General features: G+C 38.7%; 3 protein-coding genes and 2 pseudogenes across 5 annotated transcripts; 4 read left to right on the top strand and 1 right to left on the bottom strand.

The window, feature by feature from the left end:
- Window positions 1-6,536: 6,536 nt before the first annotated feature.
- Window positions 6,537-71,225, top strand: LOC118837377 (protein mono-ADP-ribosyltransferase PARP14-like). The gene is made up of 17 exons (XM_036744225.1): window positions 6,537-6,854; window positions 10,389-10,519; window positions 13,090-13,123; window positions 13,729-13,977; window positions 15,986-16,222; window positions 25,589-27,867; window positions 31,727-31,960; window positions 32,316-32,537; window positions 34,833-34,911; window positions 36,741-36,887; window positions 43,876-43,938; window positions 46,341-46,508; window positions 57,588-57,794; window positions 57,891-58,490; window positions 61,621-61,754; window positions 67,360-67,534; window positions 70,912-71,225. The coding sequence occupies exons 1-17, from the start codon at window positions 6,665-6,667 to the stop codon at window positions 71,199-71,201; spliced, it is 5,439 nt and encodes a 1,812-aa protein (XP_036600120.1). The 5' UTR covers window positions 6,537-6,664; the 3' UTR covers window positions 71,202-71,225.
- Window positions 71,226-81,388: 10,163 nt separating this feature from the next.
- Window positions 81,389-168,352, top strand: LOC118837662 (protein mono-ADP-ribosyltransferase PARP14-like). The gene is made up of 17 exons (XM_036744671.1): window positions 81,389-81,649; window positions 92,275-92,405; window positions 95,814-95,847; window positions 96,448-96,696; window positions 98,646-98,882; window positions 113,094-115,360; window positions 119,377-119,610; window positions 122,448-122,669; window positions 124,790-124,868; window positions 125,491-125,640; window positions 147,767-147,829; window positions 150,112-150,279; window positions 154,503-154,709; window positions 154,806-155,405; window positions 161,321-161,454; window positions 164,124-164,298; window positions 167,617-168,352. The coding sequence occupies exons 1-17, from the start codon at window positions 81,460-81,462 to the stop codon at window positions 167,928-167,930; spliced, it is 5,454 nt and encodes a 1,817-aa protein (XP_036600566.1). The 5' UTR covers window positions 81,389-81,459; the 3' UTR covers window positions 167,931-168,352.
- Window positions 168,353-180,240: 11,888 nt separating this feature from the next.
- On the bottom strand, window positions 180,241-193,469 carry LOC118837119 (annotated as a pseudogene).
- LOC118838041 (protein mono-ADP-ribosyltransferase PARP14-like) lies at window positions 193,384-262,410 on the top strand. 3 transcript variants are annotated; one of them, XM_036745244.1, is made up of 18 exons: window positions 193,384-193,702; window positions 204,680-204,810; window positions 207,629-207,662; window positions 207,755-207,787; window positions 208,255-208,500; window positions 210,931-211,167; window positions 219,488-221,766; window positions 225,649-225,882; window positions 228,007-228,228; window positions 230,360-230,438; window positions 231,053-231,202; window positions 242,902-242,964; window positions 245,117-245,284; window positions 249,455-249,661; window positions 249,758-250,357; window positions 256,588-256,721; window positions 259,436-259,610; window positions 261,899-262,410. In XM_036745244.1, exons 1-18 carry the CDS (start codon window positions 193,513-193,515, stop codon window positions 262,186-262,188), a joined length of 5,472 nt encoding a protein of 1,823 aa, XP_036601139.1. In that variant the 5' UTR covers window positions 193,384-193,512; the 3' UTR covers window positions 262,189-262,410. The 3 variants fall into 3 exon arrangements, with proteins under 3 accessions (XP_036601139.1, XP_036601138.1, XP_036601137.1); XM_036745243.1 differs by having other exon boundaries at window positions 193,421-193,702; window positions 249,455-249,619; XM_036745242.1 differs by lacking the exon at window positions 207,755-207,787 and having other exon boundaries at window positions 193,421-193,702.
- LOC118840134 lies at window positions 231,616-233,928 on the top strand (annotated as a pseudogene).
- Window positions 262,411-288,358: the final 25,948 nt, after the last annotated feature.

Below are 288,358 nucleotides of genomic sequence, written 5' to 3'. Positions count from 1 at the left end.
AGATTTTGATCATGGCTTTCAGGTAGTACTATAATTTTTAAATTATCTTTCCTGGATCTATTTTCCAGGTCAGTGGTTTTTCCAATGACATATTTCATATTGTCTTCCATTTTTTCATTCCTTTGGTTCTGTTTTATAATATCTTGATTTCTCATAAAGTCACTAGCTTCCACTTGCTCCAATCTGATTTTTAAGGTGGTATTTTCTTCAGTGGTCTTTTGGACCTCCTTTCTCATTTAGCTAATTCTGCCTTTCAAGGCATTGTTCTCCTCATTGGCTTTTTGGAGCTCTTTCGCCATTTGGGTTAGTCTATTCTTTGAGGAGTTATTTTCTTCAGTATTTTATTGGGTCTCCTTTAGCAAGTCGTTGACTTGTTTTTCATGGTTTTCTTGCATCACTCTCATTTCTCTTCCCAATTTTTCCTCTACTTCTCTCACTTGCTTTTCCAAATAGTTTTTGAGCTCTTTCATGGCCTGAGACAATTCCTATTTTTCTTGGAGGCTTTTGATGTAGGCTCTTTGACTTTGTTGACTTCTTCTGGCTGTATGTTTTGATCTTCTTTGTCACCCAAAAAGGAATATAGATTTGAGTCTGAGTCCGAGTTTGAGTCTGAGTTCTTTTTCACTGCCTGTTCATGTTCCCAGCCAACTACTTGATCCCTGAGATTTTTGTCAGGGTATGACTGCTTGTAGAGTAGAGAGTACTTTGTCCCAAGCTTTAGGGTCCAAGCACTGCTGTTTTCAGAGCTGCTTCTACTGCACCATCACCCCAGGCTCAATCACAGCAGCATTCCTCCTCCCCCAAGAACTGCCAATCAGGACCACAATCCAGATCCAAGCAAGGCACAGCAAGAGAGCCTGCCTTTGTGCCCACAAAGCACTCCTTGCACTCCCGCTCTGATCCGCTGCTAGATTCCTCCTACCATGTGAGCCAGGGACTCAGGGAGCAGCTGATGCTGGAGCCCTGGAAGCAGCCTCAGGAGCTTCCTTCTGCTGCCACCACCCACGGCTGCACCACCCCTGCCACCCCTGAGGCTGGTGGCCAGACAGCTCTGAACTGGATTCCTCATTTTCCCACTAACCTGCTCTTTAGCGTTTGTGGGTTGAGAAGTCTGATAACTGCCACAGCTCAATGATTCATGGCCCTAAGGCCTGTTTCAGCTGACTGACTCCAGGTCCGGTCTGTCCTGGCATGGCCCAGGCTGGGCTGAGCTCCGCTTCCAGCATTGTGTGGTAGACCCTTCTCAGCGACCATCCAGGCTCTCCTGGGCTGGAGACCTGTTTCCCTCTGCTATTTTGTGGGTTCCACAGCTCTAGAATTTGTTAAAAGCCATTTTTTACAGGTGTTTGGAGGGATTTGGGGGAGAGCTTAAGCAAGTCCCTGCTTTCTAACCACCATCTTGGCTCTGCCCACTTCCACTCCCCAAAGATTTTGACCCCCAAAGAAAACTATAGGTTGGGAGTATGTTATGTTATACACTTTTGTTTTTGTTTAATGCCATATGGCCACCCTGGTAAGGAGCTGTTGTGTTGCTATGTATTTTGCAAATGTGAAGTTCATGAAATGTTTATTTTGTGGGAATTATGTTGTACTTATTTCTTAAGAGATGTTAATGCCTATCTAGATACAAGTTGCCCCTAAAGTCCCATTGGACTATGTAATGGACATGTAAGATCTTGGGGCTGAATGCAATGTTAATGGAATAGGAAGATCTTCCCCATGCATTAATAGGTCTATGTGACCACATGTGTTCAATCACAGCTATGATACATCCTGGGTCACATAGAGCCCACTGGGGGAGGAACTTGCCTAAGGAAGGGCTTGCTTACTGGGAGACTTGTTTGTAGGAAGGCTTGCACACCTTTTGGTACTAAGCTAATTAGCCACTGACTCACAAGAGATGTGATGCCTTCTGGCTCTGAGCCTATTACCTAAAAGTGTATATATATTCTGAGGTGAGATTTAACTTTGGGGGCTTTCTCATGAGAAGGATCTTTTGATTCCCTGAACAGGACTCTGAGTAGCTGTTTGTTAAGAGCCTCCAAACTACTCAGATGTAAATGCTTCCCAGATCTAGTGGTATATGTAGGTGGTTGTATTACTTTGTTCACTTAGTTGGAGCCCTGTCTGTTGATCTTCTGTGCTAATTTCTCTGCTTGTATTTTCTCCATGATCTGGGTGCTGACCTTTCCCCTGAACAAGTGAATATAATTAAAGTAAGATTGTTGACACCTTTAAAGTTACTTTCCTTTAGAAAAACAGATCAAAGAACCTGTGCTAGCAGGCCATCAGGAGTATTATTTCAGAATGCTGGACACTCAAAGATGCTCAGAATAATCCAATTCAACCAACATGTATTAGGAGTTACTATGGCCAGGCACTGTGCCAGCCACCAGGGATACAAAACCAAAAATGAGACAGTCTTTGTTCTGGAGAAGGGCAAGGTGGGCATTAGAGAGGATGAGAGATAAGGGGGAATGTTGGTGACAGGGGAAGAAATATGATGTTCCAAACCTTCCTTGCTTCCCTCACACTTCCCACATCACCCCTCTCCTGTTCTCTCAGCTGAAGACTTCTCTCTTTTCCCACATATGACACCCCTTTGATGTTATTCTTCCTTACTAGCTTCTCCTTCACCTAAGTCTCTGATGAAATAGCCCTTCTCCTGGTTAAGGCCAAACCATCTTCATGCACCCTTGATCCCATCCATTCCCTTTTTTTCCAGATGCACCACCATGGTCTCTACTCTCTCTAATCTTCTATTTCCTCCATTTATTAATTCTTTCCCTGCTGCCCCCAAACATGCTCATATTCCCTCCACCTCATCCTCAAAAAACCCTCATTAGATTGTACCATCCTCACTAGCTGTCTCTCCTTCCCTTCTCTGCTCAATTCCTTCAGAAGGCTGTAGTTACCAGACAGATTCCCCTTCTTCTCTTGCTACTCTCTGGTAATGAAAATACGGCTCCTTGTTTCATTGTTTAACTGAAATTGCTTTCTGGAAAGTTACTAATGAGCAATTCCTTAACAAATCTAATGACATTTTAAAAGTCCTCAACCTTCTTGACTTCTGCAATATTTGACCCTGTTGATCAATTTTTTTCTACTAGGTATTTTCCCCTCTCTGGACTTTTTATCACACTGCCATCTCTTAATTCTTCTCCTAACTTCCAGGCCCCTCCTCAGTCTCCCTGACTGGATCTTCATTCTTGTCATGCCCGGTAGATATGTGTCCCTCAAAGATCTATCTTGAATTCTCTACTCTCTTGTCTATATTATTTCAACGGGTAGTAGTGTTCTTAGCTCCCTTGGATCCAATTATCATCCACATGCAGATGATACCCAAATTTTATATATACAGCCTTGTTCTCTCTCTGGGGCTACCATTCCACAGCACCAACTTCCTTTTGTACTTCTTGGCCTAAATGTCCCAAAAACATCTCAAATTCAATATGCCCAAAACAGAGCTCATTATCCATGTGATAAATGTATATTTGCATATACATAAAACAGGACACACCTTATAAAGATATGCATGTGTGTATCCTATTGCCTGTAATACAGTTGTTTTTTTCTTTTTTGTTAGGGGATGTATATACGTGTTTGTGAGGAATATATATTAGTCAATGAGTAATGCTTTTGATATGACTTCATAGTGTGAAGGCTCAAATTTAAAACTGGAATTTTTCAGAAAACCTTTCCCCAAGACCTTATTTATTTATTTAAGATGCCCTTCTCTCTCACCAACTGAATTTGAAGAAAATATCAGAAATACTGAATCATTATTAAAAAAAGGATTGTGAATAAAATATTTAAGATAAATTATTCATTATATTTCTGTTATTACTTGGGTCACAGGGAACAAATTACTTCATCATTGGTCTGCTCTGAGTTTTCTTCCTAATCCACACAATCAGGATCATAATACTTATGCTAACTACCTCAAATGGGGTGGTTAAGTAACAAATGAAATAATAAATTTTAAAATTACACTTTGTAAGCATAATACTGAAAGGTAGACTGACATACGGGACATAGGGGCCAGTTTAGAGTGAAAAAGACCTGCATTAAAGTCTTCCCTCAATCTCTTGCTAGGTGTATGACAAAGCCAGGGAGCCTCAGTGCCTCAGCCACCTATCTAAATTACATCCACTTATTTATATAAGGAGAATAATTTTCCCACACTAATGAAATCATAGGACCAGATGAAATGAAAATAAAAACCTTTGAAGCATTTTTTAAGTTATTACCATATATTGACTGGTGTATGGCTTTTATTCTCCTCCTCCCCTGCCTCTCAAGGATATCTGTACAACAGAATACATAGTTTAATGTGAAATTTCTTATAGTATGCAATATTCATTCCTATAAACAGAAGGCAAGTGGTACAACACAACTTAATTCAAAAGAAAATTTAAGAGAAAGTCTGTCCCCCTCCTTGAAACCGTATTAGGCTTTTCTTGCAAAGGTCCTTCAGTGGTTTGTCATTTCCTTTTTCAGCTCATTTACAGATGAGAAAACTGAGGAACACAGGAAACTGAGGCAAACAGACTTAAGTGATTTGCCCAGGGTCACATACATAGCTAGGAAGTATGTGAAACCAGATTTGACAGATTTGAACTCAGGAAGATGAAATCTTACTGACTCTGCACCACTCTGCTGCCCCTCAAGAGCAAGACATAATTCAGTTTCCTGGAGGAACTGACATTTTTGCAAGAGAAGGAAGAATTTGCTCTGAGCTTCGTTTTGCTTTTTTGTTTTAAATAACTGAGACTCCATGAATATATAACTCTCTTCAAATAGATCCCCAAGGAACAGGAGTAAACCCTATCAGAAGTAGACCCTCATTTATTCCTTGACCTTATTGCTATTAAACCTAAAAATTTGCTCAAAGGTTCAGGATGGGGAGTGAGTGGCAAGGACAAGTGGGGATCAGGGGGACCGTGCTGACTGTGAAATCCAATGACCTGCCTTTGAAAGTCACATCCCAGGTCCTCAGTCCCAGTGGCAGCTAGGTGGCGCAGTGGAGAGAGCACTGGCTCTGGCGTTAGAAGACCCGAATGAGCCTCCAACCTCACAAGAGTTGTGTGTGTGTGACTTCAAGCATGTCACTTGCCCTGTTTCCTTCAGTTTCCTCAGCTGCAAATTGGGATGATAACAGTACCCACCTATAGGATTAAGGCAGAATTCATGACTTCAAAGATAACCATGAATATGCCTGAATGGTCCAGAATCACAGGATATAAGGAATTCTCTAAGTAGAAGGCAGAGGAGTTAAAGAATTTGTTGAAACTCAACACTAGCAGACCCATGTCCAGTGTCCCCAATTCGACATCCTGGCAAGAACCTTCAAAAACCATACGCCCATCTCACAATAGTGACCAGGGGGCCACAGAAAAACATTGTGGCAGCAAGCCAAGCCATACTGGTGCTTCCCCCCAGAACCAGGGCCCTCCAGCAAGAAGACCACCCACTGGCCTCAGGCCCCTGCTCATCACTCTCCGGTCTCCACAAGGGTCAGTCCTGCTCTTTTTTTGTAGCACCTGCCACCATCCCCGCCACTTCCGCCACAATCTCCAAGCTGTGCTCCAGCTAGCTGACTACTTTCTCTCCTTCAGCTCTTAACTGCTCTGGCCAAACGCCTGATCAATTTCCGCTGTGCTCCAACCCTTCAGCAAGCTCCTCCCACCACAGGCTTCATGTCATCACGTGGATCAGAACTCAGGTGCCTACCGTTGGCTCCAGTCCTAGCCACTCCCCCCAGGACCCTGAGAGCCCCACACCCAAAGCCCACTCAAATGGGTGGGGAAGATCTTCCCCTTCGCTGATTGCCTTTACACTACCTCAAAAGGCTTTTTAGGGTCAAATGAGACATTTGTTAAGCACATGGCACAGCGTCTGGCACATGGTAAGCTCTCTAGAAATGTTTATTCCCTTCCAGGTGGGACCTTCTGCGAGTCACAACTTTTCAGCGTCTCATTTCCTCCTTTTTAAAATTACTCCCGTTGAACTAGCTAACCTCTCAGGTCTCTTCTACGTCTAAATCTACGATCCTACGAGCCTAAAGCTTTGGGACTGAAAGGTGCTCCTGGCTGGCCTGGTAAAGCTCTGTCTGAATTCAGAACGAGAGTCCACCAACAAACAGGCGCTCTTTTCAAAAAGCAGAAACGAATTGGTGCTTTTCATGGTTTTGAGTTTTCTGGAATTTTGACAGCTTTATATGTGAATTCCTTTCCTCCACACAAGACCCTGAAAGCAGAGCTGGCCACATTTTCCAAACGCTCTCTCATCAGCTTAAAGGAAATGAGCAGGGGTCCTGGTTCGAGAGATGCGTCGATCTGGGAGGGGCTGGGGCGGGGAGGAGGTGCTTCTGAGGTCCAGGATGGTCTGTCTTTCCTCCCGCCAGAGGACCCTAGCACAGATTTTGCTTACCTGAAGTAGCGTTGTCTGCAAAAACGAGAGAGGGGTATTGTGAATCTGAGAATAAGAAAGGAGCTTTGGGGAAATGAAACTGAAAGTTTGAAAACCAACTGGGACGGGGGTGGCGGACTGGGGGAGAGAAGTTGGGCTAAGGAGCCAGGAAGGAGTGCTGATTAAACCTCTGCCTCCAGAGCCCGGCTCACATACGTCGCAGCCCGGACTCCAGAGTCCCGACCCTGCCCTGATGGCCACTGACGGCGCTGCCTCGGTCCCGCCGTACCGGGTCCTGGTCCTGGTGCCCAAGCGCTATTCTGGACTGGAGAGGAAACTGCAAAAATATTTCCAGAGCCCGAGGAAGTCCGGAGGAGGCGAGTGCACGGTCAAAGCTGGTACCACCGAAGGAACGTTCTGGGTAGAGTTTTTAGAAAGACAAGGTGAGCAGAAAGGGGCTGGGGGAGCCGATGGTCAGAGACCAGAGTGGGAGGAAAGGCTGCGGCGGGGAGACGGAGTGGGGAGGAGGGGATGCGGGGGGCGGAGCTGGGAGAGAGCACCGAAGTGGATGCCAACTTAAGCCAGGAGAAGGGGCACTGGGAAACAGGGCTTGGGTTAAGAATAATAATAGCTTGCATTTATATAAAGTCTACTATTTGCGGGGCACTGTGCTAATCTCTTTTCAAATAATATCTCATTTAGTCGTCGAAACAGCTCTGGGAGGTAGGTGCTACTATAATGCCCATATTGCCTTTGAGGAAATTGAGGCAGAAGCTATGTGCCTTGCCCTGATCACATAACTAGAAAATGTCTGAGGCCACATTGGAACTCAGTTCTGAGGACCCTGACCCCTATTGGTGGGATACATTTCTGCCCCTTTAGAGGCTGGGGTTGGATGAAAACTTGCTCTCACCCTCATCCACCAAGAGGAAGGTAAGGGATCCATCCTCTTTGTATCAGGTCAATATACATTTATCATAGGTATGTGGTTTCACCTCCTCTGTATTGTTAGAGAGCCAAAATCTCCCCACAATGCCACCCTTCCACCCACAAACTCTTTCTGGGAAGAAGTTGACTGAAGCACCCCAGTGGAAATGAGAACTGCCAGTTGAGAGGGACCTGAACTGTTTCTTGGGTGGGGGAAGAGAAGGGCGACGGAGATTATGGTCACCTCTTAGGGTTTTGTCTTATGACTTTTGATTCTCACAACAACAATCAGAAAAAATAAAGAGAATAACCAGAACCTATTATCCATGTTAATATGTTAACAAAAGTGAGAATGAAAAAGAAATAATGGAATAACTTCAAAAATATAAAATGCTCAAACTAACACAAGCTTTCTGCCTGTGACTGGCTAGTGCAGTTAGTCACAGGGAGTTGTTTACAGTCACAGGGCACAGTCATAAGAGCTAGGGAGGGACTGTTCCAGGAAAATGAAAGAGCAAGTTTTCAAAGCCTGGTGATTGGAGTCAAGGCTGGAGAGGAGGATGGAGGCATCAGATTCTTTCCCTCTGGTGCTGGATGGTCCCTGGAGTACCAAACCCACCCACAAGAAGTTGTTAAAGAAGTTGCAGTGCTACTTCCAGAGCCTCCAGAGATTAGGGCAGGGCAAGTGTGTGCTCACAGTGCAGATGGGACTCTCTGAGATGCTTTTCCTTTTTTACCATGAGAAAGTTAGTTGAGGAAGGGTATTACTGGGAAAGGGCTAGAGTCCATGCTGAAGTGAGGTGAGGGGTGGATAAAGAGATGAATGAGCTTATCAGATGTCACAATTGAAGAGGACCCCTTAGAGATCATCTAGTCTAACTTCTCCCATTTTACAAATAAAGAAATTGAGGCCAGAAGAGAGAGTCAGGCAGTCATCAAGTTTTATGATATCATATCTCTTCCACTTTCTCCATTCCATCTGTCTTTTAATGTTTAGTTCAAAGGGAGGCACAGACAGGCAAGACTGAGATAAGAGGATCAGAGATTGGGTTCCCCTTTCCTTATGGGATAAAAGTTTAGTACTCGCTTTGTTCTAGGCACCGTAGTAAGTTCAGAGTAAACAAAGAAAGGCATAAACACGGTCCCTGCCCTCCAGTATTCATCTTCTGATAGGAGAGAAAACATGTAAACAACTGTGTTCTTACAAGATATAGAGTAGATAGGAGGTAATCTCAGATGAAAGGGACAAAAGAAAGGGAAGATCAGGGTGGAAGAAGGGCAGGAAAGGCCTCCTGCAGAAGGTGGTGTCTGGGCTGAGTCTAGAAGGGAGCTGGGAGGTGGAGGTGAGGAGGAAGAACATTCTATACATGGGCTACAGCCAGTAGAAAGTCACAGTAGCCACAGAATAGAGAGATGGCATGTCGTACATGATAAACAGAAAGCATAATCTTGGAGTGTTGTAGAGGGGAGTGATTTGTCTATGTAAATTAATTGGCAGAGCCAAGATTTGAACCCAGTTGGAGTCAGGGGCCTTGGGTTAGATTCACCTTCTTACTGCCAGTGTGACATTCGGCACATTACTTAAACTCTCTGCAGCTCAGTCTCATCTGTAAAATAGAGGGGATGGACCAGGTGGCTGCTTAAGCCCTTTTCTTTCTCCAGATGAATTTTATTATTTTTTTTTCTATCCCTATAAGGAAATAAATTAAAGCTTGCTGTGCTTCCTGAATAAGTATGGCACTGAAAAGTAACATACATAATATTTTTTCATGTAAATGTTTGTTGTTTTTTTTTTTTTACATTGCTTCTATTTCCCATTTTATCTCTCTCCCTTTCAGAAAGCTGACTTTATAACAAAGAACTTTTTAAAGGGAAGAAATAACAAGAGGAATAAAAGAAAAACTTAACAAAACTGATCAACATGTCCAAAAAATTGACAATATATGCCATGGTCCACATTCATGGAACCTGCACACTTTCTTCCCCACCCTACACCTTTGCAAAGAAATGTCTTCTCCTATCTCTTCTTTGGGGCCAACAAGAAACTTTGAAACTCAGTTATGTAGGGCTACTCATTCTTCTTAAGAATATAATAAATTCAACACATAACTTTCATATCTGTTCTGCTCATCTGATTCCCTCTATTTGCTACATTCATTTCAGTTTTTGTGGTGGTTGTTCTTTCCACTCTATATTGTTGTAGATTCTATGTCTGTTTTTTTCTTGTCTCTACTTTCTTCACTTTACCTCAGTTCATATGTCTTCTCATGCTTCTCTGTATTCTTCACGTTTGTCATTTCTTATAGCATAGTTATACTGCATTAATTCATATACCATAATTTGTTTACTCATTCCCCAGTGGGCATCTACTTCATTTTCAGTTCTTTACTGCCACATAAAGCGCCACTCTAAATATTTTGGTATATATGGAGACTTTCTTTTTTATCAGGGACATGCTTGACATGCTGTTCTGGAGTCAGGAAGACATGAGTTTAAACTCAGACTCAGATGCTGGTTAACTGTGTGACATTGGCCAGTCACTCCATCTCTGTTTGCCTGTTTCCTCATGTGTAAAATGGGGGTGATAATAGCACCCAAGTCCTAGGGTTGTTAGGAGGATCAAATGAGACAATAATTGTAAAGTGCTTAGCATAGTGTCTGGCCTATGGTAAGTGTCATATAAGCATTATTACGATTGGAATGTTTGCCTCTCTGTGGAATCTCTGAGTTAAAAAGTAGGTTGTTTGCTTTGTAATAATGACCGAGAAAGTGCACCTCCTTCCTTTCTTTTGGGAGGACAATGGGTATAGAGTATTGTAGATATCATGAGACACTTTGTTGATTTGGTCAAACTGCTTCCCCCCCCCCTTTATTTTTTATTCATTGTTAGAAGGCGTGCTTCAGTGGATAAAGGAGGGGGAATGACATTTGGAAGTACAGCTGATTGCAAAGCCAAAGTTATCAATAAAAATAGGCTCTAAAACCAGTATGAGCTTTTTCCTTCTTAAAGATTGCCACATCATAATCTTGGTTTCACCCATATTTTTCAGCGAGGCAACGAGTCCTGGAGAGGGAGAATCATGAGTTAGAATTGCCAGGAGAAGAAAAGTTGAAGGTCACTGTCAGATTGCCTACAGCAAAGGATGCGGATGAAGGCAATGAAGAAGAAATCCCAACAAAAGTAAATATATCTTACACATGATAAAAAGGAAGTGGGGTATTTTTTCAGGCATTTGGGCTGGGATTCAGGAGAAACTTAGTACCTGGAGAGAAAAGAGAGAAGTGTGAATGAGAAGTGGCCATGTTGAAAACAGCAAGTGCTCATTGGGTTTAAGAAGCTAGAATGATGTTGTAGGGAAAATAGAAAACTAAGACCAGCACATTCCTTGGACCTTCTCAGCCTCCTAGAATCCCTGTCTTCTTTCAACGCATAGCTCAGGTGCCACCTGATAGACAAGACTTTTCCTGATTTCCACCCTCCCCCCAGTTGTTAGATGTCCTTACCTCTTAAAATCACCTTGTGTTATTCAGTAGCCATTTTGTGTTTACTCATTCCTCTTTTATCCTCCCAGTGGAATATAAGTTTGATGGTAGGAACATTTCTTCTTCATATGCCGAGTACCTAGATACCTTACACAAAATAGGTGCCTAATAAATATTTGTTGAACTGAAGGAGCTCCAAGTGGGATAAATATATTTAGATGAAGGAAAAAAGCAATGAATATTATGATTTTTGAACTTAGAACATGTATGGACAACTGCCTGTGGGGAATTCAGTTGAATTCAGCTCAATTCAATTTTTAAAATGATATTTCTATTTTTCAGTTAACAAGCATTTATTTTTCTCTCCCTTCTCTTCCCATTAAAAAAAGGAAAACAAGACCCTTGTAAAAATATTCACAAACAAGCAAAACAAACTCCCATGACAGTCAATATGGCTGAGTAAAGAAAGAAGTACAGCATAGTCAGTAAGAACTGAGTTCAAATCCAGCCTAACACTTGCTAGCTAGAGGCAAGTCACTTATCCTCTTTGAATTTTGGGCTTCAATTCTCCTGAGACTTTTCCTTTTAAGTTTTCTTCAAGGAAATTATGGGTGAATTTTTTCTATCTTTATTTAGATGTCTGGTTCTATAGATTTGGGCAGTTTTCATAGAAATGAATTTTCTTGAAAAATAATGTCCAGACATTTTATTTTTATTATCATTTGGAGAGTTCAAAGATTCTTAAGTTACTTCCCCTTGACCTGTTTTCTAGTTCAATTTTTCATATTGGGTATCATAGTTTCTATTTTTTCATTATTTTAGTTTTGTCCAATGTCAATATGGCCTTCTCTTTCATCTATTCTAGGCTTCATAATAATAATTGCTAACATTTATTTAGCTCTTACTATATGCCAGGCACTGTGCTAAAACACTTTACAATAATTATTTCATTTAATCCTCACAACAAGTCTGGCAGGTAGGAATTATTATTATCCCAATTTTACACAGGAGAACACTGAGGTAAACAGAAGTATAGTGACTTCCCCAGCTAGAGAGTGTCTGAGATCAGATCTGAACTCAGGTCTTCCTAATTCCAGGTCCAGCCCTCTATTTATTGTGCTACCAACTGTTCTTTAGAGAAGACGTACTACTTTCTCTTCCAGTTCTTTCTTACAGAGCTTTAAAAACATTTTTTTATTATTTCTTGCTTCTTTTCTGTTAGGTGTCTGTGTAGTTAGTTAGCCCTTGTGGAAAATTTATTTTTTCATTTCACTCTCTGCTGGTGGTTGTTTTAAAGTTATTGCCTCCTTTTGGGAGGAAATCTTTAGATTTGCAATAATTTTTATTCTTGTCATATTTTATATTTGATTTACTCATCTCACCAGGTCTAATTCCTGAATTAGAGCTTAATGCCATCTCCACCACATTTTTGGGCTTTTGGGTGATGGGACCTATTCTGCTTGGTATTCCTCTAGGTCACCTGGATTTTTATACTGACCTCCATTTCCTGGGGGCTGACCCTCTCCCCAGCCCCTCCCTGGATCTTTGAGATTCAGAACATTGGATATTTAGGGCCATTTCTGGCACCTCAGATCAGGTGATTCCAGGGCTTTCTTGGAGACCCCCTCACTGTTGCTGCCTCTGGTCTCAAAAATTTGTAAGCTATGCATGCCTTGGGCCCATCACTGGTCGCAGGGGCTTTGCTAGAGGTCACTTTTCTTATTGACTTTGGATGTTGGGTGACCTAATATACAGCTCTGGTGAGGAAGAAGTCATTTAATATAGCTTTTATTGGATCTTTTAAAAAATCATTGTTGAGTCTCTTGAGAACTTCGGAGTTTTGTTGAAGTACAGTAATGTGGGAATGAGGTAGTCATCTTGGCAGGAAGCCTCACCCAGAGTATGAGGGACCATGTCCTACCTACACCTCTCCTGTATTCCTCCAGCTAGTCTCTACTCCTGTTTCCTTCACTCAGGCTAGTAGACTCTGTTTCCTTCCCTTCCCTTCTGATAATTTTCCAAAGAATTCTCATCAGTCTGTCCAACTCTTCAAATATGGCCCTCAGAAGTGAACACAGTTTTTTAAGGTACAAGCTGACCAGTGAATAGGTACAGTATGATTGATGTCTTACTTGCATTGTAAATTTGTTGATCTTAGGTAACTATGGACTTGAGTATATTTATTTCGTGCAGGCACTCTAGGCTGATCCCAACCATGTCTCTGTGTAAAGGAATTCTCCTTAATGCTTGTTTTTCATTTGGCCTTAGGAATCCAAGATCAAAGATGGAGCCCAGGAACAAGGTAACGGCTAATCCTGAATTAGTCTGATGTGCATACAGCAAGTAAAATTTTTTCCTCATTAAATGTCAGCATTCCTTTACCTCATTTTCAGTAGTCTTGTACATGAATGACTTAGGATTGCCAGGCAAGAATTGTAAGAAGCAGCAAACAAATCTGAACGTGTTCATTTCAGTCCAGTTTCCTAGTTCATTATTTCACATTAAGCCATCCTTCCTCCCCACTATCTTTCTCTTTGTTTCCTTGAGAAGATCTGGTTGAGTTGGGTTTTTTTGTTTTGTTTTGTTTTCTTTGCAATTAGCCATGGCCCATGGATAAAGTCCCGCTGTTACTCTGGTTTTTATTGATTTTTCTCCCCTTGGTGAGCACAATGGAGAACTCTGCTGATTGGAAATTGAAAATTTAACCTAAAGTAAACATTTGTGTGAGGGATTGTTGGATTTTCTGAGAAAGCACATTGCTCTTTTTAGTTACAGAGAACATTATTTTCAGCTGAGTTACTCAAAATATTAGAAAGTGATATAAACAGAAGCATGCATTATGACCTCTCACTCTGGCAAGACTGGTTGTGAACCCTGTTACAGATGTATTTGTGTCCTTAAAACTAGATGTTTCAGAAGACCAGGACACAAAGCTCCCACTGGACAGAAGATTGGATGAGACAGAGAACATGTCCAAAGGCTCTGAAAATGTTCCCTCTTTGGTTGCATTTAAAAATCTTCAAGATCCAAAGGATAAGTATCTCCTTGTTTTGCTGGTGGAGAATATCAGTGGTCTGTCAAAAATCAAAGGAGATTTTGAAGTAGAAGTCATACCAGAAGTGGAAACTGCTGTGTTTACCTTTCTGAAACACATTGGTAAGACTGAGTAAAAGTTAGAAAATCTTCATCTGCAAATAGTCTTTGTGTCATGCCCTGGAATGCTGATTAACACGGAAGCTGGCCATCCTTGAAATGCCCTTTCTGGCCGTTTCCAACACTCTTTCTGTCTCTCAATAAGAGAAAATTTTGAAGACTTCGCTAACTAGGTGGGAATAGTGGATCAAATGTTGGATTTGGACTCAAGAAGGCCTGAGTTCAAATCCTATCCCAGATACTAGCTTTGTGATCCTGGGCACATCACTTAATGTCCTTGAGGCTTACTTATTTCATCTGTAAAATGTGGGGGTTGGACTTGATGGCCTCTAAAGCCTGTTCCAACTCTAAATATACTACCCTAGGAAATACTATTGCGTTTATCAGCATGGTAGAAAGGTACATTGTTTTGACTCCAAAGTTCTGGTGTGTTTTCATAGGAAATGGGACTTTATCATTCTGAGCTCTATGTGTATGTGTGGAATGATTGTAGCTCATATTTATCTAACATCTGAAGATCTGAAAAGCACTTTATTTACATTAGCTCATTTGAACCTCACACTGTGAGGGAAATTCTGCAGTTACTTTTCTTCCCATTTTACAGATGAGGAAAGTGAGGTGTTCAAAGAGACTTAAATAAGTTGACCTTGGTCAAAGAGCTGGTGACTAAGGATGTACATGAAGATAGATCTTGAATCCAGGTCTAGCATTCTACTTCCTTTACCACAATATAAATGTAAAGGAGAGTTCTGTGCAAAGTGCAAAGAAGGTAAAAACCCTACTTTTAGAAGCATGAAAAGCTTTATGGAGGAAGTGACCCCTGTGCCCAGAGTCTGAGGATCCCAGGTGTTGAGAAAGTTGGTGAAGGCAGAAAGATCTAAGGTAAATTAGTGATCTCTCCAAACTGGAAGGCTCTAGTATAGATAGCTAAGGGTAGCTAAGAGGGTGCAGCTGGTACAGCATCAGGCCTAGAAGGGAGAAGACTCATCTTCCTGAGTTCAACTCTGACCTCAGACATTTACTAGCTGTGTGACCCTGGGCAAGTCACTTAACTTTCTTTGCCTCAGTTTTCTCATGTGTTTTTAAAAAATGAGCTAGAGAAGGAAATGTCAAACCACTTCAGTATCTTCAGCCCCCCACCCACCAAAGAAAACCAAAGGGGATTACAAAGAGGCCAACATAGCTGGAGTAATTGAAGAAGAACAACAAAACAGATCGTCTTTTGAACTCTATTTTTTACAGTTTATTTTACAGATTTAGCTCATCACTTCATGTTGGATACTACATTTTCTAGCCAAAGCAGACTATTGTCTATCCCTGTCCTCATCCCACCCACTCCTAACTCTCTCTGCTCTGGCCATTCTCATCTTGGCATGGATACTTTCCTTCTAGGTCTGTTTTTTGAACTCCCTCCCTTTCCTTAAGACCCAGCTCAGAGGCTTCTTTTGCCATGAAGCTTTGTCTGACTCACTCAGCTGAAAAGCTTCTCTTCCTCTTACTACTTCTCCTATCACTTACCCCACTTTTCCTTTGTATAGTTAATTATATAGTATACAGTTGTTTATTTATATTTAGTAGTAGTATATTTCCCTCCTGTTAGATTGTAAGTGCCTTGAAATCAGTTCCTATGTCATATCTATCATCAAATGCCACCAGCCCGCAGCACAGTACTACAACATAAAGAGTTTTTTAATTTTGTTGAATGGCATAGTAACTGTTAGTTAATATTCAATAAATCGTAATGGTTGACCTGGATAGTAACTGGCAGAGGGTCAGTGGATGGTCTCTGTCAGAAGAATTCCACTCTGCTTAACCAGTAGGAGCTTCCAAGTACAACACCAGCATAGAAGTGTACACCTTCCAAACCTGTGCTCATAGCCTACCTGTTGTTTTAGGAGTGTGAATTCTCACCTAGGGATCTTCACTTCGGCTGCTCTGCAGGAAGCACATTTTGAGTTAGTTTTCTTCCTCAATGAAAGGTTCTTAATGACCACTTTGTTTTTCTTCACAGATACAAAGATGCTTGCTGATCGTTGTTCTCAAACTCAAATAGTCCGAGAGAAAAAGATTTGTGTAGCACCTCTGGAAGAGACAAGAACCATCCTGGTGGAAAACCTGCCTCCTGATGTTAATGAAAGTTACGTCACTCTTTTCATTGAGAACCTCAATAATGGAGGGGCACCAATAACCAAAGTGCAGTGTTTCCCAAAGGATGATTCAGCTCTGATTGAGTTTTCTGATTCCCAAGGTAATAAAATCTACTAACTTAATTCTGCTTTTCCCCTCAATGGATTGGTATCCACTAGATTGTAACAACACTGAAATTTGTATAATACTTTAAAGTTTACAAAGTCCTTTATGTACGTTATCTGAGCCTCACAGCAAACTGTTGAGGTAGGTAATTTTATGGATTAAGAAACAGGTTCATAGAGTTTAATTAGCCCATAGTCATATAGTTAGTATGTGTTCAAAGGCAGCATTTGAATCCAGCTCTGACTCTAAGACTAGCCCTCTAGCCACTAAGATGTACTTAGAGGTAATACTATGCTCATTTTGCACATGAGACAACTGAGACCAAGAAAGACTGAATGACTTTCCCATAGTCACACTAGCAGAAATTATCAGAGGATCAAGTCTTGTGTTTGACCCTCTACATATGAAGTCAGTTGAGAGGCTGTGCTAGGGTTAGGCTATCTAAAGTGAGGAGGAAGTGGCTTGATGAAAGGGGACTTTATGGGGAGCCATCAGGAAAGCTAAGATTTCCATTTAGAATATGGCAAGACTCCTCTGGCTGCCTTGAAGTGTTGTCTCCATGGAACCACAGCATTTCAGATAATTGATTTCTGGAGTTACTAAGAGTTACTACAATAGGAATCTTCCCATAGAACTCCATACTCCTATGAATTAAACATGTGGAGTCAAGTTCTGATTGGTCATCAACATAATCCCCATCATAATATGGGGATTGTTCTTTTTCTGAAAGAAAGATGGCATTTTTCACTCTCTGATTCTTTTCTCCTAGGCCTCTGCTGTTATATTTTGGGTCAGGGGAGGGTCTGGAACTGTGATATCATTGGCATAGGGAACTTCTGCAGAAGAAACTTCCTCCCAATGCATATTGACAAGTGTTCTACAACTTAGAAGTCTTAGGGGGTTTCCTTAGCAATCACTGGTTTAGTGACTTGCCTAAGATCACATCTCCAGTAGTGGGACCTGGACCCAGTCTTCCTGACTGTGAAGTTGTCTCTCTCTCTATCCTACTCCATATGTAATCTCTTTGCTAAGTTAGGGAGTGAATAAACCACTTATTATGATGGCCTAATGACAGCCAACAGCTGAAAGACTGCCATAAGTTTTGAGAGAAGGATGTTGGATATGGGCTCTAGAGAAGGTGTGGTAATGCATAGTTCAGTTCTTCTCTAATAATTCCCTTTGTTCTCTTTACTTTGAGATAACACATGAGCTAAGTGTCCCCTAATAGGAAGTCAGATTTGGAAAGAACATTACAATTCCTCAAGTGCTTTTCTCATAATAACTCTGTAGGTAGTTCAAAGTATTGTCTTCATTTTTACAGATAAAGAAAGTGAGGTTCTGCTATGTAAAGTGACTTGCTAAGGTTATAGAACTAGTTAAAACCCAGTGGAATTTGAACCCAAGTCTCCTGACTGCAAGACCAATGTCATACCCACTAAACCTCCTTCTGTCAAGATCGCCACTCATGTAGGGCAAGAACTTACAGGGCATGGAAGAAAGATCTCTATACTCTGTGTTTTAAGATTTTAAAGACTCTGTCATATGATTATTAATATTCAAGTATTTCTATTTGCTAAGAGGTATAGATGGGCAGAGTTCCCCCTGTCAATTGAAATTTTCTTGGACCCAAACAATTTATGGCTACGTTTTACAGGAATCATGAAACTAAAGGCAAAATCCCACGGTAAAGTAAAAAATAGATACGTAGTTGAAATTTGGATCTTTTTGTTCAGTTAAAAAGAACAATAATATTATTAATGCAAAAGAGATCATGATCACTCCCTCTTAATTCTACTTTCAATCAGGTCAAAGGGGAACAAATTGATACCTCTCTTATTACTTTAATCAAACGATCAACCCTCAAGTGTCCCTGTGGAGTGAAGTTAGTTGAGCATTCATTCTTCAACTTCCTCTCCCAGCAGGAAAGAGGGTAGTTCCTTTCTCCCCCAGCTGGGCCAGCTTAGGTGAATAACTTTCCCTTTGGTTACCACCTCTACTCCCTTGGGCACTGAGTACCCCCTCTCAAGCTATACCAGTTGAGCTCATTTTCACTCGAGGGCAAGATGGCCCTGAGGTTCATGTAGAATTCTCTGTTAGGTTAAAGAGTTACACAATAAAATGTATTAATAAAATCATGACAGCTCAGAGCCCCCAGAAAGGAAAATTCTTAACATTGGAAAGTGGTTCAGATAATAATAATAATAATAATAATAATAGCAGCTAGCATTTATATAACACCTACTATGTGCCAGACACTAAGCTACAAATAGTATCTCACTCCTCATAACAACCCTAGGATATAGGCACAATTATTATGATCTCTATTTTACAGTGGAGAAAACTGAGGCAAATAGAGGTTAAGTAATGTACATTAGGATTCATAGACAATATCCTTTATGGTTTTTCTTTTACATGGTAATGTTTGTGTTTGGTGATGCTTGAGCATACAATACAAAAGAAATTTTTTGGAGAAAGTAGGTTAGAGTGATTTGCCCAGGATCACACAGTTATGGTCAGAGTCTGAATTTGAACTCAGATTTTCCATATTCCAGGTCCAGCACCCATCCACTGTGCCTCCTAACTGCCTCCTCTTACCTGTTTAGATCCTTCATATTTTTAGATAATCCTTGACTTTCAATTCAGTCAAAGATGAACATGTAGATAACCTCTTTCAATTGGATTAATCAAATGACATACCTCCTCTTAGTCACTGTAAGAAAGACAAACTCTCTCCTAATAAGCTTAGCTTAAAGGAATCAAAATTCCTTCCTGAACTAGATTTTTTTTATTCAGGAACATTTTATTATGTCTTTGATACAAATGAAATGCAGGACTTCAGGCTAGAATAGGGTCTTTGATTCAAGTTAGAGGGAGGACTTCAGATTGGCACACTGACAGTATTATTTTTCTGAATTTTATGATACTGACTTTAATGCAATATGCTTCCACAGGGGGAGGGGACTTGGATCCCCTTTACATAAACTCATGGTGGTCATACTGCTGGGGTCAGCTTTTTATTTCTACCATCTCACCCAACCAATTCTGGACAGAGGGGAAATGGTTAAGAAAATTAGCTTCAGTGATAACTTGTATCCCCTTATTTCCTTACTTTTAAGTACTTCCAAATACTTAGTCTAGTTTGTGATACATACTGACTGTTTGATCCTGGGCAAATCATTTAACCTCTCAATGTACCAGATGACCCTCTAAGTTTAACAACTGCAGAGCAGGTGCCAACCTACATTGAGAGAAGGAATTTCTTCATCTAAGGATTACCTATATCAAAGAAATCACAGGTACAGGCCCTGTCCCTTTCATTACAAATGATTCAGTACAGTTTTTTATTAGCTACTCCTCAGGGTCAGCTAAGTGGCACCATTGTGTATACAGCACCAGACCTACAGTCTGGAAGACCTGCCTGGGTTCAAATCTGACCTCAGATATTTACTAGCTGTGTGACCCTGGCCAAGTCACTTAACCCTGTTTGCCTCATTTTCCTCATCTGCAAAATGAGCTGGAGAAGAAAATGGCAAATCACTCCATTATCTTTGCCAAGAAAACCCAGGAAGTGGTCATGAGGAGTCAGACATGACTGAAAACAACTAAGCAACAAAAAGATATAATCCTGGAATTTTAGCACTCTGAGAAACCTTATTAAAAGACAATGCCCTCCTTTGACAGATCAAATAAAGAATACCAACATACTCACCTATTCGGTTTCGCACTTGTCCATTGGTGGCCCAGGACTACAACCCAGATGTCCTGGCCCATAATCCAATGTTTTTTTTCCCCAATATCACACTGTATATGCATTAAATGATCATAGGATCCTTGAGTTGGATGGCACCTTAGAAAGTACTTGGTATCACTTTCTCCCACCTACATTTACTTGCTACTTGTAAAGTGGGACTCCTTATATATAGTCTGATCAAGGTTTCCTAGTGAAGCTTTAGGAAATGTTCTCTTTTCTAGTTCCAGGATATGGTACATAAGGTATACCCATTAAGTTACATTTGTGGCCCTGTGAAGTTTTTCAAGATCTAGTTCCTCTTCAGAAAAGTAAAGGATCTTACCTGATCACATGGGGATTTTTTGAGCATAGGATAAAGCTCTAAATTCATGAAAACCCTAAGAGGTTATGCAAAGACAGGCAATCAGCCAATAAAATTTATTTATTAACTGCCTACTATGTGCCTGTCACTGTGTTAAGCACTGGGACTACAAAAAGAGGCAAAAGATACTCCCTACACTCAGTGAACTTATAACCAAAAGGAGAAGACAACATGCAAATAAATATATACAAAGCAAGCTATATATAGGATAAGAATCAAATTATTAAGAGAAGGAAGGGACTGGAATTAAGAGTGGATGGGAAAGGCTTCCAGTAAAAGAAGAGACTTTAGATGGGACATAAAGGAAGCCAGGGAGGTTGGTAGGTGGGAATGATGAGAGGGAGCATTTCAGGCATGGGGGACAGCCAGAGAAAAGGCCAGGAGCTGAGAAATGGCATGTCTTATTTATGGAACATCCAGTACCTGGTGGAGAATAAGGTGTAAGAAGACTGGAAAGGTGGGAGGGGGCTGAGCCATGGAAGGCTTTGAATGACAAATAGAGGATTTTGTGTTTGTTCCTGAGGGCAATAGGGAGCTACTGAAGGTTACTGAGTGTGGTGGGAGGAATGACATGATCAGACCCACAATTTAGGAAAATCACTTTAGTGCCTGAAGGGAGGATGGATTGGAGTGGGGAGAGACTTGAGTCAGGCAGGCCCACCAGCAGGCTATTGCCTAGTTCACATATGAGGCGATGAGGGCCTTCCCCAGAGAGATGGAAGTGTCAGAGGAGAAAAGGGGTGGTATTTAAGAGTTACTACAAAGGTAAAAACAACAGATCTTGGCAACAGCTTGAATTTAGTTGGGTGAGATAGTGAGGACTCCAAGAAGACTCCTAGGTTTTGAGCCTGAGGGACAGGGAAGATGGTGCTGCCCTCTAAAGTGTGGGAAGCTAGCAGAGGGGCATGCTTTAGAGGGGAGAATAGTGCGGTCAGTTTTGGATATATTTTTGAGTTTAAGATAAATACTGGACACTCAATTTGAGAAATGTGAAAGGCAGTCGGAGATGTGAGATAGGAGGACAAAAGAGAATTTAGAGTAAAATGGGTAGATTTGAGAATCATCAGCATAGAGATGGTGATTAAATCCATGGGAAATTGTGAGATGAAGTAGTATGGAGGGAGATAAGAAAAGAAGCCAGGACAGAGCCCTTTTAGAGAGAGTGATCTGGAAAAGGATCCAGCAAAGGAGACAGAGGAGTGGTCAGAGAGGATGAAAACCAGGGTGAAAATGTGTCCCAAAAACTGAGAGAGAAGAAAGTCTCAAGAAGAACCGAGTGGTTAGTAGTGATAAAGACTGCAGAGAGGTCAAGAAAAATGAGGATAGAGAAAAATTTGGCAACTAAAAGATCATTAGTGACTTTGGAAAGCCATTTTGGTGGAACGATAAGGTCAGAAGCTTAATTGTAAGAGGTTGAGAAGAGAGAGAGAGAGGACAGAATGTGGAGGCATCTATTATAGACAGCCTTTTGAGGAGTTTAACTACAAAGGACAGAAGAGATATGGGACAATAGCAGGGAAGGAAGGATTGAGTGAAGGAGGACTTTTTCAGCATGGAGGAGAAAAAACCACATTTGTAGGCAGTAGAAAAAGAGCCAGTAGACAGGGTGAGAATGAGAATAAGTAGAAGAAACAGGCTGAGACAGAAGCCAGTATGGCAGAGGAGATGGAATGAAATGAGATCACTTGAACAAGTTAGAGAGGTTAGCCTTGGAGAGGAATAAGTCTGCTTCATCATATGAGACACGGATGAAGGAGGCAGGTTTCTGAATGATAGAAAAAGAAGAAGAGGGGAGAAGAGGCCTAAATGATTAGCAGCTAGGGGCTTCTATTTGTGCTTCTAAGGATAGACAGTGACTGGCCAGGAAGTAAAGTGTGTGGCAGCAGAAAATCTTCAATATTTTCCATTAAGAGAGGTTTTCTGCTCCTATATCAATATTCACTCAGTCCATCAGTATTTATTAAGCACCCACTATGTGCAAGGAACTAAGTGCTAAGGATACAAAGAAAAGCAAAAGACAGTCCCTGCCCTTAAGGAACTGAAGGCCTAACAGAGTAGACGACAAGCACACAAAAATGTACAAACAATCAATATGCAGGATAAATAAGAAATAACCAATGGAGGAAAGCACTAGAATTAAGGAGGATTGGGCAACAGTTCCTGTAGAAGATAGAATTTTAGTTAGGATCTGAAGAAAGCCATGGATGCCAGTAGGCAAAGAAGAGTAAGGAGAGCATTCTAAGCATGGTAGAAAGCCAAATAGAATGCCCAGAGCTGAGAGATGGAGTGTCTTGTTGGTAGAACAGCAAGGAGGCCAGCATCATAAATATACTTTGATGTTGCTTCCAAATCCCTCAGCAAAAATCACTCGAATCAACTGAGAAATATACTATGGTACTATTCCAAGCATATAACATATACAGCTACACAAAGGTCTGCCACACTCAATTTAATTGTTGGCTGTGGTGCCTAATGCATTCGTGTCTTAGTAACTTCAGAATCACGTTAATCAGACATTGTGAGATTCAGCTGAAGCTACACTTGGAGCACAGCTGTATCTCAGAAGAATTCTAAACTTTCAAGAACCTTCTGAAATCATAAATTCACCTTTGGTAATATCACTACCTTCCAAAACTCATGGAGAGATCTATGCCTCTGGTGTCTGTGCTAGCTAAAGTGCTTTTATTTCTGTTCTTATTAATAAGCTTCATTGCTGGCTAATGTGCAACAGTGAATGCTTCTGGATTCAGCTGCTGGATTAACAAAGGTGTTTTTAAATAATTGACTTTTGTTGGTGTTTTAATATGTCTGGCCTTGCGAATATTGGTATTTATTATTTAAATGAGTCATGACCCTGGGAGCAGTCTGATGAATATCTTCTATTCAGGCCATTAATTTCTTTATTATTATCACCACACATAATAATGCTAACTCATATTTACGTAGCACTTTCAAGTTTACAGAGTACTCTCCTCATTGTTCTTACCTATGAAGTAGGTACATAAGTATTGAGACCCACCAGCTTGCAGATGAGGGAAAACTAGTAGTTGGAATCAGCGAGAGTTCAAACCCAGGCCTCCTGATTCCAAGTCCCTGACTTGAAACTAGTTTTGCATAATGTAACTATATGTCAGAGAAGACATTAGGATCTCTTGCCTTTGATAAAAGCATGGTGTAGTATCTTGTGCCTCTAGACACTCAATAGGGTTTGGTGAATGGGCCACTTCAGCCTTTAAGTACTATTATCTCTTATGGTCTATGGGTACAGCAACAAAATGTAGGTTACTCAGTAAACACATCTGGAAAAGGCAACCAAGTTCAGGTGAGGAAGGCAGCATAGGTTGGAGAAAGGGTACTACATTCAGAAACAGAGGACCTGGTTTCAAGGTGCACCTCTATTATTGCCTCTCTGTATGACCTTGGGGAATTACAAAATAAAGAAAACAACTTATTTATAAAATGAGAAGTGTCAAGGTGAAAAAGTCCAACTTTGCCTTGACAGCAAAGCACTGCATTAGGTAATATAGATTGGGTGGTTATACAACCAGAATTTCTGATATTCTATCAGATACTGTGGTGTTTTTAATTTATATTTTATTTGGAGGACAAACACACTGCTTTTGTTTTTAATTTCACTGACTTTGTCTTCTGGGAGCATGTTTGATTTCCCTTTAAACAACATTTCTAATGTTTATTGCAATCCTCAGAATGATTTTTGGAATTGGAAATTGAGAGCATGCCCATTAATTAGTGAATGGTTGAACAAGTTGTGGTATATGAATGCAATTGTACTATAATAAATGGTAAGGAGACAGATTTCAGAAAAACCTGGGAAGACTTACTTGAACTGATGCAAAGTGAAGTGAGCAGAACTTGGAGAACATTGTACACGGTAACAGCAATATTGTATGATGATCAACTATATTGGCTTAGCTCTTCTCAGCAATGCAATGATCCAAGGCGATTCCAAAAGACTTATGATGGAAAATGCTATCCACATCCAAAGAAAGAACTGAATGCAGAATGAAACATATTATTTTCACTTTATGTTTTCGTAGGTTTTCTTTTTGCAAACTGTAATTTTTTGCAAACTGTTTCTTCTTTTACAGCATGACTTATGGAAATATGTTTTGCATGATTGTACATATATAACCTCTGTCAAACTGCGTTCTGTCTTGGGGGGTGTAATGGCAAACAAAGAGGGACTTTTTATTTTGCTCTTTTTTCTTTTGGAGTTCTAGATCTTCTCAGGACTAAGGCAATCAAGTGCCTTTGATTGAGTCTTGCCTTTGTTTGAATCAACAGTGTTTGATTGAATCAAGTCTTTGATGACCTGCTTAAGTGACAAGAAAGCCTAAGTCACATGAGTTTGAGTCACAGGGTTGTGATGCCCTCTGTGGGCTGACCCTGAAGAAGTGTATATATACTCAGAGGTTAGCATTTTGCTTTGGGGGATCACTTGTTGGAAGAGCATTCCTGTGATTTTGCCAGAGAAGACTCTGGGTTGCTGTTAAGCAGCCCTTTGGCTTTGAAAACCCAGATGTTGGTACTTTTCTCTTTAGTATCTATGTATGTATTGCTTTGGTCAGAGAGAAGCCTGTCTGTTGATTTGTGTTATTTTCTCTATTTATAATTTCTATTTGTATTTGCTCTGAAGTTCAGGGTGCGGACTTTTTCCCCAGAACAAAGTGAATGATACATGTATGTTTAATTAAGGTAAGATTGTTAACCCCTTAAAGTTTCTTTCCTTAGAAAAGCAGATCAAGGAACCTGTTCTAGCAGCCCTCCTGCATACTGATGTTTTTGGCCTTACACCTCCACAGCTGCTGAGAGTAACATTCTTTTTACAGGGGGCAGGCTAAGGAAGGAGGGAGAATATTTAGAACTCAAGATTTTATTGAAAATGAATGTTAGAAAAGAATGGTTTTTTTTATTTCAAAGTAGCCTTTTTTTGCTGATTAAAACTTAACTCTCCAGTATTTTAATGGAAATCAACTTTAACATACTCCCTTGACAGAATTACACTTTAAAAAAATGTTGGGAGATTATAGCTCATTCTTCAAGTGGAATACCTGTATCTCATTAGTATCACTTTAATGAGAGAACTATTTTAGAATAATAGCTGTTATTTCACAGTTTCGATGAATGTTCATTGTCTTTCTGCAAAGACAAATTCTGCCTAAATTTAGATGTAACACAGTTCAATTAAGTTTTTATGAAATATTTACATTTGTTTCTTTTTCTTTTAGCGGTCAAAGCAATATTGACAAAGAGTCTTCTCTTCAACAACAATTCCATTTTAATGTTCCCATACTACCATAGTTTGGGTACTGCTTTATGTGGAAAGACACAACAACCAGTGAAGCTGCCAGAGCCTTTAACAATACCCATGGAGCCTTATCTATTGAAGTTCTTACGGAAAGATGATCAAATAATTGGAGAGATAACTAGCACTATGGAGAACTGTTATTGTGAACTAAAGTGGCCTAGACCCAATGGTAAAGAGTCAGAAATTATACTCAGTCCTTCGGCCACCTTAGTCAGCCAAAGGAGAACAAAGATCAACATAATGAAGACATGGAGTGAAGATGTTTCCCTGAGATTCTCTTGCCTCATGTCTGAATACCAGGTTAGGAAGTATAATGTAGACCCAGGGAAGTGGGAAGCCATTAGAGACAGCATAGAAAATAAGAGCATTTTGACTGAGTTTGATAAGCTTCAAGAGACAGTGATCATAGCAGGGAGACAGGAAGATGTGCAAAGAACTGAACTGCAAATGAGGACTCTGATAGAAAGGCTCATCCAAAAAATAGAAAGGGAAAAACAAAGTATAAGTGTGTACTTGACCATGTGTCCTGGAAGGTTTTCCATTTTATGCAGGAATGGGTTAGAAGAGACTCTCCACAAGGACTACCCAGAGCTGGAAGTCACTTACAATGCCCTCACAAAGAGCATTTGCCTGACTGGATTGGCTGCAGATGTGTACAAAGCAAAGAGTGAAATTCTGGAAAAACTGCAGAGCTTGGCTCAGAAACCCCTCCATGTGCCTCCTCAGATAATTCACTTTCTGCAACAAGTAAACTGTGTGACATTCTCAGAATCTCTTTTTAGAGAGGAGAAAATTCCTGCTGTTTACGAGTTGGAGGGTGAAGCAGTTGTGCTGATTGGTGCCTCTCCCCAAATTCTTTCAGAAGCTGAAGAACATATGAAGAAAGTCTTGGACTTTAAGTGCATCAGTGTAGTAGAGAGTGGGATTCTTAGTGATGGTCAGTGGAAAAAACTCACTGATGATTTAAATAAGAAATACAACTGGTCCTCAAAGACCATAATAATAGAACAGCAGAATTCAGACACTGGCATTAAGATAATCATTGCTGGTTGTGTTAGTCCAGTACATGAAAGCTACCAGGAAATTTATGAATTTATAGAAAAAAACACAAAAATACAGGAGTTGGTCTCTGTAAAATCTCTAGCAGTTATTGAGTATATGAAGGAGGAAAATAGGCAAATCTGGAAAAAACTAAAGAAAAAGAATGTGAAGGTTGATTTCAAAGCTCTGGCAAACCAAAGAGGCATTTCACTGAGTGGTCCAAAAGGAGAAGTGGTAAGAGGAGTCGCCATGATTAAACAAGCATTAGGTTCAGTACATGTTAGAAATTTTAGCATTGATAAACCAGGGGCTGAAACTTTATTCAAAGACAGGGAAGAGTTTTATAAAATGGAAGGAAAAAGAAAGTATAATTGCACAATTTGTCTGCAAGAGGATATAATTGATAGCAGTGGGGGCAGCACTGATGGGCAGAAAGTCCACTGCAGGATAACCTTAGAATCTGGCATCTTATTAACTGTTCAGAAAGGCGACTTAACCCAGTTCTCAGCAGATGTAGTGGTGAATGCAGCAAATGAGGACCTAAAGCACTATGGAGGCCTGGCAGCTGCACTCTCTGAAGCAGCAGGCCCAGACCTACAGAGGGACTGTGACCAGATAATCCAGGAACTGGGTAAGATTCCTCCTGGCCATGCTGTTGTCTCCGCTGCTGGACAGCTCCCATATAAGCAAGTGATTCATGCTGTTGGCCCCAGATGGACACAAGAACATGCTGACAGATGTGTGCAGCTACTAAAAAATGCTATCACTGAGTGTCTTTATCTGGCTGCCCTCGATGGGCACACTTCAATAGCTATCCCACCTCTCAGCTCTGGGGAGTTTGGATTCCCCCTAAAAGAGTGTGCAGAGACCATCATCCAGTCCATCAAGGAAAATTTCCAGAACTGGCAAAATAATCACAGCTTGAAAAAGGTTCATCTCATGGATTCATCTGAGGAGACAGCTCAGGCTCTTTCCGAAGCTGTGAGGACCATCTTTAGAGATGCATTACCTAGTGACAATTCACCGCCCCGTACACCATTAGAAAACCAGGAAACCACTTTGAGAAAAAATACTGAACATAGAAATGTGTTGGACTCCATTCTAACTAGCGAACACCTGAGCATCATCTTGATGAGAGGGGATGTTCAGAATGTGCAGGTGGGTATTACCATTTATCAAACACCTCTGAAGGTTATTTTGAAATTTAAGTAACCTGATTCACATGTAAATGGGATCATATATACTTTCAGCATATGATCTTTATAAGGTTAATGCAGATTTAGTCTAAGGTTAAAATTCTACTCCCTTGTGTGTGTGGAAGTTGAATGTAAGTCAAATGACTTGCCCAGAGTCATATACCTCATAATTGTCTAAGGCAGAATTGAACCTAGCTCTTCCTATCTACAAATTCTGTACCCTTTTCATGATACCATGCTGCCTTCATAATGAAATTGTAGATGATCCATCATCTGTTCCCTTCCATTGTTACAACTAGCCAAGATCTCACTTTATCTAGTTCTGTCATTTTTCAGTTGTGTCCAACTCCTCATGACCCCGTTTGGGGTTTTCTTGGCAAAGACAGTGGAGTGATTTGCCATTTTTTTCTCTAACTCATTTTGCAGATCATGAAACTGAAGTAAACAGGGTTAAGTGACTTGCCCAGGGTCACACAGCTAAAATGTGTCTGAGGCCAGATTTGAACTCCTAAAAATGAATCTTCTTGATTCCAACCCCAGCAGTGTATTCACTTCAACACTTAGCTACCCAACTTTATCTAGAAAGCTATCTATTCTAGAGAAGGAAACACTGCTTTTAAAAGTCTGGTCATTCTTTTTTGTTGTTGTTCCATTGTTTCAGCTATACCCAACTCTTCTTGACTCCATTTGGGGTTTTCTTGGCAAAGATACTGGAGTGATTTGCCATATCCTTCCCCATTTCATTTTATAGATTAGGAAACTTGGGGCAAATGTGGTTAAATGTTTTGTCATGCTCACATAGCTAGTTTCTGAGACTGGATTTGAACTCTGGCCTTCCTGACTCCAGGGCAAGTACTCTATCCACTGAGCAACCTAGATACCCTAGGCATATTTTTAATTTAGCTTAAAAACATTTTTCTTCTTTATTAAGAAATTCATAAATAGCAACAAACATAAATATATTGACATTCAAAGAGGCACAAAAATTATATATGAAAATGTGAACTTCTATTATGTATAGTTTAGCTGGGTTTTTAAAAGGTATGTTATATTTAACACTATTATAACAGAACTGCCCTACCTGTCTCTCTCCCCATCTGAACTTAACTTCTGTGTGTTTTTTTAAAAGTTTCATTGATGCTTTCTTCTTTCTCTTCTCCATTTTTTCATTTTTGCATTACTATGCCTCCCCACTACCTTTCTGCAGCACCTCTGGCTTCTGCTTTCTTCATTCTACATTACCATGTTTTTTTGAGGCACCTAAGTGCACAGTGGATAGAGCACTGCATCTGGAGTAAAAACGACCTGAGTTCAAATCTAGACTCTAGCTCTTACCAGATGTGTGACCTTGAGCAAGCCACCTAACTGCTATCTGCATCAGTTTCCTCATCTATAGAGCAGAGGTAATAATAGCACCTGCTTCATAGGGTTGTTATGAGAATCGAATGAAATATTTGTAAATGCTTACATAAGTGCTAAGTATTTTTAAAAATAATTCCTCATTTTCTTTGCTCCTCATAAGTTAATAATACCCTATTATATTCATGGTGTCTGAATTATTCATTTTGATTTCCAGTTTTTTGAGGCCATGATTACTTTGTTCAGTTTGGGATTTCTTTCTGTCATTGACTTCCATAAGGTGTGAACCCAACATTACTGTTGCTGCATCAAAGGGTCTGAACAGCTTATTGACTGTTCTCACTTATTTAAAATTGTTTTCCCATGTGATTGGAAATTCTTAACTTCGCCATTTTTCTTATCAGAATGCAGAGTCCTACAGCTCCTCCAACATTGACTCTTTCTTTTTAAAATCAACTTTGCTATAATGGGTATGAAGTGTATTTCTTGTTATTAATATAATGGTGCTTTTCTCATATGATTGTTCAGCATTTGAATTTTTCTTTGGAACACCTCTGTGTTGAGGACTAGCTTTTGCTCTTGTAAATTTTTTATCAGTTTTCAAAATTTCCTCCCCAATGCCCATCATTTAATTAGAGGTCCAGACTGTACATTCCATGGATATATAATTTTTCTTTTAGATGTATGTACATCTTCCTATAGATGAAAATAGTTTTGTCAGTTGACATTCTTTCTAATTTAAAAAACTCAAGACTGGAGGAAAAGAATCCCTTTGAGAATTTGGAATAAACTAAAGGGAAGAGAATACTTGGGAAGATTACTTTGCCCTATCCTCACATTTACAGTTTCCCACTGGATCACAAACTTATTTGTAGAAAGGGATCAATAAGTATTTTTCAAGTAGATGTATGAATGGCACAACTTTTGAAAAATAAAAATAGGGGCTCTTAACAATCAGCAGAATGAACAATTTGCTCTTGAGTAATCCATAGTTGGTTATATAATAAAAAATGTGTAGTATAAGGTTCTCCCTATCCCAACTTTCCCTACTTACTCTTTACTTTAATTAACTCCTTTCCAATTTACCCAATTTTGGAAGTTTGGGAATTATCTTTACTTTTTCTTCTGCCTAGCTTCTGAAAACCAATTAATCAATATGTCTAATTGATTGTTCTTTCAATATTCTTTTCAACATTCCTCATTTCCTTTCCATTTCCATGTCTCAACTATTGAAATACTTTCTGTGCGAGGGGGGAGGACAAGGCATTGGGATTAAGTGACTTTCCCAGGTCACACAGTTAGCAAATGTCAACTGTCTGAGGCTGGATTTGAACTGAGGTCCTCCTGACTCCAGCCGCTACACCACCTAGCTGCCCTTATTGTAATAGTTTCTTAACACCATTTTATAAAGAAGAAAATTGAGGTCTAGAAAAGTTAAGTGATTTGTCCAAGGTTATGTAAATAGTAAATAAGAAAGACAGATTTAAAACCCAAGCCCTTCACCTACATAAATATTACTCTTAACCTTTCCCTTTGTATTCATCTCTTCAAAAAGTGCTTCTATTTCAAGACCCAGCTCAAATCCTACATCCTTTATAAAGCAGGTCCTGATTATCCAGTCTGAAATAGTGGAATGGAATGGAAAAGCATTTACTAAAGCACTATGTGCAAAGCACTATGTCAAGTTTGTAATACAAATAGAAAATCAAGATAGTTTCTACTCTCATTGAGTTGATGTTCTAATGGGGAAGACAAATAAAAGAGGGTTCATATTAGGTTACCATTGTGCTATTTGGTTCATAGCATATTAAAGGGCCAGCTAGTACCTAGGCAGGAAAACTAGTGGGTTGGATGGCAAGACCCAAAGGACCTCAGGGAGTAATGGTAGAATAGATGGTCTCCTGCCCAGAAGACAGCAGATTCAAAGATCAGAGTAGTGCTTGTCCTGTGCCAGGTTGGGAAAGGTTTCCTGTAGAGGATGACGTGCCTCAGTTTCCTCAAGTGTAAGATGGGGATAACAATAGCATCTAGCTCCCAGGATTCTTGTGATGATCAAAAGAGATAATATTTGTAAATCACTTAGCACAGAGCCTACTGCACACTAGGTGCTTAATAAAGGCTTCTTCCTGTCCTTCTTCACCTCCCCTTGCCCCTCTGGTGTCTGGTGGAAGCAGCTATTGGTTATCCCTATACTAGAGCAATTACTACTTGAATAATTATTAAACAATTAGGTTTATACTCTTCTATGTCTTTACTTATATGCTACATGTTGTCTCCAGCTTTCATGCAAATATTTTATTGTTATTTAATTTTTTGCATGTAGGGCCTAACTCCCCAAATAGATTAAAAGCTTTTGGAATGTGGGAACTATGGCTTATACCTGTTCGCATCTTTCACATTGCTTTGCACACAAAGATTTATTGATGTGATTTTGTTTTTAACAAAGTTTATTTTTATTTCAGACTGATATTATTGTAAATTCCATCCCTTCGGATCTTCGTCTTGACAGTGGGCCACTTTCTCAGGCCTTATTGAGGAAAGCTGGTCCAGAACTCCAGGAAGAATTAAATATATTTGGAAAAACATCAGTGAAAACAGGTCATGTTCTCCTGACAAGAGGCTATAATCTGGGCTGCAGATTTGTGCTCCATGTAGTGGCTCCTGCCTGGGATGATGGAGCAGGGAATTCACAAAAGGTAGAGAAATGTTAAAGTTCTCAATCAACAAGCATGTATTATGCACCTACTGTATGCCAAGCATAGTGCTTGAATGATGGGGATACAAAGTCAATATTAGATAATCCTTGCACTCACGTGCTTATGTTCTACCAGGGGAGAAGCACATACATATGTAAGTAAACACAAAATATATAGAAAGTAAATGCAAAGGAGTTTGGAGAGGAAGTGGCACCAGTAGCTAAGGTCCAAGAATTCCTCACATAGAAGGTAGCACTTGAGCTGAGCTTAGAAGGGAACCTATTTCTCCTGTGGCAGCATCCTCCATTTCTGGTGCTAGCCTCTGATTTACATGAAAATATTTGCTATTTTTCAGATCATGGAAGACATTATCACAGAATGCCTGGAAACCACTGCCTCCCTGTCTTTAACATCAATCACTTTTCCAGCAATCGGAACAGGAAATTTGAGGTTTCCAAAAACCATTTTTGCGAAACTAATCCTGGCCCAGGTGTTCAAATTCAGTAGTTCAAGACCTTTGAAGATGCTAAAAGAAGTGTGCTTTCTGTTGCATCCCAGTGATATTGACAACATTCAGGTACTTGTGGAATTTACTTGAAATTAAAGTGCCAAAATGGTTTTAAATCCATGCCTCTAGCAAAATTAAAAATGTATTTTCAACCTATCGATGTTTATGCTCTTTTTATCTGGAAGTTTATATTTGAGAGATGGTATTTATAAGGTGTGTGGATAAAAATGTTTAATTTATGTATGTGAATCTGTATATGTAAATATGGAGAGAGAGAAATTTGTGAGAAGACTATCAGAATATCTATTATAATCATATAATTATAATTGTAATATCTGTCTATTTCAGGATTGAAAGGTATTTTGGAAGTGTATGTTTGTGTATGTGTATATACACTTTGATATATGTCATGCCTATGCATGTGTATATTAATATATGTGTGCGCGCACACACACACCACACACACACACACACACACATATATATATATATATATATATATATATGTACATACATTCATACATATATATTGTGTTTTTCCTTCATTTTCGAAGATGACCATGACATCAGGCAAATGATGACCTGACTTGCAGTTGACTTTGATTTGACTGAGGGAGGGCTGTGCAAGGTTACTGCTCTCACTTTTTCCTCCAGAGCCATCTGGATCCAGTGACCTGATATTTATCAGGATGACTAGAGATGACCCAGGATGCAAGAGGAGACCCTGTCCCTTTTAGGCTTAGGCCACACATGCATACACACATCCACTTTGAAAATCCAGCCTTTGAAATAACCTTCCTTCTGAATAGAAAGAGAAATTTCATTCAGAATAACTATAGGATATGTAAAATATTTGATACTCTACCTACCATGATGTGCAAATATAATGAAAATGAAATTACTCCTTAAATTAATTTACTTGATCATTGCCACACCAAGCAGACCATTTAAAGATTAGTTTATAGAACTTGAAAAAATAATAACAAAATTCATTTCATAATGACCATAATGAAACATAATGAAAAAATTGGAAGGATAGAGGCCTAGGAGCACCAGAATTCTAACTAGGCTACAAAGCAGTAATCATCAAGATTGTTTGCTCCTGGTTAAAAAATGAGACTAGCTAAGTCATTCAGGGGATAGGATAGAGCACTGGGCTTGGAATCAGGAAGATTTGTCTCTCAAATTCAGCCTCAAACACTTCACAGCTGACCCTGGGAAAGTCATTTAGCCCCTTTAAGTGTTAGTTCCTCATCTATGAAATGAGCTGCAGAAGGAAATGGCAAATCACCCTAGTATCTTTGCCAAGAAAACCCAAAATGTTTTCAAAAAGAATTGGATATGACTGAAACAACCACAAAAAATAGAGAGAATGAGCAGTAGAGCAAAATGAGGTATGCAATATACAGAAACAGACAAAATACAGTAGTCCTGTGTTCAATAAACCAACAAACCAAAAGGCCCTAGCTACTGGGAATAGGTTTCACCACTTGACAAAAACTGCTAAGACAAATGGAAAACAATCCAGTAGAAATCAGGTTAAGACCTACACCTCACACTACACACCAAGAAAAGTTATAAATTGATACATGAGTGATATAAAAGGTACATCAAAAATAAACAACGAATAAAAAGCTTTTCACAACTATAGTAAAAGGAAAACTTAAGACCAAAGAAGAATGAATGGATATATTTAATTACATAAAATTAAAATTTTTTTTGTGATCAAAGCCAATATGAGTTAAAATTTAAAAATGAAAATGTAAGTGGTGGGGGTGGGAATCTTTGCAACAAGTTTCTCTGATGAAGTTATCATATACAAATATATAAGTAAAGTATCCAAGTATATAAGAACATAATAGTTAATTTGAACAGGGAATTCTAAAAAATTTTCTGAAAGAAAGAAATCCAGACTATCAACGACCACATAAAAATGCTCCAAGTCTTCCTTAGAGATTTATTTATCTTTCAATTTTATGATCATAGATTTAGAAATAGAAGGGACATTGGATGTCATCTGATCCAACTCCCCAGTTTATAAGTTAGGAATTTGAGGCCCAGAGATGTTAAACCACAGAGAAAGTAAGCCAAAAAGCCACAAATCTAGGTCAGATCCTCTGACTTCAAATGCAGCACACCTTGGAATAAGATCCTGGCTCTGCTCCTTAACTGCTAGCATCCTTTAGGGTTTTTTTTTAAATATGATCTTCTTTTAGGAATGGAATTTCTGCTGGGAATATGTCATTGTAGTCACCAGCCATAAAAATACATTCTTATTTTCTTGCTGCCTATGGTTCTGTGAAAATTTGGATTGATATTTATACTGAGAATTGTTATACTCAGTAGCTGCCATTCTTTTTCCAGGCATTCCAAAGAGAATTTACTAAATATACTGATGGAAATACTACCAGTTGCAGAGTTTCCAACACCAGTGATACACAAGGTATAGTAAAGTTATTTTCTTAAAAATTGTTTGCCATTGTTTACTAATAATTTGGTGGTAGTCAAAAAGCAGACAAAAATTTATATTAAAAATAGAGAAGTAATAAGATATACAACAATTTATAATATTTCTAATCATATAAGATAGTAGATATGTAGAAAATGTAGGTAGATAAAGCATTTTTAAATCAAGTGCTTATTGTGTGCCCAGCTCTATGCTAAGTGCCAGTCATTTTTATTGGCCATGAGTTTGGTCAACTTATCTGGTCTGTGACCATTTTGTTGAATGACATGGAATGAGACCAATCTTTTTCTCAGACTTGTCCAAATCACTTCCGTATAGATTTTTTTTATTTTATTATTTATTTAATATTTTAAGTTTTCAGCATTGATTTCCAGAAGATGTTGAATTACAAATTTTCTCCCCATTTCTACCCTCCCCCCACTCCAAGATGGCATATATTCTGATTGCCCTGCTCCCCGGTCAGCCCTCCCTTCTGTCACCCCACTCCCCCCCCATCCTCTTTTCCCTTATTTTCTTGTAGGGCAAGATAGATTTCTGTGCCCCATTGCCTGTATATCTTATTTCCCAGGTGCATGCAAAAACAACTTTTTTTTTTAACATCTGCTTTTAAAACTTTGGGTTCCAAATTCTCTCCCCTCTTCCCTCCCCACCCACCCTCCCTAAGAAGGCAAGCAATTCAACATAGGCCACATGCGTATCATTATGCAAGACCCTTCCACAATACTCATGTTGTGAAAGACTAATTATATTTTGCTCCCTCCTATCCTGTGCCCTTTATTCAAGTTTCTCCCTTGACCCTGTCCCTTTTTAAAAGTGGTTGCTCTTGATTACCTCTTCCCCCATCTGCCCTCCCTTCTATAACCTCTCCTTTTTTATCCCCTTCCCCCTACTTTCCTGTGGGGTAAGATACCCAACTGAGTGGGTATGTTATTCCCTCCTCAAGTCAAATATTATAAGAGCAAGATTCACTAATTCCCCCTCCCCTGCCCCATCTTCCCTTCCAGTGAACTGCTTTTTCTTGCCACTTTTATGTGAGATAATTTACCCCATTCTATCTCTCCCTTTCTCCATCTCTCAATATATTCCTCTCTCATCCCTTAATTTGATTTTATTTTTTTAGATATCATCCCTTCATATTCAGCTCACCCTATGCCCTCTGTCTATATATGTATGTGTGTGTGTGTGTGTGTGTGTGTGTGTGTGTGTGTGTATGTATATATATATATATGTGTATATATATATATATATGTATATATGTATATTCCCTTCAGCTACCCCAATACTGAGGTCTCATGAATTACACATATCATCTTTCCATGTAGGAATGTAAACAAAACAGTTCAACTTTAGTAGGTCCCTTATGAGTTCTCTTTCTTGTTTACCTTTTGATGCTTCTCTTGATTCTTGTGTTTGAGAGTAAAATTTTCTATTCAGCTCTGGTCTTTTCACTGAGAAAGCTTGAAAATCATCTATTTTATTGAAAGTCCATATTTTGCGTTGGAGTATTATACTCAGTATTGCTGGATAGGTGCACTTCCATATAGATTAACTTAGACTCAAGCAGCTAGATGTTTCTGGAACATCAAATTTGATTATGCAATTAATGCTACATATATGACCCATATACTAGTTAAAATATCTTTCACCCAATAGAGCAGTTTTAGATAAGTAGAGGAAATGGAAAAGTAAAGCAGAGAGACTATCTAAAAGGGAAGAGGGAAGAGTAAGAGAGAGGCATACAACGGAACCTGATAATAATAGTGATAAGATTTTATTCTGTCCTTGATTTCTTTTTTTTCTCTTAGATGTCTTTGACATTTCTAGCCCTGAATTGGGAGTATATGAAATGAAGATTGGATCCATTACCTTCCAGGTTGCTTCTGGGGACATCACTAAGGAAGAGTCTGATGTTATTGTAAACTCAACAGATAATACATTTGTCCTCAAAAAAGGTATTTGTTTGAATAATTTACACATTATGATGGTTAACACAATTATAATGTTGTGACATATTATGAGTCTTTCATAGTCATGCAGTGTAATGAGAGACTGGCACATACTAGTAATATATATGACTGGGAACAAGGACCCAGACTCCTGGACATAGTCCCTCTTAGATCAGGGCACATTACATAGCTAGGTCTCCACAGTTCTGCGTTTGTCTTAGCAGTCACTATCTCAATTATATTGCTTCTCTTGGTGGAATATTAATTCCTCAAGGGCAGGAACTTTTTATTCTGTATTTTTTATGCCTTCTCTGAGCGAAATCTCTCTATAACAAAGAATTTTTTAAAGTGGAAAAAAGTTAGCACAACTAACTAATAATATTGAAAAAGTGTGGCATTATATGCAGTGTTCCAAACCCATAGCCACACACCCCCCTCCTCTGCAAAGACAGGAGGAGAGATACCATTTCATATCTATTCCTTCGGACCAAGGTTGGTCATTATCATTTTGCAGCATGCAATTTTGATTGTTTCTTGTTATTGTCATCTTTTCCATTTACTTTGTTACAGTCATTATATATAACGTTTCTCTGATTCTGCTTTGGTTTATGTCTTTCCATGCTTCTCTGTATTTTTCATGTTAGTAGTTTCCTATAGCACAGCAATATTCTATTACATTCAGGTACCGAAGCTTGTTTAGCCATCCCACAATCAATCAGCATCTACTTTACTTCTGACTCTCTGCTACAACAAAATGTTCTGCAAGAAATATTTTCATGTGTATGTGACTTTTGTTTTTGGCATATATGTCTGGAAGTTGAATCTTTAGGTCAAAGATATAGAAATTCGAGTCAGTCAGGTTTGTTTGTTTTTTTAAATAAAATTCCAAACTACTTTCCAGAATGACTACACCAAAAGATAACTATCAAAAAGGCATCAATGTGTCAATCTTTTCTAGCCCTTCCAACATCAGTTGTTCCCATCTTCTAACAATGATTATTACCATCTTTTGTCATATTTGCCAGTTTAGAAGAGTGAGAAGAAACCTTTGACCTGACTTTTTGATTATTGTAAGTGCATTCTTTCACATTTGAGAATTCTTTACTATGGTTGTTGAAAACTGGCATTTTATTGTTTTGAAAACTGCCTATTCCCATCCTTTGGCTCTATAGGAAGCTATCTCTTCAAGTGCAATAAAAGATTATTGTTATAATAGTAATAACTAGCATTTATGTAACACTTTCAAGTTTCAGTTGATCCTCACAACCACCCTATGAGGTTATTGCTGTTATTATCCCATTTTATAGACAAGGAAACTGAGACCCAGAGATGTTAAGTGACTTCTCCAGGGTTATACATCAAGGCAGTGTCTGATGTAGGATTCTATCTCAGGTCTTCCTGCCTCCTAATCTTCCATTTTATCCACTGTGCCACCTAGCAGCCTAAAATGTTTTCTGCCAAATTTTGGTCAGTGCTTAAAGCCATTCCCATGTGGATGCTTTTTCTTCTATAGCTAGTCTGTTCTGGAGGCCAGTAAGGCCTCCTGTAGAATATACAAGGCCTAGGAGAGCTCCACCTAGTTCACAGGATACAATCTCTCCATGTACTTCTACAATGGCTAAACCCCAGGCAGTTGTAGCACCTAGGTTAATGTTAAAGTACTACAATCAGGATCACACAAGACATGGAAGTGCCTACTAAAAACCAAAGTAGAGTACGGAATACAATATTCCAAAAGGCAAAAGATAAGTACTTACAATAAGAATAACTTATTCTGAAAATCCTATGGGAAAGGAGTAAAAGTACCTTTCATGGAAACAAAGACTTATAGGCATTTCTGATCAAAGTCTGAAAGCTGAGTAGAAATACCAGCACCAGATTCAAGGAAAACTTAAAAGTATAAATTCATTTGGGCAATTGGGAGGAGCTATATAATGGCATAGTGCTAACATTCTAATGGTGGAGAAGAAAGAAGTGTCTCTTCAGGAACTTAATAGATTCATAGACTACAAAGGGGACAGAGTTTGGGGTGAGCTGTTGGTTCTATTCTGAAGGCTTTGAGAGGAGAAAAAGAAGGGAGGGCAAGAGGAATATACTACTGCAGCTAATAGGAAGAATGGAGTGGAACTTGCCATTCCATATAAGTAAAGTACATGAGATGAGAAAAAAATGGACAAATATGGAGGAAGGAATGGGAGTGTGTGAGCATCAAGTGAACCTCACTTTTATGTGAAAGGAACAAAAGAGGGTTGAACACACAGAGACACAGAGTTTGGGATAGAAAAACATCAAATCTAATTGGGAAAGTGGGGGCTGGATAGTCAAGAAAGATTAACAGGGTATCTGTAATTACATGTAAAACTAACATCCTAATCAAGGAGAGGAGAAGAGAAGGTAAGGGGGAGGGAGAAGAGAGGAGGAGAGGAAAATAGAAAAGAAAAGGAGATGGCCATTGAATCTTCTTTTAAGCATGCAAACAGTACAGAAGGAATTTCAGAAAGGAGAATTGACAAAGATCTAAAGGTGATATATGAAATTTACATGATTTTTTTTTTTAAAAAAGCAAGCAATATAAAATGAAGACTCATGACTTTTATTTTGTATTTTTCTGTGTATATGGAATGCTTGGGGTTTTTTTTGATGATTAAACATGTAAAAACATATGAACTTTTTATAAGTCAACCAAGATTTGGAAAAATTATTCAATTTGAAGAGTAGAGATGAATGGTAGAGTGAGAGGTCACAACTGCAAAGCTCCCTCCAAATCTCTTCTACAATGACCATAGAAAATATGCCAAATTGGGAAATCCATGAAAAAGTCATGAGCCATTTTTTCCAAACCACAGTAGCTTAAAAAGATAGAAAGAGAGGTCCACAAATATTGAGGTTGGGGCTGACCAGGAGTGCAGAACAATGGAAGCAACACCAGACAGTGGTGGTAGCATCTGCTGTGGCTATGGCAGAAGTGGTGGGGAACAACCCAGCATCCAGGGACCGTAAGGGCAACTGAACATCTGGACAGAAAGGGACATGAGGGGGCTTCTGTACTAGCACTAGGCTAGGCACAGGATCCAGTGTCATCTAGCAGTTTTGTCGCCCTTTACCCAAGGGTATAAAGCAGCTGAAAGGGAGCAGGGGCCCTGTCTAAGTAAGGACGAGAGCACAACAATGGCAGTAAACAGACTTCTCCCTGGATCACACCATGTTAGAAACATCAAAATCTTCTGAGGCCCCAGAATGAGGTGTGAAAGCAGTAACTGTACATAAAAGACTGAAGTTTAAGCCAGTTGTTCTTCTCTCCCCAAGGTAAGCAGATACTAAGTCTAATATATTAAAGTCCAGAATTAAGAAGTAGGCTGAAGAAATGAGCACAAAAATACCTAGGCTATAAAAAACTACTATTGACAGGGAAGCTCAAGACACAAACTTAGAAGAATACAATGACTTGAAAACGTCTGAAAACATAGCCACAATTTTTTTTTTAAAATATGCAGATTGGACACAAGATCAACAAGAATTTATAGAAAACCTTAACAAAGGATGGTTTTTTAATAGCAAAAACAATTATTTTAAAAATTAAATGAGAGGAAAAATTGAGAAAAGAAATGAGAACTATGCAAGAAAATTATGAAAAGAGAATTAAGAACCTGGCAAAAGAGGCACTGAAGAAAGCAGTTCCTTCAAAATCAGAATTAGCCAAATGGTAAAAGTGGTGTAAACCTCACTGAAGAAAATAACTCCTAAAAATTGAATTGACCAAGTGGAAGCTAGTGATTCCATAAGATATTAAGAAACAATGAAACAAAGTCAAAAGACTATAAAAAGAATAAAATATCAAATATCTCATAAGAAAAAACCCCCTTCCTGAAAAAATAGATCAAAGAGAGATAATTTAAGAATTTCAGACTGCCTGAAAGCCATGAACAGAGAAAAAGAGTCTTGACATAATATTTCAAGAAATTATAAAGGAAAACTGCCCAGGTATCTTGGAGCAGAGAGTAAAGTAGAAATTGAAAAAAAATCAACTTATCTTAAAAGAAGTCCCAAAGTGAAAACTCCCAAATATGTTATAGCCAAGATCCAAATTTCCTAGGTCAAGGAGAAAATACTGCAAGCATGCATAAAGAAAAAGTAGAAAAATAAATAAAATACAGTGGAGCCAAATTCAAGGTCACTGAAGATTTAAGCAGCTTCCACTATAAAGGATAAGAGGGCTTAGAATATGATATTCTGGGAGCTAAAGGAACTAGGATTACAACCAAGAATAACATATATAAATATACACACACACACACACACACACACACACACACACACACACACAATCCTACAGGGGAAAAATGAACACTTACTGACTAGAGAAATTATTCAATAAACATTTGTTAATTAAAGTCATGCAAGTCTTTAAAAAAAAAAGAACGTAAGATTCTTAAGGGCAGAGACCATCTCAGTTTCCTTTTCGCCTTCTCCCAACCCTACTATCATACTTGACATAAAACAGGTGATTAATAAATACTTATTTCATTCATTCATAGGCACAATGAACTAGTCTACCAAAATTTTTTTGGATCTTCATTCTCATTTAGTGTGATAACTATGCTTTCTCTCTTTATGTTACCTGAACTTTATTTATGTTTTCTGTAGAACCTATTTATTTTCTCATCCTCTGCAATAGATGTTGGAGCATAAACTTCAGTTATTTCATTAGTGATTCTCTTTGAAAAGGGTTACTATGTGCACCTTAATATGAAATGACCAAGAGTCTCATGAAATGGTTTTTCTTCTTGCTTTTGGCTATATGACACAACCGACTCTTGTTTGTATCTCCCAAGTCAATCCTGTGAGCTATCTCTGTTTAGCTGCAATTTCCCTTTATCTTCTGGTTTCATTTGTTTAAAAAAATGTGAAGATTGTTCAGATTTGATTCTTTGAGAACTGGGGCCTCTCCATGGTCACTGAGCAAGGATCTCACCATTAGAGGACTCAATACCAAGTTAACAATCATAGGAGGTCCAAAAACTGTACAATTCTCAGCACCTTTTATCCTTTTTCTGTCATATCATTTCAGAAGCCAAAGATAGTCATATGGAAGTGAGGACCATTCTTTATTTTTCTTGGTTTTATAGGTTTCCATGGCTTAAAGATTCATCAACAAATGGCCACTTTCCTGATTATGTGTCTTTTCATACTTAACTAGTTATTGGTTGTGGTCAGGTTGTATTCAAAGCCTTTCTAATATGGTAAACTCTGAAGCTCCCAGTACTTCTTCTTCATTGGAATTCCCATTCAAGAACTCTGGATTACCTCCACATCATGATGAGGCATTGGAGCATGAGCTTGTGAAGGCTCTTAGGAGCTTTACATGTAGCTATGATTAAATGAATATATTGAATTTTGAATCAGAAAGATCCCTGGACATGGTCATTCCCTAATTGTGTGATTTGGAGTGATTTACTTCTCTTTTCTAGGCCTCAGTTTCTTCATCCATAATATTAAAGGAATTTGAACAATAGAGATCAAAGAAAGAAGAAAAGGAATCAGTGGGTGTATGCATATGTATGGGTGTGGGTGGAGAGAGAGGGAGAGAGAGGGAGGGAGGGATGGATCAGCTCTCTTAGTTGTAATAAGGAAATTAAAGATATGTGGGTATGTCTATTGAGACAGACTAAACAAATGTGGTATAAGAATGTAGTGGAATACTATTGGGTCATAAGAAATAATGGAAGTGGTGGTTTCAGAAAACCGTGGTGAGATTTGAATGAACTGATGCAGAATCAAATGAGTAGAACCAAAACAATAATTTATTCAAAAACATCAATGGAATGACAAACAAATTTAAAAGGCTTACAGATTCTGGTCAAACTAATGCACTGTTGTTAGGGTTGTGAACTGATCCAACCATTTTAGAGACCAATTTGGAACTACACTCAAAAGGTTGGAAAATTTTCCATACCTTTTGGCCCAGCAATAGCACTACAATGTTTGTGTCCCAAAGAGATTAAAAAAGACAGAAAAGTACTTATGTGTACAAAAATATTTATAGCAGTGCTTTTTGTGCTGACAAAGAATTGGAAATTGAAGGGATTTCCATAAGTTGGAGAATGGCCGAAGAAATTGTGGTATATTATTATGATAGAATACTGTTGTCCTATAAGAAATGATGAGAAGAATGCTTTCAGAAAAACCTGGAAAGACTTAGATGAACTGATGCAAAGTGAAGTGAGTAGAACCAGGAGAACATTGCACACAATAACAGCAATATTGTATGATGAACAACTGTGAATGACTTAGGTATTCTTAGCAATATAAAAATATTGGAAAATTCCAAAGGACTTATGATAAAAAATGGTATCTACCTCCAGAGAAAGAACTAATAGGGTCTGGATGTAGATAAAAGTATACTTTCAAATTTTTCTTTTTTTTTTTCTTTTGATCTGTTTCTTGTTTCACAACATGACTACTGTTTTGCATGACCACATATGTATAACCTGTATCAAATTGCTAGTATTCTCAATGAGGGGGTAGGGGAAGAAGGGAGGAAATGAGTTTGGAACTCAAAATTTTAAAAAAACTGATGTTTGAAATTGTTTTTAAATGTAATTTCCAAAAAAATATTTAAAGAATTCTAGTCAAAGCTATGATCAACCATGATTCTAGAGAGCTGATAATGAAGGATGCTACCCACTTACTGACAGAGAGATCTCAAGATGCAGAATGACACATAAATTTTTAGACAGATATTTTTACACATATACAAGGTGTGAATTTGTTTTGTTTGACTTTGCATGTTTGTTATAAATGTTTTTCTTTTCTCTTGGATGGAACTGACTGAAGGGAGAGAAAATAAATGCTTACTAATTGAAAAAAGAATTATGGTAAAAATATATAAATAACATTAAGGTAGCGTAATGGATGATCTCTGCAGTACTTTCCAGCTCTGAAATAATGGGATTCTTCAGTTAATGTTCATCTCCGTTATTATTCTCTTATCTAGGGGTTTCCAAAACCATTTTAGAAGCTGCTGGACGAGCTGTGGAATCAGAGTGTGCTACATTAGGTATGATATTAATGCTTCTGTTTTAGCCATAATCCAGTGCAAATGAAATAATTGGTAGTGAGAAGAAGGGCATATGGGATAGGATGGAAACAAGTCAGAAACTCTTTATGAGCCAGTGTTCCATGGGAGAGATGCCCTGAAAGTGAGATTATAAAAAAATTTTTCCTTCAAAACTTGAGCTAAGACTATGCAAGACTATAGTAGGCAACAACCACACATGGTATGATTTGAAGCACCCACAAGGCTCCCTGTGTCTCCTGTCTTCCCTGCCAACCAATCACAGTATCTAAAACTTTCACCATTAGGGGTTCTTCTTGGGGGCTAAGACATTCTCTCTATAGACTACTATCTGGAAAGGCATCAGACACAACAATATTCTCAGAGACTATAACAATATAAATATTTAAAGTCAATATGAAGAGGCAAGAAAAATCTTGTCAATTCCAATTGTCCATGTTGGTACTATAATATCAAAATTAGATAACATAGCCTTCTTTTCTGTTAACGGATCAACAAACTTAACTGGTTTGGATATGGTGTACTTTTAAGGGGATATGTTTGGGTGTTTGTTGGGAAGTATAGCATAAAAAGTACAAACTAATTTCTTTTTTAGGGTAAGTATGAAATCCCACTAGAAATGATCCTAGGAGATATGTATAGCAACCAGATTACTTAGAGCTCTGCCACAGCCCTCCCCAGGTAGTTTACCATGCTTTAGGCTTTGTCTCTTCAACCTTGAGAAGAGAAGATTTAGGAGTGGGATGTGGCATGGTCATTGTCTTTGGATATTTGAAATCTTCTCACATGGAAGAGGGATATGACATTCCATATGTTTCCAGAGGGAAAACTTGGACCAATGGGAAGAAATTCACACCCTTACATTGTGAGCTCCTTGAGAGCAAGAGCTGTCTTCTAGATATGTTTCATTGTATCCAGTTTATTCACTATGACCAAGAGTATAGGATCATAGATTTAGAGGTAGAGTAAATGTTAGTAGTCACCTAGTCCAACTGCTTTAACAGATAAACAAACTGAGACCCAGAAAGGTTAAATGACTTGCCCAAGGTTGCACAGGTAATGGCATAATCACTAATTGAGGTAAAGTCTTGTGACTTGAAAGTCAATATTCTTTCCACTGTGCCACAGTACCATTGCTAGAGGTTTACAGGAGACACATTGATTATAAAATTGTGGATTTAGAGCTGAAAGCAACCTCATCTAGTCCATCCCCTCTTATATCCAGATGACTAACTTGAAGCCCAAGAGGTTGAGTGATTGCCGAAGTCCCACAGGGGATAAGTATGAGAAGTAGGATTTGAACCTAGATCCCCTGACTCCAGAGGCAGCACACCTTCTAGTGTGTCATATTGCAGCTGGTCAAAAAAGGCCCACAAGAAATGGGATACTTTATAAGCTAATTGGATTTCCATCACTAGCGATGTTTAAGTAGCGAGTGGATAATTATGTCAGTAATGCTTTGGAAGGTGTTTATGCAAAGGACAGTGTAACAATAGTTTGGCTAGCAGCAGCTGTTGAGGTGTAAGACCCAACAAGACCAGCAGCAACAGCTGCCAGCACAGGTTCTTTGATCTGCCTCACTAAGGAAAGTTATTTTAAGGGTTAACAATCTCAGTTTAATCTAACATACAATATCATTCACATAGTTCAGGAGGAAAAGCCAGCAACCTGAACTTCAGAGCAAATACAAACAAATTACAAACATACATTATAAACAGACCAAATACAAACCAACATCTGGGTTAGCAAAGCCTGGGGGCAGTTACAATAGCTTGCCCAGAGTCACATGCCACTCTTCCAGTGAGTCAGAGCCCCCAAACAAAACATCTGGGTTTCTTCAAAGCCGAAGGGCTCTTAACAGCGGCTGCCCAAACAGCGGCTGCCCAGAGTCTCTACATCAACATTCCTCCAGTGAGTGAGATCCCAAAGGAAAATCACAAACCTCTGGGTTTATATATCTTGTTCAGGGTCAAAGGGTATCAAAATGTGTGACTCAAACCCACTTGGCCTAAAAGCTTCTGGTGTCACAAACAGGTAAACTAGGTTTTCTCTTGAGGCAAGCAAGTCATCAAAGACTCCTGATCCAATCAAAGAAACAAAGGCCAGACTCTTCAAGGGCACTTAATTAAATAAGCCCTAAAAGAGAAAACAGTAAAAGAAAGTCCCACCTGAATTACTGATTCAGACAGGATTGTACTACATGAGCCCTAAGGTGCCATTCATCTCTGAGATTCAGTAAGAATTTTAGGTAATCAAAGGAGCTGTGCAAACCAGGAATGTTGTTTTCATGTTCTCTTTTACCTAAATAAAGTATTCTACATTCTCAGTTATCCAAAAGTTTCATTTTGATAATTTTTCATGTCTTTGTGTCTTCTGTTCTCTAGCTATGAATCGTGTCAAAAATTTTATAGTAACGCAGGGTGGAAATCTAAGGTGCAAGAAAATAATACATGTTATGGGGGGAAATGATGTCAAACAAACCATCTCTGAAGTCCTACAGGAATGTGAACAGATGAAATATGCGTCTATTTCCCTCCCAGCCATTGGAACAGGTTTGTAGCCTCCTATCAGAAGTAGTTTTGTTAAAATACTGAGTATCCCCTAGACTACATGTCCACTAGTAAAGATAATCACTAAGGCTGAATCTGATAGGAATGGTGTTAATCTATTTTAGGTCTTGGCAATGTTTTTTCCCTCTGGTTCTTGTGGGCACTGTTGGGTGTTGCCTCTAATCTTAAGATATGGATAAGCAAAAAGAAGATGAGAAAGAGAAATTGGTAAAGAGTAAGACTAAAGGACAGAAGATGAAGGTGGGGAAGAGAAACAGAAAAAGTGGAAAGAAAACAAATTGAACCATTTCTCAGTCCCTTTCACTGGCTCTTCTTTAGCCTCTTTTCATTTTCTGTCTTTTCTCCAGTTTAACTTCTTGGCTTCCTTCTCTTCCTTCTTTCTCTCTCACATGTTTACCATTTAGAAGAATTCACTCATTCATTCTCATGTTTTCAATTTCTACCTCCTTGCAGGTGACTTCTCAATCAGCAGCTCCAACCTGTGAACACCTTCAGCCCCTAGTCTAATCTCTCCTTTATCTATCAGACAATTCCATTTGGTGCCACCTAAAACTTTTCAGGTCAAATACTGCACTTATAATCGAATCGTAGAATTTTTATAGCTAGAAGAGATTTTGTAATTCTAGGCTAATCTGTTTTTCAGTTGAGACCTAAAGAAGATAAGCAATTTGCCTGAGATCAATTAATAATAATAAAAATATCTAAGATTTATATAGTGCGGTAAGGTTTTCAAAAAACTACCCAAATATTTCATTTTGACCTCACAACAACCCTGGGAGACAAGTAATATTATTGTCCCCATTTTGCAGATGAGGGAATTGAGGCAAACATGCAAAATGATTTGCCTAGGATCACACATCTAGTAAGTTAGTCAGTGTCTGAGATGGAATTGGAACTCAAGTCTTCCTGAGGTTAAGCTTCAGGTCCAGCCCTTGATGCGTTGCCCCACACAGCTAGTTAGTTTCATGCTGAGCCACCAGTATCATCAATTGGACTGAGTCATTTTTCAGAGATCTTTGCATTATCCCTCTACAAATAAGCAGCATTTTTCTTTTTTCCTGTCAATAGTATCATTTACCTTCTTTTTTTTTTCATGGATTACAGCATAAATGCTAGACTTTAATCCTCCTTTCTCTGTGTTCTATCCTTCTGCAATAGGGTTCTGCTGATCATTCCTTCACAATGTCCTCAGATTCAACTCTTCTTTTCCATTATTACCATGACTATCACCCCAGTCCCTCATCTCTTCATACATAGATTACTACAGTAGTCTTTTAGCTGGTTTTCTTTCCTTCTTTCACTTTTGCCTATACATAGTCGTGGGATAATCTTTATTCTTTTGAATGAAATGTTGATAACAAATATCAAAATGATTTTGCATTTAATCTTCTTTTTAAATCAAAAGTTTTTCTTTTCTACACAGTGAAAACTTTCCAATATAGACATAATTCCCCTTACACAGCACCCTCCTAGAAAAAGTTTGTCAATTGTCACCAGAAAATAAGAGTATGACAGTAGGGTAGTAACATTGACTTTATAATTGAGCAGAGTTTTGTGGGCTCTTGCTTTCCTTGTTGACTTTATTTACTTTTTAATTGGCGTGCTGTATCTTATTCCTTGAGCTCAGTTTGCTTTCCTCTGTCCCATTTCACACAAATTTTCCTCTCTGGTAATAATAAATCAACTGCTTGTGGTAAGGCCAAGTATTCTGGAGTCGATTCGTTTGGGAGGTTGTTCTTTTACCTCTGCTTTCTTCACCTCTGCATGATTTTTGTACAAGTCTTATATGATAAACTTGGTGGGTTAAACAGTTAAAGTTTACACCATCTTCTACTTTCAAAACTCTTGCTCCCATGTCCTGGTAATACCCCTGCCATCATCTGCCTCCTCTTTTCCTCCATACTTGCTTTTGAAACAGAAGGAGGCTATCGCACAACTGTGCTCATCAGGTCTGCTACAGATTTGTGGTATTGTCTCAATAGGAACTTCTCTGAAAGAAGGTGGCCTTTAATTCCTCCTTGAAAGATGTGCTTTCCCACTCATCACGGCAGCTATTCACATCTTCTCTCTGCTATTTAAGCCTCTCATTGTACCCTATTCCTCTTTCTCTGAGCTGAGGATCTGCCCTCCTACTTTATAGAGAGAACTGAGGCCAATTGCAAAGAGCTGCTTCTTCTACTTTGCTCTTCAGCTGAGAACTTCTTTTTTTTGGGAGTTTTTATTTTTAGTTTACAACACTCAGTTCTACATAATTTTGAGTTCCAGGTTTTCTTCCCCCTGCCCCCGCACCTCCCTCGCCAAGAGGGCATGGATTCTGATATATCTTCTATGTATAACACACTAGTCAAGTTGTGAAGAAGAATTATGACCAATGGAATGAATGAATCATGAGAAAGAGGAAACTGAACCAAAAAAAATCCGACAAACAAAAGAGAAAGAAAAGGGGGAAAAAAAGGCGAGCACAAAGTGTGCCTCAATCTGCATTCAGACTCCATAGTTCTTTCTCTGGATGTAGATAGCATTCTCCATCATGAGTCCTTTTGAGTTGTCTTTGCACCTTGTGTTGCTGAGAAGAGCAAAGTCTATCAGGGTTAGTCATCACAGAATCCATATATCTGTGGTTGTGTATAATGTTCTCCTGTCTCTGCTCTGCTCGCGCAGTATTATATCGTGTAGGTTTTTCCAGGTTGTTATGAAGTCCATATCATCCCCATTTCTTATAGCACAATAGTATCCCATTACCACAACTTGTTCAGCCATTCCCCAATTGATGGGCATCCCCTTGATTTTCAATTCTTTGCTACTACAAAAAGAGCCGCTATGAATATTTTTATGCACATGGATCCTTTTCCCACTTGTGTGATCTCTTTGGGATACAGCCCTAGAAGTGGTATTGCTGGGTCAAAGGGTATGAACATTTTTATAGCCCTTTGGGCATAGTTCCAAATTGCTCTCCAGAATGGCTGGATCAGTTCACAACTCCACCAGCGATGTAACAATGTTCCAATTTTCCCACATCCTCTCCAGCATTTATCATTTTCCTGTTTTGTCATTTTAGCCAATCTGACAGGAGAGATGTGGTACCTAAGAGTTGTTTTGATTTGCATTTCCCTAATCAATAGTGATTTAGAGCATTTTTTCATATGCCTATAGATATCTTTAATTTCTTCCTCTGAAAACTGCCTGTTCATATCCTTTGACCATTTCTCAATTGGGGAATGACTTGTATTCCTATAAGTTTGGCTCAATTCCCTGTATATTTTAGAGATGAGGTCTTTATGAGAGATACTGATTGTAAAGATTTTCTCCCAATTTTCTGCTTCCCTCCTATTCTTTGTTGCATTTGCTTTTTTTTATACAAAAACATTTCAATTTAACATAATCAAAATTATCCATTTTGCATTTTGTAATGCTCTCAATCTCTTGTTGTATCATGAATTGTTTTCTTTTCCATAAATCTGATAGGTAAACTATTCCTTGCTCTTCCAAATTGCTTATAGTATCAGCCTTTATTCCTAAATCATGAACCCGTTTTGACTTTATTTTGGTGTATGGTGTAAGATATTGGACTATGCCCAGTTTCTGCCCTATCATTTTCCGATTTTCCCAGCAGTTTTTGTGAAATAGCGAATTCTTAGCCCAGAAGCTGGATTCTTTGGGTTTATCAAAGAGTAGATTGCTATAGTCATTGACTTCTCCATCTTGTGTACCTATCCTATTCCACTGATCCACAGCTCTGTTTCTTAGCCAGTACCAGGTAGTTTTGATGACTGCTGCTTTATAATACACTTTAATATCTGGTGTGGCTAGGCCACCTTCCTTAGCACTTCTTTTCATTAATACCCTAGATATCCTAGACCTCTTGTTCTTCCAGATGAATTTTGTTATTATTTTATCCAGCTCTCTAAAATAATTTTTGGTAGTTCAGTTAGTATGGTGCTGAATAAATAAATTAATTTAGGTAAAGTTGTCATTTTTATTATATTAGCTCAGCCTAACCATGAGGAACTGATATTTTTCCATTTATTTAGGTCTGACTTTTTTCATGTGAAAAGTGTTTCATAGTTATGTTCATATAGGCCCTGAGTTTGTCTTGGCAGATAGACTCCCAAATATTTTATAGTGTCTACAGTGACTTTGAATGGAATTTCTCTTTCTATCTCTTGATGGGCTTTGTTAGTAATGTATAGGAATGCTGAGGATTTATGTGGGTTTATTTTATATCCTGCAACTTTGCTAAAGTTCTTTATTATTTCAAGTAGTTTTTTACTTGATTCCCTAGGATTCTCTATGTAAATCATCATATCTGCAAAAAGTGATAATTTAGTTTCTTCTTTTCCTATTCTAATTCCTTCAATTTCTTTTTCTTCTCTTACTGCTATAGCTAATGTTTCTAGTACCAAATTGAATAGTAGAAGTGATAATGGACATCCTTGTTTCCCCCCTGATCTTATTTGGAATGCATCCAGCTTATCCCCATTACAAACAATGCTTGTTGATGGTTTTAGGTAGATGCTATTTATAATTTTAAGGAAGGCTCCATTTATTCCTATGTTTTCTAGTGTTTCTAATAGGAATGGGTGTTGTATTTTGTCAAAGGTTTTTCTGCATCTATTGAGATGATCATATGGTTTCTGCTAGTTTAGTTGTTGATATGGTCAATTATGCTAATAGTTTTCCTCATATTGAACCAGCCTTGCATTCCTGGAATAAATCCTACCTGGTCATAGTCTATTATTCTCATGATAAGTTGCTGCAATCTTTTTGCTACTATTTTCTTTAAAATTTTTGCATCAATATTCATTAGAGAAATTTGTCTATAATTTTCTTTCTGTGCTTTGACTCTTCCTGGTTTGGGTATTAGTACCATATTTGTGTCATAAAAAGAATTTGGTAGGACTCCTTCACCTATTTTCCCAAGTAGTCTATAAAACATAGGAATTAATTGTTCTTTAAATGTTTGATAAAATTCACATGTTAAACCATCTGGCCCTGGAGATTTTTTCCTAGGGAGTTCATTGCTGGCTTGCTCAATTTCTTTTTCTGAGATGGGGTTATTTAGGAATTTTGCTTCCTCTTCTGTTAACCTGGGCAATTTATATTTTTGTAGCTATTCATCCATATCCCTAAGGTTGTCACATTTGTGGGCATACTTGTTTTAATTTCCTTTTCATTGGAGGTGAATTCACCCTTTTAATTTTTGATACTGGTAATTTGATTTTCTTCTTTCTTTTTTTTTAATCAAATTGACCAAAGTTTTATCAGTTTTATTGGTTTTTTCGTAAAACCATCTCTTTGTTTTATTTATTAATTCAGTAGTTTTCTTGGTTTTAGTTTTATTACTCCTTTGAGTTTCAGTATTTCTAATTTGGTATTTAATTGGGGATTTTCAATTTGTTCTTTTTCTAACTTTTTCAGTTGTATGCACAATTCATTGGTCTCCCTTTTCTCTGTTTTATACATGTAAGCATTTAGAGATATAAAATTTCCCCTAAGAACTGCTTTTGCTGCATCCCATAAGTTTTGGTATGTTGTCTCATTATTGTCATTATCTTGAATGAAGTTATTAATTGTTTCTATGATTTGTTCTTTGGCCCACTCATTCGTTAGAATTAGATTGTTTAGTTTCCAATTAATTTTTAGCTTATTTTTCCATGGTTCTTTATTACAAATAATTTTTATTGCATCATGATCTGAAAAGGATGCTTTGAATACTTCTGCCTTTCTGCACTGGACCGTGAGGTTTTTATGCCCTAGTACATGGTCAGTTTTTGAGTGTGTGCCATGTACCACTGAGAAAAAGTATATTCCTTTTTATCCACATTCAGTTTTCTCCAGAGGTCTATCATATCTGCCTTTTCTAAAATTCTGTTCACCTCCTTAACTTCTTTTGTTGTTTATTTTGAGGTTAGATTTATCAAGTCCAGAGAGGGGGAGGTTGAGGTCTCCCATGATTATGGTTTTGCTCTCTATTTCTTCCTGTAACTCCCTTAACCTCTCCTCTAAGAATGTGCATGCCATACCACTTGGTGCATATATGTTAAGCAATGATATTCCTTCATTGTTTATTGTGCCTTTTAGCAGGATGTAGTGTCCTTCCTTATCTCTTTTAATTAAATCTATCTTTACTTTTGCTTTGTCTGAGATTAGGATTGCTACACCTGCTTTTTTTTACTTTAGCTGAAGCACAATATATTCTACTCCAGCCTTTTACCTTTACCCTGTGTGTATCCCCTTGTTTCAAATGTGTTTCTTGTAAACAGCATATGGTTGGATTATGCTTTTTAATCCATTCTGGTATCTGCTTCCGTTTTATGGGAGAGTTCATCCCATTCACATTCACAGTTATGATTACTATCTGTGTCTTTTTCTCCATCCCATTTCCCCCCTGTTTATGCTTTTATTTCTCCTTTTCCCCTTCGACTCCTCAACGGAGTTTTGCTTTTGATCACTGCCTTCCTCAGTTTACCCTCCCGCTTGATTCCCCTCCTTTATCTTTACTGTCTTCTACTTGCTACTTCTTCCATCCCTTCTGACCACCCCCCTCCCTTTTTCCCCCTTTTCCCTCCTACTTCCTGTAGGACAAGTTAGATTTCTATATTTACCAGGGTATGTTATTCCCTTCCTGAACCAGATCTGATGACAGTAGAGCTCAACTACTGCTCTTCTCCCTCCCTTCTTTCCCTCTATTATAATGTGTTTTTGTGCCTCTTCATTTGATATAATTTACCCTTTTCTACTACCTCCTTGCCTCTTCTCCCATAACCCTCCCTTTACATCTCTTAATTATGTTTTTTATCCTTATATCAGTTATTTTATACAGACCCAGAGTCTATGTGTATTCCTTTCAATTGTCATGATAGCTGCACTATTCTCAATACACACACACACACACACACACACACATATATATATATCATACATAAGATGATATAATCCTCTATAAAGATGTAAATAATTTGCCCTTATTGATTAATAAGGTTTGTGGGGGGTTTTACCCTCTGTTTACCTTTTTATGTCCCTCGAGTTTGGTATTTGAAGATCAAATTTTCCATTGAGTTCTGGCCTTTTTATCAGGAAGATCTGGAATCCCCTTATTTTGTTGAATGTCCCTCTCCTTGCCTGAAGAAATATGCTTAATTTTGCTGGGTAGTTGATCCTTGGTTGTAGTCCCAGCTCCTTTGCCCTTCAGAATATCATATTCCAATTTCTCCTGTCATTTAATGTAGAAGCTGAAAGATCCTGTGTGATCCTTACTGTGGTTCCACAATATTTGAATTGTTTCTTTTAGGCTGCTTGCATTATTTTCTCCTTGACTTTGTAATTCTGAAATTTGGCTATAATATTTCTTGGGGTTTTCAATTTGGGATCTCTTTCAGGGGGTGATTGGTGGATTCTTTCAATTACTGTTTTACCCTCTGGTTCTAGGACCTCTGGGCAGATATCTTTGATCATTTTTTCAAAGATACTGTCAAGGCTCTTTGTTTCATTGTGGATTTCCAGTAGACCAATAATTCTTAAATTGTCTCTCCTGGATCTATTTTCCAGGTCAGTTGTTTTTCCAATCAGATATTTCACATTTTTTTTTCTTTTTTTTCATTCTTTACATTTTGTTTGACTACTTCTTGATGCCTTATAGAGTCATTAGTTTCCACTTGCTCAATTCTAATTTTTAATGAGTTGCTGTCTTCATTTTGCTTTTGAGTCTCGTTTTCCAATTGGTTGATTTTACCTCTCAGGGTCTCATTTTCTCTATTTAGATTCTGAATCTCTGTAGCCATTTCACCAATCTTATTTTTAAGGGCTTGATTTCGTCAGTGGATTTTTTTTTCCCATTTTTTCCATTTTTTCTTTTACTTCCCTAATTTGGTTTTTTAAATTCTTCTTTAGGTCTTCCAGTAACACTTTTTGGGTTTGAGACCAGTTCTCATTCCCTTTTGAGGTATCAGATGTGGGTATAGTGTCATTGCTCTCCTCTTCCAAAGTGGTATTTTGATCATGCCTGTTTCCATAAAAAGAATCAATGGTCCTCGTTTTTTTTGTGTTTTTCTTCATGTTAGCTTTTTCCTGGCTTTACGGTCAATTTCTGCTTTTGGGGCTCAGGGCTCTCCGTCCCAGGTTTCTTCTTCTGGGGATTGTGAGTCTAGTGACTGGCTTTCTGTATTATAGCCTTCAGTGTCCTGAGGTGTGGGGGAGGGGTCTGGCTTCTTGAACTCTCCTCTTCCCCTGCTCTCCAGCACTGTTGCTCTTCAGCAATATTCTCAGCTGTTTGTTGTTTGTGCTGTTGTCTGCCACTTCTCCTGGGGTTGCAAGGGTATGTCTGGGCTCCTGGTGTTAACCCCTGCTGGCTCTGCCCCTCTGGGACTCAGGAACTCCCACTGCTTGGCCACTGAAGCCCCACTTCTGTCTCCTTTATTTCATCACTTTTTCCCAAGAAATTCTCTGGGTCGGGGGGTGGGGGGAGGGAGTAGAGCTGTTTACCTGGCCATCATGTCTCCTGGAAGTTCAAGAAGACGTTTCATACCTTCGGGCTGCAAGCCTCAGGAGTTGATGTCTCAGGGCCAGTGGCGCTGCGCTGCTGCCTCTCGTCACTTCCACAGACTCCTGTGGGGAGGCCTGGGGATCTCCACCAGTTTCAGGCACCCAGCTTTCTCCCAGCCTGTGTCGCTGGTTGGTTTCAGCAGCTGCACATGCCCAGCACTCTCCCAGCCTACAGATTCATTCTGTCGGCCTTTTTGACTCTCCTGGCTTGGAAATTTGCCCCACTGAGACTGCTCATGTTTTCTAATGCTCTCAAATCTGCTCAGATTTCACTTTTTTATATGTATCTGACAGAGCTTGTGAGAGAGGTCTGGTAAGACATTGATTTCACGTGCCCATCTTGGTTCTACCCCCATGTGACAACTTCTTGTCTTCACTGTTCCCTACTTTACTCCAGTCTCTGATAAAGAGGTGGCCTTCATTCCCTAAATAATAAATGGTCAGAGGAAATGAGACATCCCACAATTCTCTTCCAACTCAAGTGTCAAAGTGATATCTCTAAAGCATAGGTCTGACCTCATTACATCCCCATCAATTTACTTTGACTCAACAAACTCCTCTGACTCCTTAACACCCCCAGGATCAAGTATAAATCTTCCTTTTGGCCTTCCTAAAGCCCTTCATAATCTGCACCACTCCCCCCCATTATCTTTCTACAATTCTTACACTTCACACCCTACCATGAACTCTATGATCAAATGACTTCATCCCCTAGCTGTTAATTGAACAAGACAAGCCATCTCCAGACTCCAAGAATTTTCACTGACTCTCCTATGGCTGGAATGGTATCGGTCTTCATCTCTACTGCTTGGCTTCCCTGACTTCCTTCAAGTGCCAGCTAAAATTCCATCTTCTAAAAAAATGCTTTTCTGAATCTCTTACCCCTGTTATTATTTCCAGTTTATTCAGTATGTTGTTTTTTTGTATACACCTGTTTGCAAGTAATCTCCCTTATTAGATCGTGTTCTCTTTGAGAATGGAGGACTGTTTTGCCTCTTTTCATTTCTTCTCTTTTTCTCTCTATTTTTCTCTTTTTGGCGGGGGGGGGGGAGGCAATTAGGATTAAATGACTTGCCCAGGGTCACACTCACTGCACCACCAACCTACCCCTTTGCCTCTTTTCATATACCCAGTGCTTAGCACAATTCCTGGCACATAGTAAGTGCTTAATAAATGCTTATTGACTGACTGACTGACTTACTCCTCTCTATCAATGCCTAAGATGCTATTGCCTTTTTGGTTTTGTTTTGAGTTCATATCACCCTGTTCCTTTGTATTGAGCTTGTAGTCTGTTAAAACCAGATACATATGAAACGTTGTATAGCTCTACCTCCCCCATCCTGTACTATGGATTTTGTAAAACTCAAATGCAGAACTCTCCATTTACCTTATTGATCTTATCTCTATAGCATCTCTGACATTTGTTCCCTTCTCTCTCCTCACAGTCATCACCCAAAGTCAGGTCCTCATCACTTCTCACTTGAATAATCCACTAGTTTTCACACTGATTTTCAAACTAATTGTCCCATGTCCAGCCTCTCCTCTCTTCAGTCCATCTTCCACAAAGCTGACCAGTTGATATTTCTAATTATCATGATTTATGGTAATAATGATACCACCATTTTGCTTCCCCATTCAAAAAACCGTGGTAGTTCCCTATTAACTCTAGAATAAAATACAAATCCCTCTGCTTGGCATTTAAAGGCCTTTACATTCTAGCTTCACTCTATCTTTCTACAATGATTTGCTCTTTATACGTTCTACGTTAATGTAACCTACTTGCTGGTTCCCACACATAATAATCTCTCTTTCATGACTTTTTACAGGCTCTTGTCATGTCTGGAATTCTCTCCCCTGCCCCCTCTACTTTGCCTTTTAGTATCCCTAGCTTTCATTAAGTCTCAGGTCAAGTGATAAAACCTACCCAAGACCTTGCATGGTCCCTCCTGGCATTAGTACTCTCCCTTCAGATCCATTACAGCTAGGTGGCACAAGGGATAGAGCTCTGGGCTTGGAGTCATGATTAAAGCCCACCTCAGTCTTTGTGTGCCTCAGTTTCCTCATCTATAAAATGAAGGTAATAATAGCACCTACTTCCCAGGGCTATTGAGAGGCTAAAATTAGATAATATTTATAAAGCACATTATAAATCACAAAGTGTTATATAAATTCTACTTTTTTATTTTTATTTGCTTCTTTTATATTTATCTATGTACAACCAAATTCAGCCTTTGGATTATTCAGATTCCTGTAGCTGTTGCTAATTGAACTGTAGGCTTCCTGAGGGCAGGAATTATAGTTTTCTATAGAGCCTAAAAGAGAGGGAGCTTAGTCCACAATGTTTGAGATACTGACAGTGAAAACAAGTGATGCACTATTTGGAGGAAGGAGCAATTAACCATTAAGAATCCAACCTACCAACTTTTCAATAGTAGTTTGGGGCAGGGGGAGACAAGAAAAAGGAGGAGGTTTTAGTTTTTATTGCTTTGTTCTTATCTTTTTAAAATTTTGTTCTTTCAGGACAGGCCAAAAAAGACCCTACTAACGTTGCTGAATCTATAATTGATTCCATTGAAGATTTTGCACAGGGAGGGTCTGGCCAATCAGTGAAAAAAGTAAAAGTGGTCATCTTCCTGCCACAGCTACTGGAAATATTTCATGATGCTATGAGAAAAAGAGTAAGATCTAAGACACCAATCTCAACCACTGTGTTCTCTACAATAAAATGTAAGTTGTTCATTTCCTTTAAAATGCATGTGCCTATGATTTATCTTGAAAATATTCATGAATAAATTCTCATGGTATTATCATTTATTTTTAAAGCATTTTTTGGTGTTGCAAGCCAGCCTCCCCAAAAACAAGGTAAGTTGGTTTTGGAAAAAATTAAAAAATCAGCAATTTTCCAGGTGTGTGGTGAAAGTGAGGACAATATTCAAAGAGCTGCCACTTGGATACAAGATTTGATTTTAAAGGAACATGAAAGTTGTACTTTCTCTGATAAATCCATCCAAAACTTTGGTGAAAAAGAATACAATGAACTGAATGAGCTGCAAAAAAGGCTAAACATCACCATCGATGTGACACATGGAGGGTCTCAAATAGAGGTCACAGGAACTACCCGAGATCTGTTCAAGGCTTCCCAGGCAATTGAAGGCATGATCAAGAGAACACAATTACGTGTAGATGAGGAGTCTAAGGCTGAGGAGCTCAGCAGAACCATCACATGGCAGTATAATGCCAGAGGTCTTTTCAAGCCTTTTGACAAAATGACCAATCTGCATTTAGAGGATGCGAAGAAAAGAAAGAAAAATAACATCATTGTTAAAATTGAGAATGAAAACTATGCAGTAGACTTTAACACCAACCTTGCTACAAATGGAAGGGGACGCAGTTTACCTGTTCGTTGTATCAATAAATCTCAAGGTAGGTTCTGCTTTGCTTTATTTTTAACGTTCATTCTCTGTCTCTGTCTTTCTGTCTCTCTGTCTGTCTTGCTTTCTGTCTGTCTCTGTCTCCCTGTGTATCTCTCTCTGTTTCTCTGTCTCAGTCTCTGTTTCTCTCTCTCAATCTCTCTCTTTCTGTCTTGTCTTGTCTTGTCTGTCTGTCTGTCTCTCTTTCTCTCAACTCTCCTTCTCTCTCTCTCTATAGTTCAGCCAATAGACACTTATCAGGCACTTACTGTGTGTCCAGGTACTGTGCTAAGTCTCTGAGGGTACAAAGAAAGGCAAAAGACAGTTCCTATTCTTAAAGAGCTAAAAATCTAATTGGGTGACAACAAGAAAATAAATATATATACAAACAAGCTAAAACGTTAAAATGGATAAACTGGAGTTAATCAGCAGAGAGACGGCATTAGAACTAAGGGGAATTAATAAATACTTCCTAAGGAGGGTGGAATTTTAGCTGGGACTTGCTGGAAGCCAGGGAAGTTGGTAGGCAGAGATGAGAAGGAGGAGAATTCCTGGTATGGGGGACACCCAGTGAAAATGCCCTGAGTTTGTAGTTTATGTCTCTCTGTCCTTTTTTCCATACTCTCCCTCTCCCTTAGAACCAACTGAGCATTTATTCTGGTTCTACTCCTGCTTTGGGCACTTAAGTAGAGGTGTCTAACAGGTAATGCCCACAGCATATCCTTCATAACCTGCCTATACTTATCTTTCCAGTCTTCTTACACTTCACACTCCACCTTGAACTCTGTGATCCAATGACTTGGTCTCCTAGCTGTTAATTGAACAAGACAAGCCATCTCCAGACTCCAGGCATTTTCACTGACTCTGCCATGGCTGGAATGCTGTCCCTCCTCATCTCTACTGCCTGGCTTCCCAGGCTAAAATCCCATCTTCTAAAAAAAGCCTTTCCTACTCCCATAATTCATAGTTCCTTGTGCCTGTGATTATTTCCAATTTATTCTGTATATTGTTTATTTTTATATAGTTGTTTGCATGTGGCATCCCCTGTTAGAGTGTGTGCTCTTGGAGAACAGGGACTTTCTTTGCCTCTTTTCATTTCTTTCTCTCCCTTGTTTTTGTAGGGGAGGCAGCTGGGGTTAAGTGACCTGCCTAGGGTCACACTTACTCACTGCACCACCTAGCTACCCTTTGCCTCTTTTCATAAACTCAGTGCTTAGCACAATGCCTGGCACATAGTAGGTGCTTAATAAGTGCTTATTGACTGGCTGAATAACTGGTATAGTACCTCTGGAGCCTAGATAGGGAATAGTACTTTCTTGCTGGAGATTTAAAGAACAGGAAGCACTATTTCATGCTATGGCCTGTGGATCAGGTTACTTTGCTTTTCACCGTTGAAGTCTTAAAGACTGAGTTGTAGAAAAGGTCCAACTTTGCACTGGTAGAGACAGTGTTGTTACCTGGTAGTTCCTTGTACCAATGAAACCACAAATGCAGTCCTTAGGTCTATACAGAGTTTGTAGTGTTCTATAGTTTACCAACCAACAGGCCCCAACAATGAGTAGATGACTCGCCTGAGGTTCCACAGGGGCTCAGGGACAGAGCTAGGAACAGAAGCAATGTCTCCTCCTCCTTTGATTCATCTCTCCAGTGCCCAAAACAACACTGGACCCACCGTAAGTGTTGCTCACCCAGTGCTTGTTGAAAGAGAAAGATGAGGTGGTCTATAAGATAATGAAGCTAGGGTGCTTATAGGTGGAAAAAACTGACCTGTCCTAAGGCTTCTGCACCCTATTTTGAGAACAGAAGAGTTAGATGCTGTGGGGCCAAGAGAAATAGAGACTGAGACAGTATCAGAGTCAAGCCTGAGAATTAGGAATTTAGATGTTAGGGAGCAGAAATGGTGTAGGCCGAGTATTCTCTCATTAGTACTTAAAAACAGGAATAAAAACTAAGAATTTGGGCAGCTTGTATGGTTGCTAACCTCTTCCTCATTCGTATAAATATACACATCCCTCTGCTGTCCCTTGTCCAGCGCCCTGGACAGAGATGGAAAGCAGACAGAGCACTTCTTAGTGATCTCCATTTGAAACAAATGAATATTGTGGGTTGTTGGGTATCATTTGATCAGTCAACAAGCATTTATTAAGACCCTACTATGTGGCAGGCCTTATGCTAAGGGTTAGCTAGAGAGATAAAGAAAAGCAAGAAGACTCCCTGCCCCCATTCTAATAGGAGAGACAACATGTAAAATAACTAGGGACATACAAGATATCTACAGAATACTTGTAAGGTCATTTCAGAAGGGAGAGAAAGCACTAGAAGCTGAGGGAACAGTGAAAGACCTCCAGAAAAAAGGTGGGTTTTGAGCTGAATGTAGAAGAAATCCAGAGAAACTAGGCAATAAAGCTAAGGAGGGAAACATCCCAGGTGTGAGAGACAGTGAGAAACAATGTCTGAGGCTGGATTTGAACTCAGATCTTCCTGATTGCAGGTCCAGGGCATTAACGACTGTACCATCTGGTTGCCTGTAAAATATTGTGGGAAGATGGACTCTAGATAAATTTTGTCTGCTAGTGTTTTAAAATAAAGTAGAAAGTCCCTCAATTTGATTTAAAATATTTGAAAGAAATAATTGAATGATGAGAGGCAGCATAGTATAGTAGATAGAGCTTGGAGACAGGAAGACATGAGTACATATCCTGCTTCTGACACTTACCAGCTGTGTGACTCTGGAGAAGCCACTTAATGCCCCAAGACAACTCTCTTAGACTAAGTTATAGATGGGATGCAATCTGTATGATGCTACTGGTAAAATAATAAACTTGTGCTGTATTTGATGTAATGATTTGTTCATCAGTTACATGTTATATGGATGGCAGGCTGAGCAGAAAAAGTCAATACATACGCAAAATGACACTGTTAGTATATAGTTGTTTTTTCCTTAATAGTACAATATCTTTCATGTAATAGGTGCTTAATTAATGTTTATTAAATTGATTTGAATTCTCAAAACCAAACGTAGAAAGAATGCAAAAGAATTCAGGTGCTATTCTGCTTTTTAGAGTGTCCTAGGAATTTAGATTGCATAACCCTATCCTTCCATATGGGAGGAAATTATTAATCCCCAAGTTTTTGTCTTTCAGTTGAGATCCCTAATCACTGGGATGACATGAAAGACCAGAACCTGCTTTTGGTGGATTTACCTTCAGGACATGAAGAATACAAGCAAATAAAAGACAGGTTTTGTCAGACTTGTGCTAACTACACAATAGTGAAGGTAAACCTATTTTTTTCCATGACCTCTAATCCTCCATTCCTCATACTAGCTCTAGTCCAAACCCCTGCTCTTTTCTCTCAAATATATATATACATATATATATTTATATGTATATATATATACACACACATATATATGTGTGTATGTGTGTATATATATATATGTGTGTGTATATATATATATATATATATATACACACACACACACAGTATACATATAATATATAGACAGTCCGAGTTAGTTTCCTGCCAGGTGGACTCAACACAACAAATTCAATGTATCCACTGCAGAATTCATTATCTTTCTTCCCAAACCTTCCCTTCTTCCCAACATTCCTATTATTGTTGATGGCACTACCATCCACCTAATTTTAAGGTTCACCACCATTGGCATCCTCTTTGACTCCTAACTCAATCAGAGTGAAATGGTCATACCCTTAGTCTTACCATCATTTACAAGCATTTCACTTCCATGTTCATGATCTCTGAAATCCCTTTATCTGGTCATAATCTTTTATCAATCCATAGTGCATGTGCCTAATGATCTCTAAGCCAATTCTTCATCTTCACCAGTTATATTAGCTTAAGAAAAATATTGTTGTAGATATTTTAGTGGAATAGATCTTAGTACTATTCCATGTTGATTCTATGAATCTGCCAATAGTAACAGACAGATTTGATTAAAGGTTAAATTGGATATGGAAACCTAAATGTAAATAGATCTCTTTTCCTAACTCAAAGTTTCCTGAATCTTTTTAGAGTGTACAGGGTGATTTCTTTTTCTCAGTTTCCATGACAAAAGAAATGACAATGTGTCCCAAACTGTGAAGATCTTGAGATGGGGGAAGGAGGAGTGGGAAAAGAGAACAACTGAGGCAACCTGGATCTGGAGCAAGCTACTCTGGGGAGACAAAAAAATAAATGGGGTTCCTGTTGGTTTCTCTGTTTGTTTTCACTGGTCTGGTGCCTATGGAGTCTATGTCTGTGATCTCTGGTAAAATCACTTCCTCACTCTAAAAGCCTAAGTTTCTTCATCTGTAAGGTGAGGGAATTGGAATAGGTGATTTCTGAGACCGCTTCTAACATTCTGTGATTCAGCAATGAAAAAAATAGCCATTTTTCAGTGTTTTCTAACTCAGAAGAGACAAAAAACACCCACCTAATTGTGATTTGATTTGGAGTTTTTTCCTATATATTTCCCCTGTTCCTTCCATTTTCTCTTGTTTTGGACTCTTCTTGTAGTAATGGAACAGGTTAGGGGCAAAGTTGGGATTAGGAAAAGAGGCAAAAGAAATTTCCAAAGGCCAAGTCATTGAAATGGCTTATCTTGTAAATGAGAAAGAGTGTTAGCAAGACAGCTTGTTCTTGAAAACTTCCCCTAAGAACTGCTTTTGCTGCAACCCATAAGTTTTAGAATTATCGTCTCATTATTGTCACTATCTTGAATGAAGTTATTAATTGTTTCTATGATTTGTTCTTTGGCCCACTCATTCGTTAGAATTAGATTATTTAGTTTATTTTGAGGTTAGATTTATCAAGTTCAGAGAGGGGGAGGTTGAGGTCTCCCATGATTATGGTTTTGCTGTCTATTTCTTCCTGTAACTCCCTTAACCTCTCCTCTAAGAATTTGCATGCTATGCCAATTGGTGCATATATGTTAAACAATGATATTGCTCCATTGTTTATGGTGCCTTTTAGCAGGATGTAGTATCCTTCCTTATCTCTTTTAATTAAATCTATCTTTACTTTTGCTTTGTCTGAGATTAGGATTGCTACCCATACTTTTTTTACTTTAGCTGAAGCACAATATATTCTACTCCAGCCTTTTACCTTTACCCTGTGTGTATCCCCCCGTTTCAAATGTGTTTCTTGTAAGCAGCATATTGTGGGATTATGGTTTTTAATCCATTCTGCTATCCACCTCTATTTTATGGGAGAGTTCATCCCATTCACATTCACAGTTATGATTACTATCTGGGTCTTTTTCTCCATCCCATTTCCCCGTTTATGCTTTTATTTCTCCCTTTCCCCTTCGACTCCTCAAGAGTTTTGCTTTTGATTGCTGCCTTCCTCAGTTTACCCTCCCGCTTGATTCCCCTCCCTTATCTTACCATTTTTCCCATGCTACTTCTTCCATCCCTTCTGACTACCCCTCTCCCTTTTTTCCCCTTTCCCCTCCTACTGCCTGTAGGACAAGTTAGATTTCTGTACTTATCAGGGTATGTTATTCACTTCTTGAACCAAATCCGATGAGAGTAAAGCTCACATATTGATCTTCTCCCTCCCTTCTTTCCCTCTATTACAATATGATTTTGTGCCTCTTTATGTGATGTACTTTACCCTTTTCTACTACCTCCTTACCTCTTCTCCCAGAACCATCCCTTTATATCTCTTAATTATATTTTTATCATTATATCAGTTATTTTATACTGATATCCACAGTCTATGAATATCCCTTTCGTTGTCATAATCAGTATGCTATTCTCAAGATTGACATATATATAAACATATTAAGCAAAATAATCCTATATAAGAATGTAACTAATTAGCCTTAGTGATTAACTAGGGTTTTTTTTCCCCATTTACCTTTTTATGTCTCTCTTGAGTTTTGTATTTGGAGATCAAATTTTCAATTGAGCTCTGGCCTTTTCATCAGGAAGGTCTGGTATTCCCGTATTTCATTGAATGTCCATCTCGTTGCCTGGAAAATTATGCTCAGTTTTGCTGGGTAGTTGAACCTTGGTTGTAGTCCAAGATCCTTTGCCTTTCAGTATATCATATTCCAATTTCTCCTGTCATTTAATGTAGAAGCTGAAGGATCCTGTGTGATCCTGGCTGTAGTTCTGTGATACTTGAATTGTTTCTTTCTAGCTGCTTGCAGGATTTTCTCCCTGACCTGGTAGTTCTGGAACTTGGCTATAATATTTCTTGGAGTTTTTAATTTGGGATCTTTCTCAGGGGGTGATCAATGGATTCTTTCAATGGTAATTTTAGCCTCTGGTTCTAGGACCTCCAGGCAATTTTCCTTAAGGATTTCATGGAAGACACTGTCCAGGCTCTTTTTTTCATCATAGCTTTCAAGTAGACCAATAATTTTTAGATTGTCTCTCCTGAATCTGTTTTCCAGGTCAGTTGTTTTTCCAATCAGATAGTTCACATTTTCTTCTATTTTTTCATTATTTAGATTTTGTTTGACTGATTTTTGATGTCTTATAGATTCATTTGGTTCTACTTGCCCAATTCTAATTTTTAATGTTTTGTTTTCTTCCTTTATCTTCTCTATCTCCTTTTCCATTTGGTTGATTTTACTTTTCAATGAGATATTTTCTCCATTTATATTCTGATTTTCCTTAACCAATTCCCCTATTTTACCTTTTAAAGATTTGTTTTCCTCCTTGAATTTTTTTTCCATTTTTTCTTTTACCTCCCCAATTTGGTTTTTAAAGTCTTCCTTGAGTTCTTCCAGGAATGCTTTTCAGTCTGGAGACCACTTCACTTTCCTTTTTGAGGTTTCAGATGTGGGTGTACTGTCCATACTGTCCTCTTCTTAATTGGTATTTTGATCTTCCCTGTCCCCATAATACGAATCAATTGTCTTTGGCTTTTTAGCGTGTTTTTTCATGGTGTTTTTTTTTCCTCCTGGCTTCTAAAGTGGATCTCTGTTTCTTGTATTGAAATCCATCAGTCTGCTCACTGGCTTTATGTTCTATGGTCTCTGGTTCTATGGTCTCATGAGGTGTGGGAGACAGGTGGTCTGGCTGCTGAGGGTCTCCTCTTCCCCAGGACTGTTCTACAGAATGGGTTGTCTCAGTTCTTGTCTGTGCTGCTGTCTGCCACTTCCCCAAGCTGTGCAAAGCCACGTCTGGGGTCTTGGCATTGACATTAGTTAGCTCCACCCCCTGGGGCTCAGTTACTCTTGTTGTTCTGCTGAGGTGAGGGCTGATGGGACACCTCTCTTCCTGCACTTCCTCCACTTTTCTCTCTACTGAAGCCCCACTGCTGGCTCCTGTGTTTCTCCTGAGGTATTATTCTCTGGGTTTATTCAAGGGAGGGATGAGAGCTGTTTTTACCTGCACACCATGGCTCCCGGAAGTTCAAGAAGGTGAGTTTCAAATCTTTAGACTGTGGGTTGGAGGCCTCCAGGCTAGCTGCTCCCTCAGCCACAGACTCTGTGCTCCGACAGACTCCCATCCTGGGCTGAGAGGCCTGGGGCTTGATTGCAGCCATAGCCAGTACTTCCACCCTGGGTCTGTTCCTGCTCCAGCTTTTCACTCACCCAGCGCTCTCTCAGACCCGCAGGCTGGCTGGATTCCTCTGCTGTTCCCAGTTGGTTTGGTCTGGTGCTGTATGCCTGGCACTCCTACGCCTCTCAATCTACTAGTGGCTTCTAACTCTCTGAAATCTGACAGTTCCTTCCTTTCACAGCACCATCTTGGCTCTGCCCCCAACCTTATTTTTCTTATAGGTCATCTAGCTCACTGTACAGCAATGTCTAGCTTATTATCAGACTCAGAATTGTAACACCTCAACTTTTTTTTTAACTCAGAGGAAGAGAAAAAAACATTGCAAAATATTAGAACTGGTGGCTATGATGGGTGAGCCATTATCACAAACCCTAGCTCTCTTGAGATCTATTAACAAACTTAAGAGCAAGAAGTCATGATCATGATCCTAGATCATACTGTGTTTTAAAAAAGGATTTTCAGTGGAAGTATGTTATACATGATTGCACATGTGTAACTTTTATCACATTGCTTTCTGTCTTAGGGAGGAGGGAGGGAAGAGAGGATTTAGGGAAGGAGAAAAATTTGGAACTCAAAAGTCTTATAAAAAAAAGAATGTTGAAAATTGTCTGTACATGTAATTGGAAAAAATAAAGTACTATTTACACTAAAAATAAAATAAAGGGGCACTTGCAGATTAGTACAGTGTTCAACACTTGTCCTAGAAATTTTGGAGCACAGTGATTATATGTATGTGTGTGTGTGTTTTAAGAGTAGGAAAAGACGGATAACTTTTCCCAACATTTAGCAAATGTCAGCTATCAGAAATGAGCTAAAAAAAAACCTCTTCAAATTGAAAATGACAGTGAGAGCAACAGTGTGGTATAATGGCTGGATAACTTGCTTTGGAGGGGGGAAGATTTTGTTTCAAGCTGAGCCTATCACACCTATTGACTGTATAACCCCAGGCAAGTCATTTAATGTGTCAGGGCTCCAAGCAACTCCCTACAGCTTTGTGTTCCCAAGCAGGTGCCCATCCATGTTGGTTAGGATTCTCACCAGAAGTGCCCTATAATAAAGACATCAGATATGCAATTCAAAACAAAATTTCCAAAAAGCAACCAAATTAGAGAATATTTCTTTTTGAAGCTTAATCTACAAAACCCTAGGTTTAGAAAGTTCTCTGGATATAAGAATAAAACTGGAAAACAAAAGAGATAGCGTAAACTTGATGTTTATTATTTTATACTCAAAGAAAAACTGCCCTACATGAAATCTAAAATGTTTTCCTACGGATTGGTCATTTTTAAATTCACTTCCATGTGTATTTCATGCCTAACACTATGCTCATTTCCCAAGTGATTTTCCTTTTGTAATTTGTAGATTCAGAGGATACAGAACAAAAGCCTTTGGAATTTGTATAAGACAAGGAAAATATTCATGGATGACCAGAACAAACACAAAAATAATGAAAGATGCCTCTTCCACGGGACAGATACTGACTCAGTGTCCCATGTCAATAGCCAAGGCTTTAATCGAAGTTATGCTGGGAAAAATGGTAAGTAAAGCAGCAGGTACCTTGTTTGCTTCAAAAAGTTCAGAGGTGAGGTGTGGCTTTCACATCACACCATGAGCACCAGAATACTTTAAAGTATGTCACCATGGAGTCTGCTTTCTTTCTCAATCAGTCAACATTTCTTAAGCAGGTAGTATATGTCAGTCACTATGCTAAGCACTAGAGATAAAAATAGACATACAAAAGAAATAGTGCCTTCAAGAAGCTTAGAATCTAATGGGAGAAGATAATATAAAAAAGAAAATGAACAAGGCATGGGGGGATGATGGAAAAGTAAGAGAAGACCCAACATAGTATAGGTAGGTGAGAAATGATGATCTAGCTGAGCTGAGCTTCCTCCTAAAATGGAGATTCAGAGATCATGACACCCCAACCCATCCACCTACCCCCTCCAATCAGAGTCAGAGGGGAATAATGAGGTGGAGTGCCAAGGCTGATGAGATCTAACAGGAGGATGAGGTTATCCCAATAGTGAGCTTCCTGAGGCATGATGGAGAAGTTAGTCAGAGAAGTCCCAAAGTAGTGCAGTCAGGTTAAAATGGTTGATTATAGTGTCTCCATCCATTGAGTTAGTACATCAAATCACGAATCTGGGATAGGCACTATAACTGAAGAAGAAGGAGTTTAGTCCCAAAATGAACAGGATTCCATTATACAGCACTTTCAGCTTTCCTAAGGAAGTATACATGCGTATACACACACAAACACACACACACCATCTTTTTTTGTGGCCTTCGATAGCCTTTCTGTGACGATATATGGCCGTGGACAATGGAACACAGTAAACTTCAAATAATCAAAATTATGGGTGACTCAAAAGGCAGTGGGTGGGACACATGCTGCGTATAAAGAGGGACATATGATGGGTATAAAGAGAATGTGTCACATGGTCAACAATGAGGAGGGTATGAACAAGAATTGAAAAGAATGAGGATGTCTGGATGGGTTGCGATCTGCACTATGGAGAGGAGTTATCAAAGACTTAGAGATTTAGAGCTAGAAGGGACTTTCAAGTTGATTCAGCCCTGTCATTTTACTTTTGAGTGCAGAGGAGATCTTTCTGAGGATCATAGCTGGCAAAAATCTGAGGATTTGAACCCAGGTCTTTGTAACAACAATGCTACTTGCCAACACTGTGGCCGTGTAAGACCAATAACACCAGCACACAGGAGGGCTGCTAGCACAGGTTCTTTGATCTGCTTTTCTAAGGAAAGCAACTTTAAGGGGTTTACAATCTCACTTTAATCAAACATACATATAGCATTCACATAGTTCAGGGAAAAAGTCAGCACCCTGAACTTCAGAGAAAACACAAACAGAACTTACAAGCAGAAATTATATAAACAGAGCAAAATAACACAAATAAGAAGACAGGGCTTCTATCTGTCTGTAGAAATACATACATACATAGTTACTAGAGAGACAAGCACCAGCATCTGGGTTTTTCAAAGCAGGGGGGCTCCTTAACAGCTACCCAGAGTCTTGTCTGGTCAAATCAAATGACACTTCCAGCAAATGAGCCCCAAGCAAAAGACTCAGAGTATATATACACTTCTTCAGGGTCAGAGGGCATCACAACCATGTGAGTCAACCCATGTGACCTAGGCCTTCCTGTGACTTAAGCAGGTCATCAAAGACTCTAGATTCAATCAAAGACTCAATTGAAATAAAGGCAAGAGTCAAAGGTACTTTATTCCCTTAGTGCTGAGAAGCATTCCAAAACAAAAGACAACAAAATGTCCCATTTATGGGCCATAATAATCTTCTTGACTCTATAACCTCTGTTCTTATCCACTACACCATCCCACATCTCCAAAATATCATCAACCCTAGAAAGTATGAATGATTGCTAGATTTTACTTAAAATACCCAATATAAACCTAAAGGGGACTTAATTTTAGTGGTAGATCAAGGGCCTTCTGTTAGGTATTTTTTTCTATTTGTGTCAACTTCACATGATTTATTACTTCTCTTTGCAGTAGGTGAATAACTATTTCCAAAGCTGGTTTTAAAAAAAATGATCAATATATTTTATTTTGTTGTTATGCAAAAAATACACTGCAACAAAGCTTACATTCACCAGTATAGACTGTTTCTGAACAGAAAGGAAGACTGTGTCCTTTCATTTTGACAGTATGATACTGCCCCATGTATCCAATCTGTCATCAAGTCATGTTTCTATCTTCACAATATCTCTCATCTGTGTCCCCTTCTCTTCACTCACACAGCCAACCCCCTAGTTCAGGTCTTCATCATGTCCCTCCTAGATAGTTGCACTCGCCTTCTCATCTCCCTGCCTCAAGTCTCTCCCCACTTCAATCCATCCTTCACTCAGCCACCAAAGTGAGTCTCATAAAACTCAGGGCCAAGAATGTCAGCCCTCTACTCAATTAACATCACTGACTCTCTGTTATCTCCAGAATCAAATATAAAATGCTTTGGTTGCATTTAAAGCCCTTTACAACCCAGTCTTTCCCTATCTTTGCAGTCTTCTCATACTTTACTCACATATGCTTAACAGTTCAACTACACTGGCTTCCTTGCTGTTCCTCACACACTGTACTCCATCTCTCCATTCTGGGTTTTTGCACTAACTATCCCCCATGCTTTAAATGCTCTCACTCCTTACCTCTGCCAACTGGCTCCTTGAACCTCCTTCAAGGCTCAGCTAAATCCCACATTCTGCAGGGGGTCCTCCCTATGCTATGGTCTCCCCTCTGAGATTACCTTCCATTTATTCAATATATATCTAGTACATTATTGTTGGCATGTTGTCTTCCCTATTAGAATGTGAGCTCCTTAAAGATAGGGACCATGTTTTTGCCTCTTTTACCATGCCTACACTTGGCACAGTGCCTGGCACATAATAAGTGCTTAATAAATGCTTGTTGCTTGACAGGCTGGTTGACCATTGGCCTTTGGGGCTGACTAGATATTTCCTGCCTCTCTATGTTGACTTTGCTTACTTGGTTGTAGTCAATGCCTATACAAAAGTTTTTGGCTGTGCTTTTAAAACAGCGACTTTTAGACATGTCATAAAGTGTCATTAGCTTAGTGAGGGAGACTCTGAATTCAACTTAACAATCTTATTGAACAAGTGTTTTGTGTAAATTCTTAGAGCAGGAGAATGCGATGATTAAATAAGGCAAAGACCTAAATTTTAAGGTGTACAGAGGTGTGTTATATATGTGAATAATTTAAAATGAAAGATTAAATGTGATGAATGCAAAGAGAAAATTCCCACAAAATGAAACAAGATTTTATCCTTTTGATCATGGGTCCAGGCATCATTATAATTGGTATAATAGTATGCATTTAATAATCTTAATTTTGTAAAACATTTGTCTTCTTTTTCATAGCTACACTATGGGGAAAAGGAACTTATTTTGCTGTCGATGCCCTATATTCAGCTGAAGATACCTACTCCAAGCCAGATATCAATGGGAGGAAGCATATGTATTATGTGCGAGTACTTACTGGTGATTACACTCTTGGAAATCCATCATTCATTGTCCCTCCAACAAAGATAACTCAAGATGCTTATGTTCTATATGATAGCGTCACTGATAATACAACAAATCCAAGTTTATTTGTCATATTTTCTGATAACCAGGCTTATCCAGAGTACCTCATTACTTTCAAGAAATAAAATTTTGGTTTCATATCCAAGTGATATTACATAGACATTTCTGTGTAGCATTTTTTAACATTCAGTGTACTTTTTTAGCTTACAATATTCATTCTTGTTGCTGAAATTAGTACTTTTGGCATTATCACCAGTGTGCTTTTTAAGTTATGCTTCTTGTGGTCATTCCCCAATTGATAAACGATTAAAGGATATGAACTGGAAGTTTTCAAATGAAGATCAAAGTTATCTATAGTTACATGAAAAAAATGCTTAAAATCACTATTCATTAGAGAAATGCAAATTAAAACAACTCTTGGGTACCACGTTACACCCATCATTTTGGCTAATATGACAGAAAAGGAAAATGAAAAATGTTCAAGGGGATATGGGAAAATTGGGACACTAATGCGCTCTTGGTGGAGTTGTAAACTGATCCCACCATTCTTCAGAGCACTTTGGAGCTATACCAAAACAGCTATAAAACTGTGCATACCCTTTGATCCAGCAATACCACTACTAAGTTTTTTTCCCAAAGATACTTTTTCAAAGGGGGAAAGTACCTATCCATACAAAAATATTTATAGCAGCTCTTTCTGAACTTTCTGAAGCTGTCTAAGAACATGGATACCATACAGGTCTTAATATTGTTGTGATGTCAAGGTGTGTTGCAGGGTCATCTTGAAAGAATTCACAAATTCAGACCGTTTCCAACCCAAGGAAAGGTATTTAATGAGAATTGCACTCTAAAAGTGGGCTAGGCTCCTAAAAGGAACCAGCAACTAGCAAAGTAAGACAGGAATTTTTATAGAGCAAATGATACTGATTATATAACAGAATGTATAAATGTTAAAATATAGCTGTGATTTGTTAATATGGAGAAGGATCTTAGTCTTCATGGAACTGCACATGTGGATACCTACAATGCATACAGAAAATCCCACTGCAGGGTGCAGGGGGAGCATCAATGTAGGATAATGATATTATAATAGGTCTTTCCACCTCATAAGTTCACCTAATGATAGTTTTTTGTTATTACTGTGCAGGTTTCCACTTAGGGAAATTCCTTCTGTGATTCAGTAGTCAAACATCCTGCTCAGCATCCTGTTGGTGCTGCTTTCTGATTGGCTGGCTATTGTGGTCCTGACTGAGACTATATGGATGGGCTAGCTATTGTGATCTTATCTAAAATGAGATGGATGTGGTTGACATACCTGCTATTCTAGTGAGGCATGAATCCACATATATGCCTGCTGTTTTAGTGAGGCATATGAGGAAGTTGGGATACTGGGGTGGGGGCAGTGGCTAGACTCCATCATTATAACAGAGCAACTCTCACATGTGGATCCAAGGTCATAGTTTATATAAATTTAGACAAGCTGCCATGGAAGAGGACATCTTCTAAATCTCCTAGCATTGAGAAGACTTGTATGAACTGAAGACAAATGTAGTGAGCACAATCAGGCACACACTTTGCACAATAACATTGTAAAGACAAACAACTTTGAAAGACTTAGAAACTCTGACGAAGACTTAAAAACATTTGAGAACCTCTGGACAGAGTAGTGGTGTACTCACAGTGCAAAAATGGTCAGTGCAAGATCTTTTTATTGTTTGATTTTGCATATTTGTTACAAGGGGTCTCTCCCCCATCCACCATGGGTTTAGAGGAATAGATGTGAAGGAGAAAGTATCAATTTTTGTCAAGTGAAAAAAAACTTGATTTGACAAAAATTCCACAGTATCTTTAAATGTAAGTATTTTCATTCATGACTAAGATCAAAGGCTACCATTTCCATTCAGTTATCCAGTCCTAGAAAGGAATAGAAAGGGAGCAATCATCACTGATCAGCATGCTCTATATGGATGAACTACAATGCGTTTTTCCCTTAATTTTTAAATCTTATCACCATGAGGATAACAAATTGTTCAGATCTTATATGCAGATGTTTGCTTTCTCCTTTTATTTGATTGTTCTGATTTCTGAACTTCCTCTGCAATGTGGCAGCCATAGGGCAACTTGGTAGTAAAGTGCTGACTTTGGAGTTGGGAAGATCTAAGTTCAAATCCAGCTTCAGACACTAGGTGTATGACCCTGCACAAGTCATTTAACCTTAACTGTTCCTCAGTTTCCATTACCTATAAAATGGTGATAATGACACCTCCATCACAGGGTTGTGAGAATTAATAAGAAAATACATTAAAAGCATTTTCCAAACCTTAAAATATTTATGTAAATGCTAGCTATCATCTCTTTCTGGTTCCAGGTTTAAGAAGGTCTAGTTGGAGCAGCTCACAAGGTGCAGTTTAAAAAGGGCTAAATTTGGAGTTAGTGAACCTCTGTTCAAATGTCTGCTCTTCCATTTTCTTCACTTATATGTGAGCTTTGACAAATTATTAATCTCTCTAGATCTCAGTTTTCATCTGGAAAACAATTATGTCTACCACCCTCTTTAGCTCAAATCTTTGGGGCCTGGTTAGAAGGCAGGTTTCCTGAGGTGGATTAGAGGGTAAATGATCACAGACCATAGGTGGATTTGTGCAGAAAATGCTCACAGGAAAGTAACAGCATCAGGTCAAAATTCAGTAAGAATTGCTTACGTGCCTAAAATGGCCTGGATGGTGATCTACCACAAAAAATCTAAGGTGATTAATATGGATATGCTGAGTTTAGTATAACAATAGGACATTCCAAGAAAATGTTCAATGGAATTGGAAATGTGACAAGACCTTAGGTAGGAGGTCAGGATTAATGATGTAGATTTGGGATTCACCCACCTAGAGAAAGATGTGAGGATATTCCCCCATGTCCTATGGGGAGAGAATGTAATGAAAAATGATTGCAAGATTAAAATGGCAGAAGTCAATTAAGATCAATCAAAAGTAATTATAGGGAAAGTCTTAAACAGAAGTATACCTGTAAACATTTCATAACCAGATGGTTATTGGCTTTTGAGACCAGTGTCAACCTCTGTGACTTTGGTCTAAGAAAGACAACCATAATTAGATTCTGTGTATTGATCTTCAAAAGGGCAGACATGCTGTGAGGGGTGGGGTGAAGGGGGGAAGGGGAGAGGAGACTGCAGTATTGGAACTGAACCCATTTTGGGGTTGGGATATGCAGTTTATATACCTTTTCATCTGGGGCTTATATCACTCCATCATCATTTTACCCCACAACAGAGAAGATATCCATTCTATCCGACCACCCACCACTAGACCACTCCCAGCCTTGGGCCATCTGGACAAAAGAATCTGTCTCCACCCAAGTCTGAGTAGAACACAATGGAGTTTCCTGTACCTTTGATTAAATTACTTCAGGGCTAGGGTTGGGGTTTGACCAGAGTATGGAGATTCAATACAATCTCAGTTATGTCCTGAAGAAGAAACAACTTTGCAAGAAGGGAACTGGTAGAAGCTCTGAGTCTCCAAGATATTGATTATTAAGACAAATAATTTTTCATACCAGTTATGCTATTTCTCCTAGATGTGACTTTACTGATAGTACCTTAGTAACTATTGTCACTAACTGATGGGGTGCTTGTGCTTGGACCCTAATTCTAACATTTCTCCTTAGCCTCTGCTTGGGTGCCTGTGCCTGGACCCCAGTTCTAAAATCACATTTCTGCCTAGCTTCAAAGCATTGGCCCTAGCAGTTTCTCTCTAGTTCAAGTGCAGCATTCCTTAGCAAAACACTTATCTCTCCTCCTGATACTGTGGCCAGCTGCACATATAGAATTTATTGGTCTGACTCCCTATGTATTGCTGATTGGCTGTGCACTGGGACATAACAATATTTACTACTTACTGACCTTCCTGATATGTATCCTAGACATAGTCAGATATATACTCCCTTACATTCATCTTGTCTAATAAGACATTTGATGGAAGCCACCTGGATATTTCCAGCCATGCCTGAGCTTTGGTTGACTTAGTGACATTTCACAGTCAAAACCACACTCCTAGGTATGCCCCCCAACCCTTGGGCTATTTCCCCGTGCACTCTGGGTAAGATACCTTCATAGTAGATACAAAAAGTTCATGTTCCTTTAAGAACTGATCACCCCTTAACCACTCCCTAATCCTATCCCCAAATACCTAATTGACAAGTTTCACCCCCAAATCTCATACTTAAACATTCCCTGTAGCCCTGTAAAGTTGCAGGTTCCCTAAGAACTCTTGCCCACTGTGAAGCGTAATAAATCTCAGCCACCTTGACTTGAAGAATGTTTGAGATCATGAATTCATTCCAGATGGCCCCGACCCTCTCCAGTACTTGGGTGTTTGAGGGGCATTCCCTCTCAATGACCCCATCTGGGAACTCCAGACTTGGAGTTCCTGGACCTCGTTTCCCTCAACCCTCAACATAACCATAGAGGTTCTTTACAGCACCAGCATCACAAGAAAACAAAGCAGCAAACACTTCTCTAAGCTTTGCAGATCTCATAGATTCCAGATATCCTAAGGCAGTCAAAGCCATATTATTGTCCTAATTAAAAAAAAAAACCAACAAAAGGAATCAATAAAATAATTTTTGTTATTTTGGACGAGTAAGTACTGACTCAAAGTGGATTCTATACTGGGATTTAAAAAGAAAAGAACATTAACAAGGTCATTTTAATCACTAACTTTATAAAGATGACCACCAGGGGCTGGGGGAGAAGAGGACAAAGAGACAATGAAGCATTGATATGATGAAGCCTGTCTTGCAAAATTAGGTTTGGCTGGATTTTCAAATACATTCATTCTAATCTGGGATTTTTTCTGATTAACAACTAAAAAATACAAATAATTTGGTGAGAATGGCAAAGAGGATACATAAAGAAATGTAAAATATATTTTAAATTTTTCTACCTAAAAAATGGGGGGGGGGGTAGGAAGAAACGAGGAAATCAAGGAATATTTGTTAGGTGTCACACAAGGAAAAGTGAAAAGCAGACTAGATTTGGAATCAGAGGACCTGTGCAACCTTCTCAATGTGTAATCTTCCAGAAAATTTTGGAAGGTCTGTTTCCCCATTTGTAAAATAGAGACTTTGACTTGATGGCCTCTTTCAGATTTCTTCCATCCCTAGATCTCCGATTCTATTAATATCAATACTTCAGTCATTTTTCAGTCTTGTTCACCTCTTCATGAGTCCATTCGGCGCTTTCTTGGCAGACACTGGAGTAGTTTGCCATTTCCTCCTCCAGCTCATTTTACAGATGAGGAATCTGTAAGGCAGATGAGTTTAAGTGACATGTTCAGGGTCACACAGCTAGTAAGTGTCTGAGGTTGGCACTCAATCCACTGAGCACCTATCTACCCTTTTATCATCTGTGTCAAATCAAATCACTTTAGCTTTCATTGAGTGGTCAAAATAGCTCCTGGCCCAAGCCTAGTTGGCTTATTGTTTAGGTTTGATGACATAGAATGAGTATAAGTAGCCATTATTTTCTGTCCTGGTGAGAAGCTCTTAGCATCTTCTCCTCCCAAATAGATATATTTTTGATGTTAGATTAGGCCATCTTTTGTCTCAATTCATATCTAGCCCTGAGTCATTAAAGGTGCATTGCCTCAGACAAACTCAGACCCAGGAAAGACCTTAATTTAGAAAGACCAAGGTGGCCCACTGCATCCCAGTCCATTGCTAGTTCTCTAGACTTTTGTCTTGCTACTGGACTTAGATGACTGGACAAGAGAGTGAGGCTGCCTTTTTTCCAGCGCTGCCTCACTTAAATCCAATTCACCCACAAGTCAAGATATCTCTCTGGGGATATGACTGGTTCTCTTTGATAAAAACAACAACAGAGGGCAATGGGTGGATTAATGGTCCATAGTTTTGCTCACTATCCAACTCTGCTAACTCATATACATACATATATGTATATATGATGCAAACACTTCTGTAACATTTTGAAATCAGTGCCATCCGTCCAAGTGTGCCATTATTTCCAATCTTGCATATCCTTGGGTATGTGTGAACCAGTCTGCTGGGGGAGGCAGCAAGTGCTTTTATCCCATCTCCTGTTCCTTTGTATCACCTGTCACCTGCCGGTCAGTACATAGCCACATATACTTTCATCTCATCCCCGCTGTCTCCCATCTATTTTCCCTAAGAAGCAGCAGTGGAGGAGGAGCTGAAACACAATAACCCATCTCCTTTGGGAAATATGTATCTATCGGGATTATCTTGTATTTATTATGAGAAATTGTCTCTAAAAGAAGGAAGTGGTTTGAAATTGTTGCCCAGTAGCTCTCAATGCCTTATTGCCTTGGGATGCTTAATAAATTCCTTTCAATTTCCTCTACCCGAGTTTACTTCATTATTGAGGGCAAGGCTGAATAAAGATTTTCTTTTAATAAACAACTGTTCATTAAGTGCCCAATATGTATAAAGCACTGTGCCAGGTGCTAAACATACAAAGATGAAGATTTATTGTTTCTTTTTACCCCACTTTTTTCTCTGTTTTCTTCTGTTAATTCTTTGGGATGTCTTTGTAAAAAATCAATTCTACATGCTGCTAATTTTCTCTGGTGAGAAGAGAGGGCCTACTGGACCATTCAGGAAGCTATTTGGAGGTACTGTATTCAAGTTACTAACCAAATGTGTCAGGTTTGCTACTTTAGAATGCTGGACACTCAAGTATCCTCAGAATAATCCAATTCAACCAACATGTACTAGGAGCTACTATAGCCAGGCATTGTGCCAGCTGCCAGGGATAAAAAACAAAAAATGAGACAGCCTTTGCTCTCAAGGGGGGCACAGTGGGCATCAGAGAGGAAAAGAGATAAGGAGGAACATTGTGGGGGAAGGGAGAAATATGATGTTCCAAACCTTCCCTGTTACCTTAGCACTTCCCACAGCACCATGCTCCTGTTCTCTCAGCTGAAACTCCTCCCACATCTGACATGCCTCTGACATTATTCTTCCTTGCTAGCTTCTCCTTCACTTCAGTCTCTGATGAGATAGCCCTTCTACTGGGCAAGGCCAAACCATTTTCATGCACCCTTGATCCCATTCACTCCCATCTTCTCCAGATGCACCATCATGTACTCTCTCTAATGTTCTATTTCCTCCATCTATTAATTCTTTCCCTGCTGCCCACAAACATGCTCATATTCCCTCCACCTCATCTTCAAAAAACCCTCATTAGGTTGTACCATCCCCGCTAGCTGTCTCTCCTTGCCTTCTCTGCTCAATTCCTTGTGAAGGCTGTAGATACAAGACAGATTCCCTTTCTTCTCTTACTACTCTCTGGTAATCAAAAACATGGCTCCTTGTTTCATTGTTTAACTGAAATTGCTTTCTGGAAAGTTACCAATGAGCTCTTCCTTAACAACCCTAAAGACATTTTAAAAGTCCTCAACCTTCTTGACTTCTGCAATATTTGACCCTGTTGATTACTTTTTTTTCTACTAGTTATTTTCTCTTCTTTGAAATTTTTATCACACTGCCATCTCTTAATTCTTCTTCTACCTGCCAGACCCCTCCTTGGTCTCCCTGAATGGATCTTCATTCTTGTCATGTGCAGTAGATATGTGTCCCTCAAATTCTCTATATTATTTCACTGGGTAGTATCCTTAGCTCTCTTGGATCCAATTATCATCCACATGCAGATGATTCCCAAATTTTATACATACAGCCTTAGTCTTTCTCTGGGGCTACCATTCCACAGCACCAACTTCTTTTTTTTTTACATCTTGGCCTAAATGTATCAAAGGCATCTCAAATTCAATATGTCCAAAACAGGACTCATTTGTTTGATAAATTCATATTTGCATATACATAAAACAGGACACATCTTATAAAGATACATATGTGTGTATCCTACTGCCTGTTAACATACAGGTTTTTTTTTCTTTTTCATTAGGGGATATATATGTGTTTGCAAGGAGTATATATTAGTGAATAAATAATACCATTAACATTACTATATAATGCGAAGGCTCAAATTTAAAACTGGAAAACCTTAGAAAACTTTTCTCCAAGACCTTTTTTATTTATTTAAGATGACTTTCTCTCTCACCAACTGAATTTGAAGAAAATATTAGAAATACTGAATCATGATTTAAGAAAAAGAATTGTGAAAAAAGTTTAAGATAAATCATTCATTGCATTTCTGCTGTTACTTGGGCCACAGTGAACAAATTACTTCATCACTGGTCTGCTCTGAGTTTTTTTCTTTATCCACACAGTCAAAATGATAATACTTATGCTAACTATCTCAAACAGGGTGGTTAAGTATCAAATGAAATAATACATTTTAAAATTATACTTTGTAAGCATAATACTGAAAGGTAGACTGGCACAGGGGATCAAGGGCCACCTTAGAGTGAAGAAGACCTGGATTAAAGTCTTCCCTCAATCTCTTACTAGGTATATGCCAAGGCCAAGGAGCCCCAGTGCTCCAGGGACCTATCTAAATTACATCTACTTATTTACATAAGGAGAATTATTTTCACATACTAATGAAATCATAGGAGCAGATGGGAAGAAAATAAAAACCTTCGAAGCATTTTTAAGTTATTACCACATATTGACTGGTGTATGGTTTTTATTCTTCTCCTCCCTTGCCCCCCCCCCCCCCCCGCCAAGGATTTTTATACTATGGAATACAGTTTTATGTGAAAGTGCTTATAGTATACAATGTTCATTCCCATACACGGAAGACAAGTGGTACAACACAACTTAATTCAAAAAAAAATTTGTCATTGTTAAGTCTGTCCAACTCCTCAAAACTCCATGTGGGGTTTTCTTGGCAAAGGTCCTGCAGTGGTTTGTCATTTCCTTCTCCAGCTCATTTTATAGATGAAAAAACTGAGACAAACAGGAAACTGAGGCAAACAGGGTTAAGTGATTTTCCCAGGGTCACACAGCTAGGAAGTATCCAAGACCAGAGTTGACCTCAGGAAGATGAATCTTACTGACTCAAGCCCAGCACTCTGCACCACTCTGCTGCCCCTCAAGAGCAACATGTAGTTCAGTTTCTTGGAGGAACTGACATTTTGGCAAGAGAAGGAAGAATTTGCTCTGAGCTGCTTCTTGCTTTTTTTTTTTAAATAACTGATACTCCATGGATATACTCTTCTCCTCAAATAGATCTCCAAAGAACAGGAGTAAACACTGTCAGGAGACTTTCATTTGTTCCTTGACATTATCGCTACTAAACCTAGGAAATTTGCTCAAAGGCCTAGGATAGGGAGTGAGTGACAAGGACAAGTGGGGATTAGGGTGATAGTGTTGACTCTGCAACCCAATGACCTGCCTTTGAAAGTCACCTCCCAGGTCCTTGGTCCCAGAGGCAGCTAGGTGGCACAGTGGAGAGAGGGTCTGGCGTCAGGAAGACCTTAATGCCCATCCAACGTCAGACACTAGCTGTGTGACCCTAAGCAAGACATTTAACCTGTTCAGTTTCTTCAACTGCAAAATGGGACAATAACAGTACCTACCGCAAAAGGATTTTCAGGATCAAACGAGACATTTGTTAAGGACGATGCTTGGTTGGCATATGGTAAGCGCTCCAGAAATGGTTATTCCCGTCCCACTGGGACTTTCTGGGAGTTATAACTTCTCAGAGGCTCATTTCCCTCCTTTTGAAAATCACGGCGTTGAACTAGCTGATCTCTCAGGTCTCTTCTACGTCTAAATTTACGATCCTACGAGACTAAAGCTTTGGGTCTGAAAGGTGCTCCTGGCCGGCCTGGTAAAGCTCTGTCTGAATTCAGAACGAGAGTCCGCCAATAAACAGGCACTGTCTTTTTAAAACGCAGAAACAAAGTGGTGCTTTTCGTGGCTTTGAGTTTTCTGGAATTTTGACAGCTTTATATGTGAGTTCCTTTCATCCACACAAGACCCTGAAAGCAGAGCCGACCCCATTTCCCAAACGCTCTCTCGTCAGCCTAAAGGAAATGAGCAGGGGTCCTGGTTCGAGAGATGTGTCGATCCGGGAGGGGCCGGGGCAGAGAGGCTGGAGAAGGTGCTTCTTGAGAGGTCTGTCTTCCCTCCCGCCAGAGGACCCCAGCACAGCCTTTGCTCACCTGAAGTAGCGTTGTCTGCAACACCCAGAGAAATGGATTGTGAAGTTGGGAATAAGAAAGAAGCTTCGGGGAAACGAAACTGAAACTTTGAAAACTATCTGGGGTAGGGCTGGAGAACTGGGGGGAGGGAGGTTGGGTTAAGGGGCAGAAAGCAGTGCTGACTGAACCCTTGCTTCTGCCCCCTCTGCTCCTCAGTTACTCGCCTCCCGAGCCAAGCTTACATACATTGGAGCCTGGACTCACGAGTCCTCACCCTGCCTTGATGGCCACTAACGGCGCTGCCTCCTTCCCTCTTTACCGGGTCCTGGTCTTGGTGCCCAAGTACTATTCTGGACTGGAGAGGAAACTGCAAAAGTATTTCCAGAGCCCGAGGAAGTCCGGGGGAGGAGAGTGCATGGTCAAAGCTGGTACCATCGAAGGCACTTTCTGGGTAGAGTTTTTGGAAAGAGAAGGTGAGTAGGAAGGGGTTGGGGGAGCCGCTGGACAGTGACCAAAGTGGAGGAAAGGCTGCGGCGGGGAGACGGGGTGAACTGGGAGAGGGCACCGAAGTGGAGGACAACCTGAGAAGGGGCACTGGGAAAAAGGGCTTGGGTTAAGAATAATAATAGCTTGCATTTATATAAAGTTTACGGTATGCGGGGCACTGTGATAAGCTCTTTTCAAATGCTATCTCATTTAATCCTCCAAACAGCTCTGGGAGGTAGGTGCTATTATTATGCCCATGTCGCATTTGAGGAAACTGAGGCAGAGGCTTAGTGGCTTGCCCCTGGTCACATAACTAGTAAATGTATGAGGCCACATTGGAATTCAGTTTTCCTGACTCTGGCCCCAGCACCACCTGGTAGCCCCGATTGATGGGATAAATGTCTGCCCCTTTAGAGGCGTTTTCTGAGGGTTTGCTTCATTTCGCTGGGTTTGGATATGGGCTCTCTCTCACGAAGGTAAGGGATCCATCCTCTTTGTACCAGGTCAATATACATTTATCATAGTTAGGTGGTTTCACCTCCTCTGCATTGTTAGAGGGCCAGAAATCTCCCCACAATATCACCTACAAACTTTCTGGGATGAAGCTGGCTGAAACACCCCAGTGGAAATAAGAACTACCAATTGAGCCATACCTGAGCTGTTTCTTGGTGGGGGGTGGGGGGAGGAGGGTGACCAAGATTATGGTTACCTTTTAAGTTTCCCAAAGAGCTGTCTTATGCCTTTTGATTCTCACAACAAAAATCAGAAGAAGTAAAGAGAACAACCAGAACCTATTATCCATCTTAAAAAAATATGAAACATTCAAACTAACACAAGATCAAATACAAATAAGACACTAAAAGTGAGTTGGGTGCTATTTGTATTCACATTTTACTGATGAGAAAACTGGGAATGAAATGTTAAGTCTTTTGCTGAGGATTATACAATAGGTATCTGAGGAAGCTTTTAAACCCAGTTCTTTCTGACTTCCAGGTCCAGCAACCTATCTTACTATCTCTTTGATTCTAGTAGTATTCAACAAATATTTGTTTAAGTATTAGGGCACTGACAATAAGTGGTAATAGGCAGTGACAAGTCATTTTCATATTACTCCATCTAGTGCAGGTTTAAGCATTTCAAAATCCCACTGAGGTGCTCTCTGTTGTTTTTTTTCTTCTTTGTGGTCAACAGGCCTCTCTTTTTTTAATTAGATTTTTTATTTTTAGTTTACAACACTCAGTTCCACATGTTTTTGAGTTCCAAATTTTCTTCCCCTTCCTCCCCTCCCCATTCCCCCCCAAGATGGCATGTAGTCTGATATAGGTTCTACATATACCTTCACATTAAACTTATTTACACAATAGTCAAGTTGTAAAGAAGAATTATCAACAGGCCTCTCTAGTAGGCCCCATCAATCCTTGGGATCCAGAGCTTTTCTTCCTGATCCACTAGAATTCCACCCCCATGACTTGGTCTTAGATGGAAAACATCCTCTTTGCTAATATTTGGTGTGTGTGTGACAGCAAGCCCATTTTATAGATCAGGAAGATTTATAATCACAGTAGAACTCCAACTCTCTTTAACCAGAATTTTTGTCTTTAACAACTGCACCTTCCAAGGGATAGCTACTCCTGGTCTCAGAATTAGCTTCCAGAAGTTCTTGGATCCCTGCTCCCCCTCCCCCATAGCCACCTCCAATGGCTTAAGTAAGAACAAATCCTTCTTTTCCTCATAAGCCAGAGAAAAGGTGGAATTTTTCAGGAAGAACAACATAACAAAAAGAAAGAATAGAAAAGATCATTTTACTCATTTTTCTTTCCCTAAGGTAGCAAAAAATTTAGCCACAAAATGCCTGGCTGTAACCAGGAAGAAAAGAAGTAAGGAAGAGATGAAGGAAGAAAGAAGGGATGGAAGGAAAGAAAGACAGAAGGAAGAAAAGATGGAAGGGAGAGAAAGAGAACAGGAGGAAAAAGAAAGAAGGAAAGAAGAGAAAAAGGAGAGAAAAAGAAGACATATTGTTTTTTCTTAGAATTCTTTCTTCTTATCCTGTCTGCGTTTCCAGTTTCCTTCTTTTTCTTGCACTTGAGTATCCCATTACTGTTTCTTCTTCTAGCTTTTGCCTCTCTGGCCCCGTCACCCTCAACCTGCTATTTCTCATCTAGTTTTCTCATCTATAAAATCAGGGGTTTGGATGAGTCAATCTCTGGAAAGTTACTTGGAAGTTCTAAAAATTCTAAGATTCTATGATTTTAGGAATGTTTACCAAGACCTATACCAAGCATAAAGTTTGAAAGATTGATAGCAATATAAAATGTAAGTTCATGCTCCTGTGACTTGGTCCTATATGTTTAGGTGGGGAAAGAAATAGTTCCTGTCCTGAAAGTGGGAAGGGAAGAAGGCATAGAAATTCCAAGTCCTACAATTGTATTTGCACATAACTCAGGTTACCATTTGATTTAACTGGGCTCTTTTTCCTGATCATAGGAGTCAGAGCTAAGCTAGCATTCCCTTAGTTCAGGTTTGATGTTGGGTTGAAATGAGGCATTTACATTGAATATTAACACAAGGAGGTTTGCTTTGTGCTAACACAGAAAAGGTCAGGGAACCTTCTGGATTCTGAGCTCTCAGCTTTCTTCTTAATATTACAGGTTCCACTCCCTGCCATTCTTTGTCCTTAGTGCCCTACCTATGTCTGGATGGACAAGTCTACCTCACAAAACCTCCATATAAAACTTGGTGTAACAGACTCCAGAATACTGAAAAGAGAACAAGGAGATGGAAAAGAAAAAAGTGAGGGGAGGAATTGCACAATAATTAAAATTTTTATCAGAGAAGATTTAGAACTGACAAAAATTATAACTCAAATTTAACTTATTTAGTACCTGAGTATCATGTAACTTAAAATAATTGACTATGAAGCTTCATTCCTAAATTAAAGAGCAAACAATAAGAATGTAATGGGGGAGAAACCAAATCTTGCTACCACCACTCCCTTTTTTTTCTTTTGGAGTGGGAAGGCAGGGCAATTGGGGTTAAGTGACTTGCCCAAGGTCACATGCAGCTAGTAAGTATGTCAAGTGTCTGAGGTTGTATTTGAACTCAGGTCCTCCTGACTCCAGGGCCAGTGCTCTACTCACTGCACCACCTAGCTGCCCCAGCACCTTTTTATATAAAAAAGCAGGTTTAAATTTCAGTCTTGCCACTTAATTATCATATAGAGTGATTGACATGGAGGAGTAAAAGAGGCAGAAAAGACTCCTGCAGAAGGTGGTCTTTGAGCTGAATCTGGAAGGAAATCAGAGAAGCTAGGAGGCAGAGGTGGGAAAGGAGAGTGCTTCAGGCATGAGGAGCAGCCAGGGAAAGGCACTGAGTCAGGAGTCAGAGGGTTGTGCTTAAGGAACAAAAAGGCCAGTGAGGCTGAACAAGAAAAAAGAGGGGAATAAAGTCTGAGAAGAGTGGAAAGGTGGGAAAGGACCAAGTTGTGAAGCCAAACAATATTTTATATTTGTCCTGGAGGGAGTTAATAGGAAGCCATTAGAGTTTATAACAGGGGAGGGTGACATAGTCATCTGAGCTTTAGGAAGATCATTTTGGCAGCTGTGTGGAGATTGGACTGGAGTGAGGAAGAGTCAGAGTGTGGGTAGAGCTCTGATAATAGTCCAGGTATGAGGTCTTGAGGATTGGCCCCAGGGTGACAGTTGCCATGTGAGTAGAGAGAAGGAGTGAGGGGTGCATGAGAAATGCTATCAAAGTAGAATGACAAGACTTGGCCATTGATGGAATGTGTGGGGGAGGGGGTAGCTTGCAAATGAGGAACTGGGGATAATACCTACATTGTGAGCCTGAAGGAATGGTGGTGTTCTTGATAATAATAAGGAATTTCAAAAAGAAAAAGGGTTTTGGTGTAAAGATGAGTTTTATTTTGCACATGCTGAGTTTGAGATACATACAGGACATCCAATTTGAAATGTCTGATAAGTAACTGTTGATATGAGACTGGGGAGTCCAGAGAGAGGTTAGGGTTGGATAAATAAATCTGAAGATCCTATGCATGGAGATGATAGTTAAGCCCATGGGAGCTGATGAGATCTCCAAGTGAAATAGTACAGAAGGAAAAGAGGAGAGTCTAGGACAGAATCTTGGGGGACAACCAGGTGTGACCTGGAAGAAGATCCAGCCAAGGAGACTGAAGAAAGGTCAGACAGGTAAGAGGGGAATCAGAAGAAAGCTATGCCATGAAAGACTAGAGAGAAGAGAGTACTCAGGAGAAGAGAGTGACCAACAGTGTCAAAGGTTGTAGTTTCAAAAGGATGAGGATTTAGAAAAGGCCATTAAATTTGGCAGTTAAGAGATCATTGGTAACTGTAGAGAGCAGTTTCAATTGAATGATGAGGGTGGATGCCAGATCTCAGATTTTTTAGAAGAGAGTGAGAGGAAAGGAAGTGGCCACACCAACTGTAAGCTTTCCATCAGTCAAAAAAACCTTAATTAAGCTCTTCCAGGCACTGTGCTTGAGTCTTCAAGTGAGGAGGGTTTTTAAAGGAAGGAAGAGACATGATCATATTGGGAGGCATGAAGAGGCCTATGACTTGATAGATGTGTTGGTTGATTTTGCTGAATTGCCTTTTTTTCTCTCATGCCTTTTCTATTCTGTGTCTTATGGGTTGGCTTTTTGAGTTAGAGAGACGAAAGCAATTTTTAAAAAACTGGTCACAGAGAGGTCTTTTGCGGAAAAGGAAACTGAATTCAGCTCACTTCCAGTTTGCTGTTTTGCACTGGAGAGAAGTACTGTAAAGTCTAATTTCTGAAAGTTGGAAGCCAAGAGGGTTTGAAAAACCAAGCTGGGGCTACTGACCAAGCGGAAATGGGGAGCTTCCTGCCAGGGACTGGCTAGTGCACTTAGTCACAGGAAGTTGTTTACAGCCACAGGGCAAAAACTTAACAGCTAGGGAGGGACTTTTCCAGAAAACGAAAGAGGAAGTTTTCTAAGCCTGGCGATTAGGTTTAGGTCTGGAGAGGAGGATGGAGGCATCTGATTCTTTCCCTCTGGTGCTGGATGGTCCCTAGGGTCCCAACTCCCCCACTCTCCCTGCCCAACACCACAAGAAGTTGCTTAGAAGTTGCAGGGCTACTTGCAGAGCCCCTGGAGATCAGGACAGGGTGAGTGTGTGCTCACACAACAGATGGGATGCTCTGAGATCCTTCTCTTGTACAATGAGGAAGGAAGTCAATATTGGTCAATATCCTACTTTATCATTTTATCTGCCACCTTGTATCAATTTGGGCACAAGTTTAACTCTCTTAGAGTGTAAGTTTCTTGAGGGTAGTAGGTCTGTCATATTCACCTTTCTATCCAGAGTATCTAGCTCAGTATTTTGTCCTTGTCTAGATGAATTTCTATTTCTATGTGGCTTTCACCCAGCTCTACTCCATATCCACTTTCCCATGTCTGCAGACTATCCATATGCCTAGAATGCACTCGTTACTCACCACTGCCTCTTCAGTTCCTTAGCATTATTATATTCATTTTATAAACGGGGAAACAAATATTTATTTTCTGTGTTCTTTTTTTCTTTTTCTATGCAAACAAAAGGAGAACTGAGAGGTTTTGAGGGAGGAAATAATATGATTAAGCTTTTGTATTAAGAACTTTTTTTGGCAATGATGAGAAAGATAGATTTCAGGCTTAGATTCAATTTAGCTCAGTAGATTGAATCTGGCCTGGTTGTGAAAATAAGCATCACATTTGGCAGGACCCGGCATGTTGGTATTTTGGGGTCTCGAGCACCCCTAAAACATATGGTTCCCTACCCTCTTCATTTTTCTTTAACTTCATCACATCCCTTGGACAGGGATGCTAAAAATTACAAGGAGAAGCTCCAGGAGACATAGAATATCTTACAGAGAAAAGAGGAAGAATTTCAAATTTCACTGGACAATATGAGGAGAGAGGCACAGTGTAAGGAGAATACTTTTTCTCCTAATCAATTACATCTGAATATGAGAAAATGCTCCAGTTCTTATGGGATAAAGAATATGTATACCTTCAAAGACTGGTCCAGGAATCCAGAGACAACCTGGCAGAAATCGAAAAGAAGAAGGCCAAACTATCACAACAAATCCAGAATCTGCAGCAAAAGATATTAGAAGTAGAGGGGCACTTGGATAAGGCTCCCTTGGAAATGCTTCAGAAAGACTTCTCAGTGACTCCCACCATTAGAAAATGTCAAGACCAAAAATATCACTATTTGACCTGTTGGACAACAAATGGAAAAGAGATGCTGGAGACATAACCACACAGAGCTTCATAAAGGCAAGGCTTAAATAGTTGCCTCTTTACTTACAAAGAAGCATTACTTATCACAGTACTGAAAATAAGTACTAAAAAGGATGCTGACATCAACAAGGAAGTTAAATGAGTTGGAGGGAGAAGGGCATGGGGCTGAGATACAGTTTTGTAACAGAAATTGTTAAAACTATACAACAATCAGGCATGGCAAGTTTAAAAAAAGATAGATTTCAGAAGAAGCTATAATTCAAATGAGGTAATGAGGACTTGATTTAGGATAGTGGCAATGGAATGGAGAGAAGGAGACATGTAGAAATTTGACAGTGATTGAATATAGGAAGGAAGGGTCACAGATACATTTGAGCTTTTGAGCTTGGAAGCATGGGTATGAGCAAAAGAAATATGGCAATTAAAAAGCAGAATAGGCTTCTGGGAAAATTCTGTCTCAGACCCCTACTGACAGTGTGATTATGGGCAAGTCACTTGGATTCTGTCTGCTTCAGTTTCCCAAAGCCATGGGAGTAGATAAGATCACCAAAGGAGAGGATGTGGAGGGAAAAGAGAGTCATGAACAGAGCCTTGGAGGCTATCCAAACTTAAAGTCTGAGATAAGGAAAAGAAACAACTGGAAGAGACAGAGCAGGGGCAGCCAAAGAGACAGGAGGAGAATGAGGAGAAAACTGTTATAGAAGCAGAGGGGGAAGAGAGTATTAAGAAGGAAGTCCACTGTCAATTAGTCAATAAACAAGCATTTATTAAAAGTGCTTACAATGTGCCAGGCACTGCTCTAGGTGTTAGAGATAATAGACAAAATGCTGTAAAATGAACTAGGAAGAAGTCAAAGAAAAAAGTTACTATACTTATCAACTAAGAAGTCATGGCCAGAAAAGGAAAATGATAAATGTTGAAGAAGACATGGGAAAATTGGGACACAAATGCATTGTTGTGAACTGATCCAACCATTCTGGAGAGCAACTTGAAGCTATGCCCAAAGGACAATCAAACTATGCAAAACCTTTGATCCAGTAATACCAATACTAGGTCTGTATCCCAAAGAGGTCATAATAAAGGAAAAAGGAACTACATGGACCAAAATAGTCATAGCGGCTCTTTTTGTTGATGGCAAAGAAAAGGAAATTGAGAGAATGCACATCAGTTGGGGAACGGCTGAACAAGTTGTGATGATATATGAATGTAAAGGAATACTCTTGTGCTATGAGAAATGATGAGCAGGCTGATTTTAGAAAAATCTAGAAAGACATACATGAACTCATACTTAGCGAAGTGAGCAGAACCAGGAGAGCATTGTACACAGTAACAGCAACATTGTGCAACAATCAACTATGATAGATTTAACCCTTCTCAGCAATGCAATGATCCATGACAATTGAAAAGACTCATGATGGAAAATGCAGTCAACGTCCAGAGAAAGAAGTATGGAGTCTGAATATAGATCAAAGCAGACTATTTTCATTTTTTGTTTTTTTTCATGATTTTTCCCTTTTGTTTTGTTTTCTTTCACAACATGACTAATGTGGAAATATATTTAACATGATTGCATATGTATAACCTATACCAGATTGCTTGTCCTCTTAGGCAGGGGTGAGGGGAGGGAGAAAGAAAAATTAGGAACTCTATATCATATGAAATGAATGTTGAAAACTACCCTTACATGTAATTGGAAAAAATAAAATACAGTTTTTTAAAAAAAAAAAAAGAAGTCATGGCAACCCTAGAGAGAACCAATTTAGTACAGTGATAGGTAGGAAGCCATATTGAAAAGTTAGTGTATAAAAAAATGGAGGCAAGAGATAGCCTACTTATGCTAAAAATTTAACAGTACAAGGGAGAGATATAGCATAGTCATTTGAATGGATAACAGGATCAAGGTGAGAGTTTTCTGTTTGTTTATTTCTTTGTTTCAGGATAGAGCAAAATAACACATTTATTGGCAGAAGAAAACAAGCCAAAATATAGGGAGAAATTAAAGATGAAAGAGAAACTGGAAGTTCTGGATGGAGTAAGGTTGAAAGGAGATTTGGAGGGATCAGGATGTCCAGTTTTCAATGTGACATCAAAGGTAAAAGGAGGAGAGAGTGGGAGAATTAATGGAAGCTTTGAGGTGGAGTTGAAGAATGATGAAGATTATGAAGGCAGTAGGAATCAAGATAGAGCTGAGGGTTAGTTCCAGAAGGCAGAAGGTTGGACATAGCCCTTATGAGAAGCACGTTGGGAAGCTAATAAGAGAGGGGAGAAACTATTGGGCCTGCAGCTCTGAGGGCCTAATTGCTATTAAGTAGCATACATTTATAGTAGATTCATTCAGCAACTATTTTTAATTAAAAAATTATGCTACTAACAAACATTAAAACTAACATTTCTGTATACAGAATCTTCCTGAAAGTGTCCTGATCCCCTGACTGTATCCACCTGGAGAGCTCCCAAAGTGGAATTTAGGCCAGCCCCCACCTCAGTGTCATAGATCTCATCTTCTCACCTCCTATGTTGTCCTGTGCTGGGGAAATATCTCACCACAACCTATTATTGGCTTGACTACTCTCAAATTTGTTTTGAGGTGTTATTAAAGTTGTCTGGAGGAAAATGTTGGGAGAACTTAGCTGCTTCCTCTACTCCATCATCTTGGCTCTGCTCCCTGAAAGTCTCACTTAGTTACCTTTCATCATTTCTGAGAGCACAATATTAAGCTATTACATATATATGTATATGTATACGTATATATGCACATACATATGTGCATACATACATGTATACATACACATACACACATAGATATACATATGTATGTGTGTGTGGGTGTGTGTGCATATATATATATATGTATATGTATATATGTATTTGTTCCACCTTTCCCCCAGTTGATGTTCTTCCCCATAGTTTCCAATTCTTTGTCACAAAAAAGAGCTGCTATAAATACCTTTTGTACATAAGGGCCCTTTTCTTCTTTTTCTTGATATCTTTGTGGTATAGGCTTAATTGTATTGCTGGGTCCAAGGATATGCACAGTTCAGTGACTTTGCAGACATAAAGTCTTATTCCTTCCCAGAATGACTGAACCAATTCCCAGTACCACCAAGAGTCAGTCAATATGCCTGTTTTCACACATCACCTCCAACATTTGTTATTTTCTCTTTTTGTCAGCTTTGCCCACCTTGGGGGTACCTAATAGAACCTTGATGTTATTTTAACTTGACTTCCTTTCTAAAGAAATGGATGAGGGTTGTCTTCTCATATCACTTCTTTGGGCCCAACAAGAAACTTTGAAACTCAATTATGTAGAGCTGCTCTTTCTTCTGAAGAATATCATAAATTCGACACATAACTTTCACATCTCTTCTGCTCACCTGATTCCTTCTGTTTGTTACATTCATTTCAGGTTTTGTGGTGGTTGTTCTTTCCACTTTATATTGTCATAGTCATTGTATATCTATTTTTTTCTTGGCTCTGCTTTCTTCACTTTACCTCAGTTCATGTCTTCCCATGCTTCTCTGTATTCTTCACATTTGTCATTTCTTGTAGCATAGTAATATTCCATTAATTCATATGCCACAATTTGTTTACTTATTCCCCAATGGGCATCTACTTTATTTTCAGTTCTTTACTGCCACATAAGGTGCCACTCTAAATATTTTGGTGTATATGGAGACTTTCTTTTGTATCAGTGACATGCTTGATGTGCTGTTCTGGGGTCAGGAAGACCTGAGTTTAAACTCAGACTCAGATGCTTGTTAACTGTGTGACCTTGGCCAGTCACTCCATCTCTGTTTGCCTCTGTTTCCTCATGTGTAAAATGGGGGTGATAATAGCACCTAAGTCCTAGGGTTGTTAGGAGGATCAAATGAGACAATAATTGTAAAGTGCTTAGCATAGTGTCTGGCATACGGTAAGTGCTACGTATATGTTAGTTACAATCATTATTACTATTGGAATATATGCCTAACTAACTTGAAAAGTATGGACATTTTAGAATGTTCCTGCCTTTATAATAATGACCAAGTTTAATTTTGAGAAGAATAGAGAAAACGCACTCCCTTCCTTTCTTTACAGAGGACAATGGATATAAAATATTGCAGATACCATGAGACAGTGTTCATTGATTTTGTCAAACTGCTTTTTCCCCCTTTTTATTTTTCAATCATTGTTACAAGACGTGCTTCACTGAATAAGAGAGCTCTAATGACATTTGGAAATATAGCTGATAGCAAAGCAAAATATATCAATAAAAATAGGGTTTGAAACCAGTACAACAGTTTTACTTTTTAAAGATTACCGCATCTTAATCTTGGTTTCACCCATATTTTTCAGCAAGACAACGAGTCCTGGAGAGAGAGAACCATGAGTTAGAATTACCAGGAGAAGAAAAGTTGAAGCTCACTGTCAGATTGCCTACAGCAAAGGATGTGGATGAAGGCAATGAAGAAGAAATCCCAACAGAAGTAAATATATCTTACACATGATAAAAAAAAGGAAGCTGGGTATTTTTTCAGGCATTTGGACTGGGGTTCACTACGTGGAAGCAGTGGAAAGATAGGAAAGAGAGAAGTGTGAATTCTTGGCCATGTTGAAAAAAAAATCAAGTGCTTATAGGGGTTAAGAAGCTAGAACAATGTTATAGAGAGAATAAAAAAGTAAGACCAGCACATTCCTTGGTCCTTCTCAGCCTCCTAGAATCCCTGTCTTCTTTCAAGGCATAGCTCAGGTGCCACCTCATAGACAAGACTTTTGCTGATTTCCACCCTCCTCCCGCCAGGTATTAGTTGTCCTTACCTCTTAAAATCACCTTGTATTATTTAGTATTCATTTTATATTTACTTATTCCTCTTTTATCCTTCCAGTAGAATATGTTTGTTGATGGGAACATTTTCTTCATATGCCGAGTACCTAGATACCTTACACAAAATAGGTGCCTAATAAATATTTGTTGAGCTCAAGGAGCTCCAAGTGAGATAAATATATTCAGAGGAAGGAAGAAAGCAATGAATATTATAATTTCCAAACCCAGAACATATATGGAGAACTGCCAATGGGGTATTCAGTTGAATTCAGTTCAGTTCAATATTTAAAATGATATTTCTATTTTTCAAGTAACAAGCATTTATTTTTCTCTCCCTTCTCTTCCCCATTAAAAAAGGAAAACAAGCCCCTTGTAAAAAAATTCATAAACAAGCAAAACAAATTCCCATGACAATCAAGATAGCTGAGTAAAGAAAGACGTGCCAGCATAGTCAGTAAGAACTGAGTTCAAATCTAGCCTAACACTTGTTAGCTGGCAAGTCACTTAACCTCTTTGAATTTTTGACTTTAATATTCCTGGGACTTTTCCTTTTCAGTTTTCTTCAAGGAAATTATGGGTGGATTTTTTCTCTCTTTGTTTAGACTTCTGGTTCTATAGATTTGGGCAGTTCTCAGATAAATGAATTTTCTTGGAAAATGATGTCCAGACATTTTATTTTTATTATCATTTGGGAAGTCCAAAGATTCTTAAATTATTTCTCCTTGACCTGTTTTTAGTTCCATTTTCTTTTTATGTTGGGCATAACTTTTCTATTTTTTTCAATATTTTGGTTTTGTTCTAATCTAACTGTCCCATGTCAATATTGCCTTCTGTTTCATCTATTCTAGGTTGCATAATGTTAGAAATACACTTGACATTGAAATTCAGGTATCAAGGGCATTTTATTATTATTGAGGAATCAAAGGAATTGGTAAATGTTCCTGGCCAGGAGCAGACTTCACCCTTCTTTAGGAAGGGGAGTGGGGAGTACAGGAGTGAGACCAACTTTATTCTGTTAGACAGACATAGATTGATGCACCATCAGCTCAGTACCTCCCTTCAGAGAACGGATCAGTCCACTCCCTTCTGGGTTACAATTTTCCCTACACGCCCCCAACATGCAACTCCTTCCCCTCAACATATGTCCTATGTTCAAAAATGGTAGAAAATTCCTCCCTGTGGTTATGTAAGGTAATATTCAATTAAGCACTTGACCCAGTTTTCTCTTCAAACCTGACCATTACCTGGCCAGTTTAGACCAGTTGTCCTAACATCCTGGATAGCATCCTTAATCTGTGGTTTCTGCAAAACCGCAAATTTTATCCACATTGGCTGGGGACCGTCATCCTGGTTAATCTTCACTCCTTTGTTCAAGCTGACACTTAATAAATTTTTTTGTAGAGCTCAATTAACTCTTCTGTGGAAACCTAACTTTCCCTGACTTTTACCCATCTCTCACAATAATAATAATAATAGCTAATATTTATTTAGCACTTACGATATGTCAGGCACTGTGCTAAAAATCTTTACAATAATTATCTCATTTAATCCTTACAACAACCCTGGGAGGTAGGGACTATTATTTTCCCAATTTCACACATGAGAAAACTGAGGCAAACAGAAGTAAAGTGACTCCCCCAGCTAGAAAATGTCTGAGATCAGATCTGAACTTAGGCTTTCCAATTCCAGGTGCAGCCCTCTATGCACTGTGCCACCAACTGTTATTTAGAGAAGACTTACTACTTTCTCTTCCCATTTGTTTTTTCAGAGCTTTCAAAAACATTGTTTTGGGGCAGCTAGGTGGTGCAGTGAGTAGAGTACCGGCCCTGGAGTCAGGAGGACCTGAGTTCAAAAATGGCCTCAGACACTTGACACATATACTAGCTGTGTGACCTTGGGCAAGTCACTTAACCCCAATTGCCCTGCCAAAAAAAAAAAAACCTGAACAAACAAAATAGAAAATATTGCTTTATCTCCTGCTTCATTTCTTCATTATTTCCTTCTTCATTTCTGTTAGGTGTTTATGTAGTTAGTCTTTGTTGAAAATTCATTTTTTCATTTCAGTCTCTGCTGGTGGTTGTTCTAAAGTTACTCTCTCCTTCTTTTAGGAAAAAATATTTAGATTTGCCATAATTTTTATGCTGGTCAAATTTCATATTTGATTTACTCATCTTGTCAGCTCTAATTCCTGAATTAGAACTTAATGCCAGCTCCACCTTGCTTTTGGGCTTTTGGGTGATATGGCCTATTCTGCTTGGTCTTCCTCTAGGTCACCTGGGTTTTTATATCTTTTATACCATTTCCTGGAGGCTGACCCTCTCCTCAACCCCTCCCTGAATCTTTGAGATTCAGAGCATTGGATATTTAGGGCCATTTCTGGCACCTCAGATCAGGTCACTCCAGGGCTTTCTTGGAGATCCCCTTACGGTTGCTGCCTTTGGTATCAAAACTTTGCAGGCTATGCATGCCTCGGGCCAACAGAGGCTTTGCTGGAGGTCACTTTTCTTATTGCCTTTGGATATTGGGTGACCTCATATGGGTGAGGAAGAAGTCATTTAATATATCTTTTATTGGATCTTTTTTTAATCATTATTCAGTCTCTTGAGAACTTCAGGGTTTTGTTGAAGTACAGTAAAGTGGGAACTAGGTAGTCTAACTCTACTTCAATGAGTCATCTTGGCAGGAAGCCTCACCTAGAGTATGAGGGACCATGTCCTGCCCACACCTCTCCTGTATTCCTCCAGCTAGTCTCTACTCCTGTTTCCTTCACTCAGGCTAGTAGACTCTGTTTCCTTCCCTTCCCTTCTGATAACTTTCCAAAGAATTGTCATCAGTTTTTCCAACTCTCTCTTCAAATATGGCCTTCAAAAGTGAACACAGTTCTTTAAGGTGTAAACTGACCAGTGAATAGGTACAGTACGATTTATGTCTTACTCACATTACAAATTGATTGCTCATAGATGACTTCATACTTGAGTATATTTATTTCATGCAGGTACTCTAGGCTGATCCCAGACATGTCTCAGTGTAAAGGAATTCTCCTTAATTCTTGTTTTTGTTTGGTCTTTAGGAATCCAAGATCAAAGATGGAGCCCAGGAACAAGGTAACGGCTCATCCTGAAGTAGTCTGATGTACACACAGCAAGTAAATTGTTTTTTTCTCATTAAATGTCAGCATTCCTTTACCTCATTTTCAGTGGTCTTGTACATGAATGACTTAGGATCACAAGGCAAGAAGTGTAAGAAGCAGCAAACAAATCTGAATGTGTTCATTTCAATCCAGTTTCCTAGTTCATTATTTCACATTAAGCCATCCTTCCTCCCCACTATCTTTCTCTTTCTTTCCCTGAGAAGATCTCATTGTCGTTCTTATTGTGTTCCTTTTTAGCAATTAACCATGGCCCATGGATAGAGTCCAGCTGCTACTCTGGTTTTTTATTACATTTTCTCCCCTTAGTGGGCACAATGGAAAAGTCCATTGGTTGGAAATTGAAATTTTAACCTAAAGTAAACATTTGTCTGAGGGATTGTTGGATTTTCTGGGCAAGCTCATTGCTCTTTTTGGTTCCAGAGAACATCTGTTTTCAACTGATTTACTCAAAATATTAAAAGGTGACATAAAGAGAAGCATGCATTATAACCTCTGAATCTGGCAAGAATGTTTGTGATTCCCATTACAGATGTTTTTGTGTCCTTAAAACTAGATGTATCAGAAGACCAGGACACAAAGCTCCCACTGGACAGAAGACTGGATGAGACAGAGGACATGTCCAAAGGATCTGAAAATGTTCCTTCTCTGGTTGCATTTAAAAATCTCCCAGATCTGAAGAACGAGTATCTCCTAGTTTTACTGGTGGAAAAGATTACCGGTCTGTCAAAGACCAAAGGAGATTTTGAAGTAGAAGTCATACCAGAAGCAGAAACTGCTGTGTTTACCTTTCTGAAACAAATTGGTAAGACTGAGCAAAAATTAGAATATATTCATCTGCAAATAGTCTTTGTGTCATACTTTGAAATTCTGATTAGTAAAGAAGTTGGCCATCCCTGAAATGCCCTTTCTGGCCATCTCCAGCACTCTTTCTCTCTCTCAATAAGAGAAAACTTTGAAGACTTGGGGAACTAGGTAGGAATAGTGGACAGAATGTGATTTGGACTCAAGAGGACCTGAGTTCAAATCCTATTTCAGATTCTAGCTTTGTGATCTTGCGAACATCACTTTATGTCTTTGAGACTTAGTTTCTTCATGTGCAAAATGTGGGGGTTGGACTTGATGGCTTCTAAGGTCTGTTCCAACTCTAAATATACTATCTTAAGAAATGTCACTTCATCAACAACATGGTAGAAAGGTACATTGTTCTGACTCCAAAGTTCTGGTGTGTTTTCATAGGAGATGGGGGTTTTTCATCATGAGCTCTATCTGTATGTATGGAATGAGAGTAGCTCATATTTATCTAACATCTGAAGATCTGAAAAGCACTTTATTTACATTAGCTTATTTGAACCTCAGACTGTGAAGGAAATTCTGCAGTTATTTTTATTCCCACTTATTCCCATGAAGAAAGTATGGTTTTCAAAGAGACTTAAGTAAGTTGAGCAGGGTCAAACAGCTAGTGTCTAAGGACGTATTTGAACACAGATCTTGAATCCAGGTCTAACATTCTACTTACTTTAGCACAATATAAGTGTAAAGTGCAATGAAGGTGAAAAAAACCACTTTTAGAAGCATATAGAGGTATTGTGAAACTAGATCAAGGCAGAAAAATCAAATGTAAATTAGAGATCTCCCTAAATTGGAGGGTTCTAGTATAGATAGGTAGGGGCAGCTAGGTGGTGCAGTGGTGCAGTGTCTGGAATCAGGGAGACATCTTCCTGAGCTCAACTCTAGCTTCAGACACTTATTTACTGTGTGACCCTGGGCCCCACATGTTTCCTCAGTTTCTTCATCTGTGAAAAAAATAAGCTGGAGAAGGAAATGTCAAATCAGTCCAGTGTCTTCCCCCCCACCCCTCAAAAGAAAATCAAATGGGGTTACATAGAGGGAAATATGACTGAAATAAATGAACAACAACAAAACAAAATTTTCCTGTTTGTGTCCCACTTTGAACTCCATTTTTAGAATTTATCTTTACAGTTTTAGCTGATCAATTCACTTTGCATACTACATTTTCTGGCCAAAGCAGATCATGCGCTATCTCTGTCCTCATCCCACCTATTTCTAACTCACTCAGTATCTATACTCTGGTCATCCTCATCTTGGCATGGATACTTTCCTTCCAGTTCTGTTTTTTTAAATCACTCCCTTTTCCTAAGACCCAGCTCAGGGGCTCCTTTCACCATGAAGCTTTGCCTGACTTACTCAGCTAAAAAGCTTCTCTTCCTCTTACCACTTCTCATATCACTTATCCCACTTTGTCATTGTGTAGTTAATTCTGCAGTATATAGTTGTCTATTTATATTCATATAGTAGTATGGTTTCCTCCTGTTAGATTGTAAGTGCCTTGAAATCATACCTATGTCCTATCTATCATCAAATGCCTCCAGCACCCAGCACAGATCAACATAACGATTAGTTTTTTATTTTGTTGACTGGAATTGCAGCTGTCAGTTACTATTCAATAAATGGTAATGGTTGACCTGGATAGTAACTGGCAGAGGGTCAGTGGATGATCTGTCAGAAGAATTCCACTCTGCTTAACCAGTAGGAGCTTCCACGTACAACACCAGCATAGATGTGTGCACCTTCCAAACCTGTGATTATAGCCTACCTGTTCTTTTATGAGTGTGAATTCTCACCTAGGGATCTTCACTTTGGCCACTCTGCAGGAAGCACATTTTAAATTAGTTTTCTTCCCCGACGAAAGGTTCAACAATACATTAATCATCTCTTTGTTTTTCTTCACAGATACAAAGACATTTGTGGATCATTGTTCTCAAAACCGAATAGTCCAAGAGAAAAAGATTTGTGTAGCACCTCTGGAAGAGACAAGAACCATTCTGGTGGAAAACCTGCCCTCTGATGTTAATGAAAGTTACATCACTCTTTTCTTTGAGAACCTCCATAATGGAAGGGGACAAATAACCAAAGTCCAGTGTTTCCCAAAAGATGATTCAGCTCTGATTGAATTTTCTGAATGCCAAGGTAATGATATCTATTAACTTAATCCTGCTTTTTTCCCGCAGTGTATTGGCATCCACTTGGTAACAACATTGAAACTTATATAATGCTCTAAAGTGTGCAAAGGACTTTATGTACATTATCTGAGCCTCACAGAAACCTTTTGAGATAGGTAGCACAAGAAGTTTGCAGATGAGGAAACAGGTTCATAGAGTTTAATTTGCCCATAGCCGTGTAGTTAGTGTGTGTTCAAAGGCAAAGAATTCAGTTCTGACTCTAAGGCTAGCCCTAAGCATACACTGAGGTATGCTTAGTGGTATCATTATGCCCATTTCACAGAGGAGACAACTGATATGAAGAAAGACTGAATGACTTGCCCATGGTCACACTAGTAGCAAATATCAGAGGATCAAATCTTGCATTTGATCCACTACGCAATGGAGTCAGCTCAGGTGCTGTGCTTAGGGTTAGGCTATCTAAAGTGAGGAGGAGGAGGCTTGATGAAAAAGGATTTTATGGGGAGCCATCAGGAAACCTAAGCTTTCCACTTGCAATATATGGCAAGACTTCTCTGGATGTCTTGAAGTACTGTCTCTATAGAGCCACAGATAACTTATTTCTGTTTTCCACTCTGATTCTTTTCTCCTGGGCTTTTGCTGATACTTTTTTTGGGTGAGGGGAGGATCTGGACCTGTGATCTCATTGGCATAAGGAACTTCTGCAGAAAAAATTTCCTCCCAATGTATATTGACAACTCTTCTGCCACTTATAAGTCTTAGGGGGTTTCCTTAGCAATCACTGGTTTAGTGACTTGCCTAAGGTCACACATCTGGACCCAGTCTTCCTGACTCTGAAGTCGTCTCTGTCTTTCCCCTACTAAATATGTAATCTCTTTGCTAAGACAGGGAGTGAATAAACCACTTATTATGGTGGGCTTCCATCTGCCTAGTGTCAGCACACAGCAGGAAGACAGCGATATGTTTGGAGAGAAGGATGTTGGGTGTGGGCTCTAGAGAAGGTGGGGTAATGTGCATTTCAGTTCTTCCCTAATAATTCCCTTTGTGCTCCTGACATTGAGATAACATATGAGCTAACTGTCCCCTAAAAGGAAGTTAGATTTGGGAAGCACATGACTGTTCCCGAAGTGCTTTTCGCATAATAACTCTGTAGGTAGTTCAAAGTATTATCATTTTTACAGAACAAGAAACTAAGGTTCTGCAATGTAAACTGACTTGCCTATGGTAATAGAACTTGTTAAAACCCACACAGTGGAATTTGAACCCAAGTCTCCTGACTCCAAGACCAATGTTATATCCACTAAACCTCCCTCTTTCAAAGATCCCCACTCATATACGTCAAGAACTTAAAGGGCATGGAAGAAAAATCTCTATATTCTGTGTTTTAAGATTTTAAAAAATCTGTCAGATGGTTTTTTTCTGTGATTTTATTTTATTTTTTAAATTAAATTTATTTAATATATTTAGTTTTAAGCATTGATTTTCACAAGAGTTTGAATTACGAATTTTCTCCCCATTTCTACCCTCCTGCCCACTCCCAGATGGTGTTTATTCTGGTTGCCCCATTCCCCAGTCAGCCCTCCCTTCTGTCATCCCACTTCCCTCCCATTCCCCTTTCCCTTCTTCTCTTGTAGGGCCAGATTAATTTCTATGCCCCATTGCCTGTGTATCTTATTTCCTAGTTGCATGCAAAAACTTTTTTTTATTTTTGTTTTTGAATATCTGTTTTTAAAACTTTGAGTTCCAAATTCTCTCCCCTCTTCCCTCCCCACCTACCCTCCCTAAGAAGGCAAGCAATACAACATAGGCCACAACAATACTCATGTTGTGAAAGATTGACTATGTTTTGCTCCTTTCTAACCTATCCCCCTTTATTGAATTTGCTCCTTTGACCCTGTCCCTTTTTGAAAGTGTTTGGTTTTGATTACCTCCTCCCCCATCTGCCCTCTCTTCTATCGTCCCTTCTTTTTTTTCTTCTTCCTCCTTCTTTCCTGTGGGGTAAGATACCCAATTGAGTGTGTATGGTATTCCCTCCTCAGGTCAAATCCAGTGAGAGCAAGATTTACTCATTCTTCCTCACCTGCCCCCTCTTCCCTTCCTACAGAACTGCTTTTTCTTGCCACGTTTATGCAAGATAATTTACCCCATTCTGTCTCTCCCTTTCTCCCTCTCTCAATATATTTCTCTCTTATCCCTTAATTTGATTTGTTTTTAGATATCATCCCTTCATCTTCAACTCACCCTGTGCCCTCTGTCTATATATATATATATATATATATACATATATATATACACATATGTACATACACCCACACAATACACTTACATGTATACATACACACACACACACACACACACACACACACACACACATATATATATATATGTGCATATTCCTTTCAGCTACTCTAATACTGAGGTCTCATGAATCATACACATCATCTTTCCATGTAGGAATGTAAACAAAACAGTTCAACTTTAGTAAGTTCCTTAAGATTTCTCTTTCTTGTTTACCTTTTCATGCTTCTCTTGATTCTTGTGTTTGAAAGTCAAATTTTCTATTCAACTCTGGTCTTTTCACTGAGAAAGCTTGAAAGTCCTCTGTTTTGTTGAAAATCCATATTTTGCCTTGGAGCATGATACTGAGTTTTGCTGGGTAAGTGATTCTTGGTTTTAATCCTAGCTCCATTGACCTCCGGAATATCATGTTCCAAGCCCTTCGATCCCTTAATGTAGAAGCTGCTAGATCTTGTGTTATCCTGATTGTGTTTCCACAATATTCAAATTGTTTCTTTCTGGCTGCTTGCAGTATTTTCTCCTTGATCTGGGAGCTCTGGAATTTGGTGACCATATTCCTAGGAGTTTTCTTTTTGGGATCTTTTTGAGGAGGCGATTGGTGGATTCTTTCAATTTCTATTTTACCCTCGGGCTCTAGAATATCAGGGCAGTTCTCCTTGATAATTTCTTGCAAGATGATATCTACACTCTTTTTTTTATCATGGCTTTCAGGTAGTCCAATAATTTTAAAATTATCTCTCCTGGAACTATTTTCCAGGTCAGTGGTTTTTCCAATGAGATATTTCACATTGTCTTCCATTTTTTCATTCCTTTGGTTCTGTTTTATAATATCTTGATTTCTCATAAAGTCACTAGATTCCACTTGCTCCAATCTAATTTTTAAGGTAGTATTTTCTTCAGTGGTCTTTTGGACCTCCTTTTCCATTTGGCTAATTCTGCCTTTCAAGGCATTCTTCTCCTCATTAGCTTTTTGGAGCTCTTTTGCCATTTGAGTTAGTCTATTTTTTAAGGTGTTATTTTCTTCAATATTTTTTTCAGTATTTTTGGGATCTCCTTTAGCAATTCTTTGACTTGTTTTTCATGGTTTTATCTCATCCTTCTCATTTCTCTTCCCAATCTTTCCTCTACTTCTCTAACTTGATTTTCCACATCCTTTTTGAGCTCTTCCATGGCCTAAGACCAGTTCATGTTTTTCTTGGAGGCTTTTGATGTAGGCTCTTTGGCTTTGTTGTCTTCTTCTGGCTGTATGTTTTGGTCTTTGTCACCAAAGAAAGATTCCAAAGTCTGAGAGTGAATCTGAGTGCGTTTTTGCTGCCTGGTCATGTTCCTAGCCAACTTACTTGACTCTTGAGTTTTTCAGCAGAGTATGACTACTTGTAGAGTAAAGAGTACTTTGCTCCAAATTTGAGGGGATGTGCCTTTGATTTCAGAGCTATTTCTATACAGCCAGCTCTGCCACACCAGCACTCCTCCTTCCTCAAGAACCACCAACCAGGACCTGACAAAAATCATAAGCAGTCTGTGCACGCCTGCTCTGATCCACCACTTAATTCCTCCTACCAGGTGGGCCTGAGGCCAGAAGCAACTGCAGCTCTAGTTCTGTAGCTGCACTTCTCCCCCACTGCCCCCAGGGCAGTGGCAGAACTGCAAACTCTTTTCACTCTTTCCCTCGCAGCTTTTCCCACTAACTTTCTCTGTTGTCTTTGGTGTTTGTGGGTTGAGAAGTCTGGTAACTGGCACAGCTCACTGATTCAGGGCACTAGGGCCTGTTCTGCCTGGCTCCTGATCTGGTTGGTCCTGCTGCCCAGGCTGGGCTCCACTCCCTTCTGCTCTGTGTGCGATAGACCTCATCCAGCGACCATCCAGGCTGTCCTGGGCTGGATCCCTGCTTCCCTCTGCTATTTTGTGGGTTCTGCAGTTTTACAATTTGTTCAGAGCCATTTTTTATACGTTTTTGGAGGGACGTGGTGGGGAGCTCACGCAAGTCCCTGCTTTCCAGCCACCATCTTGGCTCCGCCCCCCTTTCTGTCTGTCAGATGATTTTTAATATCCAAGCCTTTCTATTTGCAAAGACATATTGATGGGCAAAGTTCCCCCTGTTGATTGAAATTCTCTTGGACCCAAACAATTTCTTCCTGCCTTTTATAGGAATTGTAAAACAAAAGCAAAAATCACTTGGTAAAGTAAAAAATAGGCATGCAGTTAAAATTTGGGTCTCTTTGTTTATTTAAAAAGAACAGTAATAATATTAATGCAAAAGAGATACCACAGTACAATCAGTCACTTCCTCTTCATTCCACTTTCAGTCATGTCAAAGGTGAATAAACTGAACCTCTCTTACTTACTTTAATCAAAACATCAATCCACAGGTGTCCCTGTGGAGTGAAGTTAGTTGAGCATTCATTCTTTAACTTCCTCTCCCTGAAGGAAAGAGGGTAGTTCCTTTCTCTCCAAGCTGGGCCAGCTTAGGTGAATAATTTCCCTTTGGTTACCACCCATACTCCCTTGGGCATTGAGCACCCATTCCCAAGCTATACCAATCGGGTTCAATTTCACCTGAGGGCAAGATGGCCCTGAGGTTCACATAGACTACTTTCTCTGTTAGGTTAAGGAGTTATAAGATAAAATGTATTAATAAAATCCTAACAGCTCAGAGCCCCCAGAAAGAAGGAATTCTTAATATTTGGAAAGTGGTTCAGATAATAATAGTAGTAGTAATAATAGTAGCAGCTGGCACTTATACAACACTTACTATGTGCTAGGCACTAAGCTAGAAATAGTATCTCATTCCTCCTCAAAGCCCTGGGAGGTAGGAACAATTATTATGGAGGAAACTGAGCCAAACAGCTTAAGTAATGTGTATTATATGGTAATGTTTGTGTTTGGTGATGACTGGGCATACAAATGTATGTATATATTTTTGAGGTAATGGGGTAAAGGGACTTGCCCAAATTTATACCATTAGAGTCAGAGGCTGGATTTCAATTCAGACTTTCCATAGTCCAGGCCCAGCACCCATCCACTGTGCCACCTACCTGCCTCCTCTTACCTGTTTAAATCCTGCATAATGCCAGATAATCCTGGACTTTCAGTTTAGTCAAAGATGAACATGTAGATAACCTCTCTCAGTTGGATTAATCAAATTACATTCCTCCTCTTAGTCACCATAAGAAAAGACAAACTCTCTTCCTAATAGGTTAATTTAAAGTAATAGAAATTCCTTCCTGAACTAGATTTTTTTTTAAATTTAAGGACAATTGATGAAGTCTTTGATACAAGTGAATAGAAGGACTTTAGGCTAGAATAAGGTCTTTGATTCAAGTTAGACCGAGAACTTCAGACCAGAACACTGATAATATTATTCTTCAGTGTTTTTTAATGTTGACAGTGCAGTATGCTTCCACAAGGAGAAAGGACTTGGATTCCCTTTCCGTATACTCATGCTGGTCATACTGCTGCACTTTCCATAGGTCACCTTTTTATTTCCATCTCACCCAACCAATTCTGGAGAGAGGGGAAATGGTTGAGAAAATTAGCTTCAGTGACAACTTGGATCATCTTATTTCCTTTCTTTTAAGTGCTTCCAAGTACTTTAAGTCTAGTTTGTGATGCATACTGGCTGTTTGATCCTGGGCAAGTCACTTAACCTCTCAATGCACCAGATGACCCTCTAAGTTTATAACTTGCAGAGAAGGTGCCAACCTGCATTGGGAAAGGGAATTTCTTCAACTAAGAATTCCCTATTCCAAGGAAATCACCAGTTCAATCTCTGTCCCTATATTTTCATTATAAAAGACTCAATAGAGTTTTTTATTAGCTATACTTCAGGGGCAGCTAGGTGGCACCATAGTGCACAGAGGACCAGGCCTAGAGTCTGGAAGACCTGCCTGGGTGCAAATCTGGTCTCAGACACTTAGTAGCTGTGTGACCCTGGCAAGTCACTTCCCCTATTTGCCTCAATTTCCTCATGTGCAAAATAAGCTGGAGAAGAAAATGGCAAACTGCTCTAGTGTCTTTGCCAAGAAAACCCAGGAAGGGGGCATGAAGACTTGGACATGACTGAAAATGACTAAATAACAACAAAGGAGGTATAAACCTGTTATTTTAGCACCATGAGGAACCTTAGTGAAAGATAATGGCCTCCTTTGACAGATCAAATAAAGAACAGCAAGAGCAGTATTTACCTGTCCAGTGTCACACTTGTCCATTGCCGGCCCTAGGACCACAACCCAGGTGTCCTGGCCCCTAATTAAATGTTCTTTCCTAGTGTCACATGTGTTATACCAGAAGCAAGTGAGACACGCCACAGAATATAAGTTTTAAGTGGAGAATTCATTTAGCCGGCGGCCATTGGGGTCTTCCCAAATCAATGGCCACATTTTGAAGTGAAAGGGTAGTTTATATAGAGAATACAGGGTACAGGGGTTAATTATCTCTTGAAATGTCATTTTGCAGACTCGGCATGCCTGTACCTTTTATGACCACGATAAAAGGAAACTCCTTAATAGATTGTAGATACAACATATCAGATAGCTGACAAAGTGTCAACTGAATTACAACCCAGGATCCCTGTGTCCATCTTGCCATAACTACCACAACAAGGAAGGCTCAAGATAAAGCGGAAGTCATATAATTCAAGATAATGTCTAGGGCCGAGGCTTTCATCCTTAATGGCCATGGACAGACCAAGGGATGCTCCAGCTCAGTCTGTTGACATTAGATAGAGACATCTCTGAGCCCACTCAGTTAGACAAAGGAAGATCGTTAGGCATTAGGCTTTTCCTGGTAATTAGCTGTAACAGGAGGGCAGAGTTTATAATCTCAAAGAGGATCATAAACATGTCTGAAAGGTTCGGAACCGCCGGATATAAGAAACTCTCAAAGTAGAAGGCAGAAGAATCAAAACATTTATTTAGGCTCCACAGTAACCAACCCATGAACCAGCAACCCCATTTTGACATATTGATCAAAAGCTTCCAGGCCCAATAAGTACGCCTTGAAAGAGTAACCAGGAGGCTACAGAGAAGCATGATTGCGTAAAGCAAAATCATGTTTCCCCCTCTATGGTAATAAGATTACCCACTGGCCTGAAGTCTTTGTTCAGCTTTCTCCCGTAGGTCAGCTCTGCTACTGGCAGCTCCTGCTTCAGCTGTGTCTGTGGCTGTGGCTGTAACTGACGTAACTGTCGTAACTGCCTCTGTAACTGCCTCTGGCTCCAACTGTCGCTGTAACTGTCGCTGTAATGGCCTGAAGTCTTTGTTCAGCTTTCTCCCGTAGGTTAGCTCTGCTACTGGCAGCTCCTGCTTCAGCTCTGGCTGTGGCTGTAACTGACGTAACTGTCGTAACTGCCTCTGTAACTGTCGTTGTAACTGTCGCTGGCTCCAACCGGAAAAGGAAGAGAGGATCTTCAAGCTGTCCTCTCCCCTCTTATAGAGTTTTTGACATCATCAAGCACCGCCCGAACGACCAGGGCCGATTGGTTCTTGACTTGGCCCCTCCCCCTAGCATAGCCGTTAACACCTCCCCTCAGCCAGCCCCATGACTCATCACACAGGAAGTTGTCTGCTTCCCGGCATGCTCCCCGGGCCTCCTGCCCCGGAAGAGCAAGCCACAGTGTCCAGAGGCTCAATGAGGTAAGCTGAGTCATTCAAAGAAAACAAAGGCCATTCTGGTTACATTAGCTTACATTCCTTGGAAAAGTCTTAGGGGCCCAGGACACTCGCCAAATGGCAGGAACTCAGTCTGTTTTTCTCTTATGCAGACTGGGGTTTGTAGTTAGGGACTGGGGGCAGGGTTTTTCTAGCAATAGCTGGCTGCTTCAGGTATCACACATGTATATGCTTAAATAATTCTAGGATCCTTGAGTTGGATGGCACCTTAGAGAGTATCTGTACCACTTTCTCCCTTCTACCTTCATTTTCTACTTGTAATGTGGGAATCTCTCTATATAGTGTGATCTAAGTTTCCTAGTGAACCTTCAGGAAATGTTCTCTTTTCTAGTCCCAGTATATGGTACATAAGCCATACCCTTTATGTTACATTTGTTGCCTTGTGAAGTTTTCCAGGATCTAGTCCCTCTTCAAAAAAGTAAAGGATCTTACTTGTTCACTTGGGGGTATTTTGAGCATAGGAAAATGCTCCAAATTCATGGAAATCCTAAAAGGTTATGCAAAGTCAGTCAATCAATCAATAAGCATTTAATAAGCACCTACTATGTACCTGGCACTGTGTTAAGCACTGGGGCTACAAAAAGAGGCAAAAGATAGTCCCTGCACTCAAAGATCTCATAACAAAAATGGGAAGACAACATGTAAGTATGTATATACAAGGCAATCTATATACAGGATAAATAACAAGTTACATAGAAGGAAAGCAGTAGAATTAAGATGGGATGGGGAAGGCTTCCTGCAAAAGAAGGGATTTTTTTCATTTTTTTTATTATTAGTTAATTTATTTAGTATTGGTTTTGAACATTCACTTTCATAAGTTTCAAATTTTCTTCCCTTCCCTTCCACCTCTCTCCCTAACACAGCTTGAAATTTGATATAGGCTCTACATATACATTCCTATTAAACATATTTTCACATTAGTCATACTGAAACAAAACAAAACAAAACAAAAGAAACTAGTCTGCTTTGCTCTGCATTCAGACTCCATATTTCTTTCTCTAGAAGTGGATGGCATTTTCCATCATGAGACTTTTGGAATTGTTTTAGGTCCTTGCATTGCTGAGAAGGGGTAAGTCTATCAAAGTCAGTCATCTCACAGTGTAACTGTTACTGTGTACAATGTTCTCCTGGTTCTGCTCACTTCAATCAGCATCAGTTCATATAAGTCTTTCCAGGTTTTTCTGAAGTCTGCCTGCTCATCATTTCTTATAGCACAATAGTATTCCATTACATTCATATTCCACAACTTGTTCAGCCATTCCCCAATTGATGGGCATTCTCTCAATTTCCAGTTCTTGACCACCACAAAGAGAGTTGATATAAATATTTTTACACATGTGGATCCTTTTCCCATTTTAATGATCTCTTTGGGATACAGCCCTAGAAGTAGTATTGCTGGGCCAAAGGGTATGCACATTTTTAAAGCCCCTTGGGCATAGTTCCAAATTGCTCTCCGGAATGACTGGATCAGCTCACAGCTCCATCAACAATGAATTAGTGTTCCAACTTTCCCACATCTTCTTTAACATTTATCATTTTCCTGTTTTGTCATGTTAGCCAATTTGATAGGTGTGATGTGTAACTTTAGAGTTGTTTTGATTTGCATCTCTCTAATCAATAGTGATTTAGAGCATTTTTTCATATCACTATAGATAGCTTTAATTTCTTCCTCTGAAAAATGCCTTTTCATATCCTTTGACGACTTATCAATTGGGGAATGACTTGTATTCTTGTAAATTTGACTCAGTTCTCTATATATTTTAGACACTAGTTGTAAGAATTCTTTCTCAGCTTTCTGCTTCCCCCCTAATCTTGGTTGCATTGACTTGGGGCAAAAAACTGCAATTTAATGTAATCAAAATGATCCATTTTGCATTTCATAATGTTCTCTATTTCTTGTTTGGTCAGAAATTCCTTCATTCTCTATAAATCTGACAGATAAACTATTCCTTGCTCCCCTATTTTTTTATAATATTAGCCTTTATATCTAAATTGTGTACCCAGTTGGACTTTGTTTTGATATATGGTGTCAGATGTTGCTTTATGCCCAGTTTCTGCCATAATATTTTTCATTTTCCCCAGCAGTTTTTGTCAAATTGTTCTTATCCCAGAAGCTGGGGTAAAAGAAGGGCTTTTAATTGGGACTCAAAGGAAGCCAGGGAGGTTGGTGGGTTGGAACGAGGAGGGGGAGCAGTCTAGTCATGGAGGACAGGCAGAGAAAGGGCCAAGAGCTAAGAAATGGCATGTCTTATTTATGAAGTGTCCAGTACCTGGTGGATAATAAGGTGTAAGAAGACTGGAAAAATGGGAGGGGGCTAGGTCATGAAAGGCTTTGAATGCCAAATAGAGGATTTTGTGTTTATTCCTGAAGGCAATAGGGAGCCACTGGAGGTTACTGAGTGTGGTGGGAAGAATGACATGATCAGACCCACACTTTAGGAAAATCACTTTAGAGCCTGAATGGAGGATGGGTTGGAGTGGGGAGAGACTTGAGTCAGGCAGGCAGGCCCACCAGCAGGCTATTGACTAGTTCACATATGAGGTGATGAAGGCGTTCCCCAGAGAGATGGCAGTGTCAGAGGAGAGAAGGGATGATATTCAAGAGATACTACAAAGGTAAAAACAACAGATCTTGGCAACAGATTGGATTTGGTTGGGTGAGATAGTGAGGACTCCAGGAAGACTCCTAGGTTTTGAGCCTGAGGGACAGGGAAGATGGTATTGCCCTCTACAGCGTGGGAAGGTAGCAGGGGGGTATGGTTTAGGGGAAAGGATAAAGAGGTCAGTCTTGGTCATATGATTGAGTTTAATATGATTACTGGACATTCAGTTTGAGATGTCTGAAAGGCAGTTGGAGCTGTGAGATAGGAGGCAATTCTGAGAATCATCAGCATATAGAGCTTATGAGATGACCAAATGAAGTAGTGTGGAGGGAGATAAGAAGAGAGGCCAGGACAGAGCCATGTTAGAGGGTGTGATCTGGAAAAGGATCTAGCAAAGGAGATGGGGAAGGAGTGGTCAGATAGAAAGGATGAAAACTGGGGTGAAATGGTGTCCCAAAAACCTAGAGAGAAGAAACTATCAAGGAGAATAGAGTGGTTAACAGGGTCAAAGTTTGCAGAGAGGTCAAGGACAATGAGAATAGAGAAAAGGTCAATGGATTTGGCAACTAAGAGATCATTAGTAACTTTGGGAAGTCATTTTGGTGGGATTGATGGGGTATAGTCTCTGGGAACCCCCCTTGAACCTGATGGAGTACAGTCTCTGGGAACCCCCTTGAATTCTCCTCGAATCTTCCCACTTGATCTGGCCTTTGTCTGAGGCCATAAGCCTTCCATTATCTAGGCCCAGATCTCTACCTCACCTAGCCCTCTATTGTCCAGCTGCTTCCCACCCCTAATCCCATCAAAACCCCATTCTGTGGTTTCCTGGAGTGTTGACTTCTAGTCACCCCACTCCCATCAAGATCCTCCTTAGACTCCTCCTCAAGACCCTCCTTAAACCCCTCCTCTAGTCACCACAGACTATTTGACCACCCCTCAATCCTTTCCACAATCTTTCTGTATATGAGCTCCATCTTGCCTCCATGAAGGCACTCAGATTCAATCTAGCTCAGTAGACTGAATCTGGCCCCCTTGTGAAAACAAGTGTCACAAATGATAAAATTTCTTAAGACAACCCAATGTGGTGAATTCTTAATAAACTTTGTCTTTTTCCTTGGCTGAGAAGGCTTGAGTTGAATTCATTTGGCAGGACCCGGCATGTTGGTGTTTGGGGTCTCGAGCACCCCCAAAAATCTATGGTTTCCTGACCTCATCATTTTCTTTAACTTCATCAGGATGATAAGGTCAGAAGCTGAAATGTAAGACATTAAGAAGAGAGAGGGAGGAGAGAAAGTGGAGGTATCTATTATAGATAGCTTTTTTGTGGAATTTTGCTACAAAAGGCAAAAGAGATATGGGACAATAGCAAGGAAGGATCAAGTGAGGGGAGGACTTTTTCAGAATGGAGGAGAAGAAGCCATGTTTGTAGTCAGTAAGGAGCAAGCCAGTAGACAGGGTGAGAATGAAAGTAAGTAAAAGAAAGGAGATGAGAGAGAAGGCAATCTGACAGAGGAGATGGAATGAAATGAGATCACTTGAATAAGTGGAGAGGTTAGCCTTGGAGAAGAATAAGTCTGCTTTAACATGTGCGACAGGGATAAAAGAAGAGAGAGTGGCATAAGGTTTCTGAATGATAGGAAATGAAGAGGAGAGAAGAGTCCTAAATGATTACCACCTGGGGGCTTCTTTTTGTGTTTCTAAGGACAATCAGTGACTGGCCAGGAAGTAAAGTGTGTGGCAGCAGAAAAACTTCAACATTTTCCATTAAGAAAGGTTTTCTGCTCCTATGTCAATATTCACTCAGTCCATCAGTATTTATTAAACACTGTGGTGATAAGGTGATGGAAGATCTTTACCACTCATTCAATAGGCTTCAGGTGGGGCCAGTTAAGAGAGGCAGGCCCATATCTTTGTGATGCCAATCAGTGATTAAAGATCTTTCCCACAATCTTTTGCCTACTGGGCATGAAGTCCTTGGACCCTAAAAAGAACATACACCCAGAAGGTAGCTATTGAGAACGGAGAATTCAGAAGTCAGAAGAGAAGCCAGCCTTCAGAATTCAGCCCAAGGAGAAGGAGTAAGAACTCTGAGTCTGCAGAGCTGCAGAAGAGAGTGCTGAAGGGAGAGTGGAAACCAGACCGCTGCAGACCAGAGGACTCAGCAGGGAGGGGAGAGGACATAGGCCAGCAAACAATTAGGATTCATGAATGATTGTTTATGGGAAGACCCTAGCAGCGGGGGAAGGTTACAGGATGATTTGGTTCTTTGGTGTAATACTGCGATTTAATCTCCTTGTTGCTACATTGATGTGGGTTTACTGGTTATTCAATACAATTACTGCTATGTGAGAATTGGAATTACTGGTTCTGGGATTTGCTTCTCTGGTGCTTAAATGAATGTTATACTTTCTCTGCCTTCTACTTAGAGAGTTTTTCATACTTTGTAATTCTGAACCATACAGCCATATTCCTGGTCATCTTCCAGGTCACAAATCTTGCATTATTGATATAAGCGCCTACTATGTGACATGAACTAAATACTGAGGATACAAAAAAGAAAAAAGCAAAAGACATTCCCTGCTCTTTAGGAATTCACGATCTAACTGAGAAGACAACAAGCACAAAAATGTACAAATAAGCTATATACAGGATAAATAAGAAATAACCAGTGGAGGGAAGCACAAGAATTAAAAGGGATTGGGAAACACTTCCTGTAGAGGATAGAATTTTAGTTAAGACTTGGAGAAAGCCATGGATGCCAGTAGGCACAGAAGAATAAGGAGAGCATGGCAAACAGTCGAAGAAAATGTCCAGAGCTAAAAAGTGGAGTGTCTTCTTGGTAGAACAGCAAGGAGGCCAGTATCATAACTATACTTTGATATAGCTTCCAAATCCCTCTGCAAAAATCAGTCAAATCAACCCCCAAAATATACTAAACACCCATGGTACTGTGCCAAGCATATAACATGTACAGTTACACAAAGGTCTGCACTCTTAATTTAATTGTTGGCTCTGGTGCCTGATTTAGTAGTGTCTTAGCAAGTTCAGAATCACATTAATAAGGCATTGTGAGATTTAGCTGAAGCTACACATGCAGCACAACTGTATCTCAGCAGGATTCTTAACTTTTACGAATTTCGTGAAATTATAAATTCACTTTTGGTAATACCACCACCTTTCAAAACACAGAAAGATCTATGCCTCTGTATTGCCTGTGTGGTAGCTCATGTGCTTATATTTCCCCTCTAATTAATAAACATCATTAATTAAATAATAATATAATAAATATAATATAATAATAAATTAATTAATAAATGCTTGCTAATGTGCAATAGTGAATGCTTCTGGATTCAACTCAAGAAGTTCCAAGAGCCTCTGCTGGCTCAACAAAGGTTTTTTAGTAACTGGCATTCATTCCACTTTACAATAAGTGGAGTATAGCTCATTCTTTCAGGGGAATACCTGTATTGCATTAGTATGTCTCTTCAATGACAGCACTATTTTAGAATAATGGCAATTATTTCACAATTTCAATGAATGTTAGTTTTCTTCCTACAAAGGCAAATTCTGCCTAAATTTAGATGTAACACAGTTTAATTAAGTTTTTATGAACTGCAAAAGATTTATATTTCTTTCTTTTTCTTTTAGTGGTCAAAGCAATATTGACAAAGAATCTTCTCTTCAACAACAATTCCATTTCAATAGTCTCATACTACCATAGTTTGGGTACTGCTTTATATGGAAAGGCACAACGACCAACGAAGCTGCCAGAGCCCTTAACAATACCAGTGGAACCTTATCTATTGAAGCTCTTACAGAAAGATGATCAAGTAATTGGAGAGATATCTAGCACCATGGAGAGCTGTCACTGTGAGCTAACATGGCCTATACCCAATGGTAAAGAGACAGAAATTATACTCAGTCCTTCAGCCACCTTAGTCAGCCAAAGGAGAACAAAGAGCAACATAATCAAGACATGGAGTGAGGATGTTTCCCTGAGATTCTCTTGCCTCATGTCTGAATACCAGGTTAGGAAGTATAATGTAGCCCCAGGGATGTGGGAAGCCATTAGAGAGAGCATAGGAAATAAAAGCATTTTGACTGAGTTTGATAAGCTTCAGGAGACAGTGATCATTGCAGGGAGACTGGAGGATGTGCAAAGAACTGAACGACAGATGAGGACTCTGATAGAAAAGTTCATCCAAAAAATAGAAAGGGAAAAACAAAGTATAAGTGTGTACTTGACCATGTGTCCTGGAAGGTTTTCTATTTTGTGCAAGAACGGGTTAGAAGAGACTCTCCACAAGGAATACCCAGAGCTGGAAGTCACTTACAGTGCCCTCACAAAGAGCATTTGCCTGAGTGGATTGCCCATAGATGTGTACAAAGCAAAGAGTGAAATTCTGGAGAAACTGCAGAGCTTGGCTCAGAAACCCCTCCATGCTCCTCCTCAGATCATTCAGTTTCTGCAGCAAGTAAACTGTGAGACATTCTCTGACTCTCTTTTTGGAGGGCAGAAAATTCTGGCTGCTTATGAGTTGGAGGGTGAAGCAATTGGGCTGGTTGGTGCCTCTCCCCAAATTCTTTCGGAAGCTGAAGAACATATGAAAAAAGTCTTGGACTTTAAGTGCATCAGTGTTATAGACAGTGGGATTGTTAAGGATTTTCGGTGGAAAAAACTCACTGATGAATTAAATAAAAAATACAATTACTCCTCCACAACTGTAATAATAGAACAGCAGAATTCAGACACTGGCATTCAGATAATCATTGCTGGTTATGTTAGTCCAGTATATGAAAGCTACAGGGAACTTTATGAATTTATAGAAAAAAACACAAAAATACAGGAGTTGGTCACTGTGAACTCCCTAGTAGTTATCCAGTATATGAAGGAGGAAAAAAAGCAAATCTGGAAAAACCTAAAGAAAAACCATGTGAAGGTTGATTACAAAACTCTAGCCAACCAAAGAGGCATTTCACTGAGTGGTCCAAAAAGAGAAGTAATAAAAGGAGTGGCCATGGTTAAAGAAGCACTAGGTTCAATACATGTGAAAAATTTTAGCAGTGATAAACCAGGGGCCAAATCCTTATTCAAAGACAAAGAAGATTATTGTACAAGGGAAGCCAAACAGAGATATAATTGTTTAATTTGGCTACAAGAAGATGTAGATGAGAGCAGTGGGGCCATCACTGTTGGGCAGAAAATCTACTACAAGATAACCTTAGAATCTGGCATCTTAATAACAGTTCAGAAAGGTGATTTAACCCAGTTCTCAGCAGATGTGGTGGTTAATGCTGCAAATCAGGACCTACAGCACGCTGGAGGCCTGGCAGCTGCACTCTCTAAAGCAGCAGGCCCAGAGCTACAGAGGGACTGTGACCAGATAGTCCAGAAACAGGGTAAGATCCCTCCTGGCTGGGCTGTTGTCTCAGCCGCTGGACAGCTCCCATATAAGCAAGTGATTCATGCTGTTGGCCCCAGGTGGACACAAAAACATGCTCACAGATGTGTGCAGCTACTAAAAAATGCTATCACTGAGTGTCTTTATCTGGCTGAACTCAATGGCCACACTTCAATAGCTATCCCAGCCCTCAGCTCTGGGGTGTTTGGCTTCCCCTTAAAAGAGTGTGCAGAGACCATCATCCAGTCCATCAAGGAAAACTTCCAGGACTCCCAAAATAAACACAGCTTGAGAAAGATTCATCTCATAGATTCATCTGAGGAGACAGCTCAAGCTCTTTCCAAAGCTGCAAGGACCATTTTTAAAGATGACAATTCACCACCCTGTACACCAGTAGAAAACCAGAAAACCACCTTGAGAAAAAGTACTGAACATAAAAATATGTTGGACTCCATCCAAACTAGTGAACACCTGAGCATCATCTTGATGAGAGGGGATATTCAGGATGTGCAGGTGGGTATTATTATTTACCAAGCACCTCTGAAGGTTATTTTGAAATGTAAGTAGCCTGATTCCCATGTAACTGGAATCATATATACTTTGAGCATATGATCTTTGAAATATTAATACAGATTTACTCTAAGATTAAAATTGTACTCCCTTGAATGTGGAACTTGAATATAAGTCAAATGACTTGCCCAGGATCATATGGCTCAAAAGTCTTTATAAGTTTGAACCCAACTCTTCCTATGTTCAAATCCAGTGCCCTATTCATTATACCATGCTGCCTTCAGAAAGAAATTTTAGATGATCTAGCATCTGTTCCTTTCCTTTGTTGCAAGTAGCCAAGAGTTAACTTTATCTGCTTCTGTCATTTTTCAGTCACATCCAACTGTTTGCGACCCCATTTAGGGTTTTCTTGGCAAAGATACTGGAGTGGTTTTCCATTTCCTTCTCTAACTCATTTTAAAGATGAAAAAACTGTGGCAAATGGGTTCAGTGACTTGATCACATGGCTACAATGTGTCTGAGTCCAGACATGAACTCAGGAAGATGAGTCTTCCTGACTCCAAGTGCACCACTTCATCCACTTCACCACCTAGTGACTCAACTTTATCTAGAAAGCTATCTGTTCTAGAGAAGGAAACATTTATTTAAAAGCCTGGTCATATTTTTTTGTTGTTGTTGTTGTTCCATCGTTTCAGTCAGGTCCAACACTCTATTTGGGGTTTTCTTGCCAAAGATATTAGAGTGACTTGCCATTTCCTTCAGCTCATTTTATAGATAAGGAAACTTAAGTCAAATAGAGTTAAATGTCTTGCCCAGGGTCACCCAGTTAGTGTCTAAGACTGGTTCTGAATCTGGTCCTCTTGACTCCAGGGCCTGCACTCTATCCACTGAGGCACCTAGCTGCCCCAGTCATATTTTTAGTTTATCTTTAAAAAATTACTTTTCTTATTTGTTAGGAACTTCACAAATAGCAATTCAATATTAATAGGTTGACATAGAAAGAGGCAGAAAAAATTATATATGAAACTGGGAACTTTTATTACATACAGTTTAGCTGTTTTTTTTAAAGGCATATTACATTTAGCACTATTATGACAGAACTGCCTTGCTTATCTCTCTCCCCATCTGAACTTACTTCTGTGGTTTTTTAAATGTTTCATCGATGCTTTCTTCTTTCCTTTCTCCATTTTTTTTCATTTTTACATTGCTATCCCTACCCACTACTTTTCTCCAGAAACTCTGGCTTCTGCTTGCTTCATTCTACAGTAGTTGATAATAGTCTTCCCATGTTTTTCTTGAACACCTAGGTGCACTGTGGATAGAGCACTCCATCTGGAGCTGAAATGACCTGAGTTCAAATCCACCCCCCAAGCTCTTAACAACAAGCCACCTAACTACTATTTGCCTCAATTTATTCATTCATAAAGTCGAGATAATAGTAGCACTTCCTTCACAGGGTTGTTGTGAATATCAAATGAAATAATGTTTGTAATGCGCTTACTAAATGCTAAGTATTTTTTAAAATAATTCCTCATTTTCATTGCTTTTATACGGTAATAATATCCCATTATATTCATATGCTCCAAATTACTCAAATACTTTTCCTTTTTTTGCTACCATGAAGAGTGCCGCTTTGATTATTTTGTTCTATTTTGGATTTCTGACCTCCCTAAGATCTCAACCCCATAGTAGTTTTGCTGCATGAAAGGGTCTGAACAGCGTATTGACTGTTCTCACATATTTGTTAATTGTTTTCCCATGTGAATGGAAATTCATAACTCCTCTAATTATATTATCAGTATGCTTAGCTTCCCATAGCTCCTCCAACATTGACTGTTTTTTTAAATCAACTTTTCTATGATGACTATAAAGTATATTTCTTTTTTTTTTTGGAGGGGGGAAGGCAGGGCAATTGGGGTTAAATGACTTGCCCATGGTCAAAGAGCTAGTAAATGTGTCAAGTGTCCAAGGCCAGATTATGAAGTATATTTCCTGTTATTAACATAATGGTGCTTTTCTCATATGTTTTTTAAACATTTGAATTTTTCTTTGGAATACCTCTGTTTTGAAGACTAGCTTTTGTTCTTATAATTTTATTTTATTTTTAAAATATTAGAACCCAAGCCTTCACCTACAAATATATTGCTCTTAACCTTTCCCTTTGTATTTATCTCTTCTAAAAGAACCTCTATCTCAAGATCCAGCTCAAACCCTACATCCTTTATAAAGCCATCTCTGAGTATCCAGTCTGAAACAGTGGAATGGAACGGAAAAGCATTTTCTAAAGCACTATGTGCAAAGCACTGTGTTAAGTTTGTAATAAAAATAGAAAATCAAGAGAGTCTTTGCTCTCAGTGAGTTCACATTCTAATGGGGAAGAAAATAAATAAAAGAGGGTTGACATTAGGTTACCATTGCGCTATTTGGTTCATAGCGTATTAAAGGGCCAGCTAGTATTTAGGCAGGGAAACTAGTGGGAATAGATGGTCCCCTGCCAAGAACACAGTGGATGCAAAGACCATAGTGGAGTTGGGCTCTGTATTGCATCAAGCAGAGATCAGGACATGAGAATAAGCCTCCAGATGAAAGTAAGCATCTTGAGCCCAGTTGACACTGCGCAATGGGACAATGAGAGTTAGTTGGGGGAGGGAAATGTTCAGAACTTCCCTTAGTTGCAGACACTGATGTTGCTCTGTCTTTCAGCAGTCTATTGTTGGGTTGTGTTGGCAGGGGAGGGGAAGGTAGGTGACTGAGCAGTTGATGTGCTGGACCTAAAGTTAGGAAGACCTGAATTCAAATCTGGCTTCAGACAGTTACTGCCTGTGTGACCCTGGGCAGGTTACTTGACCCTTGCCTGCCTCAGTCAGCCCATAAACACTTATTAATGCCTGCCCTGTGCCAGGTTGGGAAAGGTTTCCTGTAGAAGATGACATGCCTCAGTTTCCTCAACTGTAAAATGGGGATAACAATAGCATCTACCTCCCAGGATTCTTGTGAGGATCAAAAGAGATAATATTTGTAAATCACTTAGCACAGAGCCTACTGCACACTAGGTGCTTAATAAAGGCTTCTTCCTGTCCTTCTTCACCTCCCCTTGTCCCTCTGGTGTCTGGTGGAAGCAGCTATTGGTTATCCCTATACTAGAGCAATTACTACTTGAATAATTATTAAACAATTAGGTTTATACTCTTCTATGTCTTTACTTATGTGCTATATGTTGTCTTCAGCTTTCATGTGAATATTTTATTGTTATTTAACTTTTTACATGTAGGGCAGTAACAACATTTCAGCTAGCAGCTGTTGTGGGGGTGAAAGACCAACACAAGCCCAACAACAAGAGCTGCCAGCACAGGTCCTTTTGATCTGCTTTACTAAGGAGAGTAATGTTAAGGGGTTAGCAATCTTACTGTAATCCAACATACAAATATCATTCACTTAGTTCAGGAGGAAAAGCCAGCAACCTGAACTTCCGAGCATACAAACAAGTTAGAAACAGACACAATATAAACAGACCAAATCACAATTCATGGTTACCAGGGAAGCACAACATCTGGGTTCACAAGCCGGGAGGCTCTCAGAGTGGCTGCCCAGAGTCCCATGCCACCCTTCCAGTGGCCAAGAGCCCCAAACAAGCAACTCTGTTCTCTCTTTTTATATAGTCCTTAGCCATCATCTGATCGACCAGAAGATAGGTGCATACTATTGGCTCTGGTCTTAGCAATTCCCTGTAAGGGCCCTGGGGGACTCCCGCCTGTCTCAAACTAGCAAACTAATTTGCTAACCAGCCTGGGGCTTTTCACCTAGTAAGAGTCAATCAAAGGCACTTAATTAATTTAGCATTCTAAAACAGTAAAAAAGTCCCATCTTAATTACCAATAAAAGGGCCTAATTCCCCAAATAGATGGTAAGCTTTTTGAGTGTAGGAACTATCTTATATCTCTTCGCATCTTTCATATTGCTTTGCACATGAAGTTTTATTGATATGATTTTGTTTTTAACAAGGTTTGTTTTTATTTTAGACTGATATTATTGTAAATTCCATCCCTTTGGATCTTCATCTTGACAGTGAGCCATTTTCTCAGGCCTTATTGAGGAAAGCGGGCCCAGAACTCCAGGAAGAATTAAATACATTTGGAAAAACATCAGTGAAAACAGGTCATGTTCTGAAGACAAGAGGATATAATCTGGGCTGCAGATTTGTGCTCCATGTGGTGGCTCCTGCCTGGGATGATGGAGCAGGGAATTCAGAAGAGGTAGGGAAATGTTAAAGTTCTCAATCAACAAGCATTTCTTATGCACCTACTGTATGCCAGGAATTGTGCTGGATGCTGGGGATACAAAGACAAAATTTAGACAGTCCTTCCCCTCACAAGCCTACATTCTCTCAGGGGAGAAACATGTGCACATGTAAGTAAACACAAAATATATAGAATGTAATTACAAAGTAATTTGGAGAGGAAGGGGCAACAGCAGCTAAGGTCCAAGAATGCCTCACGTAGAAGGTGGCATTTGAGCTGAGCTTTGAAGGGAGCTAAGGAGTCCTTGAAGTGGAGATGGGTTAAGGGTATACTCCAGGCATCAGGGGACACCTGTGCAAAGTCATGGAAGTGGGAGATGCATCATCATTCACAAGGAACAGACAGTAGTCTGCTTTGGCTACGATGTAGAGTACATGAAAGGGAGTCATATACAGTAAGCCCGGGAAGATAGGCAGGCTGCAGTTGGATTATGAACAGCTTTCAATGAAAGTAGAAGAGTTGGCAGCTAAGTGGTGCAGTGGGCATAGAATGCCAGGCCTGGAGTCAGGAAGACCAGAGTTCTACTCTGACCCTTGGCACTTACTAGCTGTTTGACTCTGGACAAGTCACTGAACCATTACCTGTCTCAGTTCCCTCAACTATAAAATAAGGACTAATGATAGCACCTACCTCCCAGGGTTGTGAGGATCAAATGAAATTAATATTTATAAAGCACTTAGCATAGTGCCAGGCACACTGTAACAGTTATAAAATGTTATCATTATAAGCATTTATTGTTGTTATCATCATCACCATCATCATCATAATCATTATTATTATCATTTTATCTCCAGCCCATTTGGAAGTCATAAAGAATTTTATTTCAGCATCATCATGGCTTAAATGTGTCTTTGGAAGTCAAACTAGCAGTCACAGGAGAGTCCATCGTTGTTGTATTTATAGCAATGAAATTAACTCTTCCTACAATTTGCTCAATAACAGAGAAGACCAAAAAGTCATAAGCCATTAATCATAATAGCTGCATCAGTTGGTATTAATGATGCTGATGATCATATTTCATTAAGGAAAGGATATATTAGGTGTGAGGAGAATGGCAGAGTCAGTGACACTGTGGTCATGCATCTTTTGGGAGTTCTAACTTATTTCTAACTTTATACCCTTTTCCCCTCCAAAAAATTAGGAGTTCTCTGGAGGGTACTTTGTGCTTTCCTCAATTACTCTGTTTCTTTTCTTTATTTTTTCTGCTTTTAACCCTTATTTATTTGCATATATTTATAACTGTGCCTTTCAATGACTAAAATCTTTTGAACACACACAGACAAGAAAAAGTTCTCTCTGATCAATTGTATTTCAGAGTTTACCAGGACCTCGGTACAGATTCAAACTTAATTCTGATAACCAGATTCACTTTGGTCCCACTCAGTTTCTTCTCTCACTGACATGAAATCTCTTTCCCAGCCTTCTGGACCAAAATTCATCAGATAGGCAGACGGAAAGGCAGCACATTGTGGCTTCATTCAGGGTCAGTGGTCTGGTGTTTTTTCTTTTTTTCCTGGTGATGTGAGACAGGCAGCACCATCACTACCTCTCACTATTATCTAAGTTGAAGTAGTGATTTCAGAAGTTAGTGTGTGTAGGCTGTACCCTGCATCTAGGTAGGACACATTTCTCCTGTTCACCTATTTCTTTTGAAGGTTGTTGGTTTTTCTCTTGTATTATTGTGTTGTAAGGGCAAGCAAAGTGGGATTTTTTTACTGTTTTTTCTTTTGGAGTGCCTCTCAGCACTAAGGCAATCAAGTGACTTTGTTTGGGTCTTGCCTTCCTTTGTAGGAAGGCCCACACCTTTTTGCTAATTAGATCATAAGAGATGTGAAGTCCTTGAGAGGTGTGAAGCCCTTGGACCCTGAAAAAGGGTATATGCACCCAGAGGATGGCCACTGAACTCAGAACTGAGAATTGAGAATGGAAAATTGTGAACTCTCAGAGCTGTGGGAGGAGAGATTTTGCTTTGGGGGCTCACTCATTGGAAGAGTGTTCATGTGATTTGGCCAGATGAGACTCTGGGTAGTCATTAAGTATCCCCCTCCCCCAACCTTTGAAAATCCAGATGTTGGTGCTTCTCTCTCTGGTAACTAGGTATGTAGTGTCTTGGTCAGACAGTTAGAAGCCCTATCTGTTGATTTGTGTTTATTTTCTCTTTATAATTTCTGCTTGTAATTTTGGTTTGTATTTTCTCTGAAGTTCAGGGTGCTGACTTTTTCCCCTGAACTAAGTGAATGATATATGTATGTTTAAGTAAAGTGAGATTGTAAACCCCTTAAAGTTCCTTCGCTTAGAAAAGCAGATCAAAGAATCTGTTCTAGCAACCCTCCTGTGTGCTGGTGTTATTGACCTTACACCTCCACAGCAGCTGTAAGCAACATTGTTGTTACATATGTTTGGTTTAGACTTATTGAATTTGTGAATCTCAATCATATGTGGTTTGTCAGATATTTTTGCCATTACTAGGTGAGACTCCAGTAAGTCAGTCCTCTGAGGTGGCTTCTCTGAACCATACTTTCTTCTTCCTTCCTTTTCCCCTCTAACTCTCTCAGTTCTTCACAAAACCAGTGAGCAAACCAGTTAGTGAGAGTTATTAAAAGTTTTATATTCTTTCTTCTTCCTCTTATCACTAGCTATTACATGTGTCATTCTCTATCACATAGAGACCCCTAGAGACCAATTGACAGCTGAGTGTTCCTGCAGCCAGGGACATGTATTCCTCCTTTTGCCATATTCTCCATTTCTGGTGCTAGCCTCTGATTTACATGAAAATATTTACTATTTTTCAGATTATGGAAGACATTATCACAGAATGCCTGGAAACTGCTGCCTCCCTATCCTTAACATCAATCACTTTTCCAGCAATTGGAACAGGAAATATGAGGTTTCCAAAAACCATTTTTGCAAAATTAATCCTCTCCCAGGTGTTCAAATTCAGTAGTTCAGGGTCTTTGAAGACTCTAAAAGAAGTGTGCTTTCTGTTGCATCCCAGTGATATTAAAAACACTCAGGTAATAGTGGAATTTTCTTGGAATTAAGTTGCAAAATGGTTTTAAATCTACGCCTCTAAGAAACCTAAAAATGTATTTTCAACCTATCAATCTGTATGCTCTTTTTATCTGGAAAGAAAGAAGGTTATATTTGAGAGATGGTATTTTTCAGGTACATTGATAAAAATTTATTTAATTTGTGTGTGTGAGTATGTATATATAAATATGTGGGAAGAGAGAAATTTATGAAAACACTACCTCATCATTGCTTCAGGATAAAAAAGCTATTTTCAAAGTGTGTTTATAAATGTGTGATTGAATTTTATATGTGTGTGTACAATACGCACATTGCTATCATATATACATGTATATAGAAATATGTTTATACATATATGTACATATATCCACACATGCATACACACATCCACTTTGAAAATACTGCCTATCAAAGAACTTTCCTTCAGAATAGGAAGAGAAATTTCATTCAGAATAACTATAGAATATGTAAAATATTTGCTAGTCTACTTACCAAGACACACAGAGGAACTATGCTAATAAAACATAAAACACTCTTTACAGAAATAGAGACAGTCCTACGTAATTGGAGAAACACTAACTGTCCATGAGTAGGTTGGGCCAATATAATGAAAATGAGAGTAGTCCTTAAATTGGTTCACTTGATCAGTGCTACACCAAGCACACTGTAAAAAGATTAGTTTATAGAGCTTGAAAAATGATAACAAAATTCATTTCAAAGAACATAATGAAAAAAATGGAAGGATAGAGGCCTAGCAGCACCAGAATTTGACCTAGGCTAGAAAGCAGTAATCACCACCAGTTAAAATATCAAAGCAGCTAAGTGGTGCAGTGGATAGAACACTCGGCTTAGAATCAGAAACATCCATCTTCATGATTTCAAATCCAGCCTCAGAAACTTCCCAACTGTGTGACCCTGGCAAAGTCACTTACCCCTGTTAAGTGTTAGTTCCTCATCTGTAAAATGAACTGGAGAAGAAAATGACAAACCACCCTAGTACCTTTGCCAAGAAAACCCCAAATGGGGTCACAAAGAGTTGGACATGACTGAAACAAAAACCACCAAAAAAAATTAGACAGCTTGACCACTAGAACAGATGATGTATGAAAGATACAGAAAGAGACAAACATAGTAGTCTTGTGTTCAATAAACCTACAAACCAAAAGGCCCTAACTACTAGGATTAGGTTTCACTACTTGACACAAACTACTGAGACTATTAGAGAACAATGTGGTAGAAATCAGGTTAAGACCTACATCTCATACCATACACCAAGAAAAATTCTAAATTGATACATGTCAGATATAAAAGGTACATCATAAATAAATTAGAGGAACAATGAATAAAATACTGCTCACAATTATAGTTGGAAAAAAGCTTAAAACCAGAGAAAAAAGAATGGACATATTTGATTACATAAAATCAAAATTTTTGTGCAACCAAAGCCAACACTAGTTAATATTTAAAAATAAAACAGACAAGTAAGGGGAAAACCTTTGCAATAAGTTTCTCTGATGAAGGTCTCATATCCAAGCTCTATAAGTAAGGTAGCCAAACACATAAGAACATAATGGCTAAATGGTCAAAGAATTCAAACAGGCAATTTGGAAAGAATTTCCTGAAAGAAATCCGAACTATCAACAAACATATGAAAAAATGTTCCAAGCCTTCCTTAAAGATGTATTTATGATCTTTAAATTATGTGATCATCTATTTAGAGCTAGTAGAGATGTTGGAGGTCATCTGGTCCCACTCCCCATTTTGTAAGTTAGGAATTTGAGGTCCAGAGATGTTAAATGGCTTATCAAAGACCACACAGGAAGTAAGCTAAAAAGCCACAAATCTAGGTCAGATCTTCTGACTTCAAATGCAGCACACTTTGCAATAAGATCCTGGCTCTGCTCCTTAACTTCTACCATCCTTTAGGAATTTTGTATGATCTTCTTTCGGGAATGGAATTTCTACTGGGAATATGTCATTGTAATCACCAGCCATAGAAATAAGTCCTTATCTTCTTCTTGCCTGTGGTTCTCTAAAAAAAAAAAATCTGATTAATATTTATACTGAAAATTGTTCCATTCAGCAGATACCTTTCTTTTTCCAGGCCTTTGAAAAAGAATTCACTAAATATACTGATAGAAATACTACCGGTGACAGAGTTTGCAACACCAGAGATACACAAGGTCTAGTAAAGTTATTTTCTTCAAAATTATTTACTAATAATTTAGTGGTAGTCAAAACAATTTAGTGGTAGTCAAAATGCAGACAAATGTAATAGTTTATATTAAAAGTAGAAAAGTAATAGAGAAGATATAAAACCATGTGTAATATTTCTAATCCTATAAAATACTAGATATGTAGATGATGAATAGACAAATAAAACATTTTAAAATCAAGTGCTTATTGTGTGCCAGACTCTATGCTAAGTGCTAGTCATCTTTATCAGTCATGAGTCAGATCAAATTATGTGGTGAGAGGCCATTTTATTGAATGATAGGGGATGAGACCAATCTTTTTCTCAGACTGATAATAATCATTTCCATATAGATTAACTTAAACTCAACCAGCTAGTTATTTCTAGTTCATCAATTTGATTATACAATTAATGCTACATGTGACCACATACTATTTTAAAACATCTTTCATCAAATTGAAAAGCTAGATAATTAGAGGATTTGGAAAAATAAGGAAGAGAGATTACCAAAAGGGAAGAGGGAAGAGTAAAAGAGACGCATGCAACAGAATGAGATAGTAATAGTCACAAAATCTTATTTGGTCCTTGATTTCTCTTTTTTTCCTCCTTAGATTTATTTGGCACCATTTCTAGCCCTGAGTTGAGAATATATGAAAGGAAGATTGGACCCATTACGTTCCAGGTTGCTTCTGGGGACATCACTAAGGAAGAATGTGATGTTATTGTAAACTCGACAAACAAGATATTTGGCTTCAATAAAGGTATTTTGTTTGAATAATTTATACTGATATAATGGTTAACATAATTAATAATATTGTGATGTATCATGAATCTCTCATAGTCATGCAGTACAATGGGAGACTGGCATATACTAGTAGTATATATGACTGATCACAAGGGTCTGGACATAGTCCCTCTCAGATCAGAGCAAGATACATAGCTAAATATCCACAGTTCTGCATTTGCCTTTCTTCTCTCTGGTGGAACATAAGCTCCTTGAGGGCAGGAACTATTTCTTCTTTTATTATATATTTTTTTGTTTTTATGTCACCTACATGTTCTCCCATAGCCTTCACTTCACCTTCTCTGAGAGAAACCTCTCTATAATGAAAAATGTCTTAAAGTAGAAAAGAAAAGTCTGACACTATATGCAGTGTTCCAAACCCATAGCCCCCCACCTCTGCAAAGACAGGGGGAGAGATGTCATCTCACATCTATTCCTTCCAGCCAGGATTGGTCATTATCATTTTACGCCACGTAATTTTGATTATTTTGATGTTTTGTTGTCTTTTCCATTTACTTTGTTACAGTCATTATGTATATTGTTTCCTTGGCTCTGACTACTTCACTTTGCATCAGTTTATGTCTTTCCATTCTTCTCTGTATTTTTCATATTTCATATGACTTTCTTAGAGTACAGTAATATTCTTTTGCATTTATGTACCACAGCTTGTTTAGCCATCCCCCAATCAATGGGCATCTACCTTGTTTCTGGCTCTCTGCTACCACAAAAAACTGCTGCAAGAAATGTTTTTGTGTATATGCAACCTTTCTTTTTGTCCCTGACTCCTTGGGATGTATGTCTAGCAGTGGAACCATTGGGTAAAAGGATATAGAAATTTGAGTCAGGTTTTTTTTTAATACTATTCCAAACTACTTTCCAGAATGACTCCACCAAATGGTAATCCACCAATAATGCATCAGTATGCTTATCTTTCTCTAGGCCTTCCAGCATTAATTAATCCTACCCTCCAACATAGATTATTCCCATCTTTTGTCATCTTTATCAATTTTGAAGGCTGAAAAGAAACCTTTGACCTGACACTTATTTGAGTATTCTTTACTATGGTAGTTGACAATTAGCATTTTTTTTATTTTGAAAATTGCCTGTTTCTATCCTTTGACTTCTTAGCTTATCTTAATAAAATACTATTTTCTTTGAGAAAAAAATTAACCTCAGCTTATTCATTGATATATAAATGTAGCACCCTTTTGTTTAATACAATTTTAGGTTAAGCATCCATTAACAAATTGAGTCTCAAAGATAAGTCATAATCATTAAAAAAAACTTCAGCATTCAGACTTTGAAATCATTCTTAACAATTAATGTCACATATGCACACTAATTACTACTTAGGATTATAATTATAATTGTTGCTGTTCAGTTGTGTCCAACTCTTCATGACTCCTTTTATAGATGAAGAACTGAGAGAAATGGGATTAAGTGACTTGCCCTGGGTGCCACAACTAGTAAGTGTCTAAGACCAGATTTAAACTCACTAAGATGAGTCTTTCTGATTCCAGGCCTGGTACTCTGTCCACTATACCAACTAGATGCCCGCTACTTAGGTAATTAAGGTTTTTTAAAAAATATTGGTTTGTAGAAGAAAATTACAGCTAAAGCATTTTATAGGAAAAAGCTCAAACAACCAGAATGTTTCTATGGCAAAAATTATTTCACAAACAAAGCTTTGGCAGCTTTTTTTCCTTTTTAGATCTAGAAGCTTAATTCTTTCACATCACCGACTTGATTATTCAACAGAAAAGAATTGGAATGTTGTCTTTTGATACAATTTATATAACTTCTTTCATTTTATTTTGTAGTATTGAAAATTTAGGTCCTTGAGAATTTTACCATGTTTATTTACCTATTCCTTTTAGTTCTGTTTTCTTCTGCTTTATAATTTTAAAGAGTTATTTTTCCTAATAATTAACCCTTTAATTTTAGTATGGTTCTGTATTGTTGAGTAACTTAAGTAAAGTGCCTAACAAACTTGAACCTGTACTTATTTCCAACTTCCTACAAGTAGGTAAAAAAATGCAAAAACTTAAGTATAAAAAAGACTGTCTGTAAATATGCATCTAAATAGTTCTGTTAGTAATTCATTGTAACACATTTGGAACATTTATTTGTGCCAGTTAATACAGTTAGCCTTCTGACTCAATTTTCTGACTATTTGTTGAACACATTAGTTAAAAACATGTTTAAAATAAAGGAGAGTTTGGTTTTCTTTAAATAAAAAAGAGCATTATATACAAAATTGTGAACTTCTGTCATATACAACTGCCTTTCTTTTAAAGTATAGAATAAGCTCATTATGTGGCTTTCAAAACATTCTACTTGTGTATAATACTTTCTGTTCTTCCTTCTCTTATCTTATCTTATGTGCAATTAACAAATGCTTCTATGACACTTTTTTCTTTCTTTTTGTTTCTTTTCTTTGTTTTAAAAGCCCTATCCCTTATTCCCTCCTTGCTGCCCCCGCCACATATATTTAAAACTTGTGTAAGAAATATGCACATTCAAAAAAAACCCAAATCTCCATATTGTGCATGTCCAAAAAAACATGTCTTTTATTTTGCATCTTACATTCATCACCTGTCTGTCAGGAAGTAGATAGCATGCTTCTTCAATGTTCCTCTGGCATCATGGTTGCTCACAGAATTGATCATGCTTCAGAGTCTTTTGTCTTTGCAATGTTGTTGTAATTCTATAAATTGTTCTCCTGGTTCTGCTTTTTACTCTGAATCAATTGATGCAAGTTGTCCTGGGTCTCTCCCTCTGTAGTAATTTGATTCCTGAAAGGTATGGAATTCAAATCCTACATCTAACATTACCTTTAAGTGTTTGGGGACAACACCTAACTGCTTTAAGCCTCAGTTTCCTCATCTATAAAATGATGGGATTGGACTAGATAGCCTCTGCGGTCCTTTCCAGTCCTAGACCTAGGATCCAAATACCTTAAAAGATTAAGATAAGAGGGTATCAAGTTATCACACTTAGTATGTGAAAGCCTCTATGCTAGGTCACAGAATTATAGAATTTCAAAGTTGGAAGGCACCTCAGGCCAAGTATTTCAATACACCACTGAATAGAATCCCCTGTATCCCATACCTGACATGCAGACATTCACTTGATAGGAAACTAATACTTCCTAGTACAGTCCATTCTGCTCTTGGAGAGCACTGATTATTAGACAGTTTCACCTAATGTCAAGTTTAAATTAACCTCCCGTGGCTCTTCTCTGGCTTATCAACATTCTTCCCAAAATGTGTGATCCTTGACTAAACACAGTATTCCTGATATAGTCTGACCAGGACAGGGTATATCAGAACTATTATCTCTTTCTTCCTCCATACCATGCCCCCCCTTTTTTCCAATGAAAAAAAAAATCACATTAGCTTTTTTGGCTGTCATAGTATATACTATATTGCTTCATGGTAATCTTCAAATCTGCTAAAACCCAAAGAAAAATTTTCAAAACACATTGCTATGAAGCTGACTTCATCTTGTACTTGTGAAGGTGATTTATTTAAATCCATGTAAGGTTTTCTATTTGTCGTTATTAAATTTCACCTCATTAGAGTATTTTCTCACCAGCTGCCTTTCTGCCTGGTCCAGAAACTGGGACCTGGGTTCTGAGATGCCAGAGGATGCCCTGAAGATCTATTGCTCTGAACTCTAAAATCCAGGTGGAGGTTAATTTGGGAATCCAGGTGATATAGGGTAAAATTAAGCAGAGACATTGACCCCATTCTAAAATGTTTCAGGAGACAAAACTTACTAGAAAGCCCCAATTCAGGAACTAAGGCTAGAGAGATAAGGAAAATGAAGAACACTTATATATGAATATAAAGATTTGTGATGGATCTGAAGATGGCCCCAAATCCATCCTAGTAGTGAGGAATGCCAAGACAACTGCAAGCAGAGATTTAAAGGGGGCGGGGAATGCATTTTCCACAAGAATTACATTCTAGAAGAAATGAAGCAAGAAGTAAAAAATAAAATAAAAATTCTGGAGGAAAGAATTTGAAGAAACTCTGGAGGAAGAATTGGAAATAAACAACTTGGAACTCAAAATGGCAAACTTTTATTCACGTAACAGACTTCACGGAAATTAGAATAGACCAAATAGAAATCATTTATTCCATTAAATAACAAGTATTAGAATTTTTTTAATTTAAAAGAAAATATATAATGTTCTTAAGTGAAAAATGACAGAGCTGGAAAACAGATCAAAGAGAGAATCACTAGACTTCCTGAAACATACGATAAAATAAAAAAAGTCTGTTACATTTCAAGAAATCACAAATATGAGTTGACCACTTCTATTATAATCCAAAGTCAAAATAAAGATAGAAAGACTCCATTGATCTCATGCTGTAAGGAACACCAAAAAGAAAAGTACCAGGAATGCCATCACCAAAATCTAGCACCTTATAGTGGAAAAAATATTGCAAGCAAGCATTCAGAAAGAAGCAACTCAAGTACCAAAGGACTACAGTCAGGATCACACAGGACCTGGAACGTATACTAAAAACCAATGTAGACAGTGGAATACAATATTCCAAAAGGCAGAAGATAAGTATTGACAACAAGAATAACATATCCTGAAAATACTATAGGAAGAAAAAAAAGTACCTTTAATGGAACAAAAGACTTTCAGGCATTTCTGATGAAAAGCCCAGAGCTGAGTAAAAACTTTGAAATGCAAGCATCATATTCAAGAAAAACTTAAAAACATAAATTTATTTGGGGAATCGGGAGGAGCTAAATGATGATGCAAAGCTAATATTCTAATGATAGAGAAGAAACAAATATCTCTTCAGGAACTTAATAGATTCAAAAAGTACAAAAGGAGTTCAACAAGGAAAACAGAGATTTGAGGTATGCTGTTGGTTCTATTCTGAAGGCTTTGAGAGGAGAAAAATCAGGAAGGGTAAGAGGAATATACTAGTGTTGATAATAGGAAGAATGGAGTGCAACTTGCTATTCCTCGTAAGTAAGGAGCATGAGATGAGAAATAAAAAAAGACAAATATGGAGGAATGAGTGGGAGTGTGTGAGCATCATACTCCCACTCCTTCCTCCACATTTGTCTATTTCTATGTCACTTTTATGAGAAAGGAACAAAAGAGGGTTGGACACACATAGACACAGAGTTTGGGATAGAAAACCATCAAATCCAATTGGTAACGTGGGGTAGGGATAGTCAAGAAAGATTATAACAAGGTAGCTGTAATTACTTGCAAAACAAACATCCTAATCAAAATAAAAGGCGAAGAGAAGGTAGAGGGAAGGGGAGGAAAGAGGAGGCAAAAATAGAAAAGAAAAAAGATGACCATTGAATCTTTTTTTAAAGCAAATGAAACAGTACAGAAAAATTTCATAAAACGGTATAGACAAGAAAGATAGATTTAAAAGTGATGTGTGAAATTTATCATACACTTGTTTTTCTTTTTAAAGAAAGCAATATGAAATGAAGACTCATGACCTCTTTTTTGTGTTCTTCTGTGTAAATGGAAATGCTCGGGATTTTGATGATTAAGTACATAGTAAAACATTTGAACTTCTTAAAACTCAGTTAAGATTTGGAAAAATTATTCAATTTGAAAGCAGAGTCAAGATGATAGAGTGGAAGGTCACAACTCCCTAAATTCCCTCCAAATCTTGTCTACAATGACCATAGAAATTATGCCAAATTCTGGGTGGGAAACCCAAGAAAAAGTTATGAGCCATTTTTCCAATCCAGAGTAGCTTAAAAAAAAGAAAGGGAGGTCCACAGATACAGGGGTTGGGGCTGACCAGGAGTGCAGAAGCAACACCAGACAGTAGTGATGGCATCTGCTGTGGCTATGGCAACAGCGGTGGGGAACAACCCAGCATCCAGGGACAGTAAAGGCAACTGAACATCTGGGCAGAAAGTGACCTGAGTGGGGACAGAGCCAATATGGCAGCTGGAAAACAGGGACTCGCTTAAGCTCTCCCCAAATCCATCCAAACAGCTGTAAAAATGGCTCTAATCAAATTCTAGAACTATAGAACCCCCCCCAAAAAACAGAGGGAAACAAGTCTCCAGCCCAAGAAGGCCTGGATGGTCGCTTGGAAGGGTCTATCACACTATGCTGACCGCAGAGCCCAGCCCAGCATGGGCTGCACCAGGACAAATTAGACTGGGAGTTGGAAGGAAAAGGCCTTAGGGCCCTGAATCACTGAGCTGTGGCAGTTACCAAACTTCTCAACCCAGAAACACCAAAGACAACGGAGCAGGTAAGTGGGAAAACTGCTGGATCTCATTGAGAGAAGTGCACAGTCCAGCCCCAGCCCCGGGGAGGTGGAGGAGGCAGGGTGGCAGCAGGAGGAATCTCCAGTGGCAGCTGCTTCCAGAGTTCCAGCAGAGGCTGCTTCCAGAGTCCTTGGCCCACACGGAGGGAGGAATCAAGTGGCAGATCAGAGCAGGAGTGCAGGGATTGCTTTGCTGGCACAGAGGCAGGGTTCTCTTGCTTTGCCCTACTTGGATCTGGGAGTTGGTCCTAGTTTGCAGTTTATGGGGGAGAAGCAGCACTGGTGGGACAGAGCTCACAGTGACTATGGAGTAAAAGTAGCTCTAAAAACGCAGTGCAAGGGCCCTAAAGCTTGGGACAAAGTACTCTCTACTCTAAAAGCAGTCATACCCTGACAAAAAGCTCAAGAGTGAAGTAATTGACTGGGAATATGAACAGGCAACACAAAAGGACTCAGACTATAGAAGCTTTTTGGTGACAAAGAAGATCAAAACATATAGCCAGAAGAAGTCAACAAAGTCAAAGAGCCTACATCAAAAGCCTCCAAGAAAAATATAAATTGGTCTCAGGCCATGGAAGAGCTCAAAAAGGTTTTGGAAAAGCAAGTAAGAGAACTAGAGCAAAAACTGGGAAGAGAAATGAGAGTGATGCAAGAAAATCATGAAAAACAAGTCAATGACTTGCTAAGGGAGACTCAAAAAATACTGAAGAAAATAACACCTTAAAAAATAGACTAATAACCAAATGTCAAAAGAGCTCCAAAAAGCTAATGAGGAGAAGAATGCCTTGAAAGGCAGAATTAGCCAAATGGAAAAGGAGGTCCAAAAGACCGCTGAAGAAAATAACACCTTAAAAATTAAATTGAAGCAAGTGGAAGCTAGTGACTTTATGAGAAATCAAGAAACTATAAAACATAACCAAAAAATGAAAAAATGGAAGGCAATGTGAAATATCTCATTGGAAAAAAACACTGACATGGAGAACAGATCCAGGAAAGATAATTTAAAAATTATTGGACTACCTGAAAGCCATGATCAAGAAAAGAGCCTAGACGTCATCTTCCCAGAAAATATTAAGGAAAATTGCCCTGCTATTCTAGAGCCAGAGGGTAAAATAGAAATTGAAAGAATCCACCGATTGCCTCTTTAAAATGTTCCCAAAAAGAAAACTCCTAGGAATATTGTTGCCAAATTCCAGAGTTCGAAGATCAAGCAGAATATATTGCAAACGCCAGAAAGAAACAATTTGAGTATTGTGGAAACACAATCAGGATAACACAAGATCTAGCAGCTTCTACATTAATGGATTGAAGGGCTTGGAACATGATATTCTGGAGGTCAAAGAAGCTAGGATTAAAACCAAGAATCACCTACCCAAAAAAACTGAGTATAATACTCCAGGGCAAAATATAGACTTTCAATAAAATAGAGGACTTTCAAGCTTTCTTGATGAAAAGACCAGAGCTGAATGGAAAATCTGATTTTCAAATACAAGAATCAAGAGAAGCATTGAAAGGTAAACAGGAAAGAAAAATCATAAGGGACTTACTAAAGTTGAACCATTTTGTTTACATTCCTACATGGAAAGATGATGTGTGTAATTCATGAGACCTTTCTCGGTATTATGGTTGCTGAAGGGAATATACATATATATAGAAAGAAGGCACAGGGTGAGTTGAATATGAAGGGATGATATCTAAAAAAATAAAATTAAGGGGTGAGACAGGAATATATTGGGAGAAGGAGAAAGGGAGAAATAGAATGGGGTAAATTATCTAACATAAAAGCGGCAAGAGAAAGCAGTTCTTTTGGAAGGGAAGAGGGGCGGGTAAAAGGGAATGAGTGAATCTTGATCTCATTGGATTTGACTTAAGGAGAGAATAACATACACATTCAACTGGGTATCTTACCCTACATTAAAGTAGGGGGAAGGGGATAAGAGGGGAGGGCAGATTGGGGGAGGAGGTAGTCAAAAGCAAACACTTTTGAAAAGGGACAGGGTCAAGGGAGAAAATTGAATAAAGAGGGACAGGACAGGATGGAGGGACATATAGTTAGTCATTCACAATATGACTATTATGGAAGTGTTTTGCATAATGATACATGTGTGGCCTATGTTAAGTTGCTTGTCTTCTCAAGGAGGGTGGGTGGAGAGGGAAGAAGGGAGAGAATTTGGAACTCAAAGTTCTAAAAAACAGTGCTCAAAAAAAGTTGTTTTTACATGCAACTGGGAAATAAGATATACTTGCAATGGGGTATAGAAATCTATCTTCCCCTACAAGAAAGCAAGGGGAAAAGGGATAAGGAGGGGGAGTGGGGTGACAGAAGGGAGGGCTGACTGGGGAATGGGGCAATCAGAATATATGCCTTCTTGAAGTAGGGGGGAGGGTAGAAATTGGGAAAAAATTTGTAACTCAAAATCTCGTGGAAATCAACGTTGAAAACTAAAAATTTTAAATAAGAAAAATAAGAAAAAAAAGAAAAGAAAAAGAAAGGGACATGAGGAGGCTTCTGTACTAGCACTAGGCATAGAATCCAGTGTCATGTAGCAGTTTTGTCACCCACTACCCAATGGTGGAAAGGAGTAGTTGAAAGAGAGCAGGGGTACCACCTGAGTAAGGACAAAAGCACAAGGAAGCAGGAAACAGAGTTCTTTCTGGATCACCCCATATCGGAGACATCAAAATCTTCTGAGTCCCCAGAATAAGCAAAATCAAGAAGTAGGCTGAAGAAATGATCAAAAAAATCTGAGTATAAAAGCCTATTATGGTGACAGGGAAGCTCAAGACTCAAATTCAGGAGAATACAATGACTTGAAAACATCTACAAAGACAGCCTCAAATTAAAAAAAAGTACAGATTGGACACAAGATCAATAAGTATTTATAGAAAACCTTAAGAAAGAGGGTTTTTACTAAAAAAAAATTAGAAACAGCTAAAAAGAGTAACTATTTTATTTTGTTTTATTTTTTAATTTAATTTATTTAATATATTTAGTTTTCAGCATTGATTTTCACAAGAGTTTGAATTACAAATTTTCTCCCCATTTCTACCCTCCCCCCACTCCAAGATGGTGTATATTGTGGTTGCCCCATTCCCCAGTCAGCCCTCCCATCTGTCACCCCACTCCCCTCCCATCTCCCTTTCCCTTCTTCTCTTGTAGGACAAGATAAATTTCTATGCCCCATTGCCTGTTTATCTTATTTCCTAGTTGCATGAAAAACTTTTTTTTTGTTGTTGTTTTTGAACGTCTTTTTTTAAAACTTTGAGTTCCAAATTCTCTCCTCTCTTCCCTCCCTGCCCACCCTCCCTAAGAAGGCAAGCAGTTCAACATAGGCCACGTGCGTATCCTTATGTAAAACCCTTCCACAATACTCATGTCGTGAAAGATTAACTATGTTTTGCTCCTTCCTAACCTATCCCCCTTTATTGAATTTTCTCCCGTGACCCTGTCCCTTTTTGAAAGAGTTTGGTTTTGATTACCTCATCCCCCTGTCTGCCCTCCCTTCTATTGTCCCCCATTTTTTTTATCTTCTTCCTCCTTCTTTCCTGTGGGGTAAGATACCCAATTGAGTGTGTATGGTATTCCCTCCTAAGGCAAATCCAATGAGAGCAAGATTTACTCATTCCTCTTCACCTGCCCCCTCTTCCCTTCCTAGAGAACCACTTTTTCTTACCACTTTTATGCGAGATAATTTACCCCATTCTATGTCTCCCTTTCTCCCTCTCTCAATATATTCCTCTCTTATCCCTTAATTTGATTTTATTTTTTTAGATATCATCCCTTCATATTCAACTCACCCTGTGCTCTCTGCATATATATATATATGTATATATATATACACACAAATATACCTACATATATACATACATAGACACACACATATACATGTATACATATATATATATACATATTCCTTTCAGCTACTATGATATTGAGGTCTCATAAATCATACACATCATCTTTCCATGTAGGAATGTAAACAAAACAGTTCAACTTTAGTAAGACCCTTATGATTTCTCTTTCTTGTTTACCTTTTCATGCTTCTCTTGATTCTTGTGTTTGAAAGTCAAATTTTCTATTCAGCTCTGGTCTTTTCACTGAGAAAGCTTGAAAGTCCTCTATTTTATAGAAAGTCCATATTTTTTTATTTTTTTCTTATTTGTAGTTTACAAGACACATTTCTACATAATTTTGAGTTACAGACTTTCTCCCCTCCCTCCCCAAGACGGCATGGAATCTCATATGACCACCACGTATAACTTCGCATTGAATTAATTTATACACTAGTCAAGTTGTGGAGAAGAATTATGACCAATGAAATGAATCATGAGAAAGAAGAAACGGAACCAAAAAAAACCAAACCCAAAAACAAAAACAAAAGAGAAGAAAAAAAGGCGAGCATGAAGTATGCCTCAATCTGCATTCAAACTTCATAGTTCTTTCTCTGGATGTAGATAGCATTCTCCATCATGAGTCCTTTGGAGTTGTCCTTGTACCTTGTGCTGCTGAGAAGAGCGGAGTCTGTCAGGGTTGGTCCTCACCGAATCCATATATCTGTGGTTGTGTACAATGTTTTCCTGGCTCTGCTCTGCTCACTCAGCATTATGTTGTGTAGGTTTTTCCAGGTTGTTACGAAGTCCATATCATCCCCATTTCTTATGGCACAATTGTATTCCATTACCTTCATATACCACAGCTGGTTCAGCCATTCCCCAATTGATGGGCATCCCTTTGATTTCCAATTCTTGGCTACCACAAAAAGAGCTGCTGTAAATATTTTTGTACATATGAGTCCTTTTCCCACTTGTGTGATTTCTTTGGGATACAACCCTAGAAGTGGTATTGCTGGGTCAAAGGGTATGAACATTCCTGTGGCCCTTTGGGCGTAGTTCCAAATTACTCTCCAAAATGGCTGGATCATCTCACAACTCCACCAGCAATGTAACAATGTTCCAATTTTCCCACATTCTCTCCAGCATTTATCATTTTCATGTTTTGTTATTTTAGCCAATCTGACAGGAGAGATGTGGTATCTAAGAGTTGTTTTGATTTGCATTTCTCTAATCAGTAGTGATTTTGAGCATTTTTTCATATGCCTATAGATAGCTTTAATTTCTTCCTCTGAAAACTACCTGTTCATATCCTTTGACCATTTCTCAATTGGGGAATGGCTTGTATTCCTATATATTTGGCTCAGTTCCCTGTATATTTTAGAAATGAGGCTTTTATCAGAGACACTAGTTGTAAAGATTTTCTCCCAAATTTCTGCTTCCCTCCTAATTTTTGTTGCATTGGCTTTTTTTGTACAAAAACATTTCAATTTAACATAATCAAAATTATCCATTTTGCATTTTGTAATGCTCTCTATTTCTTGTTGGGTCATGAATTCTTTTCTTTTCCATAAATCTGATAAGTAAACTATTCCTTGCTCTCCCAAATTACTTACAGTATCAGCCTTTACTCCGAAATCATGAACCCATTTTGACTTTATTTTGGTATATGGTGTAAGATATTGGTCTATGCTCAGTTTCTGTCCTACCATTTTCCAATTTTCCCAACAGTTTTTGTGAAATAGTGAATTATTCGCCCAGAAGCTGGCCTCTTTGGGTTTATCAAAGAGTAGATTGCTATAGTTGTTGACTTCTCCATCTTGTATTCCTATCTTATTCCACTGATCCACACCTCTGTTTCTTAGCCAGCACCAGGTAGTTTTGATGACTGCTGCTCTATAGTACAGTTTAATATCTGGTATGGCTAGGCCACCTTCTCTAGCATTTCTTTTCATTAATACCCTAGATATTCTAGACCTCTTGTTTTTCCAGATGAATTTTGTTATTATTTTGTCCAGTTCAGTAAAATAATTTTTTGGTAGTTCGATTGGTGTGGCACTGAATAGATAGATTAATTCAGGTAAAATTGTCATTTTTATTATATTAGTTCAGCCTAGCTGTGAGCAACTGATATTTTTCCATTTATTTAGATCTGACTGTATTCAGGTGAAAAGTGTTTCATAGTTATGTTCATATAGGCCCTGGGTTTGTCTTTGCAAATAGACTCCCAAATATTTTATAGTGTCCACCATAACTTTGAATGGAATTTCTCTTTCTATCTCTTGCTGTTGGGTTTTGTCAGTAATGTATTGGAATGCTGAGGATTTCTGTGGGTTTATTTTATATCCGGCAACTTTGCTAAAGTTGTTTATTATTTCAAGTAGTTTTTTACTTGATTCTCTAAATAAATCATCATATCATCTGCAAAAAGTGATAATTTAGTTTCTTCTTTTCCTATTTTAATTCCTTCAATTTCTTTTTCTTCTCTTATTGCTACAGCTAACGTTTCTAGTACCAAATTGAACAGTAGGGGTGATAATGGACATCCTTGTTTCACCCCTGATCTTATTGGGAATGCATCTAGCTTATCCCCATTACAAATAATGCTTGTTGATGGTTTTAGGTAGATGCTATTTATAATTTTAAGGAAGGTTCCATTTATTCCTATGCTTTCTAGTGTTTTTTAATAGGAATGGGTGTTGTATTTTGTCAAAGGTTTTTTATGCATCTATTGAGATGATCATATGGTTTTGTTGTTGATATGGTCAATTATGCTAATAGTTTTCCTCATATTGAACCAGCCTTGCATTCCTGGAATAAATCCTACCTGCTCATAGTGTATTATTTTCATGATAAGTTGCTGCAATCTTTTTGCTAATATTTTATTTAAAATTTTTGCATCAATATTCATTAGAGAAATTGTTCTATAATTTTCTTTATCTGTTTTGACTCTACCTGGTTTGGATATTAGTACCATATTTGTGTCATAAAAAGAATTTGGTAGGACTCCTTCTTCACCTATTTTCCCAAATAATCTGCAAAGTATTGGAATTAGTTGTTCGTTAAATGTTTGATAGAATTCACATGTAAAACCATCTGACCCTGGAGATTTTTTCCTAGGGAGTTCATTGATGGCATGCTCAATTTCTTTTTCTGAGATGGGGTGATTTAGAAATTTTACTTCCTTCTCTGTTAGCCTGGGCAGTTTATGTTTTTGTAGATATTCATCCATATCTCTAAGGTTGTCAAATTTATGGGCATACAATTGGGCAAAATCATTACTAATTATTGTTTTGATTTCCTATTCATTAGAGGTGAACTCACCCTTTTCTTTTTTGATACTGGTAATTTGATTTTCTTCTTTCTTTTTTTAATTAAATTGACCAAAGGTTTATTAATTTTATTGTTTTTTTTTTCATAAAACCAACTCTGTTTTATTTATTAATTCAATAGTTTTCTTGGTTTCAATTTTATTAATCTCTCCTTTGATTTTCAGTATTTCTAATTTGGTATTTAATTGAGGATTTTCAATTTGCTCTTTTTCTTGCTTTTTCAGCTGTATGCCCAGATTGTTTATCTTCTTTTCCCCCATTTTATTCATGTAAGCATTTAGAGATATAAAGCTTCCCCTAAGAACTGCTTTTGCTGCATCCCATAAGTTTTGGTATGTTGTTTCATTATTGTCATCCTCTTGAATGAAGTTATTAATTGTTTCTCTGATTTGTTCTTTGGCACACTCATTCTTTAGAATTAGTTTATTTAGTTTCCAATTAATTTTTAGCTTATTTTTCCATGGTGCTTTGTTACAAATAATTCTTATTGTATCATGATCTGAAATGTGAGCTTTGACTACTTCTGCCTTTCTGCACTGGATTGTGAGGTTTTTATGCCCTAGTACATGGTCAAGTTTTGAGTATGTGCCATGTACCACTGAGAAGAAAGTATATTCCTTTTTATCCCCATTCAGTTTTCTCCAGAGGTCTATCATACCTGCCTTTTCTAAAATTCTGTTTACCTCCTTAACTTCTTTCTTATTTATTTTGAGGTTAGATTTATCAAGTTCAGAAAGGGGGAGGTTAAGGTCTCCCAATATTATAGTTTTGCTGTCTATTTCTTCCTGTAACTCCCTTAACCTCTCCTCTAAGAATTTGTATGCCTTACCACTTGGTGCATATATGTTAAACAATGATATTGCTTCATTGTTTATGGTGCCTTTTAGCAAGATATAATGTCCTTCCTTATCTGTTTTAATTAAATCTATCTTTACTTTTGCTTTGTCTGAGATTAGGATTGCTACACCTGCTTCTTTTACTTTAGCTGAGGTGCAATATATTTTACTCCAGCCTTTTACCTTTACCCTGTGCGTATCCCCCTGTTTCAAATGTGTTTCTTCTAAACAGCATATTGTAGGATTATGGTTTTTAATCCATTCTGCTACCAGCTTCTATTTTATGAGAGAGTTCATCTCATTCATGTTCAGAGTTATGATTTCTATCTGTGTCTTTTTCTCCATCCTATTTCCCCCTGTTTATGCTTTTATTTCTCCCTTTCCCCTTCTCCTCAACAAAGTTTTGCTTTTGACCACTGCCTTCCTCAGTTTACCCTCTCTCTTTATTCCCCTCCCTTATCTTACCATTTCCCACTTGCTACTTCTCCCCTCCCTTCTGACCACCCCCCTCCCTTTTTTCCCTCCTTCCCCTCCTACTTCCCATAGGTCAAGTTAGATTTCTAAACTTATCAGAGTATGTTATTCCCTTCTTGAACCAGATCAGATGACAGTGAAGCTCAACTACTGCTCTTCTCCCTCCTTTCTTTCCCTCTACTATAATATGTTTTTGTGCCTATTCATTTGGTGTAATTTACCTTCTTCTACTACCTTCTTACCACTTCTCTCATAGCCCTCCCTTTACATCTCTTACTTATGTTTTTTTTATCTTTACATCAGTTATACAGGCATTCACAATCTATGTGTATCCCTTTCAATTGTCATAGTAGCTGTACCATTCTCAAGACTGACATATATATGTATATATATAAAACATACATAAGATGATATAGTCCCACATAAAGATACAAACAACCTGCCCTTATTGGTTAATAAGGTTTGTGGGGGTTTTCCCCCTGATTACCTATTTATGTCTCTCTTGAGTTTTGTATTTGGAGATCAAATTCTCCATTGAGTTCTGGCCTTTTCATCAGGAAGGTCTTGAATTCCCTTATATCATTGAATGTCCATCTCTTTGCCTGAAAAATTCTGCTTAGTTTTGCTGGGTAGTTGATCCTTGGTTGCAGTCCCAGCTCCTTTGCCCTTCAGAATATCATATTCCAATTTCTCCTGTCTTTTAATGTGGAAACTGAGAGATCCTGCGTGATTGTGACTGTAGTTCCACGATATTTGAATTGCTTCTTTTTGGCTGCTTGCAGTATTTTCTCCTTCAGTGTATAGTTCTGAAATTTGGCTATAATATTTCTTGGTGTTTTAAGTTTGGGATCTCTTTCAGGGGGTGATTGGTGAATTCTTTCAATGACTATTTTGCCCTCTGGTTCTAGGACCTCTGGGCAGTTGTCTTTGATAATTTCTTCGAAGATATTGTCAAGGCTCTTTTTTTCATCGTGGATTTCCAGTAGACCAATAACTCTTAAATTGTCTCTCCTGGATCTATTTTCCAGGTCAGTTGTTTTCCCAATCAGATATTTCACATTTTTTCTATTTTTTCATTCTTTACATTTTGTTTTACTACTTCTTGGTGCCTCACAGATTCATTAACTTCCACTTGCTCAACTCTAATTTTTAACGAGTTAGTGTTTTCATTTTGCTTTTGAGTCTCCTTTTCCAATTGGTTGATTTTGCCTCTCAGCATTTTCTCTCTCTAGATTCTGAATCTCCATGGCCATTTCGCCAATCTTATTCTTTAGGGACTTTTCCATTTTTGCCATGTTTTCTTTTACCTCCCTAATTTGGTTTTTAAAATCCTCCTTTAGCTCTTCCAGCAATGCTTTTTGGGCTGGAGTCCAGTTCACATGATCTTTTGATGTATCAGATGTATCTATAGTGTCATTGCTGTCCTCTTCCAAATTGGTATTTTGATCACTCCTGTCTCCATAAAAAGAATTGGTGGTCCTCGGTTTTTTTGTGTTCTTCACGTTGGTTTGCCTTTTCCTGGCTTTACAACAAGTTTCTGCCTTTGGGGCTCAGGGCTCTCTGTCCCAGCTTTCTTATTCTAGGGGTTGTGAGTCTAGAATTATAGCCTTCAGTTTCCTGAGGTGTGGGGGAGGGGTCTGGCTCCCTGACGTCTCACTCCCTATGGGTGCTGTCCAGCACTGTTGCTCTTCAGCAATGGTCTCAGCTGTTTGTTGTTTGAGCTGATGTCTGGCACTTCCCCTGGGGGAGCAAGATTACGACTGGGGTCCTGGTGTTGACCCCTGCCATCTCTGCGCCTCTGGGACTAATGAACTTCTGCTATTTAACCACTGAAGCCCCACTTCTTTCTCCTCTGTTCCAGCATTCTTTTTTATCCCCCGAGGAATTCTCTGGGTGGGGGGGGGAGGGATTAGAGCTATTTACCTAGCCATTTTGTCTCCTGGAACTTCAAGAAGCCGAGTCTCTGGGCTGCAAGCATCAGGAGTTGATGTTTCCCTGCCGGTGGCATTGCCCTACCTCTCATTGCTTCCACAGACTGCCATCCTGTGTTTGGAAGCCTGGGGATCTCCACTGGTTTCGGGTGCCCAGCTTTCCCCCAGCCTGTCTCCCACGTGGCTTTCCCGGCTGGCCGCTTCCACTTTGGTCTGAAGCAGCTCCGTGCAGAGCACTCTCCAAGCCTACAGATTCATGCCTTCGGCCTTTCAGTCTCTCCCAGCTTGGAAATTTGCCCCACGCAGACTGCTCGTGGTTTCTAACTCTCTCAAATCTGCTCAAATTCACTTCTTTATAGGAATCTGACAGACCTTGTGAGAGAGCTCCGGTAAGATGTTGTTTTCATGCGGCCATCTTGGCTCCACCCCACAAAAGTCCATATTTTGCCTCGGAGCATGATACTCAATTTTGTTGGGTAGGTGATTCTTGGTTTTAATCCTAGCTCCATTGACCTCCGGAATATTATGTTCCAAGCCCTTTGGTCCCTTAATGTGGAAGCTGCCAGATCCTGTGTCATCCTGATTTTTTTTCCACAATACTCAAATTGTTTCTTTCTGGCTGCTTGCAGTATTTTCTCCTTGACCTGGGAGCTCTGGAATTTGGCGACAATGTTCCTAGGAGTTTCTTTTTGGGATCTATTTGAGGAGGCGATCGGTGGATTCTTTCAATTTCTATTTTACCCGCTGGCTCTACAATATCAGGGCAGTTCTCCTTGATAAGTTCTTGAAAGATGATATCTAGGCTCTTTTTTTTGATCATGGCTTTCAGGTAGTCCAATAATTTTTAAATTATCTGTCCCGGATCTATATTCTAGGTCAGTGGTTTTTCCAATGAGATATTTCACATTGTCTTCCATTTTTTCATTCCTTTAATAATTCCTATAATATCTTGATTTCTCATAAAGTCACTAGCTTCCACTTGCTCCAGTCTAATTTTTAAGGTAGCATTTTCTTCAATGGTCTTTTGGACCTCCTTTTCCATTTGGGCAATTCTGCCTTTCAAGGCATCCTTCTCCTCAAGAGTAACTATTTTATACAAGAGAGGTGCAAGAAGAAGAATGGATACAGAGGATTTAGACAGGGGAGGAGGGTGGGTAGTTCTGATAACCTACTTTCATCAGAAATGGGTTTAAGAGGGAACAATACATATATATTTAGAAGAGTATTAAACTCTTCTAAATTTAGAAGAAATAAAATGGTAGGGGTGTAGTGAGGGGGAAGAGGACAAGGGAGGGATTAGGACAAGGGAAGGATTTTTAGAGGGGAGAATGAGGGAATAGGTAAATGGAGTTTAGATTAGTGGGAATGGGAGGATAGGGGAGGGATTCTTAGAGGGGGGAAGGCAAGGAATAGGAATGTGATATAGTGAGTAGAAGTAAAATAGAAGAGACAGGCAGGATAGGAAACAAAATAAAAGTACAAACATAAAAAACAAAGATCAGGAGTAAATTATGTTTGGGAAAGTATATGTCTGTAGACACATGTATTTATTTATAATGTATGTATATATCTGTGTATGTATATATCTGTATGTGTATGTATATATCAAGAAATAGCTAAATTATATTGTAGCCTTCTGGGGAGTGGGGGAGGGGAAAAAAGAACAAAGTTAAAAAGTGCACAGCAGAGAACAAAAGAAAACACAAGAAAGCAAAGAAAAGATGGACAATTCCCAATGCAAGGTATATTATTTATCATACAGGCTTTCTTGAAATGAAAATTTATTGTTACATATTTTGAATCCTCTCCTATGTTCTGCTATGCACATGACATGCTTTTTTTCTCTCTTTATATTTAAGTTTCAATATTTAAGTTCACAATATGTTTTTGTTTCTTTCGTCTATTTTGTATTTGTGTTCAGGTAAAATAAAATTTAAATAAAAGAAGAAAGAGGTTTTTTAAGCAAAACAATTATCTAAAAATTTTAATGAGTGGTAGAGAGAAAATTGGGAAAAGAAATGAGTTACACAAGAAAATTATGAAATTAACAACATGGCAAAAGAGCCACAAAAATGTTGAAGAAAATATTTTCTTTTAAATCAGAATTGGTCAAATGCTAAAAGAGGTACGAAACATCACTGAATGAAATAATTCCTAAATGAGCAAGTGGAAGATAATGATTCCATTAGACATTAAGAAACAATGAAACAATGTCAAAAGACTATTAAAAAGAATAAAATGTCAACTATCTCATAGGAAAAACAAACTTACCAGAAAAACGGATCGAAGAGAGATGAATTAAGAATTTTTGGTGTGCCTGAAAGCCAATACAGGGACAAAATCCTTAACATAATATTTCAAGAAATCATAAAGGAAAATTAACAAGATATCTTGGAGCAGAGGGCAAAGTAGAAATTGAAAAAATAACCTCTTATCCTAAAAGAAATTACAACATGAAAACTCTTAGGTATGTTATAGTCAAAATCCAGAATTCTTAGGTCAAGGAATAAATATTGCAAGTATTCATAAAGAAAAAAAGATCAAAATATAGTAAAGCTTAAGTCAGGATCACACAAGATTTAGCAGTTACCACTATAAAGGCTTAGAGGGTTTAGAATATGATACTCTGGAAACCAAAGGAGCTAGGATTACAACCAAGAATATCTTACTAGCAAAACTGAGTATATAACCCTATGGGGGAAAAATGAACACTTAATGAACTAGAGAAATTTTTGAATTCAATAAACATTTCTTAATTAAAATCATGCAAGTCTATTTTTTAAAAAAGAATATGAGCTTCTTGAGGGCAGAGACCATCTCAATTTTCTTTTTATATCCCCCAAGCTTACTGTACTGCTTGACTTATAAGAGGTGATTAATAAATACCTTTTTCATTCATTTATAGGCCCAGTGTACTAGCCTGCCAAAATCATTTTGGACCTTCACTCTCATTTACTGTGTTACCTATACTTTCTGTCTTCATGTTACCTGACCATTTGGGTGGGGGCGTTCTTTGTAAAACCTATCTACCTTCCCATTCTCTGCAATAGATGTTGGAGCATAAACTTCAATTATTTCAGTAGTGATTCTCTTTGAAAAGGGTTACTATGTGCACTGCAATTTGAAATGACCAATAATCTAATGAAATGGCTTTTCTTCTTGCTTTTGACTGCATGACAAGACCATCTCTTGTTTGTGTCTCCCAAGTCAATCCTGTGAGCTATTTCTGTTTAGCTGCAACTCCCTTTTATCTTCTGGTTTCATTTATTATTTTTAAAAAAGGTGAAGTCTGTTCAGATTTAATTCTTTGAGTGCTGTGGCCTCTCCATGGTCACTGAACGAAAATCTTACACTTAGAGGACTCAATGACTAGTTAACATTTGTAGGAGGTCCAAGAATTGTGCAATTCTGAGCACCCTCTATCCTTTTTCTGTCATATCATTTCAGAAGTCAAAGACAGTCACATGGAAGCAAAGACCATTTTCTCTATTTTTCTTGGTTTCATGTGTTGCCACGGCTTAAGGATTTGTTGCCAAATGCACCCTTTCCTGCTTATGTGTCTTTTCATACTTAACTAGATATGGCTTGTAGTCAGGTTGTATTCAAAGCCTTTCCAATATGGTAGATTGTGAAGCTGCCAGTACTTCTTCAATGGAATTCCTATTCAAGAACTCTGGAGTACCTCTACCTCATGATGAGGCATTGGAGTATGACTTTGTGAAGGCTATTAGGAGCTTTACATGTACTTATGATTAAATGACTATATTGAATTTGGAATCAGAAAGATCCCTGGACATGGTCATTTCCTAACTGTGTGATTTGAAGTGATTCACTTCTCTTTTTTGGGCCTCAGTTTCTTCATCTGTAACATTAAAGGAGTATAAAGCAAAGAGATTAAAGAAAGAACAAATGGAATCTCTGTATGTATTAATATGTATGTGTGGAGAGAGGGAGGAAGGAAGGAAGGGGGAGAGAGAGAGAGAGGGAGAGAGACAGAAAGAGAGAGAGAGATAGAGAGAGAGAGAGAGAGAGAGAGAGAGAGAGAGAGAGAGAGAGAGAGCAGCTCTTTTTGTTTTAACAAGGAAATTAAAGATATGGGTATGCCCCTCTGTTGAGACAGACTAAACAAATGTGGTATAAGAATGTAATGGAATACTATTGGGGCATAAGAAATAATGGAAAGAGCAGCTTCAGAAAAACCTGGGAAGATTTATATGAACTGAAGCAGAATTAAATGAGGAGAACCAAAACAATAATTTATTCAAAAATAACAATGAAATAACAAACAAATTTGAAAGGTTTACAAATTCTGGTCAAACTAATGGACTTCTGGTGGAGTTGTGAAAACTGGTCCAACGATTCTGGAGAGCTATTTAGAACTATGCTCAAAGAACTATAAAACCTAGCATAATCTTTGACCCAGCAATACCACTGTGATATGTGTGTCCAGAGAGATTTTTTTAAAAGTTAAAGTATCTATGTGTACAAAAATATGTATAGCAGCTCTTTTGGTGGTGGTAAAGTATTGGAAATTGAGGGGATGTCCATCAATTGGGGAATGGCTGAACAAATTGTGGTATATGATTGCGATGGAATTCTATTGTGCTGTAAGAAATGATGAGAAGGATGCTTTCAAAAAAACCTGGAAAGACTTGCATGAACTGATGAAAAGTGAAGTGAGTAGAACCAGGAGAATATTGTACACAATAACAGCAATATTGTAGGATTAACTACTGCAAATGACTTAGCTATCTGACCAGTACAAAAATGTTACACAATTCCAAAGAACTTATGATGAAAAATGCTATCCATCTCCAGAGAAAGAACTAATGGGATCTGAATATAGATAAAAGCATTCTTTTAAATTTTTTTCTTCTTTTTTTTTCTTTGGTCTGTTTCTTCTTTCACAACATGACTGCACATGTATAACATATCAAATTGCTTGTATTCTCAATGAAGGTGTAGGGGAAGCAGGGAGGAAGTGAATTTGGAACTCAAAATTTTAAACAACAAATGTTAAAATTTGCTTTTATGTGTAATTTGAAATTTTTTTTAAAGAATTCTAGTCAGAGATATGATCGACCATAATTCCACAGAATTGTTAATGAAGCATGCTACCCACCTACTGACAGAGAGGTCTCAAGATGCCGAATAGGTCATAAATTTTTAGACACGTCCAATGTGTAAATTTGTTTTGTTTGACTTCGCATATTTGTTATAAGTTTTGTTTTTCTTTTCTTTTGGATGGCACTGGTGCAAGGGAGAGAAAAAAAGTACTTACTAAATGAAAAAAAGAATTATGTTAAAAATAAATAAAAGAGAGATAGTATAATGGATGATCTCTGCATTACTTTCCAGCTCTGACATAATGTGATTCCTGAATTCATATTCACCTCTATTATTATTTCTCTTATCTAGCGGTTTCCAAAGCCATTTTATACATTGCTGCAGCGACTACACCATCAGTGTGTGCTATGTCAGGTATGATATTAATGCTTCTGTTTTAGCCATAATTCAGTGCAAGTGAAATAACTGGTAGTAAGATGGAGGGGATGTGGGATAGGATAGAAACAAGTCAGAAACCCTTTAAGAGTCAGTGTTCCATGGGAGAAGGGCCCTGAAGGTGAGATTATAACAATTTTCCTTCAAAACTTGAGCTAACCATATATAAGACTATAGTAGCCACAGTCACACATGGTATGATTTGAAGCACCCACATACTCTCTCTGTCTCCCATTTTCCCTAACAACCAATCAGAGTATCTAAAACTTTCAGCATAAGAGGCTCTTCTTGGGGGTTAAGACATTATCTCTATAGATTGTTACCTGGAAAGGCATCACACACTATGATATTCTCAGAGACTACAACAATATAAACATTTAAAGTCAATATGAAGAGGCAAGAAATATCTTGTCAATTCCAATTGTCCATATTGGTACCATAATATCAAAATTAAATGACAAAGCGTGCTTTTCTGTTAACAAATCAACAAACTTAACTGGTCTGGGGATGTGTTTGGGTGTTTATTGGGAAGTATAGCATAAAAAGTACAAACTAATATCTTTTATATGGTAAGTATGAAATCCTACTACAGGTGATCCTAGGAGATATAAATAGTAACCAGATTAGTTAGAGCTCTGCCACAGCCCTCCCCAGGTAGACTCCCATGCTTTAGACTTTGTCTCTTCAACCTTGAGAAGAGAAGACCTAGGAGTGAGATGTGGCATGATCATTGTCTTCAGACATTTGAAATCTTCCTGTATGGAATAGGGATGTGACATTCCATATACTTCCAGAGGGAAAAACTTGGTCCAATGGGAAGAAGTTCACACTATTAGAGTGTGAGCTCCTTGAGGGCAAGGGCTGTCTTGCTGGATACATTTCACTTTATCCAGCTTATTGACTATGACTAAGACTACAGGATCATAGATTTACAGATAGAGTAAACATTAGTAGTCATCTAGTCCAACTCCTTCATTTTAACAGGTAAATAAACCAAGACCCAAAAAAGTTAAATGACTTGCCCAAGGTTGCACAGGTAATGGAATAACCAGTAATTGAGGCCAAGTCTTCTGACTTGAAAGTCATTATTCTTTCCACTCTGCCACAGGATAGTTGTTAGAGGTTTAGGGGAAGCAAATTGATCATAAAATTATGGACTTAGAGCTGGAAGGGACCTCATAACCCATCTAGTCCATCCCCTCTCATATCCAGATGACTAACTTGAAGCCCAAGAGATTAAGTGATTTGCCCAAAGTCCCACAGGGGATAAGTATCAGAAGTGGGATTTGAACCTAGCTCCCCTGACACCAGAGCCAGTACTCCTTCCAGTGTACCATATTGCAGCTGGAAAAAAGAAAGAAAAAAATCGGTTACTTTATAAGTTAGTTGCCTTTCCATTACTAGAGATATTTAAGTAGAGGGTAGATAATTAGGTCAGTGATGCTTTGGAAGGCATTTATGCATGGGACAGCATTGTATTATATTAGCCTGTAAAGGCAACCACACTGGCATACCCAGGATGGCTGCTAGTGCAGGTTCTTTTATCTGCTTTACTAGGAAAGACAGCTGTTTCAGGGGTCAACACTCTTCTTTAATGACATAAAATACAAATGGAGAAAATACAGAGAAAAGAAATAAAGACCAACAGACAGAGCTCTACTGCCTGAATCAAAACAATATTGCTATATATATATATATATATATATATATATATATATATATATATATATATATATATACACACACACACATACTTTACATTCACCACTGGATCAAGAGAGCCTTTACCTCTAAGTACTTGCAGACCTCTGAAAATATAGGCTACTCAGAGGCTCCACCAGGGAATCACAAGGTCCTTCTTGTAAGCTAGCCCCCAAATCAAAAGCTCACCTCTCAGAATATATACTCTTTCAGCTAACAGGCTCAGAGCCAGAAGGCATCACAACCTTCCTGACTCAGTGCCTAATTAGCAAAAGGTGTGTCAGCCTTCCTAAAAGTAAGCAAGCTTCCCTTAATGGGCTCCACATGAGGCCTCTTCATGGGCAGGGAAGATCTAATTCCCCATTATCCTTACAGAGCCCTAAGGTACCTTTCATCTTTGAGATTCAATAAGAATTTTAGATAATTAAAGGAGCTATGTAAACCAGGACTGTTGTTTTCATGTCCTCTTTTACCTGATTAAAGTATCCTATATTCTCAATTATCCAGAAGTTTCAGTTTAGCTAATGTTTCATGCCTTTGTGTCTTCTTCTGCTTTCCAGCTGCGAATCTTCTCAGAAATTTTATAGTAACAGAAGGTGGAAATCTAAGGTGCAAGAAAATAATACATGTTATTGGGGGAAATGATGTCAAACAAACCATCTCTGAAGTCCTACAGGCATGTGAACAAATGAAATATGCATCTATTTCCCTCCCAGCCATTGGAATAGGTTTGTAGCCTCCTAGCAGAATTAATTTTTTTTTGAAATACTGAGTGTGCCCTAGACTATACATCCACTGGTAAAGCTAATCATTAAGACTGAATCTATATGAGAGTGATAGCAATGGTGTTCATCTGTTTTAGGTCTTGGCAATGTTTTTCACTCTGGTTACCATGGTGCTTGTGGGCGCTGTTGGGTTTTGCCTCTAGTCTTATGCTATGGATAAGCAAAAAGAAAAAGAGTGATAAAAAGATAAACTTTAAAGAGTAAGACTAAAAGACAAAAGATGAAGGTAAGGAAGAGACAAAAAAGGTGGAAAGAAAAGAAATCAATCCATTTCTCAGTCTATTTCGCTGTCTCTTTTTTACCTCCTTTCATTTTCTGTCTTTTCTCTCATTATCTTCTTGGCTTCCTTCTCTTCCCTTTTTCTCTCTCACATAGTTACCCTTTGGGAGAATTCACTCATTCATTCTCATTTTCAGCTTCTACCTCCTTGCAGGTGACTTCTCAATCAGCAGCTCCACCCTGCCAACACCTTCAGCCCCTAGTCTAATCTCTCCTTTATCTGTCAGACAATTCCATTTGGTGCCACCTAAAACTTTTCAGGTCACATACTAAACTTATCATCAAATCATAGACTTTTTATAGCCTGAAGAGATTATGTAGTTCCAGGCCAACCTCCTGGTTTTCAGTTGAGACCTAAAGAAGATAAACAACTTGCTTGAGATCAATTAATAATAATAATAAGATTCAACATCTCAGATTCAAATCTTCTTTTCAATTACCACATGGCCATCACCTCAGTCCCTCATCATGTCATATGTGGATTACTACAGCAATCATGTAGCTGGGCTTCTTTCCTTCCTTTACTTTTGCCTATGCATAGTTCTAGGATAATCTTTATTCTTTTGAAATAATGTTAATAACAAAGGAGAGTAATGATTTTGTATTTAATCTTTTTCTAAAAATTGAAAGGTTTTTTCCTACACAATGAACACTTTCCAATCTACACACAAGCAATCCTCCAAGCAGAGTACATTCCTAGAAAAAGAGTGTATCAGTTGTTACCAGGAAGTAAGAGTATGGACAGTATGGCACTGAGATTGACTTTATAATTGAGCAGGCTTTTGTGGGCTCCCCTTGTTGACTTTATTTACTTTTTCATTGGCACAGTGTATCTTGTTCTTCAGGCTTAGCTAGCTTTCCTCTGTCTCATCTCATACAAGTCTTCTCTCTGCTAATAATAAACTGCTTGTGGGATGGCCAAGTATTTTGCAGTTGATTTGTTTATAAAAATTTATGATTTTGATACATTTATTTTATTTTTATACATTTATTTATATAAATCTTGTGGGATAAACTTGGTGGATGAAACAGTTAAACTTTCCACATGCTCTACTTTCAACTCCCTTGTTCCCATGTGCTGGTAACATTCATGCCTTGTGCTCCACTAATGACTCCACACTGAATCACTGCTATCATCTGTCTCCTCCTTTCCTCCTTTCCTGCTTTTGAACCAAGAAGGAGGTTATCACACAATTGTGCTGACCAGGTCTGTTACAAATTTATGGTATCCAGTCTCAATGGGAACTTCACTGGAGGAAGGTAGTCATTTTATTCCTCCTTAAAAGATTGTCTTTCCCACTCACCACAGCAGCTATTTAGATGTTCTCTCTGCTCTTTAGGCCTCTCATTATACCCTTTCCCTCTGCCTCTGAGCTGAGGATCTCCCTTCCTACTTTACAGAGAGAACTGAGGCCAACTGCGAAGAGCTCCCTCTTTCACTCTGCTCTCCCTCTGACAGCTTCTTGACTTCATCTCCCACTGTTTCCTCCTTTGCTCCAGTCTCTGATAAAGAGGTGACTTTCATTCTTAAATTATAAATGGTCAAAGGAAATGAGACATCCCACAAGTCTCTTCCCACTCAGTTGTCAAAGTGATATTAAAGCCCTTCATAACCTGCCCCTTCTTATCTTTCTTGTCTTCTTGCACCTCACACCCCACCATGAACCCTGTGATCCAATGACATTGATCTTCTGCCTGTTAATTGAACAAGACATGCCATCTTCAGACTGTGGCATTTTCACTGACTGTCTCCCATGCCTAGAATGCTGTCTGTACTCATCTCTACTGCCTGGCTTCCCAAGCTAAAAATCCTGTCTTCTCAAAAAAAAAGCCTTTCTTGAAACCTCTTAATTCTTAGTTCCTTACCCCTGTTATTATCTCCAATTTATTCTGTATATTGTTTATTTATATGTGGTTGTTTCCATATTATCTCCCTTATTAGATTGTGTTCTTTTTCAGAACAAAGGACTCTCTTTGTCTCTTCATTTCTTTCTCTTCTTCTTTCTGCCTTTCTCCGGTTTTTTGGAAGCAATTGGTATTAAGTGACTTGCCCAGGGTCACACTTACTCACTGCACCACCTAGCTACAATTTTGCCTCTTTTCATAGACCCAGGGCTTAGCACAATGCCTGGCACCTAGTGGGTGCTTAATAAGTGTTAATTGACTGACTGACTGCCTGCCTTCTTCCTCTCTATCAATACCTAAGGTGTTATTGACTTTTCAGTTTTGTTTTGATCACATATCACCCTGTTTCCTCATATTGTACTTGTAGTCTGTTAAAACCAGGTACATATGAAATGTTGTATAGCTCTACCTCGTCCATCCTGTACAATGGATTTAGTAAAACTCAAATGCAGAACGCTCCATTTATCGTATTGATCCTATCTCTATAGGATCTCTGACATTTGTTCCCTTCTGCCTCCTCATAGTCATTACCGAAAGTCAGATCCTCATCATTTCTCACCTGAACTATCACACTAGTTTTCAAACTAATCTTCCCATGTCCAGCGTCTTCTCTCTTCATTTTCCACAAAGCTGACCAAATGATATTTCTAAATCTTATGATCTATGATAATAACAATACAACCATTTTTCTTCCCCACTCAAAAACCTTCGTCGTTCCCTATTAACTCTGGGATTAAATACAAATCCCTCTGCTGGGCATTTAAAGGCCTTTACATTCTAGCTTCACTCTATCTTTCTACAATGATTTCCTCTTCATACATTCTCTGTTAATGTAAATTACTTTCTGATTTCCACACATAACAATCTCTCCTCCATGTCCTTTTACAGGCTCTTGTTATGTATGGAATTCTCTCCCCTCCCCCCTGCACATTTGCTTTTTAGCATCTTTAGCTTCCATTAAGTCTCAGTTCAAGTGATATAATCTACCCAAGACCTTGTCCGATCCTTCCTGGCATTAGTACTCTCTGTCCAGATCCATTACAGCTAGGTGGCACTAGGGATAGAGCTCTGGGCTTGTAATCATGAACACTTGAGTTCAAATCATACCTCAGTCTTTGTATGCCTTTGTTTCCTCATCTATAAAATGAAGGTAATAATACTTCCCAGTAATAGGGTAATAATGCTTCCCAGAGGTATTGAGTGGCTAAAATTAAATAATATTTACAAAGCACATTATAAATCTCAAAGTGTTATGTAAATGCTACCTACTATTATTATTTGCTTTGAATATATTTTATATTTAAGCATCTATGTACTTGGCATTTTCCTAAGTAGCACAGAAACTCCTTCTGAAGACAAATACTGTTTCATTTTGAAATTTATACCCCCAGTACTTGACTCATAAAAATGCTTGTCACACTGTTGGATATGGAGCTCCCAAAGAACCTTGCACAGCTGAATGGCCAAATTGCCAATTATTATCTCCATAATAAAGTAATTCAAAGAAATTTTACGTCTGTCATTAAAAACATTGCAGAGGTTCAACACATTGGGCATTTTCTCTTCCTCACATATTTTCTAAATGGCTTTCAGAGTTCACAGGGTAAGACAGTTTACCTACAACCAAAAATCACTTACCTAAAAGGGGGTGGGGCATGAAATGACACATGAATCCAGTGAACAGTCAAGCTCAGACTTTGGATCATTCAGATTCCAGTGGCCATTGCTGATTGAGCTGTAGACTTCCAAAGGGCAGGAACTGTAGTTTCCTGTAGGACATAGAAGGGAGGGAGCTTAGTCCACAATGTCTGAGATACTGACAATGAATCCAATGGTGATCACTTATTTGGAGGAAGGAGCATCTATAGAATCAAATCTACCAACTTTTAAATGGTAGTTTGGGGCAGGGGAGGACTAGGAAAAAGGGGGAGCTTTTAGTTCTTATTGCTTTGTTCTTATCTTTTTTTATTTTGTTCTTTCAGGACAGGCCAAACAAGACCCTACTTATGTTGCTGAATCTATAATCGATGCCATTGAAGGTTTTGCACAGGGAAGGTCTGTCCAATCAGTGAAAAAAGTGAAAGTGGTCATCTTCCTGCCACAGCTACTGGAAGTGTTTCATGATGCTATGAAAAAAAGAGTGAGATCTAAGCCACCAACGTCAACCTCTGTTTTCTCTAAGAGAAAATGTAAGGCATACATTTTCTTTAAAGTGCATGTGCCTATGATTTATCTTGAAAATGTTTATGGGTACCTTCTCATGATATTATCTTTTATTTTTAAAGCATTTTTAAGTCTTACAAGCCAGCCTCCCAAAAAACAAGATAATTTGGTTCTGGAAAAAATTAAAAAATCAGCAACTTTCCAGGTGTGTGGTGAAAGCAAGGAGAATGTTGAAAGTGCTATCTCTTGGATACAAGATTTGATTTTAAAGGAACACAAAAGCTGTACTTTCACTGATGAGTCCATCCAAAACTTTGGGGAAAAAGAATACAATGAATTGAATGAGCTGCAGAAAAGGTTGAATGTCATCGTTGATATGAAACATGGAGGGTCTCAGATTGAGATCACAGGAACTACCCAAGATGTGTTCGAGGCTTCCCAGGCAATTCAAGACATGATCAAGAGAACACACTTCCATATAGGTGAGGAGTCTAAGGCTGAGGAGCTCAGGAGAACCACCACATGGCACTATAGTGCCAGAGGTCTTTCCATGCCTTTTGACAAAATAACTAATCTACATTTGGAGGATGCAAGGAAAGGAAAGAAAAATAACATTGTTGTTAAAATTGAGAATGAAAACTATACAGTAGACTTTAACACTAACCTTGCTACAAATGGAAAGGGACACAGCTTGCATGTTTATCGTATCAAAAAACCTGAAGGTAGGCTCAGTTTTACTTCGTTTCTTTTAACATTCTCTTCCTCCCCCCCCCCCCCCCACCAACTCTCCTCTCCCTTTCTGTCACTCAGCCAATAAACACTTATTAAGTGCCTGCTTTGTGTTCAGGTACTGTGCTAAGCCTCTGGGAGTACAGAGAAAGAAAAATAGACAGTTCCTTTTCTCAAAGACCTAAAAATCTAATGGGGGAACACCATGAAAATAAGAAGCTAAAATGTTAAAGTGAATAAACTGGAGATAATCAGCAGGTAGAAATCACTAGAATTAAGGGGAATCAATAAAGACTTCATAAGGAAGGGGGGATTTTAGCTGGAACTTGGAGAAAGCCAGAGAAATCGGTAGGCAGAGATGAGAAGGAAGAGAAATCCCAGGTATGGGGGACACCCAATGAAAGAGCCCTGATTGTAGTTTCTGTCTCTCTATCTTTCTCAACTTTCCCTCTCTCTCAGAACCAACTCAGTATTTATTCTGACTCTACTGTTATTTGGGGCGCTCAAGGAGAGGTGTCTAGCAGGTGATGCCCACAACATTACCAAGTTCCCAGTACCACATTAAAATGTAATTAAGAAATATTTAACAAAATTAACAAAAATACACAAAATGTAGATAACTTCAATATGTGGTTTTCTAAATCAGTACATGGCCTACAGGGATCTTTATGTATAGTTTAGTGACCCCAATTTCTATTGGAATTTAACAGCACTGATTTAGACCAAAAAGAAAAAACCCCAAACCTTCCCCTCCAACCTGTCATCCATTTGCAATTCATTCCTTGGACTCAAAACGTTGCACCTTAATAAAATACAGACACCCAAAGAGGCATAAAACTGTAATCTTTTCCAGATAAACTTAGTAAAGTGCTGCATATACAACCCTCCCCCCCCCCAAAAAAATTATAAATTAACTTTCCAGTTTGTAAACCAGTCTCTGTCCATTTCTCCTTAACTGGAATCAGTTTTGTTGATAACTACAGAGACTGATTTCTTCTGGAGGAACCTATAAAGATCAAGTTTTTGGACCTGGCCACCAAAATACAGAGCAGAACACAGGTAGAAGCATGGCTGAGTTCATCAGATTTTTTTCCAGAAGTCAAGTTTTGGCAGAGAGGCAGGAAGAGAAGGAGCATGAGCGTGCTGCTGGCTGGGTAGATAAAGAGGTGGCTGAATAATGAGGCTCTACAAGGGGAGTGTGACTTGGTAGGAAGTAATATAGTACCCTCAAAGGAGCATTAGATCTGGAGTCAGACAAGCTGGGTTCAAAACCTGCCACTGCTTATTACCTTTGTGAACACGGGCCTTCCCTTGGCTTCAGTTTTCCTACAATAAAATGAGGTTTTTGGACTGAATGGCTTCTGAGGTCCCTTGCTACACCTTTGCTCCTCTCCAGGAGATATTTGACAATATTGCCTAAGGTTGGCTCTTTCATGGGATGATTTCTACTTTAGTCAGTGAAAAGTGAAATGTGGTCGCAAAAATAATCTTATCCAGAATCTAGGAAAAAAGGTGACAGAGAAAAAAAGTCATAAAGAAAATTAGACCAACAGGTCAGGAAAGGAAAATCTTCCAAGTGTGAGAATCACAAGAATCCTCCTCCAGAGTGTCCTACCCACAAGTTAAGAAAGGATTCAGAACTCCAGACCCATTTCCTAGAGCAGGGGATCTTACTTTGGGATCTATAAACTTTGTTTTAAAAATATTTTGATCACTAGATCACTAGATTTCAATATAATTGCTTTCTGTTGTAATTCCATATGTTTTGTTGTAGACATTTAGACATTCCGTCAGACTGCCAAAGGAGTCTGTTATCAATTAGTAAACTTTCATTCAGTGCCTACTACATGCCAGGCACTTGACTGAGCTCCAGGGATGTAAAAAGAAGCAAAAGACCATCCCTGTCTTCAAGGAGCTTACAACTTAAGAGATTGCATCAGAGAAGGTTACAGATAGGTAAAAGAGGGATCTTGACCATCACAGACTGAGCTACCCAGGAAGATCCCACTAAGATGATTTGCTACAAGGAACCAATCAAAACAGAGAGATGGGCAACTGAAGAAAGAGAAAACAGCTTCTGGGGACCAGAGTATAGTACCTCTAGGTGACAGGTAGCAGCTAAGACTATAATCTGGGAAAAGTAGCTTTGGAGCCTGGATAGGAAAAGGTGCTTTCTTCCTGAAAGTTTAAAAAGCAGGAAGCACTATTCAGTGCTATGTATGGCCTATGGGTCACATCACTTCACTTCTCATTTTTCTAGGAAACACTTGAAGACTGTGAATTGTAGAAATGGTGCCAGTTTGCATTAGTGGAGACAGTGTTTTCACCTGGTAGTTCCTTGTACCAATGAAATCACAAATCTAGTCCCTAGACTAGAGTTTGTAGTGTTCTACATTTTTGATATTTTTAATTAATTTATTTCTTTTAGTTTACAACACTCAGTTCCACAAGTTTTTGAATTCCAAGTTTTCTCCCCTCCCTCTAGTCTCTCCCCTGCCCCAAGACGGCATGTAATCTGATAGAGGTTCTACATATACCTTCACATTAAACTTATTTTCCCAATAATCAAGTTGTAAAGAAGAATTATAACAAATGAAAGGAACTATGAGAAAGAAGAAACAAAACCTAAAACAAAAGAAAACAAAAAAAAGAGAGAGCAAATAGTTTGCTTCAATCTTCACTCAGATTCCATAATTCTTTCTCTGGATGTGGATAGCCTTTTCCATCATGAGTCTTTTGGAGCTGTCTTAGAACCTTGCAGGGGCCAATGACGAGTAGAGATGACTTGTCAAAGGTTTTACAGGGGCTCAGGGACAGAGCTAGGAATAGAAGCAATATCTTTGATTCATCTCTCCAGTGCCCAAAACAACACTAGACCCATTATAAGTGCTGCTCAACCAGTGCTTGTTGAAAGAGAAAGATTAAAGACATCACCTTTATGATGGTGAAACTAGGATGGTTATAGGTGGAAAAAAAACTCAGCTATCCTCAGGCTTCTGCACCCTATATTGAGAACAGAAGAGTTAGATGCTGTGGGGCTGAGGGAACTGAGCCAGCATCATGGTCAAGCCTGAGAACTGGGAATTTAGATGTTAGGGAGCAGAAGTGGTGTAGGCCAAGTATTCTCTCATTAGTACTGAAAAAAGGGGAATAAATTTTAAGAATTTGAGGAGCTTGTACAGCTGTTAACCTCTTCCTTATTAGTGTAAATGTACGCATTCCTCCACTGCCCCCTGTTCAGCACCCTGGACAGTGATGGAAAGTAGGCAGAGAACTTCTTAGTGATCTCCATTTAAAACAACTGAATGTTATGGGCTGTAGGGTATCATCTGATGAGTCAAGAAGCATTGGCCAAGCACCCACAATGTGCCAGGCCCTATTCTAAGAACTAGCTAGAGATATAAAGAAAACCAAGAAGACTCCCTGCCCCTATTGTAATAAGACAGACAACATGTAAAATAACTACGGTCATACAAGATAAATACAGAGTAGTCATAAGGTCATTTCAGAAAGGACAGAAAGCACTAGAAGCTGAGGGAACTGGGAAAGACCTCCAGAAAAAAGTGGGTTTTGAGCTGAATCTGGAAGGAATCCAGAGAAACTAGGCAGTAAAGCTAAGGAGGGAAACATACCAGGTGTGAGAGACAATCAGTGCAAAGGTTCAGAAATGAAGTGCAGTATACAGGGAGTGTTGAATAGGCCAGTGTAGCTGGATTGGAGGGTGAGTGGAGGGAGGTGAAGTGTAAGAAGAGTTAAAAGATAGGAAAGTGACCAGTTATGAAAGTCTCTAAATGCCAAGTAGGCTTAGACTTAACAAGGCTTAAGTGACACCCAAGAACTGTTAAAGGAAATAGTCGGGAAAGATGTCTGAGTGTGGTGAGGTGAGGAGGACGAGGCAATGGGAAGAGAAAGCTGTCATCAAATGACTTCAGTTTTTTTAAATATGAGGCAGAGTCATCAGCAAAGAGGATGGGGAGGGGAGTACTATGAAGAGGTTAGAAGAGAAAATTTGAAATGGTCACTTTGGTGAGCAGGATAACTACTCAGTTATGGAGGAAAAAGACGGCTTGCTGTAGTGAGGGTCAAGCTGAGATGAGATAACAGATTTTTAATCAATCCAGTGTCATCTTGGTTTTATGATTTCCTCCAGCTCCATGAATAGTCAGCATCTGGATGGACATGATGATTATATGTGGTAGAAATAATCCAGGCATTAGGAGAAGGAGTGGGACAAAGGAAGCTTTCATGATCATTCCCCTACATGGAGGGGAGATGGGGGGAAGAGGTTAAGGGCATCCCAGACAACTGTGGGGATTAGTGATGGAAGAATCCTAGGAGATCTCAACAGCTGACCTGAACAAGAAAGGCTAGTATGATCATGAGAGGGAGCCACAAGGCCGAGGTACCACAAGAAGTTGATTGATGGCAGCCTCCTGATCCCCAATTTGGGTGGTAGTTTCTCAGCTACTAGCACACTAGATTTTTTCTCCAGATTCTAGGATCTAGTTTGGAGAAGCCTGTTTTATTGTCTTTACTTTGGTTCTGACTCTGTAATTTATTGACAGAAAGAGCTCCCAGTGAGAAAACTCTCTATCCCTCCCAGGGAGGAAACACTTTCAACAGATCAACACCTGCATGGCAACTTACAGTCTAGGATTGTTGCTGGTGCAATGAGAGTCAAAATGATTTATCCATGGTCAAGCATCCACTGTGTTTTCAGAGGAAAACTTTTTTTACTGACTTTAAGACTAGTTCTTTCTGCCCAGTATACAATACTGCTTCTTCATCCTCTCTTCCACTATAAATGAGTAAGTTTGCTTTCCAGTTTGTACTTCTATGTCTTCTGAGTTTTCTTTGCCTCAAATCATTTCTGCAAAAGCCATTTCTGCTTGAACTAATAAAATAGAGTTTCTGAACCTGCCATGCCAGGTATATTAACTTGGACAGAGGTGGAAGGCACTTCCTCCCAGCCTGTCCTTCCTACCAGCCTTACCCATTACATTGCTGCACCTGCTTTTCTATTTAACTCTCATGAATCCAAGAATAGATGTGAAAGAGGGAAAGAAAGAAGTGTTTGTTAAGCACCGACTATGTGTCAGGCACTGTGTAAGCCCTACCAATATCTCATTTGATCTTCACAACAACCTGCAAGGTAAGTGTTGAAAAAATTGAGGCAGACAGACATTAAGTGATTTACTCAGAAATTCACAGTTCATAAATGTTGGAGGCTGGATTTCAACTCAGATTTCCCTGATTCCAGACCCAGGGCTCTAGTCACTGTACCATCTAGCTTTCTGTGAAATATCTTGGGAAAAAGAGCTCTAGATGAATTTTGTCTGCTAGTGGTTTAAAATGAAGTAGCAAGTCCCTCAATTTGATTTAAAATATTCGAAGGAAATAATTGAATGATAAGAGGCATCATGGTATAGTAGATAGAGCTTGGATATAGGAGGATGTAAGTACATGTCCTGCTTCTGACACTTACTTGCTGTGTGACTCTGGGCAAGCCACTTAATGCCCCAATACAACTCTCTTAGACTAAGTTATACAGGGGATACAATCTCTATGATAATACTGGTAAAATAATAGTCTTGTGGTATATTTGATGTATTAATTCTTTCATCAATTACATTTTATATTGATGGCAGGGTGAGCAGTACAAGTCAATACATATTCAAAACGGCATCATGGGTATATAAGGGTTTTTTAATAGAACATTATCTTTCATGTTATGGGTGCTTAATTAATGTTTATTAAACTGAATTGAATTCTCAAAACCTAGCATTAAGAGAATGCAAAAGAATTAAGATGTTATTCTGCTTTTTAAAGAGCTCTTGGAATTTAGATTGCATAATCCTCTCCTTCCATATGAAAGGAAATTATTAATCGTGAAATGTTTGTCTTTCAGTTGAGATCCCTAACCACTGGGATGACATGAAAGACCAGAACCTTCTTTTGGTGGAGTTACCTCCGGGACATGTAGAATTCGAGAGAGTAAAAGACAAGTGTTATGAGATTTCTGCTGAGTACACAATAGAGAAGGTAAACCTACTCTTTATCCTTTATCCTCTAATTCTCCATTCCTCAGTACTATCTCTAGTCCTCACACCTCCTCTTCTTTCTTCTAATCTGAGATCATATCTTGTATGCTAGTTGGCCTCAACACTGCCTATTAGATATTTCCTCTTTGACTCCTAATTGAATCAGAGTGAAATGGTCATATCCTTGGTCTTACCATGACCCAGAAGTGTTACACTTCCATGTTCATGAATTCTGAAATTCCTTTATCTAGTTATAATCTTTTATCAATCTATCATACCTGTGCCTAATGATCCCTAAGCCAATTCTTCATCTTCACCAGCTATATTAGCTTGAGAAAAATATTGTTCTAGATATTTTTAGTGGAATAGATCTTCATATTATTCTATGGAGATTCTATGAATCTGCCAATAGTAACAATCACATTTGATTAAAGGTTAAATTGGATAGAAACCTAAATGTAAATAGACCTCTTTTCCTAACTCAAAGTTTCCTGAATCTTTTTAGAGTGTACAGGGTCATTTCTTTTATCAGTTTCCATGGCAAAAGAAATGACAATGTGTGCCAAACTGTGAAGATCTCGAGATGGGGGAAGGAGTGGGAAAAGAGGACAATTGAGGCAACATGAATCTGGAGCAAGCTATTCTAGAGAGGCAAAAAAAATCAATAGGATTCCCTTTGGTTGCCCCCTCTTTGTTTTCATTGGTCTGATGCCTATGGAGTCTATGTCTGTGGTCTCTGATAACACGAGTTCCTCACTCTAAGAGCCCAAGTTTCTTCATCTCTAAAATGAGGGAATTGGACTAGAAGATTTCTGAGACCTGTTCTAACATTCTGTGATTCAGCAATGCAAAAGAATAAGTTTTCAGAGCTTTCTAACTCAGGATAGACAAAAAATACCCACCTAATTATGATTTGCTTTTGAGTTTTTTTCCTATTTATTCCTCCTATTCCTTCCATTTTCTGTTGTTTTGGACTCTTCTTGTACCAATGGAATAGGTTAAGGGCAGAGCTGGGATTAAGAAAAGAGGCAAAAGAAATTTCCAAAGACCAAGTCATTGAAATGGCTTATCTTTTAAATTAGAAAGAATGTTATCAAGATGGCTGATTCTTGAAAATTGTTTTCAGACTTGTATGTCTGTGATATTTACAGCTCTATATGGGTGTTGTAGCCCATTTACAAATAGAAATCAGCCCTGCTCCCCCCCCATGCCTTAAATATAAAAAGGGACAATAATATACATAAAATACTAAACTTTTGTTAGAAGTTGGTGTTTTTCTTCTTTATTCACAAAAAGCAAATAAATTTCCTTTTAAATTTTTAGTACAATGCTGAATAGTAACAGAAGGGAAATGTAATTAAAATGACTTGCTCTTATAAAATTTGCACCATCAAGTGATGTATTCTTTGTTCTAAACATGCTTATTATGTCTTATTTTCTATTTATCAAAGACAATGGAAACTTATTTTTCTTACAACTCATCTAGTTCACTCTACAGCAATGTCTAGCTTATTATCAGACTCAAAATTGTGACCCCTCAATTATTTTTTAACTCAGGGAAGAGAAAAAAAATATCACAAGATATTAGAACTGGTGGCTATCATGGGCAAGCCATTATCACAAACCCTAGCTCTCTTGAGATCTGTTAACAAACTTAAGGGCAACGAGTCATGATCATGGTCCTAGATCACACTGTGTTTTAAAAAGGCATTTGCAGTGGGAATATGTTTTACATGATTGCACGTGTATAACATATCAGATTGATTACCACCTTCAGGAGGAGGGAGGGAGAAAAATTTGGAACTCAAAAATCTTATAAAAAATGAATGTTAACGATTGTCTGTACATGTAATTGAAAAAATAAAATACTATTTACATTAAAAAATAAAGTAAAAAGGCATTTGCAGATTAGGACAGTGTTCAACATCTGTCCTTTTGGAGCACAGTGATTATATGTCAGTGTGTGTATGTCTGTGTGTGTGTGAGAGAGAGACAGACAGACAGAGACAGAGACAGAGAAATAGAGAAAGAGTGTGCATGTATATGACAATGTGTCTGTGTATGTCTGTGTGTTTTAAGGGTAGGAAAAGACGGATAACTTTTCCCAACCTTTAGCAAATGTAAGCTATCAGAAATGAGCAAAAACCTCTTCAACTTGAAAATGACTAGAGACAGTGTGTTAGAATGGCTAGATAGCTTGCTTTGGAGTAGACAAGACTTTGTTTCCAGCTGAGCTTCTCACACCTATTGACTGTATAACCCCAGGCAAGTCACTTAACCTTTCAGGGCTCTAAGCAACTCCCTACAGCTTTGTGTTCCCAAGCAGGTGCCCATCCATGTTGGTTAGGATCCTCACCAGGAATGCCCTATAATAAAGACATCAGATATTCAACTCAAAACAAAATTGCCAGAAAGTGACCAAATTAGGGAATATTTCTTTTCAAAGCTTAAACTTACAAAACTCTAGGTTTAAAAAGTTGTCTGGGTATAACAATACATCTGGAAAATAAAATAGCACTGAACTTGATGTTTATGCTCAAAGGAAAATTATCCCACACAAAATTCAAAATGGTTTCCTATGAATTGGTTATTTTTAAATTCACTTCCACATGTATTTCATGCCTAACACTATGCTCATTTCCAAAGTGATTTTCCTTTTATAATTTGTAGATTCAGAGGATACAGAACAAAATTCTTTGGAATTTGTATAAGACAAAGAAAATATTCATGGACAAGCAGAACAAACACACAAAAAATGAAAGACGCCTCTTCCATGGGACAGATACTGACTCAGTGTCCTATGTCAATAGTCAAGGCTTTAATCGCAGTTATGCTGGGAAAAATGGTAAGTAAAGCAGCAGGTACCTTGTTTGCTTCAAAAAGTTCAGAGGTGAGGTGTGGCTTTCACATCACACCATGAGCACCTAAACACTTTAAAGTGTGTCACCATGGAATCTGCTTTCTTTCTCCATCAGTCAGCATTTATTAAGCACATACTCTATGTCAGGCATTGTACTAAGCTCTAGAGACAAAAATACACACACAAAAGAAACAGTCCTTGACCTCAAGCAGCTTAAAATTTAACGCAGAGCTGTCCAAACTTAGGTTATCTTAAGGCCGCATTAAAATAAAATAATTATTCAAGAGCCGCAGGCAGAATAAAAAATACAGTACACTAATAGAAAATGGGGGAATACACTGTCATTAATATGACAGGCAAAGGTATGAAATGCAAAAGCAAACACAAAACAACAAAGCGACAACACAACAGTATAAAGGTGCATACTTACTAGTGTGCATGGTACAGATGGAACACATCTTATAGATCGACTGAAAATTCCGTGCCATATGTTCCATCCATAATACTGCTTAAAAACACCAAAGAAAATTATCAAAGAGATTATTTATTAGTGAGAGAACTAAAAAATCTAATATGCATTCCATGCAAATTGCTCCTCAAAATTAAAACCCACATGCGGGACAGATAAAATCACACTGTCGGCTACATGCAGCCTGCAGGCCATATTTTGGACAGCCCTGATTTAATGGAAGAAGATAATACAAAAAGGAAGCTGAAAAGGGCATGATGGAAAAGTAAGAGAAGACCCAACATGGTGCAATTAGGTGAGAAATGAGGAGCTTTCTCACCTGAGCTCCCTCCTTAAACGGAGATTCAGAGTTCGTGAAACCCCCACCCATCCACCTACCCCTTCCAAACAGAGAGGCAGAGGATAGAAATGAGGTGGAGTACCAAGGCTGATGAGATCTTACAGGGGGATGAGGTTATCCCAATAATGAGCTTCCCAGGGCATGGTGGAGAAGTTAGTCAGAGAAGTCCCAAAGTAGTGCAGCCAGGTTAAAATGGATGATTGTAGTGTCTCCATCCATTGAGTTAGTCCATCAAATCACAAATGTGGAATAGACACTATAACTGAAGAAGAAGGAGTTTGGTCCAGAAATGAACAGGATTCCATTACACAGCACTTTTAGCTTTCCTAAAGAAGCATACATGTGTCTATACACACACACACACACACACACACACACACACACATGCACACACACATCATAGTTTTGGGGGGTTTTTTTTTTGTTTTGCCTTCAATAGCCTTTCTCTAATGATATGTGACTGTGAATAATGGAACACAGTAATTTCCAAACAATCAAAATTATGGGTGACTCAAAAGGCACTGTGTGAGACACATGCTGGTTGTAAAGAGGGACATATGGTGGGTATAAAGAGGTTGTGTCACATGGTCAACAATGAGGAGGATATGAACAAGAATTGAAAAGAATGAGGAAGTCTGGATGGGTTGTGATCTGTACCATGGAGAGGTGACTAGAGCTAAGAGACTTAGAGCTAGAAGACTTAAACTTAGAGCCAGAAGACTTAACTAGAAGACTTAAACTTAAAAAGACTTATGAGATTTAGAGCTAGAAGGACCTTCAAGTGAATCCAACTCCCTCATTTTACTTATGAGAAAAATGGGAGTACAGAGGTCAGCAGCTTTCTCAGGATCATAGCTGGCAAAAATCTGAGGATTGGAATCCAGGTTTTCTTAACTCTGTAACGTCTGTTCTTATCCGCTACACCATCCCACATCTACAAAATATTATCAGCCCTAGAAAGTATGAATTATTGCTAGGTTTCAGGCAAAATACACAATAATATTAACCTATGGAGGCCTAAATTCAGTGGTAGGTCAAGGGACTTCTGTTAGGTATTTTTTCTATTTGTGTCCATTTCACAAAAATTATCAGTTCTCTTTGCAGTAGGCGAGTATTTCAATAGCTGATTTTTAAAAAATAATCAATATATTTTATTTTGTTGTGATACAAGAAATACACTGAGACAAAGCTTACATTGACCAGTATATCCTGTTTCTGAATCCTCAACAGAAAGGAAGGCTGTGTCCTTTCATTTTGACAGTATGAAACTGCCCCACACATCCAATCTGTTGCAAAGTCATGCTTCTACCTTCACAACATCTTTCCTCTATGTCCCCTTCTCTTCACTCACACAGCCAGCACCCTGGTTCAGGTCTTCATAAGGTCACTCCTGGATAGTTGCAGTAGCCTTCTCATCTCCCTGCCTCAAGTCTCTCCCCACTTCCATCCATCCACCTCTCTGTTATCAAAGTGACTCTCATAAAACTCAGGACCAACAATGTCACCGCTCTACTCAGTGAACATCAGTAACTCCTTGTTGTCTCCAGAATCAAATATAAAATGCTTTGGTTGCATTTAAAGCCCTTTACAACCTAGCCTTTCCCTATCTTTGCAGTCTTCTCATAGTTTACCCACATACACTTAACAGTCCAACTACACTGGCTTCCTTGCTGTTCCTCACACGCTGTACTCTATCTCTCAGTTCTGGGTCTTTGCACTAATTATCTCCCATGCCTCAAATGCTCTCACTCCTTACCTCTGCCAACTGGCTCCTTGAACCTCCTTCAAGGCTCAGCTAAATCCCACATTCTGCAGGGGGTCCTCCCTATGCTATGGTCTCCCCTCTGAGATTACCTTCCATTTATTCAATATATATCTAGTACATTATTGTTGCCATGTTGTCTTCCCTATTAGAATGTGAGCTCCTTAAAGATAGGGACCATGTTTCTGCCTCTCTATATATACTTACACTTAGCACAGTGCCTAGTGCATATTAAGTGCTTACTAAAAGCTTGTTGCCTGACAGGCTGGTTGACCATTGCCCTTTGGGGTTGACTAGAGATTTCCTGCCTCTCTATGTTGACTTTGCTTACATGGTTGTAGCCATTGTCTATACAAAAGTTTTTGGCAATGCTTTTAAAACAGTGACTTTTAGACACGTCATAAAGTCGCATTAGCTTAGTGAGGGAGACTCTGAATTCAACTTAACAAACATTTATTGAGCAAGTGTTTTGTGTAAATTATTATGCTAGAGCAGGAGAATGCAATGACTAAATAAGGCAAAGACCCAAACTTTAAGGTCTACCGCAGTGTGTTATACATGTGAATAATTTAAAATGACAGATTAAATATGATGAATGCAAAGAAAAAATTCCAACAAAATGAAATGAGATTTTATTCCTTTGATTATGGGTCCAGACATCATCATAATTTGGTATTATAATACAAATTTCATAATCTTAATTCTGTAAAAATTTTGTCTTCCTTTTCACAGCTGCAGCATGGGGAAAAGGAACTTATTTTGCTGTCAGTGCCCTAAATTCAGCTAAAAATAGATACTCCAAGCCAGATAGCAATGGGAAGAAGCATATGTATTATGTGCGAGTACTTACTGGTGATTACACTCTTGGAAATCCATCATTCATTGTCCCTCCGCCAAAGATAAATCAAGATGCTGTTGTTCTATATGACAGTGTGACTGACAGTATGACAAATCCAAGCTTCTTTGTTATATTTTATGATAATCAGGCTTATCCAGAGTACCTCATTACTTTCAGGAAAAAGCATTTTGGTTTCATGTCCGTGTGATATTATGTAGACATTTCTTTGTAGCATGTTTTAGCATTCAATGTATTTTTTTAGATCACAACATTCACTCTTCTTGCTGAAATTAGTACTTAAAGCATTATCACCAGTGTGATTTTTAATTTATGCTTCTTGTGGTCATTCCCCAGTTGATAAATGATCAAAGGATTAGAACTGGCAGTTTTCACATGAAGATCAAAGCTATAGTTATATGAAAAATGCTCAAAATCACTATTGATTAGAGAAATACAAATTAAAACAACTCTGGGCACCACCTTACATTCTGCTGTTTGACTAATATGACAGAAAAAGGAAAACGATGGGGGAAATTTGGGAATGTGGGAATGATATGGGAAAATTTGGGCACTAATGGACTCTTGGTGGAGTTGTGAACTGATCCAAGTGTTCTGAAGAGAAATTTGGAACTATGCCCAAAGCACAATCAAATTGTGCATACCCTTTGATCCAGTAATACCATTTCTATTTTTGTATCCCAGAGAGATTTTTTAAAAAGGGGAAAGTACTTATTTGTACAAAAATATTTATAGCAACTCTTCATGTGGTGGCAAAGAATTGGAATTTGAGGGGATGCCCATCAATTGGGGAATGGCTAAACAAGTTGTGGTATATGATTGTAACGGAATACTCTTGTGCTATAAGAAATAAGACCAGACTGATTTCAGAAAAATCTAGAAAATCTTACATGAACTGATGCAAACTGAAGAGAGCAGAACCAGGGGAATGGTGTAAACAGTAATAGCAATATGGTATGATGAACAATTGTGAATGACTTAGCTATTCTCAGCAATACAATGATCCAAGGCAATTAAAAAAACCTTATGATGACAAAAACTATCCACATCCAGAGAAAGAACTAATGGGGTGGGAATACAAATTGAAGCATACAATTTTAACTTTATTTTTTCCATGTTTTCTTTTTCTTTTAGTCTGCTTTTTCTTTCACAACATGTCTAATATGGAAATGTTTTACATGATTGCACATATACATACTATATCAAATTGCTTACTATCTTAGGGAGGGGGCAGACAAAGGAGGGAGGCAGAAAATTTGGAACTGATAATTAGATTTAGATATAAAGGGTAGCATCATAAACATAGAAATTACCTGTCAAGTCTATGGATAGGTGAAGAGTTCATGACCAAGCAAGAGATAAAGAGGTTCATAGGAGATAAAGTGGATCATTTTGATTACAGTAAATTTAAAAGATTTTGCCCAGACAAAACAAATGTAACTAAAATTAGAAGAAAAGCAGGAAACAGGGAAAATCTTTGCAGCAAGTCTCTCTGACTAAAGTCTTATTTCTAAAATTTATGGGGAAGTGAGTAAAATTTACAAGAAAAAGAGCCAGTCCCCCAATTGATAATTGGTCAAAGAATATGAACAGACAGTTTTCAGAGGAAGAAATCTAATATCGATAATCATATTTAAAATGCTCTAAATGACTAATAATTAGAGAAACTAAAGCAATTCTGAAGTACCACCTCACACATATCAGATTGGCTAACATGGCAGAAAAAGAAAATCACAAAGGCTAGAGGGAAAGTCAAAAAAGTAAGTACACTAATTCACTTTTCATAGAGTTGTGAACTGGGCTAACCATTCTAGAGAACAATTGGAAATCACACTTACAGGGCTATTAAAAATGTGTGTATTCTTTGACCCAGCAATGCCTTAACTAGGTCCCAAAGAAAACAACAATGAAGGCAAAGGTGTAGCATGTATGTTTCTACATGTATATTTGTGTGTATATGTGTGTGTACATGTATATATACACACACATAGACATATATATATGTATATATATATGTATATATATATATGTATATATATATATATATATATATACACATATATCTTACCTCTTTAACTGGTGGCAAAAATTGGAAATTAAGGAGATGCCCATTAATTGTGGACTGTCTAAACAAGTTGTGGTATAAAATGTGATAAGATACTATTATGGTCTAAGAAATAATGAAGGGGATGGTTTCAGAAAAACCTGGGAAGACTTGTATGAACTGATACAACATGAAATGAACAGAATCAGCAGAAAAATTTATATAATAACAGCAGTATTGTAAAGATAATCAGTTTTGAAAGACTAAAAACTCTGATTAATATAATAACCAATCACAGTTCCAAAGGATTCATAATGGAATATATTACCCATTGCCAGATAGAGAGCTCATGGTATCAGATGACAAAATGAAGCATATTTTTTTACTCTTTCTTGATTTGACCTGGCCAATGCATGAATTTATCTTGTATGAATATCAATATTTTTACTGGTTTTTTGTTTTTCTTGTCTTCTCAATGAGTAGGGGAGCAGAGAAGGGAGTTAGATAATTCATAACTGAAAGTAAAATTGACAAAAAAAGAGAAACTGGAATGCTATTGACTTTAGGGATAGTGTGCATATTTCTAGACTACCCAGGGAGGGAGCAGCAGTTACTTGTTTCTGAAATTGGTCCCACTGGCTTAGAATTGTAAAGATTTACCTGACCTACATCAAGCACACATGCCCTTAGATCCTAGAAGATGGAGCTAGATGAAGATCTTATGGATCATCTATCCTAACCATCTATCCTTAGGATCATTATCCTAAATAAGGGAACTTTTCTGGGCTATTTACAGCAAGCCCTTTGTCAATTATGTTTGTTATGAAGAAAGGTGTCTTTGGCACTCGGTGTAAGGATAGGGACTAGACTCATGGTTTCTTTAGTATAAGTAACTCCAAAATGAGGAAACTCCCTCCACCAACACAGGTTGACACCTTCTCAACACATTATAGTGATTTTTCTGGGGTCACACAACCAGTATGTTGCAAAGATAAGACTTGAAACCAGGTCTTCCTGGTTCTGAGCAGGCTCAACATCCACTGAGACATGGCTGGTTGTTGTTTTTTTTTTTAATGTATTGTATAGTTCTTGAAAAATTTCAAAATTTTTATATTTTGACGTGACATTTTCCTGGTATTTGGAGGGATATGTGGGCATTTGTCAGAATCAGAAAACTAATACAATGAGAGAAGGGCATTAATATTTCAGGAAATAGTATAATTTTTATATACATACACCATATACATATATATAGTAATAATAATCACCACAAAAAAGGAAAAATTCAACAAAAATGAAGACCAGAGAAATATAGATTTAGAGCTGAATGGGACTTGAAAAGGAGCCAATTCTCTCATTCTACAGATAAATGAGACTTGCCCAAGGTAACATTGACCTGATAATGGCAGACTTCTGATAGTATTTGGGACTGTGGAGTAAGTGCTTTTCATCTTGAAGGATTAGAAGCAGGCTAAAAGCACTTCCAGCTAGCTCTTTCAACCATCTCCTTCTGCCCATTGTACCTCACTTAGACTCTTCAGCCAAGGCTCCATATTCAGCACCACCTTCAAAAATTAAGTTGTTTGTATCCACCTTGGGATTAGTTTCTCTCCTGAAGAGAAAGGTGATGGGGATACTTTAGCCTCTTGGCCGTAAACCGCTTTTCCTTCATCAGGCTGTTAACAGAACGTAACGGATGCCCACAGGGACCAATGCCGAGCCACAATTAAGATGACTCAGGGTTACAGTGGCTTTTTGTGAGATACTTCCAGAAAGTCCAGATTTCAAGGAAGCAATTGTAACTGTTTTATGGGTAAAATAATACAGCATACAAATACATCACACCCCTTCCCTCACGAGTCCCCCCAAAGCTACCCCAGATTCAAGTTAATCTGGGGGTCAGAATCCTCTCCAAATCATAGCTTCCAAGACCGCACTAATGCAACTTTTACTAGTCGTTTGGTTCAAAGCAAAGATATTTAATAACAGGTGGAAGGAAATGGAAGGAACAAATTCAGCAACTATATAGCACCTACTATGTGCCAAACACTATGCAAAGTTTTACAAACATCTCATGTATAACATGTACAACAACCCTAGGATGTAGGTGCTATTATTATCCCCATTTTACAGTTGAGTAAACTGAGGCAGACACAGTTTAAGTGACTTGCCCAGGGTCACACAGCTAGTAAATGTCTGAAATTGGATTTGAACCCTATCCACTCTGCCACCTAGCTGTCTCTAATAAAATCGCACAGTACTAAGAGTAATGGCAAAACAACCTTCCATAAACCTGGAATTCACTCTTCCATAAATATCCACATACCAACTGAGAAGAATGGATAGGCAAAGGGGTCATGTGTGAACCATAATTATATAGCATAAATTATATAAGATGTGGCCATAATACCTGCATGGAGGAGCACACATGAAAAGACTAGGGACTAGGGAACACACTGGAGGTAGAACTTAATCTTCCATTTCTACAGAATTACTAATATCTTTTGGTTCTTCCTCCTAATTACTATGTGCTGGACATGTTTTCCACTATTCTCAGTTGCTTGTACTCTCCATTGTACACAGAGAATTGGGACTGAGTGACTTACCCAGGGCCACACAGCTAGTAAGTGTCTGAGGCTGGATTTGAACTCAGGTCCTGACTACAGAGCAGGTGCTGTATCACCACCTAGCTGCCCCCATCCTTATAGGCCAATATGAAATTTTATTTTGCTTGACTATACTTTGTTGCAAAAGTTTTAATTTCCTTTATTGTTGTCCTTTCCTTGTTTTATTGGGTTTTTTAATTGTTCAGTGTCGGGAAGGAGGAAAAATAAATGTTTATCAAAGTGAAAAAAATGATTAAAAATTTTAAAGAAATTCAGAAAATTTGAGGTTGATGTGTGCTATAGTAGAGGAAGAACAACCTAAGCAAAGGCACAGGGAGAACAGTTGGTGGTAATGGAGGTTAGGTGGGGAGGGGGGAGGAGGAGAGATTATAAAGTGCTTCTAGAGCTGGCCTGACAGCTTTGGACTTTTATCCTGATGAGGAATCTATACCTACACTGGGGCACTTGAGATTCATGACCTCTTTTGAGCAATCATGGACTGTTTCCTCCAGCCAGATTTGCATATTTTGTTGTGCTTCACAACTATTTCTGAAGTCCCATTGCTTGAAGTCACAAAGAACAATTCTGGGGTCCCCTGGTCAAGTACCTCAGAATGAGCTTGGGGCAAAGAGTAAGCCAAATTTAGTTGGGAAGAGGGAAGAAGGAACTTGAGATATTTGAGACCTTGGTACACTCTGCTGGGGAGGCCACTGCTAGGGGATGGAACAGGCTGGGAGCAGTTGGGCAGGAGTTTATTTGGGGTACAGCAGCTATCTGATAGCTTTCCTGTTTTAACTGTTCTTGCTAACTAGGTGCTAGGCTTTTTTGTTTCTGTCTTGTGAGGTATTCTAAGCAGGCAAGCTCCATTCAAATTTCAGTGTTGTTGTTCAGTCATTTCAGTCATGTCTGACTTTTCATGGCCCCATTTGGGGGTTTCTTGGCAAAGACACTGAAGCAATTTGTCATTTCCTTCTCCAGCTCACTTTACTGATGAGAAAACTGAGGCAAACAGGGTTAAGTGACTTGCCCAGAATCACCAAGTTAGTAAGTGTCTGAGACAGCATTTGAGTTCAAGTCCTCCTAACTCTAGAGCTGGCGAACTATCCACTGTACCACCTAAATACTGTTAATCTGAGGGAAATACATTTTAGTTCAAGGTGAGCTCCTGATTCCCATTTTTTTATGGGAAAGAGCGTCCCAAGCCTGACTCAATATCTATAACCAAGGTTTGTCTCCCTTCTGTTAGTTCCACAATGAATATACATGGCAAATAAACTCATTTCTCCAAGTCAACAGCAAAACTGAGATAAGAATTAGGAGAAGAAATGTGTTTCCACTAGCAGCAAGACAAATCAGCTCAATCAAAAGCCTCAGATTTATCTAAGGAAAATTTCTCCAGAGTCACTAGTGTAGCAATCTGGGGATATGAACATGATAAAAAGTGCTGGCTCCTCTACATGTTGACTTCATCCCAGAGTCTTTCTCTTTCTTCAGAGGCCTGGATCAAATCTGGCTCCCCACGTCTCCTCTCTTAAAGTTTGAAGCCAGAAGACAGGATTTACCTTGTCTCCCAGGTTCTTGCCAGCTTTGCCCATCATAACACATGGAACATTAAATAACCTCCATCGATGAAGAGGGTTATGGAAATGGGCTTGAAAATTGGATTTATATTCAAAATAAATTTTTATTGATAGTTTCTTATAATACCACTAATTCTTCCAGCACTCCTTCTCTTCTCTCCCAGAGAGTAATCTCATATAACAAATAATGTTTTTAAAGAGAAAAAGGGAAGAGGAGAAAAAATTCAGCAAAACCAACCAATGCCATACAAAAGTCTGAAAATAATATACTATATCTGTGCAAAAAAACTGAGATGGGAAGGTGCCCTGACACACCGAGAATGGTCTGCTACCACAGGTTCTTTGATTTGGTTTTAAAAGAAAAATAGCATTTAAAGGGTTCAACAATCTTACTTTAATTACATTCACTAGTTCAGGGCAAAATTCAGCATCCTGAACAGGAAGAAAATACAAGCAGAGAAAATACCAACAGAGAAATTAGCACAAAGACCAATAGACAGGGTCTCAGCTGCCTGAATCAAAGCAATATTGTTATACACTTTACAGACACCACTGGATCTAGGGAGCACAGACATCTGGGTAGTCAGGGTGCTCTTAACAAAATGACTACTCAGAGTCTCATCCAGGGAATCACAAGGTCCTTCTCATAAGTGAACCCCCAAAGCAAAACCTCACCTCAGAGTATATATGCACTTTGCAGAGCCAGAAGGCATCACAACCCTCTGTAACAACAATGTGGCTAGCAGCTCCTGTTGTAGTGTAAGACCCAATAAGACCAGCAATAAGAGCTGCCAGCACAGGTTCTTTGATCTGCTTTTCTAAGGAAAGCAACTTTAAGGGGTTAAAAATCTCACTTTAATCAAACATACATATATCATTCACTTAGGTCAGGGGAAAAAGCCAGAACCCTGAACTTCAGAGCAAATACAAATAGAAATTACAAACAGAAAATATTAACAGATCAAATAACACAATTCAACAAACAGGCTTTGTCTGATCAGGACATTACATACATAGCTACCAAAAAAAGAAGTACCAATATCTGGGTTTTCTTCAAAGCTGGGGGGTCTTAACAATGGCTACCCAGAGCTTCCACATCAACACTCTTCCAGTGAGTGAGAGCCCCAAACAAAATGCTAACCTCTGAGTTTATTTACCCTTTTGGGGCCTAAAGGGTTCACACCTAATCAGCAAAAGGGTGTCAGCCTGGGGCTTTCCACCTAGTAAGCAAAAGGTTGTGGGCTTGGGGCTTTGTATGTAGTAAGGCTTAATCAAAGGCACTTGATTACTTTAGCATTCTAAAAGAGAAAACAGTAAAAAAAAGTCCCATCTTAATTACCAATACACCCTCCTGACTCAGTGCCTAATTAACTCAGTACCAAATGGTGTGAAAGCCATCCTACAAGCAAGCCTCCCCCTAAGCAAGCTCCTCCTTGGGCAAGTCCCTCCCCCAATGGGCTCTATGTGACTCAGGATTTATCACAGCTGGGCATATAGGCCTATTAATGGATGGGGCAGATCCTCCTATTCCATTAACACTACAGTCAGTCCCAATATCTTACATGTCCATTACATAGGCCAATAGGACTTTAGGGGCAACTTGTATCTAGATAGGCATTAACATCTCTTAGTAGATAAGTACAACACAATTCCCACAAAATAAACACATCACGAACTTCACATTTATAAAATTCATAGCAATATAACAACTCATTACAGAGTGGCCACATGGCCTTAAACACATACAAAAGTATATAACATAACATAATATACTCCATGGCCTATACATCCTTTGGGGGTCATAATCTTTGCCAAGTGAGCAGCCAGCTCCTCCTCCGTCAATCTCAAATAAAAACGTCCAAGCGAAACTCCTCTTGGGTTTGTGTCCTTCTCCCCACACTGCCATTGCAGGCTTCCTCCTGGCACTGTCAGATGCATGCATGCCCTAATAGACAAGTTCTAGTCTTAACACTGCTCCAGCTCCTGCTTCCAAATCCTGAGGGGTGGCTGGGCAACAAAACTAACATAGTGGGTCCTTGGGGTAACAGTACTTCCTCTCACTCACCATAGACAACCTCACCCCCACCCCAGGTCCCAAACCATCCCAGGGGGACACAGCAGGAAAGCACACCCAACACTCCTGCCTTGGCCTAAAGATTTTATCTTGCCTCATGGCTGAATTCCAACCTCCAAGGTTATTCTTCTTGCAGGGGCAGGCCACTCTGGCTCCTCCCTGGGTTCACATGCAGGTAGCTCTCCACTTCTGTTCCATGGCTCACTTCACCAGAGTCAGCACACAGGCAGCTCTCCACTCCTGTGCTCACCTCATGGTGGCACCACATTCTACTTCCAGTGCTTCTGCCACTTCTGAACAGTGCTCCAACCCTGGCTTCAAGGTCTGCCTGGGCTCTGAATACAATACACTTTCAAGGACCCCACCCCTCTAGCACAGTCCTACTCCACTTGAGCCCTGGCTCTGGCCATCCCCACCTCCCACAGTCTTGTTTTCCTCCCACAGCTGCTACTCCAACCTCTCTCCTCAGGAGTGCTAGTGGGGTAGGGAGGGGGAAGGAGAGGTTTCCTCCCAAGGGCCCTGCTCCAGCCACCTGGGAAACTGCTCTGTCCCTGCTATTTGCCTGTTTCCCTTCAGGCCACTGCTGCTCCTTGGGCTCCACAGAACCATAGCCACTACAACTGGGAAACAATGGACAATTATGGAATCTGAGTAGATTTGAGAGAGGTAGAAGCCATTAAGAGACTGAGTGTGACAAATTTCCAAGACAAGAGAGTCTGCAAGGTTGATTGGACAGATGTGTGGGCTGGGAGAGGACCAGGTGGTCAGAACTAAATCATACCAAAGTGGGAACAAGAGTAGGCTTGGGGCTGATTTGCTGGCTGAAGTGGTGATCCCCAGGCCTCTCAGCCCAGGACAGGAGTCTGTTGGAGCTATGTGAGACGGAAGTGTAGAGCCCATGACCACAGCAGCAGCTACTCCTGAGGCTTTCAGCCCACAGTCTAAAGGTTTGAAACTCAACTTCTTGAACTTCTGGGAGCCATGATGACTTAGTAAAACATAGGTGCTCCCATCCCTCTTCCTCACCTTGAATGACCCAGAGAGCACTGCCCTGGGAAAGACCCTGAAATAGAGGAGCCAGAAGTGGGAATTCAGCAGAGTTTAGCTCACAAGGCTGGAGAAATGGGCCCCTCTTGTGGTGGCAGAAGGAGACCAGTTTAAAAAGGGAGGTATCCCAGCAGGCTGCACCTCAGCAGACCAGGGGGAGTTCCTGAGCCCTAGTGGGGTGGAGCCTGCAAGCACCAACACCAGGACCCCAGGCATGCCTTAACACAGCCAGGGAAAGTGGCAGACATGAGTGCAGACAACAGCTGAGACTACCCATGCTGTAGCGCAGCCCTAGGGGAAGAGCAGACTTCCAGCAGCCAGACCTCTCCTCTGCCACACTCCATGCAGTAAGACCCAGGGAAACTCAGAAAGACTTCACTGGGCCTCGATCCTTGCCACACACCAGCCAGCTTCAGCTCAGCACCAGGTGAGCTGCAGCAGTATATAGCCTGTAGGTGACAAAACCAGAAGCCACAGCACACAAAGCCAGTAACCAGGCACCCCGTTTCCAGGACAAGAAGCTTGGGATAGAGCCCCTTGGGCCCCAGAAACAGAGATCCATTTTAAAAGCCAGGAAAAAAGCAACCAACATGAAGGAACAATCCAGAATAAGAAACAATGAATTGTTTTATGGGGACAGGGAAGATCAAAATACAAATTCAGAAGAGGACAGCATTGACCCTATACCCACATCTGAAACCTCAAAAGGGAATATGAACTGGTCTCAAGCCCAAAAAGCATTTCTAGAAAAGCTCAAGCAAGATTTTAAAAGACAAATTAGAGAGGTAAAAGAAAAAAAATGGGAAAAATTAACTGATGAGAACAAATCTTTAAAAATTAAATGGGTGAAATGGTTAAGGAGGTACAGAACCTAATTGTAGAAAACGATTCCTTGAAAAGTAAAATTGACCACATGGAAAAGGAGGTACTGAAGCTAAATGAAGAAAACAATTTGTTAAAATTTAGAATCGGGCCATTAGAATCTAATGACTCTATGAAGTATCAGGAATCAGTCAAACAAAAGCTAAAGAATGAAAAATAGAAGAAAACATGAAATATCTGATAACTGGTCTGGAAAATAGAACCAGGAGAGATAATCTAAGAATTATTGGCCTACCAGAAAGTCATGATGAAAAAAAGAGTGTGGACAATATCTTCCAAGAAATCATCAAGGATAAGTACTCTGAGGTCCTAGAACCAGAGGGTAAAATAGTCATGGAAAGAATCCACCAATCACCCCCTGAAAGCAATCCCGAATCAAAAACTCCAAGGAATATTGTAGCCAAATTTCAGAAGTATCAGGTCAAGGAGAAAATACTACAAGTAGTCAGAAAGAAACAATTCAAATACCATGGAACTACAATCAGGATCACACAGGACCTTGCAGCTTCTACATTAAAAGACAGGAGGAATTGGAATATGATATTCCAAAAGGCAAAGGAGCTTCAACTACAACCAAGGTTCAACTACCCAGCAAAACTGAGCTTAATTTTTCAGGCAAGGAGATGGACATTCAATGAAATAAGGGAATTCTAGACCTTCCTGAGGAAAAGGCAACAGCTCAATGGAAAATTTGATCTTCAAATACAAAACTCAAGAGAGACACAAAAAGATACACAGGGCGAGGGGGAAATTCTTGTTATTCAATAAGGATAAATTGTTTACATCCTTATATAGGATTATACTGCTTTATACACATATTATATATATATATATATATATATATATATATATATGTTAATCTTGAGAATGGTGTAGTCATTATAACAATCAAAAGGGATATACATAGATAGAGGGTATGAGTATAAATTAACTGATGTGATGATAAAAATAAGTTAGGGGTGCAAAGGGATTGTTCTGGGAGAAGAGGTAAGAAGGAGATATAAAAGGGTAAATTACATCACCTGAAGAGTTACAAAAACATATTATACTAAAGGGAAAGAAGGGAGAGATAAGAGGAGTGTTTGAGGTTTACTCTCATCAGATTTGGTTCAAGGAGAGAATAACATACTCTGTTAAGTATAGAAATCAAACTTACCCTACAGGCAGTAGGAGCAGAAAGGGGAAAGAAAAGGGGGTGGGGAGTTAGAATGGAAGGGAAGAACTAGTAAGGGAAAAGGGTAAAATAAGGGGCAGGGTGAAAGTGATGGAATATGGAGGGTGGCAGTGGTCAAAAGCCAAACTCTTTTGAGGAGGGGAAGGGAGAAGAGAGAAATAAAAAACATAAACAGGGGGAAATGGGATGGAAAAAGACATGCAGATAAAAATCATAACTGTGAATGTGAATGGGATAAATTTCTCCCATAAAATGGAGGCAGATAACAGAATGGATTAAAAACCAAAATCCTCCAATATATTGTTTACAAGAAACATATTTGAAACATGGGGATACACACAGGGTAAAAGTAAAAGGTTGGGGTAGAATATATTATGCTTCAGCTGAAGTAAAAAAGAACAAGGGTAGCAATCCTAATCTCAGACAAAGCAAAAGCAAAGATAGATGTAATTAAAAGAGATAAGAAAGGATACTATATCCCGCTAAAAGGCACCATAGACAACGAAATAATGTTACTTAACATATATGGGCCAAGTGGTATAGCATCCAAATTCTTAGAGGAGAAGTTAAGGAAATTACAGGAGAAAAAAGACAGCAAAACTATACTAGTGGGGGACCTTAACCTCCCCCTCTTTGAACTTGACAATCTTACCTCAAAATAAACAAGAAAGAAGTTAAGGAGGTGAATAGAATTTTAGAAAAACTAGATATGATAGACCTCTGGATAAAACTGAATGGGGATAGAAAGGAATATACTTTTTTTCCTCAGTGGTACATGGCACAAACACAAAAATTGACCATGTACTTAGGCATAAAAATCTCACAATCCAATGTAGAAAGGTAGAAATAGTCAATGTATCCTTTTCAGATCACGATGCAATAAAAATTATTTGTAATAAAAGACTATGGAAAGATAAACTAAAATTTAATTGGAAAGTAAATAATCTAATCCTAAAGAATGAGTGTGCCAAAGAACAAATCATAGAAACAATTAATAACTTCATTCAAGAGAATGACAATAATGAGACGAAATACCAAAACTTGTGGAATGCAGCAAAAGCAGTTCTTTTCTTTTTCACTGTTTAAGGGATTTTATTAAAGCAAGAATTTTATAATTTTATAATTTACATTTCCTTGCTCAGCTATCAATTTTGTTATCTAAAACAGTGGTGATAGTCTGAGCTTTTCCACAGTAAAGAATTACAAAATTAAAGTAAGGAATGCTTTAAATCTTTGTATTGTGCTGAAAATTATTTTCCCCCTGGGTCTATGAGACATTAATTTGTTTTTGTGTATTTTGCTATATTGGGTTTTTTTGTTTTTACTTGTTTTTTTTGTTTTTAACTCAATAAGTAATCTAGGACTAGCATTAAGTTTGCTAAACCTGGCATTTGCTCTGTACATCAGGTTCAAAGTTGCCTTTCCTTTTTTACATTATTTTATATTTTGCCATGTTTTTTCACAATATTTAAGTTTTTAAATGCTTAGATATTTTTCTTTGGTGAGGCAGAGGTTCCATTTTGTGGTCCCTGATCTTTTCTTTTAAACAGCTGGAACTCCAGTGGCACTGTTCACTGCTTTCTGGGCAGCTTCTTTAGCTTGGTGAGCTTGCAGTATGCCTAGGGCTTCATCAGCCTTGGAGTGAAGAGACTCAAGAGACTCAAGCATATGAAGAAGTTCAGAGTTGTCATTTTCTAACAACATACCAGTGATTTTACCAGCCAGTGTAGGGTCCATGGCCCGAATAAGTGGAAACAGCCTTTCACCCAACATCTGCTTTTGCTTTCGGGGCGGGGCAGATGCCAACATGGAAGCAGTTAAAGGTTCCTGACCTTGCACATGAACAGCAGGCTGCTGCATGGTAACCTGTGATTTTGCATTAAGATGCTGTTGAGGATTGCGAACACCTGCAGCATACTTATACTGTGGAACTGTGCAGACGGGAGGAGTAGCTGCAGCAGCAGCTGCAGGATGTGAAGCCACTGTCTGAGTTGATGTGTTTGCAACACGCTGTGTTGACATGACTCGTGGAAACTATAAAGAAGCTGGCCTCATTGTACTAAATGATGGCCTAGGAGCTGCTGGGCAGATAGCACCAGGCATGTTCTGGAATGGATGAGGTCTGGCACCCTGAGCAGTCCAGGGAGGACTTGGTTTGAGTTGAGCAATTTGGCTAGCAGGATAGTATGCAGCACGGTTCTGAGTCTGAGGAATAGCTGCCATGAAGTAACCAGAAGGAGGCTGATAGGGGTTGATTACAGGGTTAGTCACAGCTCTGACACTCACCATTCTCTGCATATACTGGTTTGTGAGGTGAGCCTGCCGCTTCCCTTTGCTCTGGGCTAAAGCTACACACAATGGCTTAGTGGCAACAATCCCGCCATTCATTTCTGTGACTGCTTTGTTGGCTTCTTCTGGAGAAGAGAAACATACAAACCCAAACCCTTTGCTGCGGCCACCTTTCATCATCACCTTTGCACTTGTGATTGTACCAAATGGTGAGAACTCTTTTCGCAGACGCTCATCATCAATACCATCATCAAGATTTTTCACATACAGGTTAACACCATGGAATCTGGTGATCCTATCCTGCTTCATTTGTTCAAATTTATGCCTGAGCTCCATCTGTCTTTCCACTTTTTTCTGGGATTGGCCAACATAAATTTGTTTTCCACTCAGTTCTTTTCCATTCATCTCATGTACAGCTTTTTGTGCATCTTCATGTCTTTCAAAGCTCACAAAGCCAAAACCTGTGGATTTTCCACTTTCAGCAGTCACTACTTCTACACTTAAAGCAGGTCCAAACTTGCCAAAGAGCTCCTTCAGATTTTCATCATCCATGTCTTCGAAAGCAGTTCTTAGGGGAAGTTTTATATCTCTAAATGCTTACATGAAAGGAGATCAATGAATTGGGCATGCAACTGAAAAAGCTAGAAAAAGAACAAATCAAAAATCCCTAGTTAAATACCAAATTGAAAATGCTGAAAACCAAAGGAGAAATGAATAAAAGTGAAATCAAGAAAACCATTGAACTACTAAATAAAACTAAGAGCTGGTTTTATGAAAAAAAATAAAATTGATAAGCCTTTGGTCAATTTGATTTAAAAAAAGAAAGAAGAAAACCAAATTACCAGTTACAAAAATGAAAAGGGTGAATTCACCTCCAATGAAGAGGAAATTAAAACAGTAACTAGCAATTATTTTGCCCAATTGTATTCTCATAAACTTAACAATTTTAGGGAAATGGATGAATATTTGCAAAAATATAAATTGCCCAGGTTAAAAGAAGAGGAAGTAAAATACCTAAATAACCCTGTGTAAGAAAAAGAAATTGAGCCAGCCATCAATTAACTCCCTAGGGAAAAATCTCTAAGGCCAGATGGATTTACATGTGAATTCCATCAAACAATTAAAGAACAATTAATTCCCATACTTTATAGACTATTTGGGAAAATAGGTGGAGTCCTACCAAATTCTTTTCATGACACAAATATGGTACTAATACCTAAACCAGGAAGTCAAAACAGAGAAAGAAAATCACAAACCAATTTACCTAATGAATATGATGCAAAATAACAAAATAAAGTCAAAATGAGTTCATGATTTAGGAATAAAGGTTGATACTATAAACAAGTTGGGAGAGCAAGGAATAGTTTGCCTGTCAGATCTATGGAGAAGGGAAGAATTCATGACCCAACAAGAGATAGAGAGCATTACAAAATGCAAAATGGATAATTTTGATCACACTAAATTGAAAAGGTTTTGTACAAACAAAGCCAATGCAACAAAGATTAGGAGGGAAGCAGAAAATTGGGACAGAATCTTTACAACCAGTGTTTCTGATAAAGGCTTCATCTCTAAAATATAAATTTGAACTGAGTCAAATTTATAGGAATCCAAGTCATTCCCCAATTGAGAAATGGTCAAAGGATATGAACAGGCATTTTTCAGAGGAAGAAATTAAAGATTTCTATACGCATATGAAAAAAGCTCTAAATCACCATTGATTACAGAAATGCAAATCCAAACAACTCTTAGGTACCACATTTCTCCTGTCAGATTGGCTAACATGTCAAAACAGGAAAATGATAAATGCTGGAGAGGATGTGGGAAAATTGGAACACTGTTACATTGTTGGTGGAGTTGTGAACTGATCCAGCCATTCTGGAGAGCAATCTGGAACTATGCCCAAAGGGCTACAAAAATATGCACACCTTTTGACCTAGCAATACCACTTCTAGGGCTGTATCCCAAAGAGACCAGAGAAGTGGAAAAGTGACCTGTATGTACAAAAATATTAATAACAGCTCTTTTTGTGGTGGCAAAGAATTGGAAATCAAGGGCATGTCCATCAATTGGGGAATGGCTGAACAAGTTCAAGCTCCTCCTTATCACGTCCCTCCCCCAAGGGGCTCTATGTGATTCAGGATGTATCACAGCTGGGCACATAGGTGTATTAATGGAAGGGGAAGATTTTCCTATTCCATTAACATTAAAGAAGGGAGGGTCTTTACATATTTCTTTTTTGAGGACATTCTTGTTCTTTGTAATGCCAGACATTCATTTTCTATTGTTGTATAGTTTCTATTCAATTAAAATCTATAGTTTACTTTGTTGTGGTCATAAGGGTGGGTAGGTGGTAAAAGGGATAGGGTGCCAGGCCTGGGATCAGAAGATTCGTTTTACTGAGTTTAAATCTGGCCTCAGACACTTATTAGTTGTATGATGCTGGGAAAGTCATGTAACCTTGTTTGTTTCCATTTCCTCATCTGTAAAATGAGCTGGAGGGGGAAATGGAAAACCATTTCAGTACTTTTGCCAAGAATACCCTAAATGGGGTCACAGAGAGTCAGACATGACTAAAAATGACTGAACTGAATTTGATCACTTCAGGAAGTCACTAATCCTCTCTCTCTCTCTGAGCTCATTTCTCCATTACAGAGCTTTGTCTGGAAAGACCTTGTAATGTGCTATTGTAGTATGTGAGTTACTATAACACCAAAGAAGATTGCTCACATTTCAAATTTTGTTTGTTTTAAATAGCTGAAATGATTTTTAGTGTTTAATAATTCCTAAATTTTTATTTTAATTCTCTAAATAGATTTTAGTCATTAAAAAGTTTGATTGAAAATTGAACAATTGAATCCATATTGCCTTTCAGAATGTGGTTCCTTTTAATCATATTCAGAAGTAGAGAGCTGGATTGCAAATTAACCAATCTCAGTGCTCTGCAAAAAGAAAAAAATAAGGTGAGTCCAAGATCATAGACTGCAAATAAAATTCTGATTCATCTTAGAGGACTTCAGATGCCAGATAAAATTTATAAAAACTTGGCAGAAAGAGCAGTTTGTCATTTTTTTTTAAAAAAATCGAATTTTAAACAGGATCATAGCATAGCAGTGAAGGAAAAGAATTAAATTTTAAATCAGGACACTTGGGTTGAATTCCAGTTCTGCCAAGTTTTACCTACATGCTGATGGGCAAGTTATTTTTACCTCTCTGGTCCTCAGATTACTTACCTGTCAAAATGAAGTTGGATTTCACAGTTCCTTCCAGTTAAAGATGTGTTTAATTTTTTTCCCAGCCCTGTGATTTCATTAGCGTGGGAAATTTCTATGGGTCAGCTAGGTGGTTCAGTGGACAGAACACCAGACCTGAAGTCAGGAAGAATTTCATGAGTTCAAATCTGTCCTCAGACACTTACTAGCTGTTTGACTGAGGGGAAATCACTTAACCCTGTTTGCTTCAGTTTCCTCATCTGTAAAATGAGCTGGAGAAAAAAATGGCAAACCACTCCAGTATCTCTGCCAAGAAAACCCCAAGTAGGGTTATCAAGAGTCCAACATGACTGAAAGGACATAAAAACTACAGAGAACTTCTGGTGAGGGAAACCCCTACAACAAATGCAGATCTGCAACTTGAAAGAGATTTAAGGGTAGCCTGGGCCAGTGAGGTTAAGTGAATTACCTGTGGGTGAAGGGAGGGGAAGGTGTCACACAGCCATTAAGCTTTGGGACATGGGACTTCTGGTCTCCAATAAATAAACTTTTATAAAGCACCTACTTTGAGCCAACCACTAGGCAAAGTGCTGGACTTGAACCCAGGCTTTCTAGATTCAAAGACCGGTTCTCTATCCCCTATGCTACACTGTCTTTCTTAAATCTCTGACCAGGTGGTTTATCTTTTAATCTGTTTTGAGGCTTTGAAAACTGTTTATTAAAGAGAAGCCTATACAAATATAAACAGCTTATTATAAGAAACAGCATCTTTACTGACCACTCTTATCTCTTCCACTCTGCTTTCTTCTCCTACCTCTTGCACCACTCCTTCTTATACATATGTATATGTATGTTTTATTATCTTTTCCCCTAAACCCTCCTCTTCACCCTGCCCCCATTCTTTTTTATTACTGTAGAGGGTAACCCCTTCCCAATCTCCAAAACTAAGAGTCATCCTCAACTCCTTACTCTTACCCATCCAAATTTAATTTGCTGCCAACAGCTGTTGATTTCACCTTTGTAGACCTCCAATATGCCCTCCTCCCTTCTCCTCTGACACTGCCACCACTGTGGTGCAGGCCCTCATCAACTCAGCCTGGGCTATTGCAATAACCTACTGGTGGGCCTGACTGCCTCATGTCATTCTTCACTCTATCTTCCACTTTGACACAAAACTGATTTTCCTAACGGCAGGTGTGACCCTGTCACCTCTCCTCCCTTTCAATAAACTTCTTAAGCACCTTATTGCCACCATGGTCAAATATAAAAGCAGGTTACATTCAAAGTTCTTCATAATCTACCCACCTCCCAGCTTTCCAACTTCTTACATCTTACCTTTCCCCTTACCCCCTACATACTCTTTGATCTAGTGACACTGGCATCCTGACTGTTCCATCTCTGCTACAGTCTTTCTCTCTGGCTATCCCTCTTGCCTGGAAAGCTCTCCCTCCTCATCTGTGACTACTTGGTTTCCTATAACTCTTAATTAAAATTTCACAGACAGCTTTTCCCAACCCCACATAATTCTAATGCTTTTTCTTTTTTCCCATTTTTCCTCTCAATAAGTTATTGGTACATATTTGTTTGTTGCCTCATCCTTTAGACTGTGAGCTCCTTAAGGTCAGGGACTGTCTTTTGCCTTTTTGTATCCTCAGAGTTTAGTAGAGTTTCTTGGCACATATTAGATACTTAATACATATTGACCAAATGATAAGGCACATATTAGGTATTTAATAAATATTGACTAAATGATAATTGATGCTTAACAAGGAGGCTCAGAGAAGACTTGTCCAAGTCACACAAGTAAGCATCAGAAGGAGGATTTGAACACAGGCCTTCAAACTTCTTTCCATCATACCACACTACCTCCAAGTGAATCATTAATATAATCTGCAAATAGGGATAATTGTTTCCTCTTAATTGCCTTTAATTTGTACCATTTATTTCTTGTCTCACTATTTAAGGTAACATTTCTTGTATGACACCAAGTAACAGTGTATAAATGGGATACCCTTGCTTTACCCTTGTATTTAATGTGAAAATGTCCAGGGATAATACATATATATGTGTGTGTATGTATGTATGTATATATGTATGTATTAGTGATGGAGTCCTAATAAAGCTGCTCCCAGCCCCCATATTCTAACTTCCTTATAGGCCCTACTAAACAGCAGACTGACTGCTCCTACCTAGCCACCCACTACTACCTCCACACACACACTCAACTTCCTAACTTCGTCACATATGCTTCACTGCTCACTAGAACAACAGATGTGCCCATGTACTCATATTTCTAACAGAAACAGCAAGCATGTCCATGTGATGGGATCCCAGCCATTGCCTCTAGCTAGCCACTGCCCCCAGACCCATTCCTCATATTTCCCATACAAACAGCATTCAATCATAATCACATCTATCTAGTCTCAGACAGGACCACAACAATCAGCCAATCAGAAAGCAGCACCACCAGGATGCTTGAGCAGGGTGCGGACCCCAAAACAATGGAAAGGACTTTCCCTAAGTAGGCACCTATGCTGTAATAATAAAGAGTAAAAGTAAAAATAAAACTAATAGTAAAGAACTGACCTAGAATAAACTTGTGACATAGAAAAGCTTATTATAATATCATCACCATACATAAATACTCCTCAAATGGGTTTTTCTCTTTGCATCGTGGATAATTGCATGTACAATTCCACTGAGGCTGACCCCTCGCCTGTTCCCTAATCCTGTTACAAACCCCTCCTGCTTTTTTAATATTCCTAATTTCTGTTAATGTAATTGCATCTTTACCCTATAAAAATCCCTCTTGCTTTCTCTGAAGCTGCTGGTTCTGTTTGGAACTTAGCCCACTTCATGAGAGGCATCAATATCAACAAATGCCTATACTTGGATTACAGGTGGTCTGACTCTGAATTCTTTGAGAGAGTTCCACCACAACACATCATGAAACCCCAACAGCTTTTGGCATCCCTGGGTGGGCAGAGTCTCTGACTCTGACCTCCCCCTCAACATGGAGCAGAATCTCTGATTTAGACCCCCTTTAACCTAAAGGGAAGTCTCAATAAATGGCTATACTTGTATTAGAGGCTGTCTGACTCTGAATTCCACCACAATAAATTGCAAGGTATATATAGAAGATATAGTGGATTCCATGCCGTCTTGCTGGGGGGAGGGGGCACGGGAAGAAAATCTGGAACTCAAGAACATGCAGAACTGAGTGTTGTAAACTAAAAATAAAAAAATCTTAATTAAAAATAAGATAAAATAAAAAGGGGAATAAAGACAGCACCTACCTCAAAGAGTTGTATCAGTTGAAGTAATATATGTAAAGTGCTCTACAAGCCTTAAAGCACTACATAAATGTTAGTTATAAATACTGCCACCACCACCATTACTACAACTAGATGAGGAAGAGATCAACAACGCATAGCAACATACAGCAAAAGGACAGCAATGTTAGTGGTAGGAAATATTTCCAATAGAACCAGCTTTAACAGCAAACAAACAAAAACCCCTACAAAACTAGGAACAAATGAAGTACTGAAATTGTGGGGAATAGATGAGTAAATGAAGGCATATCAATGAACTAGAATATAGTGTCATAAGAGAAAACAAACACACAGAATTCAAAGGATTACAGAATTATATGAAATGAGTATAGACAGCTTCAAGATTTTTAGAGGACATGGAGGAAACAGCAGGTAAGAGGTAGGATAGGACTGGGGAGGCATTGGGCTGAGCTGAGTAGGAAAAGAATAAGATGTACCAGGGAAACAGATTTTCATCTCGGCAAGTAGTTCTCAATGACTGAGAGCAGGAGCAGCCAGAGGAAAAATGTTAAAGTAGTTTAACAAGTTTAGTTACTTAAACTAAAAATGTTTACTAGTAAATCCAGCAATGGGAGAAATAGGTAGACAGAAGCTTGAAGGCTTGACTAGTTCTAAGGTTCAAATAACAATGTTGGTATAATGGCACCTATTAATTGGCTTCATTAAAGTGAGAAAGGGCATATAGCATAGCCCAAAGAGGGATTAGTACACCAGTGTTTCAACAAACATTCTGGCCACGGAACACTAAATTCTTCATGAAGACCTTACTGACATCAAAAGAGAAGGAAACAGTTTGGAAATTACTGTGCTAAGAGTGCTAAGAGAGGATAAGGGAGGAGTCTTCAGAGGGGAAGGTAAGGGAATAGGTCAAAGAGGCATGTAAAAGGGTGTGCAGATTCATGGGAATAGGAGGATAAGGGAGGGATCTTTAGAGAGCAGGTAGATTAAGTAATAGGAAGGCAGGCTAGTGGGTAGAAGTAAAGTAGAGGAGTCAGGAGGGATACGAAATAAAAGATATGCATATAAATGATTAGAAGTAGAATCTGTTAGGCAAAGTATATGTTTAAGTATGTATGTGTGTATATGTATATGTGTATGTATATATCTATTTCTATATATAAATATATCCACACTTAATTGTAGTGGGTGGGGGGAGGGAAGGGGATAAGAAAGAACAAAGCAAAAAGGGTACAGCAGAGAACAAAAGAAAACTTGCAAGGAAGCAAAGAAAAGATGGAGAGCTCTCAAGACAATACATAGTATTTATTATATATGCTTTCTCGAAATGGAAATTTATTGCTGTGTATTTTGAATCCTCTCTTACATTCTGCTGTGCACATGATATTTTTTAATAATATGTTTCTTTTTCCTTTCTTATTATATATTTAAGCTTCAGTATTTAAATCTAAAATACAATTTAAAAAGATTTTTTTAAAAGGTACAATTGGCCAAAGAGAAAAGAAAGTACAGAAGCTAACCGAGGAAAACGACTCCTTCAAAGTTAGACTTGGGCAAATGGAAGCTAAGGATTCCATGAAACATTAGGAATCAATCAAATAAATTCAAAAGAATGAAAAAATGGAAGAAAATGTAAAATACCTCATGGGAAAAACAGCTGATCTCTGTATCAACTCTTCCTCTTACACTTCATTTGTATAAGACTCTTTGTTCTAGTTTCTCTGCTTATATTTTCTCTGCTTCTATTTTTTCCATGTTTGGGTGCTGACCTTCCCCTTGAAGTAGTGAATGTAAACTAAGATTGCTGACCCCTTTAAAGTTGCTTTTATTTAGAAAAGCAGATCAAAGAACCTGTTCTAGCAAGCCATCCTGGGTGTGCCATGGTACTTGTTGTTACAGCTTGCTACTTCAGAATGCTGGACACTTAACAATCCTCAGAATAATGCAATTCAACCAACATGTCTTAGGAGCCACTATGGCTAGGCACTGTGCCAGCCACCAGGGATACAAAACCAAAAATGACATGGTCTTTGCTCTCAAGAGGGGCATCAGAGCAGAAGAGAGATATGGGAGAATGTTGGTGGGGGGAGGAAGAAATATGATGTTCCAAACCTTCCTTGTTTCTCTCACACTCCCACAGCACCCCTCTCCTATTCTCTCAGCTGAAGACTTCTCTCTTTTCCCACATCTCACACCCCTCTGATACTATTCTGCCTTACTAGCTTCTCCTTCACTTAAGTCTCTGATGAAATAGCCCTTCTCCTGGTCAAGACCAAACCATCTTCATACACCCTTGATCCTATCCACTCCCCTCTTCTCCAGGTGGTGACACCACCATCTCTAATCTCTCTAAACTTCCATTTCCCCCATCTGTTAATTCTTTCCCTGCTGCTTATAAGCATGCTCACAGTCTCTTCACCTCATCCTCAAAACGCTCTCATTATGTTGTACCATCCCCACTAGCTGTCTTTCCTTCCCTCCTCTGCTCAATTCCTTGTGAAGGCTGTAGATACAAGACAGATTCCCTTTCTCTTGCTACTCATTTATAATCAAAATATGGCTCCTTGTTTCATTGTTTAACTGAAATTGCTTTCTGGAAAGTTACCAATGAGCTCTTCCTCAACAAATCTAAAGACATTTTAAAAGTCCTCAACCTTCCTGACTTCTGCAATATTTGACCCTGTTGATCACTTTTTTCCTACTAGGTATTTTCTCCTCTCTGGACTTTTTATCACACTGCCATCTCTTGATTCTTCTCCTAACTCCCTGACCCCTCCGCAGTCTGGATCCTAATTCTTGTCCTGCCCGGTAGGTATGTGTCCCTCAAAACTCTATCTTGAATGCTCTACTCTCTTCTCAATATTATTTCGCTGGGTAGTTGTATCCTTAGCTCCCTTGGATCCAATTATCATCCATAGGCAGGTGATTCCCAAATTTTATATATACAGCCTTGGTCTCTCTTTGGGGCTACCATTCCACAGCACCAACTTCCTTTCGTACATCTTGGCCTAAATATCCCAAAGGCATCTCAAATTCTGTATGTCCAAAACAGAACTCATTATCCATTTGATAAATTTATATTTGCTTATACATGAAACAGGACACACCTTATAAAGATATATATGTGTGTATCCTATTGCCTATAATACAACTGTTTTTTTCTTTTTTGTTAGGGGATGTATATGCATGTGTGTGAGGAGTTTATATTAGTGAATGAGTAATACCGTTGATAGAACTACATAATGTGAAGGCTCAAATTTAAAACTGGAAAACTTTAGAAAACTTTCCTCAAGATCTCTTTTTTTATTTAAGATGCCCTTGTCTCTCACCAACTGAATTTGAAGAAAATACTAGAAATACTGAATCATGGTTTTAAAAAATAGAATTTCAATAAGATGTTTAAGATAAGTTGTTCATTACATTTCTGCTATTACTTGGGTCACAGGGAACAAATTATTTCATCATTGGTCTGCTCTGAGTTTTCCTCCTAAACCACACAATCAGGATCATAATACGTATGCTAACTATCTCAAATGTGGGGGTTAAGTATCAAATGAAATAATAAATTTTAAAATTATACTTTTGTAAGCATAATGTTGAAAGGCAGACTGACATAGGGGACCGTGGGCCAGTTTAGAGTGAGGAAGTCTTCCCTCAATCTCTTACTGGGTGTAGGCCAAGGCCAAGGAGCCTCAGTGCTCCAGGGACCTATCTAAATTACACCCACATATTTACATGAGGAGAACAATTTCCCACACTAATGAAATCATAGGGACCAGATGGAAAGAAAACAAAAACCTTTGAAGCATTTTTAAGTTATTGCCCTATATTGACTGGTGTATGGCTTTTATTCTCCTCCTCCTCTGCTCCCCCAAGGATTTTTATACAATGGAATACATAGAGTTTTATGTGAAAGTGCTTATCGTATGCAATGTTCATTCCTACACACGGAAGACAAGTGGTACAACACAACTTCATTCAAGAGAAAATTTATCATTGTTAAGTCTGGCCAACTCCTCGAAACTCTATACGGGGCTTTCTTGGTAAAGGTCCTGCAGTGGTTTGCCATTTCCTTTTCTAGGTCATTGTACAGATGAGAAAACTGAGGCATACAGAGTTAAGTGACTTGCCCAGGGTGACGTAGCTAGGAACTGAGACCAGATTTGACAGATTTGAACTCAGGAAGATGAATCTTACAGACTCAAGCCCAGCACTCTGCACCACTCTGCTGCCCCTCAAGAGCAAGACATAGTTCAGTTTCCTGGAGGAATGGACATTTTGGCAAGAGAAGGAAGAAATTGCTCTGGCCTTGTTTTTGATTTTTTTTTTAATAACTGAAACTCCATGGATATACTCTTCTCCTCAAACAGATCTCCAAGGAACAGGAGTAAACACTATCAGAAGTACACCCTCATCTGATCCTTCACCTTGTCACTATGGAACCTATGAAATTTCCTCAAAGGCCCAGGATGGGGAGTGAGTGACAAGGACCAGTGGGGATGAGGGTGACAGTGCTGACTCTGCAATCCAATGACATGCCTTTGAAAGTCACGGTTCAGCTCCTTAGAATCAGACGCAGCTAGGTGGCGCAGTGAAGAGAACACTGAGTCTGGGGTCAGGAAGACCTGAATGCCCATCCAACCTCAGACACTAGCTGTGTGATCCTAAGGAAGTCACTTAACCTGTTTCCTTCAGTTTCTTCAACTGCAAAGTGGGACAATAACAGCACCTACCTCAAAAGGGTTTTCAGGATCAAATGAGGTTAAGCACTTAGGGCAATAAATGCCTGGTAAGCGCCACTGAAATGTTTATTCCCTTCCCACTGGGACTTTCTGGGAGTTATAACTTCTCAGAGGCTCATTTCCCTCCTTTTGAAAATCACGGCGTTGAACTAGCTAATCTCTCAGGTGTCTTCTACGTCTAAATCTACGATCCTACGAGACTAAAGCTTTGGGGCTGAAAGGTGCTCCTGGCTGGCCTGGTAAAGCTCGGAATTCAGAACGAGAGTCTCCCAATAAATACGCGCTGTCTTTTTAAAAAGGAGGAGACACGAATTGATGCTTTTCATGGCTTCGAGTTTTCTGGAATTTTGACAGCTTTATACGTGAATTCCTTTCCCCCAAAGGAGACCCTGAAAGCAGAGCTGACCCCACTTTCCAAGCGCTCTCTCATCAGCCTAAATGAAGTGAGCAGGGGTCCTGCTTCGAGAGAAGGGGGCCCGGGGCTGGAGGCTGCTTCTTGAGAGGTCCAGGATGGTCTGTCTTCCCTCCCTCCAGAGGACCCCAGCACAGACAGCCTTTGCTTACCTGAAATAGCGTCGTCTGCAACACCCAGACAAATGGATTGTGAAAGTAGGGGGAGAAGAAAGGAGCTTTGGGGAAATGAAACTGAAACTTTGCAAGCCATCTGCGGCGAGGCGAGGGTGGGGTGGGGCGAAGCTGGGCTCAGGAGCCAGGAAAGAGTGCTGACTGCTCCCTTGCTTCTGCCCTCTCTGCTCCTCGGTTACTCGCCTCCGGAGCCCATCGAACAAACATCGCAGCCCCGGCACCTCGACTCACGAGATCCGACCCAGCTTTGATGGCCACTGGAGGCTCTACCCACAGTCCGCCTCACCGAGTCCTGGTCCAGGTGTCCAAGTTCTGCTCTGGATTGGAGAGAAAACTACAAAAGTATTTCCAGAGCCCGAGGAAGTCCGGGGGAGGCGAGTGCACGGTCAAAGCCGGCCCAACCGAAGGCACTTTCTGGGTAGAGTTTTTGGAAAGAGAAGATGAGTAGGAAGGGGTTGGGGGAGCCGTTGGACAGAGACCAGAGTGGGAGGAAAGGCTGCGGCGGGGAGACGGGGTGAACTGGGAGAGGGCACCGAAGTGGAGGCCAACCTGAGCCAGGAGAAGGGGCACTGGAAAGCAGGGCTTGGATTAATAATAATAGCTTGCGCTTACGTAAATCCTACTGTGTGCCGGGCACTGTGCTACGATCTTTACAAATATTGTCTCATTTAATCCTCGAAACAGCTCTGGGAGGTAGGTGCTATCATTATCCCCATTTTACAATTGGGGAAACTGAGGCAGAGGCTAAGTGGCTTGCCCGTGGTCACATAACTAGTAAATTTCTGAGGCCACATTGGAACTCAGTTCTTCCTGACTCTGGCCCCAGCACCACCTAGTGTCCCCTATTGAAGACCTCTTCTGAGGGTTTCCTTCATTTCACTGGGGTTGGAATGAGGTCTCTCTCTCACCTTCATTCAGGAACTCAGGATTACCGCCAAAGGACGGTGAGGAATCCATCCCTTTTCTACCACGTCAATATACATTTATCATAGTTATGTGGTTTCACCTCCTCCATGTTGTTAGAAAGCCAGAAATCTCCCCACAATACCACCCTTCATCCCACAAACTCTTTCTTGAAAGAAGGTGGCTGAGCCACCCCGGTGGAAAAAGACAACTCCCAATTGAGGGGGACCTGAGTTATTTGGGGTGGGGTAGAGGGTGAAGAGGAACCAAGATTATGTCTAGATCATCTGGGTTCTCACTATCCACTGTGTTCCCCATAGCTTGACTGAGTGAGCTGGACCCTGGATTTTCCCAGGATTGATTTACTACCCCTTGTCCCTCATATACACCATTATCTGGGGTTCAGGTTCAGTGAAGCTCCAGCTATAAGTAATGATGACGTAGAAGAGAAAACATAAACTTTTAATTACCTCTGCATTAAGATGCTGAACAACACAGTGCCAGAGTACAGAAGAAGCAAAAGCAGACAATGAAGATAAGAAATATTGTAGAACAGCCAGGACCTATTATCCATGGTATTATGTTAACAAAACTGAGAAGACAAAAGAAGTAAAGGAGTATCTTCAAAAATATGAAATATTCAAACGAACACAAGGTCAAATAGAGACGTGACACTAAAAGTAAGTTGGGTTCTGTCATTATTCCGATTTTACAGATGAGAAAACTGAGAGTGAAAGGTTAAGTCTTTTGCTGAGGATTTTACAGTAAGGATCTGCGGAAGGTTTTAAACCCAGTTCTTTCTGACTCCCAGGTCCAGCAATCTATCTTACTATCTATTCGATTCTGGTAGTATTCAACAAATTCTTGTTTAAGTATTAGTGTACCAACAATGAGCAGTAATAGGCTGTGACAAGTCACTTTCAGCAACTTTTTATCTGGCTCAGGTTTAACCATTTCAAAATCCCACCCAGGTGTTCTCTGTTGTTGTTTTTTTTCTTATTTGTAGTCAACAGGCCTCTTTTGTAGCCCCCATCAACCCTTGGGATCTCTGGATCCCAAGCCTTTCTTCCTGGTCCACTAGAATTCCACCCCCCATGACTTCTTCCTTGGTCTTAGATGGAAAACATCCTCTTTGCTGATATTTGGGGTGTGTGTGTGTGACAGGAAGCCCATTTTATAGATCAGGAAGATCTATAATCACAGTAGAACTCCAACTCTTTCTAACCAGGATTTTTGTCCTTAACAACTGCACATTCCAAGGGATAGCTACTGCTAGTCCCAGACAGCTTCCAGAAGCACTTGGATCCCTGCTCCCCCCACAGCCGACTCCTCCTGGTTTCAGTGAGAATAAATCTTTCTTTCCCCCATAATTCAGAGAAAAGGAGGAGTTTTCAGGAAGAACAACATAACGAAATTTTAAAAAGAATAGAAAAGCTCATTTTACTCATTTTTCTTTTCCTAAGGTAGCAGTTAAGGAAGGTCAAAGAAGCACAGATTTACTGATACAGTAGGAGCCTTAGAGGTCCCCTAAATTCAAACCTCTCATTTTATAGAAACCCAGAAGGGTTAAGTGACTTGCTCAGGGTCATATGACTACCAAATGTTGGTCTACTTATTCAGAGTTCTGTCCCTCTTCTGAACATGCAGTGTTGAAAGAAGGAAAGAAGAGAGGGAGGAAAAAAGAAAGAAAGAAAAAAGAACAGAGAGATGGAAGGAAGGAAAGGAGAGGGGAAAGAGAGGAAAAAGAAAGAAGAGCAAGAGAAAGGAGAGAAAAAAGTGAGAGAGATTATTTCTTCCTAGAACTCTCTCCTCTTATGCTTTCCAGTTTTCCAGTTTCCATCTTCCTGTCCTTGAGTGTCTCATTTCCCTTTCTTCTTCTAGCTTTTGTCTCTATGTACCTGTCACCCACCTCTTCCTGTTTCTCCTTTCTGGTACTCAGTTTTCTCATCCATAAAATCAGGGATTGGAGGAGTCAATCTCTGGAAAGATCCCCGAACATTCTAAAAATTTTAAGAGTGTGTGAGTTTATGAATGTTTTCAAAAATCTATCCCAATCATAAAGTTGAAAGATTGATAGAAGTATAAAATATAGGTTCCTGCTCCTGTGACTTGGTCCTATATGTTCAGGCAGGGGAAGGAATTTTTCCTGTCCTGAAATTTGGAATGGAGGAAGTCATAGAAATTCTGAGTCCTGCAATTATATTTGCATATGACTGACATGTTCATTTTATTTCATTGGGTTGAAGTCTTTGGGCTATTAGCATTTCCTTAGTTCAGGTTTGATATTGGGTTGAAATGAGGCACTTACATTGAACATCAACACAAGGAAGTTTGCTCTGTGTAACAGAGCAAGGGTCAGGGAAATGCAGGTCCAGTCCCACTGAACCTTCTGGCCTCTGAATTTTCTTCTTAATACTACAGATTGCACTCCCTACTTTGTCCTCAGTGCCCTACCCTATGTCTGGTTGGACGAGTCTGCCTTACCAAACCTCCTTATGAAGCTTGGTTTAACAGACTCTAGAGCATTGAAAAGAGAACAATATGTTGGAAAAAAAACGAGGGGAGGAATTGCATAATAATTAAAATTTTTATCAGAGAAGATCTAGACCTGACAAAAATTACAACTCAAATTTAACTTATTTAGTACCTGAGTATCATGTAACTTAAAATAATTGACTATGAAGTTTCATTCCTAAATTAAAGAGCAAACAATAAAAAATGTAATGGAGGGAGAAACCAGATCTTGCCACCGCCACCTTTTTATATAAAAAAGCAGGTTTAAATCCCAGCCTTGCCATGTAATTATCACATAGGGTGATTGACTTGGAGGGGTGGCAGAGGCAGAAAAGACTCCTGCAGAAGGTAATATTTTAACTGAGTCTGGAAGGAACCAGAGAAGCTAGGAGGCAGAGGTGGGAGGGAGAGGGCTTCAAGCATGAGGAGCAGCCAGGGAAAGGCACTGAGTCAGGAGATGGAGGGTTGTGCTGAAGAAACAAAAAGGCCAGTGAAACAGGACAAGTAAAAAGAGGGGAGCAAAGTCTGAGAAGAGTGGGAAGGTAGGAAGGGACCAGGTTGTGAAGGTCTATAAAAGCCAAACAGAATTTTATATTTGTCCTGAAGGTAGTTGATAGGGAGCCATTAGAGTTTATAACAGGGGAGGGTGACATGGTCATCTGAGCTTTAGGAAGATCATTTTGGCAGCTGGGTGGAGATTGAACTGGAGTGAGGAAGAGTCAGAGGGTGGGTAGAACAACCAGCAGACTCTGACAATAGTCCAGATGTGAGGTCTTGAGGATTTACACCAGGGTGACAGTTGCCATGTGAGTAGAGAGAAGGAATGAGGGGTGCATGAGAAATGCTATCAAAGTAGAATGACAAGACTTGAACATTGATGGGATGTTTGGGGCAGAGGGGTGGCTTGCGAATGAGGAACTGGGGATAATACCTACATTGTGAGCCTGAAGGAATAGTGGTGTTCTTGACAACAATAAGGAATTTCAAAAAGGGAAAGTGTTTTGGTGTAAAGATGAGTTTTCTTTTGCACATGGTGAGTTTGATATGCCTGCAGGACATCCAATTTGAAATGTCTGATAGGTCATTGTTGATATGAGAGTGAGGAGTCCAGAGAGAAGTTAGGGCTAGATAAATAAATCTGAAGATCATGTGCACAGAGATGATAATTAGCCCATGGCATCTGATGAGATCTCCAAGTGAAATAGTACAGAAGGAAAAGAGGACCTTGGGCGAAAACAAGGTACAATCTGGAGAAAGATCCAGCCAAGGAGACTGAGGAAAGGTCAGATAGGTAGTAGGGGAATCAGAAGAAAGCTGTGCCATGATAGACTAGAGAGAAGAGAGTACCCAAGAGAACAGAGTGACTAACAGTGTCAAAGGTTGTCATTTTAAAAGGATGAGGATTTAGAAAAGGCCATTAGATTTGGCAATTGAAAGATCATTGGTAACTACAGAGAGCAGTTTCAATTGAGTGATGAGGGTGGATGCCAGATCTCAGATGGTTTAGCAGAGAGTGAGAGGAAAGGAAGGGGCCACACCAACTGTAAGCTTTCTGACTGTCAGAAAACCTTGGTTAAGTACCTCCTGTGTGCCAAGCACGGTGCTCTAGTTTTGTAGAACTTGGATCAAGTGAGGAGGGTTTTTAAGGAAAAGAAGAGACATGATTATATTGGGAGGCATGAGGGGACCTACGACCTGATTGATGTGTTAGTTTATTTTGTTGAATTGACTTTTGTTTTTCTTACTCAGGCCTTCTTTATTCTGTGTCATATGGGTTGGTTTTCTGAGTTAGGGAACAGGAAGCAGTTTTTAAAAAGCTCGTCAGAGAGAGGTCTTTAGGGGAAAAGGAAACTGAATTCAGCTCACCCCTGGTATGCGAGGAAAATTCCAGTTTGCTGTTTTGCACTGGAGAGAAGTGCTGTAATCTCTAATTACTGAAAGTTGGAAGCCAAGAGAGTTTCAAGGCTAAGCTGGGGCTGCTTCCTGCCTGGGACTGGCTAGTGTAGTCAATCACAGGGAAGTTGTTTACAGCCACAGGGCAAAAAAGGTAACTGCTAGGGAGGGACTTTTCCAGAAAACGAAAGAGAAAGTTGTCAAAGCCTGGCCGTTAGGTTCAGGGCAGGAGAGGAGGATGGAGGCATCATATCCTTTCCCTCTGGTACTGGGTCCCAAACCCACCCCCCAAGAAGTTGCTTAGAAGTTGCAGAGCTAATTCCAGAGCCCCTGGAGATGGCGGGGTGAAGAGGGCAAGGAACGTGTGCTCACATCCCAGGTGGGATGCTCTGAGATCCTTCTCTTTTACCATGAGGAAGGTAGTCAATAGCAGTCAATATCCTACTTTATCACTTTGTCTGCCACCTTGTATCTATTTGGGCACAAGTTTTGCTCTCTTAGAGTATAAGTTTCTTGAGGGTAGTAGGTCTCTCATATTCACCTTTCTACCCAGAGTATCTAGCTCAGTGTTTTGTCCTTGCTTAGATGAATTTCTATTTCTATGTGGCCTTCACCCAGTTCTACTCCATATCCACTTCCCCATATTTGCAGACTATCTACATGCCTAGAATGCCCTTGTTACTCACCACTGCCTCTTCAGTTCCGTAGCATTATTATCTTCATTTTGTAAATGGGGAAACCAATATTTATTTTCTGTTCTTTTTTTTTCTTTTTTGGCTGCTTTGTATTTTTCTATACAAACAAAAGGAGAACTTCTGAGAGGTTTTGAGGGAGGAAATAATATGATTAAGCATTAGTATTAAGAACTTTTTTGGCAATGATGAGAAAGATAGATTTTGGAAGAAGCTGTAATTCAAATGTGGTGATGAGGACCTGAATTAGGATAGTGACAATGGAATGGAGAGGAGACATGTAGAAATTTGACAGTGATTGAATGTAGGACAGAAGGGTCACAGATACGTTTTAGCTTTTGAGCCTGGAAGCCTGGGTATGAGCAAAAGAAATGTGGCCATTAAAATGCAGGATAGGCTTCTGGGAAAATTCTACCTCAGGCAATTATTGACAGTGTGACTATGGGCAGGTGACTAAATTTCTGTCTGCTTCAGTTTCCTAAAACCATGGGAGTGGATAAGATCACCAAAGGGAAGGATATGGGAAGAAAAGAGAATCGTGAACAGAGCCTTGGAGGCTATCCAAACTTAAGGTCTGAGATGAGGAAAAGAAACACCTGGAAGAGACTGAGCAGGGGCAGCCAAAGAGACAGGAGGAGAACCAGGGGGAAACTGTTATAGAAGCAGAGGGGGAAGAGAGTATTAAGAAGGAAGTCTGCTGTCAATTAGTCAATAAGCAAGCATTCATTAAATATGCTTGCAATGTGCCAGGCACTGCTCTAGGTGCTAGAGATACTAAACAAAATGCTGCAAAATGGTCTAGGAAGAAGTCAAAGAAAAAGGCTACTATACTTAGCAATTAAAAAGTCATGGCCAGAAAAGGAAAATGACAAATGTTGGAGAAGATGTGGGAAAATTGGGACACAAATGCATTGTTGTGAACTGATCCAACCATTCTGGAGAGCAACTTGAAACTATGCCCAAAGGACAATCAAACTATGCACACCCTTTCCAGCAATACCACTACTAGGTCTGTATCCCAAAGAGGTCATAATAAAGAGAAAAGGAGCTACATGTACAAAAATAGTCATAACAGCTCTTTTTGGAACTTGAGAGAATGCCCATCAATTGGGGAATGGTTGAACAAGTTGTGGTATATGAATGTAATGGACTACTCTTGTGCTATGAGAAAAGGTGAGCAGGCTGATTTTAGAAAAACCTAGAAAGACTTACATGAACAGATGCTTAGTGAAGTGAGCAGAGCCAGGAGAGCATTGTACATAGTAACAGCAACATCGTGCAATGATCAACTATGACAGACTTAACTCTTCTCAGCAATACAATGATGCAGGACAATTCCAAAAGACTCGTGATGGAAAATGCAATCAACATCCAGAGAAAGAACTATGGAGTCTGAATACAGATCAAAGCATACTATTTTTATTTTTTGTTTTTTTTTCATGGTTTTTCCCTTTTGTTCTGTTTCTTCTTTCACAACATGATTAATGGGAAAATATATTTAACATGATTGCATATGTATAACATCAGGCTGCTTGCCATCTTAGAAAGGGGTGAGAGGACGGAGAGAGAAACATCAGGAACTCCCAATCTTATGAAATGAATGTTGAAAACTATCTTTATATGTAATTGAAAAAAGTAAAATGCTTTTTTTTAAAAAAAAGAATTCGTGTTACCCCTAGAGAGAACAAATTCAGTACAGTGGTAGGTAGGAAGCCATATTGAAAAGTGAATGTATAAAAAATGGAGGCAAGAGAGAACCTACTCATGCTAAAAGTTTAACAGTTAAAAGGAGAGATAGAGGATAGTCATTTGAATGGACTACAGAGTCAAGGTGAAAGTTTTCTGTTTGTTTATTTCTTTGTTTCAAGATAGGGCAAAACAACATTTATTGGCAGAGAAAAAAGCCAAAATATAGGGAGAAATTAAAGATGAAAGGGAAAGTGGAAGTTCTGGATGGAGTAAGGTTGAAAGGAGATTGGAGGGATCAGGATGTCCAGTTTACAGTGTGACATCAAAGGTGAAAGGAGGAGAGAGTGGGAGAATTAATGGAAGTTTTGAGGTGGAGTTGAGGAATGATGAAGATTATGGAGGGAGTAGGAATCAAGATAGAGCTGAGGGTTAGTTCCAGAAAGAAGAAGGTTGGACGTAGCCCTTACGAGAAGCATGTTGGGAAGCTGATAAGAGAGGGGAGAAACTATTTGGCCTGCAGCCATGAGGGCCTAATTGCTGTTAAGTAGCATAAATTTATAGTAGATTAATTCAGAAACTATTTTTAATTAAAAATCATGCCACTAACAAACATTAAAAACTAACATTTCCATGTACATGGTAGAACAGAAAAAAGAAGATTGTGCCTGAAATTTCAAATTTCTGTTATTTAGAGCACATTTAATAGGTAATTTCAAAGCTATTCTGCTTGTCTGTGATTCCTTCTGGATTTCCTTCAATAACACTCTTTTTTTTAGCTCCCAACTTCTTCCACCAAACTGAAAAAAAAAAAGAGAAAGAAAATCCTTTGTAACAGATATGCATGTCCAAGCAAAATGAATTCCTATATTTGTCCTGTCAGAAAAATACATTTTTTCATATTTTCACTTGAGTCCATCATCTCTGTCAGGAGGTGGCCTTCTGGAATCATGATTGTCATTGCATTGATCAAGATTCTTAACTCTTTCAGAACTGTTTTTCCTTACAATGGTGTTATTGTTATATAAATTATTCACCTGATTGACTCATGTCACTCTGTGTCAGTGCATATAAATCTTCCCAGTTTTCTCTGAAACTATCTATTTTATCATTTCTGTTTCTTGATGTCTCATGGAGTCATCACTTCCCACTTCTCCAATTCTGATTTTTCAGAAATTATTTTCTTCATGAATTTTTGTACCTCTTTTTTAATTTGGCCAATTTTCTCTCTTAAAGTGTTATTTTCTTCATTATTTTTGTGCCTCTTTTACCAAGCTATTAGTTGTCTTTTCATAATTTTCCTACATTGCTCTCATTTCTTTTCTCAGTTTTTCCTACCACTTATTTTATTTATGTTTAAGCTCTTTCAAGAATTCTTGTCTGGCTTGTGTACAATTCACATTTTTCTTTGAGGCTTTGCTTGTAGATGTTTTCACATCATTGTCTTCTTCTGAGTTTCTGTCTTGATCTTCCCTGTCACCATAATATGTTTTTATGATGGGGCTCTATTATTGTTGTTTGCTCTTTATTCCAGCCTATTTCTTCACTTTGAAATTTATGTTATGGTTGGGCTCTGTTCCCATAATGTGGGGGTCAAGGCACTATCCCAAGCTTCAGGCTTTTTTACATTGCTGTTTTTAGAACTCATATTGGGGATCTGGGAAGTTTTGGTGCATCCAAAGTGGTGCCATCTAGGAAGAGATGTACTCACTGCTTCCTTGCATCTGGAATAAATACGGTTCCTCACTGTCCCTGCTCCCTTGAGACAGCAAGTGCTTTTCACCTTCTCAGAAGAGTGACCCAGAAGGGGGTATAGGCAATGGAGTTGCCAACAGTGCCTTGTCTTGTACCTAATGATAGCACAGAGGTCCTCTGTACAGTCTCTTTCTTACAAGTATCCTGATTTCCTGACTGTCTCTAGTTTCAGAGTTCCCAGAGTAGATTTTAGGCCAGCCCCCACCTCAGTGTCACAGACCTCATCTTCTTACCTCCTATGCTTGTCTTGTGCTGGGGAAATATCTCACCAGAACCTATTATTGGCTCTACTACTCTCAAATTTGATTTGAGGTGTTATTAAAGTTGTTTGGAGGAAAATGTTGGGAGAACTTAGCTGCTTCCTCTACTCCACCATCTTGGCTGTGCTCCCTGAAGGTCTCACTTAGTTTTCTTTCATCATTTGGGACAGCACAATATTATGCAATTAAATATATATGTATATATGTGTACACACATATATACATGTATATATATAATATATATATAATTTGTTCAGGCTTTCCCCCAGTTGATGTTCATCCACATAGTTTCCCATTTTTTGTCACAAAAAAAGAGCTGCTATAAATACCTTTTGTACATAAGGGTCCTTTTCTTCTTTTTTTTTTTTTGATATCTTTGTGGTATAGGCTTAATTGTATTGCTCGGTCCAAGGGTGTGCACAGTTCAGTGACTTTGCAGACATAAAGTCTTATTCCTTTCCAGAATGACTGAACCAATTTCCAGTACCACCAATAGTCAGTCAATATGCCTGTTTTCCCACATCACTTCCAACATTTGTCATTTTCTCTTTTTGTCAGCTTTGCTCACCTTGGGGGTACCTAGTAGAACCTTGATATTATTTTAACTTGACTACCTTTCTAAAGGAATGGATGAGGGTTGTCTTCTCATATCACTTCTTTGGGCCCAACAAGAAATTTTGAAACTCAATTATGTAGAGCTGCTCTTTCTTCTGAAGAATATCATAAATTCAGCACATAACTTTCACATCTGTTCTGCTCATCTGACTCCCTCTGTTTGTTACATTCATTTCAGGTTTTGTGGTGGTTGTTCTTTCCACTTTATATTGTCATAGTCATTGTATATCTATTTTTTTCTTGGCTCTGCTTTCTTCACTTTACCTCAGTTCATGTCTTCCCATGCTTCTCTGTATTCTTCACATTTGTCATTTCTTATAGCATAGCAATATTCCATTAATTCATGTACCACAATTTGTTTACTCATTCTCCAATGGGCATCTACTTTCTTTTCAGTTCTTTACTGCCACATAAAGTACCACTCTAAATATTTTGGCATATATGGAGACTTTCTTTTTTATCAGGGACATGCTCGACGTGCTGTTCTGGAGTCAGGAAGACCTGAGTTTAAACCCAGACTCAGATGCTTGTTAACTGTGTGACCTTGGCCAGTCACTCAACCTCTGTTTGCCTCAGTTTCCTCATGTGTAAAATGGGAGTGATAATAGCACCTAAGTCCTAGGGTTGTTAGGAGGATCAAATGAGACAATAATTGTAAAGTGCTTAGCATAGTGTCTGGCATACGGTAAGTGCTTCATAGGTGTTAGTTACAATCATTATTGGAATGTATGCCTAACTAACTTTAAAAGTATGGGCGTTTTAGAATGTTGGTTCCTTTATAACAATGACCAAGTTTAATTTTGAGAAGAATTGAGTAAATGCACTCCCTTCCTTTCTTTACAGAGGACAATGGGTATAAAATATTGTACATATCCTGAGACACAGTTTGTTGATTTTGTCAAACTGCTTTCTCCCCCTTTTAATTTTTCATTCATTGTTATAAAATGTGTTTCACTGGATAAAGGGGGGGAATGACATTTAGAAACATAGCTGATAGCGAAGCAAAAGATATCAATAAAAATAGGCCCCCAAACCAGTACAACAGTTTTCATTTTTAAAGATTACCACATCATAATCTTGGTTTACCCATATTTTTCAGCGAGGCAACGAGTCCTGGAGAGACAGAACCATGAGTTAGAATTGCCAGGAGAAGAAAAGTTGAAGCTCACTGTCAGATTGCTTACAGCAAACGATGCAGATGAAGGCAATGAAGAAGAAATCCCAACAGAAGTAAATATATCTTACACATGACAAAAAAGGAAGCTGGGTATTTTTTCAGGCGTTTGGGGTGGGGTTCACTACCTGGAAGCAGGAGAAAGATAGGAAAGAGAGAAGTGTGAATTCTTGGCCATGTTGAAAACAGCAAGCGCTTAAGGGGTTAAGAAGCTAGAACAATGTTATAGAGAGAATAAAAAACTAAGACCAGCACCTTTCTTGGTCCTTCTCAGCCTCCTAGAAGCCCTGTCTTCTTTCAAGGCATAGCTCAGGTGCCACCTCATAGACAAGACTTTTCCCAATTCCCACCCACCTCCCCCCAAGTGTTAGTTGTCCTTACATCTTAAAATCACCTTGTATTGTTTAGTATCCATTTTGTATTTACTTATTCTTCTTTTATCCTCCCAGTAGAACATAAGTTTGATGGTAGGAACATTTTCTTCTTTATATGCCGAGTACCTAGATACCTTACACGAAGTAAGTGCCTAATATGCTTGTTGAACTGAAGGAGCTCCAGGTGGGATAAATATGTTTAGAGGAAGGAAAAAAGCAATGACTATTGTAATTTTCAAACCCAGAACATATATGGAGAATAGCCTATGGGGCATTCAGGTGAATTCAGTTCAGTTCAATTTTTAAAATTGTATTTCTATTTTTCAAGTAACAAGCATTTATTTTTCTCTCCCTTCTCTTCCCCATTAAAAAAAGATAACAAGCCCCATGTAAAAAAAATTCATAAACAAGCAAAACAGCAAACAAGCAAAATAAGTCTTCTATCTTACTGGATGTAAAACCTTGGGATGATGAGACAGATATGGCAAAATTGAGGAATGTGTCAGAAGCATTCAGGCAGATGACTTGGTCTGGGGATCTTCTAGACTAGTTCCAGTGAGATATGGCATCAAGAAGCTTCAGATACAATGTGTAGTTGAAGATGATAAATTTGGGACAGATATGCTAGAGGAACGGATAACTGCCTTTGAAGACTATGTGCAATCTATGGATGTTGCTGCCTTCAATAAGATCTAAAACCTACCATCCTCAAAAATGGCATTTAAATAAAAATATTTGCAAGCAAAAAAAAAAAAACAAAACAAAACAAATGCCCATGACAGTCAAGATGGCTGAATAAAGAAAGAAGTACAGCATAGTCAGTAAGAACTGAGTTCAAATCCAGCCTAACACTTGCTACCTGGCAAGTCACTCAACCTCCTTGAATTTTTCACTTTAATATTCCTGAGACTTTTCCTGTACAGTTTTCTACAGGGAAATTATGGGTGGATTTTTTATCTCTTTATTTAGACTTCAGGTTCTACAGATTTGAACAGTTTTCATACAATTGAATTTTCTTGAAAAATGATGTCCAGACATTTCATTTTTATTATTATTTATGGAGTCCAAACATCCTTAAATTATTTCTCCTTGACCTGGTTTCTAGTTCTATATTTTTATATTGGGCATGATAACTTTTCTATTTTTTCAATATTTTGGTTTTGTTCTAACCCAGCTGTCACATGTCAATGTTGCCTTCTCTTTCATCGATTCTATGTTTCATAATAATAATGGCTAGCATTTATTTAGCACTTACTATATATTCCAGGCACTGTGCTAAAACACTTTACAATAATTATCTCATTCAATCCTTACAACAACCCTACAAGGTAGGGACTATTATTACCCCCATTTAACACATGAGAAAACTGAGGCAAACAGAAGTAAAGTGATTCCCCCAGCTAGAAAGTATCTGAGATCAGATCGGAACTCAGGCCTTCCTAATTCCAGGTCCAGGCCTCTATCCACTGTGCCACCAACTGTTATTTAGAGAAGACTTAATACTTTCTCTTCCAATTCTTTCTTTCAGAGCTTTAAAAACATTTTTTTTATTATCTCTTGCTTCATTTCTGTTAGGTATTTATGTAGTTAGTCCTTGTGGAAAATTAATTTTCTCATTTGAATCTCTGATAATTTTTCCTTCTTTTGGGAGGAAATATTTGTATTTGCAATAATTTTTATCCTGGCCATATTTTATGTTTGATTTACTCATCTTACCAGCTCTAATTCCTCAGTTAGAGCTTAATGCCAGCTCTACCCCATTGTCGGGCTTTTGGATGATATGGCCTATTCTGTTTGGTTTTCCTCTAGGTCACCTGGGTTTTTATACTGTCCTCCACTTCCTGAAGGCTGACCATCTCCCCAGCCCCTCCCTGGATATTTGAGATTCACAGCATTGGATATTTAGGGCCATTTCTGGCACCTCAGATCAGGCCATTCCAGGGCTTTCTTTTGCTGTATCTGGTCTCAAAACTTTGCAGGCTGTGCATGCCTTTTTTTAATCATCACTTATTCTCTGGAGAACTTCAGGGTTTTGTTGAAGTACAGTAAAGTGGGAACTAGGTAGTCTAACTCTATTTCAATGAGCCATCTTGGCAGGAAGCCTCACTTAGAGTATGAAGGACCTAGAGTGTGGGGGACCATGTCCTGCCCATACCTCTCCTGTACTGTTCCAACTAGTCTCTACTCCTGTTTCCTTCACTCAGGCTAGTAGACTCTGTTTCCTTCCCTTCCCATCTGATAACTTTCCAAAGAATTCTCATCAGTTTGTCCAACTCTCTCTTCAAATATCACCCCCAAAAGTGAACACAGTACTTTAAGGTGTAAGGTGACCAGTGAATAGGTACAGTACAATTTATGTCTTACTCACATTATAAATTTCTTGCTCTTAGACGACTTCGGACTTGAGTATATTTATTTCATGCAGGTACTCTAGGCTGATCCCAGCCATGTCTCAGTGTAAAGGAATTCTCCTTAATTCTTGTTTTTGTTTGGTCTTTAGGAATCCAAGATCACAGATGGACCCCAGGAACAAGGTAACGGCTCATCCAGAATTAGTCTGATGTACACTCAGCAAGTAAATTGTTTTTCCTCATTAAATGTCAGCATTCCTTTACCTCATTTTCAGGAGTCTTGTACATGAATGACTTAGGATCACAAGGTAAGAATTGTAAGAACAAGCAAACAAATCTGAATGTGTTCATTTCAATTCAGTTTACTAGTTCATTATTTCACGTTAAGCCATCCTTCCTCCCCGCTATCTCTCTCTTTCTTTCCCTGAGAACATCTGGTTGTCGATCTTGTTGTGTTCCTTTTTAGCAATCAGCCGTGGCCCATGGATGGAGTCCAGCTGCTCCTCTGGTTTTTTTATGGCGTTTTCTCCCCCTAGTGGGCACAAGGGAAAACTCCGTTGGTTGGAAATAGAAATTTTAACCTAAAGTGAACATTTGTCTGAGGGATTATTGGAGCAACCTCATTGCTCTTTTTAGTTACAGAGAACATCTGTTTTCAACTGATTTACTCAAAATATTAAAAAGTGATATAAAGAGAAGCAGGCATTATAACCTCTCACTCTAGCAAGAATGTTTGTGATCCCCATTACAGATGTTTTTGTGTCCTTAAAACTAGATGTTTCAGAAGACCAGGACACAAAGCTTCCATTGGAAAGAAGATGGGAAGAGACAAAGGACATGTCCAAAGGCTCTGAAAATGTTCCCTCTTTGGTTGCACTTAAAAATCTCCATGATCTGAACGAGTATCTCCTTGTTTTGCTGGTGGAGAACATCAGTGGTCTATCAAAAACCGAAGTAGATTTTGAAATAGAAATCATACCAGAAGTGGAAACTGCTGTATTTACCTTTCTGAAACACATTGGTAAGACTGAGTAAAAATTAGAAAATCTTCATCTACAAATAGTCTTTGTGTCATGCTTTGAAATTCTGATTAGCAAAGAAGTCAGCCATACTTGAAAGGCCCTTTCTGGCCATCTCCAGCACTCTTTCTATCTCTCAATAAGATAAGACTTTGAAGGCCTAGGTAACTAGGTGGGAATTGTGGATAGAGTGCTGCATTTGGACTCAGGAAGACCTGAGTTCAAATCTTCTCTCAGAAACTAATTTTATGACCCTGGGGACATCATTTATGGTCTTGAGACTTAATTTCATCTTCTGTAAATTGTGGGGGTTGGATTTGATGGCCTCTAATGTCTGTTGCAACTCTATGTCTACTAACCTAAGAAATGTTATTGCATTAAAGCATGGTAGAAAGGTATATTGTTTTGACTCCAAAGTTCTGGTGTGTTTTAATAGAAAATGTTACTTTATCATTATGAGCGCTACAGGGTGTTCCTAAAGTCTGGACACATAGGCAAAAATGCATATTTTCAAGAAATGAAATGAATGAAATTTTCAACAGCATTTTATTTAATTGGAATATTAACAAATAACATGTTCAATATGATTTCCATCATTTGTGATGCAAAGGTTGATACGCTTTGCAAGATTCACATGAACTCGATGCAATAACTCCACGTTGCCATCAATTTTAGCACATTCACTCTTTATGCATTCAATCAAGTGTGTTGCATCTGTGATCTTCATTGAGTACAGCTTCTCCTTTAGCGTGCCCCAGAAAAAGAAGTCAAGGGGGCTAAGGTCTGTTAATATTTCAAATACTTCAAAATATGCACTTTTGTCTATGTGTCCAGACGTTAGGGACACCCTGTATGTGTACGTGTGGAATGACAGTAGCTGACATTTATGTAACATCTGAAGATCTAAAAAGTGCTTTATTTACATTTGCTCATTTGAACCTCACAGTGTGAGGGAAGTTCAGCAGTTATCTTTATTCCTATTTTACAGATGAGGAAAGTGAGGTGTTCAAAGAGACTTAAGTAAGTTGGCCAGGGTCAAACAGCCAGTGTCTAAGGACATATTTGAACACAGATCTTGAATCCAGGTCTAACATTCTACTTACTTTACCACAATAGAAGTGTAAAGGAGAGTTCTGTGCAAAGTGCAAAGAAGGTAAAAGAAACTACTTTTAGAAGCACAGAAAGTTTTATAGAGGAAGTGACTCCTGAGCCCAGAATCTGAGGAACCCAGGTATTGTGAAACTATTGAAGGCAGAAAAATCAAATGTAAATTAGTGATGTCCCTAAATGGGAGGGCTCTACTATGGATAGGTAGGGGCAACTAGGTGGTGCAGTGGATAGAATGTCAGGCCTGGAACCAGGAAGACTTATCTTCCTAAGTTCAACTCTGGCTTCAGACACTTACTAACTGTGTGACCCTGGGCAAGTCACTTAACCTTGTTTGCCTCAGTTTTCTCATCTGTAAAAAATAAGCTGGAGAGGGAAATGTCAACCCCCTCCAGTATCTTCCCCATCCCCACCCCCTCAAAAGAAAAGTGAATGTGGTTATGAAGATACAAACATGACTGAATAAATCAACAACAACAACCAAACAAAATTTTCCTGTTTGTGTTCCCCTTTGAACTCCATTTTTTTTCAATTTATCTTTACAGCTTTATCTCATCAATTCACTTTGCATACTACATTTTCTAGCCAAAGCAGAGGATTCTCTATCTCTGTCCTCATCCCACCCACTTCTAACCACTCTCTCTGCTCTGGTCATCCTCATTTTGGCATGGTTACTTTCCTTCTAGTTCTATATTTTTTAACTCTCTCCCTGTCCTTAAGTCCCAGGTCAGGCACTATTTTTCACCACGAAGCTTTGCTTGACTCAGTCAGCTGAACTCTTCTCTTCCTCTTACTACTTCTCATAGTATTATCCCATTTTTCCTTTGAATACTTATTTATGTAGTATATAGTTATCTATTTATATTTATGTAGTAATATACTTCCCTCCTATTAGAGTGTAAGTGCCTTGAAATCAGTACCTATGTCCTGTCTATTGTTGCATGCCTCCAGCACCCAGCACAGTATGACAACATAATGAGTATTTTAAAAACATATTTGTTGAATTCAATAGTAGCTGTTAGTTACTATTCAATAAATAGTAATGGTTGAACTGGATAGTAACTGGCAGAGGGTCAGTGGATGGTCTCTGTCAGAAGAATTCCACTCTGCTTAACCAGTAGGAGCTTCCAAGTAAGTACACCACCAGCATAGAAGTGTGCACCTTCCAAACCTGTGATTGTAGCCTACCTGTTGTTTTAGGAGTGTGTATTCTCACCTAGGGATCTTCACTTCGGCCACTCTGCAGGAGGCACATATTAAATTAGTTTTCTTCCTTAGCGAAAGGTTCAATAATACACTACTGAACACTTTGTTTTTCTTCACAGATACAAAGACATTTGTGGATCGTTGTTCTCAAAACCGAATAGTCCAAGAGAAAAAGATTTGTGTAGCACCTCTGGAAGAGACAAGAACCATCCTGGTGGAAAACCTGCCCCCTGATGTTAATGAAAGTTACATCACTCTTTTCTTTGAGAACCCCAATAATGGAGGGGGACCAATAACCAAAGTGCAGTGTTTCCCAAAGGATGATTCAGCTCTGATTGAGTTTTCTGATTCCCAAGGTAATGATATCTACTGATAACTTAATCCTGCTTTTTCCCCCCAATGGATTGGCATCCACTTGGTAATAACACTGAAACTTATATAATGCTCTAAAGTGTGCAGAGGACTTTATGTACATTATCTGAGCCTCACAGCAACATTGGAGATAGGTACTACAAGTATTTTACACATGAGGAAACAGGTTCACATAGCCATATAGTTGGTATGTGTTTAAAGGCAGAATCTGAATCCAGCTCTGACTCTAGGGCTAGTACACTAAGATGTGCTTAGAGGTACTATTATGCTCATTTCACAGATGAGACAACTTCTCAGAGAGACTGAATGCCTTGCCCATGGTCACACTAGTAGAGGTATCAGAGGATCAAGTCTTGCATTTGACCCACTACACAATGGAACCAGCTCAGGGGCTGTGCTTAGGGTTAGGCTATCTAAAGTAAGGAGGAGGAGGCTTGATGAAAGGGGACTTTGTGGGGAGCCATCAGGAAAGCTAAGCTTTCCACTTACAATATAGCAAGACTTCTCTGGATGTCTTGAAGTACTGCCTCTATGGAGCCACAGCGTTTCAGATAACTGACGTCTGTTTTCCACTCTCTGGTTCTTTTCTCCTGGGGTTATGCTGATATTTTTTGGGGTGAGGGGAGGATCTGGACCTGTGATCTCATCGGCATAAGGAACTTCTGCAGAAGATATTTTCTCCCAATGCACATTGACAACTGTTCTGCAACTTATAAGTCTTAGGGGGTTTCCTTAGCAATCACTGGTTTAGTGACTTGTCTAAGGTCACATAGTAGTGGGATCTGGACCCCGTCTTTCTGACTCTGAAGTTGTCTCTCTCTCCCCCCTACTAAATATGTAATCTTTAAGATACGGAGTGAATAAACCACTTATTATGGTAGGCTTCCATCTGCCTAGTGTCAGCAGACAGCAGGAAGACAGCCCTATGTTTGGAGAGAAGGGTGTTGGGTGTGGGCTCTAGAGAAGGTGGGGTAATGTGCATTTCAGTTCTTCCCTAATAATTCCCTTTGTGCTCCTGACATTGAGATAACACACAAGTTAAGTGTCCCCTAATAGGAGTCAGATTTGGAAATACATGACAGTTTCTGAAGTGCTTTTCTCATAATAAATGTGTGGGTAGTTCAAAGTATTATCATCATTTTTACAGAATGAGAAACTGAGGTTCTGCTATATAAACTGACTTGCACATGGTAATAGAACTAGTAAAAACCCACAGTGTCATTTGAACCCAAGTCTCCTGACTGTAAGACCAATGTTATATCCACTAAACCTCCCTCTGTAAAAGATCTCCACTCATATAGGGCAAGAACTTTGAAGCCATGGAAGAAAAATCTCTATATTCTGTGTTTTAAGATTTTAAAAAAATCTGTCAGATGATTATTAACATTCAAGCATTTCTATTTACAAAGAGATAGAGATGGGCAGAAGTCCCCTGTTAATTGAAATTCTCTTGGAACCAAACAAGTTATGCCTATGTTTTATAGGAATTATGAAACAAAGGCAAAATCCCATGGTTAAGTAAAAAATAGGTATGCAGTTAAAATTTGGGTCTTTTTGTTTACTTAAAAAGAACAAAAATAATATTAATGCAAAAGAGATACCATGGTACAATCAATCACTCCCCCTTCATTCCACTTTTAGTCATGTCAAAGGTGAATAAACTGAACCTCTCATATTTACTTTAATCAAAAATCAACCCACAGGTATCCCTGTGGAGTGAAGTTAGTTCAGCATTCATTCTTTAACTTCCTTTCCCAGCAGGAAAGTGGGTACTTCCTTTCTCCCTCAGCTGGACCAGCTTAGGTGAATAATTTTCCCTTTGGTTACCACCCATAATTGCTTGGGCATTGAGCACCCATTCCCAAGCTATACTAATTGGGTTCATTTTCACCTGAGGGCAAGATGGTCCTGAGGTTCATGTAGAATACTTTCTCTGTTAGGTTAAGGAGTTATAAGACAACGCATATTAATAAAATCCTAACAGCTCAGAGCCCCCAAAAAGGAAAATTCTTTACATTGGGAAAGTGATTCAGATAATAATAATAGCAGCTAGCATTTATATAACACCTACTGTGTGCCAGACACTGAGCTACAAATAGTATCTTACTCCTCACAACAACCCTGGGACATAGGCATAATTATTATCATCCCTATTTTACAGTGGAGGAAACTGAGGCAAACCGAGGTTAAGTAATGTTTATTAGGATTCACAGGCAATATTCCTTATGGTTTTTCTTTCTATATGATAATGTTTGTGTTTGGTGATGACTGAGCATGCAATATAAAAGAGATATTTTTTGAGGCAGTGGGGTAAAGGGACTTGCCCAAATTTATACGGTTAGAGTCAGAGGCTGGATTTCAACTCAGACTTTCCATACTCCCAGCCCAGCACCCGTCCACTGTGCCACATACCTGCCTCCTCTTACCTCTTTAAATCCTGCATGATGCCAGATAATCCTGGACTTTCAGTTTAGTCAAAGATGAACATGTAGAGAACCTCTCTCAATTGAATTAATCAAATTACATTCCTCCTCTTAGTCACCATAAGAAAAGACAAATTCTCTTCCTCATAAGGTGAGTTTAAAGAAATCAAAATTCCTTCCTGAATTAGATTTTTTTATTCAAGGACAACTGATGAAGTCTTTGGTACAAGTAAAAGCAGGACTTCAGGCTAGAAGAAGTCTTTGATTCAAGTTATACTGAGGACTTCAGACCAGAACACTGCTAATATTATTCTTCAATGTTTTTTGATACTGACTTTAGTGCAGTATGCTTCCACAAGGGGAGGGGACTTGCAACCTCTTCACATAAACTCATGGTGGTCATACTGCTGGGGCCAGCTTTTTATTTCTACCATCTCACCCAACCAATTCTGGACTGAAGGGAAATGGGTGAGAAAATTAGCTTCAGTGACAACTTGGATCATCTTATTTCCTTTCTTTAAAGTGCTTCCAAGTACTTTAAGTCTAGTTTGTGATGTGTACTGGCTGTTTGACCCTGGGCAAGTCACTTAACCTCTCAGTGCACCAGATGACCCTCTAAGTTTATATATTGCAGAGAAGGTGCCAACTTGCATTGGGAGAGAGAAAGTCTTCATCTAAGAATTCCCTGTATTAAAGAAATCACAGGTTCAGTATCCGTCCCAATGATTTCAATATGAATGACTAAATACAGTTTTTTTAAGCTACACCTCAGGGGCAGCTAGGTGGCACCATAGTACAAAGAGCACAAAGCCTGGAGTCCGGAAGACCAGCCTGGGTGCAAATGTGGCCTCAGACATGTCGTAGCTGTGTGACCCTGGGCCACTGTCACACTTGTCCAGTTCTGGCCCTGGGACCACAACCCAGGTGCCCTGGCCCCTAATTAAATGTTCTTTCTTAATGTCACATGTATATACTAAAATAATCCTGGGATCCTTCAGTTGGATGGCCCCTTAGAGAGTATCTGTATCACTTTCTCCCTTCTACCTTCACTTTCTGCCTTTAATGTGGGAATCCCTATATAGAGACTGATTGAGTTTTCCTAGTGAAGCTTCAGGAAATGTTCTCTTTTCTAGCCCCAGGACATAAGGTATGCCCTTTAAGTTACATTTGTGGCCTTGCAAAGTTTTCCAGGATCTAGTTCCTCCTCCTCCTCAGAAAAGTAAAGGATCCTGCCTGGTCACCTGCTCCAAATTCATGAAAATCCTAAAAGGTTATGCAAAGTCAATCAATCAACCAATAAAATTTATTAACTGCCTACTATGTGCCTGGCACTGTGTTAAGCACTGGGGCTACACAAAGAGGCAAAAGATAGTCCCTGCACTCGAGGAGCTTATAGAGGAAATGGGAAGACTTCATGCAAATAAATATATACAAGGCAAGCTATATACAGGATAAGAACCAAATTATTAACAGAAGGAAGGGACTGTAATTAGGAGGGGATGGGGAAGGCCTCCAGTAAAAGAAGAGACTTTAGATGGGACCTAAAGGAAGCCAGGGAGGTCGGTAGGTGGGAATGATGAGGGGGAGCATTCCAGGCATGGGGAATAGCCAGAGAAAGGGCCAGGACCTGAGAAATGGCATGTCTTATTTATGGAACATCCAGTACCTGGTGGAGAATAAGGTGTAAGAAGACTGGAAAGGTAGGAGGGGGCTAGGTCATGGAAGGCTTTGAATGCCAAATAGAGGATTTTGTGTTTATTCCTGAAGGCAATAGGGAGCCACTGGAGGTTTCTGAGTGTGGTGGGAAGAATGACATGATCAGACCCACACTTTAGGAAAATCACTTTAGTACCTGAATGGAAGATGGATTGGAGTGAGGAGAGACTGGAGGCAGGCAGGTAGGCAGGCAGGCCCACCAACAGGCTATTTCCTAGTTCACATATGAGGTGACGAGGGCCTTCCCCAGAGAGATGGCAGTGTCAGAGGAGAGAAGGGGTGGTAGTCAAGAGATGCTACAAAGGTAAAAACAATATATCTTGGCAACAGCTTTGATTTGTTTGGGTGAGATAGTGAGGACTCCAAGAAGACTCCTAGGTTTTGAGCCTAAGGGACAGGGAAGATGGTGTTGCCCTCTACAGTGTGGGAAGCTAGCAGAGGGACATGGTTTAGAAGGGAGAATAGTAAGGTCAGTTTTGGACATCTTATTGAGTCTAAGATGATTACTGGACATTCAGTTTGAGATCTGAATGGCAGCTGGAGGCATGAGATAGGCAACAGAGAATTTAGGGCAAGATAGGCAGATCTGAGAATCGTCATCATAGAGAATCCATGGGAGCTTATGAAATCACCAAATGAAATAGTGTTCAGGGAGATAAGAAGAGAGGCCAGGACAGAGCCCTGTTAGAGGGTATGATCTGGAAAAGGATCTAGCAAAGGAAATAGAGAAGGAGTGGTCAGATAGAGAGGATGAAAACTGGGATGAAATAGTGTCCTAAAAACCTAGAGAGAAGAAGGTATCAAGGAGAACAGAGTGGTTAACAGGATCAAAGGCTGCAGAGGTCAAAAGGAATGAGAGTAGAGAAAAGGTCAATGGGGACCAAGAGATCATCAATAACTTTGGCAAGACATTTTGGTGGGATGATGAGTTCAGAAGCTGAAATGTAAGAGGTTAAGAAAAGAGAGGGAGGAGAGAAAATGGAGATATCTCTTATAGACAGCCTTTTGAGGAGTTTAGTTGCTACAAAGGGCAGAAGTGATATGGGACAATAGCAGGGAAGGAAGGATCAAGTGAGGGGGTACTTTTTCAGGATGGAGGAAAAGCCATGTTTATCATCAGTAAGAAGCGAGCCAGTGAGAATGAAAGTAAGTAAAAGAAAGGGGATGAGAGAGAAGGCAATCTAACAGAGGAGATGGAATGAAATGAGACCACTTGAATAAGCAGAGAGGTTAGCCTTGGAGAGGAATAAGTCTGCTTCATCATGTGAGACAGGGATAAAAGAAGAGAGAGTGGCATAGGGCTTCTGAATGATAGGAAATGAGGAAGAGGGGAGAAGGGGCCTAAATGATAACCAGCTAGGGGCTTCTGTTTGTGCTTCTAAGGATAGACAGTGACTAGCCAGGAAGTAAAATGTGTGGCAGAAGAAAAGCTTCGACATTTTCCATTAAGAAAGGTTTTCTTCTCCTATGTCAATATTCATTCATACATCAGTATTTATTAAGCACCTACTGTGTGTGAGGAACTAAGTGCCAAGGATACAAAGAAAAGCAAAAACCAGTCTCTGCTCTTAAGGACCTGAAGGCCTAACGGAGAAGACAACAAGCACACAAACATGTACAAACAACCAATATACAGGATAAATAAGAAATAACCAATGGAGGTAAAGCCCTAGAATTAAGGGGGATTGGGAAAAGCTTCCTGTAGAAGATGGGATTTTAGTTAGGATTTGGAGAAAGCCATGGATGCCAGCAGACAAAGAAGAGGAAGCAGAGCATTCTAAGCATGGCAGACAGCCAAAGAAAATGGCCAGAGCTGAGAGATGGAGTGTCTTGTTGGTAGAACAGCAAGGAGGCCAATATCATAACTATACTTTGATATTGCTTCCAAATCCCTCTGCAGAAATCAGTCAGATCAAGCCCCAAATATACTAACCAACCATGGTACTGTGCCAAGCAGATAACTTGTGCAGCTGCACAAAGTTCTGCCACACAATTCAATTGTAGGCTCTGATGCCTGATGCAGTCATGTCTTAGCAAGTTCAGAATCACTTTAATAAAACATTGTGAGATTCAGCTGAAGCTACACTTGTAGCACAACTGTATCTCAGCAGGATTCCTAACTTTTAAGAATTTTGTGTAATCATAAATTCACCTTTGGTAATGCCACCACCTTCCAAAAATCACAGAGAGATCTATGTCTCTGTGTTGCCTGTGTGATTGTTCAGATGCTTGTATTTCCCTTCTAATTAATTAACTCCATTGCTGCCTAATGTGCAACAGTGAATACTTCTGGATTCAACTCAAGAAGTTCTCAGAGCCCCAAATGTTGGCTCAACAAAGGTTTTTTTTTAAATAACTGACATTCATTGTTGTTTTCTTATTCCTGGCATTGTAAATAGTCGCATTTATTATTTAAATGAGTCATTACATTTGGAGCACTCTGATGAATACCTTGTATTCAGGCCACTAATTTCTTTATTATTATCATCACACATAATAATACCAACTAACATTTACGTAGCACTTTGGAGTTTACAAAGTACTGTCTTCATTTTTCTTACCTGTGAAGTAGGTATACAAGTACTGAGACCCAGCAGTTTACAGGTGAGGAAAAGCAGATAATTGGAGTCAGAGCTGGAGCTCAAACCCAGGCCTCTTAATTTCTTGAAATTGGCTTTGTATAATGTAACAGCATATGGGAGCAGACATTAGGATCTCTTGCCATTGATAAGAGCTTGGTGCAGTACCTTGTGCCTCTAGACACTTAATAAATGTTTGGTGAATGGGTCACTTAGTCTTTAAATACTATTATCTCTTATGGTCTAAGGATACTATAACAAAAGGTAGGTTACTCTGTAACTGGACAGATTACTGTCTGGAAAAAGCAACCAAGTTCAGGTGAGAAAGGCAGTATAAGCTGGAGAAAGAGTACTGCAGTCAAGCTAGAGTACCTGGTTTCAAATTGCACCTTTGTTATTGACCATCTGCATGACCTCAGGGAAGTACAAAATAAAGAAAACAATTAACTTATTTGTAAAATGAGAAGTGTCAAGGTGGAAAAATTCAACCAAGGTTTTGCTTTGAGAGCAAAGCACTCCATTAGGCAGTATGGGGTGGGTGATCATATAGCCAGAATTTCTGATATTCCACCAAATACTGTGACATTTTTAATTTATATCTTAACATATTGTTTTTGTTTTGAATCTCACTGCACTTGTCTTTTTGGATCATGATTGATTTCCCTTTAAACAAAATTTTGAGTATTTATTGCATTCTTAAGAATGATTTTTTGAAGTGGAAATTGAAGGGATATCCGTCAATTGGGTAATGGTTGAACAATTTGTAGTATATGAATGTAATGGAATACTACTGTGCTATAAAAAAGATAAGCACACAGATTTCAGAAAAAACCTGGAAAGACTTACATGAACTGGTGCAAATTGAAGTGAACAGTGCCAGCACCATTGTATGATGAGCAGCTATGATTGACTTACCTCTTCTCAGCAATGCAATGATCAAAGACAATTCCAAAAGATTTATGATGGAAAATGGTATCCACATATAGAGAAAGAACTGAATGCAGAATGAAGCATACTATTTCCACTTTGTATTTTCATGGTTTTTTATTTTTGCAAACTGTAATTATCTTGTAAACTCTTTCTTCTTTTACAACATGACTATTATTGAAATATGTTTTACATAATTTACCATAAATAAACTAGATCAACTTACTGACTGTCTTAGAGGTGGGGAGGAAAAGGAGGGAGGGATAAAATTTGGAACTCAAAATTTTATTTCAAAAATGTCAAAAAAAGAATATTTTTTTTAATTTTAAATACCCGATATTTCCTTTTGTTGAGTAAAACTTAACTCTCCAGTGTTTTAATGGGAATCAATTAGAAAATAATCTCTTGACAGAATTCCACTTTACAATAAATGTTGGGAGAGTATAGCTCATTCTTTAAGTGGAATACCTCTATTGCATTAGTGTGTCTCTGTAATGAGAACACGATTTTAGAATACTGACAGTTAATTCACAATTTTGATTAATGTTCATTTTCTTCCTACAAAGACAAATTCTGCCTGAATTTAGGTGTAACATACTTTAATTAAGTTTTTTATGAATTGTAAAAAATTTACATTTATTTGTTTCTTTTTCTTTTAGTTGTCAAAGCCATATTGACAAAGAAGCTTCTTTTCAACAACAATCCCATTTCAATGTTCCCATACTACTGTAGTTTGGGTACTGCATTATATGGACAGGCAAAACCACCAATGAAGCTACCAGAGCCCTTAACAATACCAGTGGAGCCTTATCTATTGAAGTTCTTACAGAAAGATGATCAAGTAATTGGAGAGATAACTAGCACCATGGAGAGCTGTCATTGTAAGCTAACTTGGCCTACACCCAAGAGTAAAGAGACAGAAATTATACTCAGTCCTTCAGCCACCTTAGTCAGCCAAAGGAGAACAAAGAGCAACATAATCAAGACATGGAGTGAAGATGTTTCCCTGAGATTCTCTTGCCTCATGTCTGAATACCAGGTTAGGAGGTATAATGTAGACCCAGGGATGTGGGAAGCCATTAGAGACAGCATCGAAAATAAGAACATTTTGACGAAGTTTGATAAGCTTCAGGAGACAGTGATCATAGCAGGGAGACTGGAGGATGTGCAAAGAACTGAACCACAGATGAAGACTCTGATAGAAAAGTTCATCCAAAAAATAGAAAGGGAAAAACAAAGTATAAGTGTGTACTTGACCATGTGTCCTGGAAGGTTTTCCATTTTATGCAAGAATGGGTTAGAAGAGACTCTCCACAAGGACTATCCAGAGCTGGAAGTCACTTACAATGCCCTCACAAAGAGCATTTGCCTGACTGGATGGGCTGCAGATGTGTACAAAGCAAAGAGTGAAATTCTAGAGAAACTGCAGAGCTTGGCTCAGAAAGCCCTCCAAGCTCCTCCTCAGATCATTCAGTTTTTGCAGCAAGTAAACTGTGAGGCATTCTCTGACTCTCTTTTTGGAGAGAAGAAAATTCCGGCTGCTTATGAGTTGGAGGGTGAAGCAATTGGGCTGGTTGGTGCCTCTCCCCAAATTCTTTCAGAAGCTGAAGAACATATGAAGAAAGTCTTGGACTTTAAGTGCATCAGTGTGGTAGACAGTGGGATTCTTAAGGATTTTCGGTGGAAAAAACTCACTGATGAATTAAATAAGAAATACAACTGCTCCTCAAAGACTGTAATGATAGAACAGCAGAATTCAGACACTGGCATTCAGATAATCATTGCTGGTTTTGTTAGTCCAGTATGTGGAAGCTACAGGCAACTTTATGAATTTATAGAAAAAAACACAAAAATACAGGAGTTGGTCACTGTGAAATCTCTAGCAGTTATCCAGTATATGAAGGAGGAAAAAAAGCAAATCTGGAAAAAACTAAAGAAAAAACATGTGAAGATTGATTACAAAACTCTAGCCAACCAAACAGGCATTTCCCTGAGTGGTCCAAAAGGAGAAGTAATGAACGGAGTGGCCATGGTTAAAGAAGCACTAGGTTCAATACATGTGACAAATTTTAGCATTGATAAACCAGGAGCCAAATCCTTATTCAAAGACAAAGAAGATTATTGTATAAGGGAAGCCAAACGGAGATATAATTGTTTAATTTGTCTACAAGAAGATGTAGGTGAGAGCAGTAGGGGCAGCACTGTTGGGCAGAAAATCTACTACAAGATAACCTTAGAATCTGGCATCTTATTAACTGTTCAGAAAGGTGACTTAACGCAGTTCTCAGCAGATGTGGTGGTGAATGCGGCAAATGAGGACCTAAAGCACTCTGGAGGCCTGGCAGCTGCACTCTCTAAAGCAGCAGGCCCAGAGCTACAGAGGGACTGTGACCAGATAATCCGGAAACAGGGTAAGATCCCTCCTGGCTGGGCTGTTGTCTCAACTGCTGGACAGCTCCCATATAAGCAAGTGATTCATGCTGTTGGCCCCAAGTGGACACAAAAACATGCTCACAGATGTGTGCAGCTACTAAAAAATGCTATCACTGAGTGTCTTTATCTGGCTGGACTCAATGGCCACACTTCAATAGCTATCCCAGCTCTCAGCTCTGGGGTGTTTGGCTTTCCCTTAAAAGAGTGTGCAGAGACCATCATCCAGTCTATCAAGGAAAACTTCCAGGACTCCCAAAATAAGCACAGCTTGAAAAAGATTCATCTTGTGGATTCATCTGAGGAGACAGCTCAGACTCTTTCCAAAGCTGTGAGGACCATCTTTAAAGATGCATTATCTAGTGAAAATTCACTGCCCCGTACACCAGTAGAAAACCAGAAAACCACCTTGAGAGAAAGTACTGAACACAGAAATGTGTTGGACTCCATCCAAACTAGTGAACACCTGAGCATCATCTTGATGAGAGGGGATGTTCAGGATGTGCAGGTGGGTATTACCATTTACCAAGCACCTCTGAAGGTTATTTTGAAATTTAAGTAGCCTGATTCCCATGTAACTGGGATTGTATATACTTTCATCATATGATCTCTATAAGGTTAATGCAGATTAGGCTAAGGTTAAAATTGTACTCCCTTGGCTGTGTGGAAGTTGAATATAAGTCAAATGACTTGCCCAGGGTCAGATAGCTCATAAATATTTAAGGCAAGTTTGAACTTAGCTCTTCCTATCTTCAAATCCAGTGCCCTATTCATTATACCATGCTGCCTTCAGAAAAAAATTTTAGATAATCTAACATCTGTTCCTTTCCTTTGTTGCAACTAGCCAAGAGCTCACTTTATCTAGTTCTGCCATATTTTTCAGTCCTCTCTGACTCTCTGTGACTCCATCTGGGGTTTTCTTGGCACAGATACTGGAGTAATTAGCCATTTCCTTCTCTAACTCATTTTAAAGATTAAGAAACTGAGGCAAATGGGTTAAGTGACTTGATCGCATGGCTACAAAGTATCGAGGCCAGACATGAACTCAGGAAGATGAGTCTTCCTGACTCCAGGTCGAGCACTCTAACCTCTTCACCACCTAGTGGCCCAACTTTATCTAGAAAGCTATCTATTCTAGAGAAGCAAACAATTTTTTTTAAAAAGCCTGGTCGTATTTTTGTTGTTGTTCCATCGTTTCAGTCAGATCCAACGCTTTGTGACTCCATTTGGGGTTTTCTTGGCAAAGCTATTAGAGTGACTTGCCATTTCCTTCAGCTCATTTTATAGATAAGCAAATTTAAGGCAAACAGAGTTAAATGTCTTGCCCAGGGTAACACAGCTAGTATCTGAGACTAGTTTTGAACTCTGGTCCTCCTGACTCTAGGGCCAGCACTCTATCCACTGAGCCACCTATCTGCCCCAGTCATGTTTTTAGTTTATCTTTAAAAAATTACTTTTCTTCTTTATTAAGAACTTCACAAATGGCAATCAACATTAATAGGTTGACATAGAGGCACAAAAAATATTATCTATAAAACTGTGAAGTTCTGTTATGTACAGTTTAGCTGGCTCTTTTTCAAAGGTATATTACGTCTAACACTATTATAACAAAACTGCCCTGCTTGTCTGTCTCCCCATCTGAACTTACTTTTGTGACTTTTTTAAATGTTTCATCGATGTTTCTTCTTTCCTTTCTCCATTTTTTCATTTTTTCATTACTATCCCTACCCACAACCTTTCTCCAGCAACTCTGGCTTCTGTTTTCTTCATGCTGCAGTAGTGGATAAAAGTTTTCTCATGTTTTTCTTAAAGCATCTAAGTGCACAGTGGATAGAGCACTGCATCTGGATTACAAATGACCTGAGTTCAAATCCACCCTCCAGCTCTTAACAGCAAGTCACCTAAGCACTCTCTGCCTCAATTTACTCATCCATAAAGTAGCACCTGCTTCACAGGGTTGTTGTCAAGATCAGATGAGATGATATTTGTAAAGTGCTTACATAAATGCTAAGTATTTTTAAAAATAATTCCTCATTTTCATTGGTTGTCATAAGTAATACTATCCTATTATATTCATAGCTCCAATTGTTCAAATATTTCCTATATTTTTTCCTACCATGAAGAGTACTGCTGTGATTATTATGTTCTATTTGGGATTTCAGACATCCATGAGGTCTGAACCCAACAATAGTTTTGATGGATCAAAGGATCTAAACAGTTTATTGACTGTGCTCACATATTTGTAAATTGTTTTCCTATGTAATTGGAAATTCATAACTCCCTTAATTATCTTATCAGTTCACATAGCTTCCCACAGCCCTTTCAAAGTTGACCTTTTTTAAAAAAATCAACTTTTCTATTATTGATATTTCTTGTTATTAATATAGTGGTGTTTTTCTCATATGGTTTTTGAACATTTAAATTTTTTCATTGGAACATCTCTCTCTTGAGGACTAACTTTTTTTCTTATATATTTTATTTATTTTTATTTTATTTTCCAAAGATTAAAACCCAACCCTTCACTTACAAATACATTGCTCTTAATCTTTCCTTTTGTATTCATCTCTTCAAAACATGCTTCTATTTCAAGACCCAGCTCAAATCGAACATCCTTTATAAAGCCAGTCCTGATTATCTAGTCTGAAATAGTGGAATGGAATGTAAAAGCACTATGAGCAAAGCACTGTGTTGCTTGTAATACAAATAGAAAACCAAGACAGTCTCTGCTCTCACTGAGTTCACATTCTAATGGGGGAGACAATAAATAAAAGAGGGTTGACTTTAGGTTACCATTGTGCTATTTGGTTCATAGCATATTAAAGGGCCAGCTAGTACTTAGGCAGGGAAACTAGTGGGTTGGATGGCAAGACCCAAAGGACCTCAGGGAGTAATGGTAGAATAGATGGTCCCCTGCCAAGAAGACAGTGGATGCAAAGACCATAGTGGAGTTGGGCTCTGGATTACATCAAGCAGAGATAAGGACATGAGAATCAGCCTCCAGATGAAAGTATCTTGAGCCCAGCTGACACTGCACAATGGGACAATGAGAGTTAGTTGGAGAAGGGAAACGTTCGTGGCTTCCCTTAGTTGCAGACAGTGATGTTGCTCTGTCTTTCAGCAGTCTATTGTTGGGCTGGGTTGGTAGGGGAGGGGAAGCTAGGTGACTCAGCAGTTGGTGTGCCAGGCCTAAAGTTAAGAAGACCTGAATTCAAATCTGGCTTCAGACAGTTACTACCTGTGTGACCCTGGGCAGGTTACTTAACCCTTGCCTGCCTCAGTCAGTCCATAAACACTTATTAAATGCCTGCCTTGTGCCGGGTTGGGAAAGGTTTCCTGTAGAAGATGAGATGCCTCAGTTTCCTCAACTGTAAAATAGGGATAACAATAGCATCTACCTCCCAGGATTCTTCTGAGGATCAAAAGAGATAATATTTATAAAACAGTTAGCACAGAGACGACTGCACACTAGGTGCTTAAGAAAGGCTTCTTCCTGTCCTTCTTCACCTCCCCTTGCCCCTCTGGTGGCTGGTGGAAGCAGCTATTGGTTATCTCTATACTAGAGCAATATACTACTTGGATAGTTACTAAGCAATTAAGTTTGTACCCTTTTATGTCTTTACTTATGTGCTATATGTTGTCTTCAGCTTTCATGTAAATATTTTATTGTTATTCAACTTTTTACATGTAGGGCGGTAGCAACATTTCGGCTAGTAGTGGTTGTGGGGGTGAAAGACCAACACAAGCCCAACAACAAAAGCTGCCAGCACAGGTCCTTTTGATCTGCTTTACTAAGGAGAGTAATGTTAAGGGGTTAGCAATCTTACTGTAATCCAACATACAAATATCATTCACTTATTTCAGGAGGAAAAGCCAGCAACTTGAACTTCAGAGCAAATACAAACAAGTTACAAACAGACACAATATAAACAAACCAAATCACAATTCATGGTTACCAGGGAAGCACAACATCTGGGTTCACAAGCTGGGAGGCTCTCAGAGTGGCTGCCCAGAGTCCCATGCCACCCTTCCAGTGGCTGAGAGCCCCAAACACATAACTCTCTTCTCTCTTTTTATACAGTCCTTAGCAATAGCAACTCCCTGTAAGGGCCCTGGGGGCTTCCCCCATCTCTCAAACTAGCAAACTAGTTTGCTAACCAGCCTGGGGCTTTGCACCTAGTAAGAGTCAATCAAAGACACTTAATTAATTTAGCATTCTAAAACAGTAAAAAAGTCCCATCTTAATTACCAGTACAAGGGCCTAATTCCCCAAATAGATGGTAAGCTTTTTGAGTGTAGGACCTGTCTTATATCTTTGCATCTTTCATATTGCTTTGCACATGAAATTTTATTGATGTGATTTTGTTTTTAACAAGGTTTGTTTTTATTTTAGACTGATCTTATTGTAAATTCCATCCCTTTGGATCTTCATCTTGACAATGGGCCCCTTTCTCAGGCCTTATTGAAGAAAGCTGGCCCAGAACTCCAGGAAGAATTAAATACATTTGGAAAAACATCAGTGAAAACAGGTCATGTTCTCCTGACAAGAGGCTATAATCTGGGCTGCAGATTTGTGCTCCATGTGGTGGCTCCTGCCTGGGATAATGGAACAGGGAAGTCACAAAAGGTAGGGAAATGTTAAAGTTCTCAATCAACAAGCATTTATTATGTACCTACTGTATGCCAGGAATTGTGCTGGATGCTGGGGATACAAAAACAAAAATTAGACAGTCCTGGCCCTCACAAGCCTACATTCTCTCAGGGGAAAAACATGTAGACATGTAAGTCAACACAAAATATATAGAATGTAAATACAAAGTAATTTGGAGCGGAAGGGGCACCAGCAGCTAAGATCCAAGAATGCCTCACATAGAAGGTGGCATTTGAGCTGAGCTTTGAAGGGAGCTAAGGATTCCTTGAAGTGGAGATGGGTTAAGGATGTACTCCAGGCATCGAGGGGACACCTGTGCAAAGTCATGTAAGTGAGAGATGCATCATTATTCTCAAGGAACAGACAGTAGTCTGGTTTGGCTGCGATGTAGAGTACATGAAAGGGAGTCATATGCAGGAAGCCTGGGAAGATAGGCAGGTTGCAGTTGGATTATGAACAGCTTTCAATGAAAGTAGAAGAGTTGGCAGCTAAGTGGTGCAGTAGGTATAGAATGCCAGGCCTGGAGTCAGGAAGACCAGAGTTCTACTCTGACCCGCGGCACTTACTAGCTGGTTGTCTCTGGACAAGTCACTGAACCTTTACCTGTCTCAGTTGCCTCAACTACAAAATAAGGACTAATGATAGCACCTACCTCCCAGGGTTGTAGTGAGGATCAAATGAAATTAATATTTATAAAGCACTTAGCACAGTGCCAGGCACACCGTAAGGGCTATAAAAATGTTATCATTATAAGCATTTATTGTTGTTGTTATTATCATCACCATCATCACCATCATTATTATTATATTCTCTCTAGCCCATTTGGAGGCCATACAGAATTTTATTTCAGCATCATCATGGCCTAAACGTGTCTTTGGAACTCAAGCTAGCAGCCACAGGAGAGTCCATCATTGTTGTATTTATAGCAATGAAATTAACATTTCCTGCAGCTTGGTCAATTACAGTAAAGAGCATGAAGTCACAAGCCATTAGTAGTAATAGCTGTATCAGTTGGTATTAATGATGCTGGTGGTCGTATTTCATTAAGGAAAGAAGGACATATGAACTATGAGGAGAATGGCAGAGTCAGTGACACTGTGGTCATGCATCTTTGGGGAGTTTTAATTTATTCCTAACTTTATACCCTTTTCTCCTTCCAAAAATTTAGAGTTCTCTGGAGGGTACTTTGTACTTTCCTCAATTACTCTGTTTCTTTCCTTTGTTTTTCAGCTTTTTCACGCTTGTTTATTTGCACATATTTAAAACTGTGCATTCAATAAATAAAAACTTTTAAACACACACACATACACACACACATACACACAAAGTCACTCTGATTAACTGTATTTTATAGTTTGCCAGGACCTTGGTACAGATTCCAACTTAATTCTGATAACTAGATTCACTTTGGTCCCACTCAGTTTCTCCTTTCACCAACATGAAATCTCTTTCCAAGCCTTCTGAACCAAAATTGATCAGATGGGCAGATGGAAAGGCAGCACATTGTGGCTTCATTCAGGGTCAGTGGTTTGGTGTTTTTCCTGTTGCTGTGAGACAGGAAGCATCATCACTACCTCTCACTGTTAAATAAATGGAAGTAGTGGTCTCAGAAGGTAATGTGTGTAGGCTGTACCCTGTATCTAGGTATGACACATTTCTAATGATCAACCATTTCTATTGAAGGTTGTGGGTTTTTCTCTTGTATTTTTGTCTTCTGTTTAGACTTACTGAATTCGTGGATCTCAATCATATATAGTTTGTCAGACATTTTTGCCAATTAAGCAGTAGTAGATGAGACTCACCAGTAAGTCAGTCCTCTGAAGAGGCTGCTCTGGACCATTCTTTCTTCTTCCTTCCTTTTCCCTTCTAACTCTTTCAGTTCTTCACAAAAGCAGTAAGCAAAATAATTAGAGTTATTAAAAGTTGTATTCCTCATATCACTAGCACATATGTCATTCTCCATCACATATATATCCCTAGAGACCAATTAACAGCTGAGTGTCCCTGCAGCCATGGGAGCATACCTGTTTCTCCTGTGGCAGCATCCTCCATTTCTGGTACTAGCCTCTGATTTACATGAAAATATTTGCTATTTTTCAGATCATGGAAGATATTATCACAGAATGCCTGGAAACTGCTGCCTCCAAATCTTTAACCTCAATTACTTTTCCAGCAATTGGAACAGGAAATTTGAGGTTTCCAAAAACCCTTTTTGCAAAATTAATCCTTTCCCTGGTGCTCAAATTCAGTAGTTCAAGACCTTTGAGGACTCTGAAAGAAGTGTGCTTTCTGTTGCATCCCAGTGATATTAACAACATTCAGGTAATAGTGGAATTTTCTTGGAATTAAGTTGCCAAAATGGTTTTAAATCTATGCCTCTCGCAAAATTAAAAATGTATTTTCAACCTATCAGTCTATATGCCTTTTTTATCCTGAATGAAGTTTATTTTTGAGAGATGGTATATATAAAGTACACAGATAAAAATATATTTATTATATATGTGTGAGTATGTACATATAAATATGTGGGGAGAGAAAGAGAAATTTATAAAAACACTACCTCATAACTGCTTCAGCATAGAAAGGTATTTTGAAAGTGTGTTTATATGTGTGTATGTCCTTGTGTTATATATATATATATATATATATATATATATATATATATGTATGTATGTATAAATATAATACCCATTGCTATCATATATAAACATGTGTATATAAATATGTGTATGCACATATATATGTACATAAATTTATTTATACATACACACATGCATACACAGATCCACTTTGAAAATACTACCTATCAAATAACCTTCCTTCAAAATAGAAAGAGAAATTTCATTCAGAATAACTATAGAATGTGTAAAACATTTGATAATCCACCTGCCAAGATACACAGAGAAACTATATTAATAAAATATAAAATACTTTGTACATAAATAGAGACAGGCCTAAGTAATTGGAGAAATAATTATTATCCATGAGTAGGTTGGGCTAATATAATAAAAATCAGAGTAGTCCTTAAATTAATTTACTTGATCAGTGCTACACCAAGCAGACTATAAAAGGATTAGTTTATAGAACTTGAAAAAATAATAACAAAATCTATTTCAAAGAACATAATGAAAAAAATGGAAGGATAGAGGCCTAGCAGTACCAGAATTCAAACTAGGCTACACAGCAGTAATCAACAAAACTGTTAGGTATTGGTTAAAAGATCAGAGTAGCTAAGTGGTGCAGTCGATAGAGCACTGGAGTTGGATTCAAGAAGATCCATTTTAATGAGTTCAAATCTAATTTCAGACAGTTCCCAGCTGCGTGACCCTGGGAAAGTCACTTAGCCCCATTGAGTGTTAGTTTCTTAACGGTAAAATCAACTGGAGAAGGACCAAACCACTCTAGTATCTTTCCTAAGAAAATCCTAAATTGAGTGGCAAAGAATTGCACACGACTGAAACAACAACCACCAAAAATAAAAAGAGGGATAGAGGTTGACCAGCAGAACACATGAGTTATGCAATATATAGAAACAGACAAATATAGTAGCCATGTGTTTAACGAACCAAAAAGCCTTAACTACTAGGATTAGGTTTCACTACTTGACAAAAATTGCTGAGACTATTAGAAAGCAATTGGGTAGAAATCAGGTTAAGACCTACATCTCATACCATACACCAAGAAAAGTTGTAAATTGATACATGAAAGATATAAAAGATACATCACAGGTAAATTAGAGGAACAATGAATAAAATACTTTTCACAAGTATAGTTATTGGAAAAGCTTAAAACCAAAGAAGAAAGAAGGGACATATTTGATTACATAAAATTAAAAAAGGTTCTGTGCAATCAAAGCCAACACTAGTTAAAATTTAAAAATAAAACTTTGCAACAACTGTCTCTGATGAAGGTCTCATATCCAAACCATATAACTAAGGTAGTCAAATACATAATTATTGTTAAATAATCAAAGAATTTCAACAAGCATTTCTGAAAGAACAAATTCAAACTGTCAATAACCATATGAAAAAAAAATGTTCGAAACCTTCCTTTCAATTATATGATAATAGATTTAGAGCTAGAAGGGACATTGGAGGTCCTCTAGTTCAACTCCCCATTTTATGTTAGGAATCTGAGGCCCAGAGATATTAAGTGACTTGTCAAAGACCACACAGAAAGTAAGCCAAAAGACACAAATCTAGGTCAGATCTTCTGATTTCTAATTCAGCACACTTTGCAATAAGATCCTGGTTCTGCTCCTTAACTTCTAGCGTCCTTTAGAATTTTTTTACTATGATATTTTAGGAATTGGATTTCCGCTGGAAATATGTCATTGTAATCACCAGCCATAGAAATATGTCTTTATTTTCTTCCTGCCTATGCATCTCTAAAAAATCTGATTAATATTTATACAAAAATTGTTATATTCAGTAGGTGCCTTTCTTTTTTGCAGGCATTTGAAGGAGAATTCACTAAATATGCTGATGAAAATACTACCAGTGGCAGAGTTTCAAACACCAGTGATACACAAGGTCTAGTAAAGTTATTTTCTTTAAAATTGTTTACTGTTATTTACCGATAATTTAGTGGTAGTCAAAATGCAGATAAATATAATGGTTTATATTAAAAGTAGAAAAGTAATACAGAAAATATAAAACCATGTATAACATTTATAATCCTATAAAATACTAGATATGCAGATGATGGATAAATAGATAAAGCCTTTTTAAATTAAGTGTTTATTGTGTGCCAGGCTCTATGCTAAGTACTACTCATTTTTATCAGTCATGAGTCAGATCAAGTTATCTGGTGTGAGGCCATTTTATTGAATGATATGGGATGAGACCAATAGTTTTCTCAGGCTGATCAAAATCACATCCATATAGATTAACCTAGATTCAGCCAATTAGATGGTTCTAGATCATCCAATCTGGTTGTGTAATTAGTGCTCTGTATGGACCATGTGCTATTTTAAAATATCTTTTGGCAAACAGAAAAGCTTTTACACATAGAGGATTTGGAAAAGTAAAGAAGAGAGATTACAAAATGGGAAGAGGGAAGAGTAAGTGAAAGGCATACAACAGAACCTGATGTAATAGTCACAAAATCATATTTGGTCCTTGAGTTCTTTTTTTTCCCTCTTTAGATTTGTTTGACACTATTTCTAGCCCTGAATTGGGAGTATATGAAAGGAAGCTTGGATCCGTCACCTTGCAGGTCGCTTCTGGGGACATTGCTAAGGAAGAGTCTGATGTTATTGTAAACTCAACAGACAAGACATTTGTCCTCAAAAAAGGTACTTGTTTGAATAATTTACACTAATATGATGGTTAACATAATTATAATGTGATGTGTCATGAATCTCTTATGGTCATGTAGACCATGGGAACAAGGACCCAAACTCCCGGACATAGTCCCTCTTAGATCAGAGTACCTTACATAGCTAGATCTCCACAGTTCTGCATTTGCCTTGCTTCTCTCTTGTGGAATATAAGCTCCCTGAGGGCAGGAACTGTTTGTTTCTTCTTTTTCAAAAATAAGTTTTTATCATATATTTCCTTTTTATGTCACCTACATCTTCGCGTATAGCCTTCCTTTCACCTTCTCTGAGTGAACCCTCTCTATAATGACAAATGTTTTAAAGTGGAAAAAACATTTGGCAAAAATAATATTGAAAAAGCTTGACATCATATGCATTGCTCCGAACCCATGGCCCCCTATGTCTGCAAAGACATCTTCTATCTATTCCTTCAAGCCAAGGTTGGTCATGATCATTTCGCAGCATGCGATTTTGATTATTTTGATGTTTTTGTTGTCTTTTCCATTTACATTGTTATAGTCATTGTGTATATTGTTTCCCTGACTCTACTTTCTTCACTTTGTATCAGTTTATGTCTTTCCGTGCTTCTCTGTATTTTTCATGTTAATAGTTTCTTCTAGCACAGTAATATTCTGTTGCATTTATGTGCCACATCTTGTTTAGCCATCTTCCAATCAATGGTCATCTACTTTGTTTCTGGCTCCCTGCTACCACAATAAGTGTTACAAGAAATATTTTGTGTATATGCAACCTCTCTTTTTGTCCCTGACTCCTTTGGGATAATATGTCAAATGATATGGAAATTTGAGTCAGTTAGGTTTCTTTTTTAAATTCCAAGCTACTTTCCAGAATGTCTCTACCAAATGATAATCCACCAACAATGCATCAGTATGCCTGTCTTTCTCTAGTCCTTGTAGCACTAATTATTCCCACCTTCCAACATTGATTATTCCCATCTTTTGTCATCTATATCAATTTTGAAGGATGAAAAGAAACCTTTGACCTGACATTTTGATTATTGTAAGTGTATTCTTTCATATTTGAGTATTCTTTACTATGGTTGTTGACAACTAATATTTTTTCTTTTGAAAACTGCCTGTTTCTATCTCTTGACCTCTTAGCTTTTGAGGAAGCTATCTCTGCAAGTGCAATAAAAGACTATGACGATAATAATAATGATAGCTGGTGCTTATATAAGACTTTAAGGTTTACAAAACACTTTAACTATGTTAATTCAGTTGATCCTCACAACCACCCAGTGAGGTTGGTGCTTTTATTATCCCATTTTACAGACAAGGAAACTGAGACCCAGAGAGCTTAAGTGACTTGTCCAGGGTTATACAGCTAGGCAGTGTCTGATGCAGGATTCTAGCTCTGGTCTTCCCTTCTCCCAGTCCTCTTTTTTATCCACAGTGCCACCTAGCAGCCTAAAGTATTTTCTGGCAAATTTGATCAGTGTTTAAAGCCATACCCATGTTTGTGCTTTTTCTTCTATAGTAAGCCTGTTTTGGAGGCCAGGCAGGCCTCCTGCAGAATATCCAAAGCCTAGGAGAGCTCTATCTAGTTCACAGGATAAAATCTCCCTATGTACTTCAACAATTGCTAAACCCCAGGCATGTGTGGCACCTAGGCTAATGTCAAATTTATCTATGAATGCTCCAGAATTTTCTCCATCAGGTTTTGCTTTTCATTATACGGATTTTTCCTATGAAGATGGCTGTGATGGTTATCCTACTCTTAGAGAATATGTGCAGGAGTTTTTTAATCACCTTACAGAACAACCAGGAAGTTTTGAAACTGAAATTTCTCAATTTGCAGAGACTCTTAATAGCTGGTTCACTACTGCTGATGCTTTACCAAACCTCCTGGAACTCATCTTCCAACAGGCCACAACTGTGCCATGCTTCTCTTATATAGGAGCACGGTTGTGTAATTATTTGTCTCATCATCTAACCATTAGCCCGCAAAAAGGAAGTTTCCGTCAGTTACTACTTAAACGATGTGGAACTGAGTATGGCAGAAAAGATCAGGCTGCCAAAGGGGATGAAGCTACCAGAAAACGATTTCATTTCTTTGTCCTCTTCTTGGGTGAACTTTACCTTAACCTGGAGATTAAGGGAACAAAGGGACAGGTTGCAAGAGCAGATATTCTTCAGGTTGCCCTTCGAGAATTGCTGAATGTCTGTTTTTCTAATCCTGTGGACAGCAATTTAATCTGTGCAGTAAAACTACTGTAACTGACAGGACCAGTTTTGGAAGATGCATAGAAGGAAAAAGGAAAGATAGATACGGAAGAAATTATTCAGAGAATTGAAAATATTGTCCTATGTGCAAATTACCGCAGACATATAAAACAAATGCTTTTGAAGCTAGCAGAACTGCGATCAAGTAACTGGGGTAGAATTCATGCCACCTTAACATATAGAGAATCACCTGAAAATCATCCTAATTATTTTATGTATAAACCACCATTTTATACATCAGATGGCATTCCTTTTGCTGCTGCCGAAGCAGATTATCAAGAAAAGTTTTAGGAGTTATGTGACAGAGAGAATTTCTTCTCAGATTATGAAGAAAATGGAACAGACTTATCGGGAGCTGAAGATCCATACTTGGATGACATTATGTATGAGACAGACCCAGAAAGAGAAGAGGCCTATGAAAAACTTTGCTTAGAATCAGAGCATAAGAGAAAACAGTAAAATTAGGTAAAATGATAGGAGCTTTACAAGGCAATTGAGGGATGGTGATTAGGAAAACAGAAGGAAGCAAGAAAACATTTCACCTTTATACCAAATTAAACATAAGTTTAAGCTGCTGGTGAATGCAACTTTAATTGTCTTTAACAAGATCTGCCCCAAAAAAGTAAACCTAATTCCTATAACTTAAATTGTGTCTGTGTTTGTGTGTGTATGTGGTTTATTGTGTACATATTATGAACTGCTTTGGCTACAATAAAATTTATTTGAAATAAGTGACATATTTAAATAAAAATTTACAGATTAGCAGCTAATCTTAATAAAATACTATTTTCCTTGAGAAAAAATAAATCCTAACTTATACATTACCATATAAATGTAGCACCCTTTTATTTAATACAATTTTAGGTTAATAAATTGGGTCTCAGAGATGAGTCATGATCATGAAAAGAGCTTTAGCATTTAGAGTTTGAAATCATTCTTAACAACCGATTTTACATATGCGAACTAATTATGACTTAGAATTATAGTTGTTGCTGTTCAGTTGTGTCCAACCCTTTGTGATTCCTTTTGGGATTTTCTTGGCAGAAATACTGGAGTGGTTTGCCATATCCTTCTCTACCTCCTTCTATAGATGAGAAACTGAGACAAAAGGGTTAAGTGACTTGCCCAGGGTCACACAACTTCTAAGTGTCTCAGGCCAGATTTAAACTCACTAAGATGAGTCTTTCTGATTCCAGACCTGGTACTCTGTCCACCGTACCACCTAGATGCCTACTTCTTAAGTTATCGAGGATTGTAAAAAGTATTAGTGTGTAGAAGAAAATTACAGCTAAAGCATTTTATAGGAAAAAGCTCAACCAAGCAGAATGCTTCTATGACAAAAATTATTTCCTTTTTAGATCTAGAAGCTTAATTCTTTCACATCACTGACTTGATTATTCTCCAGAAGAAAAAACTGGAACATTGTCTTTTGAATTAATTTGTATAACTTCTTCAGTTTTATTTTGTAGTATTGAAAATTTTTGTCTTTGGGAATTTTAACACGTTTATTCACCCACTCCTTAAAGTTCCCTTTTTCTTCTGCTTTAAACTTTTCAAAGAGTTATTTTTTCCTGATGATTAACCCTTTAATTTTAGTATAGTTCTGTATTGTTGAGTAGCTTAAACTTGAACCTGTACTTATTTCCAACTTCCTAAAAGTAGGTAAAAACCCAAAAACTTAAGTATAAAAAAAGATTGTCTGTAAATATACATATGAGTAGTTCTATTAATAATGCATTGTAACACGTTTGGAACACTAATTTGTGTCAATTAGTGGGGCAGCTAGGTGGCACAGTGAGTAGAGCACTGGCCCTGGAGTCAGGAGGACCTGAGTTCAAATATTGCCTCAGACACATGACACATGTACTACCCGTTTGACCTTAGGCAAGTCACTTAATCCCAATTGCCCTGCCAAAAAAAAAAAAGAAAAACTAAAAAAAAAAATTGCGTCAGTTAATACAGTTAGCTTTCTGACTTAATTTTCTATTTGTTGAACATATTAGTTAAAATTTTTTTTAAATAAAGGAGAGTTTGAGTTTCTTTAAATAAAAAAGAACATTGTACACAAAACTGTAAACTTCTGTTGTATAAAACTGCCTTCCTTTTAAAATATATAATAAGCTCAATATGTGGCTTTCAAACTATTGTACTTGTCTCTGATACTTTCTGGTCTTCCTTCTGTTATCTTCTATGTAATTAAAAAAATGCTTCAATGACACTTTTTTCTTTCTTTTTGTTTCTCTTCTTTCTTTTAAAAACTCTATTCCTTACCCCTCCACATACATTTTTTAAAACCTATGTAAGAAATATGTGCATTCAAGAAAAACAAATGTCCATATTGTCCATGTACAAAAAATGTATCTTTTATTTTGCATCTTACATTCATCACCTGTCTGTCAGGAAGTGGTAGCGTGCTTCTTCAATGTTCCTCTGGCATCATGGCTGACACCAAAGCATGGATCATGCTTCAGAGTCTTTTGTCTTTGCAATGTTCTTGTTGTTCTATGAGTCGTTCTCCTGGTTCTGCTTTTTACTCTGAATCAATTGTTGTGACTTGTCCAAGGTCTCTCCCTCTGTAGTAATTTAATTCCTGAAAGGTATGACATTCAAATTCTACCTCTAACATTACCTCTAAGTGCTTGGGGACAACATCTAACTGCTTTAAGCCTCAGTTTCCTCATCTATAAAAATAAGGAATTGGACTAGATAGCCTTTAAGATAAGAGGGTATCAAGAATTCTCTCAAGTTATCACACTTAGTATGGGAGTGTGGGAAAGCCTCTATGAGAGGTCACAGAATCATAGAATTTCAAAGTTGGAAGGCACCTCAGGCCAAGTATTTCAATATACCACTGAATAGGATCTCCTCTATGACATACCTGACACGCAGGCATTCACTTGATAGGAAACTACTACTTCCTAGTGCAGTCCATTATACTCTGGAGAGCGCTGATTATTAGACAGTTTCACCTAAACCAGGGCAGGGTCTATCAGAACTATCATCTATTTCTTCCTCCATACCATGCCACCCCTTTTTTTCTAATGGAAAAAATCACATTAGCTCTTTTGGTTGTCATAATATACTATATTGCTGCATAGTAATCCTGAAATCTGCTAAAACCCAAAGAAAATTTTCAAAACATATTGCTATGAAGCTGACCACATCTTGTATTTGTGAAGGTGATTTCTTTGAATCCATGGAAGACTTTCTATTTATCTTTATTACATTTCACCTCATTAGAATATTTTTATCACCAGCTGCTTGTCTGCCTGGTCCAGAAAATGAGACCTGAGTTCTGAGATGCTAGAGGGTGTCCTGGAGAGCTATAGCTCTGAATTCTAAAAGCCAGGTGGAGGTGAACTCAGGAATCCAGGTAATCTGGAGTAAAACTAAGCAGAGCCATTGACCCTACTTAAAAATATTTCAGGAGGCAAAACTTCCCACAAAGTCCCAATTCAAGAACTAAGGCTAGAGAGATAAGTAAACTGAAGAATACTCCCTCTGATAGGAAGATTGTCATAGATCTGAAGATATCTCCAAATCCAGCCTAGTGGTGAGGAATGCTAAGACAACTGCAAGCAGAGACTTAAAGAGAAGTAAAGAATGTATTTTCCACAAGAAGTACATTCTAGAAGAAATGAATCAAGAAGTAAAAATAAAATAAAAACTCTGGAGGAAAGAATTGGGAAGGAAATAAATTGAAGGAAATAAACTGAAAATGGCAAGCTTATCTCAAATAACAGACTTCATTGAAATTAGAATAGATCAAACAGAAATCAGTTATTCCATTAAATAGCAAGTATTAGAATTTTTTTAATTTAAAAGAAAATATATGATATCTGACGTGAAAATGACACACCTGGAAAACAAGTCAAGGAGAAAATCACTGGACTTCCTGAAACATATGATAAAAGAAAAAAGTCTGTACTACATTTCAAGAAATCATGAATATACATTGCCCACTTCTATTATAATCAAAGGTCAAAATAAAGGTAGAAAACGATCTCATTCTGTAAGGAACACCAAAAAGAAAAGTACCAGGAGTGCCATCACCAAAATCTAGCACATTATAGTGGAAAAAGTATTGCAAGTAAGCATCCAGAAAGAAGCAATTCAAGTACCAAAGGACTAAAGTCAGGATCACAAAAGACCCGGAGCATCTACTAAAAACCAAAGTAGAGAATGGACTACAATATTCCAAAAGGCAAAAGATAAGCCTTTACAATAAGAATAACATATCCTGAAAATTCTACAGGAAGAAAATAGTGTCTTTAATGGAATGAAAGACTTTCAGGCATTTCTTATGAAAGGCCCAGAGGTGAGTAAAAATTTTGAAATGCAAGCACCAGATTCAAGAAAAACTTAAAAACATAAATTCATTTGGGCAATTGGGAGGTGCTATATGATGATGCAGTGCTAATATTCTAATGATAGAGAAACACGTATCTCTTAAGGAACTTAATAGCTTCAAGGAGTACAAAGGGAGTTCAATAAGAAAACCAGAGATTTGGAGTGGGTTATTGGTTCTATTCTAATGGCTTTGAGTGGAGAAAAAGAAAGGAGGATAAAAGGAATATACTAAGTGTATATAATAGGAAGAATGGAGTGGAGTTTGCTATTCAATATAAGTAAGGTTTGTGAAATTAGAAAAAAAGACAAATATGGAGGAAAGAGTGGGAGTGTGTCGCACTCCCACTCCTTCCTCCATATTTGTCTATTTTTATGATACTTCTATGAGAAAGGAACAAATGAGGGTTGAACACATACAGACAAAGAGTTTGGGATAGAAAACCATCAAATCCAATTGGTAAAGTGGGGTAGGGACAGTCAAGAAAGATCATAACAAGGTAGCTGTAATTACTTGCAAAACAAATATTCTAATCAAGGAGAAGAGAAGGTTAGGGGTAAGTGGAGGAGAGAGGAGATGAAAATAGAAAAGAAAAAAAACATGACCATTGAATCTTTTTTTTAAAGCATATGAAACAGTACAGAAGGAATTTCAGAAAGAAGCATAGACAAAAATGATAAATTTAAAAGTCATGGGTGAAATTTATCATAAACTTATTTTTTTAAAGAGAACAATATAAAATGAAGACTCATGACCTCTTTTTTGTGTTCTTCTATATATATGGAAATGCTTGGGTTTTTGATAGTTAAACACATAATAAAACATTTAAACTTCTTAAAACTCAGTCAAGATTTGGAAAACTTATTCAATTTGAAGAGCAGAGTGAACATGGTGAAGTGGGAGGTTACAGCTGCCAAAGTTCCCTCCAAATCTCTTCCACGATGACCACAGAAAATATGCAAAATTCTGGGTGGGAAATCCAGGAAAAAGTTATGAGCCATTTTTCCCATCCTGAGTAGCTTAAAAAATAGAAAGAGAGGTCCATACATACTAGAGTTTGGGATGAGCAGGAGTGCAGAATAGTAGAAGCAACACCAGACAGTGGTGGTGGCATCTGCTGTGGCTGACAGTAAGGGCAACTGAACATCTGTGCAGAAAGGGACATGAGGGGGGCTCTGTACTAGCACTAGGCACAGGATCCAGTGTCATCTAGCAGTTTTGTCATCCATTACCCAAGGGTGGAAAGGAGCAGTTGGAAGGGAGTGGGGGCACTACCTGAGTAAGGACAAGAACACAAGGAAGGCAGTAAACAGACTTCTTTCTAGATCACACCATACTGGAGACATCAAAATCTTCTGAGCCCTTAGAAGGTGCCATGAAAGCAATAGCAGGATATAAAAGACAAAAGTTCATGTCAGGCATTCTCCTGTCCCCAAGGTAAGGAGAGACCAGCTCTAACATAAAGTCCAAAATCAAGAAATAAGCTGAAGAAATGATTAAAAAATATTCTGACTATAAAAAGCTATTATGGTGACAGGAAGCGCAAGACAAAAACTCAGAAAAATACAACGACTTGAAAACATCTACAAACAAAGCCTCAAATTAAAAAAAAAGAGACTGGACACCAGATCAACAAGAATTCATAGAAAACCTTAAGAAAGAGGGTATTTTAAGCAAAAGCAATTATTTTAAAAATTAAATGACTGGTAGAGGAAAATTGGGAAAAGAAATGAGAGTTGTGCAAGAAAATTATGAAAAGAGAATTAACAACTTGGCAAAAGAGGCACAAAAATATTGAAGAAAATATTTTCTTAAAAATAAGAGTTGGTCAAGTGCTAAAAGAAGTACAAAACATCACTGAATAAAATAACTCCTAAAAAATGAATTGATCAAGTGGAAGCTAACGATTCCATGAGACATTAAGAAACAATGAAGCAATGCCAAAAGATTATTAAAAAGAATAAAATGTCAATGATCTCATAGGAAAAACTAACTTACCTGAACAAAATAGATCAAAGAGAGATGATTTAAGAATTATTGGCCTGCCTGAAAGCCATACACAGAGGGAAAAGTGCCTTAACATAAAATTTTAAGAAATTAGAAAGGAAAACTAACCAGATATCTTGGAAGAGAAGGCAAAGCAGAAATTGAAAAAAATTCACTTTTCCTAAAGAGTTACAAAACGAATACTCCCAGGTATGTTATAGCCAAATGTAAATTTCCTAGGTCAAGGAGAAATTACTGACAGCATCCAGAAAGAAAAAAATCAAAATACAATGAAGCCAAAGTCAGGATAACACAAGGTTTGGCAGCTACCACTATAAAGGCTTAGAGAGTTTAGAATAAGATACTCTGGAAGCCAAAGGAGCTAGGTTTACAACCAAGAATATCTTAGCTAGCAAAACTGAGTATATAACCCCACAGGGGGGAAAATGAACACTTAATGAACTAGAGAAATTTTTGAATTCAATAAACATTTGTTAATTAAAATCATGCAAGTCTTTTTTTTTTAAAAGAATGTTAGCTTCTTGAGTGCAGAGACCATCTGAATTTTCTTTTTCCATCCCTCAAGCTTACTGTACTGCTTGACATATCATAGGGGATTAATAAATATTTTTTTCATTCATTCATACACCCAGTGTACTAACCTGCCAAAATCCTTCACTCTTATTTACTCTTTAACCTATACTTTCTATATTTATGGCACCTGAACATTTTGGAGAGTTCTTTGTAGAACTTATTTGCCTTCCCATCTTCTGCAATAGATGTTAGAGCATAAAATTTAATTATTTTAATAGTGATTCTCTTTGAAAAGGGTTACTATGTGCACTGCAATAGGAAATGAGAAATAATCTCATGAAATGACTTTTTCTCCTTGCTTTTGACTGCATGACAAGACCATCTCTTGTATGTGTCTCCCAAGTCAATCCTGTGAGCTATTTCTGTTTAGCTGCAACTCCCTTTTATCTTTTGGTTTCATTTAATATTTTTAAAAAGGTGAAGATTGTTCAGATTTAATTCTTTGAGTGCTGTGGCCTCTCCATGGTCACTGAACAAAAATCTTACACTTAGAGGACTCAATGACAAGTTAACATTTGTAGGAGGTCCAAGAACTGTGCAATTCTGAGCACCCTCTATCCTTTCTCTGTCATATCATTTCAGAAGTCAAAGATAGTCACATGGAAGCAAAGACCATTTTCTCTATTTTTCTTGGTTTCATGGGTTGCCATGGCTTAAGGATTTGTCGCCAAATGCACCCTTTCCTGGTTATGTGTCTTTTCATACTTAACTAGATATGGGTTGTGGTCAGGTTGTATTCAAAGCCTTTCCAATATGGTAGATTGTGAAGCTGCCAGTACCTCTTCTTCATTGCAATTCCCATTCAAGAACTCTGGAGTACCTCTACCTCATGATGAGGCATTGGAGTATGACTTTGTGAAGGCTATTAGGAGCTTACATGTACTTATGATTAAATGACTATATTGAATTTGGAATCAGAAAGATCCCCGAACATGGTCATTTCCTAACTGTGTGATTTGAAGTGATTCCCTTCTCTTTTTGGGGCCTCAGTTTCTTCATGTGTAACATTAAAGGAGTATGAAGCAAAGAGATTAAAGAAGGAAGAAATGGAATCTTTGTATGTATGCATATATATGTGTGGAGAGAGGGGGAGAAAGAGAGAGAAAGAGAGAGAGAGAGAGAGAGCAGCTCTTTTTGTTTTAACAAGGAAATTAAAGGTATGAGTATGCCCATCTCTTGAGACAGACTAAACAAATGTGGTATGAGAATACTATTGGGTCACAAGAAATAATGGAAGGGGCGGCTTCAGAAAAACCTGGGAAGATTTATATGAACTGAAGCACAATTAAATGAGTAGAACCAAAATAGTAATTTATTCAAAAATAACAATGAAATAACAAACAAATTTGAAAGGTTTACATATTCAGGTCAAACTAATGCACTGTTGGTAGGTTTGTGAAAACTGGTCCAACCATTCTGGAGAGCTATTTAGAACTATGTTCAAAGAACTATAAAACCTTGCATACTCTTTGACCCAGCAATACCACTGTGATATATATGTCCCAGAGAGATTTTTTTTTAAAAAGTAAAAGTACCTATGTGTACAAAACTATTTATAGCAGCTCTTTTTGTGGTGGTAAAATATTGGAAATTGAAGGGATGTCCATCAATTGGGGAATGGCTGAAGAAATTGTGGTATATGATTGTGATGGAATACTATTGTGCTATAAGAAATGATGAGAAGGATGCTTTCAAAAACAACCTGGAAAGGCTTACATGAACTGATGAAAAGTGAAGTGAGTAGAACCAGGAGAACATTGCACATAATAACAGCAATATTGTAGGATGAACTACTGCAAATGACTTAGATATCTGACCACTACAAAAATGTTAGACAATTCCAAAGGACTTATGATGAAAAATGCTATCCACCTCCAGAGAAAGAACTAATGGGATGTGAATGTAGATAAAAGCATCCTTTTAAATTTTTTCTTCTTTTTTTCCTTTGGTCTCTTTCTTCTTTCACAAAATGAATACTGTGGAAATGTTTTGCATGACTGCCCATGTATAACTTATATCAAATTGCTTATATTCTCAATGAAGGGGTAGAGGAAGAAGGGAGGAAATGATTTGGAATCTCAAAATTTTAAACAACAAATGTTAAAATTTGGTTTTAAATGCAGTTTGAAATTTTTTTTAAAGAATTCTAGTCAGATCTATGACCAACCATGATTCCACAGAATTGTTAATGAAGCATGCTACTCACCTACTGACAGGTCTCAAGATGCAGAATGAGACATAAATTTTTAGACATGTCCAATGTGTAAATTTGTTTTGTTTGACTTTGCATGTTTGTTATACATTTTGTTTTTCTTTTCTTTTGGTTGGAAGTGGTACAAGGGAGAGAAATAAGTACTCACTAAATGAAAAAAAAAAAGAATTAAGGTAAAAATAAATAAATAAAAGTAAGATAGTATAATGGATGATCTCTGCAGTACTTTCCAGCTCTGACATAATGTGATTCTTGAATTCATGTTCATTTCTATTGTTATTCTCTTATCTAGGGGTTTCCAAAGCCATTTTAGAAGCTGCTGGACCAGCTGTGGAATCAGAGTGTGCTACATCAGGTATGATATTAATGCTTCTGTTTTGGCCATAATTCAGTGCAAGTGAAATAACCGGTAGTAAGATGAAGGGGATGTGGGATAGGACAGAAACAAGTCAGAAACCCTTTAAGAGCCAGTGTTCCATGGGAGAAGGGCCCTGAAGGTGAGATTATAACAATTTTCCTTCAAAACTTGAGCTATCCATATATAAGACTATAGTAGCCACAACCACACATGGTATGATTTGAAGCACCCACAAGGCTTGCTCTGTCTCCCATTTTCCCTACCAACCAGTTAGAGTACCTAAAACTTTCAGCATTAGAGGCTCTTCTTGGGAGTTAAGACATTATCTCTATAGATTGTTACCAGGAAAGGCATCACACACTATAATAGTCTCAGAGACTACAACAATATAAACATTTAAAGTCAATATGAAGAGGCAAGAAATATCTTGTCAATTCCAATTGTCCATATTGGTACCATAATTTCAAAATTAAATGACACAGCCTTCTTTTCTGATAACAAATCAACAAACTTAACTGGTCTGGGGATGTGTTTTACATGTTTATTGGGAAGTATAGCATAAAAAGTACTAACTAATTTCTTTTTTGGTATAAGTGTGAAATCCTACTACAGGTGATCTTAGGAGATATGAATAGTAACCAGATTACGTAGAGCTCTGCCACAGCCCTCCCCAGGTAGACGCCCATGCTTTAAACTTTGTCTCTTCAATCTTGAGAAGAGAAGACCTAGGAGTGAGATGTGGCATGGGCAATGTCTTCAGATATTTTAAGTCTTCTTATATGGAGAATGGATGTGAAATTACATACAATTCCAGAGGGAACAAACTTGGACCAATGGGAAGAAGTTCACACTATTAGAGTGTGAACTTCTTGAGGACAAGGCTGTCTTGCTGGATACATTTTATTGTATCCAGCTTATTGACTATGACTAAGACTACAGGATCATAGATTTAGAGAGAGAATAAACATTAGTAGTCATCTAGTCCAACTCCTTCATTTTAACAGATAATTAAACCAAGACCCAGGAAAGTTAAATGACTTAACCAATGTTTCACAGGTAATGGCATATCCAGTAACTGAGGTCAAGTCTTCTGACTTGCAAGTCATTATTCTTTCCACTGTGCCACAGTATAGTTGTTAGAGGTTTGGGGAAAGCAAATTATGATAAAATTATGGACTTAGAGCTGGAAGGGACCTCGTACCCCATCTAGTCCATCCCCTCTCATATCCAGATGACTAACTTGAAGCCCAAGAGATTAAGTGATTTACCCAAAGTCCCGCAGGGGATAAGTATCAGAAGTGGGATTTGAACCTAGATCCCCTGATGCCAGAGCCAGTACTCCTTCCAGTGTACCATATTGCAGCTGGAAAAAAGAAAGAAAAAAAATCGGTTGTTTTATAAGTTTATAAGTTAGTTGCCTTTCCATCACTAGAGATATTTAAGTAGAGGGTAGATAATTATGTCAATGATGCCTTGGGAGGCATTTATGCGTGGGGCAGTATTGTATTATATTAGCCTGTAAAGGCAACCACACTGGCATACCCAGGATGGCTGCTAGTGCAGGTTCTTTTATGTGCTTTACTAGGAAAGACAGCTGTTTCAGGGGTCATAACATAACATAACATAACATGTTTTAACAACATAAAATACAAATGGAGAAAATACAGAGAAAAGAAATAAAGACTAACAGACAGAGCTCTACCACCTGAATCAAAACAATATTGCTATATGTATACGTGTATACACACACACACACACACACACACACACACACACACATACACACATATATATTCTTTCAGCTAATGGACTCAGAGGCAGAAGGCATCACAACCCTCCTGACTCAGTGCCTAATTAGCAAAAGGTGTGTCAGCCTTCCTACAAGCAAACAATCCTCTCTTAACAGGCTCCACAGGAGGCCTGTTGATGGGCAGAGAAGATCTTATTCCCCATTAACCTTACAGAACCCTAAGATACCTTTCATCTTTGAGATTTAGCAAGAATTTTAGGTAATTAAAGGATCTATGCAAACCACGACTGTTGTTTTCATGTCCTCTTTTACCTAAAGAAAGTATCCTATATTCTCAATTATCCAAAAGTTTCAGTTTAGCTAATGTTTCATGCCTTTGTGTCTTCTTCTGTTCTCTAGCTGCAAATCGTCTCAGAAATTTTATAGTAACAGAAGGTGGAAATCTAAGGTGCAAGAAAATAATACATGTTATTGGGGGAAATGATGTAAAACAAACCATCTCTGAAGTCCTACAGGAATGTGAACAAATGAAATATGCCTCTATTTCCCTCCCAGCCATTGGAACAGGTCTGTAGCTTCCTATCAGAATTAGTTTTTTTTAAAATACTGAGTGTCCCCTAGACTATATATCCATTGATAAAGCTAATCATTAAGGCTGAATCTATATGAGCATGATAGCAATGGTGTTCATCTATTTTAGGTCTTGGCAATGTTTTTCACTCTGGGTACCATGGTGCTTGTCGGCCCTGTTGGGTTTTGCCTCTAGTCTTATGATATAGATAAGCAAAAAAAATAAGAGTGATAAAAAGATAAACTTTAAAGAGTAAGACTAAAGGACAAAAGATGAAGGTAAGGAAGAGACAAAAAAGGTGGAAAGAAAAGAAATCAATCCATTTCTCAGTCTATTTCACTCCTTTCATTTTCTGTCTTTTCTCTGGTTATCTTCTTGGCTTCCTTCTCTTCCCTCTTTCTCTCTCACATAGTTACACTTTATGAGAATTCATTCATTCATTCTCATTTTCAACTTCTACCTCCTTGCAGGTGACTTCTCAATCACCAGCTCCAACCTGCCAACGCCTTCAGCCCCTAGTCTAATCTCTCCTTTATCAATCAGACAATTCCATTTGTTGCCACCTAAAACTTTTCAGGTCACATACTGAACTTATCATCAAATCATAGACTTTTCATAGCCTGAAGAGACTATGTAATTCTAGGCTAACCTCCTGGTTTTCAGTTGAGACCTAAAGAAGATAAACAACTTCCCTGAGATCAATTAATAATAATAATAAGATTCAACATCTCAGATTCAACTCTTCTTTTCAATTACCACATGGCCATCACCTCAATCCCTCATCATCTGATATGTGGATTAGTACAGTAATCATGTAGCTGGGCTTCTTTCCTTCCTTTACTTTTGCCTATGCATAGTTCTAGGATAATCTTTATTCTTTTGAAATAATGTTAATAACAAAGGGAGTAATGATTTTGTATTTAATCTTTTCTAAAAAATTGAAAGGTTTTTTTCCTACACAATGAACATTTTCCAATCTACACACAAGCAATCCTCCAACAGAGTACAATTCCTAGAAAAAGAGTGTATCAGTTGTTCCCAGGAAGTAAGAGTATGACTGTATGGCACTGAGATTGACTTTATAATTGAGCAGGCTTTTGTGGGCTCCCCTTGTTGACTTTATTTACTTTTTCATTGGCACAGTGTATCTTGTTCTTCAGGCTTAGCTAGCTTTCCTCTGTCTCATTTCATACAAGTCTTCTCTCTGCTAATAATAAACTGCTTGTGGGATGGCCAAGTATTTTGCAGTTGATTTGTTTATAAAAATTTATGATTTTTATACATTTATTTTATTTTTATACATTTATTTATATAAATCTTATGGGATAAACTTGGTGGATGAAAAAGTTAAAATTTCCACATGCTGTACTTTCAACTCGCTTGTTCCCATGTCCTGGTAACACTCATGCCTTGTGCTCCACTAATGACTCCACACTGAATCACTGCCATTATCTGTCTCCTCCTTTCCTCCTTTCCTGCTTTTGAACCAAGAAGGAGGTTATCACACAATTGTGCTGACCAGGTCTGTTACAAATTTATGGTATCCAGTCTCAATGGGAACTTCACTGGAGGAAGGTAGTCTTTTTATTCCTCCTTAAAAATTTGTTTTTCCCACTCACCACAGCAGCTCTTGAGATCTTCTCTCTGCTTCTTCAGGCCTCTCATTATACCCTTTCCCTCTGTCTCTGAGCTGAGGATCTCCCTTCCTACTTTACAGAGAGAATCGAGGCCAACTGCAAAGAGCTCCCTCTTTTACTCTGCTCTCCCTCTGACAGCTTCTTGACTTCATCTCCCACTGTTTCCTCCTTTGCTCCAGTCTCCGATAAAGACGCAACTTTCATTCCTTAAATAATAAATGGTCAAAGCAAATGAGACATCCCACAAGTCTCTTCCCACTCAGCTGTCAAAGTGATATTAAAGCCCTTCATAACCTGCCCCTTCTTATCTTTCTTGTCTTCTTGCACCTCACACCCCACCATGAACCCTGTGATCCAATGACATTGATCTTCTGCCTGTTAATTGAACAAGACATGCCATCTTCAGACTACGACATTTTCACTGACTGTCTCCCATGCCTAGAATGCTGTCTCTACTCATCTCTACTGCCTGGCTTCCCACTCTAGAATCCCATCTTCTAAAAAAAAACCTTTCCTAATCCCTCTTAATTCTTCATTCCTTACCCTTATTATTATCACCAATCTATTCCATATATTGTTTATTTATATATGGTTGCTTGCATGACTGTGTTCTCTTTGAGAACAGAGGACTCTCTTTGTCTCTTTTCATTTCTTTCTCTTTTTTCTTTCTCTCTTTTTTTGGGAAGCAATTGGGATTAAGTGACTTGCTCAGGGTCACACTGACTCACTGCACCACCTAGCTGCATCTTTGCCTCTTTTCATATACCCAGTGCTTAACGCAATGCCTGGCACTTAGTAGGTGCTTCATAAGTGCTTATTGGTTGACTGACTGACTGACTTCCTTCTCTCTATCAGTACCTAAGATTCTATTGACTTTTTGGTTTTGTTTTTATCCCATGTCACCCTGTTTCCTCATATTGAACTTGTAGTCCATTAAAACCAGATACATATGAAATGTTGTATAGCTAGACATCTCCCATCCTATGCTATGGATATAGTACAACTCAAATGTAGAACTCTTTATATATCTTATTGATTCTATCTCTATAGCATCTCTGACATTTGTTGCCTTCTCTGTCCTCATAGTCATCACCCAAAGTCAGGTCCTCATCACTTCTGACCTGAACTATGACACTAGGTTTCAAACTAATCTTCCCATGTCTACCCTCTTCTCTGTGCAATCCATCTTCCACAAAGCTGACCAATTTATATTTTTAAATATCATGATCTATGATAATAATGATACAACCATTTTGTTTCCCCATTCCAAAAATCTTAGTGGTTCCCTATTACGTCTAGGGTAAATTACAAATCCCTCTGCTGGGTATTTAAAGGCCTTTACATTCTAGTTTCAGTCTAACTTTCTACAATGATTCGCTCTCCATAATTCCATGTTAATGTAACCTACTTGCTGATTTCCACACATAACAATCTCTCCTCCATGCCCTTTTACAGGTTCTTGTCATGTCTAGAATTCTCTCCCTTCTGCTATCACCTTTGCCTTTTAGTATCCCTAGTTTCCATTGAGTCTCATTTCAAGTGATAAAACTTACCCGAGACCTTGCCTAGTACCTCCTGACATTAGTACTCTTCCTCCAGATCCATTATAGCTAGGTGGCACAATGGATAGAGCTCTGGGATTGGAGTCATGAAGACTTGAGTTCAAATCCCACCTCAGACTTTATCTGCCTTAGTGGCCTCATCCATAAAATGAAGTTAATAATAGCATTTTTTCCCAGAGCTGTTGAAAGGCTAAAATTAAATAATATTTGCAAAGCACATTATAAATCTCAAAGTTCTCCCTGCTATCATTATTTGCTTTGTATATATTTTATATTTAAGTATCTATGTACTTGGCATTTTCCTAAGTAGCTCAGAAACTCCTTTTGAAGACAAATGCTGTTTCATTTTGAAATTTATACCCCCAGTACCTGACTCATAAAAATGCTTGTTCGCCTGTTGGATATGTAGCTCCCAAAGAACCTTGCACAGCTGAATGGCCAAAATGCCAATTATTATCTCGATAATAAAGTAATTCAAAGAAATTTTATGTCCTATCATTAAAAACATTGTAGAGGTTCAACACATTGGGCATTTTCTCTTCTTCACATATTTTCTAAATGGCTTTCAGAGTACACAGGGTAAGACAGTTTACCTACAACCAAAAACCACTTACCTAAAAGGGGGTGGGGAATGAAATGAGCATCTGAATCCAGTGAACACTCAAGTTCAGACTTTGGATCACTCAGATTCCGGTGGCCATTGCTAATTGAGCTGCAGACTTCCAAAGGGCAGGAATTGTGGTTTCCCGTGGGACCTAGAAGGGAGGGAGCTTAGTCAACAATGTTTGAGATACTGACAGTGAATCCAATGGTGATTGCTGATTTGGAGGAAAGGAGCAATTATCTGTTAAGAATCAAATCTAACAATTTTTAAATGGTAGTTTGGGGGAGGGGGAGACTAGGAAAAATGGGGAGCTTTTAGTTCTTATTGTTTTGTTCTTGCCATTTTTTTATTTTGTTCTTTCAGGACAGGCCAAACAAGACCCTACTTATGTTGCTGAATCTATAATCGATGCCATTGAAGATTTTGCACGGGGAGGGTCTGGCCAATCAGTGAAAAAAGTGAAAGTGGTCATCTTCCTGCCACAGCTAGTGGAAGTGTTTCTTGATACTATGAAAAAAAGAGTGAGATGTAAGCCACCAACCTCAACCTCTGTTTTCTCTAAGATAAAATGTAAGGTGTACATTTTCTTTAAAGTGCATGTGCCTATGATTTATCTTGAAAATGTTTATGGGTAACTTCTGATGATATTATCTTTTATTTTTAAAGCATTTTTCGGTATTACAAGCCAGCCTCCCAAAAAACAACATAATTTGGTCCTGGAAAAAATTGAAAAATCAGCAACTTTCCAGGTGTGTGGTGAAAGCAAGGAGAATGTTGAAAGTGCTATCTTTTGGATACAAGATTTGATTTTAAAGGAACACAAAAGCTGTACTTTCTCTGATGAGCCCATCCGAAACTTTGGGGAAAAAGAATACAAAGAACTAAATGAGCTACAGAAAAGGTTAAATGTCATCATTGATATGAAACATGGAGGGTCCCAAATTGAGGTCACAGGAACTACCCAAGATGTGTTCGAGGCTTCCCAGGCAATTCAAGACATGATCAAGAGAACACACTTCCGTATAGATGAGGAGTCTAAGGCTGAGGAGCTCAGCAGAACCACCACATGGCAGTATAGTGCCAGAGGTCTTTTCAAGCCTTTTGACAAAATAACTAATCTACATTTGGAGGATGCAATGAAAGGAAAGAAAAATAACATTGTTGTTAAAATTAAGAATGAAGACTACACAGTAGACTTTAACACTAACCTTGCTACTAATGTAAAGGGACACAGCTTCCGTGTTCATCGTATCAAAAACCCTGAAGGTTGGTTCAGTTTTCCTTTATTTCTCTTCACTCATTCTCTTCCCACCCCCTTCTTCTCTCCCCACCCCTCTTTCTCTTAATTCTCCCTCTCCATCATTCAGCCAATAAAATTTATCAAGCTCCGGGTGTCCAAGTACTGTGCTAACCCTCTAGGGATATACAAAGAAAGATAAAAGACAGTTGTTATTTTCAAAGAGCTAAAAATCTAATGGGATGACACCATGAAAATAACAAGCTACAATGTTAAAGTGAATAAACAAGATAATCAGCAAAGAGAAAGCACTAGAATTAAGGGGAAGCAATAAAGACTTCGTAAGAAAGGGGGAATTTTAGCTGGAACTTGGAGGAAGTCAGGGAAGTTGATAGGCAGAGATGAGAAGGAAGAGAATTCCAGTTATGGGGGACACACAGTAAAAATGCCCTGAATCTGTAGTTTCTATCTGTCTGTCTCTCCATCTTTCTGTCTTTCTTTCCCAACGCTCCCTCTCTCTCAGAACCAAGTATTTCTTCTGGCTCTACTGCTATTTTGAGCACTTAAGCAGAGGTGTCTGGCAGGTGATGCCCACAACTTTTCTAAGTTCCCAGTACCAGACTAAAATTCAATTAAGAAATATTTAAAAAATAAACTAAAATACACAAAACATAGATAATTTTAATATGTGGTTTGCTAAATCAATACATGGCCTGCAAGGAACTTTATGTACAGTTTAGTGACCCCAGTTTGTATTGGAGTTTGACAGCACTGATTTAGACCAAAAACAAAAACTCCCAAACCTTCCCCTCCAACCTGTCATCCATTTTCAATTCATTCCTTCACCTTAAAACTTTGCACCTTAATAAAATATAGACACCCTGAAGAAGCATAAAACTGTAATCTTTTCCAGATATTTACACCCTAGTAAAGTGCTGGATATAAAACCCTCCCCCAAAAAATTATAAATGAACTTTCCAGTGTGTGAACCAGTCTCTGCCCAGTTCTCCTTAACTTGAATCAGTTTTGTTGATAACTACAGAGACTGATTTCTTCTGGAGGAAACTATAAAGATCAAATTTTTGGACCAGGCGACCAAAATACAGAGCAGAACACAGGTGGAAGCATGGCTGAGGTCATCAGATTTTTTTTCCAGAAGTCAAGTTTTGGTAGAGAGGCAGGAAGAGAGGGAGCATGAGGGAGCTGCTGGCTGGGTAGATAAAGAGGTGGATGAATAATGAGGCTCTACAAGGGGAGTGTGACTTGGTAGGAGGCAATGTAATACCCTCAAAGGAGCATTAGATCTGGAGTCACACAAGCTGGGTTCAAATCCTGCCACTGCTTATTACCTATGTGAACATGGGCCTTCCCTCAGCTTCAGTTTTCCTACTATAAAATGAGGTTTTTGGACTGAATGGCTTCTGAGGTCCCTTGCTACACCTTTACTCCTCCCCAGTAGATATTTGACAATATTGCTTAAGGTTGGCTCTTTCATGGGATGATTTCTGCTTTAGTCAGTGAAAAGTGAAACATGGTTGAAGAAGTAATCTGAGCCAGAATCTAGGAAAAAAGGTGATAGAGAAAAAAATCAGAAAGAAAATTAGACAAACAGGTCAGGAAAGGAAAATCCTCCAAGTGTGAGAATGACAAGATCCTCCTCCACAGTGTCCCATCCACAAGTTAAGAAAGGATTCAGAACTCCAGACCTATTTCCTAGAGCAGGGGATCTTACTTTGGGATCTAGGAACTTAATCTTAAAAAATATTTTGATCACTAGATTTCAATATAATTGATTTCCCTTGTAATTCTATATATTTTGTTGCAGACATTTAGAAACATTATTCTGAGAAGGGTCTATACCTTCTGTCAGACTGCCAAAGGAGTCTATTATCAATCAATAAACTTTTATTCAGTGCCAACTATACACCAGGGGGTACAACATGCCCTGGAGATACAAAAGACAGTCCCTGCCTTCAAGAAACTCACAGCCTAGTAGACTATAATGGGAAAGGTTACAGAAAGGTGACAGAGGGATGTTGACCATTCAAGGACTGAGCCACCCAGGAAGATCCAACTAAAATAATTTGCTCCATGGAACCAGCCACAACAAGAGAGATGGGCAACATAAGACAGATAAAACAGCTTCCAGGGCCCACAGTATAGTATGAGGGTGGGTAACCTGTGGCCTCAAGGCCACATGTGGCCCTCTAGGTCCTCAAGAGTGGCCCTTTGACTTAATCTGAATTTCACCAAACAAATCCCCTTAATAAAAAGATTTGGTTTGTGACATTTGGATTCAGTCAGAGGGCCACATTTGAGGACCTAGAGGACCACATGTGACCTTGAGGCCACAGGTTCCTCACCCCTGGTATAGTGCCTCCATGTGAGAGGTGAAGGAGGCAGCTAGGCCTATAATCTAGGGAAAGGGAGCTTTGGAGCCTGGATAGAAAAGGGTGCTTTTTGATGGAAGTTTCAAAAACAGGAAGCATTGTTCCATGCTATGGTCTGTGGGTCAAGTCACTTTACTTCTCACTGTTCTAGGCAATACGTAAATAGTCTAAGTTGTAGAAAAGGTGCCAGATTGCATCTGTGGAGACAGTGTTCGCACCTGGTAGTTCCTTGTACAAATGAAATCACACATCCAGCCCCTAACTCTGTACAAAGTTTATAATCTACATTTTATCAACCAGTAGGTGTCAACAAGGTACAGATGACTTGCCTGAAGTTCCACAGGGGCTCAGGCACAAACTAGGAATAGAAGCAATGTCTTCTCCTTTGATTCATCTCTCCAGTGCCCAAAACAACACTAGACCCAGTGTAAGTACTGCTCAACCAGTGCTTGTTGAAAGAGAAAGATGAGGTGGTCTGTAAGATGATGAAGCTAGGATGGTTATGGGTAAAAAAAACTTGGCTATTCTCAGGCTTCTGCACCCTATATTGAGAACAGAAGAGTTAGATGCTGTGGGACTGAGAAAACTAGAGACTGAGCCAACATCAGGGTCAAGCCTGAGAACTAGGAATTTAGATGTTAGGGAGTAGAAGTGGTGTATGCCAAGCATTCTCTCATTAGCATTCTAAGAATCTGGGCAACTTGTATACTGTTAACCTCTTCCTCATTAGTATAAATGTACCCATGCCTCCACTGTCCCCTGTCCAGCACCCTGGACAGAGAAGGAAAGTAGAGCACTTCTTAGTGATCTAGAGTTAAAAGAACTGACTAGACTGATCAGTCAAAAAACATTTATTAAGCACCTACTATGTGCCAGGCACTATGCTAAGAGCTAATTAGAGATGTAAAGAAAAGCATGAAGACTCCCTGCCCCCATTCTAATAGGAGAGACAACATGTAAAGTAACTAGGAACATACAAGATATATATTACAGAGTAGTTGTAAGGTCATTTCAGAAGGGACAGAAAGCACTAGAAGTTGAGGGGCCTGGGAAAGACCTCCAGAAAAAGGTGGGTTTTGAGCTGACTCTGGAAGGAATCCAGAGAAACTAGGCAGTAAAGCTAAGGAGGGAAACATCCCAGGTGTGAGAGGCAATCAGTGCAAAGATTCAGAAATGAAATGCAGTGTACAGGGAATGGCAAATAGGCCAGTATAGCTGGATTGGAAGGTGAGTAAAGGGGAGTCAAGTGTAAGAAGAGTCAAAATGTAGGAATGTGACCACTTATGAAAGTCTCTAAATGCCAAATGGACACCCGAGGACTGCTAAAGGAGATAGTCAGGCAAGATATCTGAGTGGGATGAGATGAGGAAGACAAGGCAATGAGAAAAGAAAGCTATCATCAAATGACTTCAGTTTTTTTATTAAATATGAGGCAAAGTCATCAGCTAAGAGGATGGGGAGGGGAGTACTATGAAGAGGTTAGAAGAGAAGATTTGAAATGGCCATTTTGGTGAGCAGGATACCTAATGAGTTATGGAGGAGAAAGACTTCTTGCTGTAGTGAGGGTGCAGTTGAGATTAGATAACAGATTTTCCATCAACCCAGTGTCATCTGGCTTTTGTGATTTCCTCCAGCTCCATGGATAGAGAGCATTTGGAAAGACATGATGGGCATATGTGGTAGAAATAATCAAGGCAGGAATAAGATATACAGGCAACGGGGTATAGAAATCTATCTTGCCCTGCAAGAAACTAGATGGGAAGGGGATAAGAGCGGAAGTGAAAGAAGGGAGGACACACTGAGGGAAGGGTAATCAGAATGCATGCCATCTTGGGGTGGGGAAGGGGAGAGATGGGGAGAAAATCTGGAACTCAAAATCTTGTGGAAATGAATGTTGAAAAATAAAGAAAAAAAGAAATAATTCAGGCATTGGGAGAAGGAGTGGGATGAAGAATTCCTTTGTGATCATTACTCTAGAGGGAGGGGGAATAGGAGGAAAAGGTTATGGGGATCTTAGAGAACTATGGGGATTGGTGATAGAAGAAGCCTAGAAGGTCTCACCAGCTAACCTAAACAAGAAAGGCTAGTGTGATTATGAGAGGGAGCCGTAAGGCTGAGGTACCACAAGAAGTTTATTCATGGCAGCCTCCTGATCCCCCAATTAGGGTTGTAGTTTCTCAGCTGTTAGCATGTTAGATTTTTTTTCAGATTCTAGGGCCTAGTTTGGAAAAGCCTGTTTTTATTTTGTTTGCTTTGGTTTTGAATCTGTGATTTCATTGGTAGAAAGAGCTCCCAGTGAGAAAATTCTCTATCCCCCCCAGGAAGGAAACACCTTAAAAAGATCAACACCTGCATGGCAACTTATAGTCTAGGAGAGTTGCTGGGGCAGTGAGAGTTGAAGTGATCTATCCATGGTCAGGCATCCCCTATGTTATCAGAGAAAGAACTTACTGACTTTAAGGATAGTTCTTTCTGCCCACTATACAGTACTGCTTCTTCATCCCCCCCTTCCATTATAAATGAATAAATATGCTTTCCAGTTTGTAATTCTATGTCTTCTGAGTTTTCTTTGCCTCAAATCATTTTGCAAAAATCATTTTTGTTTGACCTAATAAAAGAGAATTTTGAATCTATCATGCCAGGACAGAGGTGGAAGGCACTTCCTACTGTACCAGTCTGCCCTTCATACCTGCCTTACCCATTACATTACTGTACCTGCTTTTCTAGTTAACTCTCATGAATCCAAGAATAGATGTGAAAGAGGGAAAGAAACAAGTATTTGTACCTACTTTGTGTCAGGTACTGTGTAAGCTCTATCAATATCTCATTTGATTTTCACAACAACCCTACAAGGTAATTGTCACAATTATCCTCATTTTACAGTTGAGAAAATTGAGGCAGACAGTCATTAAGTGATTTACTCAGAAATTCAAAGCTCATAAATGTCTGAGGCTGCATTTGAACTCAGCTGTTCCTGATTCCAGGCCCAAGGCTCTAACCAGTGTACCACTTTGCTTTCTGTGAAATATTTTGGGAAGAAGAGCTCTAGATGAATTTTGTCTGCTAGTGTTTTAAAATAAAGTAACAAGTCACTCAATTAGATTTAAAATATTTGAAGTAACTAATTGAATGATGAGAGGCAGCATGGTATAGTAGATAGAGCTTGGAGATAGGAAGATACGAGTACATATCCTGCTTCTGACACTTACTATCTGTGTGACTCTGGACAAGCCACTTAATGGCCTAACACACCTTTCTTAGACTAAGTTATAGATGGATACAATCTGTATTGATGCTACAGGTAAAAGAATAGACTTGTGGTGTATTTGATGTATTAATTCGTTCATTAATTACATTTTATATTGAAAGAAGGGTGAGCAGTACAAGTTAATACATAGGGCATCATGGGTATATAAGGGTTTTTTTTCTTAATAGTACATTATCTTTCATGTTATGGGTGCTTAATTAATGTTTATTAAATTGAATTGAATTCTAAAAACCTAGCATTAAGAGAATACAAAAGAATTCAGATGTTTTCTGCTTTGTAGAGAGCCCTAGGAATTTAGAGGGTGTCCCTAAAGTCTGGACACATAGGAAAATTGATGGCAATGTGGAGTTACTGCATTGAGTTCACATGCATCTTGCAAAGCACATCAACCTTTTCATCACAAATGATGGAAATCATATTGAAGATGTGATTTGTTAATATTCTAATTAAATAAAATGTGGTTGAAAATTTCATTCATTTCATTTCTTGAAAATATGCATTTTTGGCTATGTTTCCAGATTTTAGGAACACCCTGTAGATTGCTTAATCCTATCCTTCCATATGGGAGGAAATTATTAATCCCCAAGTGTTTGTCTTTCAGTTGAGATCCCTGATCACTGGGATGACATGAAAAACCAGAATCTTCTTTTGGTGGATTTACCTCCAGGACATGAAGAATACAAGCAAGTAAAAGACAAGTTTTTTCAGACTTGTGCTAACTACACAATAGAGAAGGTAAACCTACTCATTATCCTTGCCATGACCTCCAATCCTCCATTCCTCAGTACTATCACTAGTCCTCACCCCTGCTCTTCTTTCTTACGTATATATCAAATCTGAGATCATCTCCTGTATGCCAGTTGGCCTCAACACTGCCTGCTAGATGTTTCCAGCTGTATAGCTCATAGGCTTCTCAAATTCAATGTATCCAAAACAGAATTCACTATCTTTCTTCCCAAACCTTCCCTTCTTCCCAACATTCCTATTATTGTTGATGGCGCTGCCATCCACCTAATTTTAAGGTTCACCACCACTGGCATCCTCTGACTCCTAACTCAATCAGAGTGAAATGGTCATACCCTTAGTCTTACCATCATTTACAAGCATTTCACTTCCATGTTCCCGATCTCTGAAATCCCTTTATCTGGTCATAATCTTTTATCAATCCATAGTCTATGTGCCTAATGATCTCTAAGCCAATTCTTCATCTTCACCAATTATATTAGCTTAAGAAAAATATTATTGTAGATATTTTAGTGGAATAGATCTTAGTATTATTCCATGTTGATTCTATGAATCTGCCAATAGTAACAGACAGATTTGATTAAAAGTTAAATTGGATATGGAAACCTAAATGTAAATAGATCTCTTCCTAACTCAAAGTTTCCTGAACCTTTTTAGAGTATACAGGATCATTTCTTTTTGTCAGTTTCCATGGCAAAAGAAATGACAATGTGTCCCAAACTGTGAAGATCTTGAGATCGGGGAAGGAGGAGTGGGAAAAGAGGATAATTGAGGCAACCTGGATCTGGAGCAAGCTATTCTGGAGAGGCAATAAAATCAATAGGGTTCCCTTTGATTCCTCCCTGTTTGTTTTCACCGGTCTGATCCCTATGGAGTCTATGTCTGTGATTTCTGATAAAATCATTTTTTCACTCTAAGAGTCTGAATTTCTTCATCTAGAAGATGAGGGAATTGGACTAGATGATTTCTGAGACCCGTTCTAACATTCTGTGATTCAGCAATGAAAAAGAATAACCATGTTCAGTGTTTTCTAACTCAGGATAGACAAGAAACACTCACCTAATTATGACTTGCTTTGGAATTTTTTTCCTATTTATTTCCCCTGTTCCTTCCATTTTCTCTTGTTTTGGACTCTTCTTGTAGCAATAGAATAGGTTAGGGGCAGAGTTGGGTTAGGAAAAGAGGCAAAAGAAATTTCCAAAGGCCAAGTCATTGAAATGGCTTATCTGTAAATGAGAAAGAATGTTAGCAAGACTGCTGATTCTTGAAAATTGTTTTCAAGCTTTTAAATCTGTGATATTTACAGCTCTGTATGGGTGTAATAGCTCATTTACAAATAGAAATCAGTCCTGCTCCCCTCCCCAATGCCTTAAATATAAAAAGAGACCATAATAAACATAAAAATACTAAACTTTTGTTAGTAGTTGGTGTTTTCCTTTTTAATTCACAAAAGCAAGTAAATTTCCTTTTAAATTTTTAGTGCAAGGCTGAATAGTAACAGAACTTAGGGGAAATATAATTAAAATGACTTGCTCTTATAAAATTTGCTCCACCACCCAATGAAGTATTCTTTGTCTCAGTATGTTTATTATGTCTTATTTTCTATTTATTAGAGACAAATATAACCTTATTTTTCTTACAACTCATCTAGTTCAGCCTACAGCGATGTCTAGCTTATTATCAGACTCAGAATGGTGACCCCTTCAATTATTTTTTAACTCAGGGGACGGAAAAAAAACAAACATTGCAAGATATTAGAACTAGTGAGCCATTATCATAAACCCTAGCTGTCTTGAGATCTATTAACAAACTTAAGAGCAATGAGTCATGATTATGGTCCTAGATCAAACTGTGTTTTAAAAAGGAATTTGCAGTGGAAATATGTTTTACATGATTGCACATTTATATACATATCAGATCGCTTACTGTCTTGGGGAGGAGGAAGGGAGAAAAATTTGGAACTCAAAAATCTTATAAAAATGAATGTCGAAAATTGTCTGTACATGTAATTGGAAGAAGGCATTTGTAGATTAGGACAGTGTTCAACATTTGTCCTTGAACTTTTGGAGCACAGTAATTAATATATGTGTGTGTGTGTGTGTGTGTGTGTGTGTTTTAAGGCTGGAAAAAGACAATTTCAGCTATCAGAAATAAGCTAAAAAGCTATTCAATTGGAAAATAACTCAAGACTGTGTTATAATGAAATAGATAGCTTACTTTGGAGTGGAGGAGATTTTGTTTCAAGCTGACCTTCTCACAGGTACCTATTGACTGTATAACACCAGGCAAGTCACTTAAACTTCAGGGTTCCAAGCAACTCCCTATAGCTTTGTGTTCCCAAGCAGGTGCCCATCCCTGTTGGTTAGGATCCTCACCAGAAGTACCTACACTAAAGACAACATATGTGCAATTCAAAACAAAACAAAATTTCCAGAAAGTGACCAAATTAGGGAATATTTCTTTTCAAACCTTGAACTTACAAAACTCTAGGTTTAGAAAGTTGTCTGGATATAAGAATATATCTGGAAAACAAAATAGATAGCACTGAATTTGATGTTTATTATTTTGTGCTCAAAGGAAAATTCCCCTACACAAAATCTAAAATGATTTCCTATGGATTGGTCATTTTTAAATTCACTTCCACATGTATTTCATGCCTAACACTATGCTCATTTACAAAGTGATTTTCCTTTTGTAATTTGTAGATTCAGAGGATACAGAACAAAAGCCTTTGGAATTTGTATAAGACAAAGAAAATTTTCATGGACGACCAGAACAACCACAAAAATAATGAAAGATGCCTTTTCCATGGGACAGATAGTGACTCAGTGTCCCATGTCAATAGCCAAGGCTTTAATCGCAGTTATGCTGGGAAAAATGGTAAGTAAAGCAGCAGGTACCTTGTTTGCTTCAAAAATTTCAGAGGTGAAGTATGGCTTTCACATCACACCATCAACACCTGAACACTTTAAAGTGTGTCACCATGGAATCTGCTTTCTTTCTCAATCAGTCAGCATTTATTAAGCACATACTATATGCACTGTGCTAAGCACTAGAGATAAAATAATAAAAAGAAACAGCCCCTGCCCTCAAGGAGCTTACAATCTAATGGAAGAAGATAATACAAAAAGGAAGCTGAAAAGGGCATGAGGGAACAATGGAAAAGTAAGAAAATACCCAGCATGATGTAGCTAGGTGAGAAATGAAGAGCTAGCTGAGCTGAGCTCCCTCCTTAAATGGAGATTCAGAGATCAGGACATCCCCACCCACCTCCACCCACAACCACCCACCTACCCCCTCCAACTAGAGAGGCAGAGGGTAGTAATGAGGTGGAGTACCAATGCTGATGAGATCTTACAGGAGGTGACTTAAGAGACTTAGAGATTTAACAGATCTAAGAGACTTAAAGAGATTTAAAAGATTTAAAGTAAAAAAGAACCCTCAAGTGAATCCAACCCCTTATTTGACTTATGAGAAAAATGAGATTACAGAGGAGGTCCATAGCATTCTGAGGATCTTAGCTGGCAAAAATCTAAGGATTTGAATCCAGGTCTCTCTGACTCTATAACTTCTTATCCACTACACCAATCCCACATCTCCAAAAAATCATCAGCCCTAGAAAGTATGAATGATTGCTAGGTTTTAGCGAAAATACATAATGATATAAACCTAAGGGGCCTAATTTCAGTGGTGGAACAACAGACTTCTGTTAGGTATTTTTTTTCGAGTTGTGTCTATTTCACCCAAATTATCACTTCTCTTTGCAGTAGGTGAATATTTCCGTAGAAGATTTTTTAGAAGTGATCAATATATTTTATTTTGTTGTGATGCAACAAATACACTGAAACAAAGCTTACATTGACCAGTATAGTCTGTTTCTGAATCCTCAGCAGAAAGGAATGCTGTATCCTTTCATTTTGACAGTATGATACTGCCCCACAAGTCTCCAAGTCATGTTTCTACCTTCACCACATCTCTCATCTAGGTCCCCTTCTCTTCATTCACACAGCCGACATCTTGGTTCAAATCTTCATCAGGTCACTCCTGGATAGTTGCAGTAGCCTTCTCATCTCCCTGCCTCAAGTCTCTCCCCATTTGCATCCATCCTCCTCTCAGTCATAAAACTCAGTGCCCACAATGTCCCCCCTCTACTCAATGAACATCAGTAAATCCTTGTTATCTCCAGAATGAAATACAAAATGCTTTGGTTGCATTTAAAGCCCTTTACACCTTAGCCTTTCTCTATCCTTGCAGTCTTCTTATACTTTACTCACACACACTTAACAGTCCAGCTGCACTGGCTTTGTTGCTGTTCCTCACATGCTCCATCTCTCAATTCTAGGTCTTTGCACTAACTATTCCCTTTGCCTCAAATGCTCTCACTCCTTACCTCTGCCAACTGGCTTCTCAAACCTCCTTCAAGGCTCAGGTAAATTCCACATTCTGCAGGAGGTCCTCCCTATGCTATGGTCTTATGGTCTCGCCTCTGAGATTACCTTCCATTTATTCAATATATATCTTCTACATCACTGTTGGCATGTTGTCTTCCCTATTAGAAGGTGATAAAGACAGGGACCATGTTTCTGCTTCTCTATATACACCTACACTTAGCACAGTGCCTAGTGCATATTAAGTGCTTAATAAAAGCTTGTTGCCTGACAGGCTGGTTGACCATTGGCTTTTGGGGTTGACCAGAGATTTCTCACCTCTCTATGTTGACTTTGCTTATTTGGTTGTAGTCATTGTCTATACAAAAGTTTTTGGCAATGCTTTTAGTAAAGTGACTTTTAGACAGGTTTTAAAGTGGCATTAGCTTAATGAGGGAGACACTGAATTCAACTTAACAAACATTTATTGAGCAAGTGTTTTGTGTAAATTATTATGCTAGAGCAGGAGAATGTAATGACTAAATAAGGCAAAGACACAGCCTTTGAGAGGTTTATTGAGGGGGTGAGTTTTATATATAGATTTGCACACATATGTGTGTGTGTATATATATGAATAATCTAAAATGAGAGAGTAAATGAGATGAAAGCAAAGAGAAAATTTCAACAAAATGAAATGAGATATTATTACTTTGATCATGGGTCCAGGCATTATCATAATTAGTATAATAATACACATTTCATAGTCCTAATTTTGTAAAAATTTTGTCTTCTTTTTCATAGCTACAGTATGGGGAAAAGGAACTTATTTTGCTGTCAATGCCCTATATTCAGCTAATGATACCTACTCCAAGCCAGATATCAATGGGAAGAAGCATATGTATTATGTGCGAGTACTTACTGGTGATTACACTCTTGGAGATCCATCATTCATTGTCCCTCCACCAAAGAGAAATCATGATATTCATGTTCTATATGACAGTGTGACTGATCATAGGACAAATCCAAGAGTATTTGTCATATTTTATGATAATCAGGCTTATCCAGAGTACCTCATTACTTTCAGGAAATAATATTTTGGTTTCATATTCAAGAGATATTATGTAGACACTTATTTATAGCATGTTTTAGCATTCAGTACATTTTTTAGCTCATCACATTCATTCTTGTTGCTGAAATTAGTACTTTTGGCATTATCACCAGTGTGATTTTTAATTTAGGCTTCTTGTGGTCATTCCCCAATTGATAAATTATCAAAGGATATGAAGTGGCAGTTTTCAGATGAAGATCAAAGCTATCTATAGTTACATGAAAAAAATGCCAAAATCACTATTGATTAGAGATATACAAATTAAAACAACTCTAAGGTACCACCTTACACCCATCAGTTTGGCTAATGTGACAGAAACAGAACATCATACATGTTCAAGGGGATGTGGGAAAATTGGGACATTAATGCACTCTTGGTGAAGTTGTGAACTGATCCAACCGTTCTGAAGAGCAATTTGGAACTATGCTCAAAGGGCAATCAAATTTTGCATACCCTTTGATCTAGCAATACCACTGTTAGCTTTGTATCCCAAAAAGTTTTTTTTTAAGCGGAAGGTACCTATTTGTATAAAAATATTTATAGCAACTCTTTGTGTGGTGGCAAAGAATTGGAAATTGAGGGGATATCCATCAATTGGGGAATGGCTAAACAAGTTGTGGTATATGATTGTAATGGAATACTATTGTGATATAAGAAATGTTGAGTAGACTGATTTCAGAAAACTCTAGAAAAACTTATACTAACTGATGCAAACTGAAGTGAGCAGAACCAGGAGAACATCATAAACATTAATGGCCATATTGTATGATGAACAATTGTGAATCACTTAGCTCTTCTCAGCAATACAATGATCCAAGACAATTCTGAAAGACTCATGACGATAAATGCTATCCACATCCAGAGAAAGAATTAATGGAGTCTGAATATAAATTGGAGCATACTATTTTCACTTTATATTTTCCATGTTTTTTTCTGTTTAGTCTATTTCTTCTTTCACATCATGACTAATATGGAAATATGTCTTACATGATTGCACATATACATACTATATCAAATTGTTTACTGTCTTAGGGTAGGGGGAGGCAAAGGAGGGAAGGAGAAAATTTGGAACTGAAAATTAGATTTAGATATAAAGGGTGACATCATAAACAAAATTAGTGGAGCATGAAAGAAATTACCTGTCAAACCTATGGATAGGCAAAGAGTTTATGAGCAACCAAGAGATAAAGAGGTTCATAGGAGGCAAAATGGATCATTTTGATTACAGCAAATTTAAAAGATTTTGCACACAAAAACCAATGTAGCTAAAATTAGAAGAAAAGCAGGAAATAGGGAAAATCTTTGCAGCAAGTCTCTCTGATAAAGGTCATATTTCTGAAATTTATGAGGAACTGAGTAAAATTTACAAGAAAAAGAGCCAGTCCCCCAATTGATAAGTGGTCAAAAAATATGAACAGTTTTCAGAGGAAGAAATCCAATATCAATAGTCATATTTGAAATGCTCTAAATAACTAATAATTAGAGAAATTAAAGCAATTCTGAAGTACTACCTCATACCTATCAGATTGCCTAACATCACAGAAAAAGGAAATGACAAATGCTGCAGAATAAGTAAAAACTAATAAGTATAATAATGTACTTTTGGTAGAGTTGTAAACTGGGCTAACCATTCTGGAGAACATTTTGGAATTATATCTACAGGGCTATTAAAAATGTACTTACTCTTTGACCCAGCAACGACATTATTAGGTCTGACCCAAAGAGAACAACAGCAAAGGCAAAGGTGCAGTGTATGTGTTTATGTGTGTATGGATATGTGTATGTGTGTACCATATATACATACACACACACACATATCTTACCTCTTTGTGGTGGCAAAGAACTGGAAATTAAGGAGATGCTCATTAATTTTGGAATGTCTAAATAAATTATGGTATAAGAATGTGATCGGATACAATTGTGCTTTAAGAAATGATGAAGGCGATGGTTTCAGAAAAATCTGGGAAGACTTGTGTAAACTGATGCAACATGAAATGAGCAGAATCAGCAGAAAAACTTATATAACAGCAGTATTGTCAAGATAATTAATAGTCAATTATTGTCAAGATAATCAATCTGATTAATACAATAACCAACCACAATTGCAAAGGACTCATGATGAAACAGGCTATCCACTTCCAGACAGAAGGCTGATGGACTCACATTGCAAATTAAAGCATATTTTTTTTTCTCTTTCTTCCTTTGACCAGGCTAATGCAAGAATATCTCTTTTATGAATATACATATTTGTAATAGTTTTTGTTTTTCTCGTCTTCTAAATGATTAGGGGAGCAGAGAGGGGAGATAATGCATAACTGAAAGTAAAATTGAAGAAAAAGAGAAAATTGGATGCCATTGACAGTCTTTAGGGATAGTGTCCACATTTCTAGATTACCCAGGAAGGGAGCAGCAGTGACGTGTCTCTGAAATGGGTCCCGCTGGCTTGGAATTAGGAAGATTTATCTAACCTACATTCAGCACACATGCCCTTAGACCCTAGAAGATGGAGATAAATGGGATCTTAAAGATCATCTGTCCTAGCCTCCTTACAACATCTGTGGGCTGTTTACAGCAATCCCTCTGTCAATTCTGTTTGTTTTTCTAAGGAAAGGTGTCCTTGGTACTTGGTGTAGTGATAGGGACTAGACTCATGATTTCTTTAACATAAGTAACTCCTAAATGAGAAAACTCCCTCCACCGATGCAGGTTGGCACCTTCTCAACAATTTGTATTCCTAAAGAGTTACCTAGAGCACTGATTTGTCTAGGGTCACACAGCCAGTATGTTGCAAAGATGAGACTTGAAACCAGGTCACCCTGGTTCTAAGCAGGCTCAAAATAAATTATGAGACATGGTTTTTTAATGTATCGCATCGTTCTTGAAAAATTCCAAATTTTTGTATTTTGACTTGACGTTTTCCTGGTATTTTGAGGGATATGTGGGCATTTGTCAGAATCAGGAAACTAATGTGAGAAGGGCATTAATGTTTCAGGAAATGGTATAATTGTTTTTATATACATGTACCATATATAATAATCACCACAAACAAAAGGAAAAATCCAACAAAATGAAGATCAGAGAAATATAGATTTGGAGCTGAATGGGGCTTGAAAGGGACACAGTTCTCTCATTCTACAGATAAGTGAGGCTTGCCCAGGGTAACATTGACCTGGCAATGCCAGACCTAGGATAGTATTTGGGACTGTGGAGTAAGGGCCTTTCATCTTGAAGGATTAGAAGCAGGCTAAAAGCACTTCCAGCTAGCTCTTTCAACCATCTTCTTCTTCTGCCCACTGTACCTCACTTAGACTCTTCAGCCAAGGCTCTATATACAGCACCACCTTCAAAAATTAAGTTGTTTGTATCCACCACTGTGATTAGTTTCTCTCCTGAAGAGAAAGGTGATGGAGATTCTTTAGCCTTTTGACCAATGGCTAGGAAACTCTTTTCCTTAATGAGGCTGTTAACAGAAGGTAGCTGATGTCCCCATAGACCAAAGCAGAGCCACAATTAAGATGACTCAGGGTAACAGTGACTTTGTCTCAGATGTTCCAGATGGTAAGGGAACAATTGTGCCTTTTTGTGTGTAAAACAATATAGCACACAAACGCCATATCCTCTCCCTCATGAGTCCCCCAAAGCTACCCCAGATTCAAGTTATTTTGGAGGTCAGAATCCTCTCCAAACCATAGCTTCCAAGGCCACCCTAACATAACTTTTACTAGTCAGTTGGTTCAAAGCAATGATATTTAATAAAAAAGAGGAAAGGAAATGGAGGGAATGGTATCAGCATCTATATAGCACCTACTATGTGCCAGGCACTATGCAAAGAGATTTACAAATATATCATTTTAGTCTCACAACAACCCTGTGAGGTAGGTGCTGTAATTATCCCCATTTTACATAACACAGGTTAAATGACTTGCCCAGGGTCACATAGCTAGTCGGTATCTGAGACTGGATTCGAACTCTATCCACTCTGCCACCTAACTGCCTCTAATAAAATAGTACAGTAATAAAGACTAATGGCAAAACAATCTTTCCAAAAACTGGAACTCACTATTCCATAAAAATTCACATACCAAGTGGGAAGAATGGATAAGCAACATAAATTATATAAGATGTGGCCATAACACCAGCATGGAGAAGCACACATGAAAGGGACATATGGGACTAGAGAACATGCTGGAGGTAGAAATTAATCTTCCAGTTCTACAGAATTACTAATATCTTTTGGTTCTCCACCTAATCACTGTGTGCTGGACATGTTCTCCACTATTCTCAGGTACTTGTACTCGGGCAATTGGGATTAAGTGACTTGCCCAGGGTCACACAGCTGTCAAGTGTCTGAGGCTGGTTTTGAACTCAGGTCCTGACTCCAGACCAGGTGCTCTATCCACCAAGCCACCTAGTTGCCCCCTATCCCTTATTTTCATGACCTTTACAAGGTCTTGCTTTCCAAGCCTGTTCCATTGACCAAGATTTCTATTTTTAACGAACATCAAATACTACTTTCTTGTCTTTATTGTGTATTGCGCTGTGGTCAGATTGACCAATGTCCTATCCACTAGGAATGCTATATTTAATAAACAACAATTACCCAAAGAACTAAGTTCTCATTCCAGGTCATTTAACTAAAATTACCAAGTGGAAATGGCATCAGAATATTCTACTAAGGAAAAATTAGTGCGAAATTAGTGTAAAAGTTTGAAAATAATAGCACTTTACATGTGCATGCTACTTTATTATGGTTCAGTCATTGTCTTGTTCAACTTTTCTTGACTCCACTGGGGTTTTCTTGGCAGACCTACTGGAGCAGTTTGTCATTTCCTTTTCCAGCTCATTTGACAGATGAGGAAACTGAGGCAAACAGGGTTGAGTGACTTGCTCAGCATCACACAGCTGGTGTCTGAGGCCACACTGGAACTCAGGAAGATGAGGTTTTTCTGACCCCAGGCCCAGTGCTCTACCCACTGTACCACTTAGCTGCCCACTCTCAGAAATGGCATTAAGGTATACTAAACACTTTATGTACATTATCCCATGACACAGAAACCCTATGAGTTAAAAATCATAGATGAGAAAATTGAGGCTGAGAGTCCATTTGACCCACTGAGGTTTATTCAACTAACAAGTGTCAGGGACAAGGTTTGAACCTAAATCTCAGAATCCCAGGTTCAGTGTTCTTGCCTATCTAGATTAACATCCTGTGTTACACAAGCAAATTTTATATGAAAAGGATTTTTGTAACTGAACTTCATATCAGCTATACCTATCAAGTATCCCTTTAAAAAAAACATTTGCGAAAGGAATATCCTTTGTCAAGTATCTCAACTGTTGTTTCAAAAAGTATAATCAAGCAATAAGCCCCACCTCAGCTCAGTGATGGCCCCTAAAGGGACTGGTTTATTTCATCCTGTCAATGATCTCAAGTTAAATTTTTTGTTGCCACCAAATGATACAGGGAAGATTTCTCATCAAAGATGCTACCCAGGAATGATCATATTTTCTCATGTCCTCTTCTCTGGTGATGTTGCTTTCTACCATTCCATCTACTAGAATCCAGCAGAAAGTGCCTGTTCAAGGGTGTGTGTGGTGGGTAAAAGATGAAATGACTAAGAAAACAAAGGTTTGAGCTTCTGAGCATATTGATTCATTAAGCAATGCATGCCATTTGCCCTCAAAATTGGGACCAGGTCCCTTCCTCAGCTTAGGGCTAGACCCCAAATACAGGGGGAAACAGACTTTCATAAATTATAAACAACCAAATAAGGCCATTACATTAAAAGGAAACAACACACCATTAGGTAATCTAATTTCTAATTGAAGGAAAAATTAGGGACTTTCCAAGTTGGCAGAAGGAGAGTGAACAGGTACAATTCCATGAAATCAGAAAAAGAGGTGTCCCATTCCTCTGCCGCAAGTGTCTGTATTCAATCAAAGGAACATGGAAAGAATGGCTGGTTCATCAGTATGGGGCCAATTCTCAGATAAGACATACAGGTTGCTGGAGATATACAATCGTGAGAAAACTCCTTACATCAGTTTTTGGATCTGGCTGGGTTTCTGGTCAGTATAATGTAGGTCCTTAGTTAAGGGTCTCTAAGCAGCAGGGAGAGGTGGTCCAGCTTCCCAGACATGCAGAGCTAGGTTTAAACAATAAGATAAGATATTCTCCCAATTCCCTTAATTGAACAAAGTTTTCTCACATGACAGAAGTTGGACTAAACATAAAATTGAATAGGAAGAAAACTGAGCTGACTCCAGAACTGAGTCACAAGATGGAGTCAGTGTGGTTCACTCAGTTCCCACAATGAAGCACTTGCTATCCTAGTTCCCTCTTTTCCCTCACACAGCTAGTTGAACTTAACTTCAGTGTGGGGGAATTTTAGGGAACAGCTGCTACAGAGTGAAACAATTCACAAATACAGTTTACCTCTTACTACTGTTTTACATAATTTGAAAGCACTAACTGATTATACCCAATCAGTTTTTCCAGATTCTTCCAGTCATCCCTTCTGCTTTCTAGTCCATCTCTAGATTTTCTTAATCTCACACTTCTATCAGCAGAAAGTTTTTGAGAATGCACCACAATATGTACATTTACTTAATTATAAATCATATATGCATACTAGTGTACTAATGTTACATATGCTATAAAACACACAAAAGTAGACATTTTAAAAGTCTGAAATAAAAGTGAAATAATATTTAATGCTAGAGTTACTAGGAAATCACTGGAGTTTGTTGAATAGGGAAGTTCCAACCTCCAAATTTTTACAGATGAGGAACCTGAACATCAGAGAAGCTAAGGTCATGCAGATAATAACTATCAAAGGATTTGAGCCCAGGTTCTCTGATTCTAGAGCTATTTTCTTTTCTTTTTTTCAAAATGTATTTTAATTTCATGAAATATTTCCCAAGTATATGTAAACATTTTTAACACTCATTTTTAAAAATTTTAAGTTCCAAATTCTCTCCCTCTCTCCCAGTCCTTCCTCACCCATTAAGAAGGCAAGCAATATGACAATCATTATACATGTGAAGTCATGTAAAATAAGCTTGTGTCTTTCCACTGTAACATGATGCCATAGCCCTGTAGTTGGTATCCTTGGGCCGATTCACCATGAAGCTACTGTTTTGCTTCTGAGTTTTGAGTTTTTGATTTTATCTAGACTGTCTCAGTGATGAAGATTTCTATTTTTAGAGAGTACCAAATACTTCTTTATAATGAAACACCCCTTCTGGAGTTATTCCCCCAACATTCATTCACATTCTCAGACTGGGTTCCCAAGAAGGTGAGTCTCACTAGTATAACCAGTCTCAGGTTTCTAAGAGTAACTCTTAGGGCCTAAATTTTCAGAACGGTCATTCATGAACTCTCACTGATGTGCTTTGCATTGATAATCATCTAGCCTTCATTAGCTTTCTATTAAAACATCTCCCCAACGGCTGTACTGCTTGGATTAAACTCCACCACCATCATGCTCCCAAGAAAAGTTCATCCACCAGGAAACTCATCCTGAGAAGATTAGAGGGCCAGCTTCTGTCCCCAATCTCTTCCTTTTCCCAAACTCTCCTTTGGAGAAGGGCAGGTGGAGAAAACTGTAGAGATATCTCTTCATGGCTCCTCATGAGCCACATCTGGATGGATCCATGTGGACACACATAACAAAATACCAGTAGAAGAATCACCTTTACACTATAACAGAGAGTACAATAAGAACATCACTGTCTCTGGAGTCAGATGTTCTAGGTGAAAATCCTACCACAAGAGGAGAGGATTCTGGGAAAATGGCGGAATAGGTCAGAAAATTCCAAGCTTTCAAGATTTTCCCCCACAAACGAGTTAAAAATAGCACCTTAGGGTGAACAAAGTGGGGCAGAGACAAAGAAGAATAGGGGCACAACCAGGATCTTCCAGGGACAGTCTGAGAAGATCTGAAGAAGAACCTGTTCGATTAAACTAGGTTAGGTTCGGATTCGGATTCGTGCTGGCCATAAGACACACTCTCAACAGAATAAAGTTTTTATTGAAAGACAGGGGAAATACTCTATTAAATCCACAACCACATTATTTAACAATTTCTACTACACAGTTAATGCAGTGACAAAGACAGAGACACAGACACACAGAGGCAACACCTGTTCAGGGGAACACCACCGCCCAAGGTTTCTCCAAGCTGAGGAATCCCTCTCTTTTCTACAAACACAGCGACAATGATAAGACACACACACAACATACAACATACACTTCATGTTCAGCACCTGCACCCAAGGCTTCTCCAAAGCTGGGGAACCCCTTTACAATTTCCTTGGTGGTTTTCTAAACATAATCCCAGGCAAAGTGTCCTCTCCATAGGTGAGGTTCCAGGGGCCTGTCCCATGTGGCGACTTTTATAGGACCCTGAACAAAGAAACTTTTTCCCGCCAGAGAGGGGAGCCACCCTGCCCCCAGCCCACTCATTCCCAAGAACTGGCAGGCAGTCTCAGGGTTATCCTGTCCTTTCTTCAGGGCCTATCCGTCTCCAAGTGGGAGAGTCTAAAGGTATGCAAGGGGGAAGGAAGCTTGACACATAAGTGCTGTGCTTACACTGTAATAAGGAGGATCTTCTGTAATGATTTATCATTCATTCGGCCTGAAGATCTGACATATTTAAGTGTAGGCCATGAAAACTTTAGGAATTATTTTGGTACACATTTGTTTCATTTGACAGAATATGTAACAATTACATAGACACCAAATTACAGGTACTACACCAAAGACTTGACTAAACGCGAAGCCTCTAGTAATTCACCGGCAGCTATATGAGTTGGGATTCAATGTTCATTGAGCGCTCTTTGATAATTTTTTGATAGTTGTTTAAGCTCTAAAGAGGAAGGAGGTAGAGGGTATAGACAAAGGTTAGGGCACCCAAGAAACAGTTACATCATCTACTTGGTCAGGAGAAAAGTAAAAATCATCATCTTACCAATGGAAATAAAACACACCTGTTAAACATCCAGCAAAAGGGGCTGTTAGAGATAATACAGACACAATGAACATAGAAAAATTAGATGTTGGATACAGAGTAAGGTCACATAGATTGGAGGAATGATTTAGCAGACACGGTTCCATCTGTCACGTGGCCATTCCACATACAAGTCCATGATTACAACTAGTACAGACACTTAGAGAGCAAAGTAATTATGCAGTACAAAAGTTATAATATGGAAGTTACACATTATAACAATAGAGCACACCTTGAAGTGCACAATAGCGTCAAAACACAAACTGCTAGTACATTTAGAGCATATTCCAGGATTTGATATCCAATGATCTGGGGGTACATAGTCTTTAAATACAACATTCCAGAGTTGGGAGTCTCCTGCCTGTAACATTTTGGGGGCATTTTTCTTTTTGTAATAACATATACATATTTTCCATCATTAACAACAGTCAAAAATTGTTTCTGACAATTTAGAGTAAGTTGGTGGGGTAGGATCGTCGTGAGCAGCCACTGAGTATTAATAATTAAAGCTTGGGACACATCCTGTTCAGCACTGCGCAGCGTGCTGGAAAGGGTCTCAAGATCTATAAAATCTACTATGCCCAAATCTGTCCCTGCCCCACCAAAGTGTCATACCAAGCTCTTTTGCATCAAGCGCATTGTTTAAATAGAAGAAAAGGAATATTATAATGTACCATTAGTTTTTGCATACTATGGATTACATTAACACAGCTATCAGGGACTCTGACTACTGAAGAAGGGTGTCTTAGTGGTTGGGCAGATGTTATAAAACAGATAATCCACCCACCAGACATGATTAATAATATCAGTGGTGCTAAAACACAATAATGCACCAGGATAGAAAACTAGTGCAGTATTATTTTCCCTTTCAGCAAGAATTTCAGTGGCCCTTGGTCTATCTCTGGGCCTACTTTTTACCCAAATGTTAGCTATTATTTCCCATCTTTTTCAATTTTCCTTTTAAGAGTCCATTCATTCTTTCTATCAGACCTGCTGCTTGTGGATAATAGGGGATATGAGATGGCCCATTTATAAGGGCAAGCTACCAGGACACCCGAGTAGGTAGATGTGATTTTAGAACTGGGCTCCAGGCAGAGGCACTCTATCAGAGGCTAAGGAGAAGTGTTAGAATTAGGGTCCAAGCACAAGCAACACCCCGTTATTCCCCCTTAAATAGATGGGATCTAAAATCATTTGGCACAAGGGACGAAGGTCTTAGCTTCTGGAACTGCTTCATGTTGAGAGAGGATGTAGAGCTGTCCCTGCCTGCCAGGGTCCCTCATTCAAGGAGCTGGGATTGTAGCCAGTGTCTGGAACTTGGTTGGCACCGGGTCCAGGGAGGTGATGGGTCACGGTCTTGGACAGAGGTTGGCATCCAGCTTGGGCTGCCATCTGCAAGTGGAGTGCACTGAGCCTAGAAGAAACAAATCTGACAAGGAGATTAAGCAAACAAGGACCAAAAATGAGTAGTAAGAAAATGACTAAAAGTGGGGTGAAAATAGACTAGTAGAAATTTAGTTGAACTATCCATTTTCAAATCAAGCTTCAAAAATACTTCCTCATACTCTTTCAAACATACTTAAATCCCCTGCAAGTGAATCCAGAACAACTTTCTAGGCACAAGAGGGGCTAATCTCCATTTGTCCCTAAACCTGTTTATCTGCCATTCATATTTCCAATCAAACTTTTATTTATCTTTCCAAATCTCTCAAACCCATTATTCAGCTTTCCTTTACATTTCAACCATAAGAAAAATAGCTCATAAGTTAGTACTTTTTACTGACATAACTGCCTGTACTGGAATCCCATTTCAGCTAAACAAAGCAAAGTAGTTAATGACCAACCTCACAGGTTGATAGATTTGTGTTCTTGTCCACAAGTTTGCTTACTCTTCCCCAAATATGCTCATTCTGGAGGAAAGGGACACTTCAGGAATTAAATCTTATAAGCTCAAAGACCAATTTCAACTCTTGCTCAGGCCATGAAATGACTACAATTTCAGATCAAAACAGCAACATCTATAAACTCATTACGTTAATTTAGAATAGGCCTTTTAAAAATCACAAAAAGACCTTTTTAAACATATCTTCTAAAAGTGTTTCCCCTTTTAGAACAGTTTTAAAATTTATCCTGATGTTAAGAAATAATCATTAAACTTTTCTGAAGAAAATTAGTTAAGAACTTTTAAAATGATAGCTTTCTTTTTTTTCACCTTAAAGCTAGAAATAAGCCTTTAAAATTGAGATTCATTATAAAATATCTTTAAGGAACATAAATTCCCAAAGTACTATAACAAACAAAATTCCTAGTTATTGCAGAATTCCTAGATATCACTAAGTTTCTTAGTCAACAAGGTGTTGTAATGAAATCTCACATCGGTAACAGTAAGACACTGATCACAAGAAAAATACTCCTGCTTTTAGAATTCCTTTAAACAAAAGGAACATTTTAAGGTCAGTCTTAATTAATTTGCATAAATTTCTGCACATGCTCCAGCTATAGATAAAAATAATATTAGATTGCCCAGTAAGATAACACAAAAGAGTTCATATCTTTTACTGACTACTTGCTCTGATCACAGAAATTTGCTATAGAAGGAAAAAACAGGGACATGTGACATACCAAATATAACAGGATAAAACATCCTCGTCTTTGTTTAAACTCAGATATGGTTATAATTATTCAATTATGCAGTATCTGTTTTCCACCTCATAGCTAAACTCAGGAATAGTCAGGCGGGAGACACTCCCTTTCAAAAGAACAGAAGAGGGAAACTGAGCCAAGGAGGATTCCATCCTAGATTGAGACTAAGATTGTCCCCTCGGCTTTTTCCCAAATGCAGCCCGCCACCTGTTAACAGCACAGCATCTCATTCCCTCTGAGTAGCTGGTGGCATTTCTTTTTCAGATACTGATTTAATGCAGACAACTATGCCCCAATTCAAACTCAAAACTGAATTAGTTATGGTCCCAAGTGCCTTTTGCCTTAAACGCCAAGTTTCACCAATAAAGCCAGATACAGTTGCTTTTCAATAAGCAATAAAAATTTACTAGGACTCTCACACATAGGGGATTTCATTAGACATCTTTCCTTCTTAAATTTGAACTTGTCCTGGTGAAAAAGGCAATCCTTGGAATCCTTTCTATACTTCTCAGCAAGCTAAGTTCATTATTTAGGGCCTACATAAACCAAACAAATTCTTTTACTGGGGCTGATGGCCCAGCCCATACAAATGGTTTCCAGGGCTTTGGAAATTTGCAAAATAAAGAGAATTTACAAGGATCCCTGGAAGGTGTTAACAGAAAAACCTTGGACCCTTACTGTTTCTCTGAGAACACTAATTCAAAGTCGATCCAAAGTCACAATAAATCTAGGAACAAAACGTAAATAAAATTTAAAAATCTACAGTAGGTTCAGACATAATTGTCATTAATATCAAATTAGTGCAACAGATTAGCTTACAAATAGAACTTTAGTAGGCCTTGTAAAAATCATACAAGGGATTTTACAAAACATTTCTTCATAAAATATATTTCCCTTTCTCAGAGACAGCTTACAATTTATCCTGATATTAGTTCCTAAGTACTAAACAATTCTTAAATTTGATCACAAAACCTCTTCCACATAATTGAAAAGAAAACTAAACATACTAGATTTAAGCAAAAACCCCAGTAGCCTACTTAACAATCCCACAAATTTCATAAATGATAGCAAAACAATTTTAACTGAAAATTCCCTTTAAATAAAGACAAAACTTAGAGATCTTATGATTTCTTAAACTACAATTCTTAACCTAATAACATCTAGAATACAAATGATGCAGTTATTTGCCAAGTTATATAACAAGGAAAATTTTAAAAATACAGCAATACCATAAACAATTATCATCTATTTAAACTTTAAAACCAAAATCAATTAATTACCATTCCAGTGGCTTTACCTCAGTCATATGTGTTCCCAAATTGCCTTTTACTGAGAATTATTCATCTCATCCCCATTGACGTATATCTCATATTGAAGAAAATTCACATAAAGTTAACAAATATGAAGCAATTATATGTAACTTAAAAGTTTACATTCAAATAGCATTTATTTTACTCCAAGCATTGTACCAAGTATTTTCACAATCATGTGACTCCCACAATATCCCTGGGAATGAATTCCACCACCACCCCCTTACTGAACAATAAAATAAAGTAAATAGAATTTTCTTGGGGCTATATAGTTAATAAATTTGTCATCCCTAGTTTTACACAATTTTCCATCTTTTAGTTTCAACAAAATTCAATTCTAACTCACAAGGATCACCCAAGTTCCACAATGTAGGAGAACTTTATTACAATTTGGCTATGCATTCCCTTTTTCTTTTCCCAGGTGGGGAAGGGTAACTCAAATTCCCTACCACTGCTTCCTTCCCTTATCTGATCTGGGATTAGAGGGGTTTTCAGCTGCTTTGAACTTCCACTGCAGCCCTGGCTCCATCAAACACAGGACAGCAGGGTGAGCTAACTTTTACTAAGGTAAACTTCACCCCTAAAAAACTTCGTTTTACACATTTCACTTAAGTCTGATGGGAAAAGCTTCCCACTTTCTTATCTCTCTTCACATTTCAAATTTAGCCAGAATTGGAATGGAGGGAGAAAGAGAGAAAGAGCATTTTTTTTTCACAACTTTCAAAAAGTTTCCAAACCATTTAACTTTCAAAAACCTCTATTCATACTGTGCAAATAAATTACATCTTCCTTAAACTTTCTACACGTGTCTCCTCTTTCCTACATGCCTAAACTTCCTCGCCCTTTCCCTCTGGTGGACCCAGACCAAAGTCCCCTTTCTAAAGCTAATTTTTTTCCTACTGCTCCTTCCCTCTGGAAATGCCTCTTGTGATAGGCACATAGCAATACCCAGCCTCTCCAGCACACCCCCGACATTTCTTTTACTTTCTCTATGGATATACTCTGCAAACACTGGGTCACATGTAAGGGTTCGGCTGTTTTAAACCAGCCACCCCAGTTTTTCCATGGATTCGTCCAGTCGTCCTACTCCCTGGCCACAGAGGAGCAAGGGAGCTCCTCCCAACCCAGGCATACCCAACTCGCCCACCTTGGGGGCGGCTTCACCTGTTCTTTGGAATGGGATTATTGCACAGCAAAAAATCCAATCCTGTTCCTGACACCCATTATGTTCAAATTAGCTAGGTTGGGTTCGGGTTCGGATTTGGATTCGCACTGACAATAAGGCACACTCCCAACAGGATAAAGTTTCTATTGAAAGACAGGGGAAATACTCTATTAAACTCACAACCACATTATTTAACAATTCCTACTACACAGTTAATGCAGTGACAAAGACAGAGACACAGACACACAGAGGCATCACCCATTCAGAGGAACACTGCCACCCAAAGTTTCTCCAAGCTGGGGAATCCCTCTCTTTTCTGCAAAAGCAGTGACAACGACAAAAGACACACACACAACATACACTTCACATTCAGCACTTGCACCCGAGGCTTCTCCAAAGCTGGGGAACCCCTTTTATAGCTTCCTTGGTGGTTTTCTAAACATAATCCCAGGCAAAGTGTCCTCTCCGTGAGTGAGGTTGCAATGTGCCTGTCCCACGTGGTAACTTTTATAGGACTCTGAACAAAGAAAGTTTTTCCTGCCAGAGAGGGGAGCCACCCTGCCCCCAACCCCCTCATTCCCAAGAACTGGCAGGCAGTCTCAGGGATATCCTGTCCTTAGGGTCTATCAGTCTCCAAGTGGAAGAGTCTAAAGGTCTGCCAGGGGCAAGGGAGAGCTGGGTTTACACTGTAATCTGGCTGAGAAGTGTATTCTTATTCTTTATTCAGGGTCTATCAGTCTCCAAGTGGGAGAGTCTAAAGGTCTGCAAGGGGGAAGGGAGCTTGACACATAAGTGCTGGGCTTACACTGTAATATGGAGGATCTTCTATAATGATTTATCATTCAGAACCCCAGGACTGGGCTTGGTCTCAGGGAGGAGTAAACACCTCCAGGCTAGGTTCCCTTTTAACCACAAGCACCAAGCCCTGGGGTTAGTTGGTTTGAGAGGCTGCCTCAGCCACAGCAACTGGAACTTTTTACCTCAGGATAGTGAGGGGAGTTGTGCCTTTGAGCCCAGGAAGATTTTGGAAACCTCTCCTGACGAGGAACACCAGACCCAGCTGTACAGTGAAGGGCAGTGGGGGCAAGAAGGAACCAAGACACACCCAGTGAGTGCAGAAGCAGTGGGGCAGAAAGCCCCTGGCTGTAGGCACTTACAGGAGGTTAGAGGTTTGGCTTAGGATCCAGGCTATAGGGAACTGAAGATCTGGGGCAAGAAGCACCATTTCCCATACCCCAGGGCTAGAGGTGATCATAAAAAATCAAGTTATTACCACAGAAAAAAATGCATAGGCGAAGGAGAAAGAATCCAACCATCGAAACATATTATGGAAATAGAGATGACCAGGGTTCTTCTTCAGAGGAGGACATTGAAGTAAAGAAATCCTCAAAGAGTAACGTTAAATGGTCACTTGCCCAAAAAGAATTTATATAGATCTTTAAAAAGTCTTTAAAAATCAAATGACAGAGATGGAGGAAAAACTAAAAAAATAAAAATAATCCAAGAAAAACAAGAGGGTTATGAAAGGAAAATCAACCAATTAGAAAAGGAGATCCAGAATCTCAAGGAGGAAAATGACACCTTGAAAATTAGAATTGGGCAAAGTAAAGCCACTGAAATTGTAAGAGACCAAGAAATAATTAAACAAAACATGAATAATGACAAAATAGAAGAAAAAGTGAAACATCTTATAAGAAAAACAACAGATTTGGAGAATAGATCAAGAAGAGACAACATAAAAACAAACGGAGTAATTTAAAGTCTTGATCAAAAAAAGAATCTTGATACAATAATACAAGAAATAATTAAAGAAAATTGTCCTGAAGCACTAGAACAAGGCAGGGAAGTAGAAATAGAAAAACTCCATCGAACACCACTTTAAAAGAGATTCTATGAGAAAAACTCATAGGAATATTATAGTCAAATTCTGAAATCCCCAGATCAAGGATAAAATGATAAAAGCATTAAGATTAAAACAATTCAAATATGATGGTGCCACAATTAGAATTACACAAGACCTAGCAGCAGAGACATTAAAGGACCACAGGCCTTGGAACACTATACATGGAAGAGCAAAAGACATGGGGCTCTGACCAAAAATATCATACCCTTCAAATTTCAATATTATTTTGAATGAAAAAAAATGGACATTTGGCAAACCCCCAGACTTTCAAGACTTTTTAAAAAAAAATCCTCAACTTAAAGAAGATTTGACATACATATGGTATATGAGACACATAAGAGACACATAAGGTACATACCAAAGACTGACTATAAGAGATTTACAAGAACAGATTGCTTACTGTGTATATAACATAAAATGTAAAGTGTATGTCTAACATTCTTATTAATAATTGTTGTTTTGTAAGAAAGAGGGGGATAAACCTGACTATGATATGAATTTAAAAAGTAAAACCATTTAGAAACAGCTTAAAAGAGCTTAAAATTTTATACAGGAGAGGTGCAAAAAGAAGACAGGACACAGAGGATTAAGATGGGGGAGGAGGGCTGGTAGTTCTGGGACATACTTTCATCGGGAATGGGTTTAAGAGGGAACATTACATATATATTAAGAAGAGGATAAAAGTCTTCTAAATTTAAAATAAAATGGTAGGGGTTTAGTGAGGGGGCAGAGGACAAGGAAGGGATTAGGACAAGGGAGGGATTTTTAGAGGGGAGAATGTGGGAATAGGTAAAGGGAGTTTAGATTAATGGGAATGGGGGGATCCTTGGGGGGGAGGCAAGTAACAGGAGGGCAGGGTGGTTGCTGGAGGAGGGGGGTAGGCAAGTAATAGGAAGGCAATGTAGCAGGTAGAAGTAAAGTAGAACAGGCAGGAAGGATAGGAAAAAAAGATATGTACAAACGTAAAAAACAAAGATCAGGAGTAGATTGTGTTTGGGAAAGTATATGTATATATGCACATGTATATATGTATAAATCCATGTGTGTATGCATATATCAAGAAATATCTAAATTATATTGTAGCCTTCTGGGGGGCTGGGGGGAGGAAAAAAAAGAACAAAGTTAAAAAGTGCCCAGCAGAGAACAAAAGAAAATACAAGGAAGCAAAGAAAAGATGGACAATTCTAGACACAAGGTGTATTATTTATCATACAGGTTTTCTTGAAATGAAAATTTATTGTTAAATATTTTGAATGCTTTCCTATGTACTGCTATGCACATGACACACTTTTTTTCTTTTTTACTTTAAATTTCAATATTGAATTTTATGATATGTTTTTGTTTCTTTTCTTTATTTTGTATTTGTGTTCTGGAAAAATAAAATTCGATTTAAAAAAAAAGGGACAGGTAGGTGGCACAGTGAGTAGAGCACCTGAGTTCAAATCTGGCCTCAGATCACTTGACATGCTTACCAGCCATGTGACCTTGGGCAAGTCACTTAACCCCAATTGCCCTGCCTTCCCCAATGCAAAAAAAAAAAAAAGAAAATTCCACCACAAGCAAGTGACTTAATCTCCAGGGACCTCACCAATAAAAGGAGTGATTTGAGGTTTCTTATACCTCTAGACCTGTCATCCCATAAGTATAAAATTCCTGGGCTCATAAAGCTTCAATTTGTCTCCCTGTACTCACTGCATATTATAAGGGCACACAGATTGGATCTATGATTTCACCGAAGTTAGGGACTCCCGAATCAAGGAATCCCCTTGACCAACTCACATTAGCACTTTATCTGTACCTCATAGTCTTAAAGAGTTGTTAGAGTCCAAACTGACCTGCCCAAGTTTGTGTCAGAAAGAGGACTTAAGCCCACATCTCCCTGGCTTCAAAACAGAATCCCTATAGACTATCTCAAGGCTATGTCTTCTTGTTAGAAGTAGCAAGAATTTTACCTGGCCATGTGTGAATTTAGAAACAAAGATTTTATTTCACATCATATTTGACGGGGTGACTTGGCCTCCTTCTTGGCACAAGCACACTCCATCAAATACGATGTGAAATAAAATCTTCTTTCTAAATTCACACATGGCCAGGTAAAATTCTTGCTATTTCTAACAACTGGGGGCTCGTCCAGAATAAAAACCTTCTGGAGTGAAAAGTGCTAGAGGACCAGAAAGTCACATCCCATTATTTTTTAATGGTTCTTGTGCTTCCATACTCTGGCTGGCAGACTGTTCAGAATCTCAAGACCACAAGAATTAAAGGGGCCACCATGAAGAAAATGAAAAAAATTAAGGAGAGAAGGAAGTATATACCTGGGACAGGAAAGAAAAGAAAAAAGTAAGTAAGTGGGTACCTGGGGCTGTCAGGCAGATTGAACAGACTAAGGAAGGAACAGGGCAAAGGTGCAAGGATTAGGGACTGGGAAATCCTGCTGACATACAAGACCACAAGGAGTCTTGACAGATTAGCAGGATGGAGAATAAAGGAAGTAAGTCACCAGAAGGGGTGGATTTCCTTAGGAAGGAAAAAAGGGAAGATTTCCCTAAGGAAAAGGGAAGGGATTCATTTGTGAGGTTAACTCCAGATAATCCCTTAGGAAAAATGTTAAAATACTGGAAGACTACACCAGAGACCAAAGTACAGAAAGTTAGCATTAAGGCTTTCGAGACAGAGCAGACTAAGGAGGAAATGCCTTCAGCCTTTTTACAGAGGCTGAGGGATCAGATGACTAAATGCTTGGGGACAGACATCATTCGCTACTTGAAACCCTAGGGGAGGGGGGTCCTAAGGGGTGTGTTTTTGGTCTGCTATGTCTATAAGAAGATAGCCTTGGGAGTTGACCTCTATAGCTTATACAAAATAGTCCTGTTCATACGACGAAAGTTCTACAGAAATCAGCTTGTTCTTGTTATAAGGAGAGATAGTTTTCTCATTGTGGCCCACTTATGAGTTACTGCCAGAGATAGGGTCTTTGGGCTGAGAAGAGATATGGTTCTAAGGCTGGGGTCAAAGCACCCTATCATTATGACCTATGAAAGCCATAACAAGAATATTATACCTTGTACGTGACCAGTACATAACCGATACACAAACTTATATTTGGGCATAACATTGGCTTAACCTCCAAGCTAACCAAGCAGAAAACTAAAAATATCCACCAATCAGTAGAGACGTGCTCTTTAGCTCCTCCTCTTATTGTCCGTTTTGTATAATTACCACAGGGTTTCTGGGGTTCTTTTCTGCAGGGATCCACTGAACTGTCCGGCAGCCATCCCAGATTGCCATTGTATGTAAGTAATTATGATTAATTAAATTACTTTCTGTAATCAATCTGGAAATCCTCTTCTGATGGGGTGCCTGGTGCCTGTGCTTGGACCCCAGTTCCAAAATCACATCCAGTTCCAAAAATCACACCTCTGCCTAGCCTCAAAACACTGTCTAAGGCAGTTTCTCTCTAGTAAAACAGAACATTTATCTCTCTTCCTGATACAAGGGCCATCTCTACCTATAGAATTGATTAGTTCAACCAGCTGTGTACGTGCTGAACTGGCTGTGTGCTGGGTCATAGAGATATTTACTACTCTCTGATCTATCATATACATGCTAGACCTAGACATATCTATACTCCCTCTAACAAGACATTGATGGAAGCAGCGTGGGTATTTCCCAGTCAGCCCTGATGGTTACTTGACTTAGTGACATTTCAGGCCTAAAACCACACCTCCATGTAGTAGCCCCCTGCCCCTCCCCCACCTTGGGCTATTTCCCAGTGAACTCTGGGTAAGATACCTGCTCAGTAAATACAAAAAGGGCATGTTCCTTTAAGAACTGACCACCCCTTAACCACTCCCTAATCCCACCCTGAATCACCTAATTAACATATTTGGCACATGCTTTACAATACAATATCCAATATAAGCTTTTCCTGTACCCCTGTAAGGTTGCAGGTTCCCTAAGAACCATTGCCCACTGAAAAGGGTAATAAATCTTTGCCACCTTGACTTAAAGAATGCTTGAGTCTGTGAATTCATTCCAGATGGCCTGACCCTCTCCAGTACTCAGGTCCTTGAGGGACACTTCCCCTCAACGACCCTGTCTGGGAACTCCAGTTTTGGAGTTCCTGGACTTTGTCTATCATCCTCAACACCTCCTTTGTTATCAAAAAAACACACTATGGTGTCCAGGGTTCCCCAACCATGGGAATTCCTCACTTCATAGGCCAATATGAAATTTTATTTTGCTTGACTATACTTATTTGTTGCAAAGGTTTTCATTTTCTTTTATTGTTGTCCTTTCATTGTGTCATTGTTTTTGTAAAAAAATTGTTCAATGTGGACAAGGAAGAAAAATAAATGATTGTTAAAATTGAAAAAAAAGAATTTTTAAAGGAATTCAGAAAAGGGGAGATTGAGGCCTGTGATAGTAGTCTTACTAGGTTACATGGGAAAGGCAGGATTTGAGTTGAACTCAAATTGAAGTTAAAAGTTTTAAGCTTTAGAAAGAGGAGGAACAGTGTAATCAAAAGTACAGGGCAAGCAATTGGTGGTGATGGTGGTTACGTAGGTTGGGTCGGGGAGAGGGAGAGGTCACAAAGTGCTTCCAGAGCTGGCCTGATGGATTTGGACTTTGATCCTGATGACAAATCTATACCTACATTGGGGAATCTGAGGATTATGACCTCTTTTCAGCAATCCTGGACTGTTTCCTACAGTCAATCCTCTTGTACATTTTAAGAACTTAAAGCAAATATTGTCCTTTTCAAAAGTGAACTTGAACTTTTTGAGGAGGAAAAAGGGAGAATTAACAAATAAGCAAACTTTCTACTTCAGTTTCAAGGTCATTTGTCAAAAAAAAAAAAAGACCAACATGCTGAGAAAAGGTTAATATATCAGTTATTCTGAAATGGAAATTTAAAATATTAAAAAGCAATTGTTTTACATTAAAAAAAACACAACTATTTCTGAAGTCCCATTATTTGGAGTCACAAAGAACAATTCTGGCCTCCCCAGGTCAAATACCTCAGAATGTGCCTGGGACAAAGAGTAAGTCAAATTTAGTTGGGAAAAGGGAAAAGCTTGAGGAAATATTTGAGACCTTGGTACACTCTGCTAGGGAGGCCTCTGCTAGGGGATGGAACAGGCTGGGAACAGTTGGGTAGGGAGCTTATTTGGGGTACAGCAGCTATCTGATAACTTTTCTGTTTTAACTGTTCTTGCTAACTAGGTGCAAGGCCTTTTTGTTCTGTCTTCTGAAGTATTCTAAGCAGGTGAGCTCCATTCAAATTTCTGTCTTGTTGTTGAGTCATTTCAGTGGTGCCCAACTTTTCATGACCCCATTTGGGGGTTTTCTTGGCAAAGATACTGGGGTAGTTTGTCAAATCCTTTTCCAGTTCATTTTATAGATGAGGAAACTAAGACAAACAGGGTTAAGTGACTTGCCCAGAGTCACATAGCAAGCCTCTGAGGCTGCATTTGAATTCAAGTCCTCCTAACTCCAGGGCTGGCACTCTATCCACTGCACCACCTAAATATTGTTCATCTAAGGGAAATATTCTTTTAGGTTTAAGGTGAGCTCTTGATTGCCATCTTTTGATGGGAAGGAGGATCCCAAGCCTGACCCCAATATCTATAAGCAAGGTTTGATTTCTGCTGGTTCTACCATGAATATACATAGCAAATAAACCCATTTCTCCAAATCAATAGCAAAACAAAGATCAGAATTAGAAGAAACATGCTTCCTCTGGGAGCAAGACAACTCAGCTCAATCAAGAAAGTATCAGATCTCACCGAAGGAAAAATTCTCCAAAGTCTCCAGTGTAGCAGTCTGAGGATATGAACATGATCAAGAGTACTGGCTCCACTACATGTTGACTTCATCTCACAGTCTTTCTTCAGAGACCTGAATCAAGTCTAGCTCCCCATGTCTCCTCTCTTGAAGCTGGAAGCCAGAAGACAGGAATCTGTCTTCTCTCCCAAGTTCTTGCCAACTCTGCCCCTCACAAAAACATGGAAGAGTAAATAACCTCCATCAATCAAGAGACATACGTAAATGGGTTTGAAGGTTGGATTTATATTCAAAATAAATTTTTGATACTTTCTTGTAGTACCAGAATTTCTTCCAGCATTCCTTCGCTTCCCTCCCAGAGAGCAATCTCATATAACAATGTTTTTAAAGAGAAAAAGGGAAGATGAGGGAAAAAACCAGCAAAACCAACCAATGCCATAAAAAGTCTGAAAATAATATACCATATCTGTGCACCCTGAATCTTTGCATAGAAGTTAGATGGGAACGGAGGGCCTTTACATACTTCTTCTTTGAGGACATTCTTGTTCTTTGTAATGCTGGACATTTAATTGTGTAGTTATTATTCAATTTAAATCAACAATTTACTTTGTTGTAGTCATACAGGTGGTGGCACAAAGGATAGGGTGCCAGGCCTGGGAATCAGGAAGACTCATCTTCCTGAGTTAAAATCCAGCCACTTACTAGCTGTGTGATGCTGGGAAAGTCACTTAACCCTGTATTCCTGAGTTTCCTCATCTGTAAAATGAGCTGGAGAAGGAAATGGCCAACTGAATGATAAATCATTATAGAAGATCCTCCATATTACAGTGTAAGCCCAGCTTTCCCTTCCCCTTGCAGACCTTTAGACTCTCGGGCTTAGAGACTGATAGGCCCTGAACAAAGAACAGGAAATATTTCTGAAACTGCTTTTTTGAGGACCTAGTCAGTTCTCAAAAACAAAATGACTGACAGAATCTTCCCCTCCCGAAGGGAGTGGCTAACCTCTCTGGCAGAGAACATCCAGGAGAGTTAGCAGTAAGTTTTCCTTGTTCAGGGCACTATAAAAGTCACCACATGAGACAGGCACATTGGAACCTCACCCACGGAGAGGATGCTTTGCCTGGGATTATGTTCAGAAAACCACCAAGGAAGCTGTAAAAGGGATTCCCCAGCTTTAGAGAAACCTTGGGTGCAGGTGCTGAATGTGAAGTTTATGTTATATGTTGTGTGTGTGTCTTTTGTCGTTGTCGCTGCGTTTGTAGAAGAGGGATTCCCCAGCTTAGAGAAACCTTGGGCGGTGGTGTTCCTCTGAATAGGTGTTGCCTCTCTGTGTCTGTGTCTCTGTCTTTGTCACTGTGTTAACCGTGTAGTAGGAATTGTTAAATAATGTTGTTGTGGGTTCAACTATTTCCCATCTTTCAATAAAAACTTTATCCTGCTGCGAGTGTGCCTCATCGTCCAGTGCGAATCCGAATCTGAACCTAACCTAGCTTAATTGAACATAAACCATCCCAGTATCTTTGCCAAGAAATCCTAAATGAGAGAGTGGGACAAGACTAAAAAATGACTGAACTAAATTTCATCACTTCAGGAAAGTCACTGGCCCTCTTTCTCTGAGCCCATTTTCCCATGATAGAGCTTTGTCTGGAAAGATCTTTGAAAGTGGTATTGTAATATGAGTTGTTATAACACCAAAGAAGATTGTTCACATTTCAAATTTTGTTTTACATAGCTGAAGAAATTTTTTAGCGTTTAATAATTCCTAAAATTGGTTTTAATTCTGTATATAGATTTTAGACATTATAAAGTTTAAGTGAAAATTGAAGGATGGACTCCATATTGCCCTTCAGAATGTGGTTCCTTTTTGATTGTGTGGAGAAATAGAGAGCTGGACTGCAAATCTTCCAGTTCCATTAACCAATCTGAGTGCACTGCAAAAAAAAGGTGAGTCCAAGATCACAGACTGCAAATAAAATCTTGATTCATCTCAGAGGACTTCAGATGCCAGATGAAATTTATAAAAACTTTGCAGAAAAAGCAGTTTGTCCTTTAAAAAAAATTAAATTTTAAGTAGGATCATAGCATAGCAGTGGAGGAAAAGAATTAAATTTTAAATCAAGATGCTTGGGTCGAATCCCAGTTCTGCCAATTATTACGTACATGATGGTGGGCAAGTTATTTTTACATCTCTGGGCCTCAGATTACTTACCTGTCAAAATGACATTGGATTACACAGTTCCTTCCAGCTAAAGCTGTGTTTAATTTTTTTTTTCATTAGTGTACAGAACTTCTACAGAGCAGCTAGGTGGTGCAGTGGACAGAGCACCAGGCCTGAAGTCAAGAAGAATTTCATGGGTTCAAATCTGGCCTCAGACAATTACTAGCTGTTTGACCCTGGCAAAGTCACTTAATCCTGTTTGCCACAGTTTCTTCATCTGCAAAATGAGCTACAGAAGAAAATAGCAAACCACTCCAGTATCTCTCCCAAGTAAACTCCAAATGGAGTCATGAAGAGTCCAACATGACTGAAAGGACAGAACAGCCACAGAGAACTTCTGGTGAGGAAACCCCTACAACAAATACAGAATCTGCAACTTAAGAGATTTGTGTTAAGTGAATTGCCTGGGGGTGAGGAAAGGGGAAGGTGTCACACAGTCATTAAGTTTTCAGACCTAGGACTTCTGGTCTCCAATAAATAAAGGTTTATGAAGCTCCTACTTTGAGCCAGGCAATATAATGCTGGACTTGAACCCAGGTTTTCCAGGTTCAAAGACCAGCTCTCAATCCCCTATGCTACACTGTCTTTCCTAAATCTATGATCAGGTGGTTTCTCTTCTGTTTTGAGGCTTTGACAACTGTTTTATTAAAGAGAAGTCTATACAAAAATATATAGCTTATTTATAAGAAACAGCATCTTTACTGACCACTCTCATCTCTTCCACTCTGGTTTCTTCTCCTACCTCTCCCACCACTCCTTCTTATACATATGTATATGTGTTTTATTATCTATTCCCCTGAATCCTCCCCTCCACCCCCACTCCCTTCCTTGTTACTGTAGAGGGCAACCCCTTCCCAACCTCCAAACCTAGGAGTCATCCATACCTCCTTACTTTTACCCATCCAAATCTAATCTGCTGCCAAGGCCTCGATTTCACCTTTGCAGCATTCCTCCAACATGCCTCCCCACTACTTCCTCTCCCTCTCTCCTCTGACACTGCCACCACTGTGGTGCAGGCCCTCATCACCTCAAGCCTGGGCTACTTCTATAGCCTGCTGCTGGGCCTGCCTGCCTCAAGCCACTCCCCACTCCCTCCATCCTCCTTTCTGGCACAAAAGTGATTTTCCTAAAGACAGGTGTGACTCTGGCACCCCTCCTCCCTTTCAATAAACTTCTTAAGTTCCCTATTGCCAAATATAAAAGGCCCTGGCATTCAAAGTTCTTCATCATCTACCCCCCACCCCCTTTCCAGCCTTCTTACATCTTCCCTTCCTTCCTCCACCCAACCCCCTACCTTACTTTTTACATACTCTTCATCCAGTGACACTGGCCTCCCGGCAGTTTCATCTCTGCCAGTCTTTCTCTCTCCTATCCCTCTTGCCCAGAATGTTCTCCCTCATCTGACTACTTGACTTCCTCTAAGTCCCTATTAAAATCCCACCTTCCACAGCAAGCTCTTCCCAATCCCTCATAATTCTAGTGCTTTCCCTGTTTTTGCCCATTTTCCCTGTCTGTAACATATTTGTACATATTCATTTGTTGTCTCCCCCTTTAGATTGTGAGCTCCTTGAGGGCAGGGGCTATTTTTTCATTTTTGTATCCTCAGAGCTTAGTTTAGTGGCTTGGCACATATTAGATGATACTTAATAAATGCTGAGTAAATGATAATTGATGCTTTCCTCAATGTTGAAGGTCACACAGGCATCAGAAGTGCAATTTGAATCCAGGCCTCCAAACTGCAAAGCCAGTAGTACTCCTTCCATTGCACCATACTACCTCCAAGTAAACCATCGATATAATCTGCAAACAGGGATAATTTTGTTTCCTCTTTACTGCCTTTAACTTATACCTTTAATTTCTTGTCTTGCTCTTTAAAGTCACACTTCTAGGAGACACCGAGTAACAGTGGAAAAATGAAATATCCTTGCTTCACCCTTGTATTTAACGTGAAAACCTCCAGGAGGTAGAAATATGTATGCACGTACATATATAATTTCAAATTCTCATAATTAGGGCACATCAGAAGACTATACAGATGAGGAAGAGGCGGAGGGAGTGGGCATCAGATGAACTTCAATGACAAAGAAAGGTTGAGTACACAAAAAGACACACCAAA

Source organism: Trichosurus vulpecula, chromosome 2 (genome assembly GCF_011100635.1).
Source record: "Trichosurus vulpecula isolate mTriVul1 chromosome 2, mTriVul1.pri, whole genome shotgun sequence".
Classification (NCBI taxonomy): domain Eukaryota; kingdom Metazoa; phylum Chordata; class Mammalia; order Diprotodontia; family Phalangeridae; genus Trichosurus; species Trichosurus vulpecula.
The sequence above is the reverse complement of the archived record's forward strand: the minus strand, read 5'-3'. Positions and strand labels throughout refer to the sequence as shown.

What these genes read in the sequence shown, in the direction of transcription:
- LOC118837377 (XM_036744225.1), top strand. Translation starts at nt 6,665, where the DNA reads ATGGCCACTGACGGCGCTGCCTCGGTCCCGCCGTACCGGGTCCTGGTC. An exon ending in AAGAAGAAATCCCAACAAAA is followed by an intron (nt 10,520 to 13,089) that starts GTAAATATATCT and finishes ATTTGGCCTTAG; the next exon opens with GAATCCAAGATCAAAGATGG. An exon ending in TACATTTGTCCTCAAAAAAG is followed by an intron (nt 36,888 to 43,875) that starts GTATTTGTTTGA and finishes TCTCTTATCTAG; the next exon opens with GGGTTTCCAAAACCATTTTA.
- LOC118838041 (XM_036745244.1), top strand. Translation starts at nt 193,513, where the DNA reads ATGGCCACTGGAGGCTCTACCCACAGTCCGCCTCACCGAGTCCTGGTC. An exon ending in GTGATATTAACAACATTCAG is followed by an intron (nt 228,229 to 230,359) that starts GTAATAGTGGAA and finishes TCTTTTTTGCAG; the next exon opens with GCATTTGAAGGAGAATTCAC. An exon ending in GACATTTGTCCTCAAAAAAG is followed by an intron (nt 231,203 to 242,901) that starts GTACTTGTTTGA and finishes TCTCTTATCTAG; the next exon opens with GGGTTTCCAAAGCCATTTTA.
- LOC118837662 (XM_036744671.1), top strand. Translation starts at nt 81,460, where the DNA reads ATGGCCACTAACGGCGCTGCCTCCTTCCCTCTTTACCGGGTCCTGGTC. An exon ending in AGATGGAGCCCAGGAACAAG is followed by an intron (nt 95,848 to 96,447) that starts GTAACGGCTCAT and finishes CCTTAAAACTAG; the next exon opens with ATGTATCAGAAGACCAGGAC. An exon ending in GATATTTGGCTTCAATAAAG is followed by an intron (nt 125,641 to 147,766) that starts GTATTTTGTTTG and finishes TCTCTTATCTAG; the next exon opens with CGGTTTCCAAAGCCATTTTA.